Consider the following 203,657-nt stretch of genomic DNA (forward strand, 5'->3'; position numbering starts at 1 on the left):
GCATGGGTATGTAGGTGTGTCTCTGAAACATCTAAGGAAAGGTTGTCAATCTGAGACCATCTTCAAGTTTCCGTAAAACAACCAGGGATGAGCTTGATGACCTTGCAAATTCCCTTCCCGGTCTGACATTCTGCAATCTGATGGGAAGAGACTTGGAGAACCAGAAATAATTCTGCAAGGACGTTCTTTTAAAGGTGTTTCTCAACATTTGTTCCATTTCTGTCTTTAAATCCACATGCAGAATATGTCACCACTCTTTCTTCGCTGCTCCAGTAACCTACCATGTCACCATCTGAAGGTCGTGCTGCCCACTCACTGAGGGCCACGGGCTGTCTTGTTCACCTGTGCGTGTGTCTCTAGAATCCAGTGCAGCGCCTGGCAGCAAGTAGGGACTCAGTAAAAGTTACTGGGGAGCGACTGAAGAAATTCGATGGATGGATGGATGCCCAGTGTGTAGTGCTAGGATCACGGGGTGGAATAACTCAGGAAGACAGCTGTGGCCCTTTGGGAGGCAGGAAACGAGGACGGCTCGAATCCAATGAAGAATTAGAGAGAGTCTGGCAGAGACAGAAGTGCAACTTCTCCATCGCAATTACTCATGGACCGCCCTGGCTGGAGCCTCTCTATAGCTCTAGGTTTCTTATCCGATGGCCTAGTATCTGCTAGTCTGAGGGATTTCCTCCGTGCTTCCACCTTTCAGATAAATTACCCTCCAGGACCTAAGCTCCCTGAGCAGGAATCTTTGTCATTTTGAGTAGCTTCTATGTATGTCCATATATTTATTATGAACACAATGTATTTCAAGTGTCTAGGCCAGTGCCTGGCGCTTAATAGATACCCAGTGTATATTTATTGAATGAGTGGATACATTCAGAATGAGAAAGTTCACTCTGAGTCTGAAGCGAGAGCCATTATTTTCTGACCAAGCCGATATTTTTTGTGGTGCAGAGTGGTTGCAGACTTTGAAAACACAAGGCTTAGGTGAACGAATGACGGCAAACAGGCTCTACAAAGCAAAGCAGTGGGGCGGATGGGCCAGCTGCCTGGCTGCAAGGCCCAGCTTTGCCCCTTAGGGGCCGCGCGCTCAGGAGCCTCCAGGTGCCTCTGTCCCCCGCAGCCACGTGGGCTTAACGACAGCACCTTCCTCTCAGGGTTTTTATGAGGATTAAGTAAATCAGTAGGCAAAATGCATGCAGAAAATAGCCTGGTGCATCCTGCTAAGTACTATATATGCCGCGTTTATTAGGGTTTTTCTGGATCCCTTGAATTTGCTGAAATTGTATGCAATCATTAGCTGAGAGAAGAGTGTTGAATTCTCTTAGCAGTGTGGACCAGGCAGTCCTAAGTGATCATCCAAATGGCTTTACTCCTCCATAGTCCCAAAGGGTCAGCAGGATAGCAGCTCTAATAACTTGAAAACAACGTTTGCAGTTACTACCCTTTCTGCAGAAGCCCAGCGCTGTGGAGATGAATCGAATGCATACATCAAGTTATAATCCAGGAACGGTCTTTATTAAAGCTAAAATACAGCCAAGAATCCCAGCCCGTCACCCTACCCCCGCCCACCCCCCACCCCCCGCCGGAAAAAAAAAAGTCCCCACTGAAAAGGTAAACTGGACCGACTGCTTAGTCTCCACAAGGAAAGGTTTCCCGGCCGTCACTGCACTAGGCTGCAGCTCCTATAGGTTCAGGGATTCAGTCCCTGTTGCAGGAACCAAAGTTCCGGGCGTTTTGCTAAATTCCATTTTTGTTCTATAGCCACTTCTCAGATTATGACGCCATGGAGGCAGGGACTGTGTCCTCCGGAGCCCATCTGTCCTCCACTTGGCCCTGCACGATCACTACACAGGGGCCCCGCGCCACACCCGACATTCTCACACAGGAAACTGCTTAAAATCCGGGCTGCCTTAAAAGGAAACAGAGGGGCAGAGCACGGAAGCACGAGAGGCCTCCCAGCCAGCGAGCACTGGGAAGGCAGGCAGGCACTAATCCCACGAGGGGAAGGGGTGGCTTGGTCTGGCTTCAGCCCCAGTGGCCGTTTCCAGACCTTGGAGTACAGGGTTTGGTGTTCTGCCTCGCCAAGAATCCTCGGCGCATTCTGAAAGAAAGAAGTAAGGCGACAGAAAAGAGATTCATAGACCTAAACTCTGTATAGCTTATATAAGGCTATATAAAAAGATGCTCACTGAGGCAGAAAGCTGTGAGCTCTCTAGACAATGTCTTTATTTACATACATTTTGACAGGCATATATAATGATGATATAGATGATATTTATTGAAAAGGAGAAGTGTTCACTGCATGATCAGTTTTTTTAAAGTGATGAAAACGTGTATTGTGCAATAGCACTTTTTAAAAAATGAAATAAAACTCTCCCTATATAGCTTTTTTACCTCAAGTATAAATAGTAACCATATGTATGTAGTACTTTATTCATTACTTTAGTGGTTTAAATTTTAAAAATTAATAGGGCTTCCCTGGTGGCGCAGTGGTTGAGAGTCCGCCTGCCGATGCAGGGGACACGGGTTCGTGCCCCAGTCCGGGAAGATCCCACATGCCGCGGAGCGGCTAGGCCCGCGAGCCATGGCCGCTGAACCTGCGCGTCCGGAGCCTGTGCTCCGCAGCGGGAGAGGCCACAGCAGTGAGAGGCCCGCGTACCGCAAAAAAATAATTAATTAATTAATAATAGAATACGTAGCACTTAATGAATTGTTAATGAATACGCATCACTTTTGATGAAAGAAACAAACTTTTCTTAAACTCACAAAACTGCCAAAGAGAGGAAGCGAAGCCAAAGGAATCCGTTTCTGATGAGGGATTTCAAAACCGAAGGCCTTTCTTTGGGGAGGGGCTGTCTGCCCTAACTCCCTATGTCATGTCACACCTCCGTCCTGTTCCCCACTCACACGGTCAGAGCCCCAGGTGGCATCTTGTTGAGGCATGTGGCTGCCACGTCCCGGCCTAGAGTCCTAGGGTCACCCCTGTGGTCCGTACAAGGGACTCGGTACATGAGTCCATCACCTCTGTATTCAACAGGCAGCCCCATGCTTGGACTGCCAAGAGGTGACACCCTATAAAAAAGAAACATGAAGGAGAAAGAAGCGATTCACTGGGACGACACCCAATACTGACTTTGAGAAAGAGGCCAGTTTCTTCCCAAAGGTAAGTGAGCATGCCTGGAGAAGCGGCCTCTGCTGGGTAGGTATGCGATGCCAACCTTGATCTGTCACAAGCATTACTGAAGAAAGCGCTCTGAGGGCACGTGCCAGCTTTAATTAATAGCTAACCACCCCATATTGGAGATGGTTTTTCCTGCTGGAGTGGAATTTTCCATGAGACTTACTGACAATATTTTATGTCAAATAAGTTAAAAATCGAGCTGAAAGGTCCAGGCTGGAATGGGGTGATCAAGAAAGGAAGGCCGAACAGAAGTGCCGAGGGCACAGTTTAATGTACTGTTACATCCCTGGCGCAGTCAGTTACTCACATGCGTTAGCAAACATAAGGACTTGAAGGTAACCTCTGAAACACAGAATTCAAGAAAAGTAGGGCATTCTTGGCCCTCGTTTAATTGCTACCTCTGAGGAGAGCAAACCCAACCGCTAAGAGGCAACGCCTGCAAATTCCCTTCCAGTGAATCTTTCCAGGGCCCTAAATTCAAACAGCTGGAATTATCATTCAAGCACCATCCACTTAGCCTTTGAAAATGAGGGATCTGTCTCCTGATGGGAAATGTGCATTTCGTTTCACCAGCGGGACACAGTGTTCTGGGCCTCGTTTATTCTCCGCATAAACAGCCTTTGTGGAGGATCGTGTGTTTGGCATTTACTACTTAACACAGGTTACAGCAAATTCATTTCTGTCATGAAAAGTTCCAAGTGTACAGAGGAAGTGAAGAAGAATAAAAACCTTATAACAAAACAACCTCTGCTTCCCAAGTTTTCAATTGCAAATAACAAAAAAGGTGGCTTGAAAACATCACTAAATTCCGTTTTAAACATCCGAAATTCATAAGGGGAGACCCAGTCATGGGAAGAGGAAGTAATAAAATAAATAACCGAGCAATGAAAACTTGGTGGCCCAGATGGTGGAGGACGAGTAAGTCAGCATCGTGTCCGGACAGGGAAGCCAAGCGCCCGCGCCGCGTCCTCAATCCTGCCTCAAGTGGGGAAAGTGAAATGCGGCTCAAATCCCTAGAACTTATAACTACAGGTACTTTAAGAGGAGGAGAAAACCTTTGCATAGTAAAGCCCAGACTCTTGGGCTTCCAAACTGGGTCCCAAACAAGAGATATCAACGCACTCATACTGGCGTGTAAAACTACCCGGCATGCAGCAACCTGGATGGACCAAGAGATGATCATACTAAGTGAAGTAAGCCAGACAGAGAAGGACAAATACCACACGACATCCCTTATATGTGGAGTCTAGAAAAGTGATACAATTGAACTTATTTACAAAACAGAAGTAGAGACATAGAAAACAAACTTATGGTTACCAGAGGAGAAAGGGGTGGACGGATAAATCGGGAACTTGGGGTTAACAGATGCACACCACTATGTATACAATAGATAAGCAGCAACAAGGACTTACTGCAGAACACAGGGAACTACATTCAATATCTTGTAATAACATATAATGGAAAAGCATCTGAAAAAGGACATGTATATGTATATACACATCTAGATATAGATCTGAATCACTTTGCTCTATACCTGAAACATCGAAAATCAACCACACTTCAATTTTTAAAAAAGGAAGCCCCCCCCCCAAAAAATCCACAAAACAAACAAACAAAAAGATACCCAGCATGTATTTGTATCTCTATTTTCTAAATCAATTAAATATGTCTTGGCCCTGAGGCACCAACCTGGCAGAAAATCCAGCCTGATGGGGCTTTGCGAATTCCCTGTTCTACGTGGCCCTGGGCTCAAGCAGGAGCAGAGGACTGAGGAAGGGCCTGCGGACCAGGGGCTCCCGCCCGTGTCCACGTGGCCCTCATGTCGGTAGGTTGTCCACTTCTTCCTGGCTGAGCGTCAGCGTGAAGACCCAAGCCAAGGCTTCCAGGTCGGGCTGGCTACTCCTGGAGGGCACACGGCTCAGGTGACCCATCCAAGACATTGTGGGTACACAAGGCACAGTTCTGCCCCCAGGGGGGAACCCCACAGGCCTAAACTCAAGCCATCCACCCTCTCTCCAGGGTGTCACACTCCTCTCTTCCTGTCCACGCAGCAGCCTCCTTCCCCTTCACTGGTGGTAGAGAAGGTGCAGGACGATTTCAGCCTCATAACTGCCTTCCCCCAACCAAAGGGGTAATCGGACTCTAGCCCGGCTATTACAAACCAGACGCCTGAAGGCAAAATTCTGAGTTGTTCTGCCCCACACTCTGTTTGCCTTTGTTACTTGCCAACACACACCCACACAAATCTAGAATTTGCACATAAAAACCCAGCTTCCTATTGTTTATTGAAAGCTCAAGTGCTCTGGAAATATCAGGCCTACGTGCCCACATGCCGTTAACTGATTGGAGCTAATGGCTTTTCATGGGACTGTGTTCTCTGCTTTGCCACAGTCTCCACTATGCCCTATTGTTGCCATAAGGCCACTTCACCAACTTACATTACCTACTTGTGAGAATCAGATTTGGCAATACTTGATCTAGGCCTTAGGACACAGATATGTGGCTGCATTTCTAGGGATAGGAAAAGGAATTCTTTCAGATTTCCCAAAGAACAAGCTTATCCTGTTATATACGTACAAATATGATTCCTTTGATGGCAAAGCACAGGAGGAGCTAACCACCAGCAACTTCCCAGTCGCACTTGGCACGCAGCCACCAATTCATCCACGTGTTAGAGAAAGAAACCCTTCCGATACTTGTTAAAATGGTGAGGCAGACTTACAACTGTTGTGATCCGTACAGGGCCCACTGCAAAGGGGCTTTGTAGCAGGGGAGAGACTGGGCTCAACTCCGGATACAAAGAAAAGTGGTCATTTAGAGTCAAAGGGCAGGATGAGGGCAAATAGATGGAAAATTACTAAGAGGAATCATCAAGGGTGACAGGGGATTTCTGGCTAAAACAAGCTACCAGGACTCCTGCTGAAGGCGGGCCAGGCTGATCGGATATCCATCACCTGGGGTCGAGGGATGAGGAACTTGGTCAGATTTCAGGGGTGGTCAGATATTGAGGGTGGGGTTCTGGTGGGGCTGATGGAAGGCTCCCCAGAGCCCGGGCCTCCTTGAAAAGGCGCTCAGAGGAGCCTGACTAGAGTGCGGCCCGGGAGAGCCCTTGTCCTGCCTCCTCGGAGACAGCCCCCGCCCTCCCAAAGCCCAGAAGGCCTGTCACCGGCTGGCAGTGTCTGTAAAATGCCAGCCTTTCCTCCCGCAGTTCAAGGAGCTGTGACTAGAATTTCCTTGGGGCAAATCCCCAAAACAGCAGGGATTGCGGCTGGTGAAAGGCGGCACTAAGTGACCGGTGGCGTTAACCGTGTATCCCAACAGCGGAAACAAGAGAGCTAACCTGGAAGTGATAGCGGCCAGGAGCTCAGCCCCACCACTGTCCACTGAGGGCACACACCCCTCCCAGGTGCTGTGTCACCACACAACAATTGAAGGTCGGAGGCTGTATCACACGTCACAGAAAAATACTAGAATGCATACAAGTAGAATTGTTGTTGGGCAACCTCCCAACATCCATCTCACTCCGTTAATCAGAACGACACAGTTCTAGAGAGAGATTTCTAATGTATCTGAGTCTCAAGGACGACTTAAGATAGGAGCAGACCCTCTTTCCTGGGCCCCAGGCCCCCAGATGTACACCCAGAAAGGGAGCTCACCCCACTGCCTTGGCACATTCAACCGCAGGAATCAGCGCTCCATATTGCTTCTAAGACTCCCATCTGTCCAGTGAAGACACTCAGCACACCATGTAAGCAGTGCATTTTTGCCTTTGAAACGTCTCTCATATTTCCAAGTCCAGTCTCCAAGCCGCTTGACCTGAAGTGTGTTTGTCTTTAGAAAGCAGCCATTCTTGACAAAATACACACACAGAGGACTTCCCTGGTGGCTCAGTGGTTAAGAATCTGCCTGCCAATGCAGGGGACACGGGTTCGAGCCCTGGTCCGGGAAGATCCCACATGCCGCGGAGCAACTAAGCCCGTGCGCCACAACTACTGAGCCTGTGCTCTAGAGCCCGCGAGCCACAACTACTGAGCCCACGTGCCACAACTACTGAAGCCCGCATGCCTAGAGTCCATGCTCCGCAACAAGAGAAACCACCGCAATGAGAAGCTCACGCACCACAACGAAGAGTAGCCCCCACTCGCCGCAACTAGAGAAAGCCCGCGCAGCAACAAAGACCCAACACAGCCAAAAATTAAAAAAAAAAAAAAAAAAAAGCACACACAGAGAGACAGCTATCTACCTGCTAGAGCCTCCACGAGAGCCGCGCCCCTCCCTCTCCAACGCCTCCACTTCTAAATTGCAAGCTACAATTTTTGGCATGAGCATTAGAAACCATGATACATAAGAAGGTTAGGGAAAGGAGAAACATGATTTACTCTTCTCCCTCCCACCGGGCTACCTGAATTTCTAAAGGTAGCGGTACGCTCAGATTTTTCTTTAGGGTTAAGTACGCAAGAAACTCAATGATCAGAAATAAGGCTAATGATAAATGCCTTTCTTCAGTCCTCACAGCCCTCTTCTCAAAGAGGTCCACAGAGCGGGAAAGATATAGGGGACAAAAGAGATAAAGAAAAATCTAGGGCAAACCAAAAAAGTAGAAAACCTCACAGCAGTGTTCTTGAAATCTAAACTGAATCCTGATTCATCAAATATTTTGAGTTTGAATCCTAAGATCAATCTCTTCTTTTTCATTAAAAAGAAAATATCTACCTACTAACATTGTATAGAACAAGTAAGAAACAGAATCGAAAATATAAATTCAAGAATATTTTACACCTAACTGAAACCATGAAAAATTTAGAGAAGTGAAAGTAGCTAAAATAAGCCCTCATTCTTTTGTTAAACCTTTGCTGATGCCTGCTTAGAGCAGAGCCAGAGAAAGGCTTAAATACAAAGGAGAGGGAGGGTTGCCCTCTGATCAGCAGTCGTGAGAACATGGGGGAAGGCAGGGGACTGGCAGGGGGAGGGAGTCGGGAGTTAGGGGCTCAGGCCAGGGGTCCTACTGCCCCCTGCCTGGGTGCTTCCACCTCCCAGCAGCTGCCCTTTTTCCACCTGCAAAGCCCCTTCCCAAGTCCAAACTGCTCTTAGGAAGGTCTGTTATGGTGTGTTTGGTTAGAAGCCCCCAGCCTTCCTGGGCTCAATTGCTGCTGAGTCTTTTTAGATGTTAATTTGATGATTCACTCAAAGGCTTTCAAAAGAGGCTTTTAAGTAATGAAAGACGCAAAGGGGTTTTAAAGCCCTGGCAAGCGATTCTGGAAAGGTACAAAAGCATGCTGCAGAACTGGTTTGGCTTGGAACTGAAACCACACAGAGGAGAAAATGTTTGCAGTATAGGGAGGCGTCACTTCCAGAAGGGAACTTAGCAAGGGGCCCATTTCCCAGTGTGGTTTATTTATCTTAAGAGGTTTCTTCCCTGTCCACGTATCAGTATCACAGGAGACTGGAAACAATCACCAAGTGAAAGCTCCTACATTTAAATATTTAAGATTCATATCCAAGCAATAAGTTTCCTATGATTAAATTTAATATATTAAGTTTCATTATAGAACTATTTGTTCACCAGTCTTGTCCAAGATGCAGGATTCTGGATGACTTTTACACTTAACTTTACTGTGGAATTTCCTTTCCATTTGCAAGATTTAAGTGTTTAACAAGTATTTGCTGGTGAAGGGATTAGCAAAAGCACTGGTGAGTCACACAAGAATCTGTTTACACACTAAACCGCTAAAACGGAGGGAAAGTGAAGAGGAGGGGAGTCTTCTAGGGGAAAAGGTAGAGACTAGGATGCACGACCCCTCCAAGAGTGTGGCTGCCACCACTGAAGTCCACCCACACACCCGCCAGCCCCTACCAGAGCAGGGAGGGGCTCAAGTGACTTCTTTTCTTTTCTTTCTTTCTTCCTTTTTTTTTTAAATGAAATATTTCAAACATATGGAAAGATGTAAAAAGGCATACAATCAATACCTTTTACTCCCCACCACCAACTTTTAAGAAATAAAACATTTCAAATAGTTCCCAGTGTAACCCTAATTCTCCTCTCTCCCTTCAAGAAGCAACTCCTGTATTGAATTGAGTGTCCTCATTTCCATGTTCCTTTACTAAGCGTGTATATGCTACTAAACACTAGTTAGGTATTATTTTATACATTTTAAAGCCCCATCTGAATACGTTACTGCAGGGCTGCCCCAAGATGTGCAGGGTCCTGGGCAAATATTTTTTGCAGGGTCCTTGAGTTGCCCAAAATTGTGTGTCAGCACCCTGCTGGCAGCCCAGTCTTGCTCTATGCAGTTCAGCCAGCAGGGGCCACCTGCCCTCAATCCCAAGGAGGCACAGTCCAGAGCGCCTCCGGGCTTCTGGTCAACCTTACATGCTGTGCAGCAGGTTGTGGGAGAGGGCAAGTCCATGGTCTCTGCCTCAGCTCAGAACGCCCTGTCCAGAGATCTGGGCCCAGGCACTGGAGAGGCGGGGTTGAGGAGTCCCTCCAAAGTGCAGGGACACCTAGACAGGAGGACCCGGGACAGGGGCCCAACTTGCCCCAGTCTAAGACTGGCACTGGTTTACTGTATGTCCACTTCCGCAACTCACGTTTGCCACTCAACACTGTGAGATCTCTCCACGTCGACCACCATAGCGCCAGCTCATTCATTTTCTTTGCTATTTAATGAATAGATAATTTCTTTATCCGTTCTCCCGATGATGACATTTCCTTTGTTTCCAGTTTTCCACTATAAAAAACTCAGTGTTGATTCAAACCTCAATCTCCAAACCCAGACAAGTGGAGATGTGTGGTTACAAGGTCTGGGAAGCTATTTATTCCCCCCACTCAGAGCAACGGCAAAGACAAATTTCCTTATTATTTCTCTTTGCTAAAAGTCAGATTTTTTTTTTCTTCTATTCAGCCCTTTCCCAGAGGACGTAGCCCTTTGAGGGTCTTGGAACTATGTGGAGTTCTCTTTTTTGTCTCCCTACTTGCATGGGCCCCCAAGACATTGTTTACCAAGCTCACGGGGCCAATCCAAGCATCTAGGTTACCAGATTGGCAAATACTCCCCCCATGGCAGTAGCTTCAGCATTTGCTTACAACTCCCATTTCCAGCTCCCTTTCCATTTGTGACCCCTGGAAATTTCCTTGATCTTTTTCTGACCTCAGATAGGTTTTGAAAAGGATATTTGTTACATTTAACCTAACATTTCTAGGTATTTTGTATTTAGGTTGTTTTCACTTGGTTGTGGTTTGTCTGTTTGTTCTGGTGGTAGAATTAGCAGAGGTTCCAGTTTAGTTCATAGAGTTGTGTGTCTCGGGAGCAGGGCACAAGGCATTAGTTTTTGCTGGTAAAGTTCTAGCAGACCAAGCAGGGCTCGGGTTCAACCACTGTGGCAGCAGCTGCCCCACATCTAGAGTGAAGCTGACTGGGGCAGAAGTAGCAGCTCACCAGAGGCGCCGCTTCCGGGGCGCTGTTCTCAGAGCCATTCTTGGAAGCCCCACGAGGGTCCTGCCCCTTCAGCTCTTCCAGCGACCCTGGCAGAAGCTGATTCCCTTTGTCAAAGCTCTTCCTCCTTAAAACAGGAAGAGTGCTATTTGTTATCTCCAGCTGAACCCAGCCTGACACAAACACCAGAAGCCTAAAGATAGAAGTGATTAAATATATAAAAAAGGAATCAGCCATATTTGTAATTGAAGAAATGCAAATTAAAGCAAGATACATTTTTTTTAATTTTCCTATTATTTTCTAAAGAGACATTTCACCTATCACATTGGCAAATATTCAAAATATAATGCCCAGTCATGGTAGAGACTTGAGGAAGCAGAGATATCATACCATCATTCACTGCTGCTGCTAATATAGAATTAGTACAATCTTTCTGGACAAGAAAGTTTTAAAAATGTGTATGACGTCGGACCTAGTGATTCTACTTCTGAGAGTTTATCCTAAAGGAATAATTAGGATGTGCACAAAGATTTAATTGCAAGAATGTTCAATGAATTATAGTCTAACTTATTTAAAAGGAAATTATGTCATGTTGAACAATTGAGGGCTGGTCAAATAAATTATGGCACGAACGTAATATAGAACACTATCCAGATTTAAAAAATCGATAGTAGAGGAATGCTAATAACGGGAAACTCTTGCCAATGTATTAAATGAAAATAGCAGTTGTAAACAATGGGCACAAGAGGGTTCCATTTTTGGTAAAATAAGAAGTTGATAAAATAATGTTTTCAAAATATTAACTAATAATATGGAGGAATCTCACAGACATCATTTTTTTAACACATTTTAAATATTTATTTATTTATTTATGTTTGGCTGTGTTGGGTCTTCGTTGCTGTGCGCGGGCTTTCTCTAGTTGCGGCCAGCGGGGGCTGTTCTTCGTGCCGGTGCACGGGCTTCTCATTGCGGTGGCTTCTCTTGTTGCGAAGCACGGGCTCTAGGCTCGTGGGCTTCAGTAGTTGTGGCACACGGGCTCAGTAGTTGTGGCTCACGGGCTCTAGAGCGCAGGCTCAGTAGTTGTGATGCACCGGCTTAGTGGCTCCGTGGCATGTGGGATCTTCCTGTACCAGAGCTCGAACCCGTGTCCCCCGCATTGGCAGGCAGATTCTTAACCACTGCGCCATCAGGGAAGTCCCTCCCAGACATCATTTTGAACAAAAGGAGCCAGATATAAAAAGTGCACATTAAAAGAAATCAAAATGGTGTTTACCTTCATGTGTGGGAGGCAGGGGTGCAGGGAGAATGGATATTGACTGGGAAGGAACATAAGGGAAACTTCCAGGGTGCTGGAAATATTTCCTGTCTTGAGCTGGGATGTCAGCATATAGGTGTCCACAAAAGTAAAACTTGTTTGAGTTGTGCACTTAAGATGAGTGTTCTTCAGGCACTTTATTGTTTGTATGATAAACCTCAATTTAAGAAAAGTAAAAATCTTTCTGCTGATTGTCCCATGCCCTGCCCCTAAACACCGCCACCATCATATTAGAGCATCCAGTATGGTCGGTCACCTGTTCAACGTCTGGAAAGAGGTGTGAGGGAGCGGTAGTCCGAGCAGCAGCAGAGTTAGCACCCAGGGGCATCAGGCCATCGGCAAGGTGCAGCTTCACACTGAGGCTCGGTTTAGTCTCTGATCCTACCCATGCGGATAACCCCATCTTAAACTGTCCTAGGGTATGAACAGATGAGAGGAGAATATGCCCCAGGAGAGGAGGGGGATGAAGGTGAGTGGTGGGGAGCACAGACACTGAAAATATCTAGTTCATGAAATTCCTAAGCAGAGAAAGTGGTTAAATGTCTCCCATTGCAAAGGTATAAAGGAAGGAGGGAAAGAGAGAGGGAGGAAGGAAGGAAGGAAGGAAGGAAGGAAGGAAGGAAAGAAGGAAGGAAGGGAGGAAGGAAGGAAGGGAGGGAGGAAGGAAGGAAGGAAGGAAGGAAGGAAGGAAGGAAGGAAGGAAGGAAGGAAAGAAGGAAGGAAGGGAGGAAGGAAGGAAGGGAGGAAGGAAGGAAGGGAGGGAGGAAGGAAGGGAGGGAGGAAGGGAGGAAAGCAGAGAGGGAAGGAAGGAGCAAAAAAGACTTAAAAGATGTAGCTAAAATATAATAGAATTATGGATGATTTTTAAAATTTTTGCTTGTCTGTATTTTCTCAATTTTTGTTTTTTACAATTGTGTATTATTTTTGCAATAAGAAAAGGAAGCTGTTTGTTCGTGCTTCATGATACTTACACTGCATGCCGTGGTGGGAAGTCAACAGTTCCCAACAGGTCCTGTTCAATTTTGACCTTAGGTCAATCCACCCTGGTTTTACGTGACCTCAGGTGGACCCACCCTTGTCTATGAGCATCTTGGGTAATTTATCACCTTTAGGATTGTGCAAGCAACATGACTTTGTTGGGAGTCTTTTTTCTTGATAACAAATTACTAAAGACATAACCCAGAAAGAAAGTGTGCCCAGGAGCACGTATGCGCAGAGCAGGCTGGTTTCTCTCCAGCGCTACACACAGGTGGGCCCTAGGCACAGAGCCGCAAAGGAGGGGGTGGGTTACCTTAGGCCACCAGGGCCTCGGCTTTCCATGCTCCTCCCCGCTTTCATCACTTGTTCCCAGGAAAGGTTCTGTAGTCTCTTTCATACTGAATTTAAAAGCACTTAGAGAGAGATCAGAGCTCTCAAGGGGCTCAGAATCTAAGATCAGAATCTAAGCAGAGACGCTCTAGTTGCAGATTTCTGCAAAAACAATCAACCGCTGCACAGGTGTTTTAATGATAGAATAGGAAGCCTGCGTCAGCCCTTGAATAAAAGCTGCCACCAAGTCTGCCACTCTAAGACCCCGACCCCACCCCATCTCCCACCCCAGGCACTGCTCCACGTTCCCTGTTCCTGCCTGGGATGGTCCGTGGTTGTTGGCACGTTGTAAAGCCATGTCAACATTGACTGGACCCCATTCTACACTCAGTTTGGTGACCAGATGCCACTGAACAGCAAGTTTGAGGCAGGCTGCATTGCCCCAAGAGGCTTCTCTGGGGGAGGTGGGCTCATCAAGTACCAGAAAGATGCAAGTACAGACGGTCCCCAACTTACAGTGGTTTGACTTACAATTTTTCCACTTTATGATGTTGCAAAAGTGAAACACATTCAGCACTCGCTGTCACTGCCCAGCATCACGAGAGACGATGGTCCCGCATTTCCCTGGCCCAGGAAAAGATCCAAATTCCAAATCTGAAGTACGATTTCTACTGAATGTGTGACGACAGGCAACAAACCAATACCTTATAACCACTCTGTACCCAGACAAGCATTGTTTTTCACTTTCAGTACAGTATTCAATAAATCACATGAGATATTTCAACACTTTACATAAGATAAGCTTTGTGTTAGATGATTTTGCCCAACTGTGGGCTAATGTAAGTGTTCAGAGCATGTTTAAGGTGGGTGAGGCTAAGCTATGGTGTTTACTAGGTCGGCTATATTAAATGCATTTTTGACTTAACGATATTTTCCATTTACAATGGGTTTCTCAGAGTGTAACCCCATTGTAAGTCAAGGAAGATCTGTAGTTGGGACCGGTAGGGATAGTTTGTGTAAATGATTGAAGGCAGGACAATGATGAAACTCATGTGGCTGGAGCAGAGACTTCTAGATGGAGCTCCTTCTCCCCAAAGGCTGGAGCAGAAACTGAAACACACTTATTGATGGACAGATGGATGGTAGGATATCAAAGAGTGAGCTGATTAATTTGTATTTTATCTTAAAAGTGATAGTGAGTCAAACAAATGATTCTGAGCAGCCCAGTGATAAGTTGAAATTGTACTTTAGAAAGATGTATCTGCAGGATGGATAAGGAAGGGAGAACTGGTGATGAGGAAGCTAGGCTGTAGCCTACTCCCCAGGAGAGAAAGCACTTAGGGAGCCAGCCACAAAAACAGACATTGTGAATTAAGAAGCCTTGGACTTTAGTGCCTCATTGGGTGTGAAGGGTTCAAATGAGGAAAGAATCGAAGACAGTGCTGACATATAAACCTGGAGAAATCTGATACATCCCCTAGCTCTTCCCATTCGTTCATTCACTGAACACCAGTTGAGCACTTACCATGTACAAAGAGCTAGAGATTTTTAAAAGATGGGTAAGAGAGACAGCATGTACTCTTGAGAGGCTCATAGCCTAGTGCGAGAGAAGACAGAATCCACAAAATGATGTGAAGACGCAGGACTTGCACTTGGCTCGGGGTGCTGCAAAGCATGGAGAAGGGTCTTTCATTCTCGTGGCAGGTACTGTCACCGACATGAACCCTGCTCCCCCATGCTGGCTCATTCTGTCGTGGCTTTAAATAGAGGCAAAGGCTGGAAAATTCCTAAGGGGCTGGGTGGGGGGTGGGTCTCTGGGACCAGTGAGAAGGAGAGCACTGCAGATGGGAAGGAGCCCCAAGAAGCATGTCTCCGTTTCCTGAGCACAAGGTGTGGTGGGTGGACCCCAACGGTACCAGGTCACCTCACATTTGGTTACATCCCTTCTTAGATTCTCACGTATTTTTCCTTTCACTAGTGTGCACATAACGCTGAGAGTCCTTGATGCTGGAGCTGGAAAAGATAGTTTAGTATATACAACCTCATCTGTAGACGAAGAAAACTTCCCTTTCAGTGCTCCTTGTTCTTCATTCCTCTCCATTTGCTCTCACTAACAAGGCTTAACTATGCTGGGTCATTAGAAAGCTAAGTGGGGACTTCCCTGGTGGTGCAGTGGATAGGAATCTGCCTGCCAATGCAGGGGACACGGGTTTGATCCCTGGTCCGGGAAGACCCCACATGCCACAGAGCAACTAAGCCCGCGAGCCACAACTACTGAGCATGCGAGCCACAACTTCTGAGCCCACACGCCACAACTACTGAAGCCCGTGTGCCTAAAGCTCATGCTCTACAACAAGAGAAGCCACCACAAGGAGAAGCCCGCTCACTGCAACAAAACAAAGAGTAGCCCCCGCCCGCCACAACTAGAGAAAGCCCGTGTGCAGCAACAAAGACCCAATGCAGCCAAAAATAAAATTAAATATTTTAAATTTAAAAAAAGCTAAGTGATAAGTACACAATAATTTTTTTTTTTAATTTATGGCTGCATCGGGTCTTAGTCGTGGCATGCAGGACCTTTCGTTGTGGCACTCGGGCTTCTCTCTAGTTGTGGTGCTCGGCCTCAGTAATTGTGGCGCGCGGGCTTAGTTGCCCTGTGGCATGCAGGATCTTAGTTCCCCGACCAGGGATCAAACCCATGCCCCCTGAATTGGAAGGCAGATTGTTAACCACTGGACCACCAGGGAAGTCCCCATAATAATGTTTTAATGGAGTCACAGAATGGTGCTAATAGCTGGTAATGACTTAATGTGTTTTTCCTTCTAGGGTCATTTACATTTTATAATAGAAAGTTCTTAAACACCCTTAACAACAGCAACAACAAACCCCAAACAAATATTAATAAAAGCCAACAAAACCAAATGAAAACAGATGAAGGTATGCATGCCCCCAGGTGGACTGTATCAGATTAGAGCAGAAGAGGGTAGACAGGCTTTCTGCAGAGGGGAGTAAGAGCTTCTCAAATTTCACCCTCCAAACCCAGGTTGCTGCCCCCTTGGCCTTCTATGAACGCAGCTGACCCTGTACATACAAATTCTTCTCACACGGACTAAGATGATGGATGTATGACCTAACTGGGAGAAAGGGGCAGGTGGGAGATAACAGTATGAAGGCAAGAGGACACCAAAGAAAGACAAGACATGAGTGATGATAATCCCTCACTCCTCTTTCCTAATACTGGGATTTGAAATTATTTCACAAGCAATGTAAGGTATGTAATGTCACTTGCATATCAGAGATACAGATCAGTGATTTGGGGTCAGAATCCCTGGGAATCATCAAAAGACAGGCCATCTATTTTCAGTGCTGCTGCTGATGAGCTGGGACCCACCTTCCCACAGGAGGTTGACTGTGTTCTCCAGTCTTCTGGCCTGACTTCCTCTCCAAACAATGTAGAAATGTGTGCACTGTGCAGAGGCCCAGCCAAGGGGACAGAGAAGCTGAAATCCAGCTCATGCTCAGCTCACTAAGCCTTGAATCATGGGCAGGTCTGCACTGCACCAGAGAAAAGAGCACTTTTTTTTTTTTTCTTTTTTAGTGGTCTGACCAAAGAAGTGTCTGTACCTAATTTGAACACAGGAATATGTAGGTTAGGGACATCTATCTACTTCTTGTCTCCCTGGAACCTACACAAGACTAAATTGATGTCTCTGGAAATAAATAAGCTACTCTCGGTCTCTCCAACGGTCCATGTCAGACCATGCCAAACAAAACAGTGCTGAATTTAAAAGAACACTGTGAAGAGGAATCTCCCTTGTCTTTCCAAGTCCCTTGAATGAGTGTCCACTATTACCCCATCTATTCAACATTGTACTGGAGGTCCTAAACAGTGCAACAAGGCCAGAAAAAGAAATAAAAGGTTTAAAAACTGGACAGCAACAAGTAAAACTATATTTATTTGTAGATGACAGGATTATATAGTCGAAAATGAACAAATTATTAGAATTAAAAATAAACTTAGGGCTTCCCTGGTGGCGCAGTGGTTGAGAATCTGCCTGCCAATGCAGGGGACATAGGTTCAAGCCCTGGTCCGGAAAGATCCCACATGACGTGGAACAACTAGGCCCACATGCCACAACTACTGAAGCCCACATGCCTAGAGCCCATGCTCCGCAACAAGAGAAGCCACCACAATAAGAAGCCCACGCACCACAGCGAAGAGTAGCCCCCGCTCATTGCAACTAGAGAAAGCCCAAGGTAACAGAGACGAAGACCCAATGCAGCCAAAAATAAATAAATAAATAGATAGATAGATAAATAAATTCATCAAAGTCACCGGCTATAAGGTCAATATACAAAAATCAATCATATTTCTATATACAACAAAAAAATTGAACATGAAAAATATTTAAACACCATTTATAATAGTATCGAAAATATAAATACCTAAGAATAATTCTAACAACAACAACAAAATGTGCCCAATCTCTATGCTGAAAACTGTAAAACATTTCTGGGAGAGAAATTAAAGAAGAACTAAATAAACAGATATTCCAACATAAATGAGGGAGAGTAATCTATATAGTAATAACATTTCTATATTCTACTTAAAGTGATAAAATATTAGTTCTAATTAGACTGTGAAATATTAAGTATGTACATTATAATCCCTAGAGCAATCACTAAAAACATATCCAAAGAGATATAATTTTAAAACTCAATAGAAAATTAAAATGGAATACTAAAAAATATTCAAATAATCTAAAACAAGGCAGAAAGGGGAAATAAAGGAAAGAAAAACAGAGAGAACAAACAGAAAAGAAATAACAAAATGTTAAAACAACCTAAATCCAGACATATCAATAACTACACAATTAAATGCAAATGATCAAAACCACAGGTCAGCAAACTTTTTCTATCAAGTGCCAAATAGTAAATATTTAAGGACTTCTCAGCTATATCGTCTGTTATAACTACTCAGCTCTGTTTTTGTAGGGGAAAAGCAACCATAGAAAAGATTTAATCAAATGAACATGGCTGTGTCTCAATAAAACTTTATTTACAAAAACAGGCAACTGGCAAGATTTGACCCACAGGCATAGTTTGCTGGCCCCTGGTCTAAACACATCAATAAAAAGATAAGAGATTTTCAAAGTGGATTAAAAAACAAGACCAAACTATATGCTGTCTATAAAACAAAACAAAACAACACAGACACACACCCTGTCTTAAATAATAAAAGGATGAAAGGAAATGTACTGTTTAAATACTAACCAAGAGAAAGCTGGCGTGGCTAGGTTGATATCACAAAGTGGACTTCAGAGCAAGAAAAATTACCAGGGATAAAGAGGGACATTTTGTCGAAAGACAATTCTCCAAAGGCTCTAACATTGTCAACATCTTGTGAGCAGAGGCAATGACTGTCTTGGATCTGGAGTGTCTTTTCAAGGATGTTGTACAGTCAGCAGCGCTGGAAATAGAAATGGCCCTTCCCTCCTTAGCAAGGGGCTGGTTTGTTTTCATTCTAGTAGAATAAGGATAATGTCTCCCTTTGGATCAAAGGTCAGGAAAGTCTGCTGCCCATTATGAGATTTGGGTGCCCTAATCTCAGGGATCCTCTGCTGTGATGCAACCCACTGCATGTACAGGTGCCATCTGGTCCCCTTTGCATCATCCAGTGGGAAATGGGGCTCAAGGCAGTAGTGCACATGCTGAAACTGTGGCAACTGCTTTAGTGGCCAATAAAGTCCTGTGACATTGACCTGGGAGCCTGTGTCTTCTGTCAGTACCCATAAAACTGTGGCAGGATAGCTTGTTAGTTTGCAAGGAGGGTAAAACCTCAGACCCTTCACTGTTCTTACAAATGATAAAAAGGGTCACCATGATAACACAGCCATTCTAAACGTGTATGCACCTAACAACAGAGCTTCAAGATGCCTGCAGCAAAAAGTGATAACACTGAAAGGAGAGACGGACAAATCCACAATTACAGGTGGAGAGCTCAACACTCCTCTCTCAGTAATCACTAGAACAAATAGAGAATTAGCAAGGATACAGGACTGAAACACACCATTAACCAAGTAACCTGGTTGATATTTCTAGACTACTTCACCAAATACATTTTTCCTGAAGAACATTCATCAAAAGAGACCATATCCAGGTCATAAAACAAACTTTGATAAATTTAAAAGAAGTAAAATCATATAAAATATGTCCTATCATCATAATGGAATTCAGAAATCAATAAGAAAAAGATAACTGGAAAGGGCGGGGCAACTAGGCCCACAGCCTGCAAGTAGAGAGAAGCCGGCACACGTCACAACGAAGACCCAGCGCAGCCATAAATAAATAAATAAATAACCCAACAACCCTCTCGCATGTATTTAATCTAGAAAAATGAAAACGTATCTTTACATAAGAACCTGTACACAAATGTTTAGAGCAGCACTAATTATAATTGTTAAAAAGTGGAAACAACCCAAATTTTCTTCAACCAGTGAAAAAACAGTGGTACCTGCAACAACACAGATGAATCTCCCGGGCGTGACACTGAGTGAAAGAAGCCAGACCCAAAAGGCTACCCATTATATGATTCTATTTATATAACATTCTGGAAACGGCAGAACTATAGCCACAAAGAATAGATGAGTGGTTCCCAGAGGTTACAAGCAGGGCAAGGATATGACTACAAAAGGGCAGCACAGGGAGTTCTGGTGTGATGCAACTGTTCCCAATCCAGATTATGGCGGTTACACCCTACATGTGTCAAGTCCCGTAGCACTGTAATTTTTTTTTAATTTAAAAAACTCAATGTTATTGTATGTTCACTTTAAAAACAAAATAAAATAAAGACACCATAAGAAACGTAACAGGCAAGACACAGACTGGTAGACTATATTCATGATACATGTGCCTAATAAAAGACTTATATCCAGAAAATATAAAACATTCCCAGAAATTGTAGGGAAAAGACAGACGAACCCATTAAAAAATAGAAGATCTGAACAATCATTTCACAAAAATAAGTAACCTAAAAGGTCAATAAGTTAGTAAAGGGGCTCAACATCATTATCCATTAGAGAAAAACAAATGAAAGCCACAAGATCTTGGTACATACCAAGAAATTGTTTTAAAAACTGTTAATGCCGGGGCTTCCCTGGTGGCGCAGTGGTTGAGAGTCCGCCTGCCGATGCAGGGGACACGGGTTCGTGCCCCGGTCCGGGAAGATCCCACATGCCGCGGAGCGGCTGGGCCCGTGAGCCATGGCCGCTGAGCCTGCGCGTCCGGAGCCTGTGCTCCGCAACGGGAGAGGCCACAACAGTGAGAGGCCCGCGTACCGCCAAAAAAAAAAAAAAAAAAAAAAAAAAACTGTTAATGCCAACGGTTGGCAATGATGTGAAGTAACTAACTTTCATATATCAATTCAACTTTGGGGGGGAAACTGCTAAGCAGTGTCTATTAAAACTAAGCATATACTTATCCTATGACATAAAATGTCCACTTATCTGTATAAACCCAAGATTGTGTGCATGTACTCACCAAAAGACCATATGAATGTTCACAGCACCTTCATTCCTAATAACTGAAAACTGAAAACCAAAATGCCTGTCAATGGTGGAACGGATAAATTAATTGTTGTATATTTCATACAATAGGATACTACCCAATAGTAAACAAACTACTGATGTACGCATATACCATGGATGAATCTTACAGATATTACGTTGGGTGAAAGAAACCAGATGGGAGAAGGCACACTATTTGGCTGCAATTATATGAAGTTTAAGAACAGGCAAAATTAATACACAGTAATAGAAGCCAGAATACTGGTTACCTCTGGGGTGATAAGTATTAACTGGGAAGGAGCAGGTGGACACCTGGGGTGATGAGGTATATTCTCAATATCCTATATCTTGATCTGGGAGCTGATTACATGTGTGAAAGTTCACCCAGCTGTTCTCTTAAGATCTGTGCGGTGTATTATGGGAAAGTTATACCTCAATTTAAAAAAAGGGAAGAAAGATGAGGAATGAAGGAGGAAGGAAAGAAAATGAAGGAGAGAATGAAAGGAAGGGAGAGAGGGAGGGAAGAAAACGAGACAGAGATGAATATGATCTCCAGGGGAGCTCCTCAAAAATACGTTATTGGGTAGGTACTGTTGTCTGCATCTTAAAGACGCGACCACGCCGAGGTCTGTTGATGTGTTCAGTGTTCAGTGTCAAAGAGCGGGTGTGTGACGCGAGCAGAGGCTGGAACCCCGTGTGCACGACGCCAAAGCCTTTGTTTTTCCACCTACTATCTCAAGTCACCTCCTCCTAGAAAGGTGACCCCAAGAAATGCCTCCCTGCATTGATCATTTCTTGGTGGGAAGGATGTCTATCTTACATCCTTTTCAAATAGGAAAGCAGTTAGAGGAGTGTAGCGCTGAGTTCTGTTGAAGTGGAGCCCGACAGCGCCGCGTCACTCACACAGAAACGCAGATTCCGCGGCTGATGACGAGCCGCAGCGGACCACCCTCCCCGCCTACGACAGGCGGAAGCAGGCGCGCGAGGGCCCGGCCCTCGCCGCCCCTCCCCGCAGGTGGTCGGGCCTGGCAGCTCACCTGCGAGCGCGCGGCTGTGAGGGGGCGGCTCAGGCCCGCACGCATTTATAAGGCGCTATTTTGGTCGCGCGTCCTGATTGGCCGGCCGCGGCTGAGGACACGCTCGCGCGCGCCGCGGGGCGAGGCGGAGCCGAAACCCGGGGGAGGAGCGCTTCCGGCGGCCTAGAGGTCTGACGAGTCCGGGGGCTGCGGCGTGCGGGGCTGCCGAGCTTCCCCGAGGGCGATCTGGGGCCGCCGTGGCCACTCAGCAGTCTGTCGGTTGGGTGACATTTTAACGAAAGAGCCTGTGTCACCGAAAAGGGGCTGCTAAGAGTCAACTGATTCACGCTTTTGGAGGGAGTTGCCAGAAGCCCTGACACTCACGAGCCACATGGCGGGAACTGCGAGAACCATAGCAGACGCGAGCTCGAAGCCGCTCGAGTGTCAGTTCCTGTGTGTACAAGCGCTTGCCAGCTCCCTCTGCAGACCTGCCTTTCTGTCATTCTTACCTCGCCCTTTGCTAAACCAGCCCTCTGCGGCCGCCAGCCCTCTGAGGCCGTCATCCGACTGTGGCCGGGCCTCCATTCCTCTCTTACCTCGGTGCTGCCATTTACCCTTTTCTGAAGCAAGAGGAACAAAACACTCCCTGGACGTCTCAGGAGGATCTCATTTCCACCACATTCCCCTATCGTGGTCAGAGCCACGTCTGGCCTTCCCTGCTTTCTGGCTGTCCATCAATCAGGTGGTATTACTTCTCTGAGTTTCAAGGTTTTTTCTTTTGGTGACAGAGGCTGGTTTGAGCTTCTTTGGTGAAAGTTACTAAATAACTACAGAGTGTGATTCACGGAAAATCCTATCGTGCTTAAAAAGATAAGCAAAAAGGACCATCTGAAGGCACCACTAGCTATTGGATGGGAACTTAGTTTGAAAGGGATTCTGTTTAGGAGTTCTGTTACCTCATTAGAATCACAAATATTACCTCTGGTTGCAAAACCCTTAAAGGCCTTTGAGATTTCCTGAGTTCACAGCCTTGAAAATCATTTGCATTTAGATATGTAGAAAGAATATAACTTAGTAACTATTGAACACATCAATAAAAATTATCATTCATTATCTTTTTTTTAATTGGGCTTTCTCTAGTTGTGGCGGGTGAGCGGGGGCTACTCATCGTTGTGGTGCGCGGGCTTCTCATGGCGGTGGCTTCTCTTGTTGCTGAGCACAGACTCTAGGAACGCGAGCCCAGTAGTTGTGGCTCCCGGGCTCTAGAGCTCAGGCTCAGTAGTTGTGGCACACAGACTCAGTAGTTGTGGCTCGCAGGCTCTAGAGCACAGGCTCAGTAGTTGTGGCACACGGGCTTAGTTGCTCCACGGCATGTGGGATCTTCCGGGACCAGGGCTCAAACCCATGTCCCCTGCATTGACAGGCAGATTCTTAACCACTGCACCACCAGGGAAGTCCCTCATTAAGTATTTTCAATAAGCCAGGCATTGTAAATGCTTAACAGGCATTTCTCTTAATGCTTACAAAATCCCCATGACTTAGATACCATTATTCCTCCCATTTTACAGAAAGGAAAAGTAAGGCCAGAGGGATTGAATAATTTGACTGAAGTCACATATTAATCTGGTATCAGTGCTGGGATTTATACCCATGGTGGTCTGATTCCAATGTTTGTGCCCTTAAGTACTAAGCTCTGTAGTTTCTTTTTTCCTTGTCTTATCTGATTAGGAATTCAGTCTTGTCTGGCACAAAAGGAGTTGAGGTCAGTCAGTAAGTGCTGTAACTTCTCAGGAAGATGTTTGTCCTGCTGCTGGCTTAAGAAAAGGATTGCTAGGAAGGGAAAATAATGGTGCCAGGGGTCTTAACATTCTCTGCTTCCCCTGAACAACAGACCGTATTCAACCTGGAGTACAAAGTTTTGGAAAAGATTTTGAATTCTGTTGTGCCCCTTGATATGCAGACTGGACTGTTTACAAAGTGGCCTCACTTAGATCCACTTGGTTGGTTAGGAGCCGAGAAGCAAACTGGTCTTAACAGTGACTTTCAAACATTTTTCTACACATTCCCCCACAGAGCTACCAGAACCACCTGATGGAAGTTAAAAATGCAAGACACGCAGTGGCTCCAAGGCTCCAAATCCCCAGCCCGCCACCCTCCTTCTCTGTCTGATGTTGTGTGCGTTTCCAAACTTCTCTGAAACCCATTTTTCTTATCTGCTGCAAGGATTAACTGAAATCTGTGAAGTTCCTGGATTAGTGTGTGGTGTATATAGATACTAGATGTTTGTTCTCTGTCTTGCCCTTTTCCTTGACTGTTTAAGAAGGAAAGCACCTAGTTGTGACGATTAGCCCTTTATTTCTTTTACAGAGCTACACTGACGGTACTAAATTTCAGAGTCAAGTAATAATTTACATTAAGACCATTTATTATCATCTATAACTTTAAAAATTCTTATTGAAATTTCAGCAACATCATTTCCAAATAGCAGCTTCAGCTTTCTTTGTGTCTGTCATTCATTTAACAGAGAGTTACTAAAAATCTGTTAGGTATAAGACATGGTTATTCTTTAATAGAGCTTTCTGAAAACATTTCAACAAAATAGCCTGTTCACAAGTAGGCATTAGGGAAATAGACTGTATTTTATGGTAATAATAGCTTGTTCTTTCTTACTGGGCCTAAGCTTCAACTCTGAACTTAACTCTTCTTGAAAATTATTTGGTCTGACAAGACAAAAAAGAAAAACAAACATAAAAAACTAAGAACAGGAACAACTAGGCATTAACAAATTTAAAGGCATGTTTAAAAAATATATAATGCAGAGGATGTTTCTCCTTAAAAGCCAATTCATTTTTGTTGATTGATCTTGCATAATCAATTAACAGATCGTTTTCATCACTGCTAATCAGGCAAAGAGACGCTTTTAAGTCTTCTTTTCAAATATAAAGTTATAAATATGCTGTGTTCGTGCGTGTGTTGCACGGCGAGGTGGCGGTGGATATTACTGCAAAAATGCAAACTTCACGAACCATTACACATCCAAATAAGTTTTAAGTAAACTGAGCCTCAGAAACTTGCAAGGCATTACGTTTAACTACATGGTTTGAATTTAAGTGGAGCTGCTTTTTCCTAATTCAAAAGTGTGTGTATTAGGCAAGAGGCAACACGTACTTGATACAAAAATACCTGTTTGGATTATTTGATTCAGTCAAATGAGCAGCCAATTCAGTTGAAAAGAAATGAGACAAATCCACTTTTTTCGGCCACTTTAACCGATACTTTTAGACTTAGAAGTCTTTCATAGAATTTGTGTCTTAGGGGTGAGAAATTAACATACAATTATATATGATACGAGAAATTAATATATACCATAATATACAAGATCAGCTATTGAAAGTAACTGAGTTATTAACTACAAAAATGTAGTAATATGAACTGAGCACGTAGTGTAATAGACACCGAATGCCAATATTGCTCAGTATAATGGTTTTGATTCATCCTTTTAACTCCTTTCATTGCCAGCAAGAGTAATTTAGGGTGTGATTGGCTCAGATTACTTTTTTGCTCCAATAAAGGGCTCCTTTTGAAAACCTGCCTGTCACTCTTTACTGTTGCCCCAATACAACATCTTCTGTTGACAAAACTGAGAAACCAAACAGTAGCAGGTCATGGAAGTGCCGTCTACTCTTGCAAAGCAAGTGAACACAGCCTCCGCCCCGGAGTCTCACCCAACGAGGATCTACATTTTAAATGGCCCTTCTGAAGCATGCATGCATGCATTCATTCATTCATTCAACAAATAATTCTGGGTCTCTTCGTACGTCCCAAGCATACAAATAAATATGAAAGTCATGGTAACTGCTATAACTGGCTTGCAGTCTAGAGGAGGTGAGAGATGAACAAGCAAATAACGCAGCTGAGAACTCATTTCTACCACAGAAGAATTTAAATATGTGTGCAAGGGCATAGAATTGGAGAAAGCTACAGAGACTGTAGGCAACACCAAGCTCAAGGGCTCAGGCTGTGGGAGTCTTAGCAGATGAAGACAGAACACAACAGCCTGAGATCCCCACTAAAGCCTTTGATCACCAAACTGCAGGTTGTGTGGAGTCCAGAGGCATTAGGAGGGTGTCAGAAAAGCTGCTTCCTGAAGTCTGCAGACTGGCTGTCCGTGCTCTACCAAGGGAAGAAAAATGGAAGACTTGGATCTGCTCTACGGTTCTCCTGAGTGGTGGTATTGCCCAAACACATGCCATGGTAAGGTATTTTACTAGCTCTGCTTTACCCAGGATTAGAACTTCAGCTGAACTTGTGGGTTTTTAGGAAATTATCTTGCCAGACATCAGTCCTTGTTCTCTGACAGTAAACAAATGGTCCCAGCAGCCTGGGGGATAACTGTTGCATTTAACACACACAGTATTATAATATGTTTAGACTTGGACTTTTGTCTAAAAACTGCAGGTTTAAGGAGTTTTACTGGCATTGCTCACTTTACTGTGAAACACATGATGAGCCTCTTTGCTTTACTTGGGAGTTCATAGTAATGGCTCGTTCAAGGTCCTAGCCAGTTTGCGTTACAGAATGCCACAGTCACTCAAGGGACACATTTTAACACAAGCACAATCGATAAGATGAAGGCTGAGTGTTCCTGCCGAAGGAATCAGTAGAGCACAAGAAGTGCACACGGTGGCATGAACACCTGAAGATCGGTTCAGAGGTACATCTGAGCTAGGAAAGGTGCTGGATACTGACTCTGTAATGGCTGTGTTTAAAGACTGCGTAACTCAAATTTCGTTACGCAGTCTTTATGAATGAAATACAGAAATGAAATACAGAAATATGAAAGTCATCGTAACTTTGAAATACAGAAATGTTCCTCGCCATTCACTGTGTCTTACACTGGGCAATCTTGATTATTCCCTTGACGGTAAAACTAGGGAATTATACCAGGTGGATCTGGGCAGGATGGTTCATGATGGTAGCATTTTACAGCAGGAATCCTAAAAATGCCTGGAATGCAAGATAAACCCTTCTCTGGCTAACATCAGCAATCATCAGATGCCTTCCCATGGTCCTTGGTCACAAGCCCCTTCTTCAAAGCTCACTTCAGATGACAGAGATCACTGGCTGAAACATTGTGGTGATTGCTGTGGGAATCTTGACTAAAGGGAGCTAGCTAGCTAGGGCAGCTTCACCAGGTGCATGAAAAGCCTTGTAGGAAGGAGCTGTTTCACACCACTAGGGATAGGCTGTCAAGATGGGCAGACTTTGAAAAAGCCTGATGTCTAGCCATTTCCTAGGCATTCTCCAAAAACTGGAAGTTTCCAAGGAAGAGCCAGTGGCATACATTCTAGAACTGGCTGCATAACAACTCACTTGCCAGTAGAAGTGTAACTTTCAGAAACATGCTGGTGCCTGCAGCCCCAAGGGTCTGAAGCTCTGCTGGCCAAAGACCAAGGACAAGACTCAAAATAGGCTCCAGCTCCAGTTCTGGCTCCAGCTCAGGCCTCCGAAAGGCGGCTACGCACCATAAAGGTCTCCATGTGCCATGTGAGGAAAGAAGGGCTGGTGTCTTCCTGGGCTGCTGTCTGCATGAGGCTGGCGTCCTCCTGTGCTATTCGTACAAATAAACCTGAGGCAGGAGCTGTCCAGAAAAATTAATGTTGTTGATAATGGGACAAAGAAAATTATGTGTCACCTGATAGGATGCAGTAAGAACATGAAGCACTTCTGTGAAATGCCTACCCAAAATGCCTACTCTGAATCTAATTATGAGAACATATCAGACACACACAAATCGAGGAACATTGTACAAATTAACTGACCTGTAACCTTCACAATGTCAGTGTTGTGAGAGACAAGGAAAGACATATCAACCATTCCAGACGGAAGGAGATTAAGACATTTGACATCTAAATGAAGTGCCTAATCCTGGATTGTATCATTTGTCTCTAAGGAATGTCATTTGGACAAATGGTGAAGCTTGAATGGAGTTGGTAGTAGTTGTAATGTTCCAGCGTTGATTTCCTGGTCTTGATGGCTACGTTGTGGTTATGTAGAAGACTGTCCTGTTTGTAGACCATCTGCAGTAAAGTTTTTAGGGGTAAGAGGAAATCATGCCTGCAACTTACTCTCAAATTGTTCAAGAACTAACAAGATCTTTGAATTATTCTTGCAACATTTTTGTATTTTTGAAATTTTTTTTTTTTTTGCGGTACACGGGCCTCTCACTGTCGTGGCCCCTCCCGTTGCAGAGCACAGGCTCCGGACGCGCAGGCTCAGCGGCCATGGCTCACGGGCCCAGCCGCTCCGCGGCATGTGGGATCCTCCCAGACCAGGGCACGAACCCGTGTCCTCTGCATTGGCAGGTGAACTCCCAACCACTGCGCCACCAGGGGAGCCCTGAAATTTTTTTTTAAAATTTATTTACCTTATTTATTTATTTTTGTCTGTGTTGGGTCTTCGTTGCTGCATGCAGGCTTTCTCTAGTTGCGGCGAGCAGGGGCTACTCTTTGTTGGGGTGTGTCGGCTTCTCATTGCGGTGGCTTCTCTTGTTGCAGAGCATGGGCTCTACGAGCACAGGCTTCAGTAGTTGTGGCGCGTGGGCTCAGTAGCTGTGGCTCGCAGGCTCTAGAGGGCAGGCTCAGTAGTTGTGGCACACGGGCTTAGTTGCTCCATGGCATGTGGGATCCTCCCGGACCAGGGCTTGAACCCGTGTCCCCTGCATTGGCAGGAGGATTCTTAACCACTGCGCCACCAGGGAAGCACATATTTTTGAAATGATTAAAACAACACAAAAATCCAAGGACTTCAAGCGTGCTAGGGCTAATACTTTGTATTCTACCATTCGTTCATTTACTACCATTTACTATTATTTACTACTATTCATTCAATTACTACCATTCGTTCATTAAGCATTTAGTAGGCACCCACCAAGTGTGAAGCAGTCTGTCTAGTCGCCCTTGCTGAGCCAATTGTGCCCCACTTTAAAAAAAGGGATTCTGAAAAGTTGGGCCTGGCAGCACAAATTTACTATTTATTTATTTATGGCTGTGTTGGGTCTTCGTTGCTGCATGCGGACTTTCTCTAGTTGAGGCGAGCGGGGGCTACTCTTCGTCGCAGTGCGCAGGCTTCTCATTGCGGTGGCTTCTCTTGTTGGGGAGCACGGGCTCTAGGTGCGCAGGCTTCAGTAGTCGTGGCGCACGGGCTTAGTTGCTCCGCGGCATGCGGGATCTTCCCGGACCAGGGCTCGAACCCGTGTCCCCCTGCATTAGCAAGCAGACTCCCAACCACTGCACCACCAGGGAAGCCCCCAAATTTACTTTTTGAGATCAAGTGTCTATTGAAGTCAGAATCTTCAGCACAGTGAACACAACCCCTCGTTCTTTCCATTGAAGCGTCCTTACAGTTAGGCGCCATCTTGAATCATAAAATGCTTACCTAAATGTTGCCAAGGCTCTAACTGCTTACTGCTCAAGATTAATGTCATCTTCAGATTGGAAATACACCCAGGGGCAGGTCCAAGTTTTATTTATGCCCCCCCAGATAAATAATACAAAATTATGAGTTAAAAACTTGGCACAGGACCTTTGCAGGGACCTTTGCAGGGATCTTTGCAGGGACCTTTGCAGGGGACCCGGCAAGTGAGGCGCCTGAAACTCATGATCTGCTTGCTCCGTAAGTCCACCCCGACTCCACGCAAATCAGACCGACCCCCCTGTTCATGAGAGCCAAGAGGTCACCTGACCGAACGACTTCCTCTGCGGTGGTGTCTTTTAAATCTAGTGAATCAAGAGTCTTCTAGGACTTTTGTCTCCAGATAAACCTAAGCTTTGATTTGGGCTGTCGCCTTAGACACCCTCTTGGTATCAACAGAATGACCGAACCCACATGTGAGGGAGACTTGTTCGGTGGAATGCCAGAGTTCTCATGGGTTTGTTCACCAGGGGGGTCATGTTTCGTGCACAGAGGTCATATAATAAGGCCACAGAGAACGACTGTGGACTTTACAGTGTCATTTGTATAGTCATTCTGGAGAATGTCACATGGCTGTTAAGTAGAGTAACCATTTACTGCAGTATTTTTCTCACCTTTACCACGTAGGGAGTGTCACCTACATAATGAAGTGCCCGGGCATGTGTGGTACTGCAAGTGCCCAGGCATGTGTGGTACTGCATGAGATACTACAGACCCTTCTTAACAGGGAATCCCCAAGCCGCGGCCTTATGTGATCCTCCATGACACGTCCCCACCTCCTTTCGGTTCTCAGGGTCCCATCATTAGAGCCACCGTGGTCCTCATTTAGCTCCTTACTGCCCACAGGTCAAGGTTTTGACTCCTTGGGTGCACACAGGCCCTCACAACAACCTCCACTGTGCCTTTCCAGCCTCCCCTCCCCTTGGCCCCATTCCCTCCTCCACTCCAGCCAACCCGGATGCTCTCCCGAAAGAGGCCACGTCCTTTCACACTCACCTCTTTGCCTTCACATCCTTCTCGCAGTGCCCAATGCATCCTTTTACCTCTACTCCCTCTGGAGCCCTGAAGAAACAGCCTGTCTTAGTCGGCTCAGGCTGCTATAACAAAATACCACAGACTGTGTGGCTTATAAATGATGGAAATTTATTTCTCACAGCTCTGCGGGCTGGAAGCCCAAGGTCAAGTGGCAGCATGGTCAGGTTCTGGTGGGAGCCCTCTTCCTGGTTCATAGCTGAGGCTTTCTTGCTGTGTCCTTATGTGGTGGGAGGGCTGAGGGACAGCTCCGGAGCCTCTTTTGTAAGGGCACTGATCCCATTCATGAGAGTTCTTGCCTCCCAACCTGAGAACCTCCCAAAGACCCCACCTCCTGATACCATCATCTTTGGGGGTTAGGGCTTCAACATATGAGTTTGGGGGGGACACTTTCAGACCATGGCACAGCCCGAGTGTCACCTCCCCTCTCAGAGATAGATTGGGCACAGAGTGTGCTATTCTTACTTCTACCTTCGTCACCTTCAGTTTAATAATACATTTTTTGTCAGTTGTTCCCAGTGGCCCGGAAACAGCCAGAGGCAGCAGGGGCCTCATCTTGCCCATCTCTGTAGACCCAACACCTTCACGCCGCGCCTGGTGTATGTTTGCTATGCGGTTGTTTCAGTAAGCTTCAGCTATTAATAATATCAGCAAGTATTCTATTCACTGACTGCTTATTCTCTGCCAGGTTGAACCAATACATGCAGCTGCTAAAATGCATGTGACCCGAGGAGCGGGTGGGGCCTCTGGAAGGCCTCCTCCCTCCAGTAAATGAGGGTGAGATGACTGAATTGTCCTCTTGGACTGAGACCTGGGATCCAGAGGTCCACGGGTGGGAGGGGCTCCCAGCTGGCCAACTTTGGTCAGCCAGAGGCCACTGTGGAGCCTCCCAGGTTAGGGGACATTCTCTGAGGTGGGGCTCCTCAGGAGGGCGGGGCAAGAACAGGCCATAGGTGATAGGGCTCTCCAGCCGGCACCAGGGAAAAGCGGCGACGCAAGAAGTGGCCTTGGGTCTCCTTACCTGTACAGCTGGGAAACATCCTCGCGTGTTGGCTAAATCCTTGAAAGAACAGATGAAGGACTGGAGTAGCGTTGACGCACTAATAACAACTGTGTAAAACCTTCATCGTTTCACATGCAAATCCGTCTGAGGAAAACGCAAAGCTCAGCCAACTGGCCTTAAAATTGTTCGTTGCGCCCCATTAAAGAGAAAGGGAGGAGGAAAAGGCTTGAAAAGTGCCAGAGACTGTGGAAAATAAATCATTGCTGTTTAGATTCTGCCCATTTCATCAACGTTCCCTGCTGCTCTTCCAGAGAGGTCTGGCCTAGCTGGAGCTTGACATTGCCTGATACCTTCCATTTGTCTCTTGGTTTATCTCTCAAAGGGAAGTATTTGGGAGAAGCGAACGCCCCACTCTCTGCCGCAGGTGCCTTAGTGACTGCATTCAGCGCGGCTCTCGCTGTCGTGGAGGGCTAGAGTACGCGGCTTCAGGGCCTGGAGATAACCAGCCCTAGAAAACCTGCCGCTAGGATGTTCCGATCCTGGACCTCGTTGCACCTTGGGTTCGAACATGCCCAGGTCCACTGTGGCTGAAATAGAGGCTGCTGTCTGGTGCCATTTCAAGGTAAGGACAGGCTTGTTTAGAATATGTTAAAGTCACTTTTTCCACCGGTAAATTAGTCCTGAGCACCTTGAGTCCTTTCCTCTGTTTATGTCCAGGAGCAGGGACAGTCTCAGTCCTTCCTAGGCCCTGGGATCAAGGCCCTTCTGCCCTCTCGTCAAGACCATGCAATTCTCCCATCCATCCCAGCATCATGGGCTGCCCTGCACCCTGAGGGCCACACCTGAAAAGAAGGGGGCTCCTGCTTTAATTGGGAGCCCTGTGTTCTGGGATATGTTGGCCCAAGTCTCAGAAATAAATAGGAGACCTAACACTCTTCTGCTTCAGCTAATAATAATAACAACAACAACAATATCAACAAGTATTCTAGCTACAGATTGCTTGTGCTGTGCCAGGCTTTACACTAAGCACTTTATGTATCGTCTCATTCCATCCTCACTCCAGTCCTAGGGGATTGGTGTTACTATCCTCATTTCTCAAACCTACCTAGTCTCCCAGCTACTGAATGGCAGAGTCCAGTTTCCAAGCTCCTAGCCTCTCCGGCCCTTCCGCGCCCCCAGGGATATCTGGCAGGCTGATCCTGTCCTTGAACCTGGAGCAGTTGCCGTACACCATGAGGATTCCCCAGGTCACCCACTGCCTTATGGACGATCTGGGGTATTTTTACTCTCCTTCCCATCCAATCTCACCACGGGGGACCCATCTCAATCCCTCATGCTCCAGGAAACCTCCTTGACTCTACCAGGGTCCACTGACCAACCCCCGTCAAGAGCTCTCTAGTACCCCAAATACTCAAAGTGTGATCCACAGACCAGCAGCCTGGGCACCGACTGGGCGATATGTGGAACCTGAGACCATATCCCAATCCATGTTTTAACAAGACTCCAGGCGACTCCACTGCATTTAGGCCCTCGGTGATCTGTGTCTTCCTCACTTATCAATGGCCTTGTATGGTTGTAGAGCTGTTTCTTAGGTGGCCCCTTTGTCTTTCTGGAGAGATTAGAAGTGGAATGTTGGTTTGCCGCAATCACTGGAGGCAGTCTAAACTGGATAGTTGGAACAGAACAGGTAATTTGGGGTCCTTGCCCCCAGAGTGATCGTATCGTAAGCCCTGTTGAACGGCATCTTGTACATCAGTATTATCCCAGGGATCCCAGTGGCCTTTTGGACACCACCTCCCCTTGACTTTTGTTTGGGTCCTGGAGGTGCATAAACATTCATTGATTTATGTAGGGGTTTTAGGGCGCTGAGGTTCCTGGAAGAAGTGACACTTTGTTTTTTTTAATGCTGAAAGAACCCAGCCCAACCTCTGGAATTCTCCCCTAGGGCTGTCTCTCTGACCCCACGTCTCAGGTGTCCCAAGTGCCCCAATCCTTACTGCATTCTTGGCAGCCCAGCTACACTGAATCAAAGAGGAAGCCACCTCCTGGGGGCTCTGGAATTTCAAAGCACTGTTCATGAAAGAGTTCATAGGAATCCTGCGGTTTCTACCAGGCTACCACCAGGTCCCCTGACTCATTGTACTTCTCCAGAGCTGTCACTGCCTCTTAAACAGCTCTCACTTTTAAAAATCACCTATTTAACATGTGCATCAGTGCTGAGAGAAAAACTATATATATATTTACTTTTTCTCACTTCCTGGGAGAAGGGTGGGACCCACACTGACTACTCTTTAGCAGGTGCTATGACTCACTCTGGGGCCTTTTAGCAGGGAGGGGAGTGATTTGCGTGGTCTTTGGAATGCAGGTATGGGCTGTACTTTCAGGCGTGTTTGCTGATAAAGGATAGTTGTGAGAGGCAAACCTGTTACCTAAAATCACGTAGTGTGTGTGGTGTGTGTGTGTGTGTGGTGTGTGTGTGTGTGTGTGTGGTGTGTGTGTGGGGTGTGTGTGGGGTGTGTGTGTGTGGTATGTGTGTGGTGTGTGTGTGTGGGGTGTGTGTGTGTGTGGGGGGTGTGTGTGGGGTGTGTGTGTGTATGGTGTGTGTGGTGTGTGTGTGTGTGGTGTGTGTGTGTGTGTGTGTGTGGTATGTGTGTGGTGTGTGTGTGGTGTGTGTGTGTGTGTGGTGTGTGTGTGTGGTATGTGTGTGTGGTGTGTGTGTGGGGTGTGTGTGTGTGGTGTGTGTGTGTGTGTGGTATGTGTGCGGTGTGTGTGTGGTGTGTGTGGTGTGTGTGTGTGGTGTGTGTGTGTGGTGTGTGTGTGTGGTGTGTGTGTGTGTGGTGTGTGTGTGTGGGGTATGTGTGTGTGGTGTGTGTGTGTGTGGTGTGTGTGTGGTGTGTGTATGTGTGTGGTGTGTGTGTGTGGTGTGTGTGTGTGTGGTATGTGTGTGTGGTGTGTGTGTGTGGTGTGTGTGTGTGGGGTGTGTGTGGGGTGTGTGTGTGTGTAAGGTGTGTGTGGTGTGTGTGTGTGTGGGGGGGTGTGTGTGTGTGTGTGGGGTGTGTGTGTGTGTGTGTGTGTGTGTGTGTGTGTGTGTGTGTGGCGTGCCTTCCCCCAGCCCCCATCCCTTGGAGGAGAGGACAGTTTATATTAGGGCAGCCTTTGGCAGGGCTGGAGTGCCAGAAGGTTCTCTCTGTAATGGGAGTCAGTACATCTCCTTGGGCGTAGCCCTAGGCCTGCCCTCGCAGGGAATGTACCTCCTCTTGGCGGATGCCAAGTTAGATGCTCTTGAGGCTGTAAGGATGCAACTGAGGCAGGTGGTGTCAGAGCGCGTTGCCTGGCTCTCCACGAAGACCAGTCCCAGGCTTTCAGGGCGCAGGTCTGGAGCGCTGAGTCTCCAGTCAAGGCCAGGGAGGGGCATGCTCACCCACAGCATAGGCTCAGCTCGTGGACAAGGGAGCTCTGGGCTGGCTCTTGCATCCACGAGGTTTGCGAGACCCTTGAGCCTTGGTGCAAGTGAGCCAGTGGCCTTAGAACAGCTCAGAACAAGGCCAAGGAGAGTGCAGTTGCGGAAAGCAGCAGTTGGGTGGAGAGGCCTGGTGTGGTGACGATTTGTGCGTTGGGCCATCCTTTCCCCTTCTCTGTTCCAGAGGTGTGTCATAGAAGCGTTAGGACAGTGAAGTCCAGCGAGCCTGTCAGGGTTCCAAACTCAGTTCTGCTGCATACTAGACGTAGAGCCCTTAGGCAAGTTACTAAACCTCTCTGTGCCTCAGTTTCTTCCTCTATAAGATGGACCATAATAGCATCCACCTCGTAAGACTGTTGTGAGGATTGAAGGGATTAATTCATGTAAAGAGTTTAGAACAGCGGCTTAATGAGTGCACCATTACTCTTTGGGAACAAGACTCAACATCCCAGAGGGTGGCAGGGATGGGGCAGGGGAAGCATTTTAATCTTCTGAGACCCAAGAGACAAACTTCACCCATAGATCTTTCTATACTGTCAAAAAGAAAGACCAGCACATACGTCACTTCCTATCGTCAGGGTTACCTTTTCAGATTATGTTGTAACGTGGTAGCAAAGCCCTAACTCTGCTTTAGGAGAAAATCATGCGTTAAGAAAAAAATTGAACCTTGAACATGGGGCTGGCTCTCAAGCCATTTCCATTTTTAGAATTAACTCTATGGTCTCCTAAAATTAAAAGAATATCAGTGTTCTGAATCTATAGCTGAGAGGTTTTGATTGATGTTTCTATGTATGATTTTCTATATGGTTTGATGGAGGAAAGACAGGTCTTTAACTTAAGTGTATTTAGATTTCTGCCTCTTTTTACAGTACCTGTAATACCAATCACCACTTCACTTTTTTCAGGGTCTGCCCTGAATCTATTGAAAATCCATGTAACTGGAAAAGGCAACACTATATTAATCTTTGTGCATCCATTCATTCATCTGATAGCCAACAAGCATTTATTAAGCATCTACTACGTCCCAAGTTAGATGTTGTTAAGACTGTAAGGATGCAAGAGATCCAGGGCCCTATCTTGGGGAGACTATAATACAACAGCACACAACACACATACACTAAATGAGGATGGAATCAGTAAAAGAAGAAGAAATACAGAAGACACCACAACATGTTCACGTCAGGATTAGCTAACTTGTTTAAAATTATAAAATCAAATCCAGTAACATTTCCAAATGTAGACATGTTCTCTGTTGAATAGCTCAGAGGCGTATTGACTACTCAACCTGAGGAGTTTAGAGTCTTGGAGAGAATCACAGTCACACAAACCACAGCCAGACGAGCCAAACAATGGTAATCAGACGAGAAAAGGAAACAACATGTCTCTTTAAGCAAAAGATTTCGCAGGTGGCAATGAAAAGCAAACAAAAGAACAAAGATATAGAATAGCGTTCCCTTTCATAAACAGTTTACTATAATCTTACGAATTAATATAAACTCCATATGTACTTCTTGTACTAAGAAAATGCCCTGCTTTCATGAAAACAAAAAGAGCAATTCCCTTTAGAGAAAGGGAATTGTTGTCACATAAAACCTATTGCCTAGCAACAAAACAGCAACTCATCACACCTTTCTCCCAGCCATAGACACACACATTTGTAAGTCATGCCCCCTGACTTAGAAATACAGGATCCTTTTAATAGGATCTGTGGTTATGGTAAATGGGTTTTAAGGTTCTAGTTTAAAACGCAAATCAGTATGAAGTCCTGCCAATTGCTAAGAAGTTAGTCATATAGTCAGAGCCTCGGAAAAAGCCATGATATAATAAAACTGGGTTCCTTTGGGCTGGGTTCTCTTTCTTTTTCTTTTCCTATACTGAAAGTTTCTCAGAAGTCTCTCTCTCTCTCTCTCTCTCTCTCTCTCTCTCTCTCTCTCTCTCCCCTTAGCCAGGGGCACTGGGATGGTCCTTCGTCTCTGGCTCTCATGCTCAGTGTGAAAATGGAATCATGCAACACAGCAGCTCTCTTCAGAGTCTAAATCTATTGCTGAAAACCCAAGCCCATTTCAATGTCAGATTTGTTTCATTGCCTGATGCTAAGTCAAAATGAGCAGCTCATCTCACTTTCAAATGTTGTGTATAACAGAACCAGTGGACTCGATGTTTGGGAGTGAGTTGCTTACCAACATTCTGTAGAATAGACTGTATTCAGTGATATGACTCACAGATAAATTACTTCACCCTCATGGACCTCAAACTGGGTGTGCCGTTTGCTATAGATTGACTCAGTGCTTAACCCTTCCAGGTATGGGGAAATTCCACTCACCTTCTTTCTCCCAAAGTCTCAGATGTTTCTGAGTGGTGGCAAGGGCGTCCGTGGGAGGCACAAACTGCTGGCTTGGGAAGATGGTGGCCCTCGGGGGCCACCTCACCTGAGAGCTGGATTCATTGTTTCTATGTTCCAGCTATCAACAGGGGCATTAATTATGGGAAAACACAAATCTCAGCAGTTTGGCAAGTAGGGGTAAACACTGGAATACCTTTCGTCTCTAGCTGTGTAGGCAGTTTTGCATTCAGGAAAAGTTCAATATTCCATGAGATGAAGCATGTTATCCCATCCCATTTACTGCCTTTTTGAAATAGACATTTAAAGTGTGTTTTTCTTGTCAGCATTCCAAGGTCTTAAACCTCTAATGCTAGCTGAAGGCGTGAATAGGAGGGAGGAGTCTGTATACCTGCTCTGTGTGTGCCCCATCTAAATGTTTATAAATGTTTTCTTGTGCAAATAAACGGGGACATTGCTGTGACACCAATAGGCATACATTCAGCTTCAGTCATCAGGGACTTTGTGATTTGATGATTTGTCATTTTCTTCCAATCTTTTTTCTGCTTAAGATCAGTTACAGTAGGAGTCCAATGACTTGTGATAACAGCAAAGGCAAAATATTTAATCTGAGCTCTGAAATGTTGCGATAGTCTTATTACTGCTAATAGAGGGCTGATGATTTCTGCAAGAGTTTAGAAGAATCTAGAGTGACAAGCTGAAACAAGAGACTGAGAAAGAAGTTTTTTTTTTTTTTAAAAGACATTCATTTTTTAGAGCAGTTTTAGATTCATAGCAAAATTGAGGGGAAGGTACAGAGATTTCCCATATGCCCCCTCACCCCCCTCACAGACTCCCCCATTGTCAACATCCCTCACCACAGTGGTACATTTGTTACAACTGATGGACCTGCATGAACACATCATCGTTACCCAAAGTCCATAGTTTGCATTAGGGTTCATTCTTGCTGTCGTACGTTTTATGGGTTTGGACAAATATATAATAACATGCGTCTGCTATTATAGTATCATACAAAGTAGTTTCACTGCCCTGAAAATCCCCTGGGCTCCACTTATTCATCCCTCCCTCACCCCAGTCCCTGGCAACCACTGATCTTTTTACTGTCTCCTTGGTTTTGCTTTTTCCGCAGTGCCATATAGTTGAAATCATACAGCCTTTTCAGGTTGGCTTCTTTCACTTAGTAATATGCATTTAAGTTTCTTCCACATCTTTTCATGGTTTGATGGCTCATTGCTTTTTAGTGCTGAATAATATTCCACTGTCTGATTGTACCACACTTTGTCCACCACCTAGTAAAGAACATTTTGTTTGCTTCCAAGTTTTGGCAATTATGAATAAAGCTGCTATAAACGCTCATGTACAGGGCTTTGCGTGACATAAATTTTCAACTCATTTGGGTAAATACCAAGGAGTGTGATTGCTGGATTGTATGGTAAGAGTATATTTAGTTTTGTAAGAAACCACCAAACTGTCTTCCAAAGTGGTCGTATCAACGTGAGGAATGAGCGTTCCTGTTGCTCCACACCCTTACCGGTATTTGGTGTTGTCAGTGTTTTAGATTTTGGCTATTCTGATAGGCGTGCAGTGGTATCTTCTTGTTGTTCTAATTTGCATTTTCCTGATGACAAATGATGTGGAACATCTTTTCATATGCTTATTTGCCATCTGTATATCCTCTTTTTTTTTTTTTTTTTCTTTTTGGAGCTTATTGAGTTTTTTTTTTTAACATCTTTATTGGAGTATAATTGCTTTACAATGGTGTGTTAGTTTCTGCTTTATAACAAAGTGAATCAGTTATACATATACATATGTTCCCATATCTCTTCCCTCTTGCGTCTCCCTCCCTCCCACCCTATCCCACCCCTCCAGGCAGTCGCAAAGCACCGAGCTGATCTCCCTGTGCTATGCGGCTGCTTCCCGCTAGCGATCTATTTTACGTTTGGTAGTGTATATATGTCCATGCCACTCTCTCACTTCGTCCCAGCAGGTTTGGGCTGAATTTTATTCAGGTTCTTTGTTTTCTTATTCTTGAAAGAAAGTAGTTGTAAGGAGTAAGTCTCTTCATCACCTAAACACCCAGATATGTCGCTGTGCCTCTGGACCCCATGGTGCAGTAACATTCCACCTTCCAGAACAGCCCTCATGCTGCCACAAAGGTGACTCAGAGGCTAAGGGGACAGCCTTGGAGACCCCGACTCTGTACCCTTCCTACTAGATGACCTTAGGCAAGTTAATTCACATCTCTTACACTTAGGTTTCTTTTCCATAAAAATTAAGATCATAACAGTCCTTATGTCCAGGAGTTTGTACAGACTAAATAACATTGACAGTGGTCTAGCACAGTGCCTGACACATAAGGTAAGGGCTCAGGAAATATTACTTGTTATTAATAAGAAGTGAACCATGGTATGGAATTATTAAGTGAAACTGGGCTTTAAGAATAGGAGTATTGGGCTTCCCTGGTGGCACAGTGGTTAAGAATCCACCTGCTAATGCAGGGGACACAGGTTCGAGCCCTGGTCCAGGAAGATCCCACGTGCCGTGGAGCAACTAAGCCCACGAGCCACAACTACTGAGCCCACATGCCGCATCTACTGAAGCCCACGCGCTCTAGAGCCCATGCTCCGCAACAAGAGAAGCCACTACAATGAGAAGTCCACACACCGCAACAAAGTGTAGCTCCCGTTCGCCACAACTAGAGAAAGCCCACGCGCAGCAACAAAGACCCAACACAGCCAAAAATAAAAATAAATAAATAATAAAGCAAGCTATAGTATTTGAAAAATAGTAAAGTATCAGTGAATATGGGCAAAGTCAGTACAAATTTGAGTATTATTGTGGAAATAAACTTTTTGCAAAGTTGTTTAATGTTAAGAAGCTCTTCGGCTTCCCTGGTGGCGCAGTGGTTGAGAGTCCGCCTGCCGATGCAGGGGACATGGGTTCATGCCCCAGTCCGGGAAGATCCCACATGCCGCGGGGCGGCTGGGTCCATGAGCCATGGCCGCTGAGCCTGCGCGTCCGGAGCCTGTGCTCCGCAACAGGAGGGGCCACAACAGTGAGAGGCCCGTGTACCACAAAAAAAGAAAAAAATTCTCTAAACATGTATGAGAGATTTTTTAGTAAATAGAATATTTAGTAAATATACAGGAAATCTATTCCAAGTGTAATAGGAGGAAATTAATTTTCAGAGATAAGAAGAGCTTCTTTTTTTTTTTTTTTTTTTGCGGTATGCTGGCCTCTCACTGTTGTGGCCTCTCCCGTTGCGGAGCACAGGCTCCGGACGCGCAGGCTCAGCGGCCATGGCTCATGGACCCAGCCGCTGCGCGGCATGTGGGATCTTCCCGGACCAGGGCACGAACTCGTGTCCCCTGCATCGGCAGGCGGACTCTCAACCACTGCGCCACCAGGGAAGCCCATGACTTGTATTCTTTTTTAAAAGTTTCTCCTACTGCTCAGTCATTGCTCAGAGAATTCAAACTAATTGAAATCTGAGCCCAGTTATAAATTAGGAAGCTTATTTGCTAAGAGACAAAGAAATAATCATGATGAAAACCAAAGGACATCACAGATGATCTTAGGCTTTGGACTATACATACATTTAAATAATATGTGTGAAGTATGTAAAGAAGTTAGTTCAAAGTACCACGCAAATTTAGGTCTATTTTTATTGTTGCTTAGTAAATTTAAGGTCTAGAATATTTTTTAAAGGATGGACTGGCTTTTATCCTTCAAATACCCTAGCAATGGAAGGAATATTGGCAAAATAGGATTCTTTTAAAATTAGTAATTTATTTTTCTAAGTGCTTTTCTTTCAATAAAAGCACTGATATGCATTCTAATTGTTCTTTCATAGAACCTATCAGATGTATTACTTACATATCACAGTTTAGAATTTTTAAAAGAGGGCTACAAAATGCTCTGTATGTCCTGATGATGTTTCAATGGTTGCATGATAATCCAAATTTACATTCAGGTTAATATCAGTCACAGTGATCTATAATTAGTTGAATTTTAAAGGCATTGTACTGCTCCGGATTTTTGGTGGTGATTGACAAAATACCCAACTCAAAAAGGCATAAGAAAGAGAAGGGAATTTCTTAGTTCACTTAACTGAAAGATTCAGGGGGATTGGCAGAGTTGGTCCCAGGAGCTCAAACAATGTCATCCAGACCCAACCTTTCTTTCTTCTCTTGGTTGTGGTTTCTTCCGATTTTACTTAATATTCGGCTGTGCCGATGTCACATCCTAATAGTAGGAAGTCCATTTCTAAGTCTCCCCATAGTTAAAAATATAAAATAAAATAACATAACCCAGAATCGAGTCCCATTGGAGGAATTAAGGATCACGTGAAGCTAATCACTGTGGACAGGGGACTCTCACCTTCTTATTGATCATGTTTGTGTCACATGCCCAAACTTGGAGCTAAGGTTTGAGTCAGCTCACCAAACCACATGGACCAAGAATGGGGAGTGAACAGATGTCCAAGGCAAGTATTGATTCTGTTACTGGAAGAAGGGGGAAAGAATGTTGGGTAGCTAAAATCAAGAAATGTCTGTGATTGGCTCAAATAGCACTTTGTGTATCCAAGACCTCTAATTGTACTGTTTTATCATTTTTTTCTCTATTCCCTATTAGATTGTAAACTCCTTAAAAGAAGGGAACATGATGATTGGATTTTGGCCACCTTTTCCCCTTTACTCTCTACTTTGGACAATGCCTAACATTTAGCTGGTACTCATCAAATGATTTTTGAATGAATGAATGAATAGCAATTGATACCAGCAAGAAGTATTTAAATTATTACAGCAAGTAACAGTGAGATTAGTGCTATTAAAAGGTTTACTTATTTTCAATTCATACCACTTACTGGTTCTCTTTAAGGCAAGAACATCTTAAGTGTAGTCTGAAATTATCTAACATTTATAAGTTATATGATTCCTTTATAGGTTGTGTACACTTAATATTCCCCAAACATAGGACAGAATTAAAGGTTGTTTTCATTATTCAGGGTCCTTTGAGATTCCATATGAATTTTAGGATTGTTTTCTATTTCTTCAAAAAATGCCACTGGTATTTTGATAGGGATTGCATTGAATCTGTAGATCACTTTGGGTAGAATGGACATTTTCACAACATTAATTCTTCCAATCCATTGACACAGAATTCCTTTTCATTTATTTGTGTCTTCTTTAAATTTTTTTTCACAATCTTTTGTAGTGTTAAGTGTACAAGTCTTTCACTTCCTTGGTTAAGTTTATTCCTAAGTATTTTATTCTTTTTGATATTATTGTAAATGGAATTGTTTTCTTAACTTCCTTTTTCAGGTTGTTCATAGTTGGTATAGGAATGAAACTGATTTTTGTGTGTTGATTTTATATCTTGCAACTTTGTCAAATTTTTAAATTAGTCCTAACAGTTTTGGGGAAGGGAATCTTTAGGGTTTTCTACATATAAGATACTGTCATCTGCAAACAGAGATAATTTTACTTCTTCATTTTTGATTTGCATGACTTTTATTTCTTTTTCTTGCCAAACTGCTCTAATTAGAACTTCCAGTACTGTGTTGAATACAAGTGGCAAGAGTGGTCATCCTTGCCTTGTTCCTGATCTTAGTGGAAAGCTTTCAGTTTTTCACTGTTGTATATACTGTTAGTTGTGAACTTTTCATATATGGCCTTTATTACAATGAGGTGATTTCCTTCTATTTGTAGTTTGTTGAGTATTTTTATCATGAAAGGATGTTGAATTTTGTCAAATGCTTTTTCTGCATCAATTGAGATTATCATGTAGGTTTTTTCCTTCATTCTATTAAAGTGATGTATTACATTAATTGATTTTGTTATGTTGAACCATTCTTGCATTCCAGGAATGAATCTCACTTGGTCATGATGTACAATCCTTTTAATGTGCTGTTGAATTTGGTTGATAGTATTTTGTTGAGTATTTTTGCATCAATATTCATCAGGGATATGGGTCTGCAGTTTTCTTTACTTGAAGTATCTTTGTTGGGTTTTGGATTTCAGGGTAATGCTGCCCTCATAAAGTCAGGTTGAAAGTATTCCCTCCTCTTTAAATTTTTGGAAGCATTTGAAAAAGATTATTGTTAATTCTTCTTTAAATGTTTGATAGGATTCTTCAGGGAAGCCATCTGCTCCTGGACTTTCCTTTCTTTTTTAAATAAATTTATTTTATTTTATTTATTTTTGGCTGCATTGGGTCTCACTGCTGCACGTGGGCTTTCTCTAGTTGCGGTGAGGAGGGGCTACTCTTCGTTGTGGTGTGCGAGTTTCTCATTGTGGTGGCTTCTCTTTGTTGCAGGGCATGAGCTCTAGGTGCGCGGGCTTCAATAGTTGTGGCGTGCAGGCTCAGCAGTTCTGGCTCGCGGGCTCTAGAGCACAGGCTCAGTAGTTGTGGCGCACGGGCTTAGTTGCTCTGCGGCATGTGGGATCTTCCTGGACAAGGGATCAAACCTGTGTCCCCTGCATTGGCAGGCGGATTCTTAACCACTGCACCAGCAGGGAAGTCCCCTGGACTTTTCTTTGTTGGAAGTGTTTTGATTACTGATTCACCTCCTTATTAGTCACAGATATGCTCATATTTTTAATTTCTTTATGATTCAGTCTTATTGTTTGTTTCTAGGAATGTATTTACTTATCTAATTAGATAATCTAGCTTATCTAATTTGTTGGCATATAATTGTTCATATTAGTCTGTTATGATCCTTTTTCTCTGTGGCTTCAGTTATAATGTCTCCTCTTTCATTTATGATTTTTGTTATTTGAATCTTACCTTTATTTTCTTAATTAGTCTAGCTAAACTTTTTTCAATTTTGTTTGTCTTTTCAAAAACCAATTCTTAGTTTTAAGTTTTTCTATTGTTTTTCCATTCTGTTTTGCTTATTTCTGCTAATCTTTGTTATTTCCTTCCTATTGCTAAATTTGGGTTTGGTTTGTTCTTTCTGTAGTTCCTTAAGGTGTAAAGTTAGGTTGTTGATTTGAGATCTTTCTTGTTTTTCTAATATAGGTATTTACCACTATAAACTTCCCTCTAGTATTGCTTTTGCTGCATCCCATAAGTTTTAGTATGTTGTATTTTCATTTTCAGTTCTCTCAAGATACTTTCTAACTTCCCTTGTGATTTCTTCATTGACACATTGGATGTTCAAAAATGTGTTATTTAATTTCCACATATTTTTGAATTTTCCAGTTTTCCTTTTGCTATTGATATCTAGTTTTGTTTCATGTCAGAGAAGATACTTGGTGTGATTTGAATCTTCTTAAATTTGTTAAGACTTGTTTTGTGGCCTAGCATGTGATCTATAGTGGAGGATGTTACTTGTGCACTTGAGAAGAATGTGTATTCTGCTTCTGTTAGGTGGAGTATTCTGTGTCTGTCTTTTAGGTCCAGTTGGTCTATAATGTTGTTCAAGTCCTCTGTTTCCTTATTGATCTTCTGTCTGGACGTTCTACCCTTTACTGAAAGTGGGATATTGAAATCTCCTACTATTATTGTGTTACTGTTTATTTCTCCCTTCAATTCTGTCAAAAATTCTGTTTGCTTCATATATTTGGGTGCTTTGATATTAGATGCTTATATGTTTATAATTTTTATATCTTCCTAGTGAATTGATCCTTTTATCCTTCTATAATGTCCTATGTATCTTGTGACAATTTTTACCTTAAATTCTACCTCTGTCCTCTTGGTTACCATTTATCTGGAATACTTTTTCCATCCTTTCATTTTCAGCCTATGTATGTCCTAAAAGCTTCAGTGAGTTTCTTATAGACAGCATAAACTTGGATCTTGTGTTTTGTTTTGTTTTGTTTTAATTTATTCAGCCACTCTGTGTCCTTTGATTGGGAAGTTTAATCCATTTACATTTAAAGTAATTACTGAAAGGAATGAACTTACTATTGACATTTTATTCATTGTTTTCTGTGTGTTTTTTAAGTTATTTTGTCCCTCTTTTCTTTATTGATGGCTTATTTTGTGTTTTGTTGATTTTTTCAAGTGACATGCTTTGATTCCTTTCTCATTTTCTTTTGTGTATCTCCTAGATATTTTCTTTGTGATTAATGGAGATTACATAAAACATCTTATTGTTATAACAATCTATTTTAAACTGATAAAACTTAATCTGAATCACATACAATAATTCTACTCTTTTATGTCTCTCCCCCCAATTTATTGATGTCACAAATTACATCTTTTTATATTTTGTATCCATAACATAGTTTTATAGAGTTTTTATTCTTTTATTTTTAAATTCTACAGTAGAATTAAATTGATTTATGTATCACCATTACAGTATTATATGATTTTGTATTTGTCTATGTATTTACCTTTACCAGAGAGCTTTATATTTTTATATTTTCATATGTTTTCATGTGCTGTACAAGTCATTCACTTTAAGAGGAAAGTTGTGTATGTGTGTGTGTGTGTGTGTGTGTGTGTGTGTGTGTGTATTTTTTTTTAATTGGCAGTACTCAAAGTCCTGGTACTTTAGTAACCTCAAGGTTTGTTTTTGTTCTTTCTTATTGCTGTTGTCTTTTTTAAAAAAGTATTATGATCTTTTCCTTTAAGCCTGAATCACTTTCAAGGTGCTTTCAGTCTCTTGCTGGATTTTTTCCAGCATTTCAAGTAACTCAAACCTAGTCTCTGAACTTGGCAGAGCTAAATCCCCATCCTCATGTCTTAAAAAGACCTAACAATTAAGGGTCTCAAAGAAGTTGTTCTCTCTCCAGCCTATTTCTCTCTTTGATTGTTCAACCCAGAATCCCATCAAAATGTAACATCTTCCAAAATCCATTTATAGTGAGCACTTGGCTGGATCATGCCTGGCGTGGTTCTCTGCAGTGGTGTGTCCTGTCTCTAAGAGCAGAGGTCCTGGAACCCTGGAGATTTTCTGCAGGGGAGCTTTATGACCTCACTTCCTAGAGTGATCCCAGACTGGACAGTCCCTCATTTAATGCACCTCGTGGAACTCGAATGGGAAACCCAACTTTCTCAAAGCTTCAAAGCAATTACATTATGCAGATAGTGAAAGATTTACACAGTTTGAGTTACTTTTTAGTCTACTTCAGATCACAAAGTTATAAATAACAAACATAAAGGTTCAATGCTGAAAATATATTGAAATAAGTTTCTAAAAGGTGTTGTCATGCTTACCTAAAATATCACTGTAGTATTATCCTTTTTTAGGTTTGAGGACCTGCCAACAGTAGTGTCCATTTTCTGGCTGCCATCCAAACTACACATGAAGTTTTAGGTACTTTTTACTGCAAATTAAATGCTCTCCAGTAGTTTCTGATTAGTCATGTGGTTTACTGGTGAAATTATTGGGCAGCTTTTGCTAATAATTACCTAGGCTTCTGAACTTAGAATTCAGCACTTTTACAACATTCTGTTATGGTTGCATAGCTCACTAGACAAGATAATTGCATGCCCTGTATTGCAGACTGCCTTACCTGGGTAAATGCAAATACGATAAATAAATAGAGAATCAGAATAGAAACTGAATGTGCAATCAACATACAAATTAGGATCCAAGCCATGCTAGTTAGTGCTTGATTTTCTACCTCGGATCACCTGCTTACTGAAGTTTTCTCCCTTCTCTTTATCCGGCCCTGATCTCTCACACATTGGAAAAAGGACATCAGGTCCTTTTCTTATTGCCCTCAAAGGGTGTGAGCTCTTTATTCTTTGACCTCATCACATTCTGTACCTCTCACAGAGGTCCCCTGCACCTGTGCTGTGCCTTGGTTATCTGTGCGTTTCTTATTCTTGCCCTCACCAGCTATGCTGGAAGATGTAAATTTAATAATAAAACTACCCATGTTTTGCAGTGTCTCTCAGTGTTTATCACCACACAGGTCCCCTGGTGCAATGATGTCTGACTCTTAGACGTGTGGTGCCTGGATGAAATTCCATCATTTTCTTCTTTCCTAAAAATCTACAACTCGCTTTGGTATATCTCCTTGAAACAATTTCCTCATAAACTTCAAGGAGTTGGTGATTAGTTTTTATGGTGGAAGTATTTGTCTTGTTTGAAGTCTAAGGGAGCCATATGCCAGGTCAGGGTTTGTTCTTAAGAAAAGGAAGCCCCTTTAAACAGACGCATACAACCTCAGGTGTTAATGAAATACGGAGAGGAGAAGGGATACTAAGCTTGATCCTGTGTCCGAGCCTTAGACATATTCTCTTTTTTTCTTATAGTAATTAATAAATTTTTCACTTTTTGTTGTAAAAATGAAAATCAAAACAAAGCAAAGCTGTGGCAGTGCTTTGTAAATGCTGATGTTACCCTGGAAATGTATCTTCAAGGGCTGGCAACAGCAGGACATAAATACTCGTGGCTGGCCTTTGAATCCTGTTCCCATTCAATAGGGCAGATTTTATCAGCCCCACTTGATAGAAAACTGTGTTCACTGAGGTCACCCCAGCCACTCCGAGGTCTATTTCTATTTCTGACGCAGGTCTCTGATTCCCTCTCCTTGGCTGTGCCCACTACCCACCATCTTTCTGGAGGAGAATCTCGTCTTCACAGAAATCAGGAAGGTCCCCAGAGCTGGTGGTTATGCTCTGGCTGCCAATCTTTCATTCCAGCCTGAATATATGCTTTCAGAAATATGCTTGGCTCCCCTGTCCCCTGTCTCCCAGGCGCTCCCCCAGTGCGAGTACACACACACACACACACACACACACACACACACACACACACACACACAGCCTAGAGGACGAAGAGCAGGGTTCCCACAGAGCCAGCCAGGATTCCGTGCCATGGGGCTGGGGGCCAGAATCTCCCTGCCCTCCAAGCAGGCATGGGCAGCTGCCACATCGTCACCTCAGCAGTTCCCATGATGCCAGGAGACGGAATAGTCTCCAGGGCTTGTTGGCCACTGCTTCTCCTGCCCTCTGGAAAAAATCATCAGGTCTGCAGTCTTGCCACTTTAGTAAATATTTATTAGAGGAAATGGTGACTAACATTTATTAACTGATCATCTGCTCTGTTCAACACACAATATTAATAATAATAATTACAATTTCCTGGGTACTCACTATATGTGTGAACTGACTCTAATAAATATCACGATAACTCTAGGTATTATGGTTATTTTACAGATGAGCGAAGACAGATAGCTTAAGTATGTTGCTCAGCTTACACCAGAGGGTGAGTGACAAACCCAGGTCTGTTTCACTCCAAAACCACCAGCTGTAGGCAAGGCGCTTGGGATATTGTAAAGAATGTTGGCCTGTGTACATTTAACTACCATACCAGGTGTGATGGGTTGAATTGTTTTCCCCCAAAAGGTATGTTGAAGTCCTCACCTGCAGTACCTCAGATTATAACCTTATTTGGAAATAAGGTCATTATAGATATAATCAAGGTAAGACAAGGTCAGGTTGAAGCAGAGTGAACCCTTAATCCAATATGACTGATGCTCTTTTTTTTTCAATTTGTTTCAAAGTTAAACCCAAGACACACTGACTTCATAGGAAATCCACTGAGAAATATTTTTCTAGGCTGAATGTCTGTTCCCCCTCAGTCTCCCCCAACAGAGCACGTATTGTTAATTACTTTCATTTTCCAATCACTGCAGTCCCACCACTATACCAAGATCACCTAAACTGTGTGTGTGGTATTCTCAATGTTCTTAATTATACCCTAAGTTCACTAACTGCAAAAGATTTTCTGGGATAAACTGTCACTTGAATTCTTTGGCTACTTTTGACAATGACGTCCAAGTAACTCTTAAATGATTCTCCTTTGCACAGGGCTGTTACTTTATAGGCATTAACAACTAGCACCTGAGGCTGTGCTGATCCCATCTGGCATCACTGGGAGACCACTTGTAAAACCAAAGATCATCTGATGCAAGAGCCAACTAAGTGACTCAAAACTGAAGGTTAAATTTAAAGAAAAAACTAATTTAGAGGAAAAAAAAAGGCAATCCTAGAGGAACTCATTCTAAGCAATCAATCAATCGTTAGGGGTGTGTGTGTGTGTGTGTGTGTGTGTGTGTGTGTGTGTGTGTGTGTAAGGCACAACCAGATCAATTCAGTGCAGGCTGGTGGGTCCCAGATGACTCTCCTTTTTGGGAGACAGCACTCTGAGGGAGCAGAATCTGGCAAATGGCCAGTAAAGAGCAACCATGGGGTTTCCCTGGTGGCGCAGCGGTTGAGAGTCTGCCTGCCGATGCAGGGGACGCGGGTTCGTGCCCCGGTCCGGGAAGATCCCACATGCCGCGGAGCGGCTGGGCCCGTGAGCCATGGCCGCTGAGCCTGCGCGTCCGGAGCCTGTGCTCCGCAACGGGAGAGGCCACAGCGGTGAGAGGCCTGGGAACTGCAAAAAAAAAAAAAAAAAGAGCAACCATGAAGTACTGGGGCCATTGATGCTCAACCCCCCTCTGGAGTCAAACCTACAGGTTCACTTGGGTCCCACAGAGCAATGGCTGATATTCTTATGAGAGGAAAAGAGACAGAGAAAGAAGGCAGCCACGTGTTGACGAGGCAGAGACTACAGTGAGGCAGCCACAATCCAAAGGATGCCCGGGGCCACCAGAAGCTGAAAGAAGCAAGGTAGGATGCTAGCCTGCAGGTTTCTGAGGGACCACGGCCCTGCTGACGCCTTGATTTCAGTCTTCTGGCCTCCAGAACAGTGAGACAATAAATTCCTGTTGTTTTAAGCCGCCAAGTTTGTGACACTTTGTTACAGCAGCCCCAGGAAACCAATATACTAGGCAAAATGAGGAGTGTTTTAATAGGGGTGTATAGCAAGTATTATAGGAATCTGTCTGTTCTATAGGAAAACTGACTGGGAAGGCCTGGGAAAGGAAAAGGAAAAGCTGGCTGTCTTTGCACCTGCTCTTAAAGGAGAAGTAGTCTTCAGAAAGAGAAAGTGGAGGTTGGAGGGGCTGAAGAGCACACCCGGCCAGTGGAAAGGTACAAACTCAGACCCAGAGGAAGGCACATCTGAGATGGGCCTGTGAGAGGGAGTGAAGCAGGGGAGTGGGAAGGGACGAGTGGGGTGATGCAAAGGGTTTGCAGCCAGGGGGGCAGTGATGGTCAGGCTGTGTCTGCCCCTCAGCATCTGCCCAGCGGCCCTCCTCAATGAGGGGCCCAGGTTGTCCCCTCTGGGCCCAGGACCCATCTTTCCATGAAGCACGCGTTCCTCTGCTGGACGTGACACCAAGCTAGCCTTGGTCCGCCCCCCTTTCTGCCTGTTTTTATAACGGCACTGCCCTGGCCCCCAGCCTCCATCTTGCCGCACCGTCTAGCAGCTGGGTGTTCTGGGGCAGGGCCCTCCATTCATTTGCTCGTCCCCTCACAGGGACTCAAGTCCTCCCTCTGACCTGGCGAATGGGCCCTGCACCTTCCCTCAGTCTGGTTGGCTCCAGCCTGGACCTGCATCCTGCCACTCGCAATCACCCCCCTCTGAGCCTCGGGGACACCAGCCCGCCTGGCTGTGCCCTCTGCCCTGCCGGGCCCTGCCCCTCTGGCCCCGTGCATGACCTGGTTCCAGGTGCCAGCGCTTCCTGGCCACTCCAGCGGGCTCTGCCCTGAGTGAGCCCCAAAGGTCTGTGAGCGTGACATGGTCCAAGCTGGAGCTCCGTCTGCTCTGTCAAAGCTGAGCTGAAAACTCCATCATATGGAAGCTGTCAGACAGGAGCGGGCTGCCTGGTGAATGTTTTGTAAATGGACAGATAGAGGGGAAAGAATGTGAGGATTATAGTGACTGTCGGGGAGAGAGGCGCTGAGCACCTCTGTGCGGCCTCGTCCCGCTTCAGGTACAGATGGCAGCAGGACAGGGGGGTCGAGGTGGGGGCCAGGGGTCTGTGATGTAGAGGGAGAGCGAGGGCTTTGCTGCTCAACAGTCTGGCTCCAGTCCTGGCTCTGCTGGCTTCTGGCCTCTGAGCCTCAAATTCTTCCCCAGGGCATCCACCTCGCAGAGTAACAGGAACAGGTGATTTGTAACGTTTGTGCCGATCTGCATCCAGGAAACGGGTCGACAGGTGGTAGGACCCTCACCCCAAATTCCAGTTCCTTGGAAGTGGGATCAAACGAATAAGTCATCGTCCAGGTTCTCGAAGGGTCTGGAACACCTGGAGAAGGGGGTTACCTGGCAGGCACACAGGCTCAGGAAATAAAACAAGGCTCCAGTAATCAGGACCGGTCTAGTGCCTTGCATAGGACCGGCACTTACTAAGTAAAGATGGAAACGATAGAATATCGGGACTTTAATATGATTGCATCCAACAGTTCTCAAAGCGGGGTGCCGGGACCCATAGAGGTCTCCATGACCCTTTCAGTGGGTCTGTGAAGTCAAAACTATTTTCATAGTAACAGTAAGGTCCAATTTGGCTTCTACACTCTCATTCTTTTTTTTTTTTTTTTTTTGCGGTACGCGGGCCTCTCACTGTTGTGGCCTCTCCCGTTGCGGAGCACAGGCTCTGGACGCGCAGGCTCAGCGGCCATGGCTCATTGGCCCAGCCGCTCCACGGCATGTGGGATCTTCCCGGACCGGGGCATGAACCCGTGTCCCCTGCATCGGCAGGCGGACTCCCAACCACTGCGCCACCAGGGAGGCCCTACACTCTTATTCTTGCATGAGCATACAGAGGACTTTTCCATGAGGCAGCCTGACATATAATGTTGAAACGGATTGGCTGGGGCTCCTGAAATGATTGTCAGATGATGAAAAAGCACGTGCAAACTTTATTCTATTGAATCTATTTGACTGAATGCAAAGGCAGAGATGAGAACCCAGCTGTCCTCTGCCCAGCTAGCCATTAAAGAAAGTTGAAAAAAAAAAAAGAATTTTTTTGGTAATTCTATCATTCCCTTGCATATTAATAAAGTGAATTATTATCAAGGAATTTAAAAAAAGATGCTTGAGAAAATAAGATCAGTTACATGAGTGACCAGATCTGGGGTGCAACATGACAACAAGATGTAGAAGCCCAGGGCCAGCTGGACTGCTCGGACGCGTGTCGTGGTGCCCAGTCCCAAGGTGTTGGGTCCACACTGACCCTTGGGGTCACAGGGCTAGTGTGGACCAAGTGGCTCTAGCTGGGGGAGCAAAGGACTGTAAAGGCTGGAAACCGGGCTGCGAAAATAGCAGTGGGTGTCGAGCTGGAACAGAAGAGATGGGTAAGCGTGGAATTGTCAGGGATTAGACCAGAGGATGTGGGTGGGAAGGAGGAAAGAATGATTCAGACATTAATAACCAGTATGAGTGCCAAGCAGGCACTGAGTGCCCTCACTTGTGGCCTGCCAGGCAGAGGTCTTGGAGGGGGAGCAAGGATTCTCGTACCATTCCCAGAGTGACTGGGGGCGCAGAGGCTAGGCTGCTCTGCCATTTATCCACACGATGGGCGAGCCAGGCCCAGTCCTGGTCCCTTAGCAGCAAAGGTGCCCTCCTCAGGTGACACAGCTACATTCACCTTCTTAGACGTTTGTGCTAAAAACGTTCACAACAATTGTAACTGAGTAGAAATGAAATAGCACTCTGAATTCTATAACAAAAACTTAAAATTTGTAAAGAATCCTTCACATTTAATGATCAAACGAAGACCATGATAGTAAGAGAACAAGGTTAAGATAAAATACCTAAATGGAGCAGCTCCGCCTATTCTGGACGTGTTCCAGCAGAGATCTTTATGAGATTCATTTGTTTATAAGGGGATCTCATGAAGAGCTTTGTTGATAATGAGGAGAAATTTGCCCTATGGGCTATTAAGATACACTTACTACAAAGCCATCCTGCAGTAGGATGCAAGCACGCACAGACTGATGGAGCAGAACAGAGAACCTGTAGACCCAGGAACACGGGAACGTCGCACGCGATAAAGCTGACACCACAAATCAAGGGAAAAGGAAGGATGGTGAACTGAATGAGCTGGAAAACTGCTTCTCTGTATGGAGAAAAATAAAACTGCATCCCTATTAATTCCACGAAAGGGTGAACCACACTTCCAGGGAGATTAAATACCTACATATGGAAAGTAAAACTAAAAAGCTAATAGAAGAAAATGTTTTTCTGAAATTGGGGAAAGAAAGTCCTTCTAAAACTGAATGTTAAGAACACAAAACTATAAAGACAAGAAAACTGATTCTTGGCTTCCCTGGTGGCGCAGTGGTTGAGAGTCCGCCTGCCAATGCAGGGGACACAGGTTCGTGCCCCGGTCCGGGAAGATCCCACATGCCGCGGAGCGGCTGGGCCCGTGAGCCACGGCCGCTGAGCCTACACGTCCGGAGCCTGTGCTCCTCAGTGGGAGAGGCCACAACGGTGAGAGGCCCGCGTACCGCAAAAAAAAAAAAAAGAAAAAAGAAAACTGATGAGTTTGGTTAGAAAGAACACCATGGACAAGATTAATTCAGCTGATGGAGAGCATATTTGCAATGTCTAAAACTGATAGGGGATTAATAACCAGAAAACATAGGAAGCTCTCGCAAACAACAAGAAAACCCCAACAAAAGTAGGCAAAGGAAAGGAACAGTTTCCAAATAAGGAAATCCGAACGGCCAGCAAACACATAGAGACGTCAGACATGTTGGTGATCAGAGGAATGCAGATTTCAACAGTCCTGAGGCATTTTATAGTTATCGTCATGGCACCAAATAAGTGTAGTGGGACGTGGAGTTGTGAACCCCCCTGCCCTGCTGGGGGAGTGCAGGTGTGGCAATCATTCTGGGAGGTCCTTGTTCCATTTGCACGTACTCAGACCTTTTGACTACAGTGAGCACGCATCTCGGTTTGCCTGAGAGTCACGGTTTAGGCTTCTCGTCCCCATGTGATCATTAATAGTGCTGCCTTTCATTCTTCTAGACTGTCCTTGTCTGGATGATCAGTTATAAGACCATCTTCCTGGGATCCAAGTCCTCTTAGACATATGAGCCAGTGAAATTCTCAGGTCCATAGGGATCTGTATGCAATATTTGTGGCCTCTGTGGAGGTAACTTGAATGTCCAATCTGGGAGGGGGGACAGGTGACATGCGGTGGATACACACACAAAGGATCATGCAGGTGCAAGGAGCAAGGGTTTAGATGAACCCTCAGCAAGCTGGGTGGGTAATAAAAGCAGTGCTGAGTGGGGAAAAGTGAAGCAGAAGGAGATACACAACTTTATATCATTTATATAAATTAAAAGTATGTGTACACAGAACAACATACATTGTGCAGAAAACACATATAAACAAAGGGATATGCATTAAACACACAAGGATGGTGAGGAAATGGAAAATGGGAATAAAAAAGAGTAATTACAACCTAAAGACCTGGATTCCATTTTAATACGTAGAATGTTCTGTGAAAGGTCTCTGGGAGAAATGTTCAGTGAGTCACCCATTGCAACATCCTGGTTGCCGCTACTTGCTAAGAACTCTTAGTGCTATGGGGAGTTGCAAAAGAAAACATCCTGGTCCATTCAATCACACTGATGGGAGAAAAATGTAGATACCAGGGAATGAGGACAAACGTCTTCAAGTTGCCATAACCAAGTTCCTGCCTCAAATTAAAACACTTTTATTCATGAAAAGTTCTCTTTGATGTAACTATAGCCATAGCATAAATATTTGGACCAAGTAAGTCTCAGCTCAAGTATTTTGAGAGTTGGTACAGTATTTAGAGAGAACGGAGTCCAATTTATTATTCAGGGGCAGCTTGAGTCCTGAGTAGTGTTTTAAAAGAAGGGAAAGATACAGTTGCTGAAGATGGGTGTCCCTGATGGAGAAAGTGACAGAAGCAAAGAGAGAATGGAGGTGTTTTCAGGGGCAGTGGGGAAATGGGAGGGAGGGGTGCGAGGCGTGCGTGGCTAGAACGGAGCCCAGGCTCTCACTCAGATATTGCGGAGATGAAAAGCATTCAGATAAAAAGCCTTGCTGTCTGAGAGCACCTTGAAGTCTTTAATAAAAGGACATTTTCATTTGTTTCAGGAGGCGTAAAGAGAACAGGAGCAGGAAATTTATGGCACTGAAATGACACTTGAGGGATGATCGTTCTTTTCAACTTGCATGGAACAGACTGGGGGAGAGAGATTAGAGGCCCGTGTTGCAGCCTGAAGGCGCCCAGTAAACTGGCTCCTCTCCCCATCCCAGTTCTGAAAACCCGAGAGCTTTATTGCTGATAAAGCCGCTACCAGGGAATGTGGCCCAGATCTGTGAGTGAGCGGCCATTCTAAAGCCGAACCGCAGGAGTAAACAAATGTGCCCCCTCACAGGGAGCCCTGAACCTCACAGCCCTCCCAGACAGGCCAGGCCCTGTAACATGCATGGCTTAAAGGGGCAGAGCAGTCCTCTTTGCAGGCAGGCAGACTGGACACACACACACACACACGCACGCACGCACGCACGCAAACACAGAGCCAGGCTGCACGTGACCAGGTTCTTCCCTCCAAACACACCAGTCAGATCACGTGAGGCCTTCTCCATCAGAGTTACAGGGGAGCCCTACATGTTCCCCTCGTCCCTCAGAGGCAAGGAGATAGTCTGTCTTCCATGTGAAAGCAGGAAGGGTTCCTTAGTTAAGGGGTCTTCTCGGTTGCAAGTTCTAGAAGACTACGGGCCAGGCATTGGGACAAGAGGAAGAGGACAGAGGACCCCAGAGTTCTGAGCTTCAGGAGCTCAGCCGTCACCCCCACCCACCAGTTAGCGTGCGCCCCAATCCTAGGAAATCCAGGATGTCAACCCTGGCAAATTCCGCCCTGAGACTTAAAATAGCTTTCTGATTGTGGGTGGACTGCCTTGCTTTTTCTTTCTTAAAAATCGTTTCAAAATGAAAGCAAGTCTTGGGAAACACGTGCCTAACGTCCCAGGCTTGCTGTTGGTGGGCCCGGGGAGAGAAACGTGTTCTAAGATGGTCAGGTGTCTTTAGAAGAAGAAAGGGGCCTGTGGTGGAGGTGACTCTGCCCTCAGCACCCGCTAGGTGTTGTTCTAGGTCGTCTTTCAGAACAGGTTTCGCAGCGACAGCGATGAGCGGCCAGAGGAGTCGGCCAGTCCCGAGGGTGTGGGGCATTGCTAGTCTAGATGCAAAACACAGCCGTCGGACAAGGAAACGTGCAGAAACCGGAAGCCCCTCTCTCTTGCCCAGCGGGTGTGTGGGAGGGAGAATGGGAGGGCAGGGCCGGGCACGCTGCTCAGGACCGGCCCTGGGAGGCAGAAGGGAGGATGAGTCCCAGCCAGGCATTCAGGGGGTTGTGTCCACCACAAACAAGGGGAACTTTTTCTCCAACATCCCTTAAGTGTACAGCCTTGAGCTGCCAGCTGTAACAGTTCTCAGCACGGAAAGCGTGACCCCAAGAACTGACTCTGTGCATGTGTGGGATGGAAATGTTGTGCGCCAGGGCCTGGGCCTGTGCGGCCTGTGCATTTTCTAGAGCACCCAGACACACAGAGAGCATTCCCACAAGCAGCGTCGTCGCCATGCTGGAGCTGCGTGCCTGCAGCGCCAGCGCTTTGGAGCTGAGTGGGGTATCACGGCCCCGCGTGGAACCCCTGTGAACACAGACGACAAAGCCGGCCTAGAGAGCGCAGGGGATGCACACACCCAGCCTGCAGATGTGTTTCATCTGGCTTGCATAGTGTTTTGAAAAAAAATTTTAACTCATTGCCAACATTTAAAAGTTGGGAAATTTCATATGAAAATCAGGATTTCAAGCTTTTCTTGAAAGCTAGACGTGTGACAGGGCAGGGCCCACACTCCAGCATGGCAACAGCCGAGAGCAAAAGCCGAGGGGCAGCCGGCGCACCCCGCCTGCAGCGACCACCTTCCTCCAGTCCAGCGGCTTCCCTCCTGCAGCTGAGCTGCCTGCTCTGCTGGCCTTGTGTCTGCGGCGTGGTCCGAAGCCATGCACCACCAGTCACGGTTAATGGCAGAGTTGGCACCAGCTCCAGACTGAACAGTTGTCTTTGGACTCCACCGCCCTGCTGTCCATGCATTCCTGAATCAAATTGTTGGGGGTCACTTGAGGACCCAGTCTGAAGAAGTAGCTTGGAATTGCAGATTGGCCAAGTGGCACTGCCAAGTTCATAGAAATTCATGGAGAATCTGGTAAATTCCAAACAGCCAAAGGTCAAGTTTAATTAAGTGTAAGCTTCAGGGGTTTGTTTCATCTGTTTTGCTCCCCCTATAGCTAATTGCCTGACAAGGGGTAGGAGCTCAATAAATATTTGTCAAATGAAGCATGCGGTCCATGTTTCAGCCTAAAGCATTCCTCAAGATGTTATAAAGATGAGTTCATTCCGGAGTGAGTCTCTTGCTATTCGGTAGGATCCAGCCGGGTCAGGTAACATCTATCATCTGCTACAGAAATTTGCCCTGTTCGCAAACAGCTTTATGTTTTTTAAGTGCCAGTTTTCCAGGTTACATGTCAAATCTCTAGGATTCAGACCTCTAATACTCAGTGAGATATTGTAATCACTACAGAGAACACCCAGGGCGCCTCTGTGTTCGAGTCAGTGCAATAAATATTTACTGAGCTCCTGCTACGTGCAAGATTCTCTTCTAGGTGCTCGAGATACCGAGAAAGCAGAGAATGGCCCAACCTCCGAGGAGCTCCTGACGTGAGTGGACGGCGGCGCAGACGCCCGTGGAAAAGTCTGTATCGCGCCGGGCGTTCCCAGCACATTAACTGCTTTATTAAGTTAGCTTTTGACAATCAAAAAAGAAGAAGAAGAAGGAAGGAGAGAAGGGAGGAAGGAAAGAGGGAAGGAAGAAGGAAGAAAAATTCATGGTGATTTTTAAATGTTTATTGTTTATATTCTGCAACCAAACACCAAAATTAAAAAATCTAATTTATTTGGGAGCTAATTTGTTTCACATAAGTGGATTTTTTCGTATAAAACATTGAACCACGCATAAAGGAGATACAGCAACTTCAGAAGGAGGCCTCCTCCTCTGGAGGGCTTAGTGGGTTTTAGTGTTTTTTCTTTTTAAACAAATCTGAAAATAATGAGATAAAATATTACCAATTGTTAAATCTGGACAGCTGGCACACAGCTGTCTATTGAATTATTTTGATGATTTACACCAATTTTAAAAATTACAAAATAATATGCTTCCCGATAGCATAGACCAGACATAAATAGACCCCTTTCCTGAGAAAACTACCCATCTGAATATCAGTCAGTGGCCTGGGCTCTACTTTGTGCCCTCGGGACTCCCGAGGAATGTAACGCTGTCTCTGGGCTACATGACCCCAGCTGGCTGTATTCTGAGTTACTGTCTGTTTTGTGTAGTTTTTCTGCCTCTTTGCTGTCAGGGTGTCTGCTTGTCCTTTGCACCCTCCCTTCTAATCTGCCATGCCCAGAAAAGAGCTAATCAAACCTGTTAGAATCCCAACTAAAATTGGAATGAATAAACTTTAAGAGAAACCTAGAAAGTTTCTAAATAGATGGACCCTTTTTTCTAATATTTTTCCCCCCTTCATCTGGCTTTCAATGGTGTTTTGGACAGTTGGAATCTAGGTAAGTAAACCGTTTCCATGGTTAGCAATCCGGGAGACAGCAGTATGGTATGCTGGAAAGGAAACTAATCTGAGTAACCTGGCTTTGGTACTAACTAGCAGTGTTCATTCCTTCATTTATTTATTCAGCAAATACTTATTGAACAATTATTAGGTGCTTGTTTTAGCTGCTGAGGGCATAGCAGTGAACAAGAAAGCCAGGAGTTCAATTCTTGTGCCAGAGACAGGAAAAAAGACACAAACAAGCAAGTCTATAGCAGAGAGTGCTAAGTGCTCTCAACACAGTAGATCAGGTGAAGTGGCAGGGAATGATTCCTAAGGCAGCACTTCACATGGGGAGCTGGAAGTAGTCTCAGAGGAAGTGGTGTTTGGGCAAAAAACTGGAACACTGGAAAAGGCCAGGCTGGCAGAGATGGGGGAAGAGCATTCCAGGCAGAGGGAACCTCAAGTATGAGACCCCTGAGGCAGGCACCTAGAGCATCTGGAACACGGGGAGGATGGGACACGGAACTGGGGAAGCAGGAAGGGGCCGGGGCACACGGGGTGGTGGGCGGGGAACAAGGAAGGGGTTGGCGTTTTATTCTAAAACCCACTGGCAGGGGAGAGATTCCATCTGCTGTACTCTTAAACAGGGCTGTTAGGTCTGCTGGATTGGATGCAAGACGGGTGGAGGATGGAGTGCGGTCAAGGGAAAGAGAGGAATTCAGGTTGACCTTTAGGGTTAGGGCCAAGGGGAAGGTTGGAAGGGGGGCAGTTTTCAAGAACTCCAGAGTACTGGAGATACCGAGCACACAGTTGTTGCTCTAGGGAAAGGTCGGGGCTGGAGATGTTATTTAAGCCTTGGAGCAGATGAGATGACCTAGGAAGGGAGTGTGCATAGATACGGGCCCAGGAATGAGCTGGGAGCCGAGTCCACAGGGAGACGGCGGCGGAGGAGGAACCGGAGAGGAGAGCCAGCTTCAGAGGGGGAACCAGGAGAAGGGGGGGAGGAGAAAACAGAAACGCTAAGAACAGAATGTTCCCAGGGAGTGCTACGTGTGTCCAAGGCTGCTTAGGAGAAGGGTAAGGTGAGGCAGAGAAGTCCGGCCCCTTGATTTAGCAAGATGTAGGTTGCTGGCTATCTTGACAAGAGAAGTTTGGGGGCAGGAGTACAGACAATTTAATCTCTGTGGGGCTCTTTCCTCTGTTAAATGTGGGTATCTGAATAGAGGATGTTCAAGGTCCTGTCCACTATGTTATCATACAACATGGCTGTAAACTGGAAACTTTTTTTTTAATCTCATAAGTTGATCAGAGATAAGAAAAATAATAATAAAAGAAGCTACAATAGTTGGGAGTTTATTAGTCAAACAAGTGTTGTCATTAGTACTCTTTTACATAAAAACTATTAAGGTTATTTATGCCAAATTTTAAAAAAGCCAAAGAAACAATTAAAATAGAACACCTAGTGGCCAGAATTATTCTTAGTGGACTCAAACTATATAAGCCATACCATCAATATAGTGCCAAGAGTCTCCTAGATTCCTGTCCTGTAAAGCCTTAAAAATGATCTCTAGGCACAATGCAGAGTGGCCCCGTCTCAGGCCGTCTGAGTCCTTATTCATTCTCGTGCTCTTGCACCCACTGTCCTGAATTTTCACCCAGGTTACCGAGTCCTGCAAGATAACACAAATCATCGTTTTGCCAAGGGTACTCTCTTTCCCTGTTGCCTATGGCCTATTCTTTACAGGTGATGGAGGCTAGAGACTGTCGTGCTATTTGTGAGCTTTTTCTTGAGATTAGGCCGCCACCAGCATGGAGACAGGCTCCAAAGTGACCTGACAGAGGCAGCCTGCAATCAGGGGCCGTGGGTGCTCCGTGCAGACAGTTCTCGTCCTTGTCTGCGTCTAAAGCTTCTGAGAGGGCTGCCTTAACTCGATTTCGTGTAACCTTGCCTGAAGAACTCCAAGCAACATACCAACAAACAGCCTTTCACCTGGGCTCGTGGGTAGACGTTGGATTTCCCTCCTCTGGCTGAAAAACCAAAACACTGAAATGAGGCACAAGTGGTTCAAGGTCAATAGCTAGTCGAAACGAGAGCAGGGAATGGTATCTAAGACTCCCCGCTCCAGGTTTCTTCTCTTCCTGCCAGGGTACTGATGATCATACGTGAACAAAACCATGACTTACAAAATGGGGGAATAACTTCACCAAAGAAGGGTGAAGGGTGAGTGAGGCCAGGTAAGTAACATTTGTCAAGATCCTGCCACACCTATGTCAGTGGTTCTCCAATCTTCGGGTACATCAGGCTCACCTGGAGACTTGTTAAAAACAAGATCCCAGGGTTTCCTAGAGAGGGAATCCGTGAGTGATTCTAATGCACACCTGATCCGGTATCACCGCCCTAAGCAACTTGCATAGATTCCTTGGAGCTCAGTCTTGTGTGTGTGTTGGGCGGAACGGGGTTGGGGGCAGCGCTTGGGAAGGGGCTTAGGTTCTTCTACCATCGGGTGAAAATAAATGACCCTTGAAAAATCCTTTTAAAACATTCATAAGTTTGACAGTATAAATTATTTTTTTGTGGGGAGATAAAAACCTGTACAGTAGCATGTAATTTAAGATTTAATGCTTTCAGTAATGTAAGACATGAGAAATGCATATGCAAAATATGGCTGTACTATTTTACTTTTATTAGTTAATTAAGTTTATTAATATAATTTTCCGATTTCTGTAGTGACCATTCTCTTTTGTAATCATTCCTTGCCTCTCTGTATATTCTTTTTTTATTGAAGTATAGTTGATTTACAGTATTGTGTTAGTTTCAGGTGGACAGCACAGTGATTCAGTTGCATATATATATATACCTCCTAATTTATCCCTCCCCCCACCTCCCTTTCCCCTTTGGTAACCATAAGTTTGTTTTCTATGTCTGTGAGTCTCTTTCTGTTTTAGAAATAAGTTCATTTGCATCTTTTTTTTTAAGATTCCACATATAAGCGATATCATATGATATTTGTCTAGCTTACTTCACTTAGTATGATCATCTCTAGGTCCATCCATGTTGCTGCAAATGGCATTATTTCATTCTTTTCTTTATGGCTTAGTAATATGCCATTATATATATATTCCATATATATGGAATATATAGTAATATGTAGTAATATTATATATATATATATATGTGCCACATCTTCTTTATCCATTCATCTGTCGATGGACATTTAGGTTGCTTCCACGTCTTGGCTATTGTAAATAGTGCTACAATGAACACAGGGGTGCATGTATCTTTTAGAATTAGTTTTCTCTGGACATACGCCCAGGAGTGGGATTGCTGGGTCATATGGTAGTTCTATTTTTAGTTTTTTAAGGAACCTCCATACTGTTCTCCATAGTGGTTGTACCAATGTACATTCCCACCAACAGTGTAGGAGGGTTCCTTTTTCTCCACACCCTCTCCAGCATTTATTATTTGTAGACTTTTTAAAAAATTGAAATATAGTTGATTTACAATGTACTATTTTAACTTATGCAAGAAAGTTATACCTAGAAAATGCATTTGAGTTAGTTGAATGCTCACATTATACAATTCAGTGGCAGAAGAACACCATGAAATATACATTATTATCTCCAGTCTATAGATGGAGAGGTGGGAGTTCAGTCAGGTTAAGAGACTTTCCCAAAGTGACCAGCTTGTAAGTGCTGGAACCAGGACGCAAACTTAGGTCTGTGTGCTTCTGAAACCTGCGATCTTTTCATTTTTATGACACTGCCACAGGCCAGTTCATCTTTTAGCATTCCCCTGAAGGGTAAAAGTGCAGAAATGCTCCAGAAGGTCTTGGGCTACTGTTATTTCAAACATCCAGTTAAAACAATATACTATAAACTGGATGAGATAAAAAATTAGATTACAGTCATATCCTATCAGTAGAACTGGGGACCAAAAACAGCTAACAAGGCTCCAGGCAATGATAAGAGGTGGAGATAGAGTGTGCTAGGAATGACATATCCAACCTGAACCTTTATCACTGTAGTTTAAATATCTTTCATAGTTTCCTTCCTCATGCAGTTCCCTTTACATTTTCACTTTAAAATAGAAAGTCAGTTTTCCAGAGGGAACAGACTTGCCCAAATAGAGAACCAAATCTCAAAAAAGGCCTCCCTACTCACCTGGACTTCTGAAATACTCCCTACTCACCTGCAGCTAGGAGGGGGTCACAGGAGACAAGGAGTACCCCAGAAGTAGTCCGTCCCAATGACAGGTTAGGCATTACTAGGAGGCCAGAATGGTGCTAAACACTCTGCATACATTGTCTCATTTAATCCCTTCAAGCCCATGTAGTGGGTGCTACTAGTATCTCTATTCTACAAAGAGGGAAACTGAGTCTTAGAGTTTGGTGCTTTGCCCAAAGTCACTAGTTGCTCTCAGTACCAGGATAGAGTTGAGCGCTTACTATGTGCCAGGCGCTGTTCTAGGCATCTTAAATGTAGTGACTCCTTAAATCCTCAGAACAACCCTATGAAATAGGTACCATAATTATGCCACTTTACAGATGTGAAAGTGGTAAACAACTCTTAACTCACCAAGGAGTTAAATAACTCACTCAACTCAAACAAGGAATTAGTGGTGAGTCCAGGAAAGGAATTCAGGAAACTCTCCGGTCTCAACCCTTAGCCTTTCACCTTTGACTGCTGGGCCCCAGCCCTAGAGTTTCTGATTCCGTAGGTCTTCCGTAGGTCTCCGGGCAGTACCTGTGAATTTCCATTTCTGCAAGTTACCAGGTGATGTTGTTACTGCTAGTCTGGGAAGCATGCTTTGAGAACCACTGCTCTAGAGCTAGCTCTCTTAATCACTGCACAACAAATCCCACTGGCCACCAAAGTCCGTGTGTGTGTGTGTGTGTGTGTGTGTGTGTGTGTGTGTGTGTGTGTAATTCCTCTTGAGAAGCATTTACCAAAAATATATATACATATTTAAAATAATTCCTAGAATTTCTCCCTATGGAGATTTCATTTCCAATAAGCTTTGTGCTAGTGAAACTCAGAAGAGTACACAAGTGTGTCCTTTAACCAAGAGCGTTCGGCGATGGAGCGCCTTCTAATGCTTGTGTTCTCCGCCGAATACGAGCGCGGAGGCGGCCACGTGCGCGGAGACACAGCGGCCAGGTCCCAGGTTCTCAGAAGCCCGTCTCGGTCCCGGGGCAAGGACAACAAAATGACCCGACCACGGGACAGGCCGACCCCAAACGGCCCAGCACCTCCTCGGTGGCCGCCGGCCGGCTCCTCCAGGCTAATTTACATTTTCTTGCTCTTCCTCTGTCCACTACGGAACAATCTCACACTTTACATCTACCGTCGGGAGCTGAGTCGAACTCGGCGAAGTTCTTCTCCAAGGGCAAGGGGAAGGGCAGCGAAGCGGGAGAGGTCTTTACGAAAGTGGGGTGTGGGGGGTGGAGGAGCGGGGGGAGGCGGAGGGTGCCCCTCCCCGGGTCTCCGCGGCCCTCGGGGGCGCCGAGAGGGCGGGGCCCGGGAAGGCGGCCGGCCGCAGCCATCTTGCCAGCGAGCCGCACCTCGCAGGTCAGGCGGGCGGGCAAGCGAGCGAGCGGGCGGGGCGGTTAGGGGCGCCGCCCCGGGGCCCCGCCCCGCCGGCGACTCTCGGGAGCGCGGGCTGCGGGCGCACTGCGCGGGCGCGCTGCACCGACGCACAGACAGCGGGGAGCGAAGCCGTCCAGTGCGGGAGCCGCGGGTGAGCCAGCCGCGCGGTCCGGGGTCGACGGGCTGGGGGGCCGGGCCGGGGGGTTCGCGCCGCGCGCTCCGCGGAGGGGACAGTGGCCGGAACTCGACGACAGGTGCGGCGGGGCGGCCGGCGCGCGAGCCCAGGACCGGTGGTCCCGACGGGAACCGGGCTCGCTCCGCCGCCGGCTTCTGGGGTCTTGGGCCGGTGGAGTCCCGACCACGCGGTTCTCCCTGCGGTCCAAACACACGGCAGGTGAAGCTGAACCTGCCCGCGTGGCCGCCCCGGTTGCTCCGCCACCTTCCTCTTTCTGCTCTGTCCCCTCGGGTCCCTCTCCCAAATGCTAGCGAAGCCCGGTCTGCGTGGGTGCGCCCCCTCCCTCCTCGCCCGGCCGGGCGGCCCTCGCCGCTCCCGGGCGGGGACAGTTTTTTAAAAGTGTTTCTCAAAGGTTTGACGGTTGCGGTTTCAGCCCTGGGGCAAACGGTTGCTTCACAAAGTGAAACTTGCAGTCTTACGGGCTCCAGTCTGGTTTCCCGAAAGCCCCGAGGAATATCTCGGGGGACCCCCGCCCCGGCGCCCCCCGCCCCGGTCCTCTCCCGGCCCAGCGGCCCCGTGCCCCTTCGCCGCCGGCTTCCCCGCCTGCCTGCGCGCCCTGCGCCGAGGTCCCCTCCCCCGCCGCCCAGGCTCCACGCTCCCCGCTCCGCGCTCCCCGCCCCGCCCACCCGGCCTCCTCCCCGCCGGGTGCCCGCCCCTCGCCCCGCGGTCCCCCGCAGCCCCTCCGCGCAGGTCCCGCCCGCCCGGCCCGCCGTAATTGCAGGTTGGGCGGTGACTCATCCCGGCGCCCGCCCGGCCGGTTCTTAAGCAGCAGCGCGGGGTGGGCGCCGAGTCTCGGGGCGGCGGCGGGAGCCGTAGGAGGGCTGCTGGGCGCTCTAAAGGGGTTTTCCTCTGCCTCTAGGTCGGGAAAACCGTTTCAGCTGCTGCTGGAGAGTGTGTTTCCAGGAGACTGAGAAAGACCCATCAGGAACCGAAAATGCCGAAACCAGTAAGTAACCCAGTTTCTGGGCGGGGTCGGATGCTTCGGGCTTTATTTTCAAGTGGAGTTACCTGGGCGAGGTGTTGGGGCAGTTTTTTTTGTAGAATAGAGCTCTTTTTTAAACGGACGAGAGGACAGGAGTAGTCAATTGTCTCCTCTCTTTGTTATTAGTTGGTCCTTTGTGGAACTCCTGGAGAAAACAAGATTATGATGCTTTTCTCTCTACAGTCTTGTTTGCGAGCCCCCGCCCCGCCCCCAGTGGTTTGGGTCTTTTATAAAAATTAGAATCCCCTTTTACGCGGTTTCGATCTGTTTAAAATCTGTATTCTAATGCAACTTGGAAGTTTCTTAAAAAGAAAAGTCGTCTAAATCGCAGGGAGAGTCAGGTGGCTTCCGACGGAGCACGCCAACTCCCTTCGAGGGTCTGGAGCCAGCTGCACTCCAGCTCTTCCTTTGGCGCTTTAAAGGGCATCCGGCAGAGAAGACGCTGTCCTTCTGGGGGCAGCTTCGTTCCAGTCCATTTTACGACAGGCCCGTGAAGCTGTGCTCTGTTAACCCGGGAATGTGCTGGTGGCAGCAGGATTCCTATCTGAAAGAGGTTTAGTAATGAATTTGAATTGCAGATGAAGGAAGGTAGCCCTGGAGTTTGATTAGGAGGCTCCTGGGCCCTCTTGTCCTGCACTGCCGGTGCACATCGTAAACGTCAGCTGACTGGAGAGCTGCTGTGCGCCCATTTCTATCCCCCTGCATCTGATTATGTTGCCATCTCGGGTAGATTGTGGCCAGGCTGGGCTTTTATATAAGGCTTTCATTTAAGTTGTGGGAACGAGGCAGGTTCTTTGTGACCGGCGTTTCTTTTAGAGTTGTATCTGTTCTACCAGCTTTAACACAGGTGAACTGGTGGCTAGATATTGGGGAGAAGATTTTGGAGTTTTGAATCACGGTGGAGAGAATATCTGAATTCATGAAAAATTGCAATGAAATACATGTGGGATTTATTACTTGTTTTTCAAACGAGTTGGTTGTGTAGTCAGTGCTTATGTGTTTTTTCTACTGTTAAATTTTAGATTCTCTAAAAGGAGTTCTTTATTAATAAAGTTTTACTTTACTGTTAGGTTAAATAAATTACTATGTTAATATGCTAAAAGATTCAGAAGCCAATAGAGCTTTTGCCTAGGTTACATCATCAAGATGATTTATTCGTGATGCAGAAATTTTTTTTCCTACACAGAATTCTTCTTTTCATTTACAATTTGCGATTGGCATGTGACGTTCAGGGTTTACAATTCCTGTGATATAAAACAGACCCAGGCACAACATCTTACTCAGGGTACAGTCCTGTCCTGTGTTACGCAGAGCAGTGATCAGGAGATTACCTTTCCTGGTGTAGTTTTCTTTATTTCATTAAAAGAAAAGATGCAGGGTTCAGCTTTTAAAATATCACTCAGAAAAAAAGTCAGTAAACCTGTTTCCTGTCACTATTTTTCTTTCTCATAAGGATCTGTAATTTCTTTTATTCTTTTTCTGTCTTTTTTTATTTTGGTAGTAAAATTTACATTAACATACAGTTTACCATCTTAATAATTTTTAAGTTATGGTTCAGTGGCATTAAGTACATTCGCATTGTTTTGCACCCATCACCACCATCCATCTCCAGAACCTTTTCATCTTTCCAAAGAGAAACACTGTACACATTAAACACTAACTTCCCATCTCCCCCTCCCTCCAGCCCCTGGCAGCCACGCCTCTACTTTCTGTCTCTGTGAGTTGACTCGCCTAGGTGCCTCATATAAGTGAGACTACACAGCATTTGTCCTCTTGTGGCTGGCTCATTTCACTTAGCATGATGTCCTCAAGATTCATCCATGTTGTGATGTGTGTCAGAATGCTCTTCCTTTTTAAGGCTCTCTTTTTATTTCTTAGGGCAGGTGTGTTTTTATTTGGCGTTGAAGTTCCTTTATGATGGATCAGAAACTTGGAAAATGTTCTTCCGACAAAGTGAAGATAGTTGTTGAACTGTTAAGGAAGGATGGTAGCCATCCTTAACTTGTAACATCTTTGTATGTTAGGGTCCCAATAACCAGAGTAAGATTTTGAAAGACTATATTTTGTATAATATTTTCAATTATTTCCAGGTGGTATTGTGAGGGCCCCTTTTACGTGAGTCACAGCTGTTTTCCATAGGAAATTTCTACCTGCCTCTTTTTTGGTGGGGGAGGGTCTTGCAGATTTTGCCTTGTAAAATGGATACACTTAAGTCTTTCTCCAGGTGAATCCTGTGAGGGCCACTCCAGAGATCACTAAGAGCTTACTGGCTGATAGGCACTTCTAAGGCTGTTATAGAGCGTCTAGTTTTTGTTCCTGTTGTTTTTTGCTCCCTCCTAGATGTTAAAGCTGAACCATCCAATAACAAGCTCTACAGATGTGTCCTTTGAACAAATGGTTTATTGATTCCTATTAAGCCCAGATTAAGAATTTTGTTAGGTGGCTTCCCATGATGATTTTTAACAGCAGGATTGAAGGCAGACCATAAAGATGGCTACGTCTGCATAGTCACGGTTTGAGTCTCCTCCAGACCTCTTGAATTCGTCAGGCAAAGTATTGTTGATTGGTATGTCTGAACAGAGTCAGTGGATGACTCTGTTTGTAAAACAATTATATAAATGAAATAATATTTACTTGCTGCGTTTTCTCTTAATACTGCTTCTGCGATCGCCACTCGTTAAAGACATTGCACGTCCACACGTTCAGTGAGCATCTGTCGCCCCGGCGCCAGGCACAGGGTATCGCACAGACGGTTGCAACAGATCCTGTCTTTGGGGAGCTTGCAGTCTGGGACCCAAGCCCAGACACAGGCAAACACTGGAATGGGAGCTGGAAAACCCGCTGGGAGCCATCCAGGAAGGAAAGAGGCTTAGGTAAAGTGTGACACAGCTGAGAGGAAAGCCACCGGTGCAGAGATGGGCAGGCAGACTGAGAGGTCTTGCTCCATCCCCCCGGGGCGGCCCCCCGCCGGCACTCCAGGGCTGTGGTCCATTGCTTTTCCCAGGTGCCCTGGGCTCTACTCTTGTGTGATGGGTAGACTTTGAAGGAGGATGGTTTGAGGTCCAGAGGCACCACGCCCTCAGCCCAGCTGGCCGGTTTGGCCTGGTGTGTCTCTGTCATCTGGGGAGGGGCACGGGCTTGGTGCCCAGGGCTCTGGCTCAGGGAGCAGCCCTCCTGCCCACGGTCCGGCTGAGGGTGACCAGCGGGCTCCTTTCCCCTTCCTTCTTCCTTTCCCCCATACTCGCTTTCTTCATTGTGACAGAGAGGAGGCGTGGGGCGTCAGGAAGGAAAACCACTGCCGTCAAGCTTGGGGATGAAAAGGGTGTTGTGCTCAAGGCCAAGCTCTCTTAAAGCTGTTTTCTGAGAAGTTTAGCCTGAACTGCCTTTAAGTGGCACCCGTGGATGCCTTAGCTGTTCATTCCTAAAGTGTCGATATGGAAACTTCTAATGTAAAAGTAAGTTTTCTCCCTTCAGTAGGAAAACTCTGAAAGTGTGTTCAAAATTCTGCCCTATGCCAAAATCTTAAGGTAGTTTCTGAGATGACCTTGTCTCTTGAGAATACGTAGCGTCTTCCACTAAATATTTTAACATGGTCAGAATTCACTGAATATCCTAATACATCCCCCCGCCCCGTTGAGGAGCACACATGGGATCTGTTTTCCCCGTGCCCCTCCTTCACCGCACGCAGATGGTGAGTTAGGCAGCTTTCCCGTGTGGCGGTAAGGAGCGCTGGCTGGGCTTAGTCATTTGTCGTCACACTGGAAGGCACAGCGAGTGTGTCTGTACGTTCACGCGTTCATTCAGCAGACGTTTACTGCGTTACTGTGCTGGATGTCGAGGCTGCCGAGGTGAGCAGACACAGAAACAGTCCCTGTCGTCATGGATTTACAGTCTGGTGAGAGGAACAGACTGTAGTCGTAGAATAACTTGAATGTGTGCGATGGCGTGTGCGTAGGGGGAGTGCTCATCGGGGCTCAGGAACGCACCCCGACGCACGTCGTGACTGTGCTGAGCGATGTGAAGAGTGAAGGGGCGTCCTCCAGGTGAAGGAGGGAGACAGGGGACATACCCTGCAGCGAGACGGGAAACAGCTACATGGGGGCTTAACTCGGGGAAGCGCTGAAGGGTTTTGACTGGAAGGAGGTGACGTGATCAGGTCAGCCTTTCGGAAGGTCACTGCAGCTGCCGTACCCGAGTCAGCAGGAGGTGCTGGGCTGTGGGAGGTGGTGGCAGCCTGGACCAGGGCCGGGCTGCGGGTGGAGAGAAGCACATGTGTCTGGGAGGTGAACTTGATAGGACTCCGTGATAGATCACCGTGCAGGGGCAGAGCGGTGTCGAGGCTGCCTTCTGGTGTCTGGCTTGCGTAAGTGTTTGGATGGTGGTGCCGTTCGTTCCCTGAGATAAGGAACCTGGAAAAGGATCGGGTGTGGGAGGGGAGGTTGAGGGTTTGGTTTGTACATGTTGTTAATACGTTTGTGACTGTGATTGATGAAAGAACTCCTCACCTTCTTTCATTATTGTAACCGCTGCCGCCTGCCAGAATATATACAAATACCAGACTTATTAAACGGTAGTGTTTTTAAATCCACGTAGACTAAAGATGACCCAGCAGCTTTCTTATGTTCCTCCTGAGTGTACGTACACACTGCAGACACACGTAGTTCAAAGTTAGCATTAATTTACCACAGGGTTCCCACATTCGGTTACGCGATTATCTGAAGACGTTAAGCTTCCCGGTCCCTCACAGGACTGCTGAATCCCCATCTCCAGGGCTGGGAGGACTGGATGTCTGTGCTTTAGGTCCCCAGACGGTTCTGATGCACCCCAGAGTTCGGGCACTGATGATTTCATAGGAAAAGGACAGTTTTTATATATTCCTCTCTCTCGGTGGGGTTGATGCTGGTGGTCGTGCGTGGGCAGCGAAGCCCAGTGTGGTTCCGGAGCCTCCGTCCAGGCGAAGGCTCTCACGGTCTCATGAAGGCGGGTACGCGGTCCCAGCTCCTAGCGCCACGGGTGCCCTCATTGGTGTCTGGAACGCGGCCGAGGTGGGAAAAAGGAGATGGGGCTCAGGCTCCAGAAAGACAGGACCGGCTGCGGTGCAGGAGAGAATCTCTCTGATTTGAGCTTCTGTCCGCAGGTGTCCAGCTGCAGAGTTTAATTTGGCAGTGACCGGCGAGCTGTCAGATTTTGGCTCTTTGTTTCTAAAGGGGAAAAAGAGGCCAACATTTCCTATTAAATGGCAGGGAACAAAGAGACCCCATTCCTTTGTCTTCTTTTCTTTCTTCTCTTAGCCTTCCGTGCCGGCCTCTCTGTTTAGTTACCATCCTAAATAATATTGTGGTTTCTAACAACGTTTTGAATAATTTTATTCGTACTTGCAGTTTGGGAAAGGAAAGCACCGTCACTATTCTTAGTGAATTATCGTAGTTCTTTAATTTTTTTTAACTTAAACTTCTGTGAATCTGACAATTTGGAGATTCTTTGGATGATTCAATATGCCTCTTTCTTACAGTATTTAGACATTTCAACTCTAATCTGAAGTAGTAGAATTCAGTCTTTTTTCAAAATCAGTGAATGCATTTTGAATTATCCTCTATATTTTATTTAATTTCAGTAGTAACTACACTTGGGATTCTTCAACCACTCCAATCAGTTTTTAATTTAAACACTATACAACACTGTAAAACAATTATACTCCGATAAAGATGTTAAAAAATATATATATATTTATATAATTTAAACACTGTGTGTCTGCCACTATTAATTAAATATGGAATACTTACTGAAGAGACCAGAAGGTTGCATTATTTTCCTTCTAACATGCTTAGTATCTATGGCTTTTGATGTAAAGAATAAAGATTTTATTCCAGACTTCTGTAGTTTTTTTTAAGAAAGAAAGAAAAATAAACATTGTGCTGTGATGTGAGTTAGAGACTTCTGACTATAAAGTGAAATACTTAATATATAATTAATATACATAATTTTTCTAAGTAAAAATGCAAAGAGCTGTAAAAAGAATAGTTTCATAATTAATTTATTATATTTACCTGTACTTTGGCAAGCCATTTAGTTTCTGTGAACCTCAGTTTCGTCATTTGTAAAATGGAAGTAAAAAAACAAAGTTTTTAAGTGAAGAGAACGTGAGATAAACTGAGATAGAGCTTATACCTATGAAATCCAAACAGTTTATCTTCAGATGCTGTAAGCTTTATTTCCTGTGTGCTCTTTTCCCCTGAAACATATTTTACAAACGTTTCAGTGCAACCTGTAGCTAAAGCTAAGGGCTTTAGTTCCTGAGTTGCTATAAACCAGGTAAAGTTTGTTAATAGATCTTCCAAGGGAAACAGCAACGTGAAACATTTGAGTTATTTAGTAAAAAGGAACACTTTATCTCCTTCTCATCCTCTATGTCTTCTGTGTCTTCTAGTTGTCAGTATTCCCTTGTAGGTCACATGGGTTCCTTCCTCATTTATTGAAGCCCTATTATATGCGCTAGGTGCCAGGTCTATAAAAATAAATAGGATAGGTTTTTGCCTTGAAGGGATTCTCAGTCTAGTAGGGGAGTCAGATATGTAAACAAAGAATTGCAGTGCAGTATAGTAAGTGTGGTAATAGAGATACAGAATATTGTGTACCCTAGAGAGCCAGGGAATGCCTCCCAGCTGGGTGAGATTCTTCAGGTGGGTGTTGAGGGGTGCATAGGAGTTACCCTTCTGCCTTTGGGCACTGGTGAGTTCAGGCAGCAGCAGTGGTCAGTTCTGTTTTCCTTGGATTATGATTCACATTGCATTCTGCAAGACCTTTTAAACACCTATAGATAAACAGTAATGCTGTTTCAAAGGAAATGTGCATTAACATAATAATTATCTTTTTAACCTAATATACTTGAGAAAACAAACCTTAAAAGCAAAATGAAAATTTTCTGACCTTGATCCGACTTTTATTGATAAAGGATGAAACTGTAATAAACAGTGTGAGACTTTGCTTTCCATTCTGTTAAACTTGAAGTCACTTTCCACACCCTAATTTTCTTTTCTGTTTTTGCCTGAGAGATGATCAGTTTGAAACTGCCAAGACCAAAAAAATTGTCATATCAGATATTGTAAATAATTGTTTTTACTTCAGGTTGGGGTAGGTAAAGGCCACATCTGGCTGTGGCCTGTTTTTGCGTGGGCTACCTAGCTAGGATTGGTTTTTTACAATTTAAAGGGATTTTTCAAAGCAACAAGAACAAGAACATGCAGCTGGTGACAAATACGGCCCCCAAAGCCTAAAATACTTACTGTCCGGCCCATTACCGGAAAGATTTGCCAACCCCTGCTTTAGGATAAAAGTAATTGTTGTTAAGCCTTTGTTACAACCTTGTATATATTTAATGACTAAGCTAATAATATTTGGAAGCGGATCCACCCCATTGGTTCCAATTTTTAAAAATTTTTTGCTAAAGTACGAAGAACCTGTTCTGTTCGTCTGTGTCCAGTGCGTCACAGGCCTGAGCCTGGACGTGTACTGTGAGTGCTGTCACCAAGGAGCAGGCATGGCTGGGGCTGAGGTCATGTTTTAAACAAGGCTGCTGTTCCGCGGGTCTTGTTTCTATGGAGAAGGTGGTAGCGTCTTGTGTCCCGTTTGCTAAGCTATTGTGTGATGACAGGTTTCTGGCGTATGCTAAAAGAAAGCAATTTGTACCTGATGTTTGAGTTGGAAAGAGAATGTTAGATGAATGAGTTGTGTTTTTATCACTGATCGTTTAAAATTAACTATTGTCTGTGTCTGAAAGTTTGAGTGTAGATTGTTTTATAATTTGATCCCCGATTGGTAGAGCCCCTCCCTGTCTACCCCTTGCTGCTTTATTTACTTCAACTTATTTCTACCCTGAACAGTGATAGATACTTGTTTCTTTGCTTTCTATCCTTCCTGGCCACAAAGTGAGAAGCCAAGTGCTTTGGGGGAAGAGAAAGCATCATTATCTGCTTCTAGAACAAACTTTAAATGCTTGCTTTATTGGCAGATAAATACAGGGAAGGAGGATGAGCGAGCAGGTGAACAGGCCTGCCTCTGAGTGGGCGACCTCGGGCGAGCATCCCAACCTCCCTGAGCCCTGCTTCCTCATCTGGGAAGCAGGATCCGAGGACCTGCCTGGCACAGAGGACAGAGTAAAGGTGGCCAACTCCACTTGTAACTACTGAATTCTAATCCGATTAAAAGCTTTCATACCTCATGATGGGCATTTTTTTTTTCTGACTTAGACTAATAATGCAATAGATTGGGCCTCCCCTTTCTCCTGCTCCCACATCCCTCCATAAAATTCCTTTGTTCATTCAACAAGTAGAATACCTACTGTGCGCCAGGTTTTTTAGGTCCTGGGGATACATTGGTACACGAAAGGGGAGCAGTACCTGCTTTCAAGACGCCCGCACTGTAGTGGAGAAGGCAAATACCTGCTGTCAGGGAGTGGTGGGAGCTGAGGTCAGTTCTCATCCCGGCTTTGCCAAGAGGTACAGGTAGTTTTGTTCTTTCCGCTGACTCTTGTTGCGTGAAGAGTTAAAACCGTTGGGCAGAGTGACTTAGGAATGGGCAGAGCGTGACATATTTTTGTTTGTTTTTTTGGTAAATCACTCGACATTGCACCACGAACCAAGGTGATATTTCTCCAAGGACCTGTTTTCCCCTAGGTTTGGTGATAAGTACGTCGTCATTTGCCATACCTGCTTGGATTCTTCCATCATTTCTCAAGCATGTGGTTTGGTGAAATTTATACTTTTTGAATAATATTTTGCCTATTGTACAATTATCGCATCTATAGGTTTTTTTAATAAAATAAGTCTTAGAAGGATATCCAGTCTTATTCCTTACTTTTTTTTTTTTTTGCGGTACGCGGGCCTCTCACTGTGTGGCCTCTCCTGTTGCCCTTATTCCTTACATTTTTCAGGAGAAAATTGAATCACAGATCACTTGGTAAAAGCTTAGGACAAATTTTAAATTGGAACCACCTCTTTATTTGTGAAAATGTAATATGTATGTTAGCCTAGTATCCTTGTTGAGATGTTTCATTGCCTTGGTTACATAATTACGGATGTTGTTTCTTGGGCGTTCAAGTATCTGCTTACATAATACATTGCTATTTGGGTGAGACACTTAAGTGGGACTTAGATGGGGAGATAAGGTGGGGGAAACTTGATGTTTATTAAGAAAGTGGCCAAACAGGGCAGTTTGGAAATACAATGGGATGACAAAGCTCCAAAGGGCATTATATGATTTGAACAAATCAGCTGTAAAAAGAGTTTTGAGGCAAAGGGGAGCAGTTGAATATTGACTAAAGTTTAAATATTAAGGAATAGTTTTTAATTATGTTGGCTATGATAGTGGTGTGGTGGTTTTATATATGTGTATGCTTATATATATGTGTGTGTAAGCTTAAAATATATTCATATTTAAAGTCCATTAGGGCTACATACCAAAGTTTTTACAAGTGAAATGATACACAATGGTCTTAAAATGTGCCAGCAAAAAAAAAAAAAAAAAAGTGTTTTAAGTGGTAGAAGGAGTAAATGAGTCGAGAACGCTAGAAGTAGCCGTGTCGTAGGCGGATGCAGAGCACACGCCAGCTCATCGCACTGTTCTCTCTGCTTTTGTGAATGTTTCGAATTTTTCAAAATAAAAAGGTGGTTTTTTTTTTTTTTTTTTTTTTTGGCGGTACACGGGCCTCTCACTGTTGTGGCCTCTCCCGTTGCGGAGCACAGGCTCCGGACGTGCAGGCTCAGCGGCCATGGCTCACGGGCCCAGCCGCTCCGCGGCATGTGGGATCTTCCCAGACCGGGGCACGAACCCGTGTCCCCTGCATCGGCAGGCGGACTCTCAACCACTGCACCACCAGGGAAGCCCCAAAAGGTGGTTTTTTAAAAGCACATTATAGGGGTGGAAGGGAAAGATGCTGTCACTTTTCAAATCACCAAATCCGCGAGTCACTAGAGAGAGAAAGCGGGAAGGGACGCTCCTTCCCCTGGGGTCTGGGTTCCCGGGGAGCCTGCCCTGCCTGCTGCTGGGTCCCAGGGAGCAGTTCTCCATGGATCCCCGGAGCAGAACCGCAGTTCTTAGACCTTTGGTGTTCTGATCAGATGAGGGACCGATTTAATCCCACCTGGGCCCTCTCGCCCTCCACACACCTTTTATTAAAGGAGAGCTCTAGTCAGAATTGCAGTCGACTTGGAAACGCACAGAACTGTTTGTTCCCGGCTGGTTCCAATACGGCTCTGTATTCCCACGATTTTTTTTTTTTGATGGGGGAGGGGGTGACCCAACTAGAAATAGGTCATTGTCTCAATAGCAGCATTCTCAAAGCTGAAAATTGGAAGTGAGCACACTCAAGTGTGGGGCATTACTTAGTGGAATTGTATGCAGCCGTTTTAAGAGATGAGTATGCAGTCTGTGCTGGGACTGGGGATGGGGGCAGGCTGTGAGGGGCTGAGACCCTGAGTAAATGCAGCAGCCCGTGAGCTGCAGGGGTGAGGTGGGCGAGAGGATTACTCCCAATCAGGGAATTAGGTGCATAATTCTGAGCCCACTCGGGATGTAGCATACTTGATTGGACAGAGTACGAATTGAAGAGGTCTTTTTTTTTTTAAACTTCACATGATTTCAGAGAGTGGTTTAAAAAAGCATAAATTCAGTTGAAGTGGCTTATTCGAGCAGATTTTGTTAGCTGGCTGATTTAGCTTGGACTTTTAAAAAATAAAACTGTTGGGGTCTTACTCTCTATTTTTGATAGATAGCAAAAGTAAAGACTTTTTGGTCAAGTTCAAATATATCTTATCTAAGCTCCTTATAGGAGAAATGTTCTTTAATGCTGCAAAATATTACGGCACATGTGATCTTAACTAGGGGCAAAGATTTATTTCAGAAATGGCGCAGGTTTAAGCATGGCTTATTTTGTATGCCCTTCCCTAAAACAGCAGGTTAGCAAAGGAATTATGCTGTTTTGACACTTTCATTCTTCCATAGGCTTTCCTCCCATCAGATTAGAAAACTCTTCACAGACTTCTAAATTTACAAAGAAAACAGTCCACTCCAGGTGGAATGAGTCTGTAGGCCTTTAATTTCCTATGTTTTACGAGCCTGGAATTAAAATCCATCGTACCACGTGATAGCCCTCTTGGCCCTGTCCCTTACTTTGCGTCTTTTTGGGATCCTAAGTTTGTGGATATAATTAACCTCGCTTTTCAGTGAACTAAATCGGTGCTGAAATATGTATGACACACCCAGTAAAACTGAAATGACATACTACAGAGTCAAGACTTCAGCAGCTTGTTAGATAAAGTGACCTTGAACGATCATTTATTTCGCCTCCCTTGGGGCGGGAAGAGGAGAGAGGGATAATGATTATTCGTGTTTCTAGAAAGGAACAGTTTCTTTTGCAGAATGTAACATTCTCTGATTAGGTATTTACCCCTTCCTGTGGAAAGTGGTGTCCAAGTTTAAATTTACACACAGGGTGTATGTCATTCCCCGTGCAGAAGAAATCAGTTCCTACTTACAGACACTCCCCAAAAAAGATCTTAAAAATCAACAGCCAATAGGTATTAGGAATATTATTTTTACATGCCATTAGCAGGTAAGGAAATCCCCACCAGTGTTACCCTGCAGCACGGATTTGGAACTTGGGTGAGAATGACAGTCCTTTCATTTTGTCAGGTGCTTGGAAAGCAGTTTCTTACTGCCTTCCCTTTCCTCCTTCCAAAATGAGTGCCTTAGCCTGGTGAACAGTGGGGAGGGCTTAGCACAAGCTGTTTCCCAAACCCCGGTTTTACAGTAGAGGAGGGAACTGTGACCCTCTTTTTAGTGGGACTGTTCAGAAAGTCCCTTCCAGCTCTAAGGTCATGATTTTTCTCTAGTTATATTGAGTACAGACAGGACTGGTTTGTTCACTTTTTGTATTGCTAAGCAGGCTTGGCTGACAGGAAGTGGGTCTGGGGGCAGGAAGTGGCTTACTTTCAGAGGCAAAAGGAGCTGTTTAGAAAGACTTGGGAGTTCATTTCATGTTCTCGAAATTATGCGATGGATATTAGTGGATCTGAGCTCTTCTATCTATATCTGTCTGTATATATACTTCACATAATTTTCACCCTGGAATTTGAAAATACAGACTTCTCAATTCAAAAGTTTAAAGTCATTGACTTACATGGAAAGATACAGCTTTAGGACTAACATGTAAGAGCTATACAAATATACACAGTTTTAGTAGGTAGGGAAATTGCATAAGCCTTTCCAGGCCGCAGTTTCTCAGCCTTTAAAAGAAGGTAGTCAGACTAGGATAACTTTTTACCTCTCACCAAGCAATACCCATTTAGAGTCACCCTACGAAACAGTTACCCCTCCTCCCTTTTTTAATTATTCTACCTAGAACATATACACGTATATAACATAAAAACAGGGTATACAGTATAACGTAACGTAGATACCCGAAACAGAAGTTGTTGGGACATTCCGAGGCCCGGCTTTCCTGTTTCACTCTGCCCTGTCATTGTCCACAGCACATTAAGGACTTCGCTTTTACACTGTAAGCTTAGCCTAATGGTGGCGGAGGAGAGCAGCTTGGAAAAGGAGATGAGGGGTATGTAGTGTTGGTTTTCGTGGTTACCTTTAAGTTATCCTCAGTACTCCTTAAAGTGGTACTGAATTCTCTGTAAAATGAAGTAAGTGCCTACCTTAGGGCGTTGTGATTCTCGGAAGACGTGAGCTGAGAAACTGCTTACAGCTCTGTGGTTTATAATAGAGTCAGGTTGGCTCATTTGACACTGAACTCTGTAGTTATGACCTTACTTTTCATTAGTGATTAGCAGCTGGGCGGACACTAATCCACGGCTGCTTTTTCACACCTGGTGGAGAAGGAGTGGGCGGGGAGGGCAGGATTGTTGGACTCCCGAAGGTCCACGACCTCGCCTGAGGCACTCGGTTGTGGTAGGTTAATTCACTTTCTTGATAGACAGCACCTACAGGGAATTTGGAGTTATTCTCATCAACTGTGAGCATCAGTCCGCATGTCGCAGAGCTTGAATTTTCCTGCTGGGGGAGCGACCACAGCCACAGGGGTTGGAGTATCTGGAGCTCTGAGATGGACAGCGGGAGGGAGGCTGGGAGCGGCCGACACAGGCACCCCCACCACCACCCCCCCCTTCTCGGTGACTTTCCGGACTCCGTAGCCCTGGGCATAGCACCGGTCCGTGACTCCTGGGAAGTGCAGATAACAGGAACTGCGGGCCAGCACTTCGACCTCCTTAGGAGTTGTCTCGAGTGGACTCTTGTCAGCCCTAACATTCGATGGTTTTATTATTCCTATTACTAGGCAATAAAAGGCTGGTGTATTTATTATCCTGGTATCGTACAGTTATATGAATACTTGATTAGAATATGAGTTCGTGTCTGTGCTGCCCATCTGTCTTGGTTGGCTGTGCTACAGACAAAATGGTGGTGCGCAGAATTCTTACTGCATCGCCTGGCACTTTGTGTTCTGATTAATTCCGTAGACTTTTTGCAAGATTTGTGAAGATAGATGGCCAGTTTTCTTTGGCATTTGATAATTTTTCCTAAGCCTAACGAGCCATTTTCTTCACCTTCACTCAGTTTCTTCTTTAACCTCAAAAAAGAAGACTAGGGCTTCCCTGGTGGCGCAGTGGTTGAGAGTCCGCCTGCCGATGCAGGGGACGCGGGTTCGTGTCCCGGTCCGGGAAGATCCCACGTGCTGCGGAGCGGCTGGGCCCGTGAGCCATGACTGCTGAGCCTGCGCGTCCGGAGCCTGTGCTCCGCAACGGGAGAGCCACAACAGTGAGAGGCCTGCGTACCGCAAAAAAAAAAAAAAAAAAAGGACTAATTTTAAAAAGTTGTTATCCGTTGGTGGTCAGGTTTGCCATAGCGTTATTAGTAAGATATACTGTTATTCACACCTTCTCTGAAGGTCAGTAAACCTCAAGAAGTCTGGTGTTAAGAGTTCAAACTTACGCATGTACCCCTGAAGTTTCTAACTTTGAGGCCAGCTTGCCTTCAGGCACCCGGTGACATGTGGATATTGCTGTTGTTGGCAGCATTTTAGAAAGACCGATGCCTCCCTCCTGACTGACAGCAGAGTTGATGTCTGCCAGTACAGTCAGTATCAGGTTACTACGGACTTGACTCCAGTTAATGAAAGGTTGTGTTTTAAGAACCACATTTCTATTTTACTTGTCTTCTCTCCGTATAGTGTTTTAATATTTTGACATTGGTTTTTATTTTGACCTCTCCATGCTTAAAAGAATGGTGTACAACAGGGTGTTTTCTCAGCTGCCTTTCTTGAATAGAAAGGACACTTTAAAGTGGACACACTAAAGTGTCCACTTTAGAAGTTGGACACTTCTAAAGAACTGCGTGCTTATTAGAAACTATAACGATGTAAACTATGGTCATTGGATTTTTAATGGCAACTACTTTTATAGAATTTTGTTGTTTATATAAACAGTGTTACTGGGAGCAGTGTTGCACATTTAACTAAGACAAACATTTTATTTAATAGATAGAAACAAACTTATCTCTATTAGCCATTACCGTGACAGCCTGTAAAGGGTTAGTGATATGGACAGAGAAGAAACAAAAAATCCATTGCCTTTGGGCTTTCCAACTTTGCCTTCTAAGTTGGCTAAATTCACAGGTCTGCATTTCTACATTAAGCTGATTAAGGTTTGCTGAGTTACTGGTAATGTTTTACAGAGGGTGATGATTATTTGTAAATGACCACTGTGTGTCATCGCTAATGCTGTGATTTATTGAGCTGCAGTATGTTCATGAGACTGATTTTTATCTTAAAGATAAGGAGATCAGGATCCAAAGAGAGTACAAAAATTGGCATCCCTCTGTAGAGATACAGTTTCATTAAGAAAAACCTGTCTGCCAGTTTAGGTCTAGTACTGAACGGAAGTCTAGTAAAGGTATTTTCACATAATGGAGTATAAATAGTAGCAGTGCATACGTTAATCTTGCCAGAAGGAGTTGTGGCCGTTTGCTTGCAGGATCCTAGCCTAGCCTCTTTTCCTGAGGGCAGGGTCTGTGTGGGTGTGGCCTTGCTTATGAGATGGGAGGAGCTGAAGATGGATGGGCCCATCCCAACCTCCTGAGTCAGAATCTCTGGGCCTGGGGCCCAGGAAACTGTTTCAACAAGCTCTCCAGGTAATTCCTTTGTGTGTTCAACTTTGAGGAGCACTGAGGGCCTGGGGAGAGTAGCATATGAGATGTGGCTGGCCATGCTTCCTGTGCACTTGCTAACAGACGCCAGCCTTCATGAAGCCTGTCTGGTATTGCCGCAGTGAGCAGGGCTCTGGAGGGGTTAATGTTCGTCCAAGAAAGCGAAATTCAAAGATAGTGTTCCGTTAAAAAAATTTTTTTTTGGTACTTTAATTGGGTGCTGGGCGATGACGAGTTCGGCACCAATTGGAGTTAAATGTGAAACAAGACTCAGTTTGCTGCTCAAAATTTACAAGAGCCTGGGTTCTCCCCTCTGCCCCGATCTGGCTCCTGGTTTGTTAAGGGAAGGGGCTGACTACAGTTCCTGCGGCTGGAATGACTGCTGGCCTCAGGGGAGCGCGAGTGTGCACCTGGAGGAGACGTGTTTCCTGCTGTGGTCACAGCGGTTTGTTTAGCAGCTGTGGCACCTTCTTCCTGAGAACGTAGCGTATTTTTACTCACAACTTAAATGAAACTGAACTGAAGTTGAATTTTAGTTTTAAAAAATTCATTTTCTTTCATCTTCGTTTGCCCCTAACATTGTTTTCTTATCAATTTGAATACCAAATTGACCATAGTCTAGTTCAAATGACTTGTTTTCTAGCTGTTTCATATTTATAATCACTAAAGCAACACAGAAAACAGTAAGATCCTCAACCCAAATGTCCATCAGCAATGAATGTCTATAGAGACAAAAGTGAGATATCCAGATGGTGGAATATTACTTGGCAGTAAAAAAAAAAAGGAACGAAGTGCTGATACGTGCTGCAACCTGGATAAATCTTGAAAACATGTTAAGTGACAGAAGCAAAGACCACATAGTGTATGATTCTGTTTCTATGAAATCTATGGAGACACAAAGTAGATTCTTGGTTGCCAGGGTTGGGGAAGGAGTTATGGGAGTGACTGCCAGTGGGCATGGGGTTTCTATTTGCGGTGATGAAATGTTCTAAAATTAGATAGTGGGATTGGTTGCATAACTCTGTGAAGTTGCTAAAGGCCACTCAGTTGCATATTTTAAAATGGGCGAATTTTATGGGATGTAAGTTGTATTTCAGCAAAGCTGCTGTAAAGAGTAATGACTCAATGATGAAAATCAAAATACAGTGTCTCTAATTATGCAATTAAGTGAACCAAGTAGCATCTGAAGAAGGTTTTATAATTCATTTCAGTTGTGAGAATTTTTCCTCATCATACTCCCCTGCGTTTCTTCCCCCATTTGTGGGAGAAAGTTTACCATACTACTTCCTGTCAGAGCCTCTCGAAGTATTTGAAAGGTCTTACCCAGATATTTGAAAGCTGCAGAAGTTGCTGAAGTGGCACCTCCAGAAGAGGCTGGAATGTTGGGAAACAGCTCGGCCACTTTAAATGACCTCGAAAGGTCAAGCGCTCAGTGTAATCCTGGCGGTGCTTAGATAGTTCTACTCAGACTAATTTTTGAGTAAATGCAGGTGTGATAATACAGGGATTAATCTGTTATCACTGAATCCACTGCCTGCAATTCAAGCATTCAGACGTTACTCTTTGAATTTCCCTTTCATGGTTTTCCTGATTCCGCGTACATAGGAAAATCACTGCAAACTTTTATTTCCCCTGCAGTGTCCTGGCTACTAAAATGACCTAAACCTGGTTAGTCTAAGAAGATGTAAAACGGCTGCTTGTCTGTAAAGTTTGTGGAAGAACTGGTCTTGAACTTTTCCCTCCTGTATGGTGTGCATTTATTCTGTAAACAGTGTGATGGGGGCAGGAGGTTTTCTTACACGAAGTTTAAAGTAGTTCAGGAGGAAGTAGACATTTCTCAAGGGAAGAATTGCAGGACTAGATTTATTTACCAAAATGAGGAAAATGAGTGAGATAATTTGACAGCCAAAAATTCAGCAATCATACATGGGTTAGAGGTAAAATACAGTATTTTATTGTCAACTATCTTTTCTACATCTCTTAGACATTTAGAAGGCATTTTAGATACCAATTTGATAAAATGAAACCGAGAAGACTCAAAAATCATGTTCTTCCAAAGTGTATTCTGAAAAATACTGGTCCTTTGGGATATTCCATGGGAAAAAACCTGTAGGCAGAAGAATCTGGGAGACCTAGACGGAGGCACCATCTTGGAATTTCACAATTTGCATTAATACAGCAAAGACTCTCAGAGCCTTTCAGTTAAAGAAAGAAAGAAAAAAAAAGAAATAGAGAACCTTAACCTGTGTGACCTGAAAATACTGCCTTCCCACCCCCCATGCTTTGTCCCTCTCTCTTTAAATTCAGATAATTTTGCAGAAACTACACAGCCACTGATTTGGATGGTGTCAGAAGCCACTCCTATAATTAAGCTACAGAATGGTAGAAGATCCCTTACAGATAGAGTCATTTCCATTTTATAAAGGAGCTGGAAGTGCCTCCTTCAGACTGGGGCTAGGCCCGGAGGCGATCCTGCCCACCGCCTGCTGTCAGGCCTGTGTCCCGTGATTGCCCAGCAAAGCGGGGACGGTGGATTTATTTGATTTTAATAGGGTGAATTGTTATTGAACTTATATTTTTAAAAAACAGCTTGGGGTTTAACACCTTTAATTCCCTTTTTTATTGGAAAAAGAGCCGTCAGTTGCATTGGAGCAATAAAACCTGTACTATCATGTGTCTGGTTAGAGAGTTACATCCCTGTCCTTGGAAATGTGAAAACAGGTGTGAGCTTTTCCTTTGTCCATGAAAACGGCCTCCCAGCCGGCTCGTAATAGTGGCACGTAGTTACTTATTTTCTCATGAACCTTCCCATTCCCTCTGCATGTGCACAGCTCTAGCTCCGATTGCATCTCACCTTGGGCCTTTGGACTTTAGACCGAGCATTTCAGAACTGGAAAGGACTCAGGTCATCTAACCCAGACCCTCTCTTTGCAGATCAGAGAGCTGAGGCCCCAGGGAGGAAGACCTTCACAGGTCACCGTGCCATGGGGCCTCAGGGCTCCCAGGCTCTCGCCCACTGTTCCAGGGATCAGTGAATCTGGCTGGTCCTCAAAATCATTTGAGTGGCTTTTAAAAAATACAGGTTCTTGGGTTGAGGCCCAGAAACTCAGGTGTTTGAGAAGCTGCTCTGGGGATTCTAATGGTTAGTCCTGAAGGACTGGGGTGTGTGGCATCTATTTGAGGGCCACCTATTTAAGTCGTAAGCGGCAGGCCGCGCCCCCCCCCCCCCCAGGAGGCACTGATTGGTGCCTCGAAGGCATGCACGGTGCCGACCTGCTGGAGTGGGCTGGGAGCAGAAGGTGAAAGCTATTATGGTTCCTCAGCCTGTTGATGGTAGTTTTGAGCTGAGCTAACCCATAATGAGAATAGCAAATAGCATTTTTAAAAGGGTAGATTATTAAGCAGAAGGAAATTAGGGAGTATTACAATTAGGTATTCATCATCTTCATTAACTAAGGCAAAGGTAGGTAGGTTTATGTGTTGAATCCTGATATTAAACGAGATACGCATTATATAGTTAAGTGGCCTGGTGCAAATACCTGTGAAACACCAGTCATTATATTCATGAAAAAAAAAAAGTGCCTGGTGTTTTGCTTAAATTTAAGAAGCTTTACTGGCTAGTTTCATTAGTTCTTGTTTTAGAAATAAGACGAAATTCATTGCTATTTTTGTTTTTAGGCATTTGTCTCTTGCATATACTGATATTTTAGTAATAGATCAGAAACCTACCTCTCTTATTGAAATGAAAACTCCTACTAAGCTGGCTACTATCAGAGGCAAAAAAGAAGAAAGATTTTTCTGCTGAATATGGTCAGTGTGAAAAACCCACAAATACTCATTAAAAACCTCATTTTCCTCAAGGGGGTTCAGACACCTTCAATACCAAGTTTTGTGTCTAGGATACATTATCTTACTCTAAAATTCTGACCCAGTATATAGCTGTTTTTTAAAAAAAACCTTGTTATTTTAAATCCGTAGAGTGCTAATGTAACTCATACTGAAACTTACGAATTTCCATTATAAATAGTGGACTGTGATTATGTCTGGTTCCTTTTAGATTCTAACATTTTGGAACTGTAACTACAGCTTTGTGCCATAGCTTCAAAAGGAGTAGCATTTGGAGGAGAGACATGAATTACTAAATTATCATCTACACCAACCACATGGCTCTCTGTGTGTACGTAATGGGTTGGGGTACATGGGCAGAATTAAACTTCTATCACCACTGCCCCCACCAAACAGAGCAGAATGTTAGAAAGGGTTTCAGTATTTTGACCAGCCTGACATAAACATTGCCCTTTTGGTGGGTAGATTTTAAATGACTAACTGCATACTGTACACACCTGTACCGCACGTTACTATGTGATTTTTGCTGCCTTCAGAGAATATTGCCTTTGAGAAAAGTGTGTGATCTAGGGGGAAATACGAAGACAATAAAAATTGCAAACCATGTGCTTTTCTCCAGCCTTTGCATGTGGTTTGGGTTTGTGTGGTGATACGTTTTACTCTGGACCTCCAGCTTTTCGTGGGACCATTCTCATGTTTATCGTGCACAACCATGTCATCCCACTTTATTTCTGTGGCACCACTGCAAACACGAGTGCTCGCTTTTTCCAGGTACACATTGAGTTCCCTAAAAACAATTGAGGGGCTTCCCTGGTGGCGCAGTGGTTGAGAATCTGCCTGCCAATGCAGGGGACACGGGTTCGAGCCCTGGTCTGGGAGGATCCCACATGCTGCGGAGCAACTGGGCCCGTGAGCCACAACTGCTGAGCCTGCGCTTCGCAACAAGAGAGGCCGCGATAGTGAGAGGCCCGCGCACCGCGATGAAGAGTGGCCCCCGCTTGCCGCAACTAGAGAAAGCCCTCGCACAGAAACGAAGACCCAACACAGCCATAAATAAATAAATAATTAAAACCACATATTGTAAAAAAACAAAACAAAACAAAAAAACCCAATTGATTACCAAGGAAACCTAACAGGATAATAAAAAGGAGAGTTGGGATTTAGGTATGTTTCCTTAATATGCCAAAGCCTGATTTCTTCTAAAGCCCCTGGCTAAGTGGACCAAAATATGAATATAAATGGTCCTGTCGTCTGAGTAAATGTTCCATCTTAAACTTTGATGGAAGTTTATGCTGTATCTCAGTACATTATTACAGATCTGTAAAGTTTAAAAGAATCTTAATAGTCTTTCTAAACATGGACCAGCTTAACATGCTGCTGATTTAGGCAGTGCCGTGCTGCGATCTTCAGTCAGGGTAGGAGCATCCCCTGTATCCAGAGGGCATTTTGGGGTGCGTGTGTGTGTTGGGGGTACTTTTAGAGGACTGGGGATGCCTGGTGTTTAGTGGGTGGGCTCGGGGATGCTAAACATCCTGCAGTCCTTGAGGTAGTCTTGCAGAAGGAACACTCGTGCTGGCCCAGAATAGCATTTCACCCCCGACCCCATGCGAGACACGAGTAGGGTGACGACTAGTCAAGGGACACGCGCCCAATCCTGCAGGGCAGCTTGGCTGGAGATCATTAACGTGCTGTTCATTCGAGTGTTTAGCTTTCACGAGTTCTCCCGTCTCAACCTTGGTCTCAAGATTGTAGACCATGCACTGTAAATGAAATACACATATATTGATTAAAATTACCTTGCTTTTGTAATTTTAGGGGGTGTCTGAAAATGGACATTTTGGTGCCTCCCCAGATCAGAGCTGGGGGTTGCTCTTTCCGACGGGACTGGTGGGCACAGCGGAGGGGAAGGCTGTCTGCCTCCCGACACTGGTCCCAGCCGTGCCTGTGACTGCAGCCCGAAGAGCTTAGCCTGATCGCTGGCTTGACCCCTTTGTTTGCGGCCATACAGCAGACTGCAGGATTGCCTGGGTGTTGCAGCTCAGGGAAGGAAGTTCCTGGAAAGACCAGAGCAAGTGAAGCTTGGCGGAATGTCTCACTGGAGCTGCTGATGGTCTTTTTTTTTTTTTTTTGCTTATTTTTGGCTGTGTTGGGTCTTTGTTGCTGCACGCGGGCTTTTCTGTAGTTGCGGTGAGCAAGGGCTACTCTTCATTTCGGTGCGTGGCCTTTTTTCATTGCGGTGGCTTCTCTTATTGCGGAGCACGGGCTTCAGTAGTTGGCGGCACGTGGGCTCAGTAGTTGTGGCTCTCAGACTCTAGAGCGCAGGTTCAGTAGTTGTGGCACATGGGCTTAGTTGCTCCATGGCATATGGGATCTTCCCGGACCAGGGCTCGAACCCGTGTCCCCTGCATTGGCAGGCGGATTCTTAACCAGTGCGCCACCAGGGAAGCCCTGATGGTCATTTTAAGTGCCTGTGATGGGAGGTGCAGTTTTTGTGGGTTGCGCAGACCTTCCCAATCCACTTAATTTTTAAGAAAGTTCACTTTCTACATACTACTGGCTTGTTACATCTAATCTCAGCAAAAGTATTCATTTTGTGGGTTCTTTGCTTATTCAAAGAGTTGTGTGAACTTTGAGTCAAACATGAACCAGCTCAGAACCTTAAAATAGTTTTTTTCTAAATTCCTGTTAATGAGTTTGCAAAATGGTTAAAAATAGTGTGACGGTCACTTTTTATGTTAATTATTAGCATTGGTTTCCAGAGGTGACATTTTTTTCTTGGTCCTCAAATTTAGAGGTGATCGAGATGTAGGAGTTAGAGTCTGAAATCTCCTACGCGTCAACCTCTGGTCTCTTATACGCATCTTAACCAGGGTAGTGGCATTCGGTACACACTGTTTGGTGGTTCAGTTTCTGAATCAGTAGGTAACAGAGAAATAAGAGCGTATCTGAGACCCAGCACTTGTCAGCCCCGCGTCCCTCCACTTCAGTGTCGAGTGTGACATTCATTGTGGGCTTATGAGTGTAATTTAATTTGGAGCTGCGTTTGTTACAGAGGATTTGACTTTGGGGCTGCTTCTCACATCTCTCTCATGTGCCCTTGGAACCGTAATTGAGAGAGCAGCCATTTTGTGATTTCTTTAAATTATTGCTGGCAGGAAAAGGAAGAAACTTAGGTTTTTATATTTTAATAAACTTGAAGAATCTAAAATGTGCCTAGTCTTCTCAGTAAACTTCAGTTCTTTAATTTGTAGACTTGTGATTGGAGAGGAAACGTTTATTAAAATCTGGAAAATTATGCCTGACTTCTCTATATGTTATATCAGTCAGAGAACCTTTAAGACAGGCTGTATGTGTGTCAAAGTATCTCTCAATCATCACAGTCTTGAGTGTTAGGGGATTTTCGATTTGTAAAGACTAATTTTTGTTCAACTTAGAGTGTAAGTATCCAGCCAGGGCATGACACACATTTGGAACTTGCCACTTTTTAGTTCTTACATCAGGAAGCTAAATAATACATTTAGGGGACTTCCCTGGTGGTCCAGTGGTTAAGAATCTGCCTTCCGATGTAGGGGACACGGGTTCAATCCCTGGTTGGGGAAGATCCCACATGCTGCAGGGCAACTAAGCCCATGTGCCGCAACTACTGAGCACACGAGCCATAACTAGAGAGAGAAGCCCGCACGCTGCAACAAAAGATCCTGCATGCTGCAAGGAAGATCCTGCGTGGCCGCAGCTAAGACCCGATGCAGCCAAAAATTAATTAATTAAATAAATAAATATTTTTAAAAAATAATAAATACAGTCAGTCTGTGTCCTCGTTACATTTCTGTCTGTGTTAGGACGAATTTGGAATATATGTCTATCCAGCTATTTATGTATTTCACGTGAAAAATGGTGAGAAAGAAGCATTTCTTAATGTTAAGCATTATAGCTGCTGTGTTATTGGGACCGTGATACAAGGTAGCTAGATTTGCATGTTTTTCATATGCTAGCAAATTCTGGGTTTTTTCAAGCGATAAATTGGAAAATGACCTTGAAATAAATTTCCTTAAACCACCAATATGGCACTATTAGAGACATTTTTTCAGGCCTTCCCGTCACTACCACCTTGTGACCTTACTATGCTAGTAATGCTTCCATGTTCCCACTGTCTTCATAATTACCTTTTCAAATTACTACATAGTATTCTGTCCTCTCCGATGTGTCTGTGACCATTTCGCCGTTTCTCTCTTCACTGTCGAGGCGGTTTCTGAAGTTGCTGGCAGCATTCTGGTGCACAGACCCTCCTCTGTCCTCTCCCGTCACTTACAGACTTGGTGTGAACGCCCAGAGGCGGCTTCACTTAGCTGTCGTGGGGCCAAAATGGGAGACGGTGTATAAAATATGTTGACGGTTATCAAAGTATTTTGTAGAAGAACAGCTTAGACCTGAGCGTGCATGTGCTTTATTAAAGCCACGAGGGCACACATTTGGATCCAGACTGCACGCGTAGGCACAGAGCTGGGGGGGGTGGTGTGGTGTGTGTTTTGGGGTTGGGGGTGTGTGTCTGTGTGTGGTGACAGGTATGAGAATGGGTGCGGAGGAGGGACATACTCTCACCACGTTGCTCAGGACCGTTGAGTTCAGGTGGGGCACTCGGAGATAATTAAAAACACCCGGTTAAGTGTAATGTGTTCCATTCTGTTTTCTAGATCAACGTCCGAGTTACCACCATGGACGCGGAGCTGGAGTTCGCCATCCAGCCAAATACAACAGGAAAACAGCTTTTCGATCAGGTTGGTTTCTGTGAACTTAAGAGAGCGGGTTCCCAGGTAGAAAAGAGTGTTTGCAGCGTCGGAATCACGTTGCCGAGCATATTTATTGCCTTGGTTGGCTGCTAGCTTCTCGCTGTGGAGTAGACCCTGCCAGCGGGGTTCAGCTGTCGTAAACACTCTCCCCGGGGGGCCCCTGTTCGCAGTCCCGAGGAGAAGGGGCGCCGTGCAGTCTTCACGAGCCGGAGCCTCACCCGAGAGCTCTGGCTGCCGCCTCTCCCGCTGGGGTCTCCACGGTCCCCCTGGCCGTTTCCTGCCATCTGGTCTGCGGCCGGGGTGCAGTGGAGGACAGCGTGGGGCCAGGCGGCCTCTCTCCAGCACTCCCTGCAGCCGCAGAGTCCTGAGCCCCTCGGAGGTCAGCACACACCCTTCCCTCCAGCCAGGTAACAGCCCAGCCGCGCTCCTGCCCCTCTCCTCATGAAAGCTGAAGGTGACGCAGAGTTCTAATAAGCGTGGTGCACCACCGTGAGGGCCGTGATAACTCTTCCACGAAACGGTTCCAAGCTTTAGACAGAGCGAGAGCTACCTTTCTGGGCTTTGTAAATTCTGCTCTGGGACTGAGGACCCAGTAGGGCGCCGGGGCAGGGTGTGCGTTCACAGGCACCTGGACCGTCGGCGGCCTTCCTGAGAGGCCCCGCCGGTCGGCCAAGCCATCCCAGCACCAAATTGGATCCCAGCACCAAATTGGATCCCAGCACCAAATTGGATCCCAGCACCAAACTGGAAAGTGGAGCGGAGTCCTGGCAAATGTAGAAACTATAGGTGACTCACCCTGGGCCTGATGGGATCTCCCTTTCATCCCCAAAGTCAGCACCCAGCAGGTTAATTTCCCCAAGCCAGTGAGCAGGGCCTGGGGGCTCACACCTCAGCGGAGGGGTCGAAGGCAGCCTCCGCTCTCCCTGTGCTGTGATTTTGAGGCCATTCCCTGGCCGTGCCTCACCTGGTAACGATAAAGACATTTACTGCCTGGGGCGGGACTGGACTTGGGGTGGAAATCTAAGGGTTTCTCCTGAAAGAAAATCCTGGCACCGTATGGGGGCAGTGGTGAGAGCACGGACGGGGAGGAAGCCGGGGGCTCGGGTCAGCTCTGCCTGCAGCTAGCGCGTCCCTCAGTCACCAGAGTTAGTGTTGGGATTTTTTTCAGTATTGTGTGTTCCTGTTGTGAAATACCGTGTAGTCTGAGGACTTGAGGCTGGAGCGGACCTGTGGAACCGCTCCTGGAACCGCTCGTGGGTCAGCGGAACGTGACTCGGTCTGTGTTAGAACTGTGGACACAGAGGCCTGGCAGGAAAGGCCGTCTCCACAGCCTTGACCCCAGTTGCACCTCGCTCTTTGAAGATCCACTTGTTTATACCTCCGCCGTGGTGCGGTGAGGCGGGGATGCTCAGGCCTCGTTGGCGCACGTGGGCCGGGCGCCCCTCCTCCCCTCCGCACGCTGGGCATGTTTCCTCCTGAACGAACATCCGGGAGGGGCTGCGGGCTGCGCGGGGCTCTGTGTCCTTTCTCTGCTGCTCCACCTGATGCGCTTCTGTGTCTCGGAAGCTCATCCACGGGCCCAGCTGCCAGTCACTGAAATGTGGTCCTTAACTGGCATCGGTTGAAGGAGACTTGGAAGGTAGTTAGTCTGTCCGATTCTCTCTTACCCCCTCTGTCACTTGAGTCTCCTCAGCAGTAACTGTCCCCCAGCCCCTGTCCCAGTGCTGTTGCTTCGTCTGTGACTAGATTCTAGTCCAGGGCTCCGAGGTGACGGAGGCCCTCACAGAGACCATCGCGGAGGCCGGGCAGGTTCCTGGCGGGGCCATGGTGCTTTCCCACTACTGCAGCTGCCGACGTGCTGAGAAAGGAGTTCCTGCCACGTGACTCTCTGTTCACTGTTTTCATCACCAGAAAGTATCAATAGTATTTTCCAGCTGTCGCTTGAGACTGCGTTAAGTAGACACATCCCTGCCTTTGCCTTTCCCAAAACGTGCCATTTAAAACAACACAGAGGGGCTTCCCTGGTGGCACAGTGGTTAAGAATCCACCTGCCAATGCAGGGGACACAAGTTCAAGCCCTGGTCAGGGAAGATCCTACATGCCGCAGAGCAGCTAAGCCCATGCGCCACAGCTACTGAGCCTGTGCTCTAGAGCCCGCGAGCCGCAAATACTGAGCCCACGTGCCACAACCACTGAAGCATGTGTGCCACAACTACTGAGCCTGCGCTCTAGAGCCCGCGAGCCGCAACTACGGAGCCCGAGTGCCACAGGTACTGAAGTCCGCGCGCCTAGAGCCCGTGCTCCACAACAAGAGAAGCCACCGCAGTGAGAAGCCCGCACAGCGCCACGAAGAGTAACCCCCGCTCGCCGCAACTAGAGAAAGCCCGTGCGCAGCAACGAAGACCCAACGCAGCCAAAAATTTAAATACATAAATAAATAAAATAAAATAATAAAAATAAAACACCACAGAGGCATAGATGAAGGAATGGCCCCCACACCCGTCCAGGTTTGGCTTGCGTGCTGTGTGTCGGCTTTAGGCTAAGGTAGGGATGTTGGAGAGAACAGTGATTGTGTTTTTCTAGGAATGCTGGGTTTCCCTCGCAGAGAGGACTGACAGGTCAGTTTTTAGAATGGACTGCAGAAAGGAAGGTTGTTTACTTCTGTTTTGTTGTTTTGGGGGAGCCGTAGGGAGAGAAGTAGGGCTTTGAAACACGCTGAGGACAGTTGTCCTGGAAATAGACGGAAGAGTCATACGTAAAGATGGGTGGCAGATCAGGGAACCCAGGGACAGGCTTCCACCGAGAGAGTGAGGGACCCGGGTCAGGTCCATGGCTCCAGAGTCTGATCGGCTCCGTGAAGGGGGACCGGCCACATCGGAGCAGATGGAGAAGAGGAGTCTGAAGGTCAGCGAGGGTCTGACAGGCATGGGGCAGGGAAGTCAAGTGGACAGGAAATGGTTTCACGCTGGTCAGACCCAGGCTAAGGCTGCAGCTGGGTGGATGGGGTGGATGGAGTGGAAGGAGAGGTAGAGTGGCTTCTATACATGGGGCTTCCTTGTGCAGCTTTGGACAGCCTGCAGAGGAAGGCGAGGCAGGTTTCGTATCCAGATGTTGAGATGGAGGTTTAGGAAACTAGCAGGATTGGGTATAGAAAACCTGGTCTTTCAGTCAGCTTCCTCTATACTTGGCTACCACGAAAAGTAGAACTGGGGCTTCACCAGACTTGTGGGGAGAGCGCTGGTAAGAGTCAAAACTGCCCTCCTGTCGCTTCCTGATGAGGACTCTCGGGTCTAGTCCCTCCTCCCCTTTTCTGGGTGAGTGAAGGGAGTGAATGAGCAGGTCATTCCCTGGCCTGTAGTAAACGGAGACTCGGGAGCTCTGCAAGCATCTGGCCCCGCAGCCGAGGCCAATGCAGAAACAGGCTCAAGGCAGACGTTGTTTGGTGTTTCAGTTTTTATCGTAAGTGCTCCAGGTACCTGATTTTCATTTCTAGTGTGTACATCCCTCTTTCCCTTTAAATATGATAGAAGCCATATATTTGAAGAATAGTAACCTTTTTTTTAAAGGCTTAACATTATATGTCATGGAATTTAAAACTATGCGGCAGAGTTTTGACAGTATTCAACAAGTGTCCACGGCAAGTTGCTTTTTGACTTCAAGACACAAGAGTAACCATCGTGGGGCTGTCAGTGTAATGGACCACAGGAGACTTTTGTCCTAGTACTGGAGAGAATTTTAAAAACGTGAAACGCACTGTGACCTAGGGCTGAATTCCACCTTCCTGTATCAGAATTTCACGTTTCTGGAGGTTGAAAGTGCTCGTCGCCCCTTGGCATGCGTGAAGCTGAGCACTCCCCCTCTTCCCTGGAAGCTTGTTGCCCGCCGCCTTCTATACCTTCCCAGGACCGCTGCTGCCCTGACCCCACTGAGCGGAGGCCCGGCCAGCTGCCGAGGAGCAGAGACGGGCAGCCAGGGGAGGCTCTGCTTCACGTTGCAGAGAGACACGTCTTTCACAGAAAGACACGTTGGTGTCTTTCAGCCCCTTTTTCATGTGGGCTCCCCGACAGGTGCAGTCACACCTGTGACACACACACACTTTTACCGGTGGGTGTACCTGGGTTACGGCCCATTCCCTGTGGCCCACCTAGGAGGGCAGAGGACAGAGGAGCAGGGGTGACATTTTATAAGATTTAAAGTTAACCCTAAATCTGCTCAAATTTATATTAAAAGTAAATGGTTCAGGGACTTCCCTGGCGGTCCAGTGGTTAGGACTTGGTGCTTTCACTGCAGGGGCCTGGGTTCAGTCCCTGGTCAGGGAGCTAAGATTCCACAAGCTGCACAGTGTGGCCAAAAAAAAAAAGAAACGTAAATGGTTCATGTCTGTTAGTAACAGTGTAGCGGAGGCCTGCCCGCGGCGTCTAAGCTGGCGCCTCGCTCTCCTGGCAGCTCTGCTGCACCATGTGATGGTGGCAGCCCAGGGCCACTGCCATCCAGAGAGTTCCTCATGACTGTTTCACCCCCACCCCCACCCCGTCTCTCTCACACAGGTGGTTAAGACCATCGGCCTTCGGGAAGTGTGGTACTTTGGCCTCCAGTATGTAGATAATAAAGGATTTCCTACCTGGTTGAAACTTGATAAAAAAGTAAGTCATGTTAACTATTTACAGGCTATTAATTGGGTTTGGTCTACTCTGTTGACATTGAAACTCTGTCTTTTGTTTTGTGTTCCTTTCTATTTGTGTAAAAGTTTTTAAAGACAGAGAGGTTGCAGGTTTCCAGTAAATGGAGGTAGTTGCTGGAAATGAGATCCTGGCATTCTCCTTACTGCTCCCTTATTGGAGTGTGTGATGCTTAATTGCTCAGCTTTTAGTTGACCTTAGCTTTTGTTGTTTTTTTTTTTCCAATGAGATTGTTAATCTTATAAACCATGAATCATCCACTGTTTTGTAAGAATCTGTTATTGCTCTGTTTGAAGCTGTGATAAGAGTTTCAACTCCAAAGACTGGATAATTCCATTAACAATTACAAAGAAAAGCAGTAAGCTACATGTGTTTTCTCCAGGCAGTTTCTCTCTTTTCTCCAACTCCTGCTTTCCCTCCCATATTACTGGACCCATCAGGAGGGTGATTGGAGGCATGGAAGGGGGTGGGGGGGGCGTGAGGAATTACCGAGAGTGAGCTTATGGTCCAGGGCTGGCCTGGCCACGTGGACAGAGGCCAGATTCGCGGGTCACTCAGGCAGTCCCCTGGAGTTGATAGCATCGCCCCCAGAAAACCAAGGCTGGGGCTGGGGCTAGTGTGAGGGTGTAACAGGACTCTCACTGGCCTTCTGTCTTCCATGCTAAAAAGGTGACTTTCAGAACAAACATTATCTTCTGAAAACTGGCCTGAAGGACGCTTTTGAGTCAGTGGTTAAAACCTGTGTTGGGAAGGCAGGTCTTTGTCTTTCGAACTTGCAGTGAGGGTTTGGCCTCTGCCGCCCAGGTGTCCGCCCAGGAGGTCAGAAAGGAGAACCCTCTGCAGTTCAAGTTCCGGGCCAAGTTCTACCCCGAAGACGTGTCCGAGGAGCTCATCCAGGACATCACCCAGAAGCTTTTCTTCCTGCAAGTGAAGGAGGGGATTCTCAGCGATGAGATTTACTGCCCGCCCGAGACGGCGGTGCTCCTGGGCTCCTACGCTGTGCAGGCCAAGTTCGGGGACTACGGCAAGGAGCTGCACAAGTCCGGGTACCTTGGCTCCGAGCGGCTGATCCCCCAAAGGTGAGCCGGCGGGGGCCGGGCCCGCGTGCGAGCGTCGTGTCAGGAGGGTCGGGAGGCAGAAGGGCTTTGTGGAGGGCGAGTGTTCTGCAGGCTGGGGACTCTGTCTGCAGTCACGGGCCGGCCTTCCGCAGGCCCTGCCACCCCTCGGTGGACCCTGGAGTGGCCTCTGCGACAGAGGGACTCAGCAGGGGAGGGGGCCCTCCTCACAGGAGCCGCAGGTGCCGGAGCGGAACCGTCTCAGCTCTCCCTGGTGTATATGGTAAACCGGCCCCTGTTCAATCTTTTTATTTACTGGCTGTCACATAAATTACCTCTTTTGAAAGGAGAGGCCACTTAAAATAAAACACCTTTTAAAAGTGTTTCCAGCAAGACTGGGTGGGTTTGTCTCATTCCAGGTTCTAAATCGTCCAGGCTGTTAACTGTCATCAATAGAAATGCCGCATCTTAGGAAGTAGATGGTTTTATTTGAAAGAACAGTCAGGGTCTGTGTGAGGGCGCTCAGTGGCCGGTCGCGCGCTGCTCCCGGCCCTCTGGGGTGACGGCTCTGTGCCCTCTTCCTTTGCGATCCAGAGTCATGGACCAGCACAAGCTCACCAGGGACCAGTGGGAGGACCGGATCCAGGTGTGGCACGCCGAGCACCGCGGGATGCTCAAGTGAGTGCTGGGCTGGGAGCCGGTCTTCTTTGCAGGGGACTCGGGTCCTTCAGGTGACTCGCTTGGAGCCGTGCCTAGAGGGGCAGGGAAGGTAAGGAGCTGCTGGTGAGGTTTCTTCCCAAACGAAGCCAGCTGTTCCTCCCCACCGCCACCAGGGCAGAAGTGGTTTGGTTTACACCTTCAGTCCCTCCAGCCTTCTCCCCTCCTTGTTCCAGAGGAAAGAAAAGCTTGTGTCTGAAACTCTTCATTTTAGTCAAGGGGGCCGGAGCATTGCTCGCAGCCCACCAGGCGTTTTCTTTTCCCTGTCACAGAGGTGCTGATTCGTTCATCGTCCATAAGGTGGTTGCCTTCAAAAGGTTGTAAATATAAAAAAAAAAGATCCCAAGTGAGAAACACTTGCTAATAAAGGAGCACCAGCGAGGTGTGGAGAGGGTCGGGGTGGGACCTGCGGCGGGTGAGAACGGAGCGACCAGATGCCTGTCCTAGAATCCTCCTCTCGGGCACTGGCAGCAGCTCTTGGCATGATGTCCCGTCCTCAGAAGTTCATTTGCAGTTTGGGCCTCAGAGACTTGGTGTCCTTAGAGTTTCCTGCCTGACCCGAGCATCTTCTGTGGAGGGAAATAACTCAAAACCCAAGCAGTGGCCCCAAGTGAGGCAGACGGTGGGCTCCCTGAAGCTCGGTGTGGGCCACAGAGAGAGAGAGGTCGTGCCCGGTGATAGAATTTCCAAGGGAAGCCCTCTGTGTCCAGAGTGGGCAGCACGAGCCAGTTTGGTTCTTTCCTGACACGTGATGCACGCCCATGGTCAGTGTCCAGGATGGCTGGGCGCCCACTTGGGGCACAGGCCGGCAGAGGGACAGCGACGGAGGCACCTGGCTGTCAGCCCGTCCTCCGTGATGCACTACGTTTCAGATCCTGGTGGCGGTGTAACTGTCGAGCGCGGGGCGCACGCTGACGACGATGCCAATGTTTGTTCTCCCCACCCAGAGACAGTGCTATGTTGGAGTATCTGAAGATTGCCCAGGACCTGGAAATGTACGGGATCAACTATTTTGAGATAAAAAATAAGAAAGGAACAGACCTTTGGCTTGGAGTTGATGCCCTTGGACTAAATATTTATGAGAAAGATGATAAGTGAGTTGAACTTTATATTTCTTTAGCTGGTGGGGTATCAGGCCTGGAAACCATGGAGAAAATGGCAAATGTGCATGTGGGTTCTCTTCAGAGTATTTATCTAGCAACTTACTGGCCCAGTGTCTGACGCTTAAGAGCTTTGCGACTGTGACGTAGCCACGTCGGAGGTCGGTTCAGAGGTGTGCGTTATTTCTCTCTTAGCCTGTTCATTATTAGCACGTGTAGCACGTGCCGAGGGGCCCAGCAGGGGGACCACAACGGTCCGTGACCTCATGGACTTTGGAGCTTGTGAAAGAACAAGAGCTGCAGGAAAGCCATCTCCCGCCCCTTCCTGTGAGGCCGCCCCAGCTGCCTGTAGGTACCGGCACGCCCATAGCCACCAGCCAGCAGTGCTGGGCGGCTGGAGGTGTGTGCTGATCCGACCCAGAATATTTATGGTGCTAGCAGGGACCTTGAGATTCTGCACACGGTAGCCTTTCTGTGCGGACAGTCTAGCTAAATCCTCTGAACCTGCAGGAGGTACCCGATTGCCTCAGTGTGTTAGTTTGTGGAGTGGGCCCTGCTGCAGTTCAGTGCAGGCAGGCTGGCCTCCCCCGGCTTCCTTTGCCCATTCCTGTGGTTACCAGTTCTGCGCAGATGCCTTTTTCCTGCCAAGGGGCTAGACACACACACACACACAAATCATTCTGATTCGGCGAGGACAAGTTTTCCGCGGCGGTTCCCTGTTCCTTGGGCTTGGAGTGGCAGCTCACCTGTCTCACCTGCTCTCGGCTCCCCCAGGCCCCAGGTTCCCGCCCCTACCCTGACGTTCTTGAGGGCAGCAGCGCCGCTTCTGACACACGATAACCTGTACAGAGTCCACCATAATCCTGGCCACAGGCCCTCTGGCCAGGACCCACAGTCCAGACCCATTTCCCCTGGGGTGGGGACCGGTGCCTGGCGTTCCAGCCCCTCCACCGCGCGTCCAGAGTGGGTGGAGGAGAGCGTCTCCGCCGGGAGGCGCGGTGCCAGTCGGTCGAATCCAGTTACACTTAGGACGTGGCGTGCTTAGCAGAGGGTCGCAGGGACTCGCCTGAGGACCCCGAAGTGAGTTACCGGGGACTCTTGGTTTGCTCCTTCCCCGGTGTGCTGGATCCAGTGCTGTGGACAGGCAGAAACAGTCTGCGTAAGTCAGGGACTCGGGAAGCCAGCCCAGGCCCCTGAGCTGGAGGGCGGGAGCTGGTCAGCAGGGAGCACCGTGGCCTCGTGGGCGTATACATGGGAAACCGCCTTCCTGAATGAGCAGATCTTGTGACGTAGCCAAGGCCGGGGCTTCCGAACAGGTTTTTCAAGCTGCCAGGTAGAGCCAGAGGCAGGGACGTGCTGTCAGCTTGTGACTTCCCTCACCCACGCAAATCCCGTTTCCTCCGAGTGAAACTCTGAGCAGCTTGGCTCTTCCAGTCCTGCCTCCGCTCTCCTCCCCTCCCCCAGCTTAGCTGTGAAACGGGCAACCTCTCAAAAGGGTCTTCTCCCCAAAGAAAAAAGTCTCTTGGGGTCCCTTTTTCATCGTACGTATACCAGTCACGTTGGGAGCATGTAGGACAGGAAGCATTTGTCTTCCTTTCTGTAAACCCTTAGATCTGAAGAGGAGAGACCATGGAGAGGGAGGAATTAGGCAGCTTCCCCGCACGCTGCTGTCAGCGCGGGACAGGAACAGTTGAGATGAGTTGTGTTATAACCCTACCCGGCATCCTCAGGCCACAACAAAAACTAGAGGAGCCGATCCTGCCCCAGATTCTTCAGTGCTTTGCAAGCACGCTTCTCCCCCGGCTTCGTCCCTCCCAGGGCTCACTCCCCTAGTCCTTCTGTCCGTAGGAGTTTCTGAATGTGCCACGGGCCCAGGGCTCCAGCAGGGAGGATGCTGGGAAAGGGCTGTAGACCAGGAGGGGGCGAAATGAAGGCCAAGTGTCTTCTTTTTCCTTACATTCCTTACCCGGGGTTGCAAATCATGTGTTCTGATTTACATTTCTATTTTATTGGCATTAGAAATGATGTTTCAACCATTTAAGTACATTATTTTTTTCCAGTTTCTAAAATTATGCTCACAGGCAGATTTCTTTGGCGGGTGCGGGGGCGGTTCCGTCTTCGTGCCTTACCGTCAGTGGCTTACCTGTATCACAGAGGAGGGCAGAAAGCGATTCTCTGGACCTGTGTGTGCTTTGTTTTAACAAATACGTCGGGTCACAGCTGTCAGGCCGTCCTCTCCTTTCTGTCTTTGGTGCCCCAACTTGAACGCAGAACAGACAGAATTTTTGAATAACTTAGTTTCTTACAGAAGTTTGCCGCTGCGAGGACTCCGGTTAGACCACCTCTGGGGGAAGTTTAGAAGCCCAGCTCAGACTGGCCGAGAAAAGAGGCTGGACATGTGCGGGGAGGGCCTGAGGAGAAGCCATGGTGGCTTCTTAGTGTGGCTGGTCGGGTGGCAGGAAGGGCGGCTGTGGGGAGAGTTTTCTGACGGGCCTGCCCTGCAGAGGGTGGGAGCGGGAGCAGAGGCCCAGGCTCCCCCCCCCCGCCCCCGCCCCCACTTAAGCGCCTTTTCTTCCACATGGAAGTGTGGGAAGAGCTTCAGCCACTGTTGCCTATCTCTGTTATCGCTGCCGCTGCCTCTGGGTGGGTGGGGGGGGCGCCTGGCAGCTCTTCTCTGTTCTTCCCCCTCCGTGAGGCATGCCATGATCTGCAGCCCATCCCCCCACCCCAGACCTTTCTAAACTCTTCAGTGAAAACTTTCAAAACACTGCAAAATGAAAAGCATTTCACAGTGAAGCCCACATGCCCGTGGCCACGAGCAGCCTCCCATCAGCATGTCGCCACGGGCCTTGTCACGCCCCTCCCCGTCCTCATTTCACGGCCCTCCGCCCCGCTGGCTGCCCCCACGTTGCAGAGTAAATTGCAGGCATCGGTATACTTCCCCCGAAATGCATACTGTTCGCTAGAGCTCAGTATGTTTTGATTTTCTTTTGATGTAAAATTTAATTATAACGAAATGCACAATTCTGAGTGTTCCTTTGCTGACGTTAGACAGACACACACCTCTGAAATCCAGGCTCCTGTCGAGAGGTGGAGCATCGTCCTCACTCTCTGCCGCGCATTTTGAATGTAAATATTTTAACCCTTCGTTTTGAAATCATTTCAGACTTTAAAAAGTTTCCAAAAATAGTAGGTACAAAGAATTCCCATGTGCCCTTCAGCAGCTTCCCCAGATGTCAACACCTTAACGTAAACACAGTCCAGGTAGCAGAGTCAGGACGGTCACCTTGATACGTGATGCCGTTAACGGTCTTATCAGTTGTCCACCAGTGTCCCTTTCCTGCCCCAGGATCTGCCTGGAATCCCACCTGCATTTAGTTGTCACACTCCCCAGTCTCCTCCCATCTGGGACAGTCCCAAAGTCTGTCTGTCTGTCTAGCACAGCCTTGACACTTGTGAAGAGCACTGACCATTGACTCTTTAGAAAATCCCTCACCTTGGATCAGTCTCATACCTTCCCGTGATAAGATTTGAGGTTTGCGCTTTGGGCATGAATCTGACAGAAGTGCGGGCGCACCCTTGCAGGCAGCGTGTGGTGTCGGAATATCCTGCTTCTGGTGTTGACTTTGATCTCGGGTCAAGGTGGCATTGGCCAGGCTTCTCTGCAAAGTTACTCACCTCCCCTTCGTAACTGACAAGTGTATTTAGGGGAGAGTCTTTGAAACTATGTGAATATCCTGTTTCTTAAACTTTCATCTATTAATTCTACATCCATTGATGAGACTTGCATGAAACAGTTACTGTAATATTTGAGAAATGGTGATTTTTTTAAAAAAAACCGTTCTGTTTACACATATTAATGGAATTCTACTATAAGGAACCAATTTCTCCATTTATTGTTTAGTTACGTATGTTAATATATGTTTTCTTCTATGGGCCATAATCTATACTGTTATTTTGTAGCTAACATCGTTGAGATTTGCTTTTCGGAGCCCCTCTGAGTGGCTCCTGGGCCTCCTGACCCCATTATTTTCAGGGCACTTCCTACATACTGGTACCTCCAGATGCTCCAGCCCTGGAATCGGCTGTTTCTCCAAAGAGCTCTGGTCCCCAGTCTTTCGAGAATTACACTTTTAAAATTTGTGACTTATAAATCCTTTAGAAATCTTCTCTGTGGGTCCTTCTCTGTTTGTGTCCTCTAAGTGAACTCAAAAAAAAAAAAAAAAAAGAGAGAAAGAAATCCTTGTAAGACTTTAATCTTCCAACTGTGGTCAAGAATAAAAGGAGGTTCTTTAACTTAGGGGTGAGTCATAATTTTCATGTTTAGTCCTCATCTTTCGATACTGCAGTCCTGCTTAAAGGGGCTGTAAATTGTTATATGACGTTTCAGAGTCTTAAAAAAAGACAAACTTTGCAGGTACAGCAGAAAGAAGAAGCTGGAAGCCGTGGTGACAGGATGCCCAACCCTTGAGAGAAAGATGTCTGTCTAGCCTGAAGGTCCAAGTTTTCTGGGTTAGAAACTATTTTGAGAGACTCGTATAGAACTGGGAGGCAGAGAACAGATCGTTGCGTTGGAAGCCCGGCCCACAGTGCTGCCTGCGTGGCCGAGAGCTGGGCAACTGCTGGTTCCTGGCTCTTCTGCTCTGCCCAGCACGCTGGCCTTGTGTTTTGGAGGAAAGTGTTCTGAAGCAACAAGTGCCTACCCGATGTCTCTCTCTTACGGCCTTTCCACGTAAGGATAGAGGTTATGTCCATGGCAGGACCAGGTGACATCCTGAGTTCCTTTCCAGTGCTCAGACACCTATATACAAAATTACTTCTTCAAACAATATGTGTGTGTGTGTGTGTGTGTGTGTGTGTGTATCTCCCATATACAGTGGGAGATAAAATAACTGAACAAACTCCCTGCATGCTTTTTTGAGTGCTGTGAAGCATGTTAACCAGATGTATTTCAACGGGCATTGGTGATCCTATAGGACAAAACTGAAAAAAGGATGTATATCAAAAAGATTGGAGGGCTTCCCTGGTGGCACAGTGGTTGGGAGTCTGCCTGCCGATGCAGGGGACACGGGTTCGTGCCCCGGTCCGGGAGGATCCCACATGCCGCGGAGCGGCTGGGCCCGTGAGCCATGGCCGCTGAGCCTGCGCGTCCGGAGCCTGTGCTCTGCAACGGGAGAGGCCGCAACAGTGAGAGGCCCGTGTACCGCAAAAAAAAAAAAAAAAAAAAAAGATTGGACATTTAGAACCACAGCCTGGCCAGTGCCCTGACTGTTGGGTCCCAGAAGCCTGTCGGGCTTAGGTGCCCACTCCTGGCCTTCAGAGGCCATGCCCACTGCCTTGACCTGGCTTGTGTTGTCATAACAGGACCTACATTGCCCATCAGTTTTTATTTAAACATGTCGGTAGGCAGTAGAGTCCTCTCCACTCCTGCTCTTTTCTAAACGGGAAGTTTCTATGGCTCATGGTAAGGACCGTTTTTCATGGCAGCATCTCTGAAAGGTTGCTTCTGGAATGGCATCCATGGTAAATGTGTTGAAAGAATAGGGTGGAGGAGATGAAGAAGAGGGTGGAAATTATGAGGTAAGTAGAGCAATGTGGTCTTGAAGTCATACCATAAGCTTTCCCAGAAATGCTAATTAAAAATCCGGAGTTTCGGCCAGTAGTGGACTAGTAGTGATTAAGTAGGACAGTAGTGGGGCTACTGTTAGGGTGTGTGATCTGAGAGCTCTCTTGGAACTTGGAGGATGACATGGGAAGGTGTCTGACCAGCCAGGAGAGCATGCATCACCAAGATGAGAACTAGAGGGGCAGAATCCGTATACCAAGCCCTCAGCTCATCAAGAAGATATAACAATTGTGAATATACATGCATCCAACATTAGAGCACCTAATATATTAAGCAAATGCTAACAGTTTTCTGAAGGGAGAAACAGACAACAACACTGTAAGGAAACCTTGGACTTGAACCATACCAGCCCTTTCCTTTTCCACTGGTGAATAGCTGCCCTGGGTGTAGCATGTACAGGAAACAGAAGGTGTGGTCTTTGTCATCAGACTGCTCACCTGCCTGGTTTTCAGAGAACTAAATAATAATGCAGTAATTTAAATAACAAGAATAGTTTGTGTAGCATAAGGGACTGCACGTTGGTTGAGAGGGGAAAGGCTGAGAGGGGAAAGGCGGCTGAAAGGGAGAGTGAGCTGGCCTGATGGTGCACGTCTGGGAGTGGTGGGGGAGGGAGGAGGGAGGCCCTTCCATGCGAGGGGCGGCAGTGAACCCTGTGTTGAAAGGATGGGCTGAACCAGGCAGCTGGGTCTAGGTTAGAAGGCTGTTGGATGCAAAGTTAAGGACTGTGGATTTCATCCTGTAGAAACCGGGGGTGGGGTATTGGGGCGGCAGTGTTGACATTTTTCAGGAGGGGAATGGATTGACCAAAAGGGACATTAGTCAGACAAGCAGACTGGAAGTAGGGTTCTGTAGGCAACAGAAGGAACTTGGTTGGTTAGGCTGCTGGCATGTGAGAGGTGGGATTAGGGTGGTGATGTGGGAATGAATTGCAAAAGATGGTCATGAGAGATACTTCAAACAAAGGATGAAAGGATGTGCCCGGTTAGGAATCAGAGTTGACCTCAAGATTACAAGCCGGGGTGACTGGACGTAGTAACTGAGAAAGACAAATGCCAGTGGGAGCATATCAAGGCTTCCTAGAACTTGACCCTCAGTGACACCCACCTGTCAGCTAACCTAGCACAGGTAGCAACTATTCAGTTATGATATACACTCAGTTATGATGTACACTACATAATAGGATTCTCGGGCTAGCTTTGTACTTTTTAAAATTAAACTAAAAGAAATTAAGAATAGATTTACAAACCTTTCTTAGCCAATCCAAGTACCCATCTAACTCTCTCACCTTTTTTTTTTAACCTTAGGTTGACCCCAAAGATTGGCTTCCCATGGAGCGAAATCAGGAACATCTCTTTCAATGACAAAAAGTTTGTCATTAAGCCCATCGACAAGAAGGCTCCTGTAAGTTCATAACAGTTACAGGTTACTGTTTTTCATCTTGCAGCCAAATACGTTTCCAAGATAAAGGTCAGATTTCTCTGTGTGACAAGGAGCCGGTGATACTCAGAATTACCTGTGTGTGTGTGGGCGGGGGGAAGAAGTCCCAGTAGGTTACATGGAGGGTTAAGGTCCCCTTGGGCCCTGCCACTGGGCATTGCAGTAGGAGGTTATGGTGGAACCCAGCGGTCCACCCGTCAGCAGCCAGCTGACTCTTGTCATCTAAGTTTCCAAATGGCCTTCATTCCTTATGAAGAAAAGGGCGGTTCTGAGTCATTGACCTTTGCTAAATGATAAGCATTTCACAAAGTGTTGCATTTCTGGGCTTGTGAAATGTTCATATTCGTGTGGAAAACCAGCCTGCCTCCAGGCAGTGGGCCTGGGGTGGGGTGCTCACGGCAGCATTGCCCTGGTACCCCCTGGAGCACGCACTGTGACGGTCAAGCCTCGGGGCCGGGCTTTGACTTGGTGAGCTGTCCTTGCAACTTACCCACGTTAGGATATGTCAGACTTGCTGGCCCCCGCATCCCCCCCTCCTCCTGGTACGGACTGCGCCTTGTTTTCCTCTGACTGCCCTGGGCCCCGCAGGTGGACTTCACACTGGCACCTTCACATCGGTGCTGATATAGGAAACGGCCCCTCACAAAGAAGAGCCCGTTGGGCAGTCATCCTGGGAGGACTTAGCTAGAAAAGGAACGTCATATCCTAGAATTTGAATACCGACTGTTAGCTAATAGCTGTAAAGACCGGTACATTGTGGAAATTATGTAAACTTTCAGCTGCGTTTGCTCAAAAGATTAAGACAATACGTAATGTAGAGCGGTGGAATGGGTGAGGAGTTTTGTTTTTTGTTTTGAAAAGACATGGAGGAAATTTTTTTTTAATTTATTTAATTTTGGCTGCGTTGGGTCTTCATTGCTGCACACAGGCTTCCTCTAGTTGTGGTGAGCGGGGGCTACTCTTCTTTGCGGTGCACAGGCTTCTCACTGCGGTGGCTTTTCTTGTGGAGCATGGGCTCTAGGCGCGCAGGCTTCAGTAGTTGTGGCTCGCGGGCTCTATAGAGCGCAGGCTCAGTAGTTGTGGCGCACGGGCTTAGTTGCTCCGCAGCATGCGGGATCTTCCCGGACCAGGGATTGAACCCGTGTCCCCTGCATTGGCAGGCGGATTCTTAACCCCTGCGCCACCAGGGAAGCCCAGGAATTCGTTTTCTAATTGGAAATCTGTTCTTTAAAAAACTGCCACTAGAAGAAATTCTTATCCTTCTTGGAGCCTGTCGTGAATTTTACCAGAATTACTGTTCGGAAGGAACTTGGTGTCTCATGTAATTTGGTTCCTTGGTTACAGTGTTCGGCTCAGAGAGGCACGTCTGGGAGCCCTCCAGGGCTTGGGCACCGCATGGTGACGGTTAACGCTCAGGGGACAGCGTGTGGCATTGCTGTCCAGCTGCTCCTCCCACGAGGGGTTAGTCCCGAGGAAGGGAAAACCAGAGGTCTGGACGCTGTGTGTAGAAGTATCGTCTTCACTGAAAGACACTTTCCGTGTTCCTGCTGTTTGCAAACTCATGACCCCTGCTCCATGGGCAGTTGCACAGCTATTTTAAATTAACAAGCGTTTAGTACAGGCTCTCCAGCTCCATGGTAACAGGTCACATTAGTATGCAGCACCGTGAACCGAGGGTAGTAGTGTTTGTTACCAGTGTTATGTGGGCAGTGAGATGGGGCAGTCAGAGCGAGAAGATCCTGCGATCCTGTGTAGGCTACTGTCTGTTCATGAGACGTTACTGATTGTTCAGAACATTTTTTGAGAAGTGACAGAAGCAGGAATTCTGGGTAGACTGTTTAAGAATTAAGTTGTATGTTTTTTTTCACATTTGGTTTAAGTTTAGCTTCCAAAAAGCTGAAGAATATTGTACAATCACAAGCTCCCAGGCAAAGGCAGTTGCGGTACATCTGGTTGAATTAGCCGAGTATACTTTTGCTATAATCTGGTTTTATGTGAAGCCATCACTCTGAAAGGGGAAAAAGGGAGAGAGAAACATTTGCTGGTCACATGCCGCGTGTCAGGCGCGATACTAGGATGGTGTGCACGGCGGAACAGGACAGGTCCCGCCCCGTGAGGTGTACACGCCAGTGAAGAGATGGGTGAAGACAAACGAAACAAGTAACGTGCTTTGTGGCAGAGAATTTAACAGTGCAGCTGTACTGAGTGACAGGTCGGGGGACGCAGATGAGAGGTGGGGTGGGCGATGGCCTCAGGTGGGTGGGTCTGGGGGGGCCTCACGGAGGAGGCGTCCTCTGCTTGGGTGCCTTATGGTGGGGGCTGGCTGGGGGGACGGGTCCCTTGGGGCCCGCACATCTCCCAGGGCTGTTCTGCGCAGCCGCAGGCAGGCTTAGCGCCTGGGGCGGTAGAACACCACGTGTACAAGTTCACGCCTTTACGTAGAAGACAGAAAAGGAGACCCGAAAGGTCGCGTCACCACTCCCGCGGAGGGATTCCTGAGCTTGCGTGGAGGGCGGTCCCCTGGGCAAAGCCCCCGGCTCAGCGCCGGCCCCGCACCTCAGCCAGGCAGCTTCCGCCCCCGGCCACGCGGGTGCCGCCGTCCGGGGCCGTGATCTTGACTCCTGTGCTGCTCAGTGCCTGCCTGGGTGGCTCACGGGGCCGAGACAGCTGGCTCCACTCGAGAATGGGCCTTTTGTTCCTGCCCCACGGGAGAGGCGGAAGGATGGAGACCTGCACGTGACAGCAGCGGGCCCTGCCCAGCCTGCGCAGAGGGCGGCCCCGGGGCTCCCGTGTTCACCCGACAGCTTGCCAGGGCTTCCCTCCTTCCTCCTCCGTGTCCTTGGGGACTTGGGTTCGCTTTCCTCATGCCTGGTTTCGGTTTTTAGGACGTCGTTCTCTGCCAGCTAAGATGGCCTGCCCCAGGTCTCATCAGGAGGCCTGGGCTGGAGACGTGGATTTAGAAATCTCTAAATAAAAGCTTCTAGTTTTTGTTTTTAACTTGAAGTCAGGAAGTGGCCTCCTTCAAGGCGGCACGCGAGGGCTCCTCCACCTCCCGCGAAGCCGTGGATGCTCTCGCTCTCTCTGGTGTTCACAGGCCCTGTCTTCGGGCGACCGGACGCTGTGGGGAGTGTCACCTGCAGTTCTGACCCTTGATATTTTTTAAGTGACGTTTTTCTGAAGAGGAGTTCGTGCTAATTAGAGTTTCTTTACAAATACTTAGGAACCACAGTCAAGACCCATTTGGGTAGCATGGCTGTGCAGCCGTAGCAAGAGATTATTTTCTCTTTGTGTAATAGGAGACAGGTGGGTAATAAAAATACCCGCTTCTCCCAGCTCCGCAGACACCTCCTTCGGAAACCTGATGACTTAATAACAAGTGTGTGAAACCCCAAGGAGAGCCCCCCTCCGCCCAGGAGGTCCGTGGGCTCTCAGGCTCGACATTACTCTCTCCTAGCATTTTTGGACAGGTGTACCAGACTGAGGCACTAAGCAGGCCCTTCCTGGGCCTGTTGCTCAGCTCGCGCGGCGTGCTCCTGGGACACACGGCACCGCTTCTTGGCCTCAGCCACCCCGTCCCTGTCGCAGTGGTTGGCATCTGGGTGCTCAGGGCCCTGTGCCTCAGAAGAGAAAGGAAAGCGGGAAGAGGAAGCAGATGCGCCTTTTCCCATATATGTATATTTTTTGGCCGTACGCGGGCCTCTCACTGTTGCGGCCTCTCCCGTTGCGGAGCACAGGCTCCGGACGCGCAGGCTCAGCGGCCACGGCTCACGGGCCCCAGGCGCTCCGCGGCATGTGGGATCTTCCCGGACCGGGGCACGAACCCGCGTCCCCTGCATCGGCAGGTGGACTCTCAACCACTGCGCCACCGGGGAAGCCCTCCAGTAGCTTTTAGCAAGAGTTTCTAAACTATACTGCTCCTCTGTCGCCTCTGTTAATTACAGGGGTAATCAGGAGCTAGGAAACAAGACCCTGTGTCATCCGTGTCCCGGACTCGTGTGGTCACAAGTCATGAAGCTCTTGGATGCTGTGATTTTATTCTTGTTTTTAAGAAGGCTTTCCAGGGCTTCCCTGGCCCGTGAGCCGTGGCCGCTGAGCCTGTGCGTCCGAAGCCTGTGCCCCGCAGCGGGAGAGGCCCGCGTACGGCAAAAAAAAAAAAAAGGCGGCTTTCCAGTAGCGGTTTTGTAAGACAGCCCGAAGTCTGAGGCAGCTTTCATTGTGCCAGACGCCTTTGTAAGTCCTTGTGAACATTTTCTGAGTTAATCCTCACAAGACCGTTAATTGTAGCTGAAGATGCTGAGGGTCAGAGTGACGGAGCGACTCGCCCAGTATCACGGGGTCAGATGCGACAGTGCCGCGGGAACTGTCAGTCACCAGCAGATAGTTGTTCCCTGGGCACATTGGTCTGGTCCTGGGAACGCAGAGATGAATGAACGTGGCCCAGCTCTCCAGGGAGCTGACTATCTGTTGGGGGAGAGAGAGCGGAACAAGCCAGCGGGGCAAGGCACCAGCAACGCCGCAGCTGACCTCTCCATCAGGTGCGGGGGGCACAGAAGTGACAGCCGTGGAGGAGGAGAGATCTCGTGGAAGTGCTGTGGCCTCGGGTGTGTGGGATTGGACATGACATGCCAAGTAGGAGGGACTGTGTGCGGATGTGCTCACGGTGTGAAAGAGTGCAGTTTAGGTGAACAAGGGGTGGGTCAGGGCCGGAAGGCCTTCACGTGCGCCAGCCCAGGGCGTTTGCACCTGGTCCTGGAGCTGACGGGCTGGCATCAAAGTTCCGCCGGTGACCCTAGCGGTGCGCTGGTAGCAGCATGGGAGGCGAAAGGCTGAGACGGAGGAGACGGAAGCTCAGTGAAGTAGGAGAGGCTGTGCTGTGCGGGCAGGAACCGGGGACGGACAGGGCTGTGGGGCTGGAGAGGCCGGACGAGGATGTTAGCCTGAAGGCCGGGGGGGCTGGGCCCGGAGCAGCTTTGTGGTCCAGCCGTGAGGTTCAGCACGCACACCCCCTCTGCTTGTCCTGCAGAACGTGCGCCCCGCGGCACCAGGAACATCTGTCTGTCATTCAGGGTCAGTGGCTTTACCTTGAACCCCCTTTCTGGCCCGTACTCTCTGCTACGTTTGTCCTTTTCGAAGAGGTATCCAGAAGTGGGTGAGGTCGGGTTTGGAAGAAGAAAGCCAAAGGAAGGCGTTCCCCTTGTCGCAGTCTGCCCTGTTCTCTTCTGCAGGACTTCGTGTTCTATGCCCCCCGCCTGCGAATTAACAAGCGGATCCTGCAGCTGTGCATGGGGAACCACGAGCTGTACATGCGCCGCAGGAAGCCCGACACCATTGAGGTGCAGCAGATGAAGGCCCAGGCCCGGGAGGAGAAGCAGCAGAAGCAGCTGGAGCGGTGAGCAGGGGCGGGCGGTGGCAGGAGGGCCGGTCGGGGCGTGTTCTCCCGGGCACGGGGACGGGCAGCCGTGTCTGCGCTGCTCCCCGCAGAAGGGCCGGCGGATCACAGTTTGCAGGGCCGCAGCTCAGCCCTCGGAGCTGTCTTGCTGTGGGCAGGGCAGAGCCCGAGGTGGAGAGCAGTCAGGGCACCTGGGGTCAGTGCTGTCACCAGTGTCCTCTGCTGGATGGACGGGCCCAGGGCCTGGACTGGACGCTGGGGACGGCCGGTAACCAAGACGCAGCTGCCCCTCATGTGCCTGGGCTGGGATGACCAGGCCGCTGTGCGGAGTCTGAGCCTCCTGTGCCACCACCGATTCCCCTCCCGGAAACAGGCAGCAGTTGGAAACCGAGAAGAAAAGGAGAGAAACCGTGGAGAGAGAGAAAGAGCAGATGATGCGTGAGAAGGAAGAGCTGATGCTCAGGCTCCAGGACTACGCGGAGAAGACCAGGAAGGCTGAGAAAGGTGGGCGGGGCCTCCGCCCCGGGGGGCTGGGACGGCAGGGCCGACGGTCGGCACACGCCAACCAGGAGGGAACCCCGTCCCAAGGACACACATCCCAGTTAAGCACACACCCGAAGTAGAGACTTGCAGAAGAGACGTGATAAAACGGTTGTAGAAAATAATTCTGTATTTTATTAACGCCTGTGTGGGTTCTGTGCCGAATGCTTTATGCACAGTAATCCTTTGAATTGCCCCCAGGCCTGTGAGGGGAGGGCTGAATTATCCCCCGTTTCTGATGTGGATGTTAAGGTTCCATGAGATAGAATGCTTGGCCTGCGGTCTCCGGAGATGTGCTGCATCTCCCCCGCTATAAGCTGAAACCCAGGTGAGCGGTGCAGATGCTGAGTTTCTGGGGAGAGCAGCGCAACGAGGGTGCGGCCAGGGCCTGGCCGGGGGAGGGCAGTTTCACCACCGTGAGCGTTCCCTTCAGTGTCCCGGGGAGAAGAGGTCCCGGCACCGTGGAACTCGGTCCACCGCTTTGCAGCGTTGGTGTGTTCACGCTCGTGTCCCATCCGGTCCCCTCTGGGTGGGAATTCGGGGCAAGACTGCAGGGTCCCTGGCAGGAGCCTTGAGCAGCTCTGGTTCTGCGCTGTGTCTAGAGCTCTCGGACCAGATCCAGCGAGCCCTGAAGCTGGAGGAGGAGAGGAAGCGGGCGCAGGAGGAGGCCGAGCGCCTGGAGGCCGAGCGCCTGGCCGCTCTGCACGCCAAGGACGAGCTGGAGAGGCAGGCGGCGGATCAGATCAAGAGCCAGGAGCAGCTGGTAGGGGGCGCGGCCACAAGGTGCTCAGTTACAGAGAGGCCGCCTCTGGGGATTGAAAAAGTGACACCCGCCTTATAATAATTGGTATTGGGGCTGTAAGGTGACCTGCCTGAGGGTGTAGGGTGGCCCGTGGGGAGGGGGCCCAGCGGTGGTTGGCCCTCGGGCGGCGGGTGGAAACCGCTGGACGGGGACGCGGCCATGTACCAGAACACGTGGCCCTCCGTTCGCGAGTGGCGCCTGCCGAGCGCGTCCCGGAAATCACCTTGGCTCCGGCCCCTTTCCCAGGCCACGGAACTCGCCGAGCACACCGCCAAGATCGCCCTCCTGGAGGAGGCGCGGCGGCGCAAGGAGGACGAGGTGGAGGAGTGGCAGCTCCGGGTGAGCGCTGGCGAGGACGCGGTGGGTGGGCAGCAGGGGGACGAGAGCCACTTGCTCACCGAGCTCTGGCTGCCCCCATCAGGAACTAGCTTAGTGTGGGATTACGCGGGTGTCCCCAGCCGCGGCCCCTGCGCGGAGCCCCCCATCAGGAACTAGCTTAGTGTGGGATTACGCGGGTGTCCCCAGCCGCGGCCCCTGCGCGGAGCCCCCCATCAGGAACTAGCTTAGTGTGGGATTACGCGGGTGTCCCCAGCCGCGGCCCCTGCGCGGAGCCCCCCATCAGGAACTAGCTTAGTGTGGGATTACGCGGGTGTCCCCAGCCGCGGCCCCTGCGCGGAGCCCCCCATCAGGAACTAGCTTAGTGTGGGATTACGCGGGTGTCCCCAGCCGCGGCCGTGGTCCCTGCGCGGAGCCCCCCATCAGGAACTAGCTTAGTGTGGGATTACGCGGGTGTCCCCAGCCGCGGCCCCTGCGCGGAGCCCCCCATCAGGAACTAGCTTTGTGTGGGATTACGCGGGTGTCCCCAGCCGCGGCCCCTGCGCGGAGCCCCCCATCAGGAACTAGCTTTGTGTGGGATTACGCGGGTGTCCCCAGCCGCGGCCCCTGCGCGGAGCCCCCCATCAGGAACTAGCTTTGTGTGGGATTACGCGGGTGTCCCCAGCCGCGGCCCCTGCGCGGAGCCCCCCATCAGGAACTAGCTTTGTGTGGGATTACGCGGGTGTCCCCAGCCGCGGCCGTGGTCCCTGCGCGGAGCCCCCCATCAGGAACTAGCTTTGTGTGGGATTACGCGGGTGTCCCCAGCCGCGGCCCCTGCGCGGAGCCCCCCATCAGGAACTAGCTTAGTGTGGGATTACGCGGGTGTCCCCAGCCGCGGCCCCTGCGCGGAGCCCCCCATCAGGAACTAGCTTAGTGTGGGATTACGCGGGTGTCCCCAGCCGCGGCCCCTGCGCGGAGCCCCCCATCAGGAACTAGCTTTGTGTGGGATTACGCGGGTGTCCCCAGCCGCGGCCGTGGTCCCTGCGCGGAGCCCCCCATCAGGAACTAGCTTTGTGTGGGATTACGCGGGTGTCCCCAGCCGCGGCCCCTGCGCGGAGCCCCCCATCAGGAACTAGCTTTGTGTGGGATTACACGGGTGTCCCCAGCCGCGGCCGTGGTCCCTGCGCGGAGCCCCCCATCAGGAACTAGCTTTGTGTGGGATTACGCGGGTGTCCCCAGCCGCGGCCCCTGCGCGGAGCCCCCCATCAGGAACTAGCTTAGTGTGGGATTACGCGGGTGTCCCCAGCCGCGGCCCCTGCGCGGAGCCCCCCATCAGGAACTAGCTTAGTGTGGGATTACGCGGGTGTCCCCAGCCGCGGCCGTGGTCCCTGCGCGGAGCCCCCCATCAGGAACTAGCTTAGTGTGGGATTACGCGGGTGTCCCCAGCCGCGGCCCCTGCGCGGAGCCCCCCATCAGGAACTAGCTTTGTGTGGGATTACGCGGGTGTCCCCAGCCGCGGCCGTGGTCCCTGCGCGGAGCCCCCCATCAGGAACTAGCTTTGTGTGGGATTACGCGGGTGTCCCCAGCCGCGGCCCCTGCGCGGAGCCCCCCATCAGGAACTAGCTTTGTGTGGGATTACGCGGGTGTCCCCAGCCGCGGCCGTGGTCCCTGCGCGGAGCCCTCCTGCCGCTCCCAGCGCCGGTCCGCGCGTGGGAAGACCTGGATCCTGGGGGTCTCCGGGCTCTGCCGGGCCGGCGGCCTCGCCTCTGAGGCTCGGTTTCCTTGCAGGTCGGGACGAGCAATACCCGACTCGTAAGGACCCCCAGGGGTTTAGTCAGTTTTCGCTGTCATCGTGAGAACCGCGTTGGTTCCGGCGTCAGGGGCGCCTGTCTCCATCTGGGAGCCCCCTTGCGTACCGGGACCGTGCTGTGGGTCGGGTTCAGAGTGTAGACCATGGCCAGGCCGTGGGGCTCCTCTCCCCTCCCCAGCTCTTTCCAACGCTTCCCCCTCCGCGGTGGTCCCTTCTGGGGATGGCCGGCACCTCCCCCTCATGGGTCTTCACCCCCGCCCCATCCCCCTACTCTAGCTGTGTGCAGAACACTTCAGTCCTTACGTTTTCGGAGCAAGTGCTCCTTACAAAGCATTAAATGAGGAACTGGTTACAAAACGGGAACAAGCTAAGCGCGTCTCGGGGTCAGGATGGTGACGAGGTGGGCGGGGTTGAGGGTGCGGACCCCCAGGAGTTGCTGGAAGGACTACTGGGTGGCAGGTAAGAAGGGCTTGAGCTGGGGGCTGGCAGGCCGGGAGGGGCTTGATAGCGGCGCCGCGCAGGGGAAGAACAAACCGAACACCAGCATGCTGGAGTGCTCCTCAGTGGCTGGAGGGTTTGCTTCTTCGACAGTTTTTTCAAAAGTATATGCAGTGAACATATACAAGGACTACAGACATAAAGAAGTTACAGCACTTAGAAAAATGTCAAGACCTGGTGTGACAGTTTCTCTTGGTGCCGTGGGCACAGCTGATACCTGCTCAGGGGATCCGGGTCCGCAGACCTGGAAGAGGCTGCACAGACCAGGGCCACCTGCTCAGCCACATTCCTGGCGCCTGTGCTCCGTGCTGCTTCAGGCCAGGCGCATCTCCAGCCCCCAGGAGAAGGGAGTGGGGGGAGGGAGCGGAATCCTTCTTCTCTTAGCACGGACGGTGGCCTTCTTGTAGAGCAAAGGCGGCTCTTAAGAAAATGGTCCAAACGCGAGGTTCCCCGTGAAAGGTTCTCAGCTGTCCATTAATCTGCCTTCAAAGGCCAAAGAAGCCCAGGATGACCTGGTGAAGACCAAGGAGGAGCTGCACCTGGTGATGACCGCGCCCCCGCCGCCTCCGCCCCCAGTGTACGAGCCCGTTAACTACCATGTCCAGGAGAACCCGCAGGAGGAGGGCACGGAGTACACAGGCTACAGCGCCGAGCTGTCCAGTGAGGGCATCCTGGACGACCGCAACGAGGAGAAGCGCATTACCGAGGCCGAGAAGAACGAGCGCGTGCAGCGGCAGCTGAGGGTGAGCGGGATGGGTGCGGGGCCGCTTTCCCCACGGAGCGGGGGGGGGGGGGGGGCTGGCTCTGTGTGGGGCCGCGAGCTGACCGAGGCTGCTTCGCGTTGCAGACTCTGACCAGCGAGCTGTCCCAGGCCAGAGACGAGAACAAGCGGACCCACAATGACATCATCCACAACGAGAACATGAGGCAAGGCCGGGACAAGTACAAGACGCTGCGTCAGATCCGCCAGGGCAACACCAAGCAGCGCATCGACGAGTTCGAGGCCATGTGAAGGGCGCCGCCGCCCGGGCTCGGCGGAGTGAGAGGGCCGCTGGCCGACTCCTAACGTGTACTTGTATTGATCGTTCTCGAGACCTACAGCCCTCATCGTCCTCCAGGCCCTTTAAAAAGAGAGTAGTTATTTCAGTGGGAATGTTCTAGGGCTGGGAGTTTATTTTTCCCAACTGTATCATAGTGCCAAACAGGCCTGATTTTTATTTTTATTATCATTGAATCACTTCCTGTTTTATGCTTGGAGCAGGGCTGAATCAGTTAAGATGCCTGTACTGTCTGAATAACTAACTCCGTGCTGGCATGTGTGATAAAAGCCACATCGTGGCTTATTCTGTGCCATACTTTTTTCTATTTGAAATTAGCTGAAATTGATTTCTTGTTGATTTCTATGAAGGATGCATCTTTGTATATTTGGTTTTTGAAGGATGAAATTTTTGAAAAGTCCGAAGTACTCTCTCACACACACTTGCACACACGATATCCTTCCTCCAGGCCTTCAGTTCAGTTGATGAAATCCTGTGATCATTCGATCACTCAGGATAATTTTTTTTCTTTCTTTTTTATGCTTAACAGCTAGAGGGCTACATTGTTGGACTTATACACCTAAATAATCAGCTGTAGAGTACAGTATTTATATGTAAGTGATGAGATGGGTTTGTAACATTAGTTTAAAAAAGGGAAAGCTTCATTCTGTATATTTTGTTACCTTTTACAGAATAATAAAAATTACATATTAAAAACCACGTAACCATAGCACTTAATCTGATGTGACCTGAGGGCAGCAGTGAAGCTGATTAACTGTTGTAATCTCATCTGGGAAAATGGCTTTTTACTTTTAAGCGTTCCTTGTGCATGTAATCGACTACGCGCAATTTGAATTTTCTATCAGAGCTGCTTGTTTGGAAAATGACTCGCAGGCTGTTCTGATAATTCAGACTCCAGCCCTGAGGGCCCTTCTGACCCGGTCAGCATCTCGGTCCCTCCACAAGCACAACCTGTTCCGACCTCCTTCCCTTCTCGACCACGTCCTTGAAAAGGCGGCAGGTGTCCGTCGGTGCCACTTCTGCTCACTCGCGTCCTGCCTTTCCACGCTCTGCTCGGTCCTTTTCCTTTCAGGTGTCCTGTGAGGATGAACCCAAAGGCCTGCGGGATGCGGCGGCAGGCGTCTCTGGGCAGGTGCTGCTGGAGCAGCCCTTCTCGGACTCAGCGCCCGCGCAGCCTGGCAGCCGCGCTGTGTGGGGCTGGGCAGCCCTCGGGTGACCTTAGCGCTGACCCACCGGAAACGGGCATCCCTCAGCACCCCGTGGGGACGGCTGACCTCCTCCAGAAACGGTTTTCCACGGCGGAAATGGTAGGAATTGACTGCCCACCACGTCCTTCTTTTCCCTTTGAAACGCACATAACAAGGTCATAATTTTTGCTATTTGGTAAGCACAGGGAGACCAGGGTAACTGTTGAACATTTATTGAAATCGGGTCATTTTCCACATCTCTCAAAGCACAGATAACCAACCTGAGACCTAACTAATGTAGCATCGATGATGGTGCCGACTAGATACACACAGGAATGTGGAAGAACGTCTCAGCCGCAGGACGGCTGTAGACGGGGAGAGCTCACACTCCCCAGGGCCCTTCGCCACCCTCCACCCCCGTACCCGTACCCGCACCCGGACGCCCAGCCCCGCAGCCGACCATCAGGCCCTGGCACCTGAAACCCCGCTGCGCCCGGAGCCTCCGGTCAGTGCAGGGTGAGGGTCATGTCTGTCCACAGGTTGGGGCTGGAGAGCACTTTCTGCCACTGGAGCTTTGATTGTGAGCACGAGTCTGCGCCGCCCGCTGGCTCTTCCCCTGTGTGTGAGCAAAGGGACAGATTAGTGATGGCAGCCAGGGGACACGCGCCGTCCTTTCGCAGTTTTAAAAAGGACCAGCAGCAAAGTATACAGTAACTTTTCACCAGAACAAATGTGCCCCGCCACAGTTAAGGAGAGGAGTTCCTTAGAGGAAAGGGTGTTCTTTGGACAGTGTTCCTTTTTAAACAAATTGTAATTTAACAGCGAGTCTCGTTTCTCTTCAGTGGTCTCGGAGGCTCTGGGAATGTGTGCGGGTGTTTTGGTTGTGACAGTGTTTGGGGGGCCCTGCTGCCCCCCCACCCCCACAAAAAGCCAGCAGCACTTCTGCTGAGCGACACTGAAAAGCGTCACCCTCTAGTCCCTCTATTAATGAAATACTTTCTGAATTGCCAGTTGTTTGGGTTAAGAAGATATTCTCCTGTAAGAAAATAATCCTTTTATGATTGACGGCCAAAAACAAAAGCAAATGCTGTGCCCAGCCCATTTTGAGACCTTGAATTTTTGTTTCTTTAGCAGAGCTAAATCTCATTTAAATCGTTGAAATGTTTTGCTGTATTACCGCTCAGTTGTAAAGTAAAAGCTAGAACTAAGTAATTTCCGTTTACGATGCGTCAGGCAGTTTCACAGCCAGTAAAGCCACCTGCCATCATGGAAACACTTTTTCTTTTCATGGTAGCCGTGGAGGTGGGACAGTGACTAAGGATCACCGATGCAGCTTGGGCCTTAGAGATATCTCAGACTCACTGGAACCAAGCCTGGCGCCTCCCAGCAAGCGGTCGTTCACACCGAAGGTGGCCTGGTCCCAGACGGTTAATTCCAGGGTGGACTGCCTCAGCTGAGAAGGGGTGACCCCTTTGAAAACGAAGGCGTACTTCCACTGGGGACAGGCTTGCTTCTTCAGGACGGGGGACTTCAGTCTCAACCTCTGCTGGTCTGGCAGAGTGAGACAGCTGCACGAGGAAATAGATTCAAAGCCTGTAAGCTCCGCCCACCACGCGGCCCCCTCTCTCTGTTGGCACCTGCTCATCAGTGAGCCTAGGTGCTCAGAGAAGCGCTAAACCCACTGCAGAACAAAAATCCTGAGCAGGGACAAGAGGGAAATGTGCGATTCGGCCACGCGGCCTCTCACGCTAGGATGTTCCAAATTCCTCTTAGAGCTGAATTCTGTCCCGAGTACTCCGTTAAGGGGACTTCGGGCTTCGAGGCCACGTGGCCCTTGTCTTAATCCGCCTCCTTGGTGTGACGACCACCAGGCCACAGCGAGGCTCCTCAGGCCTGCTACCCAGGGACCAGGACTCCGCACACACGTTGTCTCCTTTGCCCTGCTCTCAGGAAAATAAATGCAGAAGGGCTAAGTCACTTGCTCAGGGCCGTACAGATAAGTGGAAGGAAGGCTTAGGAGATGAACTCAGTTCTGTGTGGATGAGGTAAGCCATCATTTTTCCATTATGTCACTGACTGGGGATTTAGCAATTCTGTATACTTATTAATGGCGTTTGCTTTACTTTTGGAGACACCATTACACCCGAAGTGAGTAAGAATGAAGCACGCAGTCATCCGTCTTACTGTTGATCCAAGAGGAGAGGTTAAGCTAAAGAAATATTTAGCAACCACACTGCCTTCCACTTGCTCTCCACTCAGTCCCTAGGGCTGAGTTACTGATGTCACAAGGACTGACAAGATTTGGGTTTAGTTTACAATGTGGTATTCCAAAGCCAGCCTCAGCACTCCCAAGTCCCATGAATTCTTGGAAACGCGTCTTTAACACGCATTATGTCAGATTTTCACAGGCAAGCTAAAGTAAGTTTAAAACGGCTGATACGTTTTGGTGTTCCCTTACAGAGACTATGCCATATGTGTGATACATCATCAGTAAATCATATTTGATTAAATGTAATACTTACCCCTTAACAAATGAGTTTAAGGTACCATCTGAGCGCACAGGTAGATTCTGGGCTCGCAGCACTACCAAACAGAGCTGACCGTTACGTGATGGCTCGTCTCCCGTCCCTGGAAGGAAAGCTGGCATTCACCATCAGCGCTACTTCTGCGGCCTGCAGTGGCACCAACCCAGACTGGCAGCTTAACCAGAGGGTGGGCTGCAGCCCTCAGATCCCGAGAGCTCGCGGGCAGAGGAGCACATGCACCACTGCACGGGCAGCATGGCGGCAGCGGGGAAGGACTTAAAATCCAGGGAACCAGAAGCTGCCGAGAGTAACAAGGGGCCAAGGAGAGGCGGCAGCAGGGGCGCGAGCCAGCTGTGGCCAGCAGGTTGGGGAAGAGACCTCTGCTGACGGGGGCTCCCGTGGACCACGGCGGGGTGTGCTGCTGGCCTGCTGGGGCCCTGTGAGCCCGGCAGCAGAACCCCCTCTTTGGGCAGACAGGAAGTCACGAGTCACTTCGCGGAACTGCCCCTCCTCCCGTCTTCACTCTCCACCCTCGTCTTTTCCACGTGCCCCACGTTATGAGTCGGTGACGTCTCCTGAAGCTCCTTGAGGACCCTGATCCTGCCATGCAGCTGCTGCTCACGTGGCCCAGGAGCAGGGAGCCGGTCACTCGGAGCCTTGCAGGCGCCTGAACCTGGAGTTGGGGACCAACTCCCGGCCGTCACGCAGGTGGTCAGTCTGCGAGGGGGGCCCCAGCGGGACTGTTGGCCCAGGCAGGCCAGGCAAGCCGGCCCCCTGGGAGGAAAGCCTCGGGGCAGGTGTCCTAGGAGCCCGTAAAGCAGGCACCGCGGCCTGGCTTTGGTCGTTCCTTTCCCTTCCGAGCCGAGGCTTCCAGAGAACCCGCCTCCCGGGCTGGGCTTCGCGGGTTGGGTGGGAGTTATTGGAGCTCGTGGGATCGGGGGCGATGGGAGGAAACGCTGGGAAACTGCCCAGGCTCTGAGGACAGTGACAGACAAACGTTTGTGGGGCTGGAGGCCACCCACCTTCTTGAGCCTCCTGGAGCTTTCCGGGCCCTGCAGGGAAGACCAGTTTGGCCCGGACCACAAGTTCTCCGTTATTCTTGGGGACGCTGTCTTCATCTTTCTCTGCCTGTGGGAAGAGAGGATTCCCCAGAGCCAGAATCTCCTGGGCTTCTCTCACTGCCTCAGCTCTGTCCATGAGCATCCCCTTCCAACCTCCCCCTGCCAAGCCTCTGGGAGCCCCGGTGGTGTGGGCACACCTGTGGCAGGGCTGGGCTTCCTTCCGTTTGGGGACGTTTCACTCCTACCCTCACCAGCCCCAGCTCTGCCACCCTGGCAGACGCAGCCCACCAGAGGCAGATGAGCCGAGGAAGCAGAGGGGCCCCGAGGCCCTGGCACGTCCCCATGGGATTGGCCTTAAGGAAGCCTGGGCACAACCCGGAGCTGAACAAGTAAAACAAGCCCACATCGATTCCACCCAGGTTAGTAAAGGTTCGAGCTACCCGTCCGTGCCAGGGACTGCGGCAGGCACGGGAAACCGCGGGGTCCGGGGCTCGGTGCCCCCGGCGAGGGGCTCCCCCGGCTGCTGAGTCGGCCCCGCCCACCCCAGAACCCACACTGAGGACCCAGGTGGCTTCTCTGGTCGCGAGGGATTTCTGCCAGAAAGTGAGCAAAGGAAGGGCTTGGAGAGGGTGACCGTGACCCCATCAACATTTCACCCAGCGGGGTGATGCTGGGACATGTCTAGATTTGTCCGGTCCCACCAGCAGGGAGGAGCAGGCTTCCCCCTCAGCATCCCCATGGTTCCCTCCTGTCAGGACCGAAGGGGCAGGCCCGTGAGTGGGCCCTCCGCCCCTATCCAGCGTGGGCTGTCACTCCCTATTAGCTGGGATTAGGAGGGACACCTTTCAGTCTGGTGATTTCTGTTCCTCGCCTGCTTATCCAAAGGTGACCAGCCTTGGTGGCAGCCTGCCTCGACCCGAGTAAGGGGTCCTGTGGGGAGAAGGTGGGAAGGGCCCCTCGGATGCAGGGGAGACCACATCTGGCAGGGAAAATCAGGAAAGCCTTCATGGAGGAGGTGGGATTTAAGGACCGTCTTGGGCAGAACTTAGACTGCAGAAAGAATATCCAAGTGGATGTTCCCAAGTGGAGTTCTGAAGACGGGCTCGGGTTCTGAGAAGAGGAAGCTCAGGGCACCGGAGGGTGTGTGCGCGGAGGGTGTGTGTGCGGGCTCACAGACCCCACCAAGAAAAGAGACAGGAGGCCCCGGGCTTAACCCTGTAGAAACCGGAGACGCTTCTCAGGAGGGGCATTGTGAATCAGAGCCTGCCTGGCTTGGGAGAGGAAAACAGAGGTAAGATGGTACGGGGGACCCTCGTAAAGACTCAGCCTCGCTGCCAGGCTTTCGCTGGTGGGACTGCACACCCTGCTGCCATTTCTTAGGAGGTGGCAGAGCCCACATCTTCTCCCCCTTCACAATCTCACATCTTGGATCTTGGCACAGAAATGCACAAAGCAGCCGCCCCAAGAAGCGCTACCCTTTCCCCCCTGCCTCTCCCTCTCACCTGCGTGGCCACCAGCCAGCTCTGCTCTCCCAGCCTATCCGACACGGAACCCCTGGCCCTGCCTTCCTGAGGTCACTGGGTCCAGTCATTCTCACCCGTTACCGTTTGGGGAACGCTGCTTGGTTGGGAGTGAAGATACAACACACGAGAGCGCGCAGTCTGAGGCGGGTCCCACCAGCAGGGCAGCCTGCTGGCCCCAGGTGTAGACTTTGGCCCAAGAAGGTCAAGGCCTCCCCCGCTGGCAGTAAGTGACCCTGAATGCTGGGAAGCGCGTGGACCCACCAGGCCGGGTCCCTGCTTATGTCGGGGCCACACTGGGGGTGGGACTATTTGGGACCTTGAACAAACCTGAGCAGGTAAGAGTCCCCCAGAAGCGCGTGGACCCACCAGGCCGGGTCCCTGCTTATGTCGGGGCCACACTGGGGGTGGGACTATTTGGGACCTTGAACAAACCTGAGCAGGTAAGAGTCCCCCAGCCAACCCCCCCCCCAGCCCCGCCCCCCCCGGGGCCCGGCCATGAGCCTCTGCTCCCCGGAAGCTCCTACTGCAGAGTCACAGGCTGGCAGGTGTGCACTGGGTCCTGGGTCCCAGGCTGCCCAGATGGGTTTTCTCTCCTTGGATCCCCTTTGAAAAGTGGTTTTGGTTCTCGTGGTGGGATGGGGGTAGGGGCTGCCCAGACATCACCCAAAGCAGACATCACCTTGGCCTGGAGTGGATACCAGCAGGCAGACTGGGTCGTGCGGTCCTCAAAGTCCCACGTGGCCAGAGGGATGATCACTTCTCCAAGAAACACCCTCCGGGTGAGCGTGCCCAGGTGCCACACAGACACCTGCAGCTGCCGGGTCACCAGCTGGGTAGGCTCCACCTGGTACTGCGGAGGGGGAACAGAGACGGTCAACCTGGGCACCTGAGCCACAGCTCCCAGGCCCACAGCACCCAGGCCACAGCTCCCAGGCCCACAGCTCTCAGACGATTTTTAGTCTCTTCCCCTCAATTGCATGCCCATTTCCAACTCTGCCCCTTGTTCCATACTCTATCTTTAAACTCTAAATTAATCTAGTTATTTCCTTCATGGCTACACGCCCCATTAGTCAAGTCCAGGCCGACAGTGCACCGTGCTGTGTCTGCTCCCTCTCAGAACGAGCTACTTTGCGGAGGAAAGTTGACCATCCTTGGGGCAGCTGCATGGTCTCTGCACGCTGGGCAGCCCTCCTCAACTCCCTTGGAAACACAGGCCTACTTCTCTTTGGGTCCTGACTACTTCCTTTGGTTGACTGAATCTGCGTTTTAAAATTAGACCTAGAGGCTTCCCTGGTGGTGCAGTGGTTAAGAACCCTCCTGCCAATGCAGGCGACATGGGTTTGAGCCCTGGGCCAGGAAGATCCCACATGCCGCGGCGCAACTAAGCCCGTGCGCCACAACTACTGAGCTTGCGCTCTAGAGCCCGCAAGCCACAACTACTGAGCCCACGTGCCACAACTACTGAGGCCGCGTGCCACAACTACTGAAGCCCACGCGCCTAGAGCCCGTGCTCCGCAGCAAGAGAAGCCACCGCAACGAGAAGCCCATGCACTGCAATGAAGAGCAGCCCCTGCTCGCTGCAACTAGAGAAAGCCCACGTGCAGCAACAAAGACCCAATGCAGCCAAAAATAAACAAAATTAATTTTTAAAAATGTAAAAATACCATAAAATAAGACCTATTTTCCATTGCCTGTTAGGTCCACAAGGCCGTGCCAGCAGGCCCTGGATTGCTAGCTTCCACGGGGTACCAAGTGTAACCAATGCCAGAGAACAAGGATAAGGCGACAGCCAACGTCACCCAGACCTGGTGTCTTGTTTCATCCTTCCCAGGCCCCCCACTGAGTGGTCTTCAAGGGGAGTGCCAGCACCCCTTGGAGTGCAGAAAGTCTCCCCCAGGAGTGTTCTACTTAGAAAACTTGGAGGATCAGTTTCTAGATCCTCAACGTTCACATGCACTTTTCTCAAAACTGGTGAAGACAGTTCTCACACCTGGTATCTTACTCCTGTGCCCTGCCCCAGGGGTGCAACCTCAGGGGGAATTTGAAATACTGGTTTCTGCCAAACTGTTAATGATTGCTCAGCTTCTTCATCTTCCCGTCTTTTCCATCTTACACATACTTCTATGAAGGCTAAGCCTGGGTCTGTGTTGAGATGTTCTACATTTAGAATGAAGACACTGATTCTTTTCAATGCATCTGGAAAGTTCTTCACGATATTCACAGAATATTCACAATATACTAGATAAAACCGATGGATAACAGATTGTAGGTGATTCCTTTGAGATTCTGGGTGCATTTTAAAAAAGGTAGTTAAAACTTTAAAAACCGAAGTATAGGGCTTCCCTGGTGGCGCAGTGGTTGAGAGTCTGCCTGCCGATGCGGGGGACGCGGGTTCATGCCCCGGTCCAGGAGGATCCCACATGCCGCGGAGCGGCTGGGCCCGTGAGCCATGGCCGCTGGGACTGCGCGTCCGGAGCCTGTGCTCCGCAACGGGAGGGGCCACAACAGTGAGGCCCGCGTACCGCAAAAAAAAAAAAAAAAAAAAAAAAAAACAACCAAAGTATATAATGAAGTATTTAAAATAGTCAATCCTCATCTTTGTCTCGTTTCATAAAACAGGAAATATTTGTCTGCCTCTGTTTAGTACGAAACACCTTAAACCTGTGATGAGTAATTTTATATATCAGCTTATACCTTTGAGGGGGTACAGAGCTTTTCAAAATTCTGTCAGCAGGTACATGAGCAAAACCACATGAAGACTAGTGTCCAGTAATTCACTACCAGAGTGTCCCAGACAAGCAGCACCTTAGGCCCTGCCCACACTTGCTGAATCACGATCTGCTTTAAATAAAAACTCCCTTGGGGAGTCCTTATGAACATCAATTTTGTGAAGGAGTGCTAGCCCATCATGGGTCACAGCTGTACTTTTAAGTACTCTCTAAGCCTCAGTTTCCCCTATTGCTAAGTGAGGATTCTAACACCTGGCTCAGAGGGTATATAAAGTACTTGGCCACAGCAGGCGCATGGAAAACAATGGCTATTTTCATGTCTCGAACGGGACTCTTGTGCCAGCCACCCGGATGGCCCCTGGCTGGGAGTTCACAATGCTATCTGCCCAGGAAGGCAAACAAAAGTCCTCTCCTTTCTCAGGCTTGACATATGGGATCCCCGGGCTACCCACCCTTGAGTGGGTACGTCTCTGGACTATTCTTCCACCTCCCACACCCACCTGCCATCTGCACTCGCCAGACGTCACCTCCAATTTTCCATCCTGAATCCCAGCAGGAGGCACTGCCTCCCTGATCTCTGCCCTAAACCACAAGTCACATTTCTTAGCACCAAAGAAAATGAAAACCCAAACAATTCCTCTAGGCTTTTTTTTCCATAAAATGACTAGTTTTTCATAAAATAAGAAATCTAGGTATACCAGACATTATCTTCATAAAAGTACTTCATCATGATAACTCAGCAGTTTCACTTACAGGGTCCCTTACTTGAGAATACCTCCCTGACAGTCATAAAAATTCAACAGGACAAACCAATTTTAGAAATTGAGAGGCACGCAGTTTCTATTCTACCATTTTCTCGCAAATCATTAATCAAAGGCCATTCTCAAGTTCAGCAGACTCTGCAGTTTTCCTGTACAAAGGCTGATATTTATTTTCTACCACTTGCCACTGACTGACAGAGCCCTGCAGAAACGTTTAAGTGTCTGCACTTACATTTAACTGACTCGAGAGTTTAGAAGAACCATCCGCTGGACTCTGGCCCCAGGGGCCCATCCCGGGATGGGGAGACTCAGCACATGAGTATTTGTCCAGCAAGTACCTTCAAGGTCTCCTGAAAGGTCGGCTCCACCGTGTTCTTTTGGACTCCAGTCTTGCGTTTTCCCTGGGAGGATCTGTCAGGCAGCAGATAGGTCTTTACATACCTAGTGGCCAAACACAGACAGGACAGGGTGAAAAGCTCAGCGTCAGGGGCGGACAAAGGGTTCAGGAGGAGAATCACACGTCAGCGTTTTCTTTACCCTGCTTCCCGCTGCATTTGGGGTTGACAGAAAGGGCTTAGTGGCCGCCACTCAGTGAACAATGACAGTGCTGCGTGCACAGCCCCTGGCTTACACAGTCTCTGGCTGTGATCCTCGGGAATGTTCCTGGGGGTGTGAAGCTCCCTGCTTCCCTCATGCCCTACTCCTGGAATCTACTCATCACACTCCGTCACCTGTCACTGGGTGACCACCAGGGAACCAGAGGCTCCCAGGGCTCTGTGAGTGGCAGATGTCTAACCCACCTGGATGCCGAGGCTGTGTGCCAGCTTGTCCCCCCTCCACGTGCCTCTTCTCCCCAACCCGCAAGAAAAAATAGTTGAAATGGAAAGTGTATGTCTCACACTGGTTTTCCTTGTGTGGCCTCAGACACTGCGTCCTGCCTGCTGAGGACCGGTGTTCCCGAGCCCTGTCCCTGGGTCTGGAGGCCACGCCAGCAGAGGGAGCCTGACCAAGGCCAGCCCCGCACTGCCCCCTGCCCACTCCATGAAGCTCCGTCCCAGGCCGGTCCCTCCACTCAGGTCCCAGGACTGCCCTTCCTGGCTCTTCCAGCAGCTTTACTGATGCAGTGACACCACTTGCCCAGGTCCTGTACCCACAGGCTAGAAACAGGCTCAACTTTCTCAAAGCAATAAAGGGCAGGAACCCTCCCGCACCTGGGTTCCCCCTGGAGCCCCAGTCTCAGGCCTCTTCCCGCTTTCAGCAAACTTCCTGGAAAAGTACTCAAGGCTCATGGTCACCAATACCTCACTGTTCGTCGACTCTTAAATTGTTGATCATTACGAGACCCCTCACACATGTTCAACAGGAGGTATAAAATATACCTGTATAGCTTAAAGCATTACAATAAAATACACGCCCATGTATCTAGTCCTTAAGTCCTCTATTTCCTTCCTTATCCTCTGTCTGGATGTCCTATCCGTTACTGAGAGCAGAGTACTGACATTTCCAACTATTACTGTAGAACTATTTCTCCCTTCAATTCCGTCAGCTGTTGCTTCTTGTCTCTTGATGGTCTGTCATTAGGTACACAGACATTTGTAATTGTTGTATCATCTTGCTGTACTGAACCTATTAATACAGAATGCCTTTATCTTTTCTAAACTTTTCTGACTTAAAGCCGATTTTGCCTGATACTGGTACAGCCACCTTGCTCACTCTTGGTTACCATCTACATGGAGTATCTTCCACTTGTGTCTTTGGATCTCAAGTGAGTCTCTTGTAGATGGCATATAGTTGGATCTCATGTTTTTATCCATTCTGCCAATTTCTGTCTTTTGACTGGAGAGTCAAGTTCATTTGTATTTAAATTACTGATAAGAAGTACTTACTTCCGGGCTTCCCTGGTGGCGCAGTGGTTGGGAGCCCGCCTGCCGATGCGGGGGACGCGGGTTCGTGCCCCGGTCCGGGAGGATCCCGCATGCCGCGGAGCGGCTGGGCCCGTGAGCCATGGCCGCTGAGCCTGCGCGTCCGGAGCCTGTGCTCCGCAACGGGAGAGGCCACAGTGGTGAGAGGCCCGCGTACCGCAAAAAAAAAAAAAAAAAAAAGAAGTACTTACTTCTGTCATTTGCTGTTTCTTTTGCCTTATAGCTTTTCTATCCCTCACTTTCTGCCTTACTTTTTTTTTTTTTTTCCTGCGGTACACGGGCCTCTCACTGTCGTGGCCCCTCCCGTTGCAGAGCACAGGCTCCGGACGCTCAGGCTCAGCGGCCATGGCTCACGGGCCCAGCCGCTCCACGGCATGTGGGATCATCCCAGACTGGGGCACGAATCCATATCCTCTGCATCGGCAGGCGGACTCTAACCACTGCGCCACCAGGGAAGCCCTTTACTGTATTCTTTTGTGTTTAGTTGATTTTCTGTGGTGAAATGTTTAAATTCCTTTCTCAATTGTTTTGTTTTGGTTTTTGTTCTATAGCCGTTTTCTCTGTGGTTACCAAGGGGATTACATTTAATATCCTAAAGTTATAACACTCTAATTTGAATTTATACCAACTTAACCTCAGTAACATACAAGAGCTCTACTCCTTCTCAGCTCCATCCTCATCTGTCCACTGCTGATGTCACAAAAATACATCTGTATATATGTGTGACCAAAAACACAAAGTAAGAATTCTTTTAAATGCATTAGTCTCTTAAATTATCTCGAAAACAAAGTGTGGAGTTACAAACCAAAATGACAATAAGAGACCAATAATCTTTTAAAATGTCCGAAGTCATATAAAAAACAAAAAGTGGAATTACTTACCACTGTTACAATAATACTTGCTTTTATAATTGCTAGTGTATTTGCCTTTATTGAGATCTTTATCTTTTCATGTCTTAAGTTACCATCTGGTGTCATTTCATGCACTCTCTCACCTTTTGTTTAGCTGAGGATGTTGTAATTTCTCCCTCACTTCTGAAGAACAGTTGTGCTGTGTTTGTTTTTCGTTTTAGCACCTTGAATATATTGACTCACTGCCTTCCGGCCTGTAAAGTTTCTGATGGGAATCTGCTGATAATCTTATTGAGGATCCCCAGTACATGACAATGCACTTTCTTGCTGCTTTCAAGATTCTTTGTCTTTCAAATGTTGGTTTATAATGTGTCTCAGTGTGGGTGTCTTTGAGTTCACCATACTTGGAGTTCAAAGAGCTTCTTTGATGTTTATATTCATGTCTTTCATCAAATTGGGGTAGTTTTCAGCCATTATTTCTTCAAGTATTCTCTCTGCCCCTTGCTGTCTCTTCTCCTTCTGGGACACATGTTGCTTATGTTGGTCAACTTAATGGTGTCCAGAAGGTCCTTTAGGTTCTGTTTGCTTTTCTTTAATCTTTTTTCTTTCCGTTCCTTAGACTCAGTCATTTCCATCATCCTATCTTCAAGTTCACCTATTCTTTTTTTTTAAATTTATTTTTGGCTGCATTGGTCTTCGTTGCTGCGCATGGGCTTTTCTCTAATTGCGGTGAGCGGGGGCTACTCTTCATTGCAGTGTGAGGGCTTCTCATTGCGGTGGCTTCTCTTGTTGCAGAGCACAGGCTCTAGGTGCATGGGCTTCAGTAGTTGTGGCACATGGGCTTAGTTGCTCCATGGTATGTGGGATCTTCCCGGACCAGAGCTCGAACCCGTGTCCCCTTTGTTGGCAGGTGGATTCTTAACCACTGCGCCACCAGGGAAGCCCACCTGTTCTTTCACCTGCTCATACCTACCTTTGAATCCCTCTAGTAAATATTTTGTTGTTAAGGTTTTCTATCTCTTTATTGATATTTCTGTTTTGTTCATACATCATTTTCTTGAGTTTCTCCACAGCTTCCATTAGTTCTTTGAGCATCCTTAAAACAGTTGTTTTCAAGTCTTTGTCTAGTAAACCTACCATCAGATCTCTTTCAGGGACACTTTCTGTTGATTTATTTTTTCCCTGTGAATGAGCCATACTTTCCTGTTTCTTTATATGCCTTGTGATTTTTTTTGTTGAACACTGGACATGTGTCTAATAATATGTTAACTCTGGAAATCAGATTCTCCCCCTTCCCCAGGGTTTGCTGTTTTTTGTTATTGGGTTTTTAATTGGGTTTTTCATAAATTTATTGATGCAGACTGTCTCTGTGCCAAGGATCAGCCTGAAGTGTAAAATTAAGATCATCTCAGATCTTTTCTGAACCTGAACCTTTCCCTGGGCATGTGTGGTCACTTTTTAATTTTCCTTGTATATACAGTTACTCTTGAATGTCACGGTCTGTAGTATCCAGTTCCCAAGAAGGGAAAAAAGAGAAAAATGAAGAAGGGAGTCAAATAAGGGCACTGGCCCTTTAAGTACTTTGTAAATCACTTCAGCCCAAGGAGGAGGGGATTGCAACAATGAGGGGAAGTGAAACAACAATGGCTGCCTGCCGTTTTTTTTGGTACCTCTGCAATAAGAACCAGCAATCAGAGAACAGGTCCCTGATATTTGGAGGACAGGATCCTTTGCCCATCTGGCTCCTACAAGCTGTGTTCAAGGTGCTCTAGGAACACATGCACAGCTGTCCGCCAAGGGGTTGGGCATAGGGGGGGATGGGTAGTTAACACTGTGCTAAGAGCTGGAATTGACTGACATTAATCTCAATTTACCATCCAAGACTTCCCCTAGGAAGTTGAAAGCCTTCAAAAGACTCCAGAATTCCAAAATAGTTCCATCAGACAGATTCTGCCAGTGCAGCTATCTACAGGGGGAGATGGATTCCTGAGGCCTCCTACTCCGCCATCTTTCAGAATCCTCTCTTGACCATGTGTTTCCTTTACAAAGTATTGAGTTTTGTTCTAGCAGGCATTTCACTTACTGGAAACTCAGTTTGATCCTAACAAGGATTGATTTTGCTTAGTTAGGGTGGGTTAGAGAAGCCCTAATACTAAGCTTTTCTTTTCTGGGGTCCACTCAATGCCCCACTCCACTTTGACTGGTCAGAACGCCAATCCTGGGACTTCCCTGGTGGCACAGTGGTTAAGAATCCACCTGCCAATGCAGGGGACATGGGTTCGACCCCTGGTCTGGGAAGATCCCACATGCCACGGAGCAACTGAGCCCGTGCACCACAACTACTGAGCCTGTGCTCTAGAGCCCGCGAGCCACAACTGCTGAGCCCACGCACCACAACTACTGAGCCCACATGCTACAACTACTGAAGCCCATGTGCCTAGAGCCCATAGTCCACAACAAGAGAAGCCACTGCAGTGAGAAGCCCATACACAACGAAGAGTAGCCCCACTTGCCCCAACTAGAGAAAGCCTGTATGCAGCAATGAAGACCCAACACAGCCAAAAATAAAATTAAAAAAAAAAAAAAAACACACCTATCTTTCCCAGCACTGTGCAACTCCCAGATTTTTCATTCAACTTACGACCCTCCAGCAGCTCTCCTCTGACAGACCTCATGAAATCTTGTATCTGAACAGCTTAGTATTTGGCCAAAGCCTCAAGGGATCCCTATGTGGATTTTAGGTCTACTTCTCTATGCACTTCCCACCTCACCTGCTTAAGAATAATATTTGTTGAATGTTTGTTATGTTCTCAACACTGTTCTGAAGACTTAATATGGGCTAATTCAGGGAAACACCACAACAATCCTTTGAAGTAGGTGATAATATAACCTCCATGTTACAGTGAGGACACCAAGATATGGAGAGGTTGAATAACTTATCAGAGGTCAAACCCTGTAGAGAATGATAGGAGAGACCCAACATGCTTGGAAGGTCAAGGATTGAATAAATGGAGCTGATGGGATTGGAAATGAGTCTGAAGAATGGACAGGATTGCAATTTCCACTTATGGGAGTAGCACAGGGGAAACAGTCTCAGAACAAACACGGGAAAAGCCTCGTATTTGGTAAAAGTCAGGGGATCGTTTTGGAACAGTGACTATTCCAATTTCTCCAGAGCAGAAGGTACAGATAGGGGAATAAAAGACGACTAGAAATACAGGAGGAATCTGTTATGGAGAACCATAGGTGCTATAGTGAGGCACCTAATTTGTCTGGCACTGAGGAGCTACTGAAGATCTCAGAGCAGAGGAGAGTTTGATTGGACCAACAATCCGTTCCTTTCGCCTAGCTGGTCCTGAAAACAGTATGGTAAAAGTGTTCCATGGTGGGGGGAAAAGAAAAGAAAGGCCAAAATGTGGTCCGTACCTTAAACCATGCACAGAAAATCAATTCCAGCTCTAATATGAAAGGATCTAAGTGGGAAAAAACTCTAATAGAAGAAAACAGAGAAGAACGTATTTATAACCTTCAGGTGGAATTCTCCTACAGACTCAAACAGCAGACATTTTAAAGGAAAAGAAGGATAAATTGGACATTAAATTCTTTATAAGAAAAGTCATCATAAACAATGTCAAAAACAAGTAAAGCTAAGAGAAGGCATGTGCAATATGTAGAACCAATGGAGAATTGTCTTGAAAATGGATTTTTAAAAAGCCAAACCCCTGGGCTTCCCTGGTGGCACAGTGGTTGAGAGTCCGCCTGCCGATGCAGGGGACGCGGATTCATGCCCCAGTCCGGGAGGATCCCACATGCCACGGAGCAGCTGCGCCCGTGAGCCATGGCCGCTGAGCCTGCGCGTCCGGAGCCTGTGCTCCGCAACGGGAGAGGCCACAGCAGTGAGAGGCCCGCGTACCGCCAAAAAAAAAAAAGCCAAACTCCTGTAAATAAATTTTTAAATGACAGACAATTCGACAGAAAATTGGACAAAAGATATGAAATGGGGAGTTCATAGAAGGGGAGTGTATCTTAAGTGATTAATTCATATATATAAGGTTGCTCATCTTTGTTATTAATCAGTGAGATGTGTGTTAAAATAATGAGACATTTCATATCTACCAACTGGAAAAAAAATTAATCTCTTTATGGATTGTGTGAGACAGGATTTTAATTTTATTTTTCCTACACGGAAAATCAGATTTCCCAGCACCATTTACTGAAGTTCATCTTTTCTGCATTGATTATTAATAGCCTTTTGATCATTTAAGTTCCCATGTATGCTAAGATCTGTATTTGGACTTTTGATTCTGCTCTATTGACCTCGTCTATCCTTGCATCCATAACACATTGTTGGAATTACTAAGCTTTTTTTTTTAAAATTTCATTTATTTTTGGCTGTGTTGGGTCTTCACTGCTGCACGCGGGCTTTCTCTAGTTGCGGTGAGTGGGGGCTACTCTTCGTTGCGGTGCGCGGGCTTCTCATTGCAGTGGCTTCTCTTGTTGTGAAGCACAGGCTCTAGGCGCGTGGGCTTCAGTAGTTGTGGCTCATGGGCTCTAGAGCACAGGCTCAGTAGTTGTGGCACACGAGCTTAGTTGCTCCGCGGCATGTGGGATCTTCCCGGGCCAGGGATCGAACCCGTGTCCCCTGCATTGGCAGGCGGATTCTCAACCACTGCGCCACTGGGGAAACCCTGAATTACTAAGCTTTATGATAATTCTTAACATGTCCTTTTATTTATATATATTTTTACAATTACCTTGGTTATTCTTGGACTCTCACTTTTCCATATGAACTTTAGAATCAATATGTCTATTATCATATGCCCAAACTTAGAGAAACTTACGGATTGCACTTTTTCTTCTTTTCCTCCCCATAGGCAAGGTTCTTACAGGCCTTGATGCATATTTCTAAAGAACGAGTTCTGAAGCAGTAGCGAATGGCAAGTTCTATCTCTCCAGTGACATTTGCGTTGTCAAAATTGCCCATCTCTGTACAAGTGCTGTTAATGCTAATTAAACTTCCCTGAAATCAAGAATGACAGATATAATGTTACTTCACAGTTAATCAATGTTTTTGCAGTTCTGCTTTCAAGATAGCAAATAAATCAAAATTTATACAGAGCATGCGTCCTGACTCATGGTAAGTTAGTAACACACCAGCCAGCTTGTACTTTGCAAAATAAGTTGCCACACACTCTGTCTCAAGGAGACGAGGAGTCCTCAGAAGGGCCTGTCTTGCCCAGATACGGTGTTTGCCTAGCAGTACGGGTTGCGCAGTCTCGTTCTTGAACACAGACCACTTGGGAGGCAGCAGACTATCTCCCGGGCAGTTCTGCAAGGCTAAATCTCCAAGGGCGGATAATAACCCCATGGCAGGAAGAGCCCTGGGGAGAGCAGCGCAGTGCCGGGGGCCGAAGAACCGGGATCAGAGGGTGCTGGACTCAGAGTCCAAGTGGGAAAATCAGTCCTGTTCTCACCGGGTTATGGTGAGGCATACATGGATGACAGTACGTACGATATGCAAAGACAACAATAAACTGTGTTTAAATTTTTAATGGGTCCCCAGAATGACCAACAGAACTACCACCGTAAGTTAGGGCACCCTAAGCTGAGGTGATGTGGAGAAGTAGCGCAAGTGACAGAACCAACCGCCTCATCACTGTTAAATTTGCTTAGGAATTTGCCACCCTGTGCGTGCAACCAATCTCAGTGACGACTCTATAGACAGAGGGAACCCCACGTGATTCCCACTTTCCCAACTGGCTCCTCGACACCGTAAAACATCCCGGAAACAAGCGAAGGAGAAAGCACGAGTCTCTCTCACTAGAGAGAGATCAAAACAAAACCAACTTGGAGGGCCCCGAACCTGAACTAGCTCATGCCAGGAACCCAACCACGTTCACCGCACCCAGTCACTGGCCCTGAAAAATGTTATCCACCAACAACACCCATGCAACTGTTGGGAGGGGAAACAGTTTTTAAATTTCACACACCCGGAAAGGCGTGGAGTGGTGAGACCGCACGAAAAGAGTGCAGACAGAAGGTGACGGGGGCGGGGGGGGGGGCGCTTGGCAAGAGGTGTGAGCTGCTTAAGAAAAGCTGAAGGTAGGTGTTAAAAGTTCCGATAATTAACCTGCACTCATCACGGGACTCCACCCCGGGCTACGTCGGACTAAACTGTACTACACCGACTCTTCTGCCAAGAACAAGCAGAAAACTGAATTGAACGACAAGCAGCTTGAAGGCACTGTAGAGCTACCGGGACCGCCAGGGTACCAGGGTCCACGATACCAAAGAGGCGCGCAGTCAGGGGAGCCTGACGTCCTGGCTGTGTTTCCCTCTGAGGCATCTGTCGGTAGGTGAGCAGTACAGGAGGAAAGGCTGTGAGGCTCCGGAGCTGGGCACAGTGACCAACCCAAGTGCTGGGGGCTGTGAAGGAGTACAGAACTTGAGGAGAAAAGGGAGACGCACTAGGTGAGAGTGACGCTCAAGGCTGCTTTTCCCCTCAAGGTCTTTGCTGAGTTGGAAGCCGATGCTAAGAGGCTGAGTAGTTTAAAAACACCTTTGGAAGTTTCACCTTACTAGAGAGAAGAAACGAGTTCAGGCCCACCACAGAGGAGGGGCCTGGTCAAAGTCCAGACCCTCAGCTGGGACCCCTCAAAGGCTTTCCTCCTGGGAGTCCAAGTGCCCTGGAAGCGGACCAGTCCTCCCAGAGGCTGAAACCCAGCTCTGAATGAGCTCAGTACCGGATGGGCAAAGACTCCTGGCCTCCACCCTCGCGGTGCGCTGGAGCAAAAGCAAGTCTCCCTGAAGGACGGTCACATCCCTCTCTCCCATTCGGCTGGAGCTCGAGGACAGCAGGGACCCTGCATGTTTCTGCCCTCTATCAACTCTCCAGCGCCAGCTCAGAGCCTGGCTCATGGTAAATCCTCAAGAAACATTTATGAAATGAATAAAGAAAGCGCATGAAGTATTTTCATTTAAAAAGTTGTCTCTGTAAATATTATGGCATGATGTGTTGTGTCCCTGTCCTGAAGGAGCAGTAGACTTGAGGTAAGAAGACTCGGGTGATAGTCCTGACCCTGGATGACTTTAGTTACATCCCTTAACTGCAGATTCCAGAGGGAAAATATTTTAAAATAAAACTACATGGGGACTTCCCTGGTGGTCCAGCGATAAGACTCTGCACTGCCAATGCAGGGGATCCGGGTTAGATCCCTGGTCTGGGAACTAAGTCCCACATGCTGTGTGGCATGGCCTAAAGATTTAAAAAAAACAAAAACAAAAACAAAAAAAGCAATAAAACCTATATGTAGGTACATCATAAAAAAATTGCTGAGAATCCAGGACAAAGAGAGAAAACTTAAAAGCAAAGGCAAAAAAGCTATGTTAACTTCCATGGAAGAAACAATAAGGGCAGGAGAGGGTGGGGTGCAAGCACTGCTGGGGAGACCGGCATCTTCTGTTCGGGTGGGGAAGGAGAGTCGTGTGGGTGCAGACTCTTTTGGTATCAGGAGGATTAGGGAATTCCAGGCTTGCTTTTTTTTTTTTTTTTTAAGAAGTGGGAAGGGAGGTTTATTTGTTAAGAATGAGGAAGAAACGTGGGGAGAAGTTTTGAAAAGAGGTTTAAAACGACCGAAGAAGGTGTGAAAATGATTGTTGTGAGAGCAGAAACCTGAGTCGCCCAGAGAAACGCATCAGGATGGCTGGCACTGTGCGTGCATTTGGAGCTGGTGACACAACAGGGCAGACCTAGTCCCATGCACTCACACTGGGCATTAGGTCTGCCCTACTGTGTGCACAGCGGTGCAGGTGCAGGTACAGAGAAGGTGCACAGCTGGCTCATCTAGCTTGGCGTCCAGAATTAGAAAGCATCCAGGAAGCACTAAAAGTACTCATCCTTCATTTTATAAGATAAGCAGAGGTCAAGACAGGTTGAGAACACATTCATAGTAGGGGACATTAACACCCCACTTTCTCCAATGGACAGATCATCCAAAATGAAAATAAATAAGGAAACACAAGCTTTAAATGACACATTAAACAAGATGGACTTAACTGATATTTACAGGACGTTCCATCCAAAAACAGCAGAATACACTTTCTTCTCAAGTGCTCATGGAACATTCTCCAGGATAGAGCATATCTTGGGTCACAAATCAAGCCTTAGTAAATTTAAGAAAATTGATATCGTATCAAGTATCTTTTCCAACCACAACGCTATGAGACTAGATATCAATTAAAGGAAAAAAAATTGTAAAAAATACAAATATATGGAGGCTAAACAATACACTACTTAATAACCAAGAGATCACTGAAGAAATCAAAGAGGAAATGAAAAAATACCTACAAACAAATGACAATGAAAACATGACGACCCAAAACCTATGGGATGCAGTAAAAGCAGTTCTAAGAGGGAAGTTTACAGCAATACAATCCTACCTCAAGAAACAAGAATCATCTCAAATAAACAACCTAACCTTACACACCTAAAGCAATTAGAGAAAGAGGAACAAAAAACCCAAAGTTAGCAGAAGGAAAGAAATCATAAAGATCAGATCAGAAATAAATGAAAAAGAAATGAAGGAAACAATAGCAAAGATCAATAAAACTAAAAGCTGGTTCTTTGAGAAGATACACAAAATTGATAAACTATTAGCCAGACTCATCAGGAAAAAAAGGGAGAGGACTCAAATCAACAGAACTAGAAATGAAAAATGAGAAGTAACAACTGACACTGCAGACATACAAAGGACCACTGGAGATTACTAGAAGCAACTATATGCCAATAAAATGGGACAACCTGGAAGAAATGGACACATTCTTTGAAAAGCACAACCTTCTGAGACTGAACCAGGAAGAAATAGAAAACATAAACAGACCAATCACAAGCACTTAAATTGAGACTGTGATTAAAAATCTTCCAACAAACAAAAGCCCAGGACCAGATGGCTTCACAGGCGAATTCTAACCAACATTTTGAGAAGAGCTAACACCTATCCTTCTCAAACTCTTCCAAAATATAGCAGAGAGAGGAACACTCCCAAACTCATTCTACAAGGCCACCATCACCCTGATACCAAAACCACACAAAGATGTCACAAAGAAATATCAGGCCAATATCACTGATGAACATAGAAGCAAAAACCCTCAACAAAATACTAGCAAACTGAATGAACCAGCACATTAAAAGGATCATACACCCTGATCAAGTGGGGTTTATCCCAGGAATGCAAGGATTCTTCAATATACGCAAATCAATCGATGTGATAAACCATATTAACAAACTGAAGGAGAAAAACCAGATGATCACTTCAATAGATGCAGAAAAGGCTTTTGACAAAATTCAACACCGATTTATGATAAAAACCCTCCAGAAAGTAGGCATAGAGGGAACTTACCTCAACATAATAAAGGCCATATATGACAAACCCACAGCCAACATTGTTCTCAATGGTGAAAAACTGAAACCATTTCCACTAAGATCAGGAACAAGACAAGGTTGTCCACTCTCACCATTATTATTCAACATAGTTTTGGAAGTTCTAGCCACAGCAATCAGAGAAAAAAAAGAAATAAAAGGAATCCAAGTTGGAAAAGAAGTAAAGCTGTCACTGTTTGCAGATGACATGATACTATACATAGAGAATCCTAAAGATGCCACCAGAAAACTACTAGAGCTAATCAATGAATTTGGTAAAGTAGCAGGACACAAAATTAGTGCACAGAAATCTCTGGCATTCCTATACACTAATGATGAAAAATCTGAAAGTGAAATCAAGAAAACACTCCCATTTACCATTGTAACAAAAAGAATAAAATACCTAGGAATAAACCTACCTAAGGAGACAAAAGAGCTGTATGCAGAAAATTATAAGACACTGATGAAAGAAATTAAAGATGATACAAACAGATGGAGAGATATACCATGTTCTTGGATTGGAAGAAGCAACACTGTGAAAATGACTATACTACCCAAAGCAATCTACACATTCAATGCAATCCCTATCAAACTACCAATGGCATTTTTCACAGAACTAAAACAAAAAATTTTACAATTTGTATGGAAACACAAAAGACTCCGAATAGCCAAAGCAATTTTGAGAAAGAAAAACGGAGCTGGAGGAATCAGGCTCCCAGGCTTCAGACTGTACTGCAAAGCTACAGTAATCAAGACAGTATGGTATTGGCATAAAAACAGAAATATAGATCAATGGAACAGGACAGAAAGCCCAGAGATAAACCCACACACATATGGTCACCTTATTTTTGATAAAGGAGGCAAGAATATACAATGGAGAAAAGACAGCCTCTTCAATAAGTGGTGCTGGGAAAACTGGACAGCTACATGTAAAAGAATGAAATTAGAACAGTCCCCAACACCACACACAAAAAAATAAACTCAAAATGGATTAAAGACCTAAATGTAAGGCCAGACACTATAAAACTCTTAGACGAAAACATAGGCAGAACACTCTATGACATAAATCACAGCAAGATCCTTTTTGACCCACCTCCTAGAGAAATGGAAATAAAAACAAAAATAAACAAATGGGACCTAATGAAACTTAAAAGCTTTTGCACAGCATGGAAACCATAAACAAGACAAAAAGACAACCCTCAGAATGGGAGAAAATATTTGCAAATGAAGCAACTGACAAAGGACTAATCTCCAAAATTTACAAGCAGCTCATGCAGCTCAATATCAAAAAAAAAAACAAACAAACAACCCAATCCAAAAATAGGCAGAAGACCTAAATAGACATTTCTCCAAAGAAGATATACAGATTGCCAACAAACACATGAAAGGATGCTCAACACTAATCATTAGAGAAATGCAAATCAAAACTACAATGAGGTATCACCTCACACCAGTCAGAATGGCCATCATTTAAACATCTACAAACAATGAATGCTGGAGAGGGTGTGGAGAAAAGGGAACCCTCTTGCACTGTTGGTGGGAATGTAAATTGATACAGCCACTATGGAGAACAGTATGGAGGTTCCTTAAAAACCTAAAAATAGAACTACCATATGACACAGCAATCCCACTACTGGGCATATACCCTGAGAAAAACCATAATTCAAAGAGTCATGTACCACAATGTTCACTGCAGCACTATTTACTATAGCCAGCACATGGAAGCAACCTAAGTGTCCATCGACAGATGAATGGATAAAGAAGATGTAGCACATATATACAATGGAATATTACTCAGCTATAAAAAGAAATGAAATTGAGTTATTTGTAGTGAGGTGGATGGACCAAGAATCTGTCATACAGAGTGAAGTAAGTCCGAAAGAGAAAAGCAAATACCGTATGTTAACACATATATATGGAATCTAAAAAAAAAAAAGGCTATGAAGAACCTAGGGGCAGGACAGGAATAAAGACGCAGATGTAGAGAATGGACTTGAGGACACGGGGAGGGGGAAGGGTAAGCTGGGATGAAGTGAGAGAGTAGCATGGATTAATATATACTACCAAATGTAAAATAGATAGCTAGTGGGAAGCAGCCTCATAGCACAGGGAGATCAGCTCGGTGCTCTGAGACCACCTAGAGGGATGGGATAGGGAGGGTGGGAGGGAGACGCAAGAGCGAGGAGATATGGAGCTATATGTATATGTATAGCTGATTCACTCTGTTATAAAGCAGAAACTAACACACCATTGTAAAGCAATTAGACTCCAATAAAGATGTTTAAAAAAAAAAAGGTTGAGACCCACCCAAAAACTGCAGGGCAAATCAGAAGTAGAGCTGGAAGCGGGCCTTTGTTCTTATCCCTTGGGCCATCGACTAATGGTAGTGTCTCCCGAGTAATTCAACTGCTATCTGCTTGGCCAGGGAAAGTGCAGCCTCAGATAATGAGAGGACTGCAGAGCACGTCCTTTGGTCTACCGCATTCCCTCAGAGATAACTTAGGACTTCACCACCACTGCCCTGGGACGGTTTTTTCTGCTTCTATTTTCCCTGTAGACAGAGCAGGATCTTCAAGCAAGTTGAACCTTTGAGCAGCAAATGGGGTTAATCAAGAGGTCCCAGCCCAGAAGAACAACTAAGAACTCAGCCTGACTTTTATTAGAGCCATGGGCTCTGTCTGGTTGTGAAAGAAAAGTGAATCTGAGCAAAAGCGACGGAGAACTACTTTAGTCAGGCAGGGAGCATTCAGTGACTTTCTCTGAAGGTCACGAGTTATCTATTATAACCGTAAGCAAGGCCTGATGCCCTTTGATTTTACAAAAGCAGACATCAAGGAAAGTCAACTGAAACCCAGCTATACTAAAAATACATAAATAAATCTTGATCCACAAGAGCACGCGGAGAGCATTACTGCAGGGAGGTCAGATGGCCGCTGTTTATCAACGTTTACGCATAATACATAAATGTTTTTGAAACCTCAAAGTTCTTTGATAATTGCAATATTGTTTTCAAACAAACATGGTCGAACCTTAAATATTATAGCATTCAGATGATGTTTTTGAGAGATAGACCTCTAAGAGGTCACTTCAATATAATTGTCTTTTACTCTGGTTTTCGCTCTTAATAAAAAATAGATTAATATGAGTATATAGCTAAATACAATACTCTTTTTTAAAAAGTCACCGCAACCAGAGATGTTCAGAAATACTAAAGGAAAGGGGAAGTTTCCAAAACCCCAATGAGTGCTGTGAGCAGGGGCAGTGAACGCTTTGAGCCGCTCCCCACTTAGTAGTGGCCCAAATGCCACATCTCAAATCGATGTTTAAGAGAAACAACTAGGGAGTTGGATTGTTACTTCAAAGATTAAAAACCCTTCCATCATCCAAGCTCCTGCCCATCCATGTGCAAGGAACTCCGATGTGTATGCCCGGCACGTGGTCACTTCACCAGTCACAGTGTCTTCACTGTCAGGGAAAATGCCAGCTGCATGAAAACATGGACATAAATGCATTCCTTTTGAGATTTTTTAAAACACAGAAGTGAAGGCAAAATGGAAACTCAGACAGGAACTCTAATGATTTTTCCCCCCAGGGAATCACTAAAAAATTACCACTCTACCAAGTTCTAGCTCCTAACGACTGGAGGGTTTTTTTTTTGGTTTTTTTGTACGTCTTTTTTTTAAAAAAACACGAATTGGGGTTTTTCTTCTCACAAACACATGTTTATGGAGAAGATACAGAAACTACAGATAAGACAAAACAATATTTAATAAAAAAGCATAAGCCCACCATCCTCAACCTCTTGGTATAATCCTTTCAGTTGTTTTACAGTGTCTACAGTATAATCATTTTGTTTTTATAAATATGGGCTACTATATACTATTTTGTAACTTGATATCTTTGTTTATCAATTTCCACATTAACATTCTTTAACCACATTATTTTTAATAGTTGCAAGGTATTCCTCTGAATAAATGCACCATCATCTATTTAACCATTGCCCTATGTTAGACATTTCTGGCTATTTTCAATGTTTCAAAATTTAAGAAGATTATAAACAATGCTGTCTTTGACATCCACATATACACAGTTCTGGCAACGTTCATGATGATTCTTAAAGAATATTTCCTGTAACTAAAATATCTGGATTAAAGAGAACATGCATTTTAAAGCCTTTGATGTGCATCGCTGGTTGCCCTCCAGTTCACCGCAGCAGTTCACATGAACACCTGCCTCTCCCACGTGCTGGCCAGCAGTAAAGCGTGCCACTTTTTTTGTCTTAAGATTTTTTTTTTTTTGATGTGGACCATTTTTTTTTTAAGTCTTTATTGAATTTGTTACGGTATTTCTTCTGTTTTGGTTTTTTGGCTATGGGGCATGTGGGATCTTAGTTTCCCGACCAGGGATCGAACCCACACCCCCTGCACTGGAAGGCGAAGTCTTAACCACTGGACTGCCAAGGAAGTTCCTGTGTCACTTTTTAAATTTGCTAAAATGGTCCCCAAATAGCACTTGCTTTAATTTCGTACTCATTTAACTACTCAGGAAGTTGAGTGTTTCCCCTATTTATTGCCCATCTGTATTCCTACTTTTGTAATAAGCAGAGACTTGATAAGCTTTTTCTAGCCTCAACTTCCTGTTTCTCAGAGAATATAAGTGTCTCTCAGAAGAGAAGGCAACATCTTTGGGCAAGAAACAAAACATATTTGCTTTGTGGGAGTTTAGTTTCCTTAAACAAACACTGCTTCAGACTAAGGGGAACAGGTTCGGATTGAATATGTAATAATTCAATCTCATGGTGATAAATGTTCAGGGCACAAATCAGAGAAGAGTTTAGAAGAAAGGGAGTTGAGAGAGCCGGGTTGAATTTGCACTATAGTTTGGAGGTACTTCCCTAAGAAACAGTCTGAGTAAGATGCATACACTCGCCACATCCTCTTACCCGAGCATCCTTCCCGACGACTCTGAAAGATCTTCTAGCTGTGGATCAGCCCCAAGTGAGCAGAGCTGAACCAGGGTGTGGGGGGCAGTTTAAGAGTTCAGCAACTCCCCTGGGATAAGACAGAAGACCTGGGTTTTGACTCACAGTCAGAGTTCTGCAGTGACTGCGTGACCTTAGCAAGTTATGTAACCTCCATGAGCCTCAGTTTTCCCATTTGTGAAATGGGATAATAGCATTTATTATTATCCCATTTCCATGGACAAGATCGTTGTGAGAATGATTGGGAGGCGAAGCTCCTAGCTCTGCAGTTAGCACACAGTAGGCTTTCAATAATAGCTCTGATAGGAATGAATCCAACCATGTCACAAATATTTATTGAGTGCCACTGAAGGGTCAGGCACCGCGCTGGGCACCTGGGTATTACAGCAAATGATAAACCACAGGTAAGCTAATTATATAGCTGTAGAAGGTGATAAGAATGAACAGAGAGCAGGTGAAGGCAAGGCGGGCAGGGCAGGGGGTAGACCTCCTGAGAAGGTGACTTTGGAGCAAAGACTTGGAGGGAGGGAGGGAGGGAGGAAGCCTGGTGCCTGGGAGAGGAACCACCCCAGGAATGCCCGGGGCAGGCATGAGTCTGGCTGTTCTAGGACCAGTGCCACTGAGCGGAATGAGCAAGGGGGCAGGTGTGGACGGTGCGCAGCTCGTGCAGGGCCCCGTGGAGCACTGTGGGGCGGATCCTAGCCCATGTCCCTGCCGCTGCATTGGTTTCTGGGCCTTGAAGGAGCTTAGAGGCCAGTCTAGCGGACTGTGCACAGTTTGGGCTCCCTGGGAGGAGGGTTGAGCCTCATCCTCCCGGATCAGCCTTATAAAGGCTCAAGCTAGCTGGAGTCTTTGGAGCCCGTATGTTACCTGGGGGGGAAGCAAACCTTCCCACGGATCTCAGAGAGGCTCCCAGAGGCCACTCCTATGCTTCGCCTGTCTGTACCCACCACGGGGTTCAACCCTAGGACAGAACGTTCTGGAGCCGCCCTTGCTTACTTCCCCATCGGGGAAGCATTTCCTCAGTGCTTTCACCTTTCTCAACTATTCTCCACTATAAACACCGAGGAAGGTGCTGAGTCATCCTCCAACACCAGCGCTCCGAGATACCACCCCAGACCCTCATGACCTTAGGGCATCCAAGAAGCGGAGGGTAACTCCGTCTGGCTCTGCTAGGACCGCTGTGCGAACCAGGACAGGAGGCTGCCCTCAGCACGAGTTGGGAAGGGCGCACGAGAGGAGCTGTGTGAACTGAACAGCTACTGCCTTGGACAGCACAGTCCTAGACTGTTCAAGAATCCTTAACAAACACCATACTTTACTCGGGTTTGAAACTGCCAGGGCTCAACCTGTGTGTTTCTGAAACCTCACCGTGCCTATGAATCTCCTAGGGCTCTTGTTAAATCGTAGGTTCGGACACCAGCAGGCCTCGGGTAAGGCTGGAGATTCTGGTTTCTGACAAGCGCCCAGGTGGCGCCAGTGCTGCTGGGTCCCACATTCTGAGTAGTGAGTGTGCAGAGCAGGGGTCTTCATGGAGGCAGGACCACCCACAGGAGACAGTGGCTGGAGCCAACAGATGGGCTGGAGCTGCTGGCATTTAGTGCATTGAATCAAGGATGTCAGCTATTCTTCAAGGTCTAGCCTGCTTCTGCCATGACTTCTGAATACTCGGCTGGACATTCGTGGAGATTGGGGAAGTCTGTCTGACGTGCACACCATGTTCCACTAAAACGCAACCCCAAGGAACAGAAAGGTTAAAGTACTAGCTCTGGACCACACTCCTTGCCACTAAAGGAGCTGGAAGGTGAACCAAGACGTTGGTTTCTAGAAGCTGAGTTCTTAACCACTGTATTACGCCACGGAATATGAGCATTCATTTGATTCCCAAGGCAATCCAGTGAAAGGAACAACTCTTCAGACTTCCCTGGCGGTCCAGGGGTTAAGGCTCCACGCTTCTAATGCAGGGGGCGCCGGTTCGATCCCTGGTTGGGGAACTAGGATCCCACATGCTGTGCGGTATTGCCAAAAAAAAAAAAAGAACAACTTTGAATCCATCTCCTTGATGAGGACTCTGAAGTTTAGGGAGTCCTTACGATTGTTTAAGATCATTGAATAAGTCAAAGACCCATGACTGTAACTGAAGCCTCACGGCCCCTCACCCAAGGCTCCACCTAACATATCAAGCACATATCACACGTTTAGGCACAGAGTAAACATTCATTCAATGTTTTTGAATAATGAATAAAGTAATAAAAAGGCCTGCCTATGAACAGACACTACATTTAAAACACCACAGGGCAATCTCAAAAAAAAAAAAAAAAGAAGAGCAAAGTTGGAGGACTTTACTCAACTTCAAGACTTCCTACAAAGCTACAGTAATCATGTCAGTGTGGCCTTGGCATAAGGACAAAGAGATCATTGGAGCACGATAGAGAACTAGGAAAACATCCACATTTATATGGTCATTTGATTTTTAACAAAGACACCAAAGTCAATGGAAAAATGAGTCTTTTTTTTTTTTTTTAAATGGTGCTGGAGGGGACTTGCCCGGTGGTCCAGTGGTTAAGACTCTGCACTTCCACTGCAGGGGGGTGCAGGTTCGATCCCTGGTTGGGGAACTAAGATCCCACATGCCACGAGACGTGGCCAAAATAAATAAAATAATAAATGGTGCTGGAATAACTGTGTATTCATATGGGGAAAAATGAACCTCAGTCTGTACCTTACACCATTCACAAAAAGGAATGAGCTGGAGCATGGACCACACATAAAAGCTAAACTTTTATAAAGTTTCTAGAAGAAAACATAGGAGAATATCTTCATGACTTATGGGTAGATAAGACAGAGAAGTAACCATGAAAGAAAAATCTGACGAATAAGACTTCATCAAGACTAAACACTTCTCATCCAAAGACACCACTACTTATTATTAATTACTCTCTGTATGAATGAAAATGTTCACAATAAGATGTAAAAAAGAAAACCACCATCAGAGTACAGCAAGGCTTTTCCCAGCTCTCAAGCTAAGCAAGATATCACCTCTGCGCTCTATGTTACGCTCCAGTTTACCCCACAAGACAACAGGGCACTCGTGTCGCCTAACAATCCAATTTGACGTCATGGCAACAATCACACGTTGCGTGTCAAGGATATCAGACAAGACTCACGTGTCTCAAGCCTCCTGAGAATAAAGTGTTGGGCGCTGGACTGGATGAGATACCCTCTTGCTTCAAAACAGGGCTAGTAGGGCATCTGGGACTCTCTTGATTAAGAGGATTCAAAATATCTGGTGCACTGACCTTCTGAAAAAGAAAACAGAGAATTAGCATAGTACAGTCTGCATCCCAGTTTGAGTTTGTTCAAATATGATGACTTCAGCAAGCATGGCCTGCATGTCACTAATATGCAAACTTCCGGGTGCTGAGTAAGAGGCCACACTTCCATTTGGATAAATGCCTACACACACGGGGCCCCAAGACAGACATCACCAAGCTTTGGGACATTCATGAACAGTGATGGGTGGGTTACTTATGGATTAGTACAAGTCTTAAAGAAACTGATGTCCACGTTTGACCTTATTAATGATGCAGGCATTTAATCACATGAAATATAGTATTCAGCCTGACAGCCTCTAATGTGCTCATAAAAAAAGGAAAAAAAATCAAAATATGTCTCTAAATTTTATAAAAATATTTTTTTAATAGTTGGCACTTATATAACATGTACATCTTGTGCTTTCTAATATGGTAGCCACTATCCACATGGGGCTATTTAAATTCCAATCAGTTAAAATCAAATAAAACAAATTCAACTCCTTGGTTACACTAGACACATTTCAAGTGCTCAGTAACCACATGTGGCAGTGGCAGGAAAGTTCTGTCAGACAGCGCTAGTACAGAGCAGGGAGGTAAACCTCATCCTGGTCGAAAAGACAAAGTTTCCAAATCGAGACTTTAGGTTTTGACATTGGGTTGGAAGTAGAACTTGGAAATATAAACAGCTGCACTATGGTCATAATTTTCAGGAATAAAAAGCTAAGACTATTACAGAACAAATGAAAGACGTGATTACCTCTAGATTATTTTCATGCTCTCAATTCCCAGAACTCAACTCAATTCTATCAGACATTTGTTAAGCAACACTCTATTCAATGTGCCGCTGCTCTACGTCCTGGGAGTGGGAAGAAGCTGGGGTGGGGCGGGAAGGAGGAGAAGATGCTTGTCTGCCCTCCACAGGCTCACTAGCTCATCAGAAATACGCACCATTAAAATGGAAGTATGAGCCACGTCAACGGGAAAGAGTGGGAGGCCTTATGCAGAAGAGGCACCTGGGATGGTCTTCAGTGGGAGTGTGACCTGAGTGGGTTTCAAGGGCTGGCTGGGGAAAGACCCAAAGGTAAGGCATCCCGAGTGGAGGGGCTGTCGTGATGGTCAGGTATGGAGCATGTTTCTAGACCTGCTAGAGGCCAAAGCAACTGCAGAGACGCAAGAGGCCTGGCAGAGACTCGGACGCGAGATCACACACGCACAGTGATGCGTGATGTCGTCCAGAGGACAGGTAGCTCGGGGACACTAAAGCGTGGGCACAGGGGAGGAGACATAGGGCTGGAGGAGCCGGAGATCCAAAGGGAGGATTTCAGAAATGAAGGTGTTAGAAAAGGTTTTTCGTATAGTTCAAAAGCCCGTGTGCTACACCTACTGAAGTCTGCGCACCTAGAGCCCGTGCTCCGCAGCAAGAGAAGCCACCGCAACGAGAAGCCCGTGCACCGCCACAAACAGTGTCCCCCGCTCGCTGCAACTAAAGAAAGCCCGTGCGTAGCAACGAAGACCCAACACAGCCAAACATAAATAAATTTAAGAAGTATTAAAAAAATAAAGATGTACTCTTCATACTCCAACCCTATAATTATTTAGCATTTATAGATCATGCCACGATTACTGAGTACGTTATAAACATTTGGCTAAATTTCTCTTTGAAACAGCCATATCCTCAAGTGGGGAGAAAGAATGGCTACAAAGTCATGAGCACGTCCTGCCAAGCGTGTGGTGGTGAAGTGGCCACACACTGGACAGAGGGTCTACACAGTGGAGGCTCTCTAGCCACGGCCCCCCCAGTTCGTCCTCACTTCTACCCTTGAGCACCACCAGCCCTTCAGAGAACCCTGCACTCGTCCACAGGCCCATTCCACTGCACTGCAGCCCGGGAGGGTGATACCACAGACGCCACGTTACGTCAGCTCCAGAACGGCAGGAGCTATACCTACAGATACTTGGGATGCCCCAGCGTGTGGCACATGACGCCAGAAGTGGGAACCGTGCCAGTCTGCAAACGTTGCTGGCATCTCCTGGCAGGCATTACAGGAATGGTCCCTAGAGCAGGCTCCACCTGGCCCTGCCACCCTGACCACGTTCCCTCTGGGTCATCTCTCAGCCCCAGAATCCCCATCTTTAATGGGACAGTAACAGCACAGACCTCACAGGGTTCTTTAAGGATTGAAAAAGTTAATTTGTCCTCCTACGTGGGGCGTGTAATGAAGAGGTTAAGAGTTTAGAATCGTACAAACCTGGGTTCTGTTCCTAGCTCCACCTTTTACAAGCTATTGCTATGAGACAAGGTGGGTAACCTCTCACTAAAACTCAGGTTCTAGATCTTTACCATGGGAGTAACTTTGTAAGTATGAAATGTAATAAAGTAGGTGACAAACGCTCCATCGTGCCCAGAACACGGTGCCGCCTAAACGCACACTGACCCTCTCCTCCATCCACTGATTCAGGGACAGCAGGTCGGGCGGTGGAGACGACAGGAACTCACACTTGTCTGCACCTGAGGGTCTCAAAGACCTTCCGCATACACATCACGCACTCTCCAAGCCCTGCTCTTACAGTGAGGTCCGAGGACCGTGGCAGCATTGCCTGCTCACCGGCGAGTGCCTTAGAAACACACCTGAGATCCTGCATCTCACGCCCATCCCAGATCTACCGACTCGGAATCTGTATTTCAACAAGATCCCCAAGTGACCCACATACGCGTTAAAGTGGAGAACTGCTGCTCCAGAGTTCGCCCTCCAAACTAAGACTACCCACCATTTCTGGTTATGTCACCAGGCCCATGTGACAATCTCCCTAAGCCTCAGTAAGTGTAAACAGGGTCACATGCACTACCCACCTCGAGGGGTGGTGTGAGGGTAAAAAGAGAGCCCAGGTAAAGCTTTTAGCAAGAGCCTGGCGCATAGTAACAAGTGCTGGTAATTTAGGTTTATATTTAGATAACTTAGGTAGCAGTTTAGCTGCTATGTTATCTCAGGGCATCTTTACAAGATCACTGTGCTGCTCTGGGCAGAACAGGTATTATCACCTTCATTCCCTGGGGGGAGGGGGGCAGGGGGTATTCGGAGGCTCAGGGAGTTCAAGTGATGTGATGGGGATGGAGGCTGGATTTAGCATCTTGAGAGCATGTGGAAGTCCCAGCAGGAGAGTAAGGCTGTGCTCACCCGCTTGCCTACACAAGTCTGTCTGGGGACATCCTGAATAGAGCCCACTGCTGCAGAAAAGGGCACTTGTCCTGTCCCGCTAACCAAAGCTGTCACACCAACCCTGAAAACAGCCAGGTGGTGGCACCTGCCACAGCCAGGTCACCTCAGCCGGACTAGAACCCAGGTTTTCTGACCCTAAAGTCCGCTTCCCCTCACACTCCAGTGCATCTGCTTCTGGCTCGGTCAATCCTGGTGGAAAGAGTAATCCTTTCCCTAAAGACCTTTATTAGGTGAGATCTCTTACAGTTTAGGTACCTGGAGCGTCTCCCTCACGATCACACCTGAACGTGCAGCGTTTATGGTTTCAATCAGAGATCGGGACAGATTTTAACCAGAGGTTACTGGAAGCAGGACATAGGACAGAACGAGTGTATCCACAGACCAGGAATAACTGGGCACATTGCAGGCCTGCCTTTGCCTTTCGTGTGGCCTTGAAGCCAGCAGGGAGCTTCGGGGGTCGTGGAAGCCCCAGGGGCTTGGAAGGAGGTGGAAGCCTTTCCCTGTTCTGAACCACTTTCCAAATTCAATAAAATTGAACTGTAACCCTCATTTGGTCTGTACCCACACCCCAGCCAATGGACGGGTTTATAAATACGTTTTTCAGACTGCTTGCTGGTTAACTATGAAGTAAAAGCATGAAGAAACCTATGGAGAAAACGGGCAGAAGGGTGATCTTGGGGCGGCCGGAGGCCTGGGATACCCTGGTGGTGACGTTGACCGTGGTGTCGGACTGGCTTCTCCTCTCCGACCGGCCCTCACACTGCCTGGGACCCACAGCTGGGCGTTGCTTGTCAGAGGTCATGTCATTCTGCGACTTGGAGAGTTCTAGAAAATCAATACAAGGATGACAGGTGGGAGTGCGCAGCTCTGCCAGGACCTGTGGGAACCCTCCTCCGGGATTCCTGCACCCCGAGCTCTGGGGCCAGGAGGAGAGTCCCCAACACCACGCTGGACCCGGGGCACCTGCACAGGACCGAGGGGCTGGATCCTGAACGTGGGTGACTGTGTGTCCCCACATCTCTGCAGGCGGAGCCACCGTCAGGGTGGGGTTCACGGGCGACCTCCCGACCCAGGTTACTCTGCATTCAGGGCACATGTCCCGAGTGTCCGGTTGTCCAAATGCAAAGAAGGCAGCCGAACAAACCAGCTGTTTTTTTTTACAAAGATTGTATAACTAGATACCACATCTTGAGATGAAAGCAAGACTTGGGGTATCCTTATAACCATTTCGGGAAGCAAACCCTGAAAAGATGACTTAAAATTTTTTTTTGCAGTATAATAGTCTAGAATAAAGATGAGTGAAGGGAAGAGGAAGGACCCACACACAGTGAGAGCCTCTCAAAGGTGAATGCATCCTTTAAAAAGAGCTTCCTTTTCCCATGAGATCCTTGTCTCTATCTTGAAACTACCTTTAGAGTAGCGCCGTCCAACAGGGAGATAATACAGCTCACATATGTCATTTTAAATATTCTAGTAACCTCACTTTAAAAACTAAAAAGAGACAGGTAAAATTAATTTTAATACTATATTTCATTTAATGCAAAATATCCAATGTATTGTGAAAATATATAATCGATAGTAAAATTATTCATGAAAAATTTCACTCTTTTTTCGATACTCAGTTTCCGGAATTCAATGTGTATTTCACTCCGGCCCCATTTCAAGAGCCACGTGTGGTTAGAGGTTACCATACAGGACAGTGCAATCCAGAGCACGCCTGTCTTCCGATCCACCGTGAATCCTCAGGCTTTGCTATTTATTAGGCATCTGCATGCACTGAGCAGGGGTAAGGCTGTGGATCATCTCTTTTCTCTAGAGGAGATCCCGCACATGGCTCGCCAAAGCGCCCGGGTATTCATCTTTTCCCCCAAGATGTGTCAGAGCCCCTCCTCTCCGAGAGCAGTGCCAACCACACTGTTCTCAAGTCTACTGTCTGGACTCTTTGGGCATCCTTCTACACCAGGCAGCTAGAAAGGTCCCAACACACACCAGCCCTCAGAGCTGTCGCTGATGCAAATACAGGTGGAGAGGTGGAGGGGTGAAGGGCCCAGGGCTGCGGCTTTCCCCAGGAGCCAGAGACAGAGAGTGGCCCTTCCCCAGCCAAGGTCACCGGCCAGGCCTTGGCCAGTGGGAATGGCGGGCCTGGACGGTGGTAGAAGAACCCCTGGAGAAGCATCTACTTACTTTTCACGTGGGTGGTGACAGACAGGAACAAATTTTCCACAGACTTATTAAATCCTTTAAACTGACCAAGTTCCTGGAACTAAAAGAGAGACAGAAGGAGAGAGAATGAGAGTTATGTCTGATGACCTGTTTCCCCTGGCAGCCTCCAGGCCGCCAACCCCCAAACCCAGGCACGTGTGGGCGAGGGTGGGTGTGCGTTCTTGGGTTGTGTGCGGACGTGCGTGTGTGTCTGGGGCAGAGGGCACTGTCCTCTCTTTACTCAGCTTCTCTCCTCTGAGTTTTGACACCTGCATTAAAGGCAGGGGCATCACCACGGGGTTGTTGACAAGATAGCAACTACCTCATAGAAATAACAGCTGACACTTCATGGGCTCGAAGACTGTACCACGTAAATTCCTGCTTCTTTAGCCTCCTTCTTAGGACCCCACCCCAGCTCTGCACAGAAGGACGCCAATACAGGCAGAATGCACGTGACACAGGGCTGAGGGTGGTACCAGGGACAAGGTAAGCAGACTGGAGCCAATGGTTAGCTCCACCTCCCACAACAGAAGAGAGAAGCAAAAGGAAGAGAAACAACAGAAATGGGATCCCTCCCCTGTGCGAGTCTCATCCACCCACCCACCCATCCACCCATCCATCCGCCCGCCCACCCGCCCACCCACCCGCCCACCCATCCACCTACTTATCCATCCACCCGCCCACCCACCTATCCATCCACCCACCCACCCACCCATCCACCTACTTATCCATCCACCCACCCGCCCGTCCACCCACCCGCCCACCCACCCATCCACCCGCCCGCCCACCCACCCGCCCCCCCCCCCCAGGAATGTGTCTTGAGCACATCTGTGCTTGAGTAACTTCAGAGCACTTAAAATCTCTCTCTAGGAGAAAGTAGAGGAGAATTTTGAAGGTCACTCCGGGGTCTCAGTTTGAAATTGAAAAAAGAATACATATTCTGTCTCTCACCAGCAGACAGGTATATCCTCCTTTGTTCAGATATAGTTACTCCCCTTCATACACAGAGTAATAACAATGAAAATAATCAAGACCGTGTGTTTCTATAGCACTTTACAGCTTCCAAGTACCAGCAGAGACGTTATTTTGTTAATTTCTCACACCACCCACGGGAGGTGAACCAGACGAGAAGAACTATTCCCACCTCCCAGGTGGAAGCCCAGGTAGGTCCCCCATGATCACACAGCTAACTTCCTTGGACGGAAACAGTCCTGGTCTTCTTTACGTTAGCGCCCACAAACCCTCAAAGACACACACGCACATTTCCACAGGTACTCCCAGGCCTGCGAATCACACACCTGCGCATCAGCCTGCATTTCCCTTTCCGCCCCCAGAGACCCCTGACACGTGGCAGCCCATCCAGAACCCCACGCTCAAGGGCACAGTTAGGGGAGAGAACCAACAAAATGACAAGAGTAAAAAGATGGGGATGCAGGGTGCAGGCGAGGACATGGGGTATAGGCAGCACGTGCGTCCACTGACAGTGCGGGGGCCGGGGGATGGTCCCATGGCCCCCAGAGCGTAATGGAAGCGCAGACACCAGGCAGGGCCCAGCACTCCCCAGCCTGCGATCGGGGCCCCCATTCTCTCGCCTTATGACCCACTCCAGCCATGGCTGGATCCCTTTGCCGTGAGGCTCAAGCTCGCAGGCTCCCCCTCTCCTCCTCTCGCATTTCCCCTTCCCAGGAGGCGCACAGAACAGGCACGTTACCCTGCCAGGGCCGCCGCCGCACTGGCTTCCACTGAGAGGGGGTGGAGAAGAAGGAACCACGGAAATTTTGCTGCCGAGGAAAAATACAAGGGTAAGAAAGGAGATATGAGCCTTAAAATATTAGTCTTAGAAATACACAACATTTGTATTTATCCTATAATTCAAGTTCTCTGCCTTTTTTTTTTTTAAACACTGCCTCACTTTTCAGAAGAGGGGTCAGCAGCCTGCCTGGATCTGCTCTGCACAGGGCCTGATTCCCTGGGGGCTGGAATGTGGGAAATGGGCGTCATGTGGTCTAAGGTCTGGGCGTTGCACTCCATCTGTGTGCTGCAGAATAGCTGGGGTGCTCGGGACCGGCTCTGTGGCCTCTGGCCGCTCTGGAATCCGGGCTCCACACGTGTGTGCCGTGTGGCCTTGAGCGTCCTCTCAGTGGACACCATGCAGCAGAATTCCCCACATGTCATGGATGTAAAAGCTGACCGTAAGAGCAATTAGAAGCTTGTGCTAAAAGAAGTGGGGTGGGGGTGGGGGGATGGAGTAAAAAATGAAAAAGTCCCGAGATTGGAAAATCTCACCATGAGCAAGAAAAAAGCTGCTGGTGGAGAGCTTCCAGGAATACTGTAATAAATCCAGCACAGTCAGGTGTGTGAATTACTGCTATAGCTTCAGGACGGCTGGGCGTTCAGTAAAGTTGCTGTGTCTCAGGCCAATTTCAAATCCACCAAGGTTTATTCCACAAATGTCTCCAAGGTGTCAAGCGCTGGGCAAGATGTTGGCGACACGAATGATTCATAAAGGCAAAGGCTTGGTTCAGAGTCTCACTGGACGCGCCATCAGAAACAATATTTAGTTTGCTCACAAGATTTCAGAATTTGTTTTGTGAGAAAATCCTACGCTAGCTCCTTCTAGCTTTTCATAAGAATCTGGCAACATCTCTGAATCTTTCTCAGGCACTTTATCATCTTTTTTAAAAAAAGTTACATTCCAAAGCAGTGACATCTGAAAGTCAAGAGATCTGTCAGTTCTTTCAGCACGTCCTTAGTGCTCTAGCCCGAGGGCCCAGGACGGCCTGTCCTTTGACAACACTCACCTCAGCTTCTGATAAGATTTCAAGAGCTTTGCTCCAGCTGTCTCGTGCTTGCCTGGAAGAGATAACAATAAAGGTCATTTATTACTAAGAATATAACTTAGATGATGCAGATACAGGACGTAATAAATTAGAATTATTTTTCTAATATCACATCTTGTGATGAAAAAGACAACATTTTGGGTTGACAGAGATGCTCTAAAGTCAGACTGTAGTGATGCGTAACTCCATACATTTACCAAAAATCATGAAATTGTACATTCAAAGAGGTGAATTTTGTGTTATATAAATTATGTTCCACTAAAGCTGCTGTTACACACACACACACACACACACACAGAGTAAGAGACCACACTTGCTGGAAATGACCGCTTTTATTGAAAGTTGATGCTGGATTAGATTTTTAAATTCTGGATAATTTGAAAACCAGTTCATGCTTCTAAGCTTCCATTTGTCCTTCGGAAACATTTCATAACGGAATGACTACATTCCTTTAAACATTCTTTGTTATGGAGATTAACTCAATCTTTTAAAAAATGTAATCTACTTATTTCTAGTTATAGAGGCTAATAAGTTCTTAAATAAGACTCCATCTGATAATAGTACTCTTTTTGTTTCAAGGAAAGGGGATTTTATGATGTATTAAGACCCCCAAAATGGAATTCTCCAAGTCCGCAGTTCTGTGAACACAATGTTTCCTGACCCAGTGCAAAGGGAGAGGTCAGCCCACTGCCACCCCGACCCCAGCTGGAGGCCAGAAGTGGATTCTGCTGCTCTGGGAAGTTCCCTAGAGGCTCCACGATGCCCAACACAGCTGAGAACCGCCAGACCTGCCATCCTAGGAGGTCAGTGGAGCTCCCGTCTTGTGTGTTCGGAAGGCTTTAATCCATCCCACAGACAGACAGGTATTCATGTCTTCTCCATAAGACAGGAGGAAGGGCGGGGATAGTAAGACAATCAGGAATTTCAGGGAGGCCTTTGGGAGGAGGGCATATGGCTCTGATATCAAGTCCAAAACCTTAAAGCTGGGGATAGCTAACCCCTCAGCTGACCTTGAGCTGACCGCCACCCCGTCAGGGGTCCTAAATTAGGGGGCTCAGGGAGCACATCGGCCCTGAAATCCTGTCTCAGATTTTGAGTCCACCTGCCCGTGTGCATTTTTCTGGGGTTCACAATAGTGGTCACCAAATTCTAACAGGAGTCTCTGAGCCATGTCCCTGCCCCACCACAAAATAATTCTTTAAGAACAAAAAAGGCCTCACCCCAAGGTTGAGTGCTCAGCTAGCAGAACCAGCTAGTAATAGGTGAAATCCCGTATCTGCGGGACCCACAGGAAAGAAGATAGCCAGGCCAGAAGCAAAAAGACAGCCACCCTAAGTGCACTGGAGTTGCGAAAGCAGAGAAAAACAAGGCAAAGAGAAAGGAGAGACGCCGTTCGTCCAGCCTGTCCTGGGTGAAAATGCAGAATCCAGGGGACAGGGCGCTGGCGAATGGTGGGCTGTGTCACAGCTCAGGTGCTGCTGGCCCCTCCCCACTGCCCTGCCACCTCAGCCCCTCGTCCGCTCGACCCTGGACTGTTGTGGTCGCTTCCCAGAGGCACAGCCACCAGCTACAACCCCTCCCTCCAAGCTGATGCTCTCTCCTCCGCTTACAGTCCCCCAGTGGCTCCCTACTGCCTTCGCGGAGGTCCCAGCCCCACTGGCATCCCTGGGCCTCCAGCCCGTTCTCCATTTACCCCGCCCCACCTCCCCAGGCTAATTGCCCTTCTACCTCAGGCCCGTACCTCCCTCCTAAACCCCAGCTTAGGCCCTGTCCCATTTCTAAATACCCGTCCTGAGCCCCAGGAGGCCCGGCCCACGTGCAGATCTCTGCTGCCCCCTGCTGGCTGCACCGGGCCGCACCGCCAGATGGCAAACATTCTAGGCTCTATGCCTTCTCTGTCCCATGCCCTCAACGTTGCACTTGGGACAGCAGCCACAGATAATGTTAAAGAGTGGGGACGTGTCCGTGTTCTGATAGTGGACATCGAAATTTGAATTTCCTGTGTTTTGTGTGTCACAAATATTATTCTTTTGACCATTAAAAAATGTAAAACCCGTTCTTAGCTCATGGGAAGAAAACAGGCAGAAGGATAGGTTTGGGCCGTGGGACCTAGTTTGCCCCACGTCCTTGCTGCTCCAGGTGTGGATGGCGGCCCTCGGCAGGGAGCTTGAGCAATGCAGAGTCCCAGACCAACCCTAGCCCTGCACGGTGGGCCTCTGCTCGCTGAAGGTTGAGGAGCGCCGCCCTGTGGCTCTGTCCCTGTTTATTGCCATTTTGCTTTTTTTTCCCCTTCTGTTCCTCAGCCGTTTCTTACCAGAGGCTTCCTTAAAAAGCACTAAATATTTACTTGTTAACATTTTTTTTTTTAATGCATGTAACTACTATGAGGAAATGCTCGTGGAAAGACGCCCCCCCTTCCCCCAAGGTCTCCTGACAGGCAGGCTGGGGCCCTGCTCTGGCTGCCTCGTTAGGCCTCACAGGGAGCAGCTGTGGGTCAGGGCCCCCAGGATCCTAGGCTTTGGGGCACGTTCAGGGAGGCGCAGTGGCATTTACTAGAAGCTAACTGTCCGCCAGGGGCTGTGCGGGGCACTCTGCATGCATTTGCTCCGTGGTTCGTCACCAGGTGTCATCCCAATTCTATAAGTGAAAACCGAGGCTCGCGGGTATTGTGCAACGGGTCCTGGGCTCAGCTCTCCCTGCTGCCACCCACCCTCCGGAGCTCACACGACGTCCTGTCCTCTGCTAGCAACTCACAGCCCAAGTGGCTACAAAAGAAACTTCGACCGGCATAAGAAAGCTGCTTATGGCTGAGCTGTGTCCTCTATGAAAAGATATGTTGAAGCCCTACCCACAGGCAACTGTGAATGTGACCTTATTTCGATAGAGCCTTTGCAGATCAAGTTCAGGTGAGGACATTAGGGCGGGTCCTGAGCCAATAGGACTGGTGTCCTTGTAAAAAGGGAAAATTTGGACACAGAGGCAGACAGGCACAGAGGAAAGGTAAGGAGGCGATGGCGGTGTCACGACAGAGGCAGAGACTGGAGTGGTGTGTCCACAAGCCAAGGAACACCAAGGGTCGCTGGGAACCGATAGGAGCTGGAATAGGCAGCGAGAGATTCTCCCCGAGAGCCCGCAGAGGAAGCATGGTCCTTCTGACAACTTGACTTTGGACTTCCAGCCTCCAGAACTGTGAGACAATACGTCTCTGCTGTTCAAAGCCACCCAGTTTGCACTTTGTTACAGCAGCCGGGGAAAACTACTACAGAGGTCCCGTGTGATTCGGTCCCTACCGACCTGTCCAGTGCCACCTGCTGCCACCCCCGTCCCATTTGCAGGTCCAGCTGAAGCTGCACTTTCCTGATGCCCCACACCCACGAGACTGCACCTCTTCCACACCACTTGCTCTGTCCTTCTAGTGGTTTATTCTCCAGATTCTGGGCCTGTCCTCACCAGGCTGGTCTCCTCATGGGTGCCACGCACGCTTGCTTTGAAATTCCTCTGACCGCACTGCGATCACTGGCATATGTCTGTCTCCCCCACTAGATGGTGACAACTTTGAGGACACGGGCCTTGTCGTATGTATCTCAGTGTCCCCAGCACCCAGCAGAGGGCTTGCCATGCAGAGGTGGTTACAATAAATGACAACGATAGAAACCAACGCTATTTTAACAAGAAGCGTGACATCATTTAATAAGCCGTACCAAATATGTACGAAACAAGGTCGTCATTTTTTCACCACTTGGCCTAATTTCATCCATTTGTTCACATTAATTGCATGTAATACACACGGGCTCTTTACAGAGATAAGGATAACGGGACACAACCTCTGCTCAGAAGCAGGAGCTTATGATGCTGTAAGCAGCCCCGTGAACCGCAGGACGGAGCAGAGGCTTCTCGATCAAAAAGCAACCGCAACTGGCACAAGCACATCCGTGGCATCGTTATACATCTAAGGACTACTGTACATACTGTATCTACTTCTGTATCTACTTCCCCATCTAAAAACAATAGGGATGAGGCAACACACTTCAGGTGTTCATAAAAGTCCTCTAGAACGGATGCCCATCTTGAGCCAGGCTCCGGTGTGACACTGGCCGAGAACACCAGTTGCCTACCAGCCAGCACCCTGGGCCTCAGGTCCTGCCACAGATGCCATGCCCTGTCATCCCGACACCTCTCTCTGGGGTGACATGGTTCCCAGGAAAGAGGGCATAGGGCAGACTCCCTGGAATGCTCCAGTGCAACTGTCAACCAACCACATCACGTGGTCACAGGTGACTGCAGGGCCTCACATCGTGAAGCAGGGGATCTGTGTAGCTTAGTCTTTTTCTAAGACATGGTCGTTAACTTCCCCTCCTACACTGTAAGGCCCCACAGAAGCCCTTCACCCACGTAGTCACGGACACCCAGAGAGCCATGTCGGACAGCTGTGGAGCGAACAGACAGGGCCAACAAACGGAAGGGTGGCCTGGCCCAGAGCCGTCTCTCTGCTGGGGCCCATGGAGTGGGAGAGAAGCATCCTTCGTAGGAAACCATACTGTGCAGTTCCAGGTGTGACCCAAAGCAAAGCACAGGTAGGTCTACCCACACAGAGCCTCCCTGGGAACTATACAAATACACTCCTTCATCAAAGATGCTCTGTCCACCCCTAAGAGTTGGTTGTAATATATGGATTTTGTTAGAACACATTTTGCTGCATCTTCCAGAAAAATCATCACAATATACACACAAACCTAGGATGTCTACGATGTGAACAGTAGCCCCTCAGATGTGGCTCCCTTGTACAGTGCCCAACCTGTACAACTGTATGCGACAGTCCTGAGGGTTGGCCCACACTGGAGCTTAAGTACCCTCCAAATGCTAGAAAAAGGTGACTAAAACCAGAGGTTCGGTGTGTGTGTTGGCGGGGGGTGGGTATTGGACAATTATAATCTGTTTCAGGACTTGTTTCTTTCATAGGAAAGAAAAGGTCTCTAGGACAATAAAGTTTTAAACCAACCTTTGGCTCACTTATGCAAAGTGGAAAAATCTCTCCAAAAAATTGAAGAATTTTTTGAAGAATCAGAAGAATCAGAAAGTGAAGAATCTTGATATCCTGTCATAAATGGTTTCAGAGCTGGATTCCAGAGCCTTTTTAGGTATATTTTAGCCCTTATAGAAGTTTCAGCTTAGATAGCACTGGGGCCAAGACATCATTCCAGGATGAAAGGAGACACAGTGCACAACTGTGAGTCAGCCACCAATGCCTGCCAGAAGAACTGAAATTAATAGATTTATAATCCTGCTGGCAGAAAGTGTATCTCATCCAGTGTCCTTCTGCCACTAGACATTACTCTTCTGCTTAGCTGCAAGAAAGAAACATAATTTTTCCCTTTAATTAAGCTCCCTGTATTCTATCAGCAGAAATTCTGGATGGCTTCTGTGTTAGTAATAATCCTCAAGATCTGGGCAGTAACTCTTCCACAAAGAGACACTTGAGGTTGAAGGTAACTGGCCCAGGCGTGGTGCGAACCTGGGGATAAATGGGTATAAACTGCTTTTCCACAGCCTTTAATTTTCTCTAAAAATTGAATGTGGGTTTTAAGAGTTCTCTATCCTAAAGATTCTAGATATTAATCCCTTATCAGAAATGCGATTTCCAAATACTTTCTCCCATTTCATGGGTTGACTTTTTCTCTGTTGATAATATCCTTTGATGCACAAAAGTTTTTCATTTTGATGAAGTCTAGTTTATCTATTTCTTTTTTCTGTTGCCTCTGCCTTTCGTATCATATCTGAGAAATCACTGTCCTCTCAGACTTCAGACAATACTACAAAGCTACAGTAATCAAAACAGTATGATATTAGCACAAAAACAGACATATGGATCAATGGAACAGAATAGAGAGCCTGGAAATAAATCCACGCACCTACGGTCAATTAATCTTTGATAAAGGTGGCAAGAATATACAATGAAGAAAAGACAGTCTCTTCAGCAAGTGGTGTTGGGGAAGTTGGACAGTCACATGTGAATCAACGAAGTTAGAACACTCCCTCACACCATACACAAAAATAAACTCAAAATGGCTTATAAAGACTTACATATAAGACATGACACAACAGAATTCCTGGAAGAGAACATACACAAATATTCTGACATAAGTCGTAGCAATGTTTTCTTAGGTCAGTCTCCTAAGGCAATAGAAATAAAAGCAAAAATAAGCAAATGGGACCTTGTCAAACTTGGTTTTTGCACAGCAAGGGAAGCCATAAACAAAAGACAACCTACAGACTGGGAGAAAATAGTCGCAAAAGATGAGACTGACAAGGGCTTAGTTTCCAAAATATATCAACAGTTCATATAACAATATCAAAAAAACAATCCAATGAAAAAATGGGCAGAAGATCTAAACAGACGTTTTTCCAAAGAAGATACACAAATGGCCAATAGGCACATGAAAAAATGCTCAACATCACTAATTATTAGAGAAATATAAACCAAAACTACAATGAGGTATCACATCACACTGGTCAGAATGGCCATCATCAAAATGTCAACAGATAATAAATGCTGGAGAGGGTGTGGAGAAAAGGGAACTCTCTTGCACTGTTGGTGGGAATGTAAATTGATACAGCCACTATGGAGAACAGTATGGAGGTTCCTTCAAAAACTAAAAATAGAATTACCATATGACCCAGCAATCCCACTACTGGGCATATATCCAGAGAAAACGCTAATTCAAAAAGATACATGCATCCCAATGTTCATAGCAGCACTATTCACAATAGCCAAGACATGGAAACAACCTAAGTGTCCATCGACAGATGAACAGATAAAGAAGATGTGATACATGTATACAATGGAGTATTACTCAGCCATTAAGAATGAAATAATGCCATTTGAATGAAATAATGCCATTTGCAGCATATGGATGGACCTAGAGATTATCATACTAAGTGAAGTAAGTCAGAGAAAATGAATAACATGTTATCACCTATACGTGGAATCTTTTTTCTCAATTACAAATGACATTATTTTCAAAACAGAAACAGATTCACAGACATAGAAAACTTATGGTTACCAAAGGGGAAAGGCGGGTAGGGAGGGATAAACTAGGAGTTTGGGATTAACAGATACACACTACTATATATAAAATAAACAACAAGGACCTACTGTACAGCACAGGTAAGTATATTCAATGTCTTATGATAACCTATAATGGAAAATAATTTGAAAAGAATTATATATATGAATATATATGAAACTGAATATATACATGAAACTGAATCACTTTGCTGTACACCTGAAACTAACACAACATTGTAAATCAACTATACTTCAATTAAGAAAAAAAAACATTGTCAAAGCCAATGTCTTCTTTCCCCGTTTTAAGAGTTTTATAGTTTTAGGTCTTATTTTTAGGTCTTTGATCCTTTGAGTTAACTTTTGTTTACAGTGTTAGGTAAGAGTCTAACTTCATTCTTTTACACATACACATCCAGTTTTCCCAGCACCCTTTATTGAAAAGGCTGTCCTTTCCCCATTGAATGATATTGGCACCCTTGTCAAAAATCACTTGACTATACAACACAGGGAATATAGCCAACATTTTATAATAACTATAAATGGAGCATAACCTTTGAAAATTGTCAATCACTGTTGTACACCTGTAACTTATATAATATTGTACATCAACTATACTTCGATTTAAAAAAAGTCACTTAATCGTATGTGCAAGAGTTTTGTTCTGGGATCTCTATTCTATTCCACTGGTCTACATGTCTGCCCTTATGCCAGGGCCTCACTCTTTGGATTACTGTGGCTTTGTAGTAAGTTCTGAAATCAGGAAGTATGAGTCTTCCAGCTTTCTTCTTCCTTTTCAAGAAACAAACAAAACAATCCAATTCAAATATGGGCAAAGACTTGAATATACATTTCTCCAAAGAAGACATAGAAATGGCCCAATAAGCAGATGAAAAGATATTAAACATCACTAATCATTAGGGAAATGTAAATCAAAACCACAACGATATAGCCACTATGGAAAAACAGTATGAAGTTTCCTCCGTTTATTTCTTTAAAAATAGAACTACTACATGATCCAGCAATCCCACTTCTGGGTACATATCCAAAGGAGATGAAATTACTATTTTAAGGAGACATCTGCAGTCCCATGTTCATTGCAGCATTATTCACAATCGCCAAGACATGGAAACAGTCTAAGTAACCATCAACAGATAAATGAATAAAGAAAATGTGGCATACACACACACACGATGAAATATTATTCAGCCATAAAGAAGGAAATCCTGATATTTGCAACAACATGGAAAGACCCTGATAGCACTAAGCTAAATGAAATAAGTCAGAGAAAGAAAAGTATCACATGATGTCAATTATATGTGGAATCTAAAACCACTGAACTTGTAGAAACAGAGGAGAATGGTGGTTGCCAAGAGCTGAAGGCTGGGGGAAATGGGGAGATGTTGGTCAAAGGCTACCAACTTTCACTTATAAGATGAGTAAGTTCTGGGGATCTAATGTATAGTGACCATGGTGACTATAGTTAACAATACTACATGTACACTTGAAAGGTACTTTGAGTAGAGCATTAATGTTCTCACCATGACAACAACAAAATGGTACTTATGTGAAGTGAAGGATGTGTTAACTTTATGGTGGTAAACATTTGAGATATATACATATATATATACACATATATACACACATACATACACACTCTCACACACACACACACACACATATATATATATATATATATAAAAATCATCAAGAAATAAAAAGAATCCATACACAGAACTGAATGTAAGGCTTACAGATACCCAATAAAGGCAGACTGAATGCCTAAAACCACCACAATTAGATATCACCTCATACCCATTACAATGGCTCTTAAACAACAACAACAATAAAAAAGAGAAAACAAGTGTTAGCACAGATATGGAGAAATTGGAACCCTTGTGAATTTCTAGTAGGAACATAAAATGGGGCAGCCACTAGGGAAAAACAAAATGGCAGTTCCTCAGAAAATTAAACATAGAATTACCATTTGATCCAGCAATTCCAATTCTGGGTAAAAACACAAAAGAAGTGAAAGCAGGGACTTGAACAGATACTTCAGTGTTCATAGAAGCATTATTCATAATAGCCAAAAGGTAGAAGCAACCCAAGTGTCCACTGATACATGAATGGATAAACAAAATGTGGGATAAAAATCCAAAGAAATATCATTCAGTCTTGCAAAGGAATAAAATTCTGATATATGCTACAACATGGATAAAACTTGAAGACATGCTAAGTGAAATAGGGACAAATATATTATGATTCCACTTATATGAGCTACTTAGAGTAATCAAAATCATAGAGACAGAAAGTAGAAGGGTGGTTGTCAGAGGCTGCAAGAGGGGGGCAGAAGGGACGGAGGAGTTGTTTAATGGGTACAGAGTTGCAGTTTTGCAAGACGAAAACATCCTAGAGATAGATGGTGGTAGTGGTTAAAGAACAATGAAAAGTTACTAATGCTACGGAACCGTACACTTAGAAATAGTTAAAATCATAAATTTTATATGATGTATATTTTACAACAATAAAAAAATGAACCTGGAGTTCTTCAATTTAAAATGATGTCTTGGATAGCCTCATCCACCAGAGGGCAGACAGCAGAAGCAAGAAGAACTACAATCCTGCAGCCTGTGGAACAAAAACCACATTCACAGAAAGATAGACAAGATGAAAAGGCAAAGGGCTATGTACCAGATGAAGTAACAAGATAAAACCCCAGAAAAACAACTTAATGAAGTGGAGATAGGCAACCTTCCAGAAAAAGAATTCAGAATAATGATAGTGAAGATGATCCAGGACCTCGGAAAAAGAATGGAGGCAAAGATAGAGACGATGCAAGAAATGTTTAACAAAGACCTAGAAGAATTAAAGAACAAACAGAGATGAAAAATACAGTAACTGAAAACTACACTAGAAGGAATCAATAGCAGAATAACTGAGGCAGAAGAATGGATAAGTGACCTGGAAGACAGAATGGTGGTATTCACTGCTGCAGAACAGAATAAAGAAAAAACAATGAAAAAAATGAAGATAGCCTAAGAGACCTCTGGGACAACATTAGACGCAACAACATTCGCATTATAGGGGTCCCAGAAGGACAAAAGAGAGAGAAAGGACCAAAGAAAATATCTGAAGAGATTATAGCCGAAAACTTCCCTAATACGGGAAAGGAAATAGCCACCCAAGTCCAGGAAGCACAGCGAGTCCCATACAGGATAAACCCAAGGAGAAACACGCCGAGACACATAGTAATCAAACTGGCAGAAATTAAAGACAAAGAAAAATTACTGAAAGCAGCAAGGGAAAAACAACAAATAACATACAAGGGAACTCCCATAAGGTTAACAGCTGATTTCTCAGCAGAAACTCTACAAGCCAGAAGGGAGCAGCATGATATACTTAAAGCGATGAAAGGGAAAAACCTACAACCAAGATTACTCTACCTGGCAAGGATCTCATTCAGATTCAATGGAGAAATCAAAAGCTTTACAGACAAGCAAAAGCTAAGAGAAGTCAGCACCACCAAACCAGCTCTACAACAAATGCTAAAGGAACTTCTCTAAGTGGGAAACACAAGAGAAGAAAAGGACCTACAAAAACAAACCCAAAACAGGGGACTTCCCTGGTGGCGCAGATGATAAGACTCCACGCTCCCAACGCAGGGGGCCCAGGTTCAATCCCTGCTCAGGGAACTAGATCTCACATGCATGCCGCAACTAAGAGTTCACATGCTGCAACTAAGGAGACCTGGAGCCGCAACTAAGGAGCCTGCCTGCTGCAGCTAAGACCTGGCGCAACCAAATAATTAAATAAATATTTAAAAAAACCAAAACAATTAAAATGGTCACAGGAACATACATATTGATAATTACCTTAAACATGAATGGATTAAATGTTCCAACCAAAAGACATAGGCTTGCTGAATGGATACAAAAACAAGACCCACATATATGCTGTCTACAAGAGACCCACTTCAGACGTAGGGACACATACAGACCAAGTAAGGGGATGGAAAAAGATATTCCATGCAAATGGAAATCAAAAGAAAGCTGGAGTAGCAATACTCATATCAGATAGACTAGACTCTAAAGAATGTTATAAGAGACAAGGAAGGACACTACATAATGATCAAGGGATCAATCCAAGAAGAAGATATAACAATTTTAAATATATATGCAACCGACATAGGAGCACCTCAATACATAAGGCAACTGCTAACAGGTATAAAAGAGGAAATCGACAGTAACACAATAATAGGGGGGGACTTTAACACCTCACTTACACCAATGGACAGACCATCCAAAATGAAAATAAGTAAGGAAACAGAAGCTTTAAATGACACAAAGACCAGATAGATTTAATTGATATTTATAGGACATTCCATCCAAAAACAGCAAATTACACTTTCTTCTCAAGTGCGCATGGAACATTCTCCAGGATAGATCACATCTTGGGTCACAAATCAAGCCTCAGTAAATTTAAGAAAACTGAAATCATATCAAGCATCTTTTCTGACTGCAACACTATGAGGTTAGAAATGAATTACAGGGAAAAAAATGTAAAAAACACAAACACATGGAGGCTAAACAATACATTACTAAATAACCAAGAGATCAAAGAGGAAATAAAAAAATACCTAGAGACAAGTGACAATGAAAACACGATGATCCAAAACCTATGGGATGCAGCAAAAGCAGTTCTAAGAGGGAAGTTTATAGCTACACAAGCCTACCTCAAGAAACAAGAAAGATCTCAGATAAACAATCTAATGCTACACCTAAAGGAACTAGAGAAAGAAGAACAAACAAAACCCAAAGTTAGCAGGAGGAAAGAAATCATAAAGATCAGACCAGAAATAACTGAAATAGAAACAAAGAATAGCAAAGATCAATAAAACTAAAAGCTGGTTCTTTGAGAAGATAAAACAAAATTGATAAACCATTAGCCAGACTCATCAAGAAAAAGAGGGAGAGGACTCAAATCAATAAAATTAGAAATGAAAAGGGAGAAGTTACAACAGACACCGCAGAAATACAAAACATCCTAAGACACTACTACAAGCAACTGTATGCCAATAAAATGGACAACCTGGAAGAAATGGACAAATTCTTAGAAAGGTATAACCTTCCAAGACTGAAGCAGGAAGAAACAGAAAATATGAACAGACCAATCACAAGTAATGAAACTGAAACTGTGATTAAAAATCTTCCAACAAACAAAAGTCCAGGACCAGATGGCTTCACAGGTGAATTCTATCCAACATTTAGAGAAGAGCTAACACCCATCCTTCTCAAACTCTTCCAAAAAATTGCAGAGGAAGGAACACTCCCAAACTCATTCTTTGAGGCCACCATCACCCTGATACCAAAACCAGACAAAGATACTACAAAAAAAGAAGATTACAGACTAATATCACTGATGAATATAGATGCAAAAACCCTCAACAAAATACTAGCAAACAGAATCCAACACATTAAAGGGATCATACACCATGATCAAGTGGGGTTTATCCCAGGGACACAAGGATTCTTCAATATATGCAAATCGATCAATGTGATACACCATATTAACAAATTGAAGAATAAAACCCATATGATCATCTCAACAGATGCAGAAAAAGCTTCTGACAAAATTCCACACCCATTTATGATCAAAACTCTCCAGAAAGTGGGCATAGAGGGAACCTACCTCAACATAATAAAGGCCATATATACAAACCCACAGCAAACATCATTCTCAATGGTGAAAAACTGAAAGCATTTCCTCTAAGATCAAGAACAAGACAAGGATGTCCACTCTCACCACTATTATTCAACATAGTTTTGGAAGTTCTAGCCATGGCAATCAGAGAAGAAAAAGAAATAAAAGGAATACAAATTGGAAAAGAAGAAGTAAAACTGTCATTCTTTGCAGATGACATGATACTATACATAGAGAATCCTAAAGATGCCACCACAAAACTACTAGAGCTAATCAATGAATTTGGTAAAGTTGCAGGATACAAAATTAATGCACAGAAATCTCTTGCATTCCTATATACTAATGATGGAAAATCTGAAAGAGAAATTAAGGAAACACTCCCATTTACCACTGCAACAAAAAGAATAAAATACCTAGGAATAAACCTACCTAGGGAGACAAAAGAGCTGTATGCAGAAAACTATAAGACACTAATGAAAGAAATTAAAGATGATACCAAAAGATGGAGAGATAAACCATGTTCTTGGATTGGAAGAATCAATACTGTGAAAATGACTATACTACCCAAAGCAATCTACAGATTCAATGCAATCCCTATCAAATTACCAATGGCATTTTTTACAGAACTAGAACAAAAAATCTTAAAATTTGTATGGAGACACAAAAGACCCCGAATAGCCAAAGCAGTCTTGAAGGAAAAAAACAGAGCTGGAGGAATCAGACTCCCTGACTTCAGGCTATACGACAAAGCTACAGTAATCAAGACAATATGGTACTGGCACAAAAACAGAAACATAGATCAATGGAGTAAGATAGAAACCCCAGAGATAAACCCACGCACCTATGGTCAACTAATCTATGACAAAGGAGGCAAGGATATACAATGGATAAAAGACAGTCTCTTCAATAAGTGGTGCTGGGAAAACTGGACAGCTACATGTAAAAGAATGAAATTAGAACACTCCCTAACACCATACACAAAAATAAACTCAAAATGGATTCGAGACCTAAACATAAGACCAGACACTATAAAACCCTTAGAGGAAAATATAGGAAGAACACTCTTTGACATAAATCACAGCAAGAGCTTTTTTGACCCACCTCCTAGAATAATGGAAATAAAAACAAAAATAAACAAATGGGGCCTAATGAAACTTCAAAGCTTTTGCACAGCAAAGGAAACCATAAACAAGACGAAAAGACAACCCTCAGAATGGGAGAAAATATTTGCAAATCAACCAATGGACAAAGGATTAACCTCCAAAATATATAAACAGCTCATGCAGCTCAATATTAAGAAAACAAATAACCCAATCCAAAACTGGGCAGAATATCTAAACAGACATTTCTCCAAAGAAGACATACCGATGGCCAAGAAGCACATGAAAAGCTGCTCAACATCACTAATTATTAGAGAAATGCAAATCAAAACTACAATGAGGTATCACCTCACACCAGTTAGAATGGGCATCATCAGAAAATCTACAAACAACAAATGCTGGAGAGGGTGTGGAGAAAAGGGAACCCTCTTGCACTGTTGGTGGGAATGTAAATTGATACAGCCACTATGAAGAACAGTATGGAGGTTCCTTCGAAAACTAAAAATAGAATTACCATATGACCCAGCAATCCCACTACTAGGCATATACCCAGAGAAAACCATAATTCAAAAAGACACATGCACCCCAATGTTCACTGCAGCACTATTTACAACAGCCAGGTCATGGAAGCAACCTAAATGCCCATCGACAGATGAAATGGATAAAGAAGATGTGGTACATATATACAGTGGAATAGTACTCAGCCATAAAAAGGAACGAAATTGGGTCATTTGTTGAGACGTGGATGTATCTAGAGACTGTCATACAGAGTGAAGTCAGTCAGAAAGAGAAAAATATCATATATTAACGCACATATGTGGAACCTAGAAAAATGGTACAGATGAACCAGTTTGCAGGGCAGAAATTGAGATACAGATGTAGAGAAGAAACGTATGGACAACAAGGAGGTAAAGCCACGGCGGGGTGGTGGTGGTGGTGTGATGCATTGGGCGATTGGGATTGACATGTATACACTGATGTGTATAAAATTGATGACTAATAAGAACCTGCTGTATAAAAAAATTTAAAAAAACTGTTGTCTATCAGCTTCAGAATAAAGACTAAATACCTAAAAAATAAAATAAAATAAAATGATTTATTGTTTAAGTGTATGTTTGTCTGGTCTTTTAAAAAATGTATTCATATAAATAGTTTACTGTCCAATTGTCAGGATACTCCCTGGAAACTACCCTAGTCAGTATTTTAGTCTAAACATGTAAGCATATGAATTCTGAATTCAGAAATCGTATTCAACTATTTCACCTTGGTTTCCCATTCTGTTCATTTAACTAGGAAAAGTGATGACGGAGAGCAAGTTGGTCTTGACAATTCAAGACCAAAGACGTGGGCTGCCTAGACGGTCTCATTATCAAGGGGTAGTGGACAGAGCATGGGGGATGGCGGGAGGGGCAGAGACAGAGAAATGGTCCTGGTAGGAGCACTGCGGCTCAGAAGGCAGCAGGGAAGCCCTAGTCTCCTGGCGAATATTTGAGATACAAAAAATATGTATCTGGGGTGAATCGATAGTTTCCAAGAAACTTGGACAGTCTAAACAATTCAATTTTTGAGTTGCTGCTATGGACAAAGTCAAAGGCATCACGAAACCAAAGATGATCAAACTCAAGAACCTGCCTCCAGAAGATTATCACCTAGAAACACTGGTTGAAAACAAAGTTCGAAGGTCAAGGTCTTACTTCACTGCATTAACCATGATCTGACTTGATAGTTTCTGTTCTAACCAGTTTAAATGGTCCAGTCTAAACATCTGTCAGGGACGTGACAAGCAATCCAATCAGCTGGGAAAATCACTTCTTCTGAAAATCATTTCACCACGCTCTTTTCTGGGTACCTATTTTGTCTTTTCCTCCTAAAGAGAGCAGTGAGAAGAAAATATTCAACCGAGTAAGATGCCACATTTTCTTTAAAATAAGACAAAAGCATATGCAAAATTTTATACCTGGAAATAAACATGATTTCATAAAGACACCCTCTCATGCACGTAAGCACTAAACACTGCATTTGTAACTTACAGAACGCTTGTGCCTGAATCATTTTTGTGGAATCCTCTAACTTGCGGGGGAAGGGCTTTTCTGAGCCAATAAGTAGAGAGGCGATAAAGGCAGGGTGTTGTGATAGAGTCACTACATACACACTGGTACCCACTTCTTTTAATTCACAAACCTGAGTGTTTCAGGCACACACAGCCAGTCAGATGCTGTCATGATGGCCCTGCGATCAGATGGACTACATCCAAGAATAAAACTCTGGAAAGTCACACGAAGAACTGAATCACATTCACCACTGAGAAGGGGAGAGAAAAGTTATTTCCCTTCATAATTATTAGGCATAGTATCATCCTGGTTAGTTATATAGTAGGTCTCCAAGACCATTAACAGAGGCTCTGTCTAAAGTGAAGCCTTCCTACACGATTTCCCCAGTTATCGACAAGAGCAAAACCCACAATATATTGTTTATATATCACATTTGATCATTTTTAAACTTGAGAAGTACTAGTATTAAAAGTATTAGTGCCATGACCTTTCTGCTTTTAAACTCAAATATCAAGTCATAAGATGTCACGGTTGTAAAAATATCTCTTTTTAAAGAATACAGTAAAAACATGTACCTGTACAGCAAGGAGCCAGAAGAGGGCACTATCTTTATATGGTAGCAGATGCCAAAAGAGGAAGTAAAGATGGGTTTCAGTTTGCTTTCTAGTTATTAGTGATATCGAAAAGTTCCATCACAATTGTTCATTAAATTTGCTACTTTACCAGCGCCTCTCAAACTTAAAGTGCGTAAGAAGAATTACCTGGGGACTTGTTAAATATAGTCGGACCCTGTGTCCACGGGATCTACATCTGTATTCAACCAACCTCGGTGGAAAACTTTCAAAAAACAAAAATTCCAGAAAGCTCCAAAAAGCAAAACTTGAATTTGTGGCACACTGGAGACTATTTACATAGTATTTACATTGTATTTACAACTATTTACATCGTATTTACATTGTATTAGGTATTATAAGGAATCTAAAGATGCTTTAAAGTATACGGGAGGATGTGGACAGGTTATATGAAAACACTACACCATTGCATATAAGGGACTTGAGCATCCTCAGATTTTGGTACCCAAGGGGTACTGGACCCAAACCACGTGGATATCAAGGGATGTTTGTACATACTCTTGGGTCCCACCTGGTCCCACTGAATCACAACTTTGAATTTAATATGAAAGAGCCCTCAGCTGATCCTCGAGCAGGGGCCTCAGAAGCGGCAGTAAAACCCTCTTCAGGGAGATTTCCAAATGCCTGAGAGTGGAGGGGGAGGTAACAGTACCAGAAGGGCAGGGAGCTGCCTAAAGACGCCCTGGATGCCCTTGAAAATCTGTGCATTTTGGTCACTCTGATATACCACAGATGAAATGCAACTATGGCATATAAGGAATCAAGACAGCAAAACTAAATATTAAATTACAAGGGAAAAAAAAGCCAGTCTATAATCAGAAAAAAAAATTTTAAGGAGAGCAAAATATTTAAATACTTTTCATATCATCTCCCTGCAAAAATGGAGAACTGGGGCTCATTGTTTGGTTTTAAATCTTTTTAATGGTTGGAAAATTAGCAAAACAAACTACCACAATTAATACCTATTATTCTTCATTAGATTATTACTTACACCTTATCTATTTTCGAGGGAAATTTGGGGAGCATTTATCTTAAATGGCACATATCCAATAGGACCATTAAAAGAGATAAGTAGAAGCATAAAAGAAGGAAATTGGGTGACAGAGGGCATACTGATTCCTGGAATTACTTCAACTGGACAGTAAATTTAGCTGTAGGTTTCTGGATGCCCAAAAGGAAAAGAACCCTAAGTTTTCGGCCTAGTCGATGCCACCAGTGGCAGTGGGTAATACTACCTATGGCAACACCTTTTATCTCCGAACAGCTCTATCCTTGCTTCATGCATTCACTTACTCATTCGCTCACAGCGCATACCCTCAAAGAATTCAAAACCTGGGTGTGTCATCCATGTGGTCAACCCCGCCACCCCGCCAGGGCTCAGGGCTGGGGTACAAGGTGAGCGGTGCCCTGAAGCTGTGCAAATCAATGGCCCTGGGTTACAAGCCAATGGGGAAGGGACTGATTATAGAACAAATTGTACTGAGAAAACTGATGCTTGGGAGAATAAAGTAAAATTAGATCCGGCCTCCTGATGCATTGTGAAGAGCTGAACGTAAATAAAACATAAAAATTAGAAGTAAATATGGATATCCAACCGATAGCAGGATAAGGAAGGAGTCTTTAAGCATTAAAGAAAGATGTGACTATCAACAAGGAAAAAAAAAAAACTCTGTCAGAAAACATAAAGATACACATTCAGCTTACAAGACCAAAGAGGGCAAACGCCCTTAACATGAAGAACAACTACAGAAGGTCAGAAAGGTGGAAAGTATTCAACCCCATTAAGTCATGACAAGAATTTAAACAGCGAGCAACTATTCTGGATGACAAATGTGGTTTTACCAGATGACAAAGTTGCTGTTGTTTATTTTTAAGAATAGTTCCTACCGGTGAGAAGAAGGGTACACCCTCCCTGGAGGCAATGTTCCAAACCTTTCATCTTGTCCTTCTGCTTCTGGAAATATTCAGAGACATGACAAGGATTTATCTACCAGCGTGTTCACTGCACTTTTATTATTTTAATAATATTATAAGTTCCCAAAAATGTAACAACAAAACTTGAAATTCCCTAACTTTACAACAATAGCAATTTGGTTACATAAATGCTGTCACATTCCAATGATGGAATGAGATGCAGTCACCAGAAATCATATAGTAAATGACATTTAAGGATATTAAAAAAGTGTTCTTTGTAAATTATTAGGTGAAGAAATATCAGTATAAAAGTTTATATACCATTTGATCCCAATTTTGTAAACACATTAGCTCAACTCATAAAATTGCCTCTATTCAATTTTTTTTTTACCTAAAGATATCAATTCCTTATGGCTTAGTCTAAATGCTTTTTAAAATGTGTGTGTAGAGAGTTATCCACATACATATATGGATACATATATTCACCAAATAACAGAAATGACACGCCCCAACTATAAACAGTTCTCAGGGTGACGTCACCATATTTTCAATACGCTTATGCTTTTTTTCTTTTTTTTTAAATGAATGTATATTAGGTTTACATTCAGAACAAAATCACAAATATAACTTGAAATCATGTTCAAGAAGACAGGATGTAATGGGGGCCAGAGTGTGATGAGGGGGCCGCTCTCGGACCCGAACCTGCCAGGGTCGGGTGAATGAGCACACGTTTCCCCGAGGGGAGTCTGGCAAAACACGTCAAGCCTCTCAAGTGTTCACACGTCTGACCAGTCATTCTCCTAAGAATCTGTCCAAAGGAAATGAACAGAGATGCCAAGATACCTGTACAGGCTGTTCATCGCAGAATTATCTACAATATGATAATTTGAATACAGTGATACACTCCCAGACAAGAGGGAACAAGTTAATAGACGGTAGTACATCCATCTGATACATGTTATGTAGTCACGAATGTATGTTGGAAGGTCTTAATATCATGAGGATATGTTCATGCTAAGCTGAATTTTAAAAGCAAGACAAAAACCTATATATACTCTAACCACAAACACACTTTAAAAATTGCTAAGTCTGGGGACTTCCCTGGTGGCGCAGTGGTTAAGAATCTGCCTGCCGATGCAGGGAACACAGGTTCAATCCCTGGTCCAGGAAGATCCCACGTGCCGCGGAGCAACTAAGCCCGTGCACCACAACTACTGAGCCTGCACTCTAGAGCCCACGAGCCACAACTACTGAGCCCTTGTGCCACAACTACTGAAGCTCGTGCACCTACAGCCCATGCCCTGCAACGAGAAGCCACCACAATGAGAAGCCCGCACACCGCAACAGAGTAGCCCCCACTAGCCGCCACTAGAGACAGCCCGTGTGCAGCAACGAAGAACCAACACAGCCAAAAATAAATTTTTTTTTAAATTGCTAAGTCTGTATGTGCACCCACATGCACAGGATCACCTAGAAAGAGGGCCAGGAGAGTGTGTGCATGTGTGTGTGTGTGTGTGGTGCACGTGTGTGCAATTAACAGTGGGTTTTTTGTTTTGGGGGTTTTTATCTGTGCGCGTGATGTGTGGGATCTTAGTTCCCCCACCAGGGATCAAACCCACGTCCCCTGCAGTGCAATTACGGAGTCGTAACTACTGGACCTCCAGGGAGGTCCCTAACTAACAGTAGTTTTAACCAGCGGTGGGATTTTTATTGCCTTCTGTCTATTGTTCTGCATTTCCCAAATATTCTGCAATGAATAGGCATTACTTCTATAATCAGAAAATAACTTCTTTTTAAAAGAGAAAAGAAATCTCCCCCCTCACAGAGGATGGAGTATGGGGAAGCAGGTGGAGTCATGGAGATGAGCCAGGGGCTACAGCACTGAAGTGGGAATGAAGGGCCGGAGGAAGATTGAAGAGACGGGGGCAGGAGAAGTAGCAGCATTTGCTGACTCACTGGATGTGGCCTGGGGAGGAAGAGCGAGGAGTGAAGAAGGATTCCGAGGTCCCAGGCTTGGGATAGGGAATACAGGATGCGGTAGCCAGCCTCCTCAAGGGCCCCAGTGAGTCCTCCCTCCTGATATCCACACCCTTGTGAATAGAGCTGACCTATAGGATACAGCAGAAGTGACAGGGTGTGACTTCTGATGCTAGGCCACAAGGATATTGATGGAGACAGAAAATAGAAAGTAGGATCGTGGTTAGACGGGGCTTTGCAAGGGGAGACCGTGGGGTGATAAATTCTGAAGATGGACAGTAGTGATGGTTGCAGAACAAGTGCATGTACTTAATGCCATTGAACTGTGTAGTTAAAAACGGTTAAAATAGTAAACTTCATATCATGTATAAATTTCACCACAATAAAAAAAATTTTTAATATGAAGCTGGATCGCAGAGCTCTGCCTTGGTCTGTCTTGGGTCACTTGCCCTGCAGGAAGCCAGTCGCCATGTCGTGAGGGCCCTCAAACTGCCCCGTGGAGAGGTCTAGGCATGGAGAAAACGAAGCCCCCTGCTAACAGCAGCATTAACTAGCCAGGTACGTGCGTCCTGAGCCCCCAGAAGGCAGATCCCCCAACCCCAGGCAAGCCTTCAGCTGAGGATAGAAACCATATAAAATGATAATGTTAATTGTTTTAAGCCACTAAGTTGGGGAGGAATATTTTAACCAGCAATAGGTAACTAACGCCTAGAAAGAGGCCCAAATCTGAGCTGTCTCGTCCCCTTCCCTGGTTTAAGCCACCATCGCACTTTCCTAGCTTCCACTTAGGAGGCAGAAGGCTGGAAAGAGCCGTGTTCACACCATTACGACAAACACACTAGGGAATACGCAGAATCACACTTTTTCTCAAACACATCGGAGCACGAGGGGGCAGCTGGCTGCCTATTAGGGCCCAGCAGGGAGTGGGAAAGGGAGCCGGGAGTCGGGGAGGGGGAGGGGCCTGACCCTTCCTCTTCACCAGTGGCCCTGGCCGTGTGTGCTGCCTGCAGTCACCATCTCTGTGCTCCGTCGCTGGTCTCCTTTTGTCTTTCCAGTCCTCCAACAATACCTGTTGAACCCATTCCCTAAACTAAATTGTTTCTTCAAATCTGTGTGGTTTCTGTTTTCCTACCTGGCCCTCAACTTGATAGAGCACCCAAACTCAGTTCAATCTCTTTTGGGGACAGAGAGAAGTGTGGCAGAGTTCCCGCCTGTCCAGGTAAACCTGCCGCATCCTAGCCTGCACCACCTTTGCTGATCATCTCCTCCCCACCTGTGGTCAGGCACACAGTCCTACTTGTGACCCCCACACGGCACTCTTCTTCGCCTCGCCATGCCTTCCGAGCCCAACTCTACTAAAATCGGACAGTAGGAAAACGAGGCACCTCAGCATTTGAGGAAGCACTGAAGAGAAGGAAGGAGTCGTTTTTCTTTGGTTTGTTTTATACCTTGGGAATAGACAACAAAAACTGAAAAGGATGATTTGTGCTTACGCTGACTTTCATTCCTCTAATTTTTTTCCTCACTGATGTTTTCACTCTGGTGGAAAGTCACTGGACAAGAATCAGAAGCCCGGGAAGTCAGTCTCATTTCTTTCCTCCTCCCCCCTTCCTATCACCAGGATAACCTACTTCTTCCTCTCAGAAGAGGAAGAGTGCTGGACACGTGCACACACGTATTCTGGCCTGCAAATCACTTTCCCTATCTGAAGTAATGATACCGAAACTTACAATGTATTAAAAAAATTCTGGGATGTCTTCAGTGAGGTGGTTTCAGAAGTAACAGAAACTTCACTTCCTACAGACTTTTTATGAACTAGGACTAGATGTGAAAAAAAAATGAGAAACTATCTACCGCCTGAAGAAAACCCTAGCCTCCCAACCGAAAAGTATTTTCAAGAAACAAAACAATAAAATGTATAGGAAGACCCCAGACTGCCCCTGCTCGCTTAGATGGTGCAATGGATATAGGCTGATGGCCCCAAGGGAGCAAACACTGCTCGGAAGATGAAAAAAATCTTAGCTACCTCGATGGTTTGTGCTCTGCTCCAAAAGGCCTCCATACATAAATATATAGCTGTAGCCATGCAGTATATCTGGGATATGAAACTTTCATGGACTGGTAACATTTAGGGGAAAAAAGTGTTAACAAGGCTGTTTGGGAACTAGAGAGAGGACACTAGAGAAAAAAGGATTGAGAAACACAGGTCTAGATAAAAATCATACACACTGCAGTTTTTTTTTTTGGCTTGAGCACTCCATCAGTATTATATATTCCTCCAGATTTCTAATAAACTGCAGAATCATCACTTTTTCTTGAGTAAGAAGAGTCAGGAATGTAATCCAGGGGAGAATTTACCGCCGACTAAATCTCGGTGCACAGTGCTTTTATGAAAGCCGACTGTCAACACTCAGACTAATGGCTTCCTTTACGTGCCAATGCACACTTTGGTTGAGGCGAAACAGCTTATTTCTCCACCTCAAGCTGTTACTATTCCCCCCACCAGAAAAAAAAGTGTTTCCAGCCACCCACATCCCCGCTAGGTCAGTCCAGGCTCCCCTTGTACAGTCCCCACGGTGACACATCAGAGACGGGTGCCACCCATGTTACCACCGTGGACAGATGGGGTGTACAGAGCACGCTGCCTCTGCTCTATTCTGATGACACGTGTGCGCGCCTTTGCCTGATAAGTTATCCTCTTACCTGCACATCTCACATGCTGTGACGTGGCACTTCTGTAACCAAAGCATGACCCATTTTCTCCATGGCCTTGAGTCCCAGTTACTAATCACACCATTATGTCAACTTTGCAAGTACTTTATAAGACATCCGGGGTCCACGAACCAAATACACACCTCCACTCACATAATCACATGTGCTCACTTCATGGTCACCAGTATCTGCTAATTCTAACGCAGTCCACTCACTGTGGCCTTCAGTTATTCATTCAATCATTTTGATCAAGGTTTGGGGCTAATAAGATTTTAAAAGCACAGTTTCTGCTTGTGGAGAGAAAGAGAAGCGCACAAACAATGATATAATATGAGGCATTTCAACAATGATGGAACAGATGTATCTACAAACCGGTGTTTCGGAAGAGGGAGACATCACCCCCAGAAGCAGAAGTCAGGGAAACTTCATGGAAAACAGGTGGATTTCAGCAGGCTTAGGGGTGGGGTAAGTGCGGGGACAGAGGGAAGCCCCACAAGCGAAGGTGGTAAACCACATGCGCTGAGGGGCAGAGGCAGGAACGTTTAGACAAAAGGAACAGGAGGGCTGACCGGACAGAAGCCCATACACCATGCCTTGTTAAGTTTTTCATGTTCAAAAATCTCAATAGCAAATGTTTTTAAACTGGGAATATGTCATCTTACTTTAGTAAACGTTTTGAGAGCATTTACCTTCAGTTGGAAATTTCTTGGCTCGTTCCTCAAAGAACCATTCTCCAGTTTTTATTTTCACGTTTCTGAAAGGCAAGCAGAAAGGAAGCCTCAGAGGGAGATGTGGGTGGTGCCGTATTTGGCTCATACAAGGTAGGGAGACATCATCAGAACACCAGTCTGGCAAAAGACCTGAGTTCAAATTCCTGGCCCAAATCCCTAACTATACAGATTTCCCATAGAGATTAAGTGATCTGACTAGAAAGCTGCAAATCTGAAAAAGAATATATATAATACATTATACATATATATGTAAACTGAATCACTGTGCTGTACACCTGAAATGAATACAACATTGTAAATCAACTATACTTCAATAAAAAATAAAATCAAAAGAAAGATAATTTTTTTAAAAAGCAGCAAAGCTGGAGTTTCTACTTGGGTACATTTTACCCTGCATGTCAAGGAGAAACAAAGTTACCATCAAAATGATCAATTTATCATGGTCATGGCGGGGAGCCACGGCATGAAGGAAGATCAACAAAGAAATTCAGTGCTGTCTATTCAGCTAGGAAAGAGATCACCCTTAGTTAGGTTAGGCTGAGGTTAGTTTGAGCGAACTACAACATTTACCAAGAACCAACAGAGCAGATTCACCTGAGAAGTTTCCTGGGAGCACCTGAAATCTGGGATATGGGATCAAAGGGCTTCACTGGAGATCTGGGGACCACTTGAGAGACAGGGGCCATGACCTCTCATTGGGAAGCCGGTCTGGCAGCGGCTCCCTGGGCATCTCTACGTCCCCTCCCATCCTACTCACAGGCACAGCAGCATGGGAGCACTTTGTACAGTCACCGGTTGAAACTCAAGTCCCAAAGCCTGTTTTACTCTTGACAGTTTCCAAGTTCTAAAGAAACCACCCTCAACCTCAAAGAGCCTCAGAAAGGTAGAACTGTCAATAGCCTTTCAGGACATAAAAAGTTAAGCACACAGATACTATAAATTATTCACACCATTAAAACAATATGCCATAAAACTTGTCAATTCCTAAGTCATGCAAATTTAAGAAAAAGGAAAACTTCAAATTCTCTTCTGTAAGTACTTACTGAAATACACTCTCCATTAGGTTCTTTCAGGCTATATATGATCTCAAATGGATTTTAAGTTAATGCTTACAAATGCAGTCAATTCACAAATACATTGCAATCTACTTTTTTTTTTTTTTGAAGTATCCTATCTTTCTCTCTGGAGCTTTAGTAGTTGTCAGAAGACACCAATCAACTCCCTCCATCTTGTTAACAACTATTATATTCTCTGATTAGTATGCAAATGATTATTCCCAATGCTTAGTGACCAGAACAAGGAAAACATACACAGAGCATTTATGAATTTTGGCAACAGAATTTTGATAATCAGTCACTATCATTAAGAGCCAAAGATATATCACAGTTGCATGTTTTATATATCACGAGAGAGACAGGGGAAACTTCTCATCTGTAAAATCAGAAACTCAGGTATCTAATGTACTAAATCGACAGAAAACCCATGAAGGAGAACTCAGCATCTCTACGGAAGTTTTCCCCTCTGGTACTTGAAGACAAGCAGAGGATCAAAACCCAGGGAAAGTCCGCAGAGATTAACGGGGGGCGGGGGTTGCGTTCACGCCCCTTTGAATTGCCATACCCACAACTGCTCTATTTCTGAAGATGCGTCCTCCATCCTTATACAGCTGGACAAAGTCTAAGTGGAGAGTAGGAGAGGAAAATCAAATGTGGAGAGAAGGAGGCCTCCATCTGATAACAAACGTCACTTCCTGATGTTTATTTTCCTGGGGGTGGTGACCCTTCCAGCTCATCTACTCTCTCACACTCTCCAGCCCGTAATTACCTGTGACCAAAAGCATTTATATATGAGACAGGTGCTGGGGGCGGGGCATGGCCTCAGACTGGACCTGAGAGAGATCAGCGCTAAGAATTAAGCAGCAAATCAAACCATGAACTTACAGTCAGCTGAGCTATAGCCAGACACAGGCCACCACTGAGGAGTAATCACACCTGGAGATGCACAATCACGAAAAAGGAAGAGCAGCTAAGGGGACGGAGGAGAGGAAGGCGAGAACGCCCGAATAAACATTTTACTTTTATTACATTTTACAACATTTTATTACAAAGTCCTCTTCTAGCCCTGGTCTCAGAACCTATATGAGAAGTAGATAAAGTAGAATATTAGTATCTCCTAGGGCTGGTCATCTAACGTTACCATCTAATCATCTAACTGAATCTCAACGGATTACTTGCGAAATTCAAGCAGGACCTTCCTTGGCAGGGACAGATTTGAACACAAACCCACAGGTCTCTTTAGGCTTACCTGTGACTACAGAATGGAAGGATAAAAGTACCACAGGCCTAAACCATACGACGGCAAGTACTTCTTGCATTTGAGGTTGTTTCCTTTGAGAACTAGATTGGAGCTGGATCTCCATAAACACTTCTGCAGAATCAGCTGTTTCATAAGCATTTATTCCCAAATGGTTTTCGTAAGGGCTCCCAGTCCACACACATCCCAAGTGTTATAAGAAGGACCATGTATGGCTGTTACTGTCTAAGACAGAGGTGAGCAGATCTTGCAGTGTCTCTGTCCTCATTAGGGCCAGCACAGGGTAGCATGACTCACAGTAACCAAAGGAAACATCGGTTATTTCTCTCCCCCCCTCACCGATGACTCAAGCAGAATTTGGCTATGAAAGCTTCTTGGAACATTTTCTGAACCCAGCAACAGATTAATGGTTTTAAATTTCTCCCACAGAATCATGACTTGTTTCTTCAAAACTTTTTCAATCAATTGATAAATCCATCTCAGAAGGCAAAATCCAAGGATGGTGAAGGGAGCAAGAGATCTAGAGTTCCATGTCTGACTTTCCATGAACTCTGCATGAGGAAAACGGTAACTAGAAACGCCAAGCACACGGAACACCGACAGCTCCTGAGAAACTGCTGGGGGCTCCAGCATCCATTTTCATTGCCTTGAACTCGGTTAACGCTGTCATTTCATTAGCAAAAGGGAAATAACTGTTGAAAAGCACTTCGCAAATTCTAGCACGCAAACGTTCAATAATACGATGAATCGAGGACCCTAACAGAAAGATCTTCAATAATCTGACCCCATTTCTAACGCAAGCAGTGAGCCGAAGAGGCCTGCTGGAATGCACTTTGACTTTGCATTCAAATTACCAGCATCTGCAGGTGGGTAAGCTGTCACGTCCAAAGCACCTGCTTTATGCTCCAAGAAGAACCAGCATCATGTCCCTAGAATTGCTTAATGTATTTCTACCATTCAATGAACAAGAGGTAGCAAATTTATCTGCATGTCAGGATTCTCTGAATGCCTTAAAGACACACATCTCCCAGGCAGATCTGTGCTCTAACCAGTGCCCTGACGGCAAGGAAGCCTCAAGAAAAGTTTTGGTGGCTTATCAGACAAGCTATAAAAACACCAAAAGAAGCGGCCAAATATTGTAAAACTAAGATCAACCTAATTTCTTTGCACCGGCTTGTCCAACCGTTTGGTAATTCCCAGCTAAAGTGGTCCTTTGCACCCATACAGTTGAAGAAAATTTTTTTTACTTCAAATAATCTTATACCTAAGGCAGTTTTTAGTTACAAAGCAAAATACTGAGGTTTTTTCCCTCCATCAGCTAGCTCAGTTGATCTGATTTCAGTGTTCTTACGGGGAAAAAGACTGATCATTGTGATTAAACCCTAGGTAACCAGGAGTCAGAATCAAGATAAAGATAAACGATTTTAACCAAGCAGCTACCATCACTTCTTGCAAAACATGAATAACTCTACTTAACTGCAGAGAGAAGGCAGGTTCCCCACCCCCACCCCTGCGTCATATTCAGCGCTGTATCCACAGCCACAAGCACAGCCGAGGGACATGGTGGGGCTGGTGACTACATGTGGGTTGACGAATGAATATCCCCACCTCTGCAGGGAGCACCCTGAGAACTGAAGGGATAAGGTGGGACCGACATAGGTGGAGCCCTGGTGGTACCGAGGCATGACGTGCATCACACCCTCTAACCGTGTAGGGGCAGGAATCACAAACTCACGCACCAAGCAGACGCTCTAACCGAAGAGCGTGGCTAAGGGATGAAACGAGAGAGAGGGTTGGGTACTGTCGTGAGCTGCAGAACCCATGCCCCGTTTTAAGGCATTACAATGATAAATACAGACATGGGGCAGGCCAACACAACAAGGCCCATGGGCTGTCTGCAGCCTGTTGGCCATGAGTTTGTGATTCCTGGTTTGTTACATCAGATAATTAGTCAATGAAAGAAATACCAATTCTACTGCAGCTGAACGGAGCTGCACTTGTTAAAGCCTCAAACAGAAATCGAGTTAGACGTTGTGCATCACTGTCCTCCCCACAGATCTAAGAAGGGCCTCCACCACCACCGACAGGTCACGAGACCAAAGACAAGGAGCGTATACTCTGCTGGCAAACCCTGAACCCGGATGTCTGAAGACAACGCAGAGCCTCTGACAAAAGGCCACGGGCAGGAGAAACAGAGTCCTGCAGACCAGGAGCGGCTACTCAAGGTGCATCACTGCGGGAGCCAGGGAAAGTTTCAGAAAGCAGTTGTCTTCAAAAGCATTTAAAAACCGCCTCCACGAAGGGCTTCCCTGATGGCGCAATGGTTGAGAGTCGGCCTGCCGATGCAGGGGACATGGGTTCGTGCCCCGGTCCGGGAAGATCCCACATACCACAGAGAGGCTGGGCCCGTGAGCCATGGCCGCTGAGCCTGCGAGTCCGGAACCTGTGCTCCGCAATGGGAGAGGCCACAATAGTGAGAGGCCCGCGGACCACCAAAAAAAAAAAAACCGCTTCCATGAAAAGGAAACAAAGACATAAGTAAAAGCCAGGCTGAAGTGAAGAGACAACAGACTAAAGGAAGATTTACAAAACGAACAATGCAAACGCAGAACAAGCTGTTTTACCAACAGGAAAGAGCAGAACGGAGAGTCTGGAAAGTTGAATCAGTTATGCTTTCACAGAACATGAGAGAAAAAGATATTAAATATTGAAGGAGAAAATAATTCAAATGTAGGATAGAGAACAAGGCCAACCTAAGTTATTCCCAAAGAAGCCAGGGCAAGTGGCATAGAAGGATAATTAGACCAGACTGAAGAAAACGTTACTGAGTCAAAAAATAAGCAAACTCCCACCTCACACCCATTAGCGGCTACCATTAAACAAACAAACAGAAAATAACAAGTGTTGACAAGGATGTGAAGAAACTGGAACCCTTGTGCACTGTTGGTGAGAACGTAAAATGGCACAGCTGCTGTGGGAAACAGCATGGCGGATCTGAGAAAATTAAACACAGAAACACTATGTGACCCAGCAATTCCACTTCTGGGTATGTATCTGAAAGAACTGAAAGCAGGGTCTCAAAGAGATGTCTGTACACCCATGTTCACAGCAGCATTATTCACAGAGCCAAAGGGTAGAAGCAACCCAAGCACCCATCAGCAGATGAAATGGGCCAACAAAATGTGATTACATACACGCTAAGGAATGTGATGCGGCCTTAAAAAGGGAGGAATTCTGCAAGACGCTACAGCACGAATGAACCTGGAAAGCAGGATACTTAGTGAAATGAGCCACTCACAGAAAGACAAACACTGTATGATTCCACCTATGTGAGGGACCTAGAGTAGCCAAATTCAGAGACAGAAAGTAGGATGGGGGCTGCAGGGCCTGGGGGGGGGAGGGAGAAATAGGGAGAAATGTTTAACGGTTACAGTTTCAGTTTTGCAAGATGAAAAAGCCTGGAAACGGATGGCGTGTTACCTAGCCGAGTTGGTTTGCCCGTCGCGCAGCAAGCCGAAACGCCGGGGCGCTGAGGTTGGCAGCAAACAGCGCAGAGACAGGGAACAGACCTCAGATCCACCTCCTGGAGGGCAAGGGGCTCGAGGCATTTATGGCATGAAGTAATTAAGAAGCAGGGCGGTCTGAGCGTGGGGAGCGTGGGGAAAGGTGATTGGAAAAAGGTGGGTCATCGCCCTTCTGCGCAGTAACTAGGCTACAGGTCTATGCACGTGGGAAGATGGAGGAGCTCAGCACGACCTGAGGGTGGAGTTTTCTGCCCTCTGACTTCAAAAGGTCACTGCCCGGACGCTTGCGCATGCCCAGTTGGAGGGTTGGGCCAGTCTTAACCAGTTCAGCTGAAACGAGACGCAGCGGACTCCAAGTTCCTGGAAAACAACTGTGGCAAACATCTCACTGTTGAGGACAATAACGGAGGGCATGTGAGTCTTGTAGATGACCCTAATTAATTAGTGGAGACCGGTGAAATGGATTTGCCTAACGATTACCCATGGTTTCAAATGTATTTAACGCCACTAAACTGCACACGTGCAACGGCTCAGATGCTGAATTTTAGGTTATGTGTATTTTGCCACAGTAAAAGGTAATTTTTAAAAAACAAAACAAGCAAATCCAAGAGACCAGCAGCTCAAAGGAACTTTCCTTCTTCCATAAAAATCAGTGTGGAGAGACTCAGACCCAGGCATGTCCTGGAAACTGTTTTCAATTACAAGGATCCAGCAAAAAACCAATATGCTTCTAGTACATAAAATCCAGGTGATCAAGAAAGAAAGAAAAATAAAGCTAGTCTCCAATGTCTGTCACATTAAATTCCAAAAGACAACGATAACACATTAACTGAACTTTGAGATGAAAAGTTGGGACTTGAGCTTTAAAGGCCAGAGAAGTCCTTACTCATGAGAAAAGGCTACCAAAGGCATCCTCAGATAGGCAATGCCTTAGGACACATGCCACCCACGTGCTCTTCTAGGAAGAAAAATCTTTGAAGAGACACTTCAGTTCACTGAAAATGAATCAGAATAAAGGACCTGCAAACTGGGAAATCATGGTCTCAAAGATACCTGCATTCATGAAACAGTGCAGCAGTGGAATCACCTAAAATCGGTAAATCCACCCATGACTCCTATTCGGCACTAGGATGTGCTCTTGGTCTGATCTATGGACATGGGTCTGTTATTGCAGAAATTCCTGTGAACACATGACTGGAAAGGACGTACGAGCCTGTCTGGTATCCCTACGTCCCCAGTATCCTTAACTCTCGCCGACATTTCAGCCCAGAGTTTTCACCAAGGCAGCACTTCACCACCACGCTGAGTGCCAGACTGGGAAAATGGCCTCCTGGCACTGACCTTCCTGCAGGGCGAAAAGTTTCAGCTGAACTGAGTGAGCTGACAACTTTGAACATGAACTCAAGGGTATGGAAAGCTTACTCATCTCAAAAAGGCTTTAAAAGCAAGACCTGCCATGACTAATCAAGTGCTGACCACAGAAGAAATTTCAACTTCAACACCAACAATAAAAATGATACTCAAACTACTGTGTAAACATTCCCTTCAGTAAGCACAAAATAAGCTTTTCAAAAATAAACTTTTTCAAAAGGTATCCCACAGGGCTTCCCTGGTGGCGCAGTGGTTGACAGTCCACCTGCCGATGCAGGGGACGCGGGTTCGTGCCCCGGTCCGGGAAGATCCCACATGCCGTGGAGCGGCTGGGCCCGTGAGCCACGGCCGCTGAGCCTGCGCGTCCGGAGCCTGTGCTCCGCAACGGGAGAGGCCACAACAGTGAGAGGCCCACGTAACACACACACACACAAAAATCCGCCTCCATGAAAAGGAAAGACATAAGGAAAAGACGGGCTGAAGTGAAGAGACAACAGACTAGAATAAAGGAAGATTTACAAAACGAACAATGCAAACGCAGAACAAGCTGTTTTACCAACAGGAAAGAGCAGAACGGAGAGTCTGGAAAGTTGAATCAGTTATGCTTTCACAGAACATGAGAGAAAAAGATATTAAATATTGAAGGAGAAAATAATTCAAATGTAGGATAGAGAACAAGGCCAACCTAAGTTATTCCCAAAGAAGCCAGGGCAAGTGGCATAGAAGGATAATTAGACCGGACTGAAGAAAATGTTACTGAGTCAAAAAATAAGCAAACTCCCACCTCACACCCATTAGCGGCTACCATTAAACAAACAAACAGAAAATAACAAGTGTTGACAAGGATGTGAAGAAACTGGAACCCTTGTGCACTGTTGGTGAGAATGTAAAATGGCACAGCTGCTGTGGGAAACAGCATGGCGGATCTGAGAAAATTAAACACAGAAACACTATGTGACCCAGCAATTCCACTTCTGGGTATGTATCTGAAAGAACTGAAAGCAGGGTCTCAAAGAGATGTCTGTACACCCATGTTCACAGCAGCATTATTCACAGAGCCAAAGGGTAGAAGCAACCCAAGCACCCATCAGCAGATGAAATGGGCCAACAAAATGTGATTACATACACGCTAAGGAATGTGATGCGGCCTTAAAAAGGGAGGAATTCTGCAAGACGCTACAGCACGAATGAACCTGGAAAGCAGGATACTTAGTGAAATGAGCCACTCACAGAAAGACAAACACTGTATGATTCCACCTATGTGAGGGACCTAGAGTAGCCAAATTCAGAGACAGAAAGTAGGATGGGGGCTGCAGGGCCTGGGGGGGGGAGGGAGAAATAGGGAGAAATGTTTAACGGTTACAGTTTCAGTTTTGCAAGATGAAAAAGCCTGGAAACGGATGGCGTGTTACCTAGCCGAGTTGGTTTGCCCGTCGCGCAGCAAGCCGAAACGCCGGGGCGCTGAGGTTGGCAGCAAACAGCGCAGAGACAGGGAACAGACCTCAGATCCACCTCCTGGAGGGCAAGGGGCTCGAGGCATTTATGGCATGAAGTAATTAAGAAGCAGGGCGGTCTGAGCGTGGGGAGCGTGGGGAAAGGTGATTGGAAAAAGGTGGGTCATCGCCCTTCTGCGCAGTAACTAGGCTACAGGTCTATGCACGTGGGAAGATGGAGGAGCTCAGCACGACCTGAGGGTGGAGTTTTCTGCCCTCTGACTTCAAAAGGTCACTGCCCGGACGCTTGCGCATGCCCAGTTGGAGGGTTGGGCCAGTCTTAACCAGTTCAGCTGAAACGAGACGCAGCGGACTCCAAGTTCCTGGAAAACAACTGTGGCAAACATCTCACTGTTGAGGACAATAACGGAGGGCATGTGAGTCTTGTAGATGACCCTAATTAATTAGTGGAGACCGGTGAAATGGATTTGCCTAACGATTACCCATGGTTTCAAATGTATTTAACGCCACTAAACTGCACACGTGCAACGGCTCAGATGCTGAATTTTAGGTTATGTGTATTTCGCCACAGTAAAAGGTAATTTTTAAAAAACAAAACAAGCAAATCCAAGAGACCAGCAGCTCAAAGGAACTTTCCTTCTTCCATAAAAATCAGTGTGGAGAGACTCAGACCCAGGCATGTCCTGGAAACTTTTCAATTACAAGGATCCAGCAAAAAACCAATATGCTTCTAGTACATAAAATCCAGGTGATCAAGAAAGAAAGAAAAATAAAGCTAGTCGCCAACGTCTCTGTCACTTTAAATTCCAAAAGACAACGATAACACATTAACTGAACTTTGAGATGAAAAGTTGGGACTTGAGCTTTAAAGGCCAGAGAAGTCCTTACTCATGAGAAAAGGCTACCAAAGGCATCCTCAGATAGGCAATGCCTTAGGACACATGCCACCCACGTGCTCTTCTAGGAAGAAAAATCTTTGAAGAGACACTTCAGTTCACTGAAAATGAATCAGAATAAAGGACCTGCAAACTGGGAAATCATGGTCTCAAAGATACCTGCATTCATGAAACAGTGCAGCAGTGGAATCACCTAAAATCGGTAAATCCACCCATGACTCCTATTCGGCACTAGGATGTGCTCTTGGTCTGATCTATGGACATGGGTCTGTTATTGCAGAAATTCCTGTGAACACATGACTGGAAAGGACGTACGAGCCTGTCTGGTATCCCTACGTCCCCAGTATCCTTAACTCTCGCCGACATTTCAGCCCAGAGTTTTAACCTAGGCAGCACTTCACCACCACGCTGAGTGCCAGACTGGGAAAATGGCCTCCTGGCACTGACCTTCCTGCAGGGCGAAAAGTTTCAGCTGAACTGAGTGAGCTGACAACTTTGAACATGAACTCAAGGGTATGGAAAGCTTACTCATCTCAAAAAGGCTTTAAAAGCAAGACCTGCCATGACTAATCAAGTGCTGACCACAGAAGAAATTTCAACTTCAACACCAACAATAAAAATGATACTCAAACTACTGTGTAAACATTCCCTTCAGTAAGCACAAAATAAGCTTTTCAAAAATAAACTTTTTCAAAAGGTATCCCACAGGGCTTCCCTGGTGGCGCAGTGGTTGACAGTCCACCTGCCGATGCAGGGGACGCGGGTTCGTGCCCCGGTCCGGGAAGATCCCACATGCCGTGGAGCGGCTGGGCCCGTGAGCTACGGCCGCTGCGCCTGCGTGTCTGGAGCCTGTGCTCCGCAACGGGAGAGGCCACAACAGTGAGAGTCCCGTGTACCGCAAAAAAAAAAAAAAAGTATCCCATAAATTTCCATTTTTAACTAGATGTTTGGTAACATAAGGCTTCAAAGGCTGTTAGGTAATCCTTACTCTCATTTGGCCAACGGATAAAAAGAATATCACGATCCTTTATGTAATCATCATCTGTCCTGTTCCCACAGAAAGCAGTGTACCTACACCTCGTGAAACAACCAAGCTTTCTCGTGAGAACTAAAACAGATGCTATCTCCAAATCAGAGCTAAGAAGAAAAAGCTGTATTTCAAAGAACAAAAGGCTTTTTCTCTGTGAAATTAATCTTAGTGGCTAACCTTTTGAAAATTTATGGCTAACCTCTTGAAAATTTAGAAATGTACAGCTATGTGAAATATTTTACTCATATATTTAACTTGTCTATGTACTCTTTCATGTGAAACAAATTAACATAGTTCCTATCGACAGTGCTCAAAATCAGATTAGAAAAAAGAAGAAATCAAGTTTTGAAACAAAGAGAAGCAGTAGAAAAATGTCCCTTTAACCTTGGCACCAAGCTAAAATCCTTCCTTGGCCAAATCTGTTAAACCGTACCTGGCATTCAATTTCTTTTCAATCTTTTATAGAGTTATACCTTTTCCTCACTTGAAGGGCAGAAGGATTTACAATCATGATTTGGAATTATTCCATTCTCTTACATTAGTTATTTGCCTTGTGGATATAAAGTGGTGATTCGGTGTTTTACCGAAACATGAGATTATGAAAATACTGGGAGTATCAGTCTGAAATTTGAAAGATGACATTTTCCAAATTCTAGGTTTCTGACTCTCTCTTCTTTCCTTCTCCCAAATCACGCCTCTTTTGATGGCTCCTGCTAAGGATAACACACGGCCCCCATCACTGGAAGCAACTTTCAACCAACCTTCCCTTCTAAGTCCTTTCCGACTTGCCTTTGTTTACCTAGTTCTTTCTGTTGCTTCTCTTTTACTCTCTATTTCCTTTGGTTCTTCCAGTTAAGCATGAAGAGCTATCAGTTTTGCTAGTCCACAGAACTGCTTTTCACTTTTCCCTCTTTCATCCCCTATGACCAAGTTCAATCACCCCTTTGTTGAACTCTCCCTCACATTCCCCATCTCTGTTGCCGCCCGCCTCATCCCTTCACACCTCGTTCACTGAAAAGACTTTCACCTGCTTCATTCACCTTCCTCTTCCCCTCCTGAGTCTGTCCTGCAGAATGCAGGCAGACTTTCACCTGGCTTTCTTCTGGCAAGGTGCGTATGCTCACACCCCATTTCCTGCAGCCTCCAATCCAAACTCTTCCGAGTGGCTTTTAAGACCCCGTCCCTCCGGGCGAGTCTCCCAGAAGGCAGGAGAGAGAGGAGATCAAGAAGGGATGGGATAGATTAGGAGTTTGGGATTAACAGATATACACTACGATATATCAAAGAGATAAAACAACAAGGACCTTAGAAATTTAAAAAGAGAGAGAAAGAATCATTTCTTTGATATATATTCTTCCAGATAATTTTGTTTATGTATCTTTTTTAAAATGAAAGAAAAGTGTACCACAAGGTTTGATAAACTGCTCTTGAAATTCACAACAGCTGGTATGCATCTCTGTTAACAGAGCATCACATTGTTGATGACTCTGTAATATTCTACTTGATTGTATGTGTTCATTTTTACCATTAAGAATAATTTTGGATCACTCACAGTGATTTAAATTTAAAACAAAAAGAAGAGACGGGACTCTGGAGACCTGGTTCTAGGCTTACTGACCGCATGGCCTTGGGCTCCCTTGTGTCTCTAAGCCTCCGTTTCTTCTCCTATAAAATGGGGATAATGGTGGTAGCTGTCACGTAAGATTGTCTGAAGATTTAAATAAAACATTTGGTGTCAAGAAATGCTTAACACAGCCTCCCACACGGTGAGTGGTCCACACTCATGCCCACGACGGTCCCTCTCCCGGACAATGTCTGTCTCCCTCTCTAATCCCGACCCGCTTGCAGAAATGCTCCCACCTGGGTGCTCTGGGAAGTCACCTTGAGCCAGTTCAGCCCTCCCTTGCCTCTCCCTCCTCTGAGCTCCTGGGGTCCTCAGCAGAACACCTGCTCAGAAGGCAGAAACCTCAGGTGTCTCCTGGACCCTCAACACAAGCCCAAGGCCAGTGCTGGTCACAGGACTTTGGCACTGACTGCAGCAATCTGTACATTGGTTTCGCTTTTTTAAATTGCTACCCTAGAGCTTCTTCTTTCTTGATTTTAAAACCTATTTTCTCTCCTGTTCCCACAGCAAATCCACTTCTTGAGGAATGAGTCTCAGGCTGAGGAAGAAGCAGGGAGAGGAAAATGATAGGGTCAAAAACCTGTCCAGGACCCAGTTCAGTTGTGACTATCGTCTACCCTCAAGTTTTCCCAAGCCTTTTCTTTGGTTTGGCCCCAGGATTGGAAGGCAGCCCAGCGTGGACAAAACTAGAGAGAGAGAGAGCAGAGAGCTTCGAAGAAAGTAGGCGGGGAGGGGGGGAGTTGGGTTATAAATTACTTAGCTCTCTCCCCAAGCGATTTCCTATGTCAGTTCACTCAGAGCAACACAGTCATCTTGGATATTTTGAAAAGCATCCTTATTTCAACATAAGGAAGCTGGGGTTTCAGAAATCACGCTTCATGAGCTTAGAGCGGTGAAGTTACAATGCCCCGGGCATGGTGCCCTCCAGGGCAGAGCCTTCAGCAGGGCCAGCTTCCTGGGAGGTTGCCTCAGCCCCTGTCCTATAACCCTGTGGCTTATAGCTAACCACTAGATGAAGAAAAAGTGCTGAAGAATTTAATACCTTACGACGCAGTGTTTATCCTTAGTGTTTGTCGACCAAATGTATATGGTTGACTGGAGATCTTAGGACCTTTCCTCCTCTCTCGAGAGCCCAGACCTGCTTGAGCACAAGGGCAGGCCAGGCAGCTCACAGTAAATCTTGGTCTTTCCCTCTCAAGCTGAGAAAAGCCTGCAGGGCATCGGCTTCACAAACTGAGGAAACGCGAGATGTGTGGAGATAACTCTGACCACGTGGGAGTGACCTGGCTGTGCCGCTTCAGAGAGGGGCAGCTTAGGAACAAGGAAATCTGGTTGAACAACCTGCCTTCGAATGACTGACTGAAATACATTAAGCCTTGCAAAGGGATGGGAAGTTTAAGGAGATGAATATCAGGACATGCCCACAGACACAATCCTCCCGATTCAGGGGGAGAGAAAACCCAGCTGCTGTGCCCACATTGTGTAAGCACCTCTCACAGTCTCAGCCCCCGGGGCACTCACGCATCTGCAGCAATATTTACAAGTTGTTTTCAAATCTCAGTCTCTGATTCCTCTCCTAGATTCACACCAGACGAACATATCTACCTCTCATAAGTTCTGTGATGTCCTTGTGCACGCTACCCCACAAGAGGCAGAAACACTCCCCGTGTTTCCAAGGGATTGGCAGCCAGCCTGTTCGTGCTTCAAACGGTGTGAGATCAAGCCACAAATATTCTTTATCATTTTCAAAAATGCCAATTCCATGTTTAAAATATTTTAAAACCTCACAACATCAAAAGATGAGAATAAATGTAGATTCCCGCTATCACTAACAGAAAGCACGCCCATTTCTTGAGCAGAGCGTCCAGTGCAGGTCAGCGTGCCTCCTTCAAAAGGCCTTGATAAAGCTGCACGGGACACGCTAACATTCTCTGTGTTACAATTCACTCCACTTTTCCTCAAAGAGATAAATTAAGCTCTAAGAAAACTAACAAAATGTACCAGTTAAGAAATTGAAAGGAATCTTAACTCCTACGTTAACTGATCCCCAGCCATTACAAACAAACTTTTGTAAATTAAAAAACAAACAAACAAAACTTTTTTCATACAACAAAACGCATTTTTTTTTTTTTTTTTTTTTTTTTTTTGCGGTACGCAGGGCTCTCACTGTTGTGGCCTCTTGCGTTGCGGAGCAGAGGCTCCGGGCGCACAGGCTCAGCGGCCACGGCTCACGGACCCAGCCGCTCCGCGGCACGTGGGATCTTCCCGGACCGGGGCACGAACCCGTGTCCCCTGCATCGGCAGGCGGACTCTCAACCACTGCGCCACCAGGGAAGCCCTCAAAACGCATTTTTGAATTACAATAACTTCCACTTCTAGAAAGGCAGCTCCATATTAAGCACTCGGCAAACATTTCCCGATTAAGTTTGAGGAGTGACAGCCGTCTTTGTCAACAGTTTGTCCTGGACCATCTCTGAGGCTCCCTGGCCCATCCTCACCTGTCCTCAAAGCACACGGTGCACTTCCAGGAGCGGGTCATCCTCAGGAACACTCGGCACTTGGCGCACACGCGGTGGCTGCAGCCCTGGCACACGGCCCCCCGGTTCAGCAGGAGCCCCAGGGCCTGCCGGCAGCGGGCACAGGACTTCTCTTTGTACTCCTGGCTCCCGCTCTTCGAGCCTTTCCACCTGAGATGCTGCAAGTGTGTCTTCAGTTTCCTGTGGCCCAGAGAGTTAAATGATAAGAAGCGATTGAGTGGAAGGACAGATGCCAGCCAAATTCCTACATGGCAGGGGCCCCAACAGCACCACCCATGGCGAGAAAGAAGGGGCTTTGGCATCCAGCACCCCCAGGTTCCAACACGGCTGTGTGAACCAGGATCTCTTGCGACGTCTCGGAGCAGAGGCTCAGAGGTTTTCTCGGCTGTGCAAGCCTTACCTCCCAGGGTTGCTGTGAGGATTAAATGGCAAAGCATAAACACTATGGCTGGCTAGGTTCATCCCTCTGTGCCCAAAGGGCATTATAACAGCAAGCAAGGACAGTGAAAGAAGGGGAAAAATGCAGAAAATGGCATCAATTCTAAAATGCAAGGCAGGGAATGACCTGTAAATATACAGTATACATGCCTGCTATTGTCTTAAGTTCCCCAATAAAGTTATTTAGCTGATGCTATGCTTTTTTTTAAAGGAATAAATTTTTAAAAAAATTTTTTTATTGGAGTAAAATTCCTTTACAATGTTGTGTGTAGTTTCTGCTGTACAATGAAGTGAATAAGCTATATGTGTACCTATATCCCCCACCCTCTTGAACCTCCCGCCCCGCCTTTCTCCCGCATCTAGGTCATCACAGAGCACCAAGCTGAGCTCCCTCGATGCTATGCTTTTGCTACTGTTTTTTATGGGTGGTCAGTTACTTTCAGTCCCTATTTCCCCAGGACAATAGCCCTAGTACAAAGGGACATTACATTGGACCCCAGAAGGTATCATTAGCCAGAATACTCTTCTATGAAATGTCTCTGTTACTTACTTTTATTATTATTTTTTAATTTTAATTTTTTATTTTTTTTGGCGGTACGCGGGCCTCTCACTGTTGTGGCCTCTACCGTTGCGAGGCACAGGCTCCGGACGCACAGGCTCAGCGGCCATGGCTCACGGGCCCAGCCGCTCCGCGGCATGTGGGATCTTCCCAGACCGCGGCACGAACCCGCGTCCTCTGCATCGGCAGGCGGACTCTCGACCACTGCGCCACCAGGGAAGCCCTGCTTTTATTATTTTTTTAATTTTTATTGGAGTATAGTTGATTTACTGTTACTTACTTTTTTTTTTAATGCTTGCTCTCATGTCCTTTCTTTTTTTTAAAAATCTATTTGTTTATTTTTTGGCTGCGTTGGGTCTTCGTTGCTGTGCGCGGGCTTTCTCTAGTTGTGGTGAGCGGGGCCTACTCTTTGCAGTGCGCAGGCTTCTCATTGCAGTGGCTTCTCTTGTTGTGGAGCACAGGCTCTAGGCACGTGGGCTTCAGTAGTTGTGGCTCGTGGACTCTAGAGCACAGGCTCAGTAGTTGTGGTGCACGGGCTTAGTTGCTCCGCGGCATGTGGGATCTTCCCAGACCAGGGATTGAACCCGTGTCCCCTGCGTTGGCAGACGGATTCTTAACTGCGCCACCAGGGAAGCCCTACTGTTACTTCCTTTTAGAAAAGAGAAGCTAACCCCAAGAAACAGGCTTACATCCAACTTTCAGGATTTGCTCTAGAATCAGTACCCTTTGTAACAAACCTTTTACCACAGTATCCATGTTACTTTGTTGATATTCAAAACGGTGCTTCTAGATCACCGTAAGATCTTGAATCATCAAAGACAAATCCATTTTGTTCAGTGTATTTTTTGAGTGGAATAAAGTATAAGTACACGTAGAGAGCTTTGGGATAACAGAGGAGGGTAGAAAAAGAACACTGTACCTTCCAGTTAACCAGAAATGTCCGCTCCTTCCTCAGACATTCGGTGGCCCAAAGTTTTATTTTGTATGTTCATTTCTCTTGGCAGACTCTGAAGGAGTTCTGCCATTAAAAACAAAGCAAACCCAAAAAGCCTGTTCCATTTACTTACCCTCTAGACCTCACGCTCTTCATAAGCATCGATCGATAAGCAAAGCATCACCATGACAGCTAACCACGGACACCGCCCAGCCCTGCTTGGTTAAGTGTTAAACTAAGGTCCAACAGCCCGCGGAGCTCAGGAGAGGAAAGAGGCTCTCTGTTGACAGATCAGTCGGAGAGCAGGCTGGGCAGGTTTCCCCTTCCCTCAAAGCCGGCGGGGAAGCAAAAGAGAGCAAAGAAAAGGACAGGAATGGATGCCAGCAGCTTTGCTGTTTCTATGACGCTTTCTTTGTGCCTTTGGTTACCACCAAAAATAATTTAGGAAAACCCTTAGCCGGAGGTCTTTCCCTCGAAGGGCGTGTGAGAAGCCTGAAAGCTTCCCTTGAATTATTCCTGCCAAGTAGGCAAATGGACAAGCTGACAGACAGCAAACTTATCACCAAAAAAGGCATTATTTTAAAGGAAAAACAAAAGGCATTCTTTCCCTTACCATCCCCGAAGCTTAGTGACACAGCAAAGGTCACCTCCCCCTATAGCCCTTCATTCCGACTCTTGTCAGACAAGAAGCTGAGTAGGCAACAAGCAGCAATACGCCAGGTAGAAGCAGCTTCCAAGCAGAAAAAGCCCAAAAAACGGAAGAATCCCACCCACTAAATGACAGCATACCGTATCCTTTCCTCCTCGATGTTTCGAACCTCCCGGTCCCGGTGCAGGACCTGGAGGATCACCTCGCGTTCTGATTCCCGGAGGGACTTCAGGCTGACTTCTTGGGCCATTTCTGTCTCTTCTTAGACCCACGCTGAGGTTCTACTCCATGGCCTTGCGCTCCTGTCCCGTGGATGAGCTCAGAGAGTCCAGTGAGAGTCCCACGTGCTTTTGAAAGCAATCCCTCTCCTATTTCATTGGCAGCTGTGTTGCTTGTGGCTCTTTTTTTTCTTTCTTTTTAACTGTGTCACACTCCTCAGGAGAAGGAAGTTCCAAGAGGCTGTCCCTCGGTTGGGATGGTCGCTCCCAGAGCCTCATGCCACCTGGGGAGCCTTTTCCCTGGGTCCTGCCGCAGCCTCTGACATCCGGCTAAGTCAAAAGCATATCTTTTTTTCTGAGGTTTTGCCAGAGATTGTTATAAATTATGCAGGGCCCCCTGCAGATAATTTCTGCAAAGCAGAAGTAATCCCCAATCTGAGGGAATTTACGAAGAGCAGCGTATCAACGACTTATAGAAGTCAACCTTCCCCTTCATATGTATACAGGTAGCAGTAATGATGGTTAAAAGCCCAGCCAGTTCAATACCTGTTCAATACCTGTAGAAAAGACAATAAAAATGGCATCATTTTTCCTGGCTGATGTACCTATACTGCAGCATGAGTCCAGAAGAGACAAAACGCTCTACACAGACAGATCTTTGCATTTTCTGCCATGATGATAACGTAAGATTTTAAATTTTATTAAATTGGCCTTCTCGTGTTTCTAAAAGCCTCAAACTTACACACTTGAATTTTTCTAATATGAATTCTGTATCTTGAGTGATTAGAGGCATATAGGTCTATCTTTAACGTACATCATCCTAATTGAAAGTACATTAGAACAACCATGTTCTCAACTGCTAACTGTAATTTTTACAGTTAACTTCAAGACTCAAAAATAAACTGTTTAATCAATTAAGGATGTATAAAGGGATATCACCACAACCTCAACCTACCCATTATCTACGGTCTTTAATGGTTTTCAGTGGCTGCCTTATGCCCGGGGTCTTGTTTCTGGTTAATGTTAGTTGCCAGGTTCTGCATACGTTCCTCCTACTTTCTTCTGCCATCAGTGACGTTGGACACACATCACCTTCAATCTGTTCTTCCCCCCAACCTAGAGGATGGCATTGAATTGATAAAGCACTGGATAGATGCATGTCAGTGAAAAGCAGAAAATGCAGCTCTAATTGATGCACTTTCTAGAATGCCATTTTGTTATCAAATCTACATGAATTCCTTAGTAATAAGACTTCCTTTCAATTCTTTAGAAGCTAAACTCCCTTTGTTCGGCTGCAACAGAAATGCACATTATATTAATTTATGATTCATAGCAAATCAATGAATGAGAAGTTAATAGAACCCTAAGGAATCATTTCTTTAAGCAGAGATTCTTAATCTTTGGTCATCTGGTGAAGCTTCTGTATTTAAGTGCATAAAATAAAATACATCATTACAAAGGAAATCGATGATTCTGAAATTTTTAAAGATTATAACATAGTAATAGATGCGTCCATTGATGCATGAAATCTAGCAGTGATCTAACAACTAATTTCAGAGTAGTGATGATCGTAAACAACGTTTTCAGATATCTGCAACATACAATGTGGCATAAAAATACCTGTGGTTTCTATTTGTGGCAGTCACCAGTCCTGCTAGTTCTACTGTGGTTCAGTGCCTATACTCATAATTGCAGGAAATGCTAAATTTTAGTTACGGGTTAATGAAAACAATGATGTAAAATTTTTTCATGTCCAAGGTCATGGACCTACAGGCTAAGGACCCCTGGCTTAAGGGATTCTCTATCTGTCAGTTTCTCTATTGTAGGATAAAGTTAAAATATGTGGCCCACCCAAATTGCAGAGGTTGCATGAGAAGTAGGAAAGCCCAGGGCTGCCGGGAGACGCTCCTGGCCTCTGGTCTCCAGCCAAGCAGTCCCAAGTGCCTGCTCCCAAAAGGTGTCCTATGTAGACGGTGGGAAAATGACAGGGACAGACAGGGACAAGGACTTGGGGCTCCAGCCCCACCAGAGTCAAAGCCACATCCCTCCTTGGGCCCGCGTTTCCAGATGAATAGACGGAGCTCCCCAAGGCTCTGAGTCTCTGGGAAAGAGGAAAGTGCTGGGGCTTCCCTGGTGGCACAGTGGTTGAGAGTCCGCCTGCCGATGCAGGGGACGCGGGTTCGTGTCCGGACCCGGGAGGATCCCACATGCCGCGGAGCGGCTGGGCCCGTGGGCCATGGCCGCTGAGCCTGCGCGTCCGGAGCCTGTGCTCCGCAACGGGAGAGGCCACGACAGTGAGAGGCCCGGGTACCACACAAGAAAAGAGGAGAGTGCTGGGAAACAGCGTGTAATCAAGTGCTAAGTGGTAAAGTGCAAACTAGCCACCGTGTCACCAACGTCATGAGCCTATTTCTTCTAATCACGCCCTCGGTTCTTCCTGCTTTTTTCTTATTTTAACCTATTAACCATACTACTAGGCCAAGTACTATCCTGTTTGTCTGATTCTCAAGTGTTTTAAATGAAGATTTTTGCAGTTGGCTCAAAACATGTGATCTGTGCACTGAGCTTTCTCTCCCTGTGGCCTTTGGACTCTGCTGTCCAGCAGAAGCAGCGCAGCCCTGGGCTGGAAGAGAGTGCTCCTGCAGTACTCAGTGTTCACTCCTTCAGGGGGAAAGGCCCTACCCATTCCAGAAATGCAGGATTCGGTTACTTAAAAACACTACTGTTCTCTACCAAACGCATGCCTGTGGCTTCAGAGAGCCGTCTGCAGGGAGGAGTGGGCGCTCTTTCTCCCCCTAGTGGCCATCCACTGCTATTTACAGAAAAGTGAAATTGAGCTCGTTTCCAGCATCCATCCATCACCCATTCATTCAGTAAATGTTGATAAAGCACCCAAGCGCCAGGCACTGTTCAGGTGCTTAGGATACAGGACTTAATGACTGGTAATTTACACTCTATCCTACTTCTCACAAGAACATGATGGAGCTCACAATAAAAGCACAGAGAGGACGATTAAAGTCAGAGAAACAGCAACCAGAGCGAAAAGGGGCCGACAATTTCTACCAGGAACCTGCAGTGAAACAGTCACTGTACTTGAGCATTAGCTGTATCTCTGACCTTCCTAGTAACCAAGGCAAAGCAAAACAGAACGAAACAAAACCCCAAATCAAAGGGGTGTATATAGTTCTGATAAATCGAAAGAACAGGTGCTGCATCTTATTTGGATTTGTTCAGGCTTTTTCAGTAGGGGCAGTACCATGCTTCCCTCTAGATATGTGTGGGGTGCTTTCGGTTGTCACAGTGATAAAGAGTTACCTTGCATTCCCATACAAATGTTGGCTATCTTACCAGATAATTCAACTAGGAAAAAAGTATAATTTTCTGATAATAGAATTTAACTCATAGAAACACAAAGTATATTTTGCAGGGTTTTCACATACTCTGAGTTTTCCAGAATGCAACTATTATGTAAATTGAAGAAAGACTGTACTTGGTTTCATTTAGAACTTTAACAAAAATTGTTGATCATTTCAGAGAGTTGCATCACCAAGAGCAGCATGGCTTGTAGTATTTGAATCACTAATGCCATAATACTGGTAATGGTCTGCATTTGTAGATGTTCTAGTCAATGTGATTCTATGTATGCGAACATTTGACAACTTCACTGTGTCTTCTAATGTAGTTTACATATATGAGTACATATTATATTCTTATAATTTACTGCCCCTTTATTTCTTCTTTTATTACAGTAATGACATATTATTGTTGTTGTTATTGGTGTAGGTAAATTATATTATACATGAATTCCAATTCCAGATAGCAAAAGGTGAACTACAAAATATTTCCTATAAAGGGTGAGCATTGGGTCCTTGGGGTTTAAGAACCACTGAACTAGAGAATCCAATGATTTCTCAGGTCACTTACAAATTAAACTGTGTATATCATTCTCTTGTTCATTTTTCAACATATTATTGGGTTTTAGGAGAATGGGGTGGGGAAATTAGAGGACTGGTCAGTTGTTTTTATTGTTTTAAGCTGTGGTGGGGTTTTAGTTTGATTGTAAATTTGCTTATGCAATTCCAGGTCTGATTTCCAGGTTCTAACTGAGAGCTCAGAGTTTCTCTTTCAACAGCAATCATCCAAGTTATTTCAACGGCATCTTTTCAGTCCTCTTGAACAGAATCTGGAGTTCTTTCTGCACTTTATCCCTGGTAGGCTGGCATTTGCATTCCTCTGAGTTTTACATCAACAGCCAAATTGGAGATTTTACTCTGTGATCCACCTGTCAAATCACTCAAACCCAATTCACTAAAACTAATCTTCGCCTATAGTCTATTTATCCAAGACAAGGTGCCCCAGACTCATGGCAATGATTTACTTATTTTTTTAAAACTATTTATTTATTTATTTTTAGTGAACTTTTTCCTAGTCAAGAGAGGTTTCTAGGGTGGCAGATGGAGCTAATTAGCCAGCAGCATGCGCCCATGGTAAATACCAAGAAAGTAAGAGAGAATTCCATCCACCTGGCGGCCTTAGCAAGCTAAGGTCCATCTTTACAGATTCCATTTCTGGTCACCGACGCTAGCAGGAAACTAGAAGCCACCCTGGATTATTTTTCATATTCTTCAAAACATGGATAAAACAAATAGACTTCTCTGTTGGATGCTTTGATCTCTCTGATGTTTTTGAGTCAAAAAGTGGAGATTGTAAAAGAATTCTATGAAATCTATTAAAATCAGTTGGCGTGTTCCTTGCCCTGTGCTGGGATGAGGGAGCGAGGTGTGAGCATGGCATCTGGAACACAAAGTGGGTAACAGGAGCAACTGATGGGGTCCGGAACTGGCTGTGTCCATTAGCCTGCAGCCGACCAGTGGGAACAGTAGTGACAGCACTGAATGGGTGGTGAGTAAGAGGGAGACTGGTGACCGGAGAGGACAGGAAAATCTTCATGGCTGAGCCCGGGAGAAGAAAAGGAGCTGGTCTGAGGAAGGAGAGGAACATCTCTAGGGCGAGGGACAGTCCACTGAGCAAGGATGAGGTGGGAATATGTCACTCCTCCCCCAGGAAAGGAGCCCAGGGTCTCCACCGCCTACACGTGAGTTCTAAACTACGAAACGGCCTTTCTCACCCTGGCTGATCTGGCCTCCTCCCTACTCCTCCATCCTTAATTCCCACAGAATGCTGCAATGCTCCCAAATTAGACACAGCCGAGACTGCTCCCTGAGCACATCATGCACTTTTCTGCTTCCATGCATTCACTCCTGCTCTTGCCTCTCCCTACCAAAATCGAATCTCCTCGGAGGCAGTGAGGGGGACAGTCCGCAAAGCAGGGTTTGGCGCCTCACTGGGTGAGCAGCTCTGCTCTGCCCCTTACTGACTGCTGAGATGCTGGGCAAGTTACCTAAGCCCCTTGGGATTTAATTTCCTTGCCCATAAAGTAGAGAGAATGACAACACCCACTTCCTAGAGTTGCTCTGAGGATTAAATGTGTTGTTACCCGTAAAGTACTTAGATCACGGCGGTGAGCATATAATAAGCCGTTGACCAATGTTAACTGTGGTAGTAGTAACAGTACCATCATCGTCATTATTATTATTAATCTTTCAAGGCCCAGATTAATTGCTGACTAATTCAGGAACTTTCTCCTTATTTACAAGCACAGTAAATTGCTTCTTCATTATGACCCCATTTTCCTTTGTGTATTTCTCTATCATGACTCGGACTTCTTTCTGTCTGATTCAAGTGCCCTTCCAGTGGTCCCATTGGTTTTTAGTGACCCCTCATCACCCAGCGAATAGGTCCTTAATGTTTCGCTGGGGTTGAGAAACCCAGTGAATACTGTAACATGCGGGTTTACTTGCCAAAGCAGGAAGCATGAATTCGAGTAGAGCAGGAAGGAAGGACAGTCAGGTGAGCAAACAACACTCATCTCAGAAAGCTCCAGGTTTCAGACATCTGGAAAGCATCGGGAAATCTGAGTCATTTCAAATCTGAGAAGCACACAAAAAGGTATTTTAGTTTAATGATCTCATGCAGAAATTTACAATCTCATATCTTGAATAATGAAATCTCCCAGATCCGGTTTTTCTATGATGATATTTAGTCACTCTCTCATGCACCCAACAAATTCTTAAATTGTGTTTTTGTCCCAAGAACTGGAATCAGGCTCTGTCCTCACCCACATGGAGCTGAGTCTAGCCCCCAACCTCCTTTCTCAATTGCATTTTTGTACATTTGAAACCGTGACTGCCCTTTGTTTTACAGTATCCCACCTACCAGTCTAATTTTATCTAACAATTTAAAAATAAATAAAACCTACACCAAAGCACCACTTTGAAGGAAAAAGTCTCCCAGAGCCACCTGGAGAAGCACTTCACAGCAATCCATCCCATCTCAGCATAGGTTTGGGTGTCAGACAACCTGGGATCAAACCCCAATTCTGGAATCATCTGGGCACAGCCCTGGAGCAGCAGCTGGATCAAAGCAAGCGGCACTCAGAACTCGTCCTCTCTGCTCCCCCTCTGCCCCTACAGGAAGACCCCAAAGCAGGACTCGAGCCATTTCTCTGGGACCGATAGGGACTGAGACAGCAGGGGCCGCTCCTAAACCCAGCGCAGTGCTTCAGTCCGCGTATTTCCGTCTCGCCGGTAGCCGGTCGTGCTGTGTCCCAGTGGAACTTTGTATCCAGACCAACGCGGTTCGGTGATTAGTGCATTGATCCATAGCGCTGATTTCATTGGTCCTTGTGTGTGCCAGGCATGTGCCAGGGATTGAGGATATAAAATAAGTAGGAGCCAGTCTCTGCGTTCAAAAAGCTCACACTCCAGCCAGAAAATGGACATGTGAACGAATAAGTTACGACATGGTAGGATGAGTATAGACACATAAGGATCTACAGAGGAGGCCGCTCAGAGGAAGGCGTGATTCACTGCATACGGAGAGAGCAGAAATGGATGGGGGGCGGGGAGGGGGCACGGAAAGAGTCCCAGGGGAGAAACGTGTGGGACCCCTTTTGCCAGGGGAAAGGAACATCCAAACGTGTCTGTTTTTAAAAGTTTTTTGGCCGAGCGGCTTGCGGGATCTCAGTTCCCCGACCAGGGATCGAACCTGTGTCCCCTGAAGTGGAAGCGTGGGGTCTTAACCCCTGGACCTCCAGGGAAGTCGCTAAACACGTGTGAGTTTTGAAACCACGCTTGCTTGCTTTCCTCAGCCTAACAGCCAATTGACTTCGGCTTTTTAGATCTGATGAGGGGGAAAAGTACAAGAAACGTGAAACTGAGGGCAAGAAGAGAAAAGGAGGACAGGAAAGGAAACGCTCTTTATCTGCAGGCCGTCCCCACGTCCTTTCATCTAAATATCTATCACCTCTGAGCAGCTGGTCATCACATCAAAGGAACGAAAGCACCACCCCCTGCCTGTGATGGAGGGAAATGCGGCAGATCAGGCGGCATGCCTGACATGCCTGCGTGTGAACACGACGGTCATCGCCACCCAGACTTTCAAGGCAAACTAGAGACCGTGCCCAAGGCTGAAAGTCACAGCCGAGCGAGGCTCACAGCCCCCGTCGCTTCAGAGACCGCACCCTCCGCTGCTGTGTTTCACCACAGCTGTTTCCTTGAAAAGCTGCAGTTTTTTCCGAAGGCAGCCACAATACTTTCTGCCTCGAATGCAGGGGAAAAGTTGAGTGACTACGCAGACCTTGCAGCTTCACCTGAAAATGTCATCTCTTTTTTGCACATGGACTTTCCTTATGGACGCCTGGAACAGCCGCAGGGACCACCAGTCCGTCCTCCTAAGGAAGGAGCTGAACGCAAGGCGGCTCTTGTGTCTGTGGTTCCAGCTCAAGCTGGCCTCGTACTCACAGGCTTGATGGGCTCCTTTCTGCAAAGGTGAGACAACTCGCCTGTGTGTCCCTCAGGAAGTGTGACGTGGAAAGAGAGACAAGCCTTTGCAAATTCTTTGTCTCTCTGGTCACTGAACCAGAGGTGGATTTTCCAGGAAGCCAGTGACCTTGGGCTTCTCCCCCCTTCATTTGCAATTCCTGATCTTGTATTTGTTTTCTTAAAGTCTCCAGACATCATATAAGCTTCAGGTCCCTCAAAACTCTGTCCTTAATATATGACGTTGTGTGTTCGTGGGTTTAAGCCTAGAAAACTTGACACCTACAAGAGACAGGAGAAGGCAGAAAGGGTGCCCCTTCTGGAAGGTTCCTGCATTCACTGTGGAGTCTATTCTTTCTCATTCACACAGACATCTTGCCACCAAAAAAAAACCCCAAATGCCTTTTTAGAATCAAAGTTAAACACTGAAATAGAAATCCATGATATTTCAGGCTTAAACTTGACCTTTTCTCATGGAAAGGTAAAAAGATGAGAATTAATATTATCATATTGTTATATACAGGAGGTACTGCTCATAATTATTGCTACACTTTTTTTGTACCAACCGCTACTGTTTATTGACATGTGGCACTTACTCTGGACCAGACAGTTTGACAAGTTCTCTACACACACAATCTCAGTCTTCGTTGCAACCTTATGATGAAAGGATACCCATTTTACAGACGAGGAGAGTGAGGCTTGCAGCAATTAAGTAATTTACCTAAAGTCACACTCTAATCTGGGTCTGTTTAACTCCAAAGTCTTATGCTTTGTTTAGACAGGAAAGTTAAGAACATAGAATCTTCTACTATCTTGGCTAAATAATCTTTTTCTATACCAATTCTAACGTCTCAGTAGATACTTAATATCTAACATGCATTTTCTTCTCATAATCTCTCCTCTTGTCAGGAAATTCTGTTTGGGGGTTAAGGAGGCTGAATTGCAAGACATTTAAATTAGACCCCGGCTAACTTAATTTTCTTAATTTTAAAATTACATTTATGTTCCACCTCCAAACTAAAGATTATGGGGGATCAAAAAATTGGAATCTGTGAAGTAGATTCAGAGCCAAACAATAATAAACTGTATGTATAAGAATTTACAAACCAAAAAGGAAATCAAACAACACTCTCTACCCCCACAGAAAAAATTCACACCGTATAGCTTTCGGGTAGTGTTCTTTGCTTTAGTTTGGTTTAGTTTTTTAACTAACTCTAAAGTATTCCTCCTTTCCATCCAAATCATTCTTATCCTACATTTAAAATGTATGCTATTCAATAAAATTACAAGTTTTCCTTTGTCTGATATATCATTGCTTTTATTTCCTACATTTTCAAAGCCATTAGTTTAAGAGAAGTTATATAAACTGTAATCTCTATCCACCCCACCCTTAAAACAAGCTGCCCGAAGGGCTGGACGCAGGTGCTCAGCCTACCTTTGCCTCAGCTTCAAGAGAGGAGACCAGGGGAGCTCGTTCTGGAGAAGGAAGTCAATTTTTCTTCATGCTAGAACAATTGACGTATTTCTCTTTCCTTCCTGTCGGGCAGGCGGGCCCTGAGTGCCTCTGTGGCTACTAACCCCCAT

The 203,657-nt window shown here is 46.4% G+C and overlaps 2 protein-coding genes across 4 annotated transcripts; one reads left to right on the forward strand and one right to left on the reverse strand.

Annotated features, from left to right (window-relative positions):
* The first annotated feature begins 64,164 nt into the window (after positions 1–64,164).
* EZR (ezrin) lies at positions 64,165–114,933 on the forward strand. Its single transcript, XM_082855871.1, has 14 exons — positions 64,165–64,305; positions 65,249–65,335; positions 89,113–89,196; positions 93,756–93,851; positions 94,692–94,966; positions 95,537–95,620; positions 96,607–96,753; positions 103,690–103,786; positions 109,048–109,211; positions 109,585–109,715; positions 110,354–110,514; positions 110,800–110,892; positions 113,668–113,919; positions 114,024–114,933. Exons 2-14 carry the CDS (start codon positions 65,324–65,326, stop codon positions 114,186–114,188), a joined length of 1,761 nt encoding a protein of 586 aa, XP_082711997.1. The 5' UTR covers positions 64,165–64,305; positions 65,249–65,323; the 3' UTR covers positions 114,189–114,933.
* Positions 114,934–115,861: 928 nt separating this feature from the next.
* On the reverse strand, positions 115,862–194,225 carry SYTL3 (synaptotagmin like 3; the record flags this gene model as incomplete). 3 transcript variants are annotated; one of them, XM_082855965.1, is made up of 15 exons in its annotated part: positions 115,862–116,037; positions 116,784–116,989; positions 117,944–118,049; positions 118,969–119,074; positions 121,210–121,380; positions 124,359–124,461; positions 131,635–131,813; positions 144,360–144,494; positions 148,425–148,549; positions 149,909–149,987; positions 151,641–151,707; positions 152,728–152,779; positions 176,605–176,669; positions 191,357–191,575; positions 194,116–194,225. In XM_082855965.1, the coding sequence occupies 15 exons, from the start codon at positions 194,223–194,225 to the stop codon at positions 115,928–115,930; spliced, it is 1,833 nt and encodes a 610-aa protein (XP_082712091.1). In that variant the 3' UTR covers positions 115,862–115,927. The 3 variants fall into 3 exon arrangements, with proteins under 3 accessions (XP_082712091.1, XP_082712090.1, XP_082712092.1); XM_082855964.1 differs by having other exon boundaries at positions 151,638–151,707; XM_082855966.1 differs by lacking the exons at positions 148,425–148,549; positions 149,909–149,987 and having other exon boundaries at positions 151,638–151,707.
* Positions 194,226–203,657: the final 9,432 nt, after the last annotated feature.

Source organism: Leucopleurus acutus (genome assembly GCF_964270905.1).
Source record: "Leucopleurus acutus genome assembly, chromosome: 15".
Taxonomy (NCBI): domain Eukaryota; kingdom Metazoa; phylum Chordata; class Mammalia; order Artiodactyla; family Delphinidae; genus Leucopleurus; species Leucopleurus acutus.

Excerpts from the sequence above, each read along its gene's own strand:
- EZR (XM_082855871.1), top strand. Across the intron at positions 109,212-109,584 it reads CAGCAGAAGCAGCTGGAGCG|GCAGCAGTTGGAAACCGAGA; the intron begins GTGAGCAGGGGC and ends TCCCGGAAACAG. Across the intron at positions 110,893-113,667 it reads TGGAGGAGTGGCAGCTCCGG|GCCAAAGAAGCCCAGGATGA; the intron begins GTGAGCGCTGGC and ends CTGCCTTCAAAG.